Source organism: Colius striatus, chromosome 18 (genome assembly GCF_028858725.1).
Source record: "Colius striatus isolate bColStr4 chromosome 18, bColStr4.1.hap1, whole genome shotgun sequence".
Lineage (NCBI taxonomy): Eukaryota > Metazoa > Chordata > Aves > Coliiformes > Coliidae > Colius > Colius striatus.
The window spans coordinates 10,983,843-11,269,573 of record NC_084776.1 but is presented as its reverse complement, the minus strand read 5'-3'; the positions used below and the strand labels follow the sequence as shown (position 1 = coordinate 11,269,573).

At 48.7% G+C, this 285,731-nt stretch overlaps 3 protein-coding genes across 3 annotated transcripts; 2 read left to right on the top strand and 1 right to left on the bottom strand.

Moving 5' to 3' along the window:
- Nucleotides 1–117,071: 117,071 nt before the first annotated feature.
- LOC133627198 (uncharacterized) lies at nt 117,072–120,516 on the bottom strand. Its single transcript, XM_062011096.1, has 2 exons — nt 120,423–120,516; nt 117,072–117,752 (listed from the first exon to the last, which is right to left on the bottom strand). Exons 1-2 carry the CDS (start codon nt 120,423–120,425, stop codon nt 117,072–117,074), a joined length of 684 nt encoding a protein of 227 aa, XP_061867080.1. The 5' UTR covers nt 120,426–120,516.
- A 622-nt stretch (nt 120,517–121,138) lies between these two features.
- Nucleotides 121,139–237,461, top strand: LOC104561974 (protoheme IX farnesyltransferase, mitochondrial). The gene is made up of 7 exons (XM_062011009.1): nt 121,139–121,219; nt 124,703–124,827; nt 126,575–126,899; nt 136,815–136,939; nt 199,367–199,437; nt 220,264–220,496; nt 235,205–237,461. Exons 1-7 carry the CDS (start codon nt 121,177–121,179, stop codon nt 235,645–235,647), a joined length of 1,365 nt encoding a protein of 454 aa, XP_061866993.1. The 5' UTR covers nt 121,139–121,176; the 3' UTR covers nt 235,648–237,461.
- Nucleotides 237,462–250,852: 13,391 nt separating this feature from the next.
- LOC104549123 (heparan sulfate glucosamine 3-O-sulfotransferase 3B1) lies at nt 250,853–277,697 on the top strand. Its single transcript, XM_062011010.1, has 2 exons — nt 250,853–251,447; nt 276,652–277,697. The coding sequence occupies exons 1-2, from the start codon at nt 250,996–250,998 to the stop codon at nt 277,268–277,270; spliced, it is 1,071 nt and encodes a 356-aa protein (XP_061866994.1). The 5' UTR covers nt 250,853–250,995; the 3' UTR covers nt 277,271–277,697.
- Nucleotides 277,698–285,731: the final 8,034 nt, after the last annotated feature.

Below are 285,731 nucleotides of genomic sequence, written 5' to 3'. Positions count from 1 at the left end.
ACATCGATGGGCCGATCTCCATGCAGGCAATGTAGAAAGGCAAGCACATCTTTAGCCCTGTCTTAGACTCCTTTCTCCCCCATTGACTTGTGTGCCTAACATGCCTGGAGCTAGATGAGATCATCCCATCCAAGTTGAGAGGGAGCTGAAGATGGGAATTTGGGAGGAAAATAAAGGGAAAGAGAAGAGGGGGAAAGAGGGGGGTGGGGGGAATGAAACCTACCAGGAGCTGTCACAGAGCTTGGCTGCAAACCTGTGCAGCTCCCCTGTGCAGCTCATGGAATCATTATGGTTGGAAAAGACCTGTAAAATCATCGAGTCCCACCACCAACCTCACACTGCCAGGCCCAGCACTAAACTAAACCCTCTGTGCTCAACCCAGAGCAGCAAAAGGCACGGCCAAAGCTCTCTGCAAAGCGCTTCGCTCACGTCTCACCCAGCCCGGGCTGGAGCTCTCCTGCAGCTGGGACAGAGTCAGGCAAAGCACAAAACAAACCCATCCTAATTGCAAGTGGCATGGGGTGCCGCGGGTGGTCCGCGGGACATTGTGTGGAGCCCACTGCGCGGCGGGCAGCGGCGCGAGGCCCGGCACGGCCTGCTCACGGCCTCGGCCTGCTGCTGGGCAACGAGGGCTGAGCACAGGCAGGGACAGCAATCAGGCTGCAACAGCCATCATTAAAGGTGCACAACTGGCTCCCAGACAACAAAACCCCTGTCTCTCCCACCAGCCCTCCCGGGACAGTTTTGGTGCCGGGCCAGGGCACTGCGATTGATGTTTTGATGGACGCTGATTCAAAACAAGCCCTCGGCCAGTAATGAGGCTTGTTCAAACTGCCTGGGACCCCATTTGTTCTCCTCTCAATTAATGCTTTCAGAGGAAGAATGCAAATTGTCTCCCAAAGTGGGGGACTGGGAGGGGGCAGAGTGGAGACTGTTGAGAGAGGGTGACTGGTTCATCAGAGGGAAGGAAGAACATCCAGCTCTTTGCATCCAGACCAGCTTTGCCTCTTGAACAGTAAAACAGCTTAAAGTCGACAAGTGAGTTAATAATTAACAACCTTTAACTGTGTGTCGTTAATGAGGAAGGTCATGGCAACTTTTAACCCCTCCACGCTACGTGACAGTGGTGTCCACCAGGCACTAACCGCCCACCGAGTGCTGCTGCCCGCATTGCAGCTCTCTCCCAGCCTCTGCAGAGCCAAACTGGGAGGCAGAAATTGCCTCCATGGGGACAATTAGGTGACATCTCGTGGCACTGTGATGCCCTGGATGTATCAGCAGAGAGGCTGACCAGTTCTCATACAGAAGTGGGTCATGGGAGAAATTTTTCTGTGCTTACAGAGGGTCTGAAATATGCCCAAGTTGGGTTTCTCTTGCTGGTGTTGAGTCTAGAGCAAACTGACAGACATTTGAGCACTCCTCCCTGAGGACTGCACTGCTGGGTGCCCACAGGCCACCTCCTCCCACCCGTGTCACCGAGTGCCTGCCGTCCCCTCGGTGCCACAGCCAGGCACAGCACACGGCCGCTTCTCACTCCTTCCCTTTCCCAGGGAGGGGGGAAATGTCTCCCTGTTGTTTGCCCATGTGGTAGGGCAGACTGCACTGTGTGCTGGCCAAACTTCCCTGTCATATGAGAAGACACCTAGAATTGGGTTTTTCCCTGTTTTATCAGTGGCTTTGCTCTGCTAAAACACGTCCCCTTTCTCCCAGTCCCTTTCCTTCACCCCCAGGCTGAGCCAAGAGACCCTGAGACCTCTGTGGGGCCTTGGGCAGGAGACTAGAAGCTCTGGCACATACAGAAACACTTCTGAGCTCTTAAGTTTTTTTAAAAGGGCATTTTGGGTCCAGCAGAGTAGAGGGCCCTCAACTATTGATTTGCCCTGGGCTGAGTGTGAAGGGCACAAGGCAGGCAAGTGTGCTGCAGGGTGCGCGGCTGGGATGGCAGGATGAAGGCGCACGCTGTCTGGAGCCAAGCAGGGTTCAGTCCAGCAAATGGGGCCCAGAAAAGGGAGTGGCATTGAAAGGAAAGAATGAGGAGCACTGTTTTGCTTTTGGGGCAAAAGACAAAGGAGTATAAATGAATCTCAGTCTGTTCAGCCCTCAAAGCCGATCCTCTTTGATGGGAAAATAAACACTTCTGGATTTTTAAAGTTTGCACTGGGTTCCTTGTTTGCTCAGTTCTCTCCTTCAGAAATGTTCTCTGCACTCTATGTGGGATGGTCATTTGCTAACTGGGCAAATGCTTTCTGGCATTATTTTCCCACAAAACCCAGAAATTCAGTTCTCCTGGATAATTTAACTTCTTATAAAATATTGAAAATTAAGACCTAATGGAAAAAAAACCCTAAAATAAATCTTTCATGGCTCTGAAAAGCTCCTGAACTGCAGCCTGAGCAGCTGTTGGATACTGCTGCTTCTCTTCTTTGTTAAAAAAAGAAAGTTTACCCCTTGGAAAAACTTGTAACTGATTTATTTATACCCACAGTGGCCAGGGGCAGCAGACTGTGACGAGGGGAGGGATGGGCATTGGGCAGATTTTAGGAGAAAAGCAGAAAGAACAAAGTTTATGCTCTTCAAAATCCCAAATGCTCATCTGTCTGCACTGGTGCTTGTGCTACACAGGCTGCCTTTAAAAATGCAGATCCCATGAAAGCCCAGCCCTTGTTGATAAGATGCTTGAAGGGGCTCAGGCTCAAGCTGAGTGCCTGCCATGGGCCAGAAGAGCTGCTGCTTGCATGAGGTGGGCACTGCTGAAAACCAGTGAGTTACCTGCTGGGGACAGGGAACAAAGGTCCCAGACATTGCCTTGGGATCCTCAGGGAAGTGCTGATGTCTGGGTGGTGTGAAACCATCCATGTGCAGTTGTACATGAAGATTTAGAATCACAGAATGCTGGGGGTTGGAAGGGACCTTTAGAGATCATCTGGTCCAACCCCCCTGCAGAAGCAGGATCACCTAGATCAGGTCACACAGGAACGTGTCCAGGCGGGTTTGGAAACCTCCCGAGAAGGAGCCTCCACACCCTCCCTGGGCAGCCTGGGCCAGGGCTCCCTCACTCAAACACTGAGAGAGTTTTACCTTATGTTTCAATGGAACTTTTTGTGTTCCAGCTTCATCCCATCACCCCTTGTCCTGTCACTGGACACAACAGAAAAAAAGTGCTGCCCCAATCTCCTGACATCCACCACTGAGATATTTGTACATATTGATGAGATTTAGGTATGTTTTCTTGCTTGAACTTGTTAGTGCTACTCTTGGCTTTCCACCAGATTTTTTTAAGATGCAGGAAGGACAACTATGGTGAAAAGTCTCCTTCCTGCACCACTTGATTGATACCAGACCTGCCTCTCCTTGGACCCTGTTACAGCCTGGGCAAGGGAGAGGGTCCAGGAGGTTACAGCATCACAGAGAGGTCAAGGAAAGTTTAAGAAGTACTATAATTAGAATTAGCCCGTTTTTCTTTCTATCTAATCAATGCAGTTCTCCATGTGGATGCATACAAACTCATTTCCTAGGAGGGAGGCTGTAACTGTGTGGGGAACGTGGGTTTGATGGATGACGCTGCACAAGGGCGTGCTCTCCACTGGCCTCTAACGACATGCTCACAGTATGGCAGCTGACTGATAGATGGCAGCCAGCAGCCCCCAGGAGAGGGAAACTGAAGGATATCCCAGTTATCTGCAGGCAGAGTCAGTAGACAGGATACACAGGAGGGTTTTACATTATTATTGGTTGGTTCTAAAGGGGAAAACCGTTTGGCTCATTATCCTTCAATTATCCAAGTGGCGGAATTGGGTAAAATTGAGGAAAGTGAAAACATGGAGCTTATGCTGCAGTCCATTAGGACACCTCAGATTCCCTAAAGCAGTAGCTTTAGGGTGGCAGGAATGCTTTTTAAATTTATCCTGTCATCTGTGAACAGAGAATTGTGCTGTCACTAAAAGCACTTCTCAAAATCCAGACATCTTCTCCCCTTTTTGCTCGTGTTTAGCAAGAAGCTCTCCTCGTCTCCCACCCCTGAGCTGCTGGTTCCTGGTTTAGTTGGATCTGGGGTTTGAAAGGACTGCTTGACTGCCTGCTCCACTAGTGATCATACCTCACCTGCCCAGAAACATGAAACACTGACAACCAAGCAAGGAACAAGGGGGGAAAAAAATGTTTCACTGTGGTTTAGAAAATGTTCAATGAGAAACAACATTATGAGAAAGGGAAAAATGTTTTCACTAAAAATAACTTGGTATTATGAAAATGCCCCAGATGGAGACTAGGGATGCTCTACAGTCAGGAAGGGGGCTTTGACATTAGGCATGTAGCTCTTTCCATGGCTCCATATTTTTTCTTTCCTTTCAAAACTGGCCAAGGGCAGCTCTGGGATTGTCCCTTCCCTGCTGATTTGGGCAAGTAGGAGCTGGGCAGCTGCAGAGCCGTGTCCCTCACTGCTGGTGGCACTTTGCTGCTGCCTAGATCAGAGCCAAGCTCAGCATTCCCACAGCTCCTCACTGCTGCTCACCTGGGAAATGACACTTTTGATAAACTTTATAATGAGGTTCCATAAGAAGTTTTACAGAAGAAGGGAAGAGTTTCAGCCACTCACCTCACAACTCCTCTGCCGGGCTGCAGAAATCCCAGTAATGTTGCTGGGTTTTGCTTCCTGCAGTGCAGAGGTGCCAGACAGTCACAGACCTCCTACAGCCTCACTTTGCTGTCACAGAGTCCCCTCTTCAGCATCTCCTTGTGGCTGCTCCTTCCCACACTTCACATCACTCTGCTCACCTCCAGCCTCTAACTTCTCACTGACTCTTTTTGACAATCCTGGATTCAAAGTGGGACATGGTGTTTCAGGCAAGACCTCAAAGGTGGTGTTAAGAAAGCTAGGAAATTATCTTCATCCCTCCCTGAGTGAGCCTTGACTGAGCACTGGCATTATGTTGCAATCTGAGTCCATGATTAGCTCACGATCCACTTTTACACCTTCCCTGTCTCTGGTCAATTAACTTGGATGCACTGTTTGTGCATTTGTATTCTTCCTAAACGTGCTTGTTTTACGGTTTGTACTGAAGGTTACATGGCTAGATTCCTGATAAGGGGTTTTCAACCAAGTGTATATCCAAATTACATCTTTCAGACAGTGATTTCCTCCAGACAGCACTGTCTTCAGTTATGAGAGCATCAATCCAAACACTGTCAAAAGCCTCCCTACTCAAAAGCCATCACAAGTATTTCTTGGCTGTTATTCCAAAGGAAGAAATGAAATTAATTTGACATGTCAGCATACATTTAGGTAAAGCTGCAGAGTATTTTTAGCGTGGGAGAGTTGTTGGGTTGTTTTGGATGTTTTCAGCACAGAGCCACCACTCCTTAAGCACATCTCCTCCACAAGGCTCCAAACGTTGGGATAACTCCCCAGACTGTTGATACACCAATGGATTTGTCTAAAGAAGATAAGATCTAAACATGTCTTGAATAAAGAGATAAGCTCTTGGTAAAACTCAGCTGGCTTCAGAGTCTGTCAGACTGGAACAGCAGAAAGTTTTCAACAGGCCTCATCGGCTGCTCTCCCTCCACAGCATACCTTGTTCCTTTCCATCTACCCCCAAGATACACACAGTGGATACTGATCTCAGCTCAAAGCTAACAGAGTTTAACTTGTTTTCTGTACGAGACTGAAGCTCATCAATCCCCTTTCTGTTTCTCAGGCACTCACTTTTCTAAGTGGCTTCAGTAACAGAGTTAAGTTATGGACATAGTGTTACTATATCAGTTATTACCTCAAAGTGGATATTGCTGATGTTTGGCCTTATTTCCCTTTCTTTCCTCTATCTGAAATGACATATCCTTCTGATTTCTGTTCATTACATCTTACATCATTACTCTCAACTTGCACAGGCATTTGTGAGGGTGGGTTTTTTCACGTGCAGTCTGAATGAAATTCAGTTTGAAGTCAGTCGTTTTATGTCTTTGGAACAGAAGATTTCTGTCCTGGAACTGAAAGATTTCTGAAAGCCAGACTTGTCCCTTATTAGCTGTAAAACTGATGGATCAAACAAAATGACACCAAAAATAAAAACCCCATTCTTCACAACTCTGATAGGTGGTTGGGGATTGAAAACTTCAAAGTGTTGTCTTTCAAGAACTACTTCCAGTTAATAAGTTTGTCTTTTGCTGAAGGCAGCCGAGGTGCAAACGGCCTGAGAAATTTCCCTCTGAGAATAAAGGTTGTTTCTTTGCAAAGATACCATGTAGTGTCCATGGGATTTTGTTTCTATCAATAGTAAATCATCTGTTTCAATCTCAACAAGTATTTTTACAAAGTAAATTCTTAAAAAAATACCATGGACCAGCTCCAAAAGTTGTGAAAGGACCCTTGGTTTGCCTTCTGCCAGCAAAGCACCGTAAAAATATATACAGAGTTGAGACAAAGTTGACAATTTTTTCCTAACAAGTAAAGCAAACACACTGCACTCAACCCAGCTATAAGAAACACACAAGTTTCATAAAGGTTTTGGATCTGATCCACAGCTGGTAAATTAAAGTATTTTAAACCTACTTCTTCCCATAAGAAGGTGCAGACCTTTAAATTCTATTTTTACACGCTTAAGTTAGGATGATAATAGTTTCACAGCCTTTTCCCATGAAGGGGAACTGACAGCAAGTCCCCCCCAAATACCTGTTGAAAGCTGCAAGCTCTGCATTTGGGTGCAAAAGACTGATAGAAGCATTCAACCTTCTTTTCAAAAGAAGTGGGGAAAGCTTCTTGCAAATCTTTCAAACAATGTCAGTCTGTCAATTTTCAGACTCTTTAATTTTTTCCAGCTGTAAATCAATCATCTTATTAACTCTTCCCTAATGTCTCCCACCAAGTTATCTGGGACTGGCAGCTTGACAAGCCATTTTTGCAGAGCCGTGAGAATAAAGTTTCTCTTGTGTATTGCAGTGATGTCATGAGCACTCACTCCTGGCTTCCACTGATCCTCTCTCACAAAAGCCTCCTTCTTTGCTTGGAGCAATTATTCAGCTATTAAAGCACATTACGTTAGGTTTCTTATTTTAAGAGTGATATCACTCCTTGCTTTAATGTCCAGCCGATGGAGCAATTTGCACTAACTTCCCCTGACACTGTGCTGCTGCTCGAGTCCCCAGGTTATGTTCCTGCTTGCATAAAGCTGCTATTGATGGGATCTACATGTGGAGAAGACAGAGGAGCTGTGACTGATTGAAACTCATAGGTACACAGCATTATGTACTCGCTCCTCTGAAACTTTACCAGAGCCACCTTTGAGTCCTGCTTGACAAATATTTAAAGCTTTCCTCTAGGCCTCTTCACCTTGGCTTCTCAAGAGGATGAAGCTCGAGAGCTTTCATGTGTGTGGGCACATGCATGTGTGTGAATGTCTGCTCCCTGCTCCTGGCCCATCACCTATGCCAGATCGGACCAAGACATTGCCACTCCAGGTATGTAGTTCCTATCAGTCCTGCAAAACCAGGTAGCCAGGTTGGAGGAGAAAACATGTAAAGAGGAGCTCATCTCTCCTAGCAGAGAGCTGCCATGAAAGAGACACTCTGCAGAAAGTTTCACCTGGAGCCTGCACCTCCTTATGAACCAAAGCATGAATACCTAATGCTCTGGTGATCTGCCCATCATCAGAGAAATCACAGTCAAGAATCCTCCTTCCAGAGGGAACCAGACGAAGGAGAACCTTGGGCTTATGGGGACACGGGAGCACATCCCATGAGGGCCTGATAGAGTCCATCCATCTCTACAGAGCCATGGAAAACCAGATGGCCTGAGACTCCATCCTCTGAGGATGGGCTGCTGATGTTCCTCCACCTTTGTCACAATGTGCTTCTTCTTCCCCTGCAAATTCAATGTCTTCCTCCCATTTGACATTTTAATCACTGGCTTTCAACCTTCCATCTAAAACCCTCTTCCTTTCTCCTCTTTGCTACAGCAGGATGGGGGTGTCTGCAGCCACTGGAGCCCAGGCTGTGTGCCAAGGGGCTGCATGGGCAAGACATACAAGGCTCAGGCTGGGCAGGTTCATGTCTGCAACTCAAAACAGCTTCCTTTCTCTCAGTTCAAAACCAGAATGACTGTAGCCTCTGACTTTCACCCAGGAAGTGCTGATTTTGGCTAACACTTGGTTTCTATTTCTGTCACCAACTTGGAAGTGGCACAGGGAAAGGGCTGATGTAAGAGTTCACTGCTTATCTCAGCCCACGAGTCCACTCCTCATCCCTTGAGGGCGTTATAGCAAAATGACAGGTTAGGGCAACTCAGAACTGCTCTAGAGCATCGCAGTGGGACTGACACCACAGAGGCAGCCTCAGGGGCTGCCTGTCACTGAGCCACCTCTAAGCCTCTGCCCATCCATGTACATCTAGCTCCTGGCCAGAAGATGCTGCCAGCAGCTGTGTCCTGATGGGCAGCACCCAGCTCCTGCCTGCCCACAGAGCCTGCCTGGCACCTACAGCCCTTTTTTTGGCAGGGAAAGGGAGGTCTGACCACTTTGCCCTGCTCACGGTGTTCCCTTGGAGGGCCTGAAGGTGTTCAGCTCCAGCTCTGGTTTCCATGCAGGTGGTCCAATGCTCAGGAGGCTCAGGTGTATGTATAAAACCTGCTATTTATAGGTCTGCTTAATTTCCCAGTCCCACTGTGTATTAACCACAACCCAAGCAAAATGTGCAGCAATGTGTTTTACCGCTACGCCTTGCACGCAAGGTGTGGAGCTCAGAAGGACTGAAGGACTTTCCACTGACAAATGCCCAGCTGGTGCAGCAAGCAGTGCTTTGGGTTTAAAGAGCCAGCGAGGGCTTAAAACCTGTTTTCATGATCTGAAGTAAATGTCACATGAATATAGACATGCTGGTGGTTTCATTCTGAATTTACCGTGGTGTAAGCAGGGAACAAGTGCCTGCCACAATGCAACTCCTCAGTCTCTCTCAAAAGCCTGAGCTTGTGATCAGCCTCAAGTCATCATTACTATCTTGACTACTCTTAATTAAGAGTTAGCAGGGTGTTACCACTATTAACATCGCTGTTCAAAGTGCAATTTATGATGTATGTGAGTATGCCAAACAGTGTTTGTAGACTACGCTGAACTTTTATGTCCCAACAGGCTGAAAATGGCAGAAGCCAAAGAGAAACAAGCACCTCTCAAAAAGTGAGTCATCCAGACCTCAGACATTTGGAGTGAATCACTCTCTGGAGATTCCTTTTCTCTTTGCTACCGATTGAGGGAAATGCAATGGCCAACTGGCTCCATTAGCCTCTGCTAGGCTGCACAGGCCACTTTGGGTCCCAATAATACAGAGTCAGGTTTACACAACCATTTTTTCCCCTCTACACTATCTTGGCACACAGCAGGACAGTGCAGAGAGAGCCCAAAAATTCAAGACTTGCCTCAGGTACGCCACTGAGAAGAAAATACATTAGGTGTTATTAAATATTTGGACAATATAGTGGTGCATGGTGAGAAAACCAGCTCAGACTTCACAGGAAATAGAGCAGAAGCAGCAGAATGGATGATGAAACCTGGGAAGGATTTAAGTTGTGGTTACATGTAAAAGAAGCTCAGAGAGGAAATCACAAAAAGGGAAAAGGTGTCATAGGAGAAAGTGGCAAAGAAAAGCTTGACAAGCTGCAAGAACATGGGCTGGAAGGAGACTCATGGGACAAGATGTTATGAAACAGGTCTGGGATAACAGGATTACAAAGCATAACCTGGATGTTGGAGCAACCACATGACAAGGGAAATTTGAGCACATAGCTTTGGTCTGTCTTAGCTCCCAACAACACCACACAATGCTCTTAAGTCTGAGGACTGATGTTACTCATTCCTTCTGGGGCAGGACACGAGGCAGCCATTTAGCAGCACATGACAATGGTGCAGAAAGGTTCTAATCAGGCTGTGAAGTGGAATAACACACTAAGGTATAATTACCTGAAGAGCATGGGCTCATGGCGTGCAACTGCTGCCGTGTGTAGGCTGCCCTGATGGGAACGTTAATGACCACACACGGTCAGGAATTGGCAGCCAATCTCCAGAAAGGAAAGTAACTCAGATGAAGTGATGTGTCAGCCTTAGGGACTTGGCCTTTTGCAAAAACAAATGCAAATGACTTTGGGCTGTGGAGTCTTCTCTGATGTTTCCATTTGCATCAGCATTATCTGTTGGAGAATCACTTGTGTGACATCTCTGGGACTCTGGTTCTGTCACCACTGGGATAAACACACCCTTTGCAACACACACCTTTTTACTAATTGTGTGACTCACTTAATGAAGGCCCTGCAAATTCACACAAATTTTCATTTTAGAAGAGTCCCATCAAGGAAGAGAAACCTCCTGCCAGACTGGTTCTAATGCTTCTTGGCTCTGGGCAACAGTCAGCCCTGCCAGCTCCTGTCAGCTCAAAGCAAAAGCAAAAGAAGAGGGGGAGAAAAACTGGCAACTAAAGAGGCTTTAGTGGCAAAAGTGTGCTTCAGATGAACTTCTATGGGGTCCCTCTGGACAGCACTTGTTAAAATCTGATAATCACTTACCAAAAAAATCCTATCAAACTGGCAAAAGGGAAAAGTTGAATAAGGAAAAACTTGCATGAGATGGGTTATGTATCATCATCATCATCAAGGTTTAATGGAGTTCAGACACACATCATGGTGAGAGAAGATGTTCTCTGCTTTCACTTTGGTGCATGGTAGTCTGGAGTGAAATAACAGTGGCCTCAGTGATCCACCCTGGACAGAACCTCTGTGACTGTCACTGGAGGTGGCCACTGGCTGTTCAAGAGAGCAGCCTGGCAGCTCAGGGCTGCTTCACACTGTTTGCTCCTATGTGCAAACCTCTGCAGGGAGCTGAAGCTTTTTAACCCCCAAAGCAGCTGGTTATCATGCCTAGCACCCACTGAGGCCACGCAGCCCTGCAAGGGGGTCCAGCCAAAAACAGCCAAGAGGCTGTTACGAGGCTGGATGGAGCTGAGTTCCAAACCACTCCTTGTGCAATGGCAAAACAACACAACTGCAGCTGCTCCTCACTGAGCCCTAAGGACCCCATTTGAAACTTCTGGGGTTTGAGGGGTTTGCTGGGTTTATGGCACGTGACGACCTGAGTGATCTTTCCCTCTCTGTGTACCCCTCTTGTGCCAAGGACACCATGGATCAGTTCAGGTCCTGAGAACTGGCAGCCACTCAGCCACTCAGTGAATTCTTCCATCAGCAGCTATCTTCTGCATTGTGTAACTCTGCTGACAGACTCCAGCTCATGAGAAATATGAACACACATGTTTATAACCTGGTTGGATTGGAAGCAAATTAATGCTAAAACAGTCCCATGAAAAAGAAATCCTGCTTCTTGAGCTGCTGTGACAGCAGCAGCAGCAGAGCCAATCTCCCAGAACGGGGCATAAGCAGCTACTCCTATTTGCAGTTTATACTTCAAAACTGGTTGCAGTTGATGGACACTGAAAGCCAAACAAAATAAATCTCTTGCAAAGGGAATACCTGATTCAGACACATTGGTGAACCCTTCTGCTGAGTCAGCCTGCAAGTGAGATGTCCCAGCCATGGAATGCCCTGGGGATCTGGCCTGAGAGATGACCAGCAAGAGAACTTTTTGCTCCTCATCAGCTACCCATCAAAACAGTAAAGGCCAAAAGAAGAGCTGCACAGACACTGCACAGATGATCAAGGGACTGGAGCATCTTCCTTCTGAGGAAAGGCTGTGGGACCTGGGGCTGTTCAGTCTGGAGAAGAGGAGACTGAGGGGGGAGCTCATTAATAGTTACAAACATCTCAAAGGTGGGTGTCAGGAGATTGGGGCAGCACTTCTTTCTATTGTATCTAGCAACAGGACAAGGGGTGATGGGATGAAGCTGGAACACAAACAGTTCCATTTAAACATAAGGAAAAACTGTTTGAGAGAGGGAGCCCTGGCCCAGGCTGCCCAGGGAGGGTGTGGAGGCTCCTTCCTTGGCGGATTTCAAGACCCACCTGGACACGTTCCTGTGTGACCTGATCTAGGTGGGAGCTGCTTCTGCAGGGGGGTTGGACTGTCCCTTTCAACCCGAACCATTCTGTGATTCTGTGACCCAGACAGTCAGCTGAGGGGCACATGGCAGAGTATCTACGGTACATGGAGGTCTCACACACTAGATTAGCGTTGACACATGTCTTTCCTATCACTGGTAGAGGCCTCTCTGTTGCACACTTTCTGACCTGGCAGTGCCAGCAAGTTCTACAGCAGAAAGTTCAATATTTCTGAAACATCACAGTTCATGCACACATCAACTTCACAATGTTGTGAGATTTTTGCAGCACACACATATGGCACATACATTGCAAAGAGCAGAGCTGTTCTGTGTAGGCATAGCAGGAATTTCCCCTTGATCTTTTGAGCTCCACTTCTGGAGATCAGGAAGTCAAGTACATCACAGCTCACATTAGTGGTCAATCATCTCCAGAATTGGTAGTTCACTGGCCAAGTTGTTAAAGGGAACAAGTCTGTGTGTTAAGCAGGTTGATGACTAGAGGGCATAAGGTTTTTCACTGCGACCTGATCACCTTTTGCTTGCTGTCATCTCCAGCAGTTCTGCAAGTACAGACGTCAGACCCCAAAGGCTTTTCAGCTTGGTCTAACATACAGGACTACATCAAGCAGAGAGGTTCATAAGGCAAATGATTGTCACTGGATGCCATACAAGGCAATTTTTTCCATCAGGTAAAAAGAAATAAAACCATGCATTTAACTCAAATAGTTACCCTTGAAGTCAGGAGCAATCCAGGTAGTAATTTACAGGGTGCATGAAGGTTTCTGCACAAACAATGTTTTCAGAGTATTGTTTTTCTTGGAGAAGAAATGCTCATAAATCTATGGCCTGTGCTGCTGCAAAAATTATCTAAGCTACTTTCAGGTCCAAACTAATTAATCAGCACTTGTTGCCATGTTAATTAGCCAAAAGTGACCTCAGATGTATTTGGCCTTTTACAGCTATTTAGCCCTAATGGGAGAGTATGCACCTGAGGCAAAACCTAGGAATAAATAGATGTGGAGCCTGCTTCCAGCTGCGTAAATACAGCCCAGACTTCCCAGTTCCTGCACTTGTGAAATAAACTGTGGCCCAGCTTTGCCTCCCTTTGCTTTCTGGCCTTGTGGAACATCTATGAGTCTCCAGGCTTTAAATTGAGCCTTTGCAGCAACATGTTATTTATGCAGCAGTGGCCTTGGAAAACTTTACAGCTATATCTTGGCCACTCTTGAGATGATTGCTGCAGTATTTCCTGATGGGAAGGCCTGTTCTGTTAGCAATAAACCACGTGCCAGGCATGCACAACTGCAGCAAAGCAACCTTGGCAGAGGGAACATGGAGGGCTGCACACTGAGCTCATGTGCTTGATGCCAGTTACCTTCACAAGTGAGGTCCCTCCTGCACAAAACCATTTTTCTCCAGCCTCACTCTCCTTGCATTGCAACTAAGACTCAGGATTCACCCCTTAATTGACAGCTTGTTCTCAATACTAGAGTAGCAAGGCCAACTTTGTTACAAAAAATGACCCAAGAGCCTTCTCAGCTAAGGATTAGTGCTGGTGAATAGAGGAAAGCCAATGCCACATCACCATTTCAGAGATCATTTTCATCTACAGAGCCAATTCCTGCTGGTTTTCCTAAATCAGATGATCATTTCCAGGCTGAAATAAAGGAATCTGTTTTTCCCCTTCAGAAAGCTTCCTCTAGATTAGAACAAGAAGATGCAGCATGTGAGCTAGCTTGAGCTAGATTGTTGGTTAAGACAAAGTATTTGAGAATACACAAAGTTAACTAGGTCACAGAATCTTAAAGGTTGGAAGGGACCTGGAAAGCTCATCCAGTGCAACCCCCCTGCCAGAGCAGCACCACCTAGAGCGGGGCACACAGGGACTCATCCAGCTGGGTTGGAATGTCTCCAGAGAAGGAGCCTCCACAGCCCATCTGGGCAGCCCCTGCCAGTGCTCCCTCACCTCAACAGGGAACAAGTTTGTCCTTCTGTTTCTTTGGAACCTCTTCTGTTCCAGCTTGTACCTGTTGCCCTTTGTCCTGTCATTGGCCATCACTGAGCACAGCCTGGCTCCAGCCTCCTCACACCCACCCTTTATGGATTTGTAAATATGAATGAGGTCAGCCCTCAGTCTCCTCTAAGCTAAAGAGCCCCAGCTCCCTCAGCCTGTCATCAGAAGGGAGATGCTTCTCTCCATCACTTTTGTGGCCCTGTACTGGACTCTCTCCAGCAGTTCCCTGTCCTTCTGGAACTGAGGAGCCCAGAACTGGTCACAGAGAAGAGAACCTCTCTCGACCTACTGCCCACAGCCCTTCTAATACACCCCAGGATGCCATTGGCCTTCTTGGCCACGAGGGCACATTGCTGGCTCCTGCTCATCCTGCTGCCCACCAGCACCCCCAGCTCCCTTTCCCCTACACCACTCTCTAACAGTTCATTCCCCAACCTGTACTGGTACCCAGGGTTGTTCTGTCTCACATGCAACACTCTACACTTGCCCTGTTTGAATGCCATTAGATTTCTCTTTGCCCAAGCCTCTGGCCTCTCCAGGGCTCTTTGGATGGCAGCACAGCCTTCTGGGCTGTCAGCCACTCCCCCCACTTCAGCAGCAGCAGCAAACCTGCTGACAGTGCCTCTGTTCCCTCAGCAGGGTCACTAATGAATAGATTGAACAGTACTGGTCCCAGCACTGAGCCCTGAGGACTCCACTAGATACAGGCCTCCAGCTACACCCTGCCCCACTGATCACCACTCTCTGCCTTCTTCCCTTCTACCAGTTCACAAGCCACCTCACTGCCTGACCATCCAGCCCACACTCTCTCAGTTTTGCTGCCAGGGTGCTGTGGGAGATGCTGCCAAAAGCTTGACTGAAATCCAGAGAAACCTCATCCGCTGCCCTACCACCATCTGCCCACCTGGTTCCATCTGCATCAAAGGCTCTCAGGTTGCTCAAACAGGACTTCCCCTTGCTAAAGCCATGTGGACTGCTCCCAGTGACCCTCTTGTCCTTTAACCGCCTGCAGACAGCACCCAGGCTGAGTCGTTCCATCCCCTTCCCAGGGATGGAGCTGAGGCTGACCGCTCTGGCCTCACCCGGCTCCTCCTTCTGGCCCTTTCTGAAGACTGGACTGACATTTCAATGATATTATTCCTACAGATCTATTGTTCTATATAAGTTAATTTTCTGTAAAGGTCTATTGCTATAGATTCCTTTACTCAGTTCAATGTTCTTAACTTTCTCTGATCAAGAAAAATGATCCTCATTTAACAGATAAAATGATTTGCTCAAGGTCTCCGGTGAGAAACCAAACCCTCCCCATCCACATGAGCTCAGCCTCTCCAGCTGCTGCCTTCATAGGAACCTGGACTTCACTGCAACAAGCATCTGGATCAATCAGCCTAAGCAAATACAAATAGAAAACCTCTTTTGTATCAGACCCCACGATGAGATTCCCAAAAGTTGTGCAACCCTCACTGAATGCCTCCCTCTCTCACAGGGATAAAGCTGGAGGGAGCAGCTCCAGCCACTGCTCCCATCCTGCTCCTGTGTAACTTTGGCAAGTTTCTTGTCCCAAGAAAGTTTCTGGTTTTGAAAGTGTTTTTTACTCTACTGAAATGTTTTTCTTTCTAAAGAAGATGCAATTCCCATTCTGAACTGTTTCAGCAAAACACCAGTTTTCTTATCTTCCCTGAGCCTGTCTGACTCCAACCAACTTGCTTTAAGAACCTTTTGAGCGGAACCATCCCCAGCTGAACCTGCTCCTTGCTGCTCTTCAACAGCCACTCACATTCCCAAAGAAATGTTTGAAAACCCCAAATCTCTCTTGACTCGCTTCCAAGGAACTTTTACCAATCCTAGTTTGTATCATATCACATCATTCAGCAAGACATGGGCTAGAACAAAGATATTAATGGGCATGACCAACTCTTTAAACATCCAAGTGAGGAATAACAGTAAAATGATGTGAAGGTTACAGCTGGGGCAGCAGGAAGCAATAGGTGAGCCTATGACTGCTACTTACAGGCTGCTTCATTTTCCTAAGCTCTTTTGAGCCTGCAAAGAATGAAACATTCAGTGTAGGAAGGGGAATTATTTTCCAAAGTTGAAGTCATGCATCTTAGAGTGGTCTTATCTCTGGAACATGACCTTGTCATGCATAACAGCTCAAAATGAGAACAAATGGTGTTGGTCTCTCTTGGGATCACATCAGAGCATGTTGTGTTCTGAACTGAAGCTAGCTTGAAATCAGTCACTAAGGTGTCTGTAGGAATTCTTTAAAGACTTCCTCAGATGGTGAATTTAAAAGCAACATTACTTGTAACTGCTTCCCTCTCCTAACCAGCTCCAGCTCATTATTTTGGCACCACAAGATGCGAAAGTAAGGCTCCTTGCATCTCACGTGTTCTTTCTAAATAAGCAGAGATGCCCTGCTGCTTTTGGAAAGGAGGACTGTTTTGTTTATAGTTTATTTAAAATGCTAGTTTACCTGCCTCTGAGACCCTCATCCTCTACCATCAGTGGCAGAACTGGGGAACATGGGAAATGGTGCCTTCCCCAACCCATTCATCTGTCCCCTGTGCAGCACTCAGTCCATGTGCACTGCACAAAGCTGCAAGTCACATGCCCAGCCTCAGACATGCAGTTTGGGGCAGGGGCTGTGGGAGAGGAGCACCTGAACAACCCCCACTCCCTTGTCTGCAATCTCCAGAATGTGACCAGAGCATCCCTGGCAGACTTTGAGCATGAGTCAGGCCAGCCAACACCAGTGGAGGATGACTCCTTCCTCTCCTCCCGCTCTTCCCTTGCTCACATGTATTACACTTTGATGCCTTTCACTGCAGGTTAGTAAAGATGCATTATAGATGAGCAGCTGCCAGTGAGTGTTGTTAATGTGGGGTAAGGTTACCCAGGAGCAGCAGGTAGAGCTGAAAGCTAAAACTGATCCCAGCCTTTGTTATTTGACCACTTAATACAGAGTGCCCAAAGGGTCCCACAAAGGTTCCACCTTTTGTTTTGGACTGCCCAGGTGCCTCCCCTGCAGGCTCTGATACCCTTTCATCATCTTCATTGAAGTTTTGTTTTACTGAGAGCTGCCACTGAATCTTTCCAAGTGATGGGTTAAGGCTGAAACTTAAATTCTAGGTCAACAGGGACCTGTTCATTTCACAGCAAGTTGTTGGTTCAATACTGATACAGAGAGAGAAAGCAGAAAGCATAACCTGACAATGATGCTCAAAAGAGGTCACTGGGAGCAAATCTGGTCAGGGCCTGCTGCAAACTGAACATGAGCAATCACTTCAGTCTGAAATAACACTAAATATGGAAAAGACATTTCAAGGTTGTTTCTTTTTAAAGCAACGAGTTGAATTCAGCACCAGAGTAAAAGGGAGCTCTGCCAACCCCCTTTGGAGGGAAGGGTCTGGGGAAGGAAATGCTGCTTTCACCCTGCAGTTGGAAGTGCTTTCCTCTGCCGAGGGGCACAAAGGTGGGGCTAAAATAAAATGAGGAGAAAAAAGTCCTTCCAAGGGGATTATTGTAAAAGGCTGAGGAAGAGTTTATGAACACAGGTCTCCCTGGTCATGATCACAAGATAAAGTGGGAAATGAAACCCAAAAGGGAATGAAAAAGAAGCCAAAGATACAGGTCTATTTCTGACCACCTCACCATTCAGGAGACTGACACGGGATTTTTGAGCACGCTGAGATGGCAATATTTAATAAAGCTGCTTTCATTGTCAGCTCTTCAACGTCAGGTTCACTGAAGCAAGGACCGGAACTGAGCAATTCTCTCTCCCAAACTCATGCCCTAACCACCAGGCCGCAGAATCTGGTGTATGCTTCTGGCTGAGTGCTGCCACAGCCCATGCAAGAGAAATGCTACAGTAGGAGGGACCAAGTGCTCTCCCTCTCTCTCTTGTATGGTGATCAAGAAGCTTCTATAGACTGGTGCTCAAATCCCCAAACATTTGGGCAAGTGAGCATTAATTACTGATTTAATGCTAGGAAAAAAGCTGTTGCAGCAATAGCTTAAAGCTTCAGTTCCCGAGGCATGGAAACAAAAGGCTGCCTTTCAGGTTCCGTGCTTGGGCTTTCACTTTGGGGAGGAAAAAAGGGAAACAGGCAAATAAACAAATTACTGCAGACTAATCACAGGCATAAAACACATCACTTCCTCCCTCCAGATGGAAGCCACTATTTGTACAGTCCCTTTCCAGAGTGTTCCTTTGCTTTGAAAAGCCATCAGAGAACTTAAACATACCAAGACAGAGGCTGTATCTGGTAGTATCCTAAAGATTGACTGCAATCCTCAGAGTCTGGGACAGCAAGAATATGCTGTTCCTAGAGACTGCCAGGCTTCTCCACCTGCATCTCCCCCATGACTTTGGCAACATCTTGTGGAAATGTGACAGTAAGAAGAATGGAGCAACAGGAAGGAGGAAAAGTCCTTTGCAGCTCTAAGTATTTGTAGGTGCATTTTCCAAAGCCCCACATCAATGAATTGTGCATGTCACCCCCATCAATATTATTGAGAACACCCTGTGTGTTGTGTAAAGTCCTGAGAATTGGTTTGAAGTTAAATGGGAATTGGGTGTAAAGTCCATTCACATCAATGGGAATCTTGACTCTACTTTCTGGACCTTGTCCTTAAACCAGTAAGAACTGAGCAGAAATCCAAAGCCCAAGTAGCTTCTCATCCCCTGCTGTCCCCTCAGGTTCTGTGGAGGAAGGGGACCACTGGATGCAGTGGTGGGAAGCAGCCTCCTCAGCATCCATCACCCTGTGTGAGCAATGGAGGTTTGAGGCTTTAATGTGAGCACGACTCAAGGGGGAAGCCCTGCCAACCTGAACAAGGGGTTTGATCCCTTCCCTGTCAGATTTCCTTTGAGATCCTTCCTGCTGATGCCTTGAATAAGAACAACAAAGTTGGGCAGCGTAGGTGCCATCTGAAATGAGCCAGTTCTTTCAATCTGTGGAGAACCAACAGCCCAGACAGTGAGCTCTAAAGGGGTTTTGCCCCTGTGCAGCACACATCATGCTACAACCTCACGTTCCTGTCTCAGAAATACATAAACCATATGTTCCCCCTAAGCTCAAAGGTGCCTTTAATCCATGGCACACACGTACAGGCACACAAAGCAGCTCACTGTTGTTGTGCACTGTCTGGAGGGAGGTGTGCAGGGAGGTGTGTGTGTGCCAAACACATCAGCCCTCTGGGTGACAGTGGCGGTGGTAACACAGGCAGTTAACTGTTTAGTGCACACACATTCAGAGCACTGACAGGCTCATACATGCCCTGGACTCAGTGTTTGCTCCACATCCCTTTGGCACCCCTTGTTGCAGGGACACTGCTCAAGGTTTCACCCCAGTACAGGATGGGCAGCATCCTCCTTATTTAAATATTAAAGCTTGCATCTGCTCTCACTTCTGCTGTTCAGCTCATCACCCAATTGCCCCAGCCAGCCAGTGGAAATGGCCCCAGTTTCATTCCCACAGCCCCAGGCTGATGCTTGGCCCCATTTTGGCTTTCTCAACAAACCTGGGTCCCAGGCAGTGTGTACCAAAAGAGTGCTGGCTCATTCTGCATCTGAGAGCCAGGGTATCACCTGATCTAAGCTTGTGCAGCCCAGAGGAACCCTGTCTTGTGGCAATTACCATCTTTGGGCTATTTTAAGCCAATGAAACTGCTGCTCATCCTATATTATGCAGCAAAGTGAGTATGAATGATGACAGTTGATTATGTCAAGCTGTGCAGCACTGTATATGGCAGAGTGGCCTCAGCTGTGTCTCTTCCTGCCCCCTCTGCAAGATGAAATATTCCATTTTCATCCCTCTTAATTAAAGTGGGTAGCACACTTACAAGGGGAAGCAAGAGGTTATGCTTAGCAAACAATGGTCCACTCAATTAAAAGAAAATGCTCCTAGGAAACCTGGAGCAGGAGAGTCAAATGTTTTCATTTATCCTCTGCTGCCTTTTATCCAGATTTGATTCTCCTTCCACAAGTCACATCTCTTTCTCTTGCTCCTCCTCACTCACACCCACCCACCACAGAGACCAAACCTTGCCCAGAGTATATGCCTTGATGCAGTAAAGCAGTCGCCTGGCTTCCTGAAATGGTCCCAGCAAGGCAGGAGGAGCCTGTAGCAAATAACAAGTCTGACAGGCAGCTGACCAGAGTTTAATGAGGTTTCTGTGCACAAAGAAGGAATTACTGAATATGCAAAGTTCTGTGGTAGTAGCATTCCTACTCAAGAGCCACTTTTGAAGTGAAAGCCATGTACAGATTTCCCTTTTACCTGCAGGTGCTTAAGAAGAACTTTGGGTTATTAGATGAGAAAGACATTTTAACCTGTCAGCTGCTCCTCCCCAGTGTTGCAATGCTCTTGCACAGGCCGGCAGGATTCGCTTTGCAACAGCTTCTTCAGCCACGTATCAGGATCATCTTTCATTTATACAAAGTAATAGGGTTCTAGCCAGGTTGAACAAAACAGGAAAGTTGAACAGGCTCAAAGGACGAGGGGCAAATGAAAATCTTATCAGCTTCCCCAAAAGAACAGGATTTCTAAGATTATTTCCCCCTGCCCCCCAGGCTCACAGTTCGCAGCCACTTGAACTGGCAACACTGCTCTGCTATTCAGTCCCTTTATGTACTTTCTGCACTCACTGAAAGTAGAAAAGCACAAGCTGGTTGGTTTCACATGTCATTTATAGGCACATGTAAGCAGGGTGGAAGTGATGTTTATGTCTACCACTAACCCCTTCCAGAAGGATAAACTTCACCAATCTCCAACCAGCTCCTGCAGAAACTGGTGGCCAAGCCCTGGTGGGACCAGCTCATGCTCACACCACTCAGGTTTCTCCACAGCCTGTCTCCAACACAGGTTCTGTCTCCACCACCCACACAGAAGCTGCTGGAGACCTGGTGGCTCTTCCCTGGGTGCAGTGAGGATGAAGCTCCAGGGCAAAGCAGCTGCCTACACCAAGCTTCTACCTCCATTCCATGCAGCCTCATGGAAGAGGGGAACATGCAAAGCACCAAAACATGGAGGGGATCTTCCATATGCATGAATCAAGGATCTGGCCAAACCAAAACGTGGGCACTCAGCTCTCCCAGGGCCTTTGGGAGCTGTTCCCATGCCTCATGTAATTCATTATGATTATTATCCTGAGCAGGACAACTTCCTTGTTCTTCAAAGCACATTTCCTACGTGTTACATGCTGTGCACAATGAGCACAAACCAGACAACTGAAAACCTGTTAAATCTCCAATTTAAAGTCTGAGAGGAGGCTCTGGGGATGTCCTTTTACACCTGCACCAGAAACAGCCGTATCCCCCGACTCCCTGACCAGAGCACAGAAGGTGCTGCAAGGCTTTGCAGAAACTGTCCTTTGGAGAGGCAGCAGGGCCCACACAGGTTGGTAGCATGCAGCAGCCTTGTCAAAACTCCTCATTCTAGCCCTTGTGGCAACAGCCCCTTTCTTGAACACAAGGTCACTGAGTAAAGATACAAAAAATGCATTAAAAAAAGGGAAGAACACAGCAAGTGAACTTAGACCACCACAAAGTAGAAAGTGGATACAATTTCATTGAATTTTGCTCCATTTCACACAACAGACTGTTCAGTGGCAGATGTCAAGTGGATTTATGTTGTGGGAACATTTCCAGGTACTGCTGGGGGTTTCAGCAAGATCTCTCTGATCGGCCTGAGACAAATTGTTGCCAGGTTAGAAACAAGAGTTTTCACATTTACCGCTCTAGTTTCCATCTTTCATAAACCATCCTCTGCTGCCAAAGTCCTGCTCTGCCACAAACATCCTTCATGGCTTTTCACCCTCTGCTCTCTGCTGCACCACTGGAAAGGCAATCTTTCCCTTCCCCAGCAGCTGTGGGCTCTTTGCAGCAAGGCAAATTTGCTCCTGTGCCTATCCAACACATGTAATAGGTTGGTGTGTGTCACCCCACAGCTCTCCACTCTTGGACAACCCGTTTGATATTTTCAAGGGAAAGAATTTCTGCTTGAAAAAACATGGTATTACAGTTGACTGAAACAAGTAGCAAACTCCCTTTACATTAATTGGGTTGTTTGGCAATGAAATCATAGAATCACAGAATGGTGGGGTTGGAAGGGACCTCTAGAGCTCATCCAGTCCAACCCCCTTGCAGAAGCAGGGTCGCCTAGATCAGGTCACACAGGAACGTGTCCAGGTGGGTCCTGAAGACCTCCAAGGAAGGAGCCTCCACACCCTCCCTGGGCAGCCTGGGCCAGGGCTCCCTCACTCAAACACTGAGAGAGTTTTACCTTATGTTTAAATAGAACTTTTTGTGTTCCAGCTTCATCCCATCACCCCTTGTCCTGCTGCTAGATACAACAGAAAAAAGGGATGTCCCAGCCTCCTGACATCCACCATTCAAAAAAAAAGAGACATCAGAACATTTTATCCTTGATATTTTTAAGTAAAAAATAATGATTGGGGAACAAAGCTCTCTTTCAAAAGATAACACTATTTAATAACTAAAAAGAGGGAAACAAAATGATCATGAGCATTGAGACACATGAAATGTTTCCCTGACCCAAAAAAACCCTTAAATCTCTCTCTCTCTCTCTCTCTCTCTCTCTCTCTCTATATATATATATATATATTTAGAGCTCTCTTGTGGGAAGGAAACAAAATTAGGATAAACCCAGAATTAATCTTATCTTGGGGAGCGAGTTACCCAGTGAAATGACAGGTCAGTTGTTTGCTGTGCTGTCTCCCTCTCCCATGTTTGCTATAAATGGGGTTTCTTCTGCTGGCAAAGTTTGATAAGCTACAAATTGGTAGACAACAAATAAAGAAGGGAGGGATGGACTCAGCTGACACAAACCTGTATGAGAAGTTAACCAGAACCTCATCAAGCAGCAGATGGAGAAAGGAGAGATGGTGTCAGGACAGGGGCCCAGGGACCCAAATCAAACTGCTCACAGGAGGAAGCAGCCAGGAAGGGAAGACAATGTTCATTGTATTAAAATGGCCTTTTCTTCATCTGGCTGCTGCTCCTGAGGCTGGACTAGGAGATCAATTCAGAGGGAAACCTGCTCCTGCCACCTCCCCTAGTACTGCTTTCAGAGCTGTAGCCTCTGTGGCAAATTAGGGATGGGGTCGAAGAGCTTGGGAGTGATTGATATTGCTTCCTGGAAGACCAGACTTCCAGGTCATCTTGCCTACCTTGGGGCTGCCAGTTCATTATTATGCTAACTGCATGAAAGCCCCAAATCTCACTCTTTCAAACTGTAATCCTTTATTACCCGCTGTCAAAAATACCCTGGGCCAGTTTCCATTCCTCCCACCTGCTCCCCATTTCCAGCTCTGCCTGGAAAACACAGGGCAAAATTCAGCCCAAGGTACAAGTTCCATCCTTTGTGCTGGGGCCAGCTGTATTCCTGGTGCTGTCAGGAGTGGGCTTTTTAGTTACAGGAGGTGCTAGCTCATATCCAAATGTATGATATTCTAATGTGTATACAAAGTGCTTCCCCACACACACACCATCCAGGGATTTTATCCCCCCTCAGGCTCAGAAAACTGATGAGGGTGCAGTGAATGGGGCTCTCCTGGGGCCAATTAGCAGAGATTTGGGTAGCATCCAGACACTGCTGGGGGATCACTGAAAAGGCCCTGCCTTCAATGTACAGTCTGCTCTCCTCAACATGCTCTTTGCTTACAGACACACACACAGAGGATGCAGGGGGACTTTGATCCAAAATAGACCTTTGTTTATCCAGACAGCAGGCCTTGGGCACCAGTGGTGGCAACCTGCATCTGTGTTTGCATTCAAATACATTTCAAGCTGTAAAAGCATCCCTGGTGCTGTGGCCCAGCACAAATTAAGGGCTGGATACAAAGACTGAACTTAATAGAAACACTTCTGACTTCACATCCATTCAGAAGGAAGGAACAGCACAGTTTCCACACCAGACCAGGGAAAACACTGTATATCAGAGGAAACCACTTCCCAGGGAGCAGGAAAAAAGTGACAGTTTACTTGCAGCTATCACCTCAGCCTGAAGTGTCATCTGTTGTGCAAGAAACCTATTGGAAATGTCCACTTCAGCTGTTCCAAGGCATCCCTGCCATTGTACACCTTGTGCTTTTGATTTATGTTTGCATGGGCTTCATATGCTGTGACAGGACGTTATCAGCTGGAGGACCCTGAGCAGATAAAGAGCTCAGCCCTGCACCAGTCAACACGCCAGCCCATGACAAGAATTCCTTTCATTAAGGATGAAGCAAGCGACGTGGTTCCAAGTGTCCTGCTCTGGGTGGAGGAGGCACTAATCCCACTATCAGTCCTCTGCAAGAAAGTGGATCACAAGCCTGAACACGGGCCCTGGGAGCATGGGAGCTGTCAGGTGGCAGGCAGGCTCCTCAGGAGCAGATGTGTAAAGCTGCCAGACAGGTCTGAGGTTTCCTTGTCGCACTGATCTAACCTGGTCACAGACACAGGACACAGCTGCTTATTGCAGAGCTTCTGAAATGCAGTTACACTTCAGCTGTCTTCAGTCTGACCCCAGGTTTCAACCACAGAAACCATCCCTCTGAGGATGGGATGACTTCTCTGAAGATTAACAGAGAATTGGAGTTAAACTCTACCCCTAAAGAAATGTCAGTGTCTGTCACATTTAACAGCAGAATTCCACAAAGTTCCACTCTGAGGTACAAAGAAAATGCTGCAACCATATGCTCAGAGCACCCCTAAAGACACTAAACTGTGATGTGATGAGCTATACTGTGCAGTTGCTGATCTTTTTTCATTACATGCACCACAGGCAAGGCCATGTTGCTCCTGACCCCACAATGATGCCAGCACTCACATTTTGGTGGGTATGATTCCTACTGCGTGCATCTCACATTGAGCAGCTCCTTTGCCCCCTGCTTTGCTCCACAGACACTGCTCACCCACGCCAGGAGGCTGGGGCAGAAAACAGCTGCCCTGGTCATCCTGGTATTAATGCAATGAGCACTTTACACAAGGGGAAACATTCTCTGTACCCTGACCAGAAATCAACCCCAGATCCTCCACTCCTGGCCACTTCAATACAAAATATGTCATTAACCTAGTCAAGAAGCCTTCAGAAACACATCAGTGTGTTTCCTGATAAGGAATGGAAGTGTTCCTCTCCCCAAATGTTGTCCAGGCTCCCCATGCCATGGGCACCTTCCTTCTGCCTGACCCAGCAGCGTGGGCACAGAGCTCTGTGGGTTCACTGCTGGGATGGGCCAGAGGCTGTAGCACCAGGGCACAAAGCTGCTCAGCATGGGGAGCATGCGATAGGAAACCAGTCTGGCATGAGAGACACTGCTGAGCTCTGGGCAAACTAAAGTACATTTTCAGTGCTCGGAACAAACTTTGTATTTTAGGCATTCTGGAAAACTTTCAGGAAAAAAAAAGGTTTAGGTATTAGGATTTCCCATCTCTTGGAAACATATTGTGCTTCAGCTCTGCTGGAGATGAGCTGTTACAGCTCAGAGCTGTTGAGTCTCTGGGCTTGTGTTCTCCAGCTACCAGCAATTGTCACCACACAGCTCCTTCTCCCTTCCCTTGCCATCCAGACGAGCTCAGGCTCCTGAGAACAAGGCATGCCAATCAGAACACCAGTGGATGCAATTCCTGATGACTTAAAAGATGAAGGTATCAGGTCAAGTATGTGCAAAAGAAACTGATTGAAACATTATACTTTTGTTCTAAAAATGTATGTTCCATTTATTTCTCTTGCTGAATCCTGCAGGTATTTCCTTCCCTGCTGACCCTCCTCACAGGTAATCACAGGACTGGGGTTTGTTTCCTTCTGATGGCTACACAGCTCATGCTAGAGGAACAGAAAGAGTGACCACATACTGTGACTGAATTCCTGCTGTTGGTTATGCCTGGTTAGGAATAATTACACTTCAGCAATCATTATTACTCACAAGTTCCTGACCCACTACCCCAACTGCAGCTCCACCTTCCTGGCTTTTCCTGCTCTCCAGTTGGGTTTATAACCTTGACAGACTATCTCCACTGCAGAATCAGCCCAGTGCTAGTGTTACTTGGACCAAGCTTACATGAATACTGTCAGGAAGGTAGAGAATGAAGTGATTGTTGCTGTGAGGTGTGAAGGTGCCAAATCTTTCCTCCTGCCTAAGCAGCATCAGCTTCACAGCCCAAAAATAAGCAAAAGTCGTCTTCAGGATGGAGATCACAGAATCACAGAATTGTTATGGTTATACAAGACCTTTAAGATCATCAAGTCCAGCCACTGACCTCACAGTGCCAGGCCCAGCAGTACATAAACCACATCCCTCAGCACCTCATCTATGTGTCTCCTGAGTATCACCAGGGATGGGGACTCCACCAGCTCCCTGGGCAGCCCCTTCCAATGCTTAATAACCCTCTTGGTGAAAAAGCTCTTCCTAATGTCCAATCTGAACCTCATCTGGTGCAACCTGAGCCCATTTCCTCGTGTCCTATCATTCATTACTGGAGAGAAAAGATGATCCCCACCTCACTGCAGCCTCCTGTCAGGTAGCTGTAGAGAGGGCTCCTGTCTCGCCTCAGCCTCCTCTTCTCCAGGCTGAACACCCCCAGCTCCCTCAGCCACTCTCAGACCTGCTCTCCAGACCCTTCACCAGCTCTGTTGCCCATCTCTGGACACGCTCCAGCCCCTCAGTGACCTTCTTATAGTGAATGGCCCCAAAATGGACAGAGTATTGGAGGTGTGGCCTCACCAAGGGGACAATCACACTGCTGGTCACACTATTTTTGTTAAAGGCCAGGATGCCCTTTGCCTTCTCAGCCACCCGGGCACGCCGCTGTCATTTAACACCCCCAGGGCCTTTTCCACAAGACAGCTCTCAAGCCCCTCTGCCCCAGCCTGGAGCATTGCCTGGGGTTGGTGTGGCACAAGTGCAGCACTGGGCACTGGCCTTATTGAAACTCGTGTGATTGGCCTCAGTCCAGCCATCCAGCTTGGTCAGGGTCCCCTGAAGTGCATTCTTGCCCTCAAACTGGTCTCTACCAGTGTCTCTTGGTGTCATCTGCGAGTTTACTGAGGGTGCATTTGATCTCCTCATCCAGATCATTCACCATGGGATGCTTGGGTGGCTCTCAGAGCAGGGAATATGCAGAGCTGTGGCTGAGCAATAACCAAGTCTCTGTTCTATTACAGGACCAGGCTAAGAGATGAGGTGATGCCATCACTAGGGCTTTCATTCAATGACCTCAAACCAGTAATAAGCCAATGTGGATTAGCAGGAGATGCATTGCAAGGGGATGGTAAACCCTGGACAATGATGCAGCAGGGCAGCCCAGCAAGGGGAGTAGCTTTAGGCATCAGGAGGACATGTGAAAACCCTCCAGGATGGCTGAAAAAGGTAGTCTGGTCCAGTTACTGCTCCCTGTAACAGAGCTCCTCGCTGGCTCAAGTGCTGGAAGTTGTTCAGCCTGGCTCCTTCAGCATCTCCCCAGCCCTTGGGATACAGGAGATTTTGAGCTTGTACAGACTGATTACACAGACATCACTAACATTTGTCATTGGTACACTTCACATCACAGTATTAGAGCCCACGTGTGGAGCAGAGGCAACGGTCCAAACACCAAGCTAATGGAGAAGTAAGGAGAACTATGGGTTACTCCAATAAATAGCACAAAACTGGAAAAAAGTGTTAGAGAACAGACTTCTATCCAAAAACACAGTGGGACCTAACTCCAGAGGTCTGAAAAATGTGTCAGCTGCAACATTTTCCCTTAAAAAAACCCAACCCAAACCCAAACACAGAAGGAATTATTTGGTTTTTCATCAAGATGTCAAAATGAGTGCTGAGACTGCAATGACTGCTTCTCTTCCCACTCGAGGCAGCAGTTAAAGTGCCACTGCCTGAAGGGTGACAGCATCCCAAGGGCGTCCTTGGCCCAGCACACCCATCACAGCTGTTTTATCGGGGAGCAGCTAAGGTCTGTGCTAGCACTAATGACCCCCTTGGAAGCTGCCAGCTTGGGAAAGCAGTGACACCATTGCTTTGGGACGAAGCCAAGCAGAGAAACATGTGTCCTGGCAGGATGAGGGAGCAAAGTGGGTGTCCCAGGAGGTCCCAGCAGGCGGCTGGGGCTCCCAGTCCCCCGTGAGGTCTGGCTTGCCAGAAGGAGCACACAAGTCCTGATGAGGCTGCTGCCGCCCCAGCCCCGGGCACTGGCACTAATGAAGCTGCCTGGCCTTCATCCCCTTTCTCTTTTCTTTTCCCAGGTTGGAGCACCCCATCCCACCAGAATGCACTTGAAAGAACAAGATACTTCCTTTGTACCAGGAAACAAATGATGATTAATGTGTTAGTTGTAATTATTCTGCGATGACAGATTAGCAGAGCAGTGGCAGTGTCTTTTGCTGCTGCAGGAGCCAGTGCTGATAGGACAGCTGGTGAGAGGGGACACCAAATTCAATTTGCTCCTCATTTGCATACATATGACAACCATCTGTGCTAATAGCACTGCAATGTCTCTATTAGGCTCCCTTCTAGTGTGCCGGCTCACCTAGACTCCAATTAGGCCTTTAAGCAAGAAAGCTTAAAGCATAAATATTTGCAGAGGGGAAGGGGTGGCTCAGCAAGCTGCTGTGTGCTGCCTATTCCTTCCTGATGAACGCTGAATCCTCTCCAGTGCCTGAGCTAAGATGCTCTGTGGCCAGACTAACTCCACCACCTCAGTCTCACATTATCCAAAAATGCCTTGAGCCATGTGAGAAAACCCAGAGGAGCTGCAGAGGCTGATGGAAAACTAGTCTTGCAACAGGGAAGAAGCCTTAACCCCCAAGGACGCACCTCTGCCTTATCTTCTCACTCAGATTTGGGAGCTTGTAAGCACAAGAGTGCCACCCCCAAGGGTGAAAGAAGCGGAGCTGTTTGCAGCCATGAAGAGGTACTGTAAGGGAGGTCACTCCTGCAAAGGTTGTCTGTCCCCTGCCTTGGTTTCATCTGACACCTCACCACTGCTACCAGAGCCACGGTGCACAGGCAGCATGGGCACGCGTCTGGCCCGAGCTCTGAGTGTGCCACGGGTGTTTGTTCCAAGGGGACATTTTTTTTGGTACATGTATTTAAAAAATAGCTGTCCCAGTCTTCCCTGAAAGCTAATTAGGGAACCAGCTAATTAATGAATTGGCTCACCTACCCAGTACTTCCTGCTCTTCCCATCAAGGTGATTTCTGCAATCTTGAGTTTGTTTCTTGGTTTCCAGCTCTAATATTTCTACCCTTCCAGAGCATTTGATGATCAGAGAGCACAAGAAAGGGCTGGGCAGGAGCTCACCATGACCAAAACCAGGGATGCAGCACTCCTGAGAGGCAACCTGGAGCTGGGCTACTGCTCCAGGCTCTGTGTAGGTCTCTTCAGTGTGACCAACTGGGATCCAACCATGGAGTGTGGGGTAGCAACTGTCTCTGTAGTGATGCAAAATGGTACCTTCATATGGTTCAGTGCTGCAACGAGTGATTTTTCTACATCCTGACCAGAAATCAAGCCCAAATCCTGCCTCCCAGGCCAGGTCACAGCATGGTTCTGGGTTAGCCCTGCTGCAACCACACTGCTTCTGGTCGCAGCCCAGCTTCATGAAGCGTTAACTAAAGCATCCACGTGCCAGGTCAGAAACTGTCACCCACAGACTGGGCTCTGTGCTGTTTCCCCCTCTTGCTATTTCTCATCTCTGCAGCACAACCTTTGCAAGACATTTTAATTTCCAAGTACAAGAAACCCACCAGCCTGCCCATCCAGTTCTGTTGCCCCTCTGCTTGACCTCGGTCACTGGGCATCAGGTGAGCAGTTACATCCCTTGCCCAGGGGCACCTGAGGCATCCTAGCAGGAATGTCTTTAACACCAAATATTTTTCACTTGTGATTTTTTTGGTTAGGCTTTTTTGGGGGGGGAGGAAAGAAGGGTTGGTTTGTATTTATGGAAAAATACATTTTACTTGTAAGTTTGAATGTGCTTAAGGTTATAGGGCAGCCCAATAATCTACCCCTAATCATGCCTCCATGGGATCTCCAAGGCTGTGCAGATTGTTTGGAGACTGCTTCTGCTCAATCTCCTGTACCAGGGTGCCAGACTGAGACAAGGACCTGCGTGAAGCCCTCATCTGGGACAGAAGTCTCTGCCCAGCCACTGCCAAACCACCCCTGCAGCTCATCACTGGAAATTTCCTGTGTGCACAGTCCTGGCTGAGCGTGTGAAGGCCTTTGTAGCACTAGCTGGGCTCAATTAACCAAATTGCAGTGCAATCTTAAAGAATCTCATTTTACATGTGAATCTGCAGTTTAAAACTGGCTCGACTGTTATTTAGTGCTGACATCCAGCAGGGACAATGGGACCATCCCCTGCCTGCATGCATATCCAGCTCCACAGGAAAGGCTGGGACTTTTAGCAAGAGCTAAAGTTTCTGCAAAACTCTTCTGCCCATGGAACTCCTTGTTGAAGACAGCTGCAAGCAACACCAAGCAACTCACCAACGGGTGAAGCACCAGGAGCAGTGGGCAGCAGAGATGGGGCAGGGGTGCAGGCTGCCCTTTGCTAACCAGTGCTGTGCCTTAAATATTCCCCTTTGTCCCTGCACAGATCTCACCAAGCCCAGGAGAGCTGTGCTACCCCAAGCCAGTGTGCTAGAGCTTCTGGGGCAGGCCAAGGAGGCTTTGGTGCTTACCACTGCTGGGAGCTGAGATGCTCAGACATTTAATTCTGATAACAATTAGGCACTGAAATACCCTCTCCCTATACAGAGACTCCAGCAGTGCAGAGCCTCCACACAGTGCCCTTCCCTACGGAAAACTGTGGAAGTCCATCTGGGCTTGAACCTGCAAAACTGAGCATCAGAACAGCTGCTGGCCAAGCCAACAGGGCTACTCCAGCTCACATGGCCCAAGTCAGCTTGAGGCTGCCTGGCAGGGACTCATGATGGTGGGTTTAGGTTGGAGAAGGCACTTCCCTGCATTCCCAAGCCTGGTCCTGCTATAGTGAAATCACTGAGCCAGATTTGGGTCCCTCATGTCACCCAGGGGACCTGCAGTGCTGGCGTTGGTCTGCTCTGGTGGAGAGGAGGGGAGAGCAGAGGGGAAGAGCATCATATGGCATTGCCAAAAGTGGCATTGCCAAAAAGGGTGAAGGACTGTGCCCTGCCAGACCCTCCATGGAGAGGGCTTTGCTGGCACAGCTGTGTAGAGACAGCAGCTCATCTACCACAAAACACAACTTCTGATACCAAACCTGAACACAAAAGCCAATCAGAAACTCATTCAGAGGCCTCCCTATGGCTGCATTCAGTTCAGATGTGCCAGGCCATTATGGGGATACTCGTGTCTGTTTAGAGGGAAACTCCTACTGTGTTTCATGGAAACCCATTTCCCATCTCTGCTCCATCCAGCACAAGGTACTGGTTGTGCAAGGCAGGTGTTACTGGCTGCTCCTGTGAACACACGCAGCACTCACATAACTGCATTACTGTAAGGCATGGGGAACAAGTAAATAAAGCCCAAAGCCTTGAAATGCTTCATTTCATTCCAGACAATCCAAACCACATACACATCTACTCTGTTTACGTCAATTAAGTACAGGCCAGAAGTTTACAGATCAAATACAACAGAAGGACACTGTAATTGTTCCAAAACCAGGTATTAAATAAAGCCAAAGCTTCAGACATAAAGAGTCCAAAGAGAGTAAGATGTGAAAATACACAACTAAAATCTCCAGAACACCTTGACTCTGCCTCCCACTGCTGCCAAGTGTGGTACAGTGATGATGGAAGGACATTCCTCCCTATGGAGACCAACAGGTTAAATATTACTTGTCTTTGTGCCCACTCAAACCATGGAGATTTTATCCTGATGTAAGAAAACCTTACCCTCCCCTGACACATGCAGCTCTTGTGTGTCTTTTTTTTCAATGAATGATGAAGAAAAAGGTTGACTTTTTGCCTTTGCAGAGGAAAAATATTGAAGGTTCAAATTTAAAGAAGGAAAAATTGAATTACATGCTTTTTATATAAAAACTCCATTTCCCAGACATGCTGCCTGCTGTCTACACTGCCTATGGACACAGACTGACAGTGCTTCAAGGTAAAACCAACTGCAGTTTCCTGACCTGACAGCATTAGTGTTACATGATTTATATTTTTGGCCACTTTTTTCTGTTATTGATCCAGATCATTAACTACCTGAACATTAATTAACAATGTCATCATGTAGCTCAAAAAGGACCAAATAATCTACCAGTCCCGTGCAGCTGATGTAAATTAGATAGTTAGCTCACATGGAGGGGGTGATGTTTCTTAAACCACTAAAACATTCTGTCTGGAGGATATGGAGCAATGGAGAAGTTGCCATGTCCACTGCTATGTTGTATCCACATGTGCCGGGCTCTCTGCACATGATCCCAGCTCCTGAACAGCAGGATTCTTCTTGCCCCCCAGAAGCAAAGGCAGCTCGAGGAGGGGCTCAGCTGATGCAAACCCAAAAGGGACTGAGCTTTCCTCTTTTCCTGTTTTTGCATGCAGAAGTGAGATGCATGGATCACACAGCTGAGAGCTTGCAGTCATGCTAGAGGGGTGCTGGCACAATTAAACACCAGGACAAGCACCCCACTGCCACTCCTGGGGTTTGCTTGTGCCCATAGAGCATCAGGTCACCCACATCCCCACCGTGGCAAACTCCAGAGCCCCTTCAAGCCCCTGTCCTCAGAATCACCGACCCAGCGAGCGATTCCCACAGTCCTTGTCACACTCCTGTGGGGAGGGTTGTGTGTGGGAAGGAAGATTGATACCACCAATAAGGCAGTTGTCCCAGTGGCACTTCTGAGTGCTACAGCACCGCTCTTATTTGCGAGCAACATGCTAATTAGCCCTCACCAGGGAGCCTCCCTCGTCCCACCAGCCTGGTGCATCCTGATGGTGTTAAGCACATGTGTCTGCTGCTTTAATCGGCAGCAGTTCTGCACTGTCACTAACACTTCCAAGCCACACAGTGAATAAATGTTGACAAAATACTCCGTGACGCATTCAAAAGCTGTGAAGTTCCTTGTTTGTACATTTACTTGCAAGGGACAAACTCTGGTGAACCTTAGCAGACCTGGCTTGTGAGGCTGACAGCCACTGGGACCAGGGCACCCACGGCAGAAGGGATGGGCTGTGGGATTTGACAGTGCCCTCTTGTGCAAAAAAACCCAAAGCTTTTTTATTTTCCCACTCCTCAGGAGGAAGGGAGCATTCAGCACACATATGCAGGAGCCTGGCATTCACATCTCAAGACAACAACATTCCTCATGGCCTTGTCTGAGTCATTTTTCCCCCTGCACAAAAATGACACCGTGCACAGGATGGGCAAAGAAGGTAATTCGCATTTTTGCCCATGGAATGCTGCCACATCAGGCAGAAGCTAAAATAATCACCAGGAATCAAATGATTCATCACTCCTGGGACTGCCTCCTGTGTTCAGGCTGAGGCAGCCTCTGTGGTAGGTCCCGTGCAGACGTCTCTGCCCCTGTGATTACGGAGCCTAATTGCAGCCACAGCCCAGAGCCGTGCCGGGACACACACGCCGTGCTTCAGGAGATGGGCACAAATCTGCTCCTGAAGAAATGGCCAAGGAATTCAGTGTGGTTTTGCTGCTGCAACAAGCAATCAAATACACTTGAGGAAGGACTGGGCAGGGTCAGCCCACGAGCCTGAGACCTCCTGGGGTGTTGGGGGGAGCGTAGCTGACACTGCACCACTGTCCTGTAATGGGATGCTTGCAGCCCAGTGCTAGTCAGAAGCCCAACACCGACCTCTCCAGCTCAAACCCCCTTCCCTCCAAATGTGGGGGGCCTTTATTGACAAAGAGCTATTAGTCAGGAAGGGTGGTAGGATGTCCTAGACGGGTCCCAGACCCTGAGCCAGCCACGAGCATTTCTGAAACCAAATGGGAAATTCCCCACTGTGCTGCTCTCACTATGCACAAAGATCCCACCTACACTCATTTTAGGAGCCCAAATCCAAACACAATCTCACCCTTATGTTTTAGACACCTCCATCTGCTTCAATACTGCAGGAGAGTCAAATATCTGCAGAGGGAGAGGACAAAGCCAGAAGCAGCTGCATCAGCAAATCCACCTCCATTCACCCTCCAAAAATCTCCTGCTCCTTTGCTGCTGTGCCAGCCCACAGGTGCCTCCATCCCACTCCTCCTTCTGCTTCTGCTCGCTGAGACAGAGGTCTCATTTCCCCCCCCATCACTGTGCCCCATAATCTTGGGCACAAATTAGTCAACACCAGAGCTATGTTAATTAGTGACTCGTTAATTTTTCAGTTCACTGGCTGAATGAAAAGAAAAAGAAAGATTCATATTGTAGACACCAAAACCTGGTTTCACCTGAACTGCAGCATTTCCTTCTTACTTCTTAAATGATGGTGACACTTGGAACAGAAATGTGAGTTTGAAACAAAATGCTCTGGGAAAAGTAGAAATGAAGCATTCCCACTTCCTTAAACTTTGTTTTCCCCTCGTGTGAAGGGGAATGGGCTAGGAAATGATTTGATGAATTTGAACTGAATAGAAGAATTAGTTCAGCTGACTAAGCATTCATTTCCTGAGAACACAGATGAATCCTGTGGATTTATCATTTATGCCATTGTTGCAAATGTGAATTAGTGTGCAAAGCTGTGGGGGAGAAGCTGAACACGACTGTGAGGAATCAGCTGCTGCTCTGCATGCCACTGCACACGGGTTTGGTGGTACACACATACACGTGTCCCTGCCCCGTGGGCAGGCTGGGCCATGCTACTGTCTAGTGGCCCTGTCTCCCTGCTGCCACAGCACAGAGCAGCTGGAGCTGCTGAGACATGGGCCTGAGCTCGTCCAAAGCCACGAACTTGCTCTGAGCATTCCTTACTGCTAGGACTCACTGGAAATATTTACTCAAGGCTTAATCAGGCAGGGGTTTTTTATGATGCAACTAGTAGACAGGTTCAAAATCTCCTTCTTTTATCTCCCTAAATGACTTCACAGGCCTGTGAAAGAGTTCAGCCCCTGCCTCCTGACCCCAGCCACAGGCAGAACTGGGGGGCAATTTTAAGGAAGCTCTTTGGTTTTTCCCCTGATCACCAAAAGGTGACATTCAGAAAGCACCAATGACCAAGCAGCTATCAAGTAGGAAAGTGGGAAGTTGGAAGAGTAGGGAAGGATGTCCCAGCTCTACTACTACTCCATCTGCATTTGTGAACTGGAAGCATTTGGCGAGGTGTGAGCAACCTGCTATCTGCATGCACCTTGCACAACCCTCTGCTCAGGGGAATCCACAGCACAAGAATGGTATTATAGCAACTTTCATTACTTTTGGTGGCCTGGCTTCTCTTAAAAACAGCTCCACCAGCCTTGTCTTTTCCTCTTGCATCTTGCCACAAGCTCACATGTGTTCATCTGAGCAAGAAAAGGCCTCTGAGCTGAATTCTGCTGGCACAGAGCTGATGCGGAAGTGCAGATGCTGCAACGAGCCTTAAACCAGCCCTCCAAACACTATCCCTCAGTGCAGCATCCTCCAGAGCAAGTGTCAGCTGAAATCTTGGGATTTGGTGGTTTAAGGATTACAGTGCTCAGAAGTTTGCATTTCTTAAAAGCACAGTGCATGTTCTGATGGCTGTATGTGTCCCTACAACCCGACTGATGTGTCATTTGATCCATGAGAGCCAAGAGCAAATGCATAGAGCTGTCTTTTGGTGAGACCCCTCACAGGGGAGCCCAAGGGAATGAGTGACACTTTGCTTATACCACAACCATAGTGAACAGTCATTGTTGGGTGTTAGGAGAAGATTAAGCCCTAGTTTGGTTTTGTAAGTCAAAAGTGTCTCCTGAGTGAACTTCTCCATGTAACTGCTCTGCCTTTCATTTCCTGAACAACATACTGTAGAATCAAAAAGTGGTACAACCTGTGCTGGATATTAATTACAACATATTCTGGCATTTACTGCTTTTGAAGCTCCAGATGCTGCATACATCAAACTGCACAAGAGCATTATCTTGTGTAAAATGGAGTTACACATTCCTGTCCCTTGCAGTTTGAAAGCAGAGCACATCCCAAACGCTGAGAAACCAAGCAGAGAATGAAAAAACACAAACTCATTGTGCCTAAAAATACACATTTCCATCAGAAAGCTGACCTCGGGAGTTTTCAGGCTGACTCAGGGTTCTCTCACCTAGTGCCTCTCATGTTTCCAGACCAGAGCACAGACAGTACTCCTCCTTTCTCAGAATTCACTTTGTCTTTTGCCGTTTCCAGCTTCTCAGTCCTGAAGATGGGTGTGATACAGCTGCCCCTCCTGCACAAAGCAGCCACACACCACACACTTGCCTGGATCATTTCCCCAGTTCCTACACAAGTATATCTACTGCCTGCCTTAGTTTCAGTCTCATTTCTTTTTACTCAGTCCTCCTTGTTTCACAGTCTCTGGGCAACTGCTTTTATCCTTGTAATAAATTAATCTCCAGTGCCATTTCTTGGTCTTATATCACTTTGAGGCACTGAGCTCCATCCCTTCCCAAGTCTGCTCCTCTGCCTCCCTCGTGATGCTCTTCAGAGCTTTTAGTCACTTGCATTCAGACCTTTAGTCCTAACTTTCATTTTTTAAAGTGGTTTATGACTTCTTCAATTTAGTAAGACATTACTGAAGGAGGCTGGAGTTGGTCTTGTCAGCTTTTCCAGAAAGGTTATAAATCTGCTTGTGAAACATGAATCTGATGAGAGGTTTGAGAAGTAACAAGCCTTTATTCCTAACAGGCTGCAAATGCCCATGCCTCTGGATCTCAAATGAGATCTATTTTAGATCTAATTGATTTTCTCTGGAATGCAAAACAGAGGGGGATGCTATGGGGATTCTTCAAGGGCAGCACCTGTGCTGTGCCCAGAGGCACAGTGCAGCCAGGATAGTGTCCTGCAATGTTTGCAGGTGTCGTGGTTTGGCCCAGCTAGCACAACAGCACCACGACAGTTTCTCGCTTGATGCCCCCATTCACCCCCACCCTCGTTAAGATGGCGGAGGACCCAGTGAAATGGGAGTAAAAAGATAAGCAAGATTGTTGTGGATTGAGACAAGGGCAGGGAGGGCTCACTGCCAATTATGGTTCTGGGCAAAACAGACTCTAGTACTCGACTTAGAGAGGAAAGTAGGAAAGTTTATTCTACAAGAAACAGAACAGAATAAAAGCAAAAAGGAAGTAGGATGATGAGAAAATTACAACCAGCACTTTAAGATCTCCCTCCCCCATCCCTCCTTTCTTCCCGGGCCCAGCTCACTGCTCCCGATATCTCTACCTCCTCCCCCCACAACAGCTCAGGGGGGCAGGGAGTGGGGGATGTGCTCAGTCTCTCACAGATGGGCTTTGCCGCTTCTGTCTTCTCAGATGAGGATGACTCCTGGCATTCTTCCCCTGCTCCAACACGGGGTTCCTCCCCCGGAACACAGTCCTTAACAAACTTCTCTGGTGTGGGTTGTTCCCAACAGCTGCGGCTTCTGCTGATACAGGTTCCCTCACACGGGACACAGTCCTTGGTGAATATCTCTGACGTGGATTCTTCACCGCGGTTGCAGTTTCTGCAGTTGCAAGGTCCCTGTCTCGGGACAAGGCCTCTTCTGGGCATAAGTTTAATGAGCTGCTTTGTCGTGGGTTCCTCCCCACAGTTGCAGCTGTGGATATTGGGTCCCTTCCTCGGGACAGGGCCTGCTTCGGCCATACTGATAAAGGGCCCCTCCTTCGGGACAAGGCCTCCTCCGGCCAAAATCACTGTCCCTGGCTCAGGGCCTTTAATGAAGTGAATCGCTGCCCCTGGTCCGGGGTCAGCTTTAGCAAAATGAGTCTCTGCCCCTGATGCGGGCTCATTATCAAAATGAGTCTCTCCCGCTGATGTGGGGTCTTTAAAGAAATGAAAATAAATCTCAGCTTCACCAGTTCTCTCCATAGAATGCAGGGGAGTCTCTGCTACAGTACACCTCCTCCCTTTCATCACTGACCTTGGAGTCTGCATGGTTGTTTCTCTCACCGTTCCTACTCCTTGCACCACCACCAGCCAGAAGAAGAGAAGAAGGGGCAGAAGAAGGAAAGAAAATGGAGGAAGACACCTCCCCTTCCGGCTTCTTCTTAAAAAGTGATCGTGGAGGCGTCTAATTGGCTCAGCCCCAGAAGTGGGTCTGGCTCTGAGCTGGGGAGAGTTGTGAGCAACTTCTTGCAGGAGCCATCTTTGCAGCCCCTTCCCCCATACCAGAAAAGGCTGTGATGTCAAACCATGACAGCAGGTTAAGTCGATACCCTCAAACCCACCTTAAATCTCATTCTCTTATGGACAAAAAGCAGTCTCTGTCCAACAGAGGAACATGGTGCAGAGCAGTCAAATGGCACGAGACTGCATCTGGAATAGTGTGTCCAGTTCTGGGCCCCGTCAGTTGCAGAAGGACAGGGAGCTGCTGGAGAGAGTTCAGCACAGGGCCACAGAGATGACAAAGGGAGTGGAGCATCTCCCTTGTGATGAAAGGCTGAGGGAGCTGGGGCTCTGGAGATTGGAGGAGACTGAGGGGTGACCTCATTCATGGTTACAAATCAAGGGTGGGTGTCAGGAGGATGGAGCCAGGCTGTGCTCAGTGATGGCCAATGACAGGACAAGGGGCAATGGGGATAACCCAGAACAGAAGTTCCAAAGAAACACAAGGAAAAGCTTCCTCCCAGTTGAGGTGAGGGAGCACTGGCAGGGGCTGCCCAGATGGGCTGTGGAGGCTCCTTCTCTGGAGACATTCCAACCCAGCTGGGTGAGTTCCTGTGTGCCCTGCTCTAGGTGGTGCTGCTCTGGCAGGGGGGTTGCACTGGATCAGCTTTCCAGGTCCCTTCCAGCCCTTGAGACTCTGTGATTCTGTGACCAGATTAATGCCACAAAACCACACTGTCCAACCTGCTGCCTCCACCACAGAGCAGAAGCCAAAGCTTGTTGCAGAGGTAGACACCAATCCCATAGCAGGGGAGACACATACAAGGGAAAGAGCCATTGAGGTGGTGCTCCCACAGATGGTACTGGTTACCCAGGTTTTAGCCAGTGTGTGCCAACAAGATGACACTTCATCCAAAACTTCTTAATAGGCAGTTGCATACCCCAAGTACCAGCAGGACAAGGGGACTCCATGCTGCAGTCTGCCCTTGCCTCAGGAACGAAGCAGTGGAAATTCACTGCAATCAGTCCCTCAGTACCCATTTTTAATGCTGAAAACCAAAGCCCTGCATTTCCAGGGTGAAGGCATCAGCACACAGCTTGCCTGTGATGCTGGGATCTTTTCTCAATGTGCATTTATATGTGCAGCAACCCACAATTATCTCTCCCAGTCTCACCAGTGCTTCCTCAGATGGATGCAGCCCCATTCAGCAGCAGGGATTGCCATCAGCCCCAGGGAACCTGCAGCATCACCCACTGCCAGCAACTCATCCACACCCCAAATGCCCCACTGCAGTACAGGGATCCATACACCTCCACCCCATACACCTCAGCACCTCACATCAACCATGTCAGGAGGTTAGGGTAGGAAACATAGTTTTGTTATGTCAGACCATTAAGCACCACAAATAAAGAACAGCCAAAGCCTGTCCACTTGTGCCCTTACTGCACCTAAAAAACCTCAGATCTAAAGAATACATTCTTCAGCCCCACCTACTGGCACCTTATCTATTAGCTCTTTGAATATGCAAGAGTAAAACATCACACATAGAGATGCAGCTCTTCCCAAACCAGCACCCTGCACTGACACTGCCCTTGAACAGCACAGCAGGCTCAGAGAAAGCTGGCAGGGGCTCCGAAAATGGGCATTTAGATCTCTCCCCATTAAAGTGTGTCACCACAATCTTTATGGAGAAGGAACATGGACAGAAGCCATAAGTTAGGCAGGCACATAAAGAAAGAATAACCTTTGGACAAGCTTTTCCTGAAAATGCAGCATTTCCTTGGAACTGAGTCCAGCAGGGAGAGTTATTATGGGAAGATTTACTTCCACTGGGATGCCAAGCTTTTAATATCACCCTTTTAAATACTGCACATTTAAAAAGGTTATTTTACTGTGAGAAAAGGTTAACACTACTGTTAGCTCTCTCCTGACTATTCTGGATCAAGTGCCTTATGACACTTGCTAGTAACAGAAATAAATGTGGTATTACCTGCCTGGGGCACAACTGTGTCAGAAGCAGTGGATGAAGGCCAGAAGCAAGGAAGCCACAATGTGCTGTCTTGATGCAGAGTTTCATCTTGGAGAGGTCCTGGATAGGGGAATCAGCTGAGCTGTTGGTTCAGATTTTAGCTCTTCTGAGTTTACTGTCTCAGATCTTGTGACACACCCTACACCTGGACAAAAGCAGCACAAACTGCACATCAGCTTGTGAGGAGACACCCATCAGTAGCCCCGGCCTACCTGCAGTTCACCTCCCCACTCTGCCCCCTCCTCTCCCAATAAAGAGCTGGGGGTTTACACAGAGATCTAGATGAGCCCCACCGACTGAATGGCCTTGGATGCTCACAGAGGCCATGATGCTTATTGCTGCAGAAGCTAAAATCTTTTATAAACTAAGTTGTTAAAACACTAGAGTTTATTACTGACAGTCAGCAAATACAAAGCTGAGAGCATGCAATGGGAAAAGGGCATGGCTTGATACTTTGCTGCGTGCTTGGACATGCAGTGCAGACAAGAGACTGCACTGAGTAGATCACCTCAAATCCATTTCCTTCCCTTGCACTTTCCCAGTCACCTCACCCAATCCAATCACTTTTGTCACCTTCTGGTTTCAGTTTATTATCAGCTTGGTCACTGGTTCAGTAATGCTGCTGAAAAGTTCACGTTAGCTCTAGCTGTTATGTCTTGAGGGTTACTAAAGCAGTTGGCAGGTAAATCAATGTCAGCCACGATGCCTCTCCTCTACCTCAGGATCACTTCCCCCTCCCTTGGCCTGGACAACAGGTAAAGGCAGGGGTGCAGTGCTGTGAAGCTGCCAGGGATGCTCCAGTGAAGGGAGTGCCATGCTCTGCAGCAATAGGAGTGTGACATGAGGGGAATTACAGAATTTGAGTTCCAAATCTTCCACTCTTGCTATGAGCACTGGAGCAGGGAAGAGGCTCAACAGTGGGAAGGACATGCTATCATTACAGAGCTGAGAAAATGTGCAAGAGATGCCGTGTTCTCATGCAAAACCTCATTTTCCTAGGTTGGTGCTTATTTGGGCATCTCAGTCTAGTTGTCCTTATTTTTCTTCTCTCCTGCAGAATAAATCAGAAAGCACTAGATGCTGCATGTCTATCTATCTGCTTGCCATGCAAACACAAGTTCTAGGGACTGTGATGGAACAGCAGAGAGCAGGCAGTGGGGGAGAGAAGCAGCTCTGGGGGCTGATCCCTCCCTGCCAACTTCCAAGCACCTCTGAGAGCCATTTGGACCCAGCAAATACAGGGCATGAAAGCTCACCTTGTGAAAAGATGACCTTCATCAAAGCAGCAAATATATGCTTGGATCAGCTCCCAAATATGAGGGAGCACTAGAGAGAGGCAGGGAAGCCTGCTGCTGAAACAGTTGTCACATGTCCAGAAACAGGGGACAGCCAGGCAGGTTTGTGCTGTGCTGTGCACACCTATGAACAGCAATGCCAGCAGAACAACAACCAGGAGTTCTACCTAGAAAACAATTCTAGAATAACACCATGGAGAACTTGTATGAGCTTGGCTACACTGTACACGAGCAGTGAAGTAGTGGAGACACTAGAAAATAAAGTAGAAAACTGGAACTTAGAGCAGCCCTAAGGCTAGCATCCCCAACAGGAGGCAAGGGCTTCCTAACTTGGCTTTAACAGCTGTGGGTGCTTCCTTATCCCCAGCTGAGACCCCTCAGCCTTTGACAAGCCTTTGGAAAAGTCCCCAGGGAAGCTTATATCTTTTCTACTGTTCTGGAAGCCTCAAACAGCAATGTGTTCCTACTGCCCAGTAGCTGCTACCTCTTGGCTTTAAAGAGTATTCTGTATTTATACAGGACTGTTTAATGTGTACTAATATCTCTACTACACCTGTGGAACTTGCTCACAAGGTCTGCCTCAAGCCAGTCTCACCTGATCCAGCTCCACAGCAGTGTCAGGGTTCAGGCCCTGCTGGGCACAAGGCCCACACAGCCACGCACTCATTCTTCCCTTCACTCGCCATGGCAGGACAGGGAAAAGGTCCTGGGGGCCTCATGGAGATGCCCATGGACAGGGAGGACTCCCTCACTCACTCCAGTCCCAGCCAAAACACACAGGACTGCTCGACTTGGGGAGGAAAATGAAATTAGTTTAATCCAGCAGCAACCAAAAGCGTAACAAACAGAAAACAACCGAGTGGGGCGATGCTGAAGGGCAGGAGCAGCCCCTGCAGCCCGCCTGCCCCTCAGCCCTGCCCGTGCCCACAGCCACAGCCCATGGCGGCGCCGTTCCCTGCTGCCCTCAGCAGCGCAGGGACAGGAATGGCGGCTGCGCTCAGCCCCTCACCGACGGCTCCTGCCGCTCCTTTCCCCTCAGGGCAGCCGGACTCCTCACCACCCGCTGCTCCAGCGCAGCTCCCTCACGCCGAGCCGTCCTGCCCTGACTCTGAGCCGTGAGCATGTCCTGAGGCCGCAGCTCCTCATCGGCTCCCGTATGGGTGTCCCTCGGCCCTGGCCCCGGCCCGGCCCTGGCCCCCGATCCGCTGTGGGGCCGTCCCGGATACCACCGTCCATCCCGGATACTGTGGGAGACTCTCAGCCCTCCTCGGGTGCAAATCCTCCCCATCTCGCTGCGGGCTGGGGGTGAGGAGTCTCCAGTCCAGCGCTGCTTCTCCCTCGCTTGACTTCAGGATCAACATGGTCACCTTCCTCATCTCATCCCCCTCCTTGTACCTCGTCTTCCGCCGCACATTTCCCTTCTTAACTAGTGATGGCAGAGGCATCAGGTTGGCCCACCTGGGCCAGAGGTGAGTCCGACTCAGAGCCAGGAGGACTTTTGAGAACTCCTTCCAGGGGCCACCACTGCAGCTCCCTTCCTTTCCACACAAAAAGCTGCTCCACACAAACCCAACACAAGTGACACAAGACGTGACTACGGTTGAGGATACCACTGTACGGAATTGCAAGGTGAGCAGTCACAGCCCTCTGCCAAACTCTAGGTCCTACTGCTGCTTTCAAAGCACAGCTAATGCTACAAGAATGAGGATTTGAAAGCTGATTCTGGAGTAAATCACCCAGGAAGCTGCGCGAGAGAGGTGGGGAGCAGGAGCTGAGATGGTGACTGGTGCTTGGAAAGAGGAAAGTTAAAACTGGAGAAGCTTGGTAGATGTGTTGCTCCAAGAACCAGGGCAAGCAGGAAACTGGACTTGGCTGCTTACCACAGGATGAGGTGATAAAAGGAAACTTTTGTATTAAGAAAGCCAAACATTGAGTAAAAAAGATGCTCTCCTGCAAGATAAATGTTCCTTGATGAGGCAATCAACACAGACTATTTCTGGCTTACAGCAGCAGGATTCAGGATGGTGCCTGCTGACAGAAGGTCCACTGAGCTGCAGCAGCATGAGGCCCAGGCTGCACTAGGGTTAATGCCTCTACCTCCTCTCATAAATGCCAGACTCTGGTTTGATGCTGTGCCAATTACCATGCCCTACAACTCTCTATTTGTAGCTGTGCACCACTAATCTGTACCAAAATCCTGCTATGTGCTGACCAGCTCATGGAAAGGACTGTGTGACCCAGCCCTGGTGCATCTGCAGGTGGGAGACCACAAGTGTACTCCAGACTGAGGGATTGCAGGTGAACCCGGGTGTGGACTACCGTAGCTGTGAGCTGTCTCATCTCTACTGCTAGTTAGCTAATGAGCCTGCTAACTAAATTATTAGCTTTGTCTGCTCCCTGTTAACCTTTTCTCCCAATCCCATCAAGAGATATGAGGAAACATGCATCATATAGAAAGGGAAGGTCTATTTTTTCTTCTTTGATTTACTGAGGTACTAACCTGCAATGCTTTCCGAGATGAAGCTTTTCCTTACTATAACCCTACTGTATTTGGCAATATTACAGCTGGGAGAAATTTATCTCATTTAGGGGAAACGGGTGGCCTGGGGAGGAAGGGAGGGAAGGACTTGCTGATTCCAGCCCTGGGATTAGATTTCTCCAAGCAGGCGAAATTGATGGTGGATTTACAAGGGATCTACTGGGAACAGCAGAGTCAGCTATGCAGTGTGGTTTGCAGTCTGCAATCCCAGCACATTCTGCAGCTCATGTGTGGTTTAACTAGAATTTAATTGACTTCAGTGGGGACTTTTCTTTGGATTTGGGCTTGCATACAGTAGCATCATCTATACCTGTAAGCACACAGCTGATGAGCAAAGGGAAAGACTTTATTGAAATGGGTAGTCAGGAAGTATTGCAGTAGTTGCTGCTTTGACCTGCTTCACCAGGGATGCAGCCTGCTCCCCAGCCACTGCTCTGTGTTGCTGTTGTGGCTTAGCTGATGAGAAGGTCTGACTGAAGCTGCAGTGGGGAGCTTGGTTTCTGTACCCCCCCCCCCCCCCCCCCCCCCCCGGGAGTGACAGAGTTGCACAAAAGGACCAGAGGCACAAAGAAGAGTCACACAAGGCAGCCACTGGCAAAGCAGGAACTGACCCTCCAAGGTGTCTGCCTGGTAGTTCTGCAGCCCACTGGAGCAGGAAAGGGCTCTCTTCTGTAGTCAGTCTTTTAGGATCTTAAAGTTGTTTTACAGACTTTGCTTGGATTTGTCTCAGCTACCTTGCAGGGGCTTTTCTTGTAGCATGTGTCCCAATCATACCATAGAAAGGAGTATGTTTAAGGCTATCTGGTTCAATAGTTAAGCTGTGGTCAAATGCTTTAAATAGGCTAAGTCATTCACTGGCATGAATTAGCATACTTCCTTCCAGAGATAAATCTTGCTGCTTTACATCACCCATCCTTTTGGTGAAGTTTCCCTTTCCCTTTCTTTCCCCATGGCTTCAGCCTGGACCCATATTCATGACTCTAGTGTGCAATAAATCTTTGGCTGTATCTTTTTCCTCACTTAAAAGCACCTTGTAGCAGTGGTCTGAGTGAATAGGTATGGAAAGATGTCCCTGTCCTTCCAGTTGTTGTGCAAGATGTTCTCGGTTGGTTGAGTAGGTTCCCACCTGAAGCACCAGATTTGGGGATGGTTGCACAAACTGCAGCTTGTTACTGTCTCCCCTTGCTCCATGGCAAAGCAGGGGATGGCATCGCCAAGATCAGCGTTGCCTCACGTGGCTGGAACATCAGGGGCTGTTTAGTGGCACATGGGAATATAAGATGAGCTCTTTAAGAGATATCTCAGCCTATCAAAGTGTGGTTCTCCAATATTGGCCCCGGGGAATAGAGATAAATGGTGCAGAGAGGAATTGGAACAAACTTGACCCCCTCAACAAAACCACAGGATAACATTAAAAGAAAGCAAAGCAAAGCAGGATTAGCTGCCCATGACCTGAGCTTGCTGTGTATCTCATTCACATGAATGAGGTGTTCGTGTTTGTCTTCCATGGTATTCGGCTTTCCTCCATCTGCTTATCTGCCTGGCAGAGCACTGCCTCGCAGGGAGGAAGCAGGGGATGAGGCTGTAATGAGCAGAAGAGTGATTCAGTCAAGGCTGTGGAGATCAGTGATCCCTGGCTAATAGGATACATTGTGCCAGAGCAGTGGAATGAAATGCCTTTTCCATTCTGCAAATACTTCCAAGATTTTGCAAGTTTTCCTCAATTCTAGTGACGAACTGTCAGCTTTTCTGGAGAACTAGAAACATCCTGAATAACTTACCAGGTAAGAGCCCTCGAGGGATTCAGGTTGTGCTATGAAGATGGATGGATGGATGGACAGATGTGTACAAGTGCACAGCCACAAGCCTGCAAGTCCCTGCTGCAGGGTGACTTTCCCAGTACAACTGTGTCGTCTGCAGCCTCAGAGCCAGAAGATTATTAGTGCTGTGTTCAATTATCTTAACATTTAACAAGCTGGGAGGAACCTGCATGACCTGGCGAGGCCTTATCTGGAGTCTTGTGTCCAGTTCTGGGCTCCCCAACTAAGGAGGGACAGTGAACTGCTGGAGAGAGGCCAGTGCAGGGCCACCAAGATGATCAGGGGACTGGAGCATCTTCCTTGTGAGGAAACGCTGTGGGACCTGGGGCTGTTCAGGCTGAAGGAAATTGAGGGGGGATCTCATTAATAGTTACAAATATCTCAATGGTGGGTGTGAGGATGTTTGGGCAGCACTTGTTTCTATCGTATCTAGCAACAGGACAAGGGGTGATGGGATGAAGTTGAAACACAAAATGTTCCATTTAAATATAAGAAAAAACTGTTTCAGTGAGGGAGCCCTGGCCCAGGCTGCCCAGGGAGGGTGTGGAGGCTCCTTCCTTGGAGGTCTTCAAGACCCACCTGGACACGTTCCTGTGTGACCTGATCTAGGTGGGACCTGCTTTGGCAGAGGGGTTGGACTGGATGATCTCTACGGGTCCCTTCCAAACCCACCATTCAGTGATTCTATGACTTCAACCTTTTGTGTGAAAAGGTCCTGGTGGTACAGGAGATATGTGATCCTTACTATTCCTGATAAATTTTCTTTATTGTTTAAATATAAATGAAGACAAACTTAACAGTACCCAAAATGACTATTTTTGATGAGTAGTTTCTAATTCAAGACATTTTGGTGTTTGATAGTCACAGGGAGATGTGCAACCCTTCCTGACCAGAAAGTCCTGCTCACCTACTGCTAGCTGGCCTTAAAACAGCTGGGAGATCTCAGATCACTGAAACAAGGTAAAATCCAGACTTCTGACCACATTAACTCAGGATCTCAAAGAGCAGATGGGATATGATATACCTTGTGCAAGGATAGCTTTTTGTTCAGTAGCCAAAAGGCTTTTCTGTCCCTGGTCAGCAAGGTCCAATGCAGACTTCATAATATGGTGCTTTAGCCATTTGAAGTTCTCAACTCCCTTTAAACTCCTAGCTCCTGAATTCCTGTGGGCATGTGAGCATCTCAGCTTTTCCTAGTAGGAAGGGAAAGCTGAAAGGGATGCTCAAGTGCTCTGTTTGGAAGATTAACACCCTACTCCCAAATTTGTGCTAACTTAGTACCAGTTTTGTCTTGGCCTGACTCTGGGGTCAGCAATATTGGGCAGAGGGTCCTCACTGACACTTAGTAGAGTCAAGCTTTTGAGTTGCACTTGAGGCAATTACCTGATTTATTACTTGGTTAAAAAAAAAATCTACCTACCACAGTGTCTGGCAGGGCTGTGTGCTGATGAGGTTAGCAAGTCAAAGCCAGGGTCTGCGTTTGAAAGATGTTGGTAAAGAAAAAGATTGTAGTAGTTGTACTTACACAGAGCAGCAGTGAGATTATTAAGTTCTCCATCTGTGAAACAGAGCTGTCCTGTTGGTGTCCAGCCAGCCCTGTGATAGGTATGAGGCTGATGATTTATGCTGTGAGGATTCACTTTTCTAATGATTTTTAGAAAGCTGGCCCATCACCTGAAGTTGTTTGCACCTGTAGATCAACCCCATTGGTTTGTGATCTGTGTCAGCTGCTTATTCTTGCTTGAGTTCTCAGCTAAACATCTGTATTTGGGCTGTATCCCCCAACCTGGACGAGTGCAGAAGGGGAGGATGTGAGAATATTCAAAGCAGCATTATGGATGTAAATTGGGGCAAACATGAGGACAACTCCTGCAGTTTATAATGCAAACATGAGGACGTGTTAACTGAGGGACGAGTGGAATTCCAGCTAGCTGGGTGATTGCAAAGATCAGCCATATCTAGGGAAGCCTGGCATTTCCCTTTGCACTTGGCAAGATCTGCTGGGCCCTGCATAACCCTGTTTTGCTGTCCCTTTGGCAGGGCACATTGCAGGCAGCCAGAGGATTGCTGGGCATGGCATTGCCTGGTGTGGTCTTGCAACATGGGAAGTTTGATATTACTTTAAACAACCAGAGTCTCCTGAAAAAATGAACAAGGAGAGAAAAATAAGATTTATATATATATATACAGTTAGATTATCCACTGGAAGCAGAGCTTGGAGGCTGTGTGCGACTGGTGAGGGCTGCAGCATATGTAGATTTAGGGGGAACAGGGAGGGAGAAGCTCCCTGTAAGGCTTGCAGGACATCTCTGGCTGTTTGTGACCCTGTGGGAGCTGTATCCCAGTGTAGTGGGTGTCAGCTCTGTGTGTCAGCAGCCCTTACCCCTTGTCTCCATTCCACCATCCCCAGGGCCACACCTGAGCATCGATGCTCTGTTTCCCTTGCAAACTCCTCACAAATGAGCATATGTTGGTCTCATCCTCTCTGTGCTCTGGAACAAGGGGAGAAGAGCAGAAAGAGGGTCAAGTGAGATGGGGCAGAAAGGAGGGAAAGAGGAGGCAATGCTTGTTTGAGGTACTGCAGCAATGCTCACGAGGAGAGAACAACCACTCCCGTTGCACTGCAGCACAGTGGTCTCAAGGGTAGAGCAGAAACCCTCCCAAAATAACACTTTGCAGAGCACCCTACTCGAGCAAGGCCGCTCCTTCCAAGCTTACCTCCAGTGCCATCAGTGAGGACCTTGCCTGGGCTCTGTCCCTGCACGCAGGGCAGTGGGGAGGCTGGTGGGGGAGAGGAGCGGCTGCCAGCACAGCCCAGCAGCTGCGGAGGTGTGAAATGCTGACACGCCAGCTGCCAACACCATTAACATCAGCAAGATTGGTCTCTTAGGACAATAATGGATGTAGGACAAATGATGATGGTGAGCTGAAAGTGCTATTACTCATTATTGAAACTTTGGATTACTCTCCGTCCAGTGCTAAAACTATAAAGCCGGCAGCCAGTGGACAGGCCCTCGGTAACCTCTGCCACTGAACTAAAAGCTTTCAGAGGGGGAACAGAAGTGCTATAAATCTTGTGGGTGACATTTACCATTTGTCAGAGAAACACTTTGGACTTATTTTAATCTCTTCGTTTTGGCGAGTCCATCATAACAAATAAGTGGCCAGTGAATCCCCTGCCCGTCCCAGCTCCAAATGGAAGCTCCAAGTGGCCCCTTAATAGAAGGGGCAGCCCTGCGGGACGGTGCCTCTCGTGCACTGTGTGGTCTCCCCGCTTCTCCTAAATGGATACAGTCCCTGCAGTGTTTACATGTGCTGCCTGTTATTGCAGTGACACTGGGGCCTGCAAATGTTTTAACTTCTTGCTTTTTCTTTTGGTTTTTTTTTTTCTTTTTTCAAACCTGGCCATTAATCTCCCTCAGTGCTTGGAAGGAAAGTAAATTATTTACCGTGAGGATGTTATAGGGGATTGTTCCTGCATTAACATTTCATTTGGGAGTGTTAAATCTGTCTCTCACGCTAAGTTAGGGATTGGGTTTGTCAGCTGACTTGTCTGGAGATGAATCCCATCCAAGCACACATCCACCAGTGCATCTTCCTCTGCCCAGTTCCTTCCCCGCCGTGGAATGAGTGCCCCATGCTCCAAGTGAAACAAATGCAGGGGCCAGGGAGAATAACCTTGTAAAGTGTATTTTTAGGCTATGAATGTCTGTACTCACCCAAGTGAGAAGCAGTCTTGGAACAGAAAAAAAAGGATGTTGTACTAACTTCTCCCATCCAACTCTGCCAATGCACTGCCATTAGCATTGCTGCTCTTCTTTGTTCTGGCTTATTTGGGCCATGCTGTTCTGCTCAGTGAGAGACTGTTACTGTACATCAGTCTGTAATGCCTTGGGCTGTATTCTTCAAGAGTTGCTAAGCCTCATTTTAAATTAGTATGTCAGAAAAGAGACCCTTGTTATTGTCCCCATGGTATCCAAATGAAAGCTGTATTTGAGTTCCCTGTGCTGGGCTGTCCTCGTCATGGCTTCTCCCAGATCCCTTCCCAGGAGTGAAGGGAGCAGCCTGATGTGTGATAAATTAGAAAGGGGCCGTTTTTCCAGGCTTTTTAAAGTTCAGGTGTTAGAATGAGTTTTAGACATAACCTGTAACTGCTATATTAAAAACCAAAAACCCACCAAAGTACTACTGCAAACAGCTTGATCCTGGGGAAAGCTGTTAGAGGGAAAACACGAGTGAACAAAAGCCGCCTGGTGTTTTGGAGCACAGCGTGTATCTGAGCAGCCGCTGTGGAAGAGCTGGCAAGCTGCAAACACGCTGCTTTTGTACATGCATTAACTCGTGTTGCCATATGCTGAGCATCAGGGCTTCCAGGCTGTCTTCTGGCCGTCCTCGCTGCACTTGAGGCACTGGCTTTCCCTCTCTCAGCCACCATTAACCTTTCTGTGACTGCAATGACAGAGCAGGTTGCAAAGTGCTCCGAGAGCTTTTGCTGAAATGTATTAGATAAACATACTGTAGAAACAGCATCTACTTAAACCTTGACTGCCACCACTTCCCTGCTACATGCTAATGTATTCTGGGGGAAGTGCATGCACAAATAAAAGCCCAACTGCGGTACTGAGGTGCCTGCAGTGCATTCTCTGGAGAAGAAATGTTTGAAGGGTGGATTGGAAAGCAGAGATTAGAAGCAGGTGGGCTGAGGATGCCTGAAGTTGGGAGCCTGCGGTGGATTTGACCAGAGAGGATGAGTCTGTTAATGGAAATATTGATTGTCTCAGAGGTTCAGTGCTGCCAACCAACCTGCACATATGGTACCGGTTTTATTGATATATGAATAAGATTAAACATGACACCTGTGTCAAGCGAATCCCTTGGTACCATTTAACTACCACTTAAAGCAGCTGCTTTTGAAAGATTACCTTCAGGCAGAGGCCACCCAAGCAGAACAATATCATCACCTTAAGCACTTTCCCAGTTGCCATCAAATGGGAATTCTTGCCTTGTAGCAATATAATTAAACAATATTAGTGCAAGTCAAACACCAGGGCATTCAGTGCCTGAATGTGCTCTCTGCCTCCGGGGTGGCTTCGCTGATTCTCACTGTTACCTCTGCGCCTGATCGCGTGCCCATGGGCCTCTGAGTCTCTCAGCTGCTGGTGTGAGACTGTGTTGCTGGTTTGCAAGTAGGATTTAATGTGAATCCAAATGTTGGGCTGTTCTGAAATCTCCTGTATTACTGTCTAAAGAAAATCTCCATTCTTAATAGAAGAGTCTTATTGTGATGACAGGCTAGGAACTAATTCCATTTCTTGCTGGGAGTGATAGAGTGGATTAAGGATGCATCTTGTTCAATAATGAGCAAGTAATTGAACTTCAGGTCTTGTGTGAGTGCAAGAAACTTCTTCTCATATCAGGGATGCTGTCAGTTCTCTTTTTTGTGGTTTCTCCTCAAACCTTTGCTATCTAATTTACTAGTCACAGCACAGGAAATACTGCCTGTCTGGAGTAATAGCAGAACATTCAGGGTTCTGTATGGCGAGGATACTTCTGTAACACATCTTCTCTAGGAAAGGGCAGCATACTCCAGCCCTCACTGCTCTGTAGCTGGCAAGCGTCAGGCAGGTAGAGGACATTGCCATTTGCTGTTCTGGCCACAGGCTACACTGTCACACAACTGTGTGGCTGGGGACTGCTGCCTCACGATGATGGCAGCCACCAGCTGCTCAGGTCTCATCAAGAGATCTCCATTTCCCCAGCTTTGAGCATCCCTGTAGTGGGAGAGTATCCAGCCACCTGTGTCTTCTACAAGTGACACATTAAATTAATAACCAGTTTCATCCCTCTAACATCCACTGTCTACTCTTCCATTTAATCTCTCCACCTTGTTCCTGAGTAAATCAGCTTTCTGTTAGACCTGCAGGATTCCTCCCAGGCAGTGGATGAGCGGTGATGGGTGGCGAATTGAAAGCAGAAAACAGATTACTTGTGATATTGCCTGTTAGTACTTTTGCCATTGATAGGGCAAGGATTCCTTAGAAGTCACTCAAATGCTATCCCCTGATATTAGAATCTTGAGAGGAAATGTAAACTCCTTAAATTGCAATTATATTAATCTCCTTCTCAATACCAATTTGGAGCTGATAGAAGACCATTAATGTGACCTGAAATCCTACTGACTTCTGAGACTCAGCATGACTTCTCAACATGGATCTGACCAGAAGATCAGATCTACTTGCCCTGCAGAAGATTTGCATGCGCCTAAGAGCTTTAGGAGCATAAATCCTGTTAACTGATGAGCACAAACTCCACAAGGTACCACCACGTTCATCAGAACGCAGCAGCCAGCCTGGCACACGTGGGCAGAGAGCTCATTCCGAAGGAATGTGTGGCCATAAATCCTCTGAATACTTCTGAAAGTCTTTTCCAGAGTTGTTGAGCAGACAAAACAGGTTTGTGGGCTGCAGAGAGCAGATGCATCCTGTGCACATCAAAGATGTATTGGCTGCGTCATGACCTCATGAAATTGCTTGAGCTGGCGGCTCTTCCCCTGTTTCGGCTATGGGTGTAGCTTAATGATACAATCTAATGTTGTTCAGCTACTGGAGTAAAACACAGGGTAGAGCCAAACATATATAACTTTGTAATTGCTTTGCCTGCCCCTTGGCTCCCTTGCTAACTCCAGTCTTTTATCCTCTGCCTGCTCCCACTGCACTTCTGCTGCGCACCACTGCAGCTTGTGACAGTGATGCCGGGTTTATGAAGGCACCACCTGCCAGTGTCAGAAGTGACACATCCAAGCACAATCCAGAGCTCTCTGTGTCCTAAGCCTCTGCTGACTATATTTATAATCCAATCATGCTGAAAAACACAAACATAACTTCTGTCTGACCTTCTCTAGTAAACCATGAGGACCTTTTTTTCTTCAGGATTTCCAGTACCTTGACATAGGCAGCGTTTTGTCTGGCATCACTCCTCTGCTGTTTCTCACATTATTTACATGGCCAGACCTGCAGACCTGACAGCTTCAGGAGGGTGTATGAGCACCTTGCAAAGGTGTCCGCTGGTAGTCCTTGCTTGGGCTCTGTGAAGAAAGGGTAAGGGCAATTACTTGCAAGGAAAGCAATGCCAGAGGCAGTCTCTGAAGAATGAGCACAAATGACTGCTTTATGATATGTTGTTGAGGCTGGAGGTAATGAGAAAAGCTCTCCCCAGCTCCCTTGCCTTTCACCCCTGTGGTCTCTGGGCACCTCCAGGATATGACAGCATCGTTATTACCCCAGTTTATAGGATATAGAGGTTAAAGCATCTGATCAAGGTCCTTCTGAAAGGTAATAAAAAGGGTAGGAATGAGACCCAGGTTTCATGATCCCCTTGCGCCTCAGAATCCTAATTCCTGCTCTTGCCTTTTGCTTTCTGAAATCAAGCATTTCCCACAGAGAACTCGCTTTCTGTGTTTACAGGGGCTGTGTTCAATGTTATTAGCAAGAGCTGCTCAAAACACCACTCATACCCTCACACCAAGGCAATGTGGGTTTCTTCTAACGAGGCCCATCTGCACCCACCTAAATGACTGTATGTGGCACTGGGTGATGCAGAGCCCACCTCGACTCTCCTCTTTCTTGCACTAAAGCAAAGTCCTCTTTGAAGACTGATGTGAGTGAGTGCTGTTATACTATCAGTTGTTCCCATATCTTGTGGATTGTTAGATACAGACCCCTTGATGCTGTGCTTCTAAGGGTGAGACTAGCTGGCAGCCCATTCCTGGGTACAGCTGCTGCCCACCCCTGGGGCCCAGAGTTGTGCAGACATACATCTGTCTAAGTGAAGAAGCCCCATGTAAATGAGGCCTTAAACCGATTTTCATTGTACTGTAAGAAATCTCAACACCAAAGTTTACCAGCTTTGCCCAGGTGTCTGAGTCAGATGAAGACAGTCTCTGTCTCAGGGATCACTTGTGGATTTGGGGATTCCCATCCTGTGCTGGCCTGGGCAGTCTCGTGTGAACCACGTTGTTTATTGTTTCTTGTAATTAGCCCCATCTTTTGAAGTGGGAGCAGTCATCAGCCTCCATTTGAGCATTCCCTCTCAGTTCAAACCAGACTGTTTTAGAAGTTATGCATAGTTTATGGACTGCTTATATCCACTTCCAAAGAATAAATGAATGAGTGTAAGCTGGGTCACACGTACACTTGCACCTTTAGCAGTGCAGGAGGCACAAGACCTTCTAATACAAATTGCTGTATCAAAATCTGGCTGAGAAGCTGAGAAGTGGTCCTATAGCTTCTGCTACCATATGTTGGGACTGTGCAAGTCGGGTAGGTATTGGTGTTGCCTTGTTTTCCTGTATTTGAATATGTTCACCTACCACTCTACCATATATACATATATATATATATATATATATATAAGCCTGGCCTAGATTGCTGGTGCTGTCATGTCAGCAAAGAGCAGAGGAAAATGCACCACTGCTGTGCTGACAGGGCTCCTGGTGCAGGAGAAAGGGCTTTGAGCTGGTAACTCATGATTAGTGCATGCCTCACCTACTACAGTAACAAGAAAACTGCATCTGCTCCAACCCTTAATTCAGCACTTACATCCAGCTTTGGTGGGTTTGTTGCTTTTGTCTGTTTGCTGAGGCTTGCAGTAGAGAGCGACTGTGCTGTCACAGCTGGGGACTGCACTTGAGAAAAGTAACTTCTAAACCAGCCCAAACTGCTTGTTTTCCCCTGTCTGATGCTGCTGGGTGTTGTGGGGCTGCTCCTTTGCCAGTAGACTGTGTTCCCACTGGAGAGCCTTGGCTACGTACCTGAACACTGCCAGTGACTCGGGACTTGCCTTTCCATACAGACCAGCCCTTTGCAGACCCGTTAGGGAAAGAGAATCCTGTCTGGTCTCACAGGAAGTGTCACACTGCCAGGAGGAAATAAAGCTATTTAGGAATTCATCCCCTCTAGGATCTCTACAGGCTCCTTTGACTTTTGAATGGCTGCTGCCCTTGTCAGAGTCCATTCCAGGAACATTTCCCTGTGCTGGACACTTGTGCCATAGCCTCTGCGGCTGGACTGTCCCTCATGCATTTAAAATATCCTTTATGGCTGTTAAGAAGGAGAAAATTAAAGAGAATGGCACTTACAGGACATCAAAGATATAAAGGGCCTCTTTATCCAGGAGACGGCTCTGCATTCGGGGCAGTATTTTACCTGTTTAAATGGCTTCTGCTGGAGCCCTTAAGTACAGTGTTGCGCCAGCTAAGTATGGATTTTTAATTAAGCCCCTCTCCCTCCCCTCTTTTGCACATAACTATAATTTTACAGGTTCAGAAACCCCCTTAATATCTAGCTAGAGGTTTAATGCTATATGCTCTTTAAAGAGCTCCCCCCTCCCCCGTGCTGTATTAATAGCTCTGAGATGACAATTTTTACAGTCTCCTAGGACTGACGTCTGCTGTTAACACTTCGTGAACATGTCAAGGGGTGGGGGAGGGGGGATGGGAACTACACCTGTCAGCCAATGGTTTAACATATAGCTTTAATCTTTTTAATTAACACAACTTCATGGGAAAAAGCCCCAGCAGGTCTCTGTGCACAAGCCTTTGCGCTCCGGGAGGCACTGAGCAGCCCCACTCCCGCAGTGTGGATGCTCCTCGTTCTCAGCAAAGGCGCATCACTGGGCCCCACCGATAGCCACTGCAGAGCCCTGAGTTACACTGTGGCCTCAGAGGCCTCGGGATGTCACAGTGACAGACGAACATGCAGGAGGAGATGATTGAAAACCTTAGCTGCTTGCATAATTCATGTGTCAAGTACACATCTGAGTAAGGTTGCCATGGTATCAGGGATGTGTATCATATTGGCCATGTGTGCACTCAGAAAAATACAGGAAAACTTGCCAACTACCACATTTTGACAAACGTGACTGAGGATGTGGTTCTGTGCTTCGTGTTGATGAGATCTGGTGTTGAGCAGCACCATTGCTGGCTGTGGCTGTGATCCCAGGAGAGATGACTGCTGCCCTCCTGGGTCGGACCAGACTGTGTCCTACAGTGACTGATGGTGGGTGCTCTGGAAGAAAAAGAAGAGGGCAGGTTTATGGTGCTGCTTCAGAAACACTCTCCCTCAAAACTTACCTGCTCGACCCCAAGCCTGCTCTTGTGTCTGTTCCCAGCCTTTTCTCTAGTCCTGTATGAATCTGGTCCATCTCTTCTCTGCCTGTTGTGACATCCTGAAGTCAGTGAATGAGTCCTTGAATTGCTCATGTGTGGGCAGGACAGCCTTATACTGCTCCAGCCCTTGTAGAAGCTCTGTCCTTTGTCTACTATCTCTACTTTTCAGTCACCAATGAACAGGTTTTTGCAAGGGTGTGCACTGGGTGGTGCTGGCAGCAGCACTGTGCCAGGATGGTAGCCCTGGACCTGCCTGTGCTGTGCAGGGTGCTGTACAAACACACATGCAGGGCTGGTTCTCTCCCCACAGTGGAAATGAAGATCAACTGTCCCCAGCTGCAGCCCACAGAATCCTGGAATAGGGGTGTTGGAAGGGCCCTGCAGAGCTCATCCAGCCCAACCCCTGCTAAAGCAGGTTCCCCTCCATCAGGGGCACAGGAACGTGTCCAGGTGGGTTTGGAAACCTCCCGAGAAGGAGCCTCCAAACCCTCCCTGGGCAGCCTGGGCCAGGGCTCCCTCACCTCAGCACCAAAGGAGTTTGTCCTTGTATTCCAGTGGAGCTTCATGTACTCTAGCCCAGCAGACCTGCTCCAAAATGCTAAAGCATGGATGGCTCTGCAGACGGGTGCCAGAGCCTTGTTCCTTCAGTGGGGCTGAGACACATCTCTAAAGGTTGAGTGTGTGCTTTTCTGGCAAGAGCTGGCTTTGGGCTGCAGTCAGTACTTTGTGCAGTGGCAATCCCCAGTGCCTCACCCCTGTGATCTGGGCTGCTGTTGACAACAGCCTCCACTTTGAAAGAGTGTTCAAAGCATCTCGGGGCCAGTCAGGAGATGACTTCAGACTTCTCTGGTTTAGCACATGGCATTCAGTGGGCAAAGATCCCTTTCATTAAAACTGATAGATGACACCTTTTTTTGCTATATTTACAATTCAAAGCGTTCTGATCAAAGTGCTGGAAATTAGGACGTTGATGTGAGATAATTACTCCTTTCCTAGCATTTGCACCAGAAGAGAGGGTGCAATCCTCTTTCCCTTTGTATACCCTGTGTCAGTTGAAAGCATTTTTACATAGCTGATGCCTGTAGATATATTTGCTGACTCTTAATGTCAGCAAATCCCACTATGATTAGGCCTTGAGGTGACAAAACAACACTGTGAGTGTTACAAGCTAGGTAACTCAGTGCTGGGAGAAAACCTAAAAATAAACCCCAGAAGCCTTCTAATGGAACTGAGCACAGTGCAAAATAAATTGTTATAAGTTGTTAGGTCCTCACAGCAAAGGGAGGAACTATAAAATCCTGTTTGATGGTTTTTTAATGGCAGTTGTTTCATTTAAAGCTTTTAGTGAAGCAGGTTACACAGCAAAAGCAGAATAATAAACAGTAAGAAAATGCATTCACCCTGTGAAACAACCACGATTGAACACTCAGCCGTGACTTGGTGATAGCAGCTCCAGGGGTTTTCAGCAGGACCAGACCAGGGGTGGATTTTGCCTGCTCAGGTTTCCATCCCCAGCTTTCCAAAGAGAGCAGCTCTCATCTTTAGTCATGTATCCCTGGTTCTGCCTTGCCCTTTGCCTTAGCTCACTTTCTATAAATGTTTCTCTGCATTGAGCTTTCTCTGTGGCAGCACTGCAAAACACTCTTTCTTGTTTTGCTGAATCAAATGTGAGGTGCATGAAGTGATGTCACTACCTTTGCCTTCCCATTTCAGTCCTTGCTCTGGATTTTGCAGGCAAAATTTAAGGGTCAGCAACAGACTAAACCAATAACAAACCTGCACAGGGGGATTCTTCACTCTGTGCATCCCTAACACCCCCCACACTGTGAAACCGTATGCCATGGGAGACATCCATGGCTGATACACAGAGAGAAAACAGGCAAGGTCAGACCTGCAACTTGCAGCCCAAACCCACTGTAGCCAAAATGAAGACTGATGAAGCAGCAAGCTCCTGTGAGTATCTCCAGCCAGCTGCTGACCCACAGGCAGTGCTTGGGGCTGGCTTTATTTTGCGTGTGGGAGTCTCAGACCTGTGGTCTGGGCTTTGCTCCTGCTCTGTGCTTAGGGTGCTGGTACAATGGGAGGACAGCTTGCTCTCGTGGTAGGGTTTCAGGGAGAGGAGACCTTCTGCAGGTGGGGTTTGGTGTCTGAACGTCCATGTTCCTGTGTGTGAGCTGAAGTGTGCTTTGTGTCTAATTTGGAGGAGATGATTATGAGTCTAATCCTTCTCCCAGCAGAAAATTGCTGTTGGATAGTTAATGAATAATGTTCTATTACTAGGGCTTTGTTTAAAAAGGGACTTGGCCTCAAAACAATTGTAACACTGTGATACTGGCTATAAAAAGTGAGAGGTATTCCTTGGAATGTTTGTAAGTCACACACTCTCAATCCTACCCACCTTTCTAAACCCAGAGGTGCTGTGGCAACTCTGCCTTCGTGACGCTGGTGGGCACCAGCGAAGGATCTTGGTGCAAAACAATTTTTTTTATAGTCATCAGGAAATTCCTTGAGCTTGATTATAAATGTTGGGCCTAAGCATTTTGACAGTATCCTTTTAATGGAAACCAACCGTCAGCCCCAGTCAAGTAACAATTTACTCTGAGTAGTTCATAGAATCACAGAATTACAGAATGATGGGGGTTGGGAGGGACCTTTAGAGATCATCCAGTCCAACACCCCTGCAGAAGCAGGGTCACCTAGATCAGGTCACATAGGATCGTGTCCAGGCAGGTCTTGAAGCCCTCCAAGGAAGGAGCCTCCACAACCCCTCTGGGCAGCCTGGGCCAGGGCTCCCTCACCTGAACAGGGAAATAGGTTTTTCTTATGTTTAAGTGGAACTTTTGGTGTTCCAGCTTCATCCCATCACCCCTTGTCCTGTTGCTGGCTACTATAGAAAAGAGGGATGACCCAACCTCCTGACACCCACCCTTTAGATATTTATAAATGTTAATGAGCTCCCCCCTCAGTCTCCTCTTCTCCAGACTAGTTAATGCCTTCAGAAATACTTTCTTCTGTTGCTTTGTCTGTTTTTTTAAAAAGAAACAAAAATGAGAGGCAAATCCAAACCTGCATTTCCCATTGATCTCAGATCAGAGGCACAAACAGCTGGGATTTTAATATCACACTTTACAACAACGTAATCAAACCAAACTTCTGAAATCAATATTTCTTCATAACTGACCTTTCCCCATTAGTGATCTGTTGCTATACTGCTCCATAGGCAATCATTTCCAATAGAAAGATGAACCATTCAGATCACTTTAATTAATCTTCCTCCATTCTCAGCTCACCCAATGAACTTTTAGTGAAGTTCAGGAGGCAGCAGCCCAACTGTTGAAACCCATCATCGAACTGGAGATCGATGTTCAGCATGTGGGGGGAAAAAGTCTCTCTAAGCAATATAGAACAAATGCACAAACACCACCTTCTTGAGTCTGCTGCCTGCTTCTGTGCTGTCTCCCTCTTGTTCAACACCTGGCCAGAGCCCCAGGACATAATCATCTTCCAGGGAAGTCATTCCCATAGGAACAGATAACGATGTGACAAACAGAGCTCAACGACCTCTTAGCATGAGCATGTGGGCAAAAACGGATGAGCTGTGCAAAAGAAATGTCGTGTTTATGCAAGTTTATTTTTAATAACTGGCTGTCCAGGGCGGTGAGCAGCTGGAAACATATTACCAGGATCATTACAATGTTTAGACACGAGCCTGTAATATGGATAAACAGTAACATCACACTGAGATTTCAGCCAAGAAGCTCCATTAACTCTTTAGAAACTGCAGACACAGTCCAGCCATCCGTCTCCTTTTGGCTGGCAGGAAGGGGGTGGCCAAAGCCTCTCAGCAGCTTCTCAAACCACAGTAACACTTCTTTCATATGATTATTGCATGTCTAATCTTAGGAAATGCTTTTGAGACCAGCAGTTCAGGTGCTACTCGACTTGTCTCTAAAATGCCCAGTGCTGCTGCCAATAGTGGAATGTAGACGGTGTTTCTGTAGAAAACTGGACTGAGACCACCAATCTTGACAAGCCACTAAACTATTGGGTTTCAGGGGGACATTAGACCACTGCAATTCTTTCAGCTTTCAGCTCACCCTGTAGGTAAGTGCACACACAGCAAAGTAAAGTTCCTACAGCACTGTGATTTCAGAAGAAAACATGAAAGACAACAAAAAACCCCTCTGCAAACAGAGCTGGGGTAGAGGAATGTGCTGTTAGAGCCTTGAGGGGTGTCCCTGATGGTTAGGGCTGACCCAGGATCACCCCTCTTCTGATACCTGTCAACTGTTTTACACAGTCAACCTCAGCATGATGAAATTCAGAAGTCCATGAAATTATACCCTGAATTAATCTGGCCCACTGCCAGGAGAGTAAGTCACAAGGACCAGACTTTATGTTAGAAGCTTTTCTTTTGGTGTCCTTTGTTACAGCCCAGGTAAGGTGTCATGCCAGTATCAATCCAGCCAAAGGGATTCAAACACAAACTCCTTTGACTGTAATTTCAAAAAAGAGAACTATATCTAACAATAAATTAGTGTCATAACCAGCTAGGCTGTCTCCCTGGGAGGGAGGCTGGGGCCTTTGAACTGCTGCTTTTGTGTCGTGCCGTTGGTGTTCAGAAGGTCCCTTTTGACGTCGCAGCCTCTCATCTCGGAGTGACATGACAAGCAGCTTGTCACCAGCCGTGCCAGACGCCGCTGGGAGCAGACACAGCACACTCCTCCACCTTTGGAAATGCCAATCATGGCCACGTCTTGCATGGGGACTAGCTTGTCACTCCCCTTCAAAGACACCCATCTCTCAGGTCTTTATCCCCAAGGATAGCTCTGAACACTCCTTGTTGTGGAGGATGGAAAGACAGGAGTCTCCAGTCCCCAGGGAGAAGCATCCTGGCTGTTCCTCGGTGTTTTATAGATGGCCAACTTTGTGCTTTGCTTGTGGTGAGCAAAAAAGCCCTTGGCAAGAGTGGAAGTAGCTCCTAGGGGAATGTATCTACAGTAATCAGTTGTGGGATCATTGAGTTGGTCACAGAATCACAGAAGGGTTGGAAGGGACCTTGAAAGATCATCCAGTGCAACCCCCTGCCAGAGCAGGACCACCTAGAGTTGGTCCTTGATGTGTGGTTTCTTCCAAGAAGGTAAAGCACAGGTGTCTGTTGAAGTCAGTGATAAGCCAGTGGAGAACTGGAGCTATTGGCTTTTCTGAGAAGAAAATGTCCTTTTAAGTCCTTGACAGGGCAATCTGGTCGCTAAGCCCCTCAGTCCTCACCAGAAGCTGCTCTTTCCTTCAGTGATGATGGGGAAGGGAAGGTGTGGAGCTCCTGTGTGCTGGTTTGCTCTGGGTAGGCTCTTTTTTTGTTCCCCAGCTCTGGAGCTGTGGCAGGATCTTTGCCCCAGGCAGATTACAGTTTTATTCTGAGGGGTGAAATGTTGGGGTGTGATGAGGGGAATGGCAGTGCAAGGCTTTGGAGCTGCAGTGTGTCCATATGGGGGCACTTCTTGTCCTGGCGTGGGTCCTGGAGCAGGCAGGATGTGATGGACATGCAGATGTGCTGCAGTGTGTGAGCAAGGGGGGTGTGATGCACAAGGCTTCCCAGAGCTGTGAATCATTTAAAGAATAACATAAAAAATCCTCAAACAAGTGACAAAGCTCCAGGAGGTGCCCTGTAGACAGTATCTCTGAAGAACTGTCTCTGTGAAGAGGCAGCATTAGTGTACATCCTGTCTTAGTCCCTCTGCTGCCTCTGATGTCTGAAATGATCTCTCCTTTCTCCCTGGCTGCCTCTGAAGTCCTGCTGCTGGAGGAAGGACAGTGCAGAGACAGTGCACAGTGTGGGGCTGCCCAGGAGACCAGTGGTTCCTGGGTGAGACCAGTGTTACCTCTAGCTGAAGATGCTGTGGTGTTGACACATTCTTTGGGCATTGATGCAGTCATTTGTGCAGGGATGATGCCTCGAGGTCCTGACTGAGATGACAGGTTCTGCTGTACTCTACATCTATGGGAGTTTTGGCCCAAGCCAAAACCATTTTGGAGGGGCCATGGTAACAACTTCAGAGTCTGGAGGGTTGCATGCAATGGACAGATCCATGACTGTACCCTGTTTCTGGGTCCCTGGCTCTGCTTGAGGTGACAGCATCACACACACACAATACAAAGGCCATTATATAGCAAGGCCCCAAGGAGTCTGTGGTGTGAGTAGGGGGATAAGGTAGGGAAGGAGTAGTGGGAGATGTTGTAACACAGCACGAAACAGCTCAGATAGCAGAGAGGTGACCAAAGCTGGATCAGAACCTGGATCCCATCTGTGACTCTAATTTTCCCTTTCTAGGCCAAATAGTGCTCTGTGAGTAAAAGAGATTAAGGAAAGGTGGTTGTGGCTTACCACAGTGTTTTGCACAAGATGTCATTCCTTATTTTAAACATTCCACGTGTAGGTCAAATAGACATCTCACTTATTTGGAATAAATAAGCCAAAAGTCAATTTGCATCAAGTGGAACTGAAGTGGATTTATGCCAGTGGAACAGTGATCAGGAGTGGGCTGGAATTTGAGAGACTTGAGATCTTAAACAGTTGTTAGGCTGTTGTGTTTTTATTTTAAAGTACTTCATTTCACCAGTAATGGGGCTTCTGTGCCCTTTACAAAGTGACTGGAATGAGGTCAGATTTTTGCAAGCTTCTGCCAACATTTAATAAGAATAACAATAATCTAATACTGTCCTTCTCAACCAAAACCCATTACCTACAGGTTCAGATGGAGAGCAAATCATGACCTGGGGGGGAATTGGCTGTGTCATGGTCCTGGCAGCCCTGGTTTTCCTGTCAGGGATGATGAGGCTGGGGGGCAGAGCCCTCCTGGGGTTAGTCCCACACCAATTCCTCACGAAGCGGCATCGATGCAATGTGATTTTTGTACAACTTGGAGACTGGTGTGCTGTCTTCTCCAAAGCCTGCCAGCCATGGGTGCATGACTCTGCCCTTGGTCACGCCAGTGGCAATCCAGAAGGACAGCTGTGAAAGTGGTGGAATTACCTGGGTGTTAAATGGACCTATGGATGAGGTCTGGGGAGAAGTTCAGCCCATATGTCAGTTGACCTGATCTGGGTGAGAATTAACTTTCCTTTCCCAGACCTGCCCTCAGCCAAGTCAGATCCTCTTCTCACTTGCTGTGTAGGGAGAGATGGGACCAGAGCACCTCCTGGGAGGCAGGGATGTGTAGCTGGAGGAGAGGAAGCTGCACCTCGCTTACTCTGGTTATTGTTTAAATCGATCAGCAAAGCCTGAGGCCAGCACTTGGGCTGTTGGAGGAGTTGGTGGGGATTTGCTGCTTTTTTCTTTTTCCCTCTGACAGATTGCTGGTGTTAATTTAAAAATCCCATCAAGCAGTCTTTGTGTATGCTGACAACTGGCCCAGGAAAATAAACTCCAAATAAGCAATTACAGATCACCTGAAGTATAAGACAGGATTTCTTGGTCTTGCCTGTTAGATCATAGAATCATAGAATCACAGAATGGTGGGGTTGGAAGGGTCCTTTAGAGCTCATCCAGTCCAACCCCAATGCAGAAGCAGGTCCCACCTAGATCAGGTCACATAGGAACGTGTCCAGGTGGGTCTTGAACCCTCCAAGGAAGGAGCCTCCACACCCTCCCTGGGCAGCCTGGGCCAGGGCTCCCTCACTCAAACACTGACACAGTTTGTCCTTATGTTTAAATGGAACTGTTTGTGTTCCAGCTTCATCCCATCACCCCTTGTCCTGTTGCTAGATACCATTGAAAGAAGTGCTGCCCCAACCTCCTGACACCCACCATTTAGGTATCTCTAACTATTAATGAGCTCCCCCCTCAGTCTCCTCTTCTCCAGACTGAACAGCCCCAGGTCCCACAGCCTTTCCTCAGAAGGAAGATGCTCCAGTCCCCTGATCATCTTGGTGTCCCTGCACTGGCCTCTCTGCAACAGTTCCCTGTCCCTCTGGAGCTGGGGAGCCCAGAACTGGACACAGGACTCCAGATGAGGCCTCAGCAGGGCAGAGTAGAGGGGGAGCAGAACCTCCCTTTACCTGCTGCCCACACTCTCCTTGATGCCCCCAGGCTGCCATTGGCTTCTTGCCCACGAGGGCACGTTGCTGCTCTTGATCAGTTTATTATCAATCAGCACTCCCAGGTCTCTCTCCTGGAGCTGCTCTCCAGCAGGTCACCCCCAGCCTGTACTGGTGTATGGGATTGTTCCTCCCCAGCTGCAGGACTCTGCACTTGCCCTTGTTCCAGATTCCTCTCTGCCCAACTCTCAGCCTGCCCAGCTCTCACTGAATGGCAGCACAGTCTCTGGTGAATCAGCCAGAGCTCCCAGTTTGGTGCCAGCAGGGAACTTGCTGAGGGTCCCTGTGTCCCCTTATCCAGGTGGTTGATGAAGATGTTGAACCAGACTGGCCCCAGAACCCATCCCTGTGGAACTCCACTGGCCACAGGCCTCCAACTCAACTCTGCCTCTGATCACCCGCCTCTGGGCTCTGTCATTCAGCCAGCTCTAACTCTTAGTCCAGAAGGCAGGGAGACCTGTATGCCTTCCAGCAGGCATGTTTGTCATGTTTAATATTTGGAGATCTGTATGCTTCTTGCAAATGTAGAAGCTTGATTTGGCCATGCTCAGTAGAGCTTTTGAAGGCACTGCTGGTTGTAGGGGGGAGCTCTGGGCTGATCTTACTTGCCAGAGATGCAAGGCAATGCTTTTAGGAGTGCAGGGGGACAAGGATGTCTCTGGCCGTGCAGACCAGGGCTGAGGTCTGTGTGAATACAGACAGCATGAGACAGATGAGAAATTAGGGAATGGCAGAGCTGTGAGACATCTGCAAGTGCCAGTGACTGCAGTCAACAGGCCTGAAATATTGACACTGGTGCATAAATCTGAAAGAAAAAGGCCAGACAAGTGGTCATTTGTGTGGGCCCCCCAGTCCCAGTTTAGAGCAAGCAAAGCTGGAGACTCAGGGAGGGCTGAGGGCTGCCACTTGGCATTTGCTGCTGCTGGGTAATAACACCCTTTTCCTGGCAAAACAAATCCCTGTAGCAGGCAGAGGGGCTGCAGAGCTCAGCGCCGGCAGCCACAGGCCACGGGCCGCTCCCAAAATAAACAGCCTCAGAGGTTCCTCTGAGGCACCCGCCGAGCTGGTGTCGGGGCAAACTGAAGCTGCTGCCAGCACCACTGTGGGAGCATGGAAATAACAGCAACGTGAAGGAAAACACGAGCAACGGCCCAGGCCAGCATGATGCTGAGCAGGATGATGCCATGGAAATGGAGCTGCAAATGCCTCATTAAGAGACTCGACTCAGTGTCATCCTAATAAGTCATAATTGCTGTTCTCTGAAGCAGTAGTGTTGCACTAGAAAAGAAATGAAGCGCCATCAAAATATACATTCAGTATGTTACCCTTTTTTTCCAGCTATTGAGTCAACTCCCATCTACTGGAGTCAGGAACACACGAAGCTTTGGAGCCGTGGTGTTATGACTGCAGCAATAGTTGTTACCAGTATGTGAGATCCTGGATAGAAACCAGCTTGGATTTGTGGGAAGGGGGATTGATTGAGAAAGCTCAAATTTATTTTAGGTTAAAACATCATGATTTTTAAGGCAGACTTCATACCTCTAGGTACTTTTGCTTCTGGAGCACTGGGGATTAGCATAACTATACTGCTTTAATAAAAACAGTTGAAATGCTGGAATCAATTGCAGAACATCACTTCCCTCCCTACCCTTGCATCAAATAAGTTCCCATTTTCCAACTCGGTGGACATCTTTGCAAAGAGTAGATGAAATGATGGACTTGGGCCTCCTGGCAAACCTTAGAGGGGAGTAAAATATCATTTACTTGTGTTTAGCAGCAGCTGTTTTGACGGTGGGTATTAAAGTGATACAAACGTGGTAGCCGTTCATCCCGAGCAGTAACTGCAAGCTGCTATTTTAGGTTCATAAAAATGTAGTTACCAAGCAGCGGAACGTAGCGAGTGCAGCTATTTTATGGTCTCATAAAAATAGCAGCAGCGCTGTGCAGTGTGCCGCGAGCGTGGGCTCTGCCCGCTCCAGGGCTGCTCCCGCCGGCCAGCGCCGCCCTCACTGGCACTTCCTTACGAGCCGCCTTCCCTAATTGCAAGACAGGTCACCTTTCATGTCCTGCCAGGGGATGATCTGGGCGGCCCGCGCTTGGGCTTCCAGCATGCTCTGCAGTTAACGTACCGCGCTCGGACGAGGGCTTTGGTTTCCCCAGGACCTGCAGAGACCTAAACTGGGACAGGCGATAGCTCTGGGCATGTTGCACAAAGGATGAATCTGGGCAAATTGCTGCCAAGGAACATTTTTCTCCTCTCTCTAAGTTAAAAATAAGCTGAGAGTAGTGTAACCCTTTGGGGATAGGTAGTGTCAGCAGCAGCAAGAGTTATGTTTGAGGAACTTGGGGCCCTCCTTAAAACTAACAAATACTTTGGCTTGAGCCTGACCTAGAATTTCAAATGGCCTCCCCTCGGCTCTCCCAGCTGGCAGCGCTTCCTCCCCAGCAAAGGCAGAGTTTGTGTGCAGGGAAAGGGAACTGCTCTGAGAGGGAGCTCAGCGTCAGCCCCAGCGTCACCAGCAAGAGCCGTCTGCCCAGATGAGTGAGAATTAAAACAACGCTGCCGTGTCCCTGGCAGTGGTCTGTGTGCCAGGTACCTTCTTGTTGAGGCTGTGTCCGGTACACAGATGCCTTCTCCATACTCAATGTACTGTTTAATGTAGTACATAGCAAAGGCTCATCCTAGTGCTCCTGGGCTTGTGCCTTAATTCCATTTATACCCAGCTCTGGGCTGGACGGACTTGGTTAGAAATACTTCCTACAGCCTGGCAAGCCCTGCCTGAAGCGGCGCTGATGGGGCTGGTGTGTGAGCTGTAATGGCAGGAAACTTCAGCTGTTACCTTGCAGGTTTGGAAAGAGGGACAGTTAAGCAGCTCTTTCACTGGATGTAACTGGATGTGACACTACCAAAATAACTATTTTTAGGTGCAGTACTTTGCAGCTAAGCTTTCCCAAGACCTGCTTCCCCTGCTGAGTCTTGAGGATACAAAACCTGGCCCAGAGAGGAAGGAGGCCTTGCTGGGTGGAAGAGGCTTTGACTCAGCCACAGTGATACCCTCTGGAGCTCGGGACAGATCTCACACCACTAGGCAAAGCAATATGCCTTCCAGCAGGGCTCTAGCATCATGTGCATATACCCAACAGCTGCCATGCACTCATACCTCCAGGAGGGAATATGGTTTTTTTGCTTAGAGCCTTCTTTTCTCTTACAGGCAAGGGCAGTTCATCAAGAAAAAGCAGTGTTACCTCCAGAGACATTCCATCCATGTCCCCATGAAGTGAATTTGGCCCAACATAAGAGTAAAAGGGGCATTATTTCAGCCAGTGCTGAGATCATGAGCCTGGGGATTACTTAAGTTTTAAGGTCTGCAAACAAGGAGATGAAGCAGTAAATATGTTGTTCAAGAAAATGCCTGAGACTTTGCCTTGTTGTTGTCTTGGTTCCTGAGCAGACCCACAAATCAGAGAGAATCCTCCCCCACTGACCAGCCCTAAAGCACCAGGATTAATGTGAGCCTTAATTTTCAGTCGCCATTTGCAGGGAAACATTGTCCCTGCATATTTCATAAATACAGGCTGTATTTTGAAAACCCTGAGAAATGAAAACACTCTCAGTTTTTCAAAACACCCAGGAATGGCTCAGGAGGAGCAGTAACTTCTGCAGCAGAAGGCAGGATGGCCTCCTTCACAGCTGGCTGGCAATCGTTTATCCAGCAGAAGCTGTCCCACAGACAGTGAATAACTTGCACACTGGGCTCTATTTCTTGACATCCTGATAATGAAAATCTAATTAGTGTGGAAGTGTGGTTTATTGGGTCAGCTGCTTTGACAAACCTCTTCCACCCAAACTGCAGTCCAACACAGGCAAACCTTGATGTTTGACTGCAGAAAGCTTTGGTATTTCCCCATTTCTCTGCACATTTTAGTCAAAAGTAGGAGCAGGAGTGATGATGAGATTCTCTCTCTGTAGTGTTTCCCACCGGAGTAAGAAAATATATAGCCAGATATGCTGCAGTAAGGGAGCTGCTTATGAGATTGCCAGCTCATTTCTGCAAAGCATCTAAACAGCAGTTGCAAATTACAGCTGTGGAGCCAACTTTCAAATGCTCCAGTGTTCAAGAGTGTCTGGGACTGACTGGGATTTTAGGCCATGTCTATCTCTTGGTCCTGCAAGATCGTCCCGTGCCGTATGTTCTTTAAGGTTTTGATCTAAGGATCTATATAATGACTCTGAAGCTAATGAGAAAGGAAGGTATGCCACTGTCCTTTTCCCTGAGTGATGGGGCTCAAATTAACATTCAGAGTATGAAAAGGAAGGGGTCTTGAAAGAGTGTCTCATTATTTCTGATGTCAAATGCTTTATATGGAAATCCAAGATCAGAGCAGGTTTGGGGGGAGCGGGTGTGAATTCGGGTTTGCGAGTGAGATTTGGCCCTTCGTCAGGGGCTGTGAGTGGCAAGGTGATTAGCTGCAAGTGCACACTGATCTAGCTGGGCTTTGATTAATTTGTTAATGAGCTTACGACAGGCAACACTATGTCTGTCTCAGTGTCAACCTTGCCATGTGTCATTTATCCCCCGAGATGTCAGTTGGGCACAGATGCATTTTAACATTATTTTGGACTTTGGAAACAGCTGTGGAAACAGTTAATTACAGCTGATTTCTGCTTTGAAATTTTGGACTGATTCAGAGATCAGAGCTGCTTCTTCCTTGACAACCTGTCAGAAGGGACACAGCTTCATCTCCTGTATGAGCCTCCCTCTCCCGTTTGCAGCCGTGTTTTGAATGTTGCTGGCTGTGAATGCAGCATCAAGTTCCCGCTGAACCCGAAGAACAGACATGATGCATTGTGCCCCGATCCTGCAGACATTAATCACATCTGTGCAACTTTGCTCACGTGATAATTTCTACCATTTTCAGTGAGTCTAATAACAAACCCAACACAGGTAGTTGCAAGAGCGTTTAAAGGACTGAGACCTTAGATTGCATCTCTAAAACACTTTATTTCCCCAGAGATTTCTGAAACTAAAGGATCAACTTTTGAAACGCTGTGAGCTTCATGTAGATAGAGGCAGAAGATCCTCGTGTTCACAAAGGGATGTAATTTATGCAGACAAAAGCAATTTAAACTAAAATTGATCCAGCAGTACAAAAAGTGATTGGGTCAGTAGTTTGGCAAATAAGAAGGATGAGCTCAGTCCATGGGCATTTACAGTGGGTAATAAATTAGATCTGGCTGAAATATTTTGACCAGACTACTTTTTTTTTCCCTCAATCACAACCAAAGTGTTATGTAAAAATTATCTTCCAGATGAAACTCAGATCCAGGTGACGTTTAGGAAAACTACCGGGTAAGGAAAGAGGTTGCAGTGTGAGTTTGTGGGGATAATTCTGGCTGAGGTTCAAAAACTTCTGGAAACTGCAAATATTCTTTATATATATACTCTACTGATCATGTAACACTCATAAACAACAGATGTAATTAGAAACATTGCAAGGCTTTGAAATTGCTTTGCTTCTGAAGGAAAATGAAACTGTTGTTCCCTTGTAATAGAGACTGAGCCCGTGGGTCAGGACGCTGCCTGCATGACAAAGCAGGCAAAGGGGAGACTGGGATTTGAGAGGGGTTGTGCTCTAAAACAGGGCTGTGAAAGAGACTCAGACACATGTTAGCCAAAACTTTCTGAACCTCCTGGTTTCATTTTTGCATCCAAGTGAAAACAATTTGCAAAACCTCAAACTGTTTCACCAGGGGGAACACAGGTTTCTGATCAGCTGCCGCTGTCTCTTTGTTATTAAGAAAAGCAGTAGATTGTGAACACGTTGACAGATTGAAAATGTTCCTCACGTTTGTGTACTGGAAACTGCTTAAATACCTATTACCTGTGATTGAGGATTCCTGGGGCTTTAAGTGCTGGATTGTAACACAAAACACAAAGCCAAGACTTCACAAGTAATGAATTTGCCTGTGAATGAACTATTGTGTGCTTGTTGCAAACAGTGCCTCAGAAATAGATCTTTTCATGAAATGGGGGGCTGGTCTTGCAAAGATATTTGATGGAACAGGAAACAGCAAAAAGTTCTCTCATTAGTGAGCATTTTTTGTAGGATACTGTCAGATTCATACTGAAAATATGGCAACTGTACTGATGGGTCTCCAGCATTTCGTAGAATCATAGAATCACAGAATGGTAGGGGTTGGAAAGGACCTTTAGAGCTCATCCAGTCCAACCCCCTGCAGAAGCAGGGTCACCTAGATCAGGTCACATAGGAACGTGTCCAGGTGGGTCTTGAAGCCCTCCAAGGAAGGAGCCTCCACAACCCCTCTGGGCAGCCTGTGCCAGGGCTCCCTCACTGAAACAGGGAAATAGGTTTTTCTTATGTTTAAGTGGAACTTTTTGTGTTCCAGCTTCATCCCATCACCCCTTGTCCTGTTACTATCTACTATAGAAAAGAGGGATGTCCCAACCTCCTGACACCCACCCTTTAGATATTTATAAATGTTAATAAGATCTCCCCTCAGTCTCCTCTTCTCCAGACTGAACAGCCCCAGGTCCATCAGCCTTTCCTCATATGAAAGATATTCTATACCCCTGATCATCTTGGTGTCCCTGCACTGGCCTCTCTCCAGTGTCCCTCTTGAGCTGAGGAGCCCAGAACTGGACATAGGACTCCAGATGAGGCCTCACCAGGGCAGAGTAGAGGGGGAGAAGAACCTCCCTTGACCTGCTGCCCACACTCTCCTTGATGCCCCCAGGCTGCCATTGGCTTCTTGCCCACGAGGGCACGTTGCTGGCTCATGTTTAGTTTATGATCAATCAGCACTCCCAGGTCTCTCTCTGCAGAGCTGCTCTTCAGCAGTTCAACCTCCAGCCTGTCCTGGTGCATGGGGTTGTTCCTTCCCAGATGCAGGACTCTGCCCTTGTCCTTGTTGAATTTCCATCATTTCTGATGGACTTGCCTTCATCTCCTGTCTTTGTAATTTGGGGGTTTTCTAGATGCTGCAGACCAGGAAAATGTAACTTTAAATGGTTGTTTAAAGAACCCCTGAACAGTTGGCACCTTCCAATTTCATGAAAAGACGTTTTCCCTTTCAGCTTTTTCTGAAAAACGCCAAGAAATCAAATCAGAATTGTGCCTCCTGAGGTCTGACTTGCAATTTCTCTTTTCTATCCATTCAGTTGTGGGCCTTTCTGTCAGAGAAACGTTCAGGGGACAAATCAGCACAAAAATACTTTGTGTTTTTCATGCAAGAGAAATCTCATGTTCCAACAGTCTTGGTACAGATCTTGCAGCATCCTCTTCCTGATGGGCAAGAGGAAACGTGAGCATTCAAAACCTGAATGTTTTCTACCATTGCAGCCCATGGGCTGTAAGTAATTCCGCCTCCTCCTCTCTCTGAGCTGTCACACCAAAATCCTGGCTATGTTAGCTTGTCAGTGAGGGGGTCAGTGATACCTATCACCCTCTTAACCTTGTTACTTACAGCTAGACTCAAACTGGAGACTTTGCAACCAAGCAGAATGTGATAACTAGTTAGGCTGGGAGTATCATGAAAGATTTTTAAAGGTGGGTATCACAGCCACCAGCTTAAAGGCAAGTTTGGACTGTGTTATCCATCTGCCTGATTATACTTTCAATAGAAATACTGCACTGGGACACCATTTTTCTGTGATCTCTGCTGAATTAGACTGATTGTACTAATCAGGAGAGTTGGATGTCTCCCCTAACCAGAGGCAAGATGTAGGTGCCCAATGTGCCTCAAACTTTGGTGAAAGAGGAGGAGATCTGAGATAATTTCTGTCTTCTCTAACTTCTGTATCATGCTGCTGTGGCAGATGGAGGGACCGTGATACCAAGGTACATAGAATCATAGAATGGTAGGGATTGGAAGGGACCTTTAGAGAGCATCTAGTCCAATCCCCCTGCAGAAGCAGGGTCATCTAGATCAGGTTGCATAGGAACATGTCCAGATGGGTCTTGAAGACATCACTCAGATGTTCAGCTCTTGAACCATTTGCAAAATATTTACATGATATTTACATGCTCCTCAAAACCTCACTTCTGCTGTGGGGCCTGGCAGGACGCTGCTGAGAGGGCTGGCTGAGAATAGGAGGACCAGAATAAAGCTGGTGTTAGCTGCATGATGCTGTGGTCCCCTGCAAATGCTCAGAGGTGTGCAGATGTAAGGCCTCATCCCAGTTCAGATACTTGGTCTTGAACTACCATTAATTCCCAAGATACACCTGGTCATGCACAAAGTTGAACACTATGTGCTCAGGGAATGGCAAGCTTGAAAATTCGGTTTAAGAAGGTGTAGTATCTCCAGTTAGGCAGCAGCTGAACAAGTATTTGGGGTCTTTGCTGACCCATGTGATGTTGTGGATCTGACCCTTTCTCCACAGCTCCATCTCATCTTCTTAAGTCACTGCTGTATGGTAGGCGTGGAGTGACCTGCATACTGTGAAAGAACGTGCTGGTTTTGAGTAAAGGCTGTGTTTGCAGGAGTGGAATAGCTGCTGCTCCAGAACGTCCTGTCTGAAGGAGGAAGAGGGGTCAGCAAGAGCCTCTTCTCAACTACTAAACACACATTGAGATTTTGAGTAGTCATTTCAAGAAAAATTCGTTACCTTAGGATCCTAAATCCCTGTTTGAAAGAAAATGGATTAAGATCTTACTGGACATGAGGCAACTAAGTGGTTAAAGTTACTACCTGTCTTCCTTAGTGTTCATTTAAGATAATCTGTTTTATTTTACCAAAAACCAGTTAGGCCAGAAACCACGTGTCAGATAGCAAATGTTCTGCCCTGATGGTTTCCTTGGTTGATGGGCAGCAGTCAGGGCTGCAGATGAGGTGTCAGCACAGGATCCCTTTCTACTAGGTAAGGAAAAGGTAAGAGAAAAACTTCACTCAGAGTTGTTCTGACACGAGGACTGGGGAGAGATTCACAGGTGCAGGAGCCATGGAGTTACATTGGCTCTCAGCTCAAGGTCTTTCAAATCTTCTGTAGTGTATAAACCCGGAGGTTTTACACTGGCAGTCAGGCATGTCTTCAGCAGCCTCTGCTTCTGAGCCATTACTCCAAAGGCTGCAGGAACCCCAGTCAATTAAATGCAGAGCTCTGAAGTCAAGGGGTGCAAGCCTGGCCTTACGGTTTCAGATGCAAACATCTCCTGTGTTTAGCAAACTGTTCAGCCTGCTTGAATGGTGTTCCTCTCACCCCTGCTGAACCTGTGCATTCTGTTATTTAGAACAAAATGGATCAAGAACAGAAAAACAGAGAGCTTGGCAATAAGTGGCAAGCAGAGATGGCTCTAATCTGACACCTTCAGTAAGTAAATACAACTTGGCAAGCTTCTGTAACTGAGACCACTGCCCAAGGGGTGGGGAGTTTTTCAGAACTGGGTTATCTACAATTCATTGATTTGGAATAGCCATAAAATATAACAGTCAGCTCTAGGAACGTGCATTGCTGTCCTGCCAAAATATGTATGGTTACTCAGCTGGGTGAGGGGAGTAGCTTGAAAGACCGATTCAAGCTGGATGTGATGGTCTTCTTCTCCAGGTGAGTTCCCCTAACCCAGCCTGGCACAGTGGTGGCTACAGGAGAACTTTACAACATCAGCATGGAAAAAGTAAAAAAAAGAAGAAAATCTTAACAGACACAGCTTCCTTTCATATGGGAGGACGTGTGGTGAAACATCTTTTGTTGTAGTACGTGACTTGTAAACTTGGAGGCTGACCTAGTGAAAATACCGAGATCAAAAGGAAGGCTGACTTTGATTTCAACAGCCGTTGGAACACACCATTAGCTGATACTAATCTATCCCTGTGTTTGTATTTGGTTAGTGTCAAATCATTACTTCAGTAGTCAGGAGGGGTTTTTTTTACCTTGGAGCTTTCTGATTTTTTTTATTAAGTGTTTTTCAGTGTATCAGAGAGTTCAGGACAAAGGCTGCCTGCCTCGGCAACTCCACCAGCAAGGCCACGATGTGAAGGCTGTGTGTCTCATTTGAAGTGTACCTTGTGTTAGGGTTTGGGTTCTTGATGCTCTGGTTGTTTCTGGATGAGTTGCCATCTCAGCAAGGTGGATGGATGCTCGAAAGTTGAGACCTTCATGTTATTTCTAGATGCCAGGTCTTGATGGTACTGGGCAGTTCAAGAAATGCACATGCTTAAACCCAGAAGCCTGTAAAGCCAAATGCTGCTGGAGGTTTGTAAGCCTTGAAGGACAAAGTTTGATTTGGAAAGAGTTTTGACAGAGATGTAGTTGAACTAGTTCCTGCCTGGACAAAAAAACCCCCCACTCCTGTGGTGCAGATTTCATGTGGAAAGTTATGAATATACCTGAGGGGCCTGGCCCTAGAGCAGCTCTGGCTCTGGCAGGGTGCTGAGCTGTGTCCGAGAAGCGTTACCTTCCTGCTCTTTGGCCAAGGCATATCCTAAAACTGGGATTCACTGGGTGAGGCAGCTTTAAGCCAAAAACTGAGAACTCATGCCAGATGTGGCAACAAATATCTCTGGCCAAAACAAAAGATTTTAGACAAGCCTAAATGTTCCATTTGGAAGTGAAATATTCCAAGTCTTCGTTTCACAAAGGTTCCTAATCCTTACATTTACTTCTGCTTGTGGTTGGATGGATGGGATTTTTTTTAACAAAAACTTCTCAGGTTGGGTAAAATGACCCAAAATTACTTTCCTTTCTGGTTTTTCCTTTCAGAGCAGCTCAAATGCAATTATCCAAGAAGGGATTTGTTTAATATTCTGAAACAGATCTCGTATTCTCACAGCTCTCCTTTGTGTCACGGGATGGGCTGTAATAACCCATCTTCCAGGTAGACATCTGTAGTTCACATCAGCATTAACAAAGTCAGGAAGTTCTTGCTGTCCCTGACTATCCTTTCCATTTCTTGGTAATTTTTCCTGTCTGTAAATAAGTTACTAGCCTCAAAATTGCACTATTTATCCTTTTAGTTATTAGTAGGAACGTGATGGTCTTGGCACAGAGAGCAGGACACAAACCTCTGGGGACAGTCTGAGATCCCAGGACATCACCCTGAGGTGAGGCAGAGGCATTTTGGCAGACCAGCAGTGAGCCCAGCTTGTGTCAAGCCTGCAGGGGTTCAATGCCTAAGTGGAGCTAAAGAATGCCTTTAAGTTAGCGTTATTCATGAGCTCTGCACTCACAGAATGGAAAGAGAATTGTGTGACAGGCTGTGAGGCTCCACGGACCATTTCAATAATCTGTTCTGACACTGTGACTACGTCCCAGTCTTTCACCCAGGGTGCTGCTGCCATGCTGAACAACTTCCAGCTGAACTCCAGTTTGGGACTTTTCAGCATTATCTTGCTCACAATATTGCATGTGCTGGAGTATTTACCTGAGGCTTTGGATAGTGATCAATTAACTCAAAAAATTGTTGCATTTCATTTCTCCTTTGCAGTTTCCCAACTGCTACTTCCCCAATCTCCAGGCACAATGATTTGTTGCCTCACACAGCCTGCTGGTGTCTAACAGCATCTCTTGGCATGGGTAATGAGGCTGCTGTTAGGAAGAACAAACAGCCATGACATTTTAAGCAATCCATACTCCTCTCTCAGTTATTACCCTGGGACAACTCGTGCCTTTGACAGCTCTCCAGGTGTAGGCTCGTCCCTTGCTGGATGCACTTTCTTGGGACACTCTCCTGGAGCTGTGGCAGTGCACAGCAGGGCACTTCAGTCCTCAGAGTCACAGCTGGTCCTGTCCCTAGGTCATTGAGATCCAGCCCTGGTCAAGGAAAGACAAATGTATAATCAGGTTAAAATGAATTTGCATCTCTCCAAGAGCCACTCAGGCTGTTCAGCTGGTGGGTCCCAAATGGCATCTTGCAGGTCTCCAGGACCTGCAGCGCTAGTTAGCCACACAGACAAGCACATGGTCTGTAAGGCCACAACACAGGAATGGAGGAGAGTCTTCACAGTGGCTATAGCTGGGACATTTCTCTTGCACTCCTCAAAAAGTCTGTATCTCACAGACAAGAGTCCCTGGTCTGTCTGGTTGTCATATAATTTGTGCCTCCATTGGCAAAATGAGGACAAGGACTCTTGCCCATGGTTTAGCCAGGGCCAAGCGCCTACACAGCCACTGGCCCAGACGCTCCTGCCCTCAGCTGGACCTGGCTTGGGGAGTCAGTCTAAAACAGTCTTCCCATTGCCAGAAGCAATACTGGAGGCATCCAGCCACAAGGAACCCAGGGAGCTTGAACTGAACTTTGCACAGGTGTCAGAGCAGAGGATTATAGATATATCTATTATTGTTTCATGTAAGGAAGCAGGAAGCGGGGAGCAATGGGAGGTGGGGAGCAGTGGGATGTGGGCAGCAATGGCAGGTGGGCAGCAGTGCCCTTTCCAAGGCTGACCCCTTCCTGCAGCAGCAGAGGGGCTGCTGGCTGCTGGGTTTTCCGTGGCCGTGTGGGCAGAAATCCCCCGTCGCTGTGTGACGAGGCGGCGGTTTGGGAAGTCACATCTGGAGTTTTGTTACGTACTAAATCAAGGCCATGGCGGGTGTGTAAAGCTGAGATTTCAGAGCCGTTAGGACAGCTGATATATGTGGCAGTTGTTTATTCAAAGGAGGAATCACTGAAACGGGGTTTGGAATGATGTGTTTTGTTTTTATAAATCCCTTTCTCTGAACCCATGTGATGTTTGTGCAGTTACGAGGGAATGACTGAGTAGAATTTCCTGAGATGTGTCTTCTGGCTGCAGAAAAGTTGCTCCACAAATTCCTCTCTGAAGGCAGAAACCCTCTGAGTTTCTACCCAAAGTGCTGTGCTGTGGCCATCAGGTCACTCCTCTGTGCTCTGCAACACTAACCCAAGAAGAGGACACAAGGGGACTGTGATGTTTTGAAGCAGAATTCTAGTGATTCTTCTCCTCCAGAAAAAAAAATGACATATTTGCTGTGTGAGCTAGCCACATCTGGGCCAGACCTCAGTCACTCTCCTGTCTCCATGAGCTAGCCACATCTGGGCCAGACCTCAGTCACTCTCCTGTCTCCATGAGCTAGCCACATCTGGGCCAGACCTCAGTCACTCTCCCGTCTTCATTCCCTAATGCCACCTTAGTTACTCTGTGTGCTTCTGTAATGACAAGAGCATTTGTGCAGTTGCTTTAAAAGCTGAGCAGGCCAAGACAAAGTCCTAATGGCTCTGCATCTTCTCTAGGAAGAGGCTTCAATTCATCTGGTGGTTACTTGTCTTCAAGGAACTGAGGGAGATTTTGGAGACTGTTCTAAGAAGATGTCATGCCTGAGGACTTGTCCAGCAGCTGCCTGGAGGCATCTGCTCTTCTGGCAGGCCATGCTTAATGGCATTTACTGTGCTCTCCTTTTAAGAAGAAACAACTGGGAGTGTCTCAGACCAGGCACATTTCTGCTTTCCAGGATCTGGCCCTGTGTTTGTGTCACCAGTGCTGTAGAAATGATGACAGTCTCTTGGCTTCACCAGTATGGTCCTTCCAGACCCAGTGAGTGGATGTCACTATGAAGACAAGAGCAGCCTAGAAATCACAAGGCAAGCTAGCATTCATGCCATTTAATGATTTTGGGTGCTGTTCTCCATCACCCCAACTTGCCTCTCCTTCCTTCATCACAGCAGCTGCTCCTGAGATTTGCTTTGCTGTCACTGTTCCTTTTGCTGCCTTTGTGTTGCAAAATCCACAGCAGATGAACCACTGCCAGGCTGAGCTGGTACAACAGTGCTGAAGAAAACTGTTTCTACAGCTGGTAGATACAGTGCAAAACCTACTGCTGGGTGACATCCTCAGAGCAGACAGATGTTGCACTGACCAAGGCATTCATCTGGAAAGGTCTGTGCTGGAAGTCATCTGTGATCACTGCTCAGTAGTGATGTGTGGATGGACTGGTCAGAAATGTCCTGTCTGCTTGTACTTCTATGATGTGCTTTGATCTCACTCTGTAAGTGTTAACTAACTGAATGTTAGAAAATTGGCCAAGAAGCCAATGGCAGCCTGGGGGCATCAAGAAGAGTGTGGGCAGCAGGTTGAGGGAGGTTCTTCTCCCCCTCTGCTCTGCCCTGGTGAGGCCTCATCTGGAGTCCTGTGTCCAGTTCTGGGCTCCTCAGCTCCAGAGGGACAGGGAACTGCTGCAGAGAGGCCAGCACAGGGCCCAGGCTGCCCAGGGAGGCTGTGGAGGCTCCTGCTTGTGAGGTTTCCAAACCCACCTGGACAAGTTCCTGTGACCTGATCTAGGCAGGACCTGCTTTGGCAGGGGAGTTGGACTGGATGATCTAGAGGTCCCTGCCAATCCCCACCATTCTGGGATTCTGTGAAATTCAAGAGGTAAAGCCCACTTATCCCTGTTCTAAATGGAAGCCATAAAAGTGAACTGAAGCCCAGATCAGCCAGTTCCAGATCTAGAAATCCTCTGTCCTTACTTTTGTGGTAGCCTCGGGAATACCATTCACTATGCAAACGTGTGTGATTATTTCTGGAAAGAAAAGCTTTTGAAGACTTAGTGCCAGCACTGGCATCATTACAGATGCAGAAAGGAAACTGTCAAATAACTGACTGTGCTTTCAGATGTACCACATGTGACTGTGGCTGTGTTAGAAAACATGATCCATTCCATGTAAATCATGAACTGCTGAACAAAAGTCCTGTTTGTAAATGTGAATATTGGCAGCCAGCTTTCGAAACTCTCCCTTTTGAAAATAGTTCCGTGGTGCTTTAAGCAAGCACAGAAATGCAGTGGGACTCAGCCAGGTTCCACGGGCCTTGCCAAGTTGCTACTCAAACCCTCTCTGCCTGTGTAAACTTGGAGAAAAACTGGAGTAAGGAGCTCCAAATTTGGCTTGACACACAAGTGAAGCAAAACCTGGCTCCAGAGAAATGTATTCCAAACAATAGAATTTGTCAAACTGACCATATACTGCAGTTCTGCTGGTTAGCCACTGCTGTTAGTGATTCCTCAGCCACTGCTGTTAGCGATTCCTCAGCCACTGCTGTTAGTGATTCCTCAGTCACTGCTTAGTGATTCCTCAGCCACTGCTGTTAGTGATTCCTCAGCCACTGCTGTTAGTGATTCCTCAGTCACTGCTTAGTGATTCCTCAGTCACTGCTGTTAGTGATTCCTCTGCCACTGCTGTTAGTGATTCCTCAGCCACTGCTGTTAGTGATTCCTCAGCCACTGCTGTTAGTGATCCCTCTTGCTTTGCCCCTCGTGAGAACACACGAGCACAGAGAAAGCCCCCAGCTGAACTGAATCTCAGCTTTATGGTACAGATTTTGCAAATCACATAACCCATTAGGCATCTTTCTATACCTGCAAACAGCCCAGAGGCATGAAGAGAAAAGCAAAATGGCTTCAAGCCAGAACAGCAAGTCCTGAGATAGTGGAACGTGTAAGGAAACTGTATTTTCATGCTGTGATCTGAGAGAATAGTCCACTCAGGTAGCAAATCAGAACATCACATTGGATTTTCTCAGACACACCTATTTGTTACATCTAAGATGTTTTGTGATAGTGAAACACGTGTGGTTCGCTTTTTCATCCCCGCAGGCTGCCCAGAGGGGTTGTGGAGGCTCCTTCCTTGGAGCTCTTCAAGACCCACCTTGACACATTCCTGTGCGACCTGATCTAGGTGGGACCTGCTTGAGCAGGGGGGTTGGACTGGATGAGCTCTAAAGGTCCCTTCCATCCCCCACCATCCCGTGATTCTGTGTTTCTATGATTCAGCAAAGTCTTTGCCTGGAATTGTGTCAGAAAGGTAGCCATGAGCAGCCCAGATGTGTGTAATTCTTTATCCAGCTCATCTGATCCTGGGCAGAGATTCTGGCTGTGACTAATGCAAGCTGTGGGTCCTGAGCTTGCCCCACCTCCTGAGATGTACTCTGTGTGCTGCTCTCCCATCTGCTGCAAATGGAAAACCTCCAGTATGATGTGAACACAGCAATTTCACCACCCACCTGCTGTTGCAGATGTATCAGAAAGGGTTGGGTTTGCTCCAGAAAGGAACAGAAGCTCATTTCTCTTCAACAAGAAGCTGTCATCTTCTGGTCAGGGCTACTCACCAAAAGGTTCATATGGACAAGGCAGTACTGGGCCATGGAAGCGTCGGGTCCCCGTCTCCTGGGATAAAAGGGATCCTTCCCCAGCTTTTAACCGCTTTCTGAAAATGCAACTGAAGGTGAGAACAGGGCTTTTGTAAGAGGCTGCTGATCTTAGGGTAACATTTCAGTGTGGAAGGTATGAAAGTTCTGAGTTCTCATCCAAATTGGACCTTGCATGTGAACTTAAACAAGTTGCTTTATCTCTCCATGCTAGTGCTTTTGAAGGATGCATGGGACTCTTCAAGGGTGCTAAGATCAGCTGTTTAGGCAGAAGACCCATTTATTCCAGACTCCAAAGAGATGTTTATTGAGCAGAACTCTTCAGGCTTTTACTGAAAGGTTTCAAAAATATGTGCTTGTGTTTTTAATGTAGAATGTTGAGGAACAGCTGGAAAAGTGGCAAAAAAAGGGGAAAAAAGGGGAGAGGAGAATAGGAAGTTGTACCCCAGTTATAATAAAGAGAACGTGAATCCAGACAACAGCATGGCATGAACTTCAGCCATGAGCAGGTTATTTCAGAAGTGCTCCTGGCAGCACCCAGGGGCTCCAGTGCCACATGCTGGAAGAGGCCAGTTTTATTCAGTGTGTAGTGGGGCTGGGCTTGAAACCCCAAGCACCAGGGAACTTGTTCTCTTCAGTCATTGTTTCTGTTGTTTCTCTGGTTTAGGACAGTTTGGAGAGCTCTTGATTAATGTAGTAATTAAAAATCAATCTTGAAATATCTTAAGCTGACTTGATGGGCCTTTTATTTGCCAACCTGCTTAAAGAGACCATTGAGTAAGTTATCTGCCCTAAGTTTCTCTGGAGTATATTGCTGGATGAACCCACAATTTGTTCTTGCCTGGTAATGCCTCCACCTCCAGATAACAAAGTGTGTATTCATGTTATATTATAGCAATCCTTTTTATTGTCAGACTTTGATTTTGCCAGGGTAAATATTTCTCTCCTGGTAAAGCTGCCAAGGCCTGGAGGCAGACGTGCTTTATGGCCTCGCACCTGTGCAAAACGCAGTGAGGTGTGTTTGTGTAGTAAACAGGGGTTGTACAGAATCACAGAGTCACAGCATGGTGGGGTTGGAAGGGACCTTTAGAGATCATCCAGCCCAACCCCCCTGCTCAAACAGGTCCCACCTAGATCAGGTCACACAGGAACGTGTCCAGGTGGGGTTTGAAGAGCTCCAAGGAAGGAGCCTCCACACCCTCCCTGGGCAGCCTGGGCCAGGGCTCCCTCCCCTCAGCACCAAAGCAGTTTTTCCTTATGTTTAAATGGAACTTTTTGTGTTCCAGCTTCATCCCATCACCCCTTGTCCTGTTGCTGGATACAACAGAAAAAAGTGCTGCCCCAACCTCCTCACACCCACCAGTTAGGTATTAGTACATATTAATGAGCTCCCCCCTCAGTCTCCTCTTCTCCAGACTGAACAGCCCCAGGTCCCGCAGCCTTTCCTCAGAAGGAAGATGCTCCAGTCCCCTGATCATCTTGGTAGCCCTGCAGTGGCTTCTCTCCAGCACTTCCCTGTCCCTCTGGAGCTGGTGCTATGGTGAAAGTGGAAATGGCAGCACCAGCAAGCCAGCCAAAGTGCCACTTGTCACCCATTTTCAGTGTCAGCCTCCCTTTCTCAGGTGGGTGAGGGTTCGGCTACTGTTATGAAGCCTTACAAGGCACAGCCATCCCCAAGAAAGCCCCACTAATCATTTTGAGATAAGGCTGAGTTGAGTAACTGAGCTTTTCATCCGCATGAAAAGAGCAGCAGCTACATTTGAGACAAAAGCAAAAGTTTAACAAGTTACATTGATCAAAGAGTTTTCAAAGGAACATTCAATTCTATCTGCAGCACCTAAATGGAAGGGTTGTTCTTTTACTTATTTATTCTGCGATAAAGAGGGTTATTAGGTCTTGTTATCTCCCTTCAGTGTAATGCATTCTGCTGAAGCCCTCAGCCAAAAAGCGTGCTTTGTGAACAACAAAGTGACAAGTGAAAAAGACAGATTAAAATTAGTTAAAGGATAAAAAAAGGAGAGTATCTTTTACAGTCAAAAATCTCCTGATGTAAGCACGGATGCATTCAGATGAAGAGAACAGATCTTGATTACGATGCAGCTCCACCTTGCTGCGCCGACTGCCTGGCTCTGATCTCTCTGCAGACGACTGAAATGGTTTCAGAGCTCTGCATTTGGGAAAAAGAAAATCCCAGACCATGCAAAAAGAGCTTAGTGCTTCTGGATTCATCATGTGCATCGGATGAAAAGCGAGAAGGCTGCACAGGCTGGAGCAGCATTGGCAGGGAGGAGCCAGGCTTGGGAAGCTGAGCTGTTGTAGCGGGGGAAGATGCTGTATCCAGATGCCGGGTTCTGGTGTAAGGTTACTGAGCATTTGTGGTGAAAAGGCTCTCAGGTTTTACAGCCCTTGGTCATAGACCTTTTCCTGCCTCCAACCATATCTCTTTTCCTTGGATTCATCTTATTAATCACATTCTTTGACTCTCAGAGAGGGAGGCAAAGCTCAGTGAAATCAATGGAAATGTTTTTGTTGACTTAGCTGATCTGTGGTTTAGGCCTCAATAAGCTTTTAGTCCTTTTTGAGGCAGCTGAGGCACATTCTGTGAGCACAGAAGTGAAAGGAACTCCTTCCTTAAATTGATGTGGGAATTTTACATTTGTTCTGAGATTTGTCTGCTTCCTTTGAAGCCTGAAAACAACCAACCAACCCACCCTCTTGCTCCAAACCAGAGGGTTCATATTGTGCTTTGCAGACCCAGGTCTTCTCACACAGCAGAGCCGGTATCCGTGGGATGTAATACAAGCACATACAGCACCCGGGCTCTCTCCATGGCTGTTTTCTTCCTTGGAGGCTGAAATCCAGCATGGAAATAGCCCTCCTTGGTGCTGCTCCTCTGCCATTGCCAACAGTGTAGATGTCAACAGCGGTCCAGGATGTCAACAGAATCTCTCCTGCTGTGTGTGACAGGATAAAGTGTCCCACAGGGTTATAAGTCCTGACTTGCTCTTATTTGTGGCACTGAGAGAGGACAGCAGGTTCCTTATGCCAATGTCTTCCTCCAAAGCTCAACCCCATTTGAGTAGCAGGAGAGCACTCCCCATGCCACATGGCCCTGTCTCCATGACACAAGCTGTTATAGCTTGGACTGTCCTCTCAGCTCACCATAGGCCATGTCAGGTGGGAATATTGCCCTTCAGATGCTGCACGTTGCAAGGGGTTTGTTGTTGTCAGCATGAGCCGGGGAGAAGACAGCGTCAAGGAAACAGGAATAATGGTTGTGTAACAGGGAAAAAGTGCCACTCTGCAGTGATAGTTACACCTGATTTAGCTACTGAAAGGAGAAGGAGAAGCCACGAAGACATTAAACCTCTTATCATCCTGATGGAGTGAAATTGCAAAGAAAAAAACGGCGGTTATTTGGCAGCAAATGGGTTTATTTAACTTCTACCATGGCGTGTGTTTGGGTGTGATAGGGAAAGCAGCATCCGTCAGAGTGTTCACGGCATCAAAAGACAAATTAATCCTTTGAAGAAACTCAGCTTTTCAAAATCTCCCCCGTTAAACAATCCATCAGGAGACAGGCTGAGCTGAAGAGCTGGGACCTGGCCCCTGTGCAGAAGGACCTGTGTGGGACACGGGCCCAGGCAGGGCTGCAGCTGCCTGAGCCTTATAAACCACAGGGCAGAAGCAACTTTTCAGCCAGATTTCCCCTTCCAGCTCTCTCCTAACTCTTTTCCTGCTGTGGTGCTCACAATGCTTATGAGGTAGAGTCTGAAGGAGGTGACAGGAGGGATTTTGATGACTTCACCCCCAGCTCCCGCTGGGCTTCTCACAGCTCTGCCACCTCCCCCATCAGCAGCTGGGTGCAAATCACTGCTGGGGACTTTGGTAAATATTCTCTGCAAAGCTTCAGAGTGCCTGGTGCTGCAGAAGGATCTCAATTTCCTTTACCAGTAATGCTCCACGAGAGGAGTGTCATTATCTGTCATGGAAACCGGTGCTCTGGTTTTCAGGGGGGTTGGGGGATGCTCTGGTTTTCCAATCTGCTGCTTCCTGTGAGATGCTCTGTCCCCTCTGAGCTCTGCTCTGACAGGCATCCTGGGAGCTGCAGTGACATTACACCCCATCTCACACTGGAAATGAGTTCCAGGAGTGGCATCTCTCCAGATGGGAAAGGAACATCACAGTTTGTGCTAACAGGAGCAATGCCGAAACAGGAGACTTCGCTGCCTCCTTTCTGTTTCCTCCTGGAGAGCACACAGGTCCTGAAGGCATCAATCTATGCACCTATTGAACTCCTCAGGTATCAACTTCTGCACGTGTCTGCTGCAGAGCAGTGAGTGCTACAATCTCAGCACCCTAAATTGAGCTCATGCAACCAGCCCTTTGGGTAAACCAGGCAAACCTGGGTCAGATGCTGGGGTTATCTCCAAAGCATTTTGGATTTGTTTCAGGTTATTTCCCTTTCCTGTGCTGTTTTTCCTTATTCTGCACTTCATTTAGATGGGTTTTAAGCTTTCTGAGCTGAGCACTGATTCAGTGGTGATGACTGAAATCAAAAGTGGATGTTGGTGAAAAAGAAAAGCCCTTAAATATTTGTTATGTCTGTGCCAGTGGTGGAGCTGCTGCTGTCACACCCATGTGGTGCTCCTGTCACACCCATGAATACATCCAGGGGAGGCAAAGGAGCCCTGAGCATGCTGCTTCTTAATGATATTTCACTCCTAGCAGTCAGAACTTTACAAATTAGTAACTCTTTGTTGAAAAGATGACAAAGCCATCACTGTTGGTCATTTTCAGATGCATGTGTTGTGTGGCTGGTGACAGGGTGGGGAGAGAGGAAGGGGAAGTGGTTGTGTCATCCTGCTCTCAGCTGCCACATGTGAAGCTCATGGAACTTCGAATAACCCCAATGCCTGCAAGAGGGAACTTTTTCAGGTGATGGAGCAGACATAGACAAGGTGCTGGGCAGCAAGACATCATGGCTGGCTGCTGCCACACAGTGCAGGAGGGAGAGGAGACGTGCCCCAGAGCCTCTGGTGATGTGGGATATCCCAGCACAGCAGTGCCTGTGCCCCAGGCAGCAGGAGCAGCCTCTCTCCTGGGGACAGTGGCACGCACAGAGCAACCTGTTACACCCTGCTCAAGGTGTCACACAATCCCAGAATGCTGGGGGTTGGAAGGGACTTTTAGAGATCATCCAGTCCAACCCCTCTTCTCAAGCAAGGTCCCACCTAGATCAGGTCACACAGGAATGTGTCCAGGGGAGTTTGGAAACCTCCCAAGAAGGAGCCTCCACACCCTCCCTGGGCATATAAGGGGTGTCATCAAACCCTTGTTTGTCTCTCTCTGATATTTGTAATTAGCACTCAGGCATCTTTCAGGGTCCCTTCCAACCCTTAGGATTCTGTGATTCTGGTGATGAATAAGCAGCTGTTTCTCCAAAGGGCCAGCAATGAGGACAGAGATGCTCCTGGTTTGTATTTTCAAGCCCAGCTCTAAAAGCTTGGCAGGATGAAAATATTCCTTGCTCGTCAGCTCAGCATCCCTTTGGGTTGGAGGACAGGCAGTGGCTGCTATTGCTGTTCTACACATGTGGATCAGAGGCACAGGGAAGGGGAAAGGCAGAATTCCATCCCAGTCCCATGAATTCCAGGCTTCAACTTCCAGGCAGCTTTGCTGTGCGTGGATAACAGGATAAGAACACCCTGTTAGGAGAACTGCTGGGAGAAACAGATTTATCAGCTCTCTTAATACAGGACTGCCAACACTTTAATCACTTTTCCTCCTTTTTTGGGGAGGGGGGGTTACTACAAGAAGTGAGGGCAAATCTGAAGCGTGTGCCCCTCCTCTCTCTCCTGATTCCTATGCATGGAGGTGTCCCCAGGCCCCATGGGCACTGCCTGGGGGTGTTTGGAGGGGGGTGGGTCAGGACTCAGCATCTCTGGGGTCCAGCCAGGCCCAGGCACTGCTGCAGCAGCCCCACAAAGTCCCTGCTTTCTGGGCTTTGAAATATTTCTACCCCTGCTGCCAAGGAAGGGAAGAAAACAACCCTTTGAAGAGGCTCTGAAACCCAAGTAGAGAGAGCTGGGGAACATTTACTTTAACGTACAATAATGTTTAGGTTACAGCCCCTAATCCCCAAGCCCTGTCCCAGCAGGGTGTCCCAGGGAAAGGGGCTCTGGGAGCAGGGCTGCTGGCAAGTGTGACGCGCACAGAGGGCTCCCAGGGACATGCTCTCACATTTTTTTGTGCAAAGATATTTTAAAAAGCAAGAGAGAGATGGGCTGGGTGGGAAACACATCCCAACAGATGTGTGATGGCATTAGAGCTGGCTCTAACACAATCTAAGCAGCAGTTTGGGGTATTAATGCTTTGTTTATCTTTAAGCACAGATGGATATTTTTATTAGCATTACTTTGTTGATGCAGCTTCTAGAGAGGTTAGTCCAGAGGGCAGCTGTCTGTGTTATGAGAGTGTTCATGCTGGGGCAGCTAATCAGAAAGGTGCAGTTTTTCCATGAAATTAAAACCTTATAAGTGCAGGCAGACAGGATCTGCTGCTTAGTCCACATGGCTGAGTCACAACAGTCCTTCCTCCCAAGCCCATCCTTGCGGGCTGGGTGTCTTGGCCATGGCTGTGCCCTCCTGGGATTAACTGCCCATGGTAGTGGTGTGAGAGAGGGCTGGTGGTGAAACTGCTGCAGGTGCTGGCAAGCTGGGGAAGGGCAGAGGATGCTGGTGGCAGGGTGGGTGTCTGGTCTCGTGGCCAGTTTCCTTACTGGGAGCTGTGATTTTAGGGATGAGCACAGAGGCAGCATGGTGTGATGGGCTGGGGCTGCACAGGGGCGAAGGGCCTTGGTTGAATGTTCTTCCCCTAGAAACTGGGGTAGGAGGCAGCAAGCCAGTCCCCAGGGAGGGAGGAAGTCTGAGCATTGCTGGTGTTGTTCCAGTGGCTGAAGCAAAAGGCAGAAATCTCCAATTCTCAAAAGGTTTCCCAGATTTTCTATTTTCATTTATTGAGCAGAGGGAGAACAGTGAGGCCTCGAGGCAGGACAGCACCAAGGGAACTCCTGCTTTCTTTATCCTGGGATTCTGAAATCTTCCCCATCTGAGGTGCTGCTTTAGCTCAGGAGGTATCAGAGCAATGCCTGGTAGCAGAAGGGGAGCAGACTCAAGCCTTCTGGCCAGATACAGATCCTGCAGGCCACCAAGCAGTGAAGTTGTGTCTGGGCTAAGCTGCAGAAGAAAAGGCACAGATCCCACAAGGACCCTGACAACCAAGCAAACAAGCAGTGGGGTTTGGCTCTCAAGATGAAATCCTTCCCCTCCCATGCAGCTGCATCACAGAGTGCCCAGCTGAGCAAGGCTCCCCACATCCCCCAGCACTGGAGCAAGGTTGGACACTTGCCTCTCCTTGCTCCCAGCTTGAGTTCTCTGCTTTGGAAAAGCAGCTCGTTCCTAAGAGAATATAATAATTGTGGGACTGCAGCCATGAGATCCATCATGCACAGATCTGAAGGGAGGAAGGGTTAAAGGTGTCCTTTTTCTGGGGATTTTCATTTCTCCAGCCTTCCTTCCCTGCAGGTCAGCCTGTCACTCAGCCAGCTCTCCCACTGCCGTTCTAAAACAGCAGCATTACACACAAAGTGGACGCTCAAGCACCCAGACTCCAGGGCTGGTGACTTTCTGCCACAGCCCAGTGCTCAGCAGGACAGAATGGGATGGGAGCACTGGTAATGGGGTGCCCAGGTCACTGCACTATAGGGGGAGGCAACCCAGAGTCCCCCCACTTCGGCAGCACAAAGAGTGAGGAGGAAGAAAGAAGTGCAATGGTCTCTAAAGAGGTAGAGGCCATGGAAGAATTGTCATTTAAACTATTGGAGAGGAGCTGTCGTGACATCAGAGCCCAGCCAGTGTCTGCCTTTGGGGCTGAAACCACTGGAGTGTTCATGGAGAGTGCAGTGCATGTCCTTCAGCTGTGTGTCATCAGTGGAGAGCTCAAAGGGAGCTGAGAGACACAGTTCAGGCTGTTACTTGGTTTCTAAGTTAAAGCTAATTGAATATGCCCCTTAAATAAGGCTCATTTGAGCAAAATTCTTGATTTGCATCCCGTCAGCTGGTTATTGCCCTGATCCAAAACCCACAGGAAGGATGGAGAAAGCCAGCAGACAGCAGAGGTTATGCACAAGGAGAGAAAAACGTGGAGGGGGAACCTACAGTCCTGTCCTCTAAGGAGGTGGCCTCACAGCACACCTTGCACAGCTCATGTAGCTGATTTGCAGACAGACTCCACTCAGATGAAGATGTAAAAGATCAAGATTTATCCTTCTCACTTAAAATTTTCTTCTAATCCCTCGCATTTAACTGGTCTATTAGGGGCATGGGGACTGATTCCCCAGGAATCACCCTCTGAAAGGCAGAGGCAAACTCATTTATTCAGCATCTCGTTATACTGAGTGTACTTCCTTATAGCTTTTCCTATCTCTGATGTGTAAAGGCAGAACTAACCACCTTTCCCTAAGCAGTGTTGTGGGGTTTTCTTCTTTCTCTTTCATAGCTACCTCAAAGCAGGCTGGCTTCTTTTCTGAAGTCCCAGATTCCTCCCCTTCCCCAAATCCTCTGAAAAGTCTGGTGGTTAAGTGAAGGCAGCTGCTTGGGTTATTTTCTTTCACCCATGTGACTGTTCACAGCATCATAATCCCTTCTGCAGAAAAACCAGAGGCTACAAAGAGAAGGACATTGCTGCTTTCTTATCATAGCTCTCTCTTTCTTCGTTGTTCCTGGCTAAACGTGACTGATCTTGAATATATGGTCCAAAACCAAGGTCTGAAATCCCCATTTGGAGTACAATCAAGAATCTGGCTCTCTAGTCCTGGTGTTTCTGACTAGATAGGAACCAGATACCAGGAATGCAGAGCTGCTCGCTCAGGCCTGCAGACAGCCTGGACCCACTGCTCACAGGAAAGCTGAATGCCTCATTTATTTCAACCCTGAAGCCTAAAGATGATGTTTTAAGGAACCATTTTACAGATAATCATCATTAGTTGGATATGTTGACAACTGGAAGCGTGTGTTTGTTGACTGAGGTAGGGAAGCACGGCAGAAGCACGTGCTGCAAGATCCCACCACTACTCGTGTGCCCTGGAGCACAGCTGTGCCTGCACAGAGCAGTGCTGCAACAGAAAGCTGCACCCTGCCATTGGAGGCAGAAGTGTTGGGGTTTGGGTGCCTCCACTTCTTCTGTTGATCTCCTCCTGAGTGTGCCCAGGGTGGGCAACTGTGTTTCACTAGATAATGCAGCTTGTGTGGAGGCACAGGACTGCGTTTCCTCCCCCACGGCCCCCATCTCCCTCCATTAACAGGTGGCAAATGAAGCCAGCTTCACTCATATGTTTTGCATCAGTTTGCATCATCTACTACAAAGCTCTCACAAATGAATCTGTCAAGCCTAGCTGGCACCTTTCAGGATAACTGATGGGAGTGGGGGGCCGTGCGAGGCAGGCTGTGCCCACAGCGCCATCCACGAGCGCCTCCAGCCCAGGAATGTCTTTGCAAACATCTGTTGTAGTTTGAGGAGAGATGGCAGAAGGGGGAGGGAAAAATCCCCAGTAATGGATGTTCTGGAAGTTTTTGGAAGCTCAGTGGCAGACAGGAAGGGGGGGTGTGGAAATCAATGCGAGAGAGAGAGAGAATATTTTCCTGGCAGTCACTCGTCACTTGAGCCAGGTGATTATTAATTATCTCCATGCTTTGACTCAATTTGCCAGTTTTCTGGGTAGGTGGGTCCTGCACTCACTCATCTTGGCATTTTTAAAGACGAATGAAGAATTACTGGGGATGGAGAGCCAGGAGTGAGAAAGATAAATAACACCAAGAAGCTGATCACTGCCCGTCTGTCATAAAATGTCATTAGTCCTGACAGCCTGTACATAAGCAGTGAGTGAATGCTAACTACACTTCCTCCCCGTCTGCTTCATACCTCGCTCACGTTGCTAAGCTCGGAAAAAGAGCTGGCCAGACAAGCCTTGGGGATGAAAGGAGGTGCTGGATCATTCACAGGATCAGGATGGTACTTGGAACAGGAATACCAAAGGGCTAAGGGTATAGAGCTGAGCACTTTTCACCGGGCACAACTGGAAAAGATGAGACATTGATGAGTGCAGGTATCAGTGAGGATGACTTTTCTTGCAGTCCTGCAGGAGAGTGAAGGGGCTGAGAAGACTGTTTATCAGCTCCAGATCTTTTGCTGGGGTAACACTCCAGTTTGAAAATATTGGGAAAAGAAAGTCAGAGGGAAGGCGATAAGGATCCCAACCACACCCAGGTTTCATGGGGGCGAGATTCTGCCTCCTTGATCCATACAAGAGAAGCTGTTCTGAAGCCCTCATCTGTTTCAGCTGGAAACTAACAACAGAGACCTCAAGACTTCACTGAAATATCCATCAGCCCCTGCCATGGGCTATGAGAACTGATCTTCATTTTCGAGCGTGTAGGTGGCTGAGACAAGAGAGGGGTTACATCTGGGATAGTGTGTCCAGTTCTGGGCTCCTCAGTTGCAGAAGGACAGGGAGCTGCTGGAGAAAGCTCAGCACAGGGCCACAGAGATGATGGAGTGGAGCATCTCCCTTCTGATGAAAGGCTGAGGGAGCTGGGGCTCTGCAGCTTGGAGGAGCCTGAGGGGTGAGCTCATTCATGGTTACAAATCCATCAAGGGTGGGTGTGAGCCAGGCTGTGCTCAGTGATGGCCAATGATAGAACAAGGGGCAATGGGCACAAGCTGGAACAGAAGAGGTTCCAAAGATACACAAGAGAAAACTTCTTCCCTGTTGAGGTGAGGGAGCACTGGCAGGGGCTGCCCAGATGGGCTGTGGAGGCTCCTTCTCTGGAGACATTCCAACCCAGCTGGATGAGTCCCTGTGTGCCCTGCTCTAGGTGGTGCTGCTCTGGCAGGGGGGTTGCACTGGATGAGCTTTGGAGGTCCCTTCCAGCCCTTGAGATTCTGTGATTCTGTGACCTGCAGCTGTACCATTGCTGCCCCTTCCATCTTTTGAGTCCCAAGTAATGAAAATAAATATAATGAGGCTATAATAATGATGTGGAATGGAATGTTTTGATCATATTAATTGCTCAGGCTGTTGCAATATAGGATCACAAATCAATGTTTCCCCAGTGGCTGCCTCAGCCTCCCTGTGCACGTTGAAACAGATGTGACCTTGATGAGCAGCAATGCTGGGGGCTCGAGGCAAGCCTGCAAGACAAATGAATGTGCTCCAGCAGATTTATGAGAAGTTATTCCTTGGTGTAGAAAAGTCTATCTTCTCTCACCTAACTGCTCCTCCAAAAGTGACTTTTCCTGTGTACAAAACACGAGCAATCTGCAGAGATAGTGACAATGTCAAGAGGTCTTTAAGGAAAAATGTTTCCATGGGGCTGGAGCAGAGAGGCAGCAGCAAAGTGCAAAGAGAGGCATGATTCATTCAGAACATGTCCTCATTCATTTATGGCAGATTGGTCTCCCCATGAGGGATATCCTGCTTGGACAATGGAGGTACTTTCTTTTAACGTGTCCTTGCATCAGAAGAGACCTTGGATCTCTTCCTGTGCAACTGAGACTCTTTCATGTAGTGTCACCTTCCATCGTGCCAAGGAAACCCACAGGAGCTGCTAGAGCTGAAAGGGGTGTCTGTAAACACATATTTACTGAAACAACTGGTAAACCAGCCGCTGCGTCATCGTCTCACACGGCTGGGTGTTTCAGTCCTTCCCGGGCTCAGACACTCACCTCAGGCTTTCACTAGTTCCTCATGGGATTAGGGACTAGAAACTGGAATATTGTGGAGATGTGTGAGAGTGAGCAAGATGGAGATGGGAAATCCACTTGGGCGTGGAAGAAAATACTTTGCCTCTTTAACCCTCTGAAGAGAAAGAGCTGAAGTAAATCAGTAAATGGTAATGCCAGATGAATAGGCTTGTTAGCATGTTTGAGAACTCCCTTTAAAGTCACTGCTGATGGCATTTGGGATGTCCAGGTCCCAAGGGTCTGGAGATACTGTCATTGAATTGTGGAGGTCTAAGTGCTGAAGAGGAGGTGTTCTTATGCTTCATCCACCCTGGAGTCCCTACCTCTGGGAGCCTCTTGCAGCTGCATCTCACAACTTCAGAGGTCATCTTGTGGGCTCCAACCTGGGATCATTTTGACATTCCTCCCCAAGTCCAGTACTGATGTGGCCTCATAAACACTAAGGGATCATTACTATTATCCTGCCTCATATTCCTGGGCTAAAGGACTTCTGTGGACCCATTCCTATGTGAAAAACAGCACAGAAAAGTGTTTCCTGACCTCAAAACTTCCAGGGATGGAGAAATCTACCATAACTTATGCAAATTCTTCCAATGATTAATTATCACTGCTAGAAGTTTAAAATAACCAAACCAACAAAACACAACAAAACCTCTTGTTTTGGCCCACATTTATTCAGCTTCAGCTTTCAGGACATCTGAAGAGAACATCTATAAATGCATTCAGTTATCTGTGGTTGAGGAGACTTTCCACTGCTACCAGGACAGGGAGGTTGAAGCAAATCATATTGGTTAAGTAACCCTCCCTTGAGAGGCCTAATGAACATGATGGATGGGTTATGAGGGGTTAAGTCTCTGCAGGAGGAGGTAGTGCCCCTGGAGAGAGGAGAAGGGATTTCCTGGCTTGTGGGTTCTGACACACAGCTTTGGTTGGAGGGTGGCTGAAGTGTGGCTCTCAGGAAGGGAGGAGTGAGAATTAGCCATCCCACCAAGGGAGGTGGTTGGGTCTTTTTGTGGAAGACTTCTCCATGTGCCAGTTCCACCACACTATCCTTAGCTGGTGTGAGGAGTAGCAGGAAGAGTGTGGGCAGCAGGGTGAGGGAGGTTCTGCTCCCCCTCTGCTCTGCCCTGCTGAGGCCTCATCTGGAGTCCTGTGTCCAGTTCTGGGCTCTCCAGCTCCAGAGGGACAGGGAACTGCTGCAGAGAGGCCAGTGCAGGGACACCAAGATGATCAGGGGACTGGAGCATCTTTCATACAAGGAAAGGCTGCGGGACCTGGGGCTGTTTAGTCTGGAGGAGATTGAGAGGGGGATCTCATTAATATTTACAGATATCTAATTGGTGGGTGTCAGGAGGTTGGGGCAGCACTTTTTTTCTGTTGTATCCAGTGACAGGACAAGGGGTGATGGGATGAAGCTGGAACACAAACAGATCCATTTAAACATAAGAAAAGGCTATTTGACTGTTTGAGTGAGGGAGCCCTGGCCCAGGCTGCCCAGGGAAGGTGTGGAGGCTCCTTCTCGGGAGGTTTCCACACCCCACCTGGACACATTCCTGTGTGACCTGATCTAGGTGGGAGCTGCTTCTGCAGGGGGGTTGGACTGGATGATGTCTAGAGGTCCCTTCCAACCCCCAGCATTCTGTGATTCTATGACTCTGTCTACTGCAATGAGCAGCCCAGTAGGACTCAAACCAGGGCAGCACATCAGGTAATTTCATGAATGTTTTTGTCTTTACACTGCAAATATCTCTTATTAACAACTTTTCTACCTGTGAAGGATATTTATTTCCCAAGAGGGTGAAAGTTCATCAAGAGCAGATATTTGCTCCTAGAGACAGAGTCCTTCCTTATGACCCCCGTGCCTTGGATTGGTGGAAGTCTGATTATCAAAACAATCATTTGTCCAGTGTTGAAAAGCTGTGAGGAAAGAAAGAAAAGTCAATACGTTTGACCTCACTTCTGGGAGAGAAGCTCCTGGGAGTCATTACAAGTCAACTGTGGAAGAATCAACACACACTGATTTTAATGGATGAGTCTGAAAGAAATCCTTTCCAAGAGCCAACATTCTTCTGTCCTTCAACCCGCACCTGTATGAGCAGACAACGGAGATCTCCTCCAGCAAAAGTCCTCTGCTGCTTCCCTGGGTGTCTGCAGAGAGAGCAGGGGGATAAGTGGAAAATAATTTATCAGACCTGCAGGGAAATTAAGTGTGTCAGGGTTTCCTCACTGTTGCAGAAGCAGCAGCAATATATTCAAATGTGGTCGAATGTGACACACTCATTTTTCTCACTTAGGTTCTGGAAAACATCTTGGACAAGCACTTGGACAAGTATGTGCTGATGCTTCAACCTGGGTGTGAACCTGCAGAACAGTGCAGCTCAAGCACGTGCTTAGATAAGCCTGTATACACTCAAGTGCTGTCCTGGTTAGGGCGTGTGTTTAAGTGGCTCCTTGAGCTGGAGCCTCTGGCTTTGAACAGCCACTCCTGTCAGGGTTTGAACAGCCACTCTTATTCTTCGTGTGTTGCACAGAAAGAACTCACTAAATAGTTGCTTGTTTTCTATAGCACTGACCAGAACCACCTCAAGCACCAGGGCAGCAGACATAAGCAGGAAAATTGACTCTGATCATCCCTAGGGTCATTTAACTAAAACACACATTTCAGTGGAGCCAAGTGCTCAGCAGTGCTTTTCAACTCCCAGGGTGTCAAAACAATTAGCAGATCACAGCAGCACCGACTCACTGGTGCTCCAAGGAAAGCATCTGGCCAACACATGGAAATTCAACACCAGCACCAAATAAGCTGCTGCAGGCACCATCCGCTGCCAGTGGGACAGTTCAGCCTGGATCATTCCTACCTCACTGGGCACAGCCTGCAGTTCACCTTTGGAAAGAGATCACTGCTGGATTACTGGAAGCTGGTCAGAGACACATAAGTTTTCTTTCCGTGGATCACCCCTGGTAAATTGATTAACGAGTGGGTTTATTTCTAAATCCAAGACCTTCTGTCCCTTTGCTGTTGGTGGCACCCCTATCCCTCCTTGGCCATTCCAACAAGTACAATTTGATGCTAAAGAAATGTGCAGGCTTTCAGGTTGGTGGATGAAATCGTATCTATCAGGCTGGAAATGTGATGCCAGCTGGCCTGGGCATTTCGAAGGCTGTCAGCCCCTGTGATGAAAGTTAGCCTTGGACACACTGATAAGTCTGATGTTCTCATATGAAAAGAGATGAAGATGGGGGTGTGGATGATGCAGAGTGGTTTTAGGCTCCTTTGTGAGAGAGAGCTCTAAACCCCTGCAGCAGGGATGGTTGGTGTGTCTCCAGTTAACCTTCTCATCACCCTTAGGGAGCTGCAACAGATTCATGTAGAAGTGGAGATGACCCAGTGCTGCCACTCAAGGCAAATGCTCCAGAGCTTCCTGAGCTTTCAGCAAAGTGTCAGACGGGGCAAACAGCAGCAACAGTGTACTGTGAGTGGTTCTGGAAGGGCTATTTCATAGATACGTAGAATCACAGAATCACAGAATGTTGGGGTTGGAAGGGACCTTCAGAGCTCATCCAGTCCAATCCCCCTGCAGAAGCAGGGTCACCTAGATCAGGTCACACAGGAACGTTTCCAGGTGGGGTTTAGGAACCTCCTGAGAGCAGCCCCTGGGCAGCCTGGGCCAGGGCTCCCTCACTGAAACAGTTTTTCCTTATGTTTAAGTGGAACTTTTTGTGTTCCAGCTTCATCCCATCACCCCTTGTCCTGTTGCTGGATACAACAGAAAACAGGTGCTGCCCCAACCTCCTGACACCCACCAGTGAGATATTTGTACATATTATACCCTTTCTGTAATGTTATATTATTTCTTCATAATGAAAATAAAAAGCTATCTCCTTACTCTGGCACAGTGAGCATTTCTTGTGACGTGAGCATGGGTGCAGTGAGCCTCTGTGCACACCTTGCACTGGCCACAGGGTGATGTGGGGTCTTTGTTCTGATCTCCAGAGCAGACAAGGGATGCAAGTGACCCTCAGCATCCCCTGCTGAGCAAGCTGTGAAAAAGGCCAACAAGATAGCAGATCTTGTGAAATATATCCTAAAGAGCTGAGCTGCAGATACATGCCCAGCAAGAATAGGACACAGGTGGCTCGTCAGTTGATAATAAAAGTCCCATTCAGACAGAAATGGATTTCATTAATCAAATGCATTTTTGACATAGCTTCAGACCTGGCTGAAAATGCTCCTTCTTGTTTTATTACATGGCATTTATTAACACAGCTATTAGTTATGTTAATGCAACCTCAGTGGTATTTTCATTGACTCCTAACAGACATTTCTTGTGTACACCACGTAGCAAATGTGACCAGAAGGAATCTGACGCAGCCAACCCTTCCTTTGCCATCGAGGTGGGATCCAAAACAAACCTGGTGCTCCCAGCCTCGCTGCCCAGGGAACCAGGCATCCTACAAATAAACACTCAATTGCAGATCTGGGGCAAGTTGAGAGTAAATCTGCTTCACCTGAAATGGAAGAGAAAGCAGAGTTCAAGGCTGCTACTGAATGGGTGGCCAACCTCCAACACCATTCACCTCAGGGCAGTGTAGAACGATGCCTCTGACAGGCTGAGCCGTGAGGTTGGTAAACTAAGGCCATGCACCCTTCTCCTCTGTGTCCTGCAGCAGCAGTCCCATGCCCCACTGAATGGCATCCATCTCCCTCCACAGGCCACTCCCTCCTGCAGAGCCAGAGCAGGACTTCAGCCACGCTTCCAAATGCTGTTGCTATTCACTGCTGTAGCACACCTTGCCTAGCCCCACAGCAACAGCACATCCCTCAGCTGCAGCTCACAAACAGCAAACAAACTGGGTCACAAAGCCTGTGTGGGGAGGAAATCCTTTACAATTTCATGTGCCAAAACATTTCAGCTCTGTGTCTTTCCCTTAAAAAGCCACCCATGCAAGCAGTGGAGGGCCAGCTCTGCAGGCAATTGCTTTTTCCCCACTGCCTCGTGGTCCTTGTGGTAGAACATCTGTTGTCTTACCACTAACTCTCATGGCTTGGGCATCTCTCAGGAGAATCCTGCGTTGTGCTGATGTTGCAGTGTCTGGTATCCTCTGTGACCTCCCAGTGTTCCCTGGGCTTGACACCAATCACTAGGTCACTTCTTTCTGTCCCATTTTGGCATCTTTCTTTGACCCACTCACCCTAAGTGCAATAATGATGATACCTTAGAGATTATGCATGTCTTCTGGTAAAAACACTGACACTGCTCTCCAGACACCCACCTACATTTGTGCTCTGGCTCTGGCACCCACAGGCCAGCAGGACCCTGGGCAGATTATTTACTCTTTCCTGTGAGCACAGAACACACACACACACGTTCCTGGATCAGAGAAGGGGAGATGAGCTTAGGTTTCACAGATGCCCATTCACAGCCCCTCTGCTAGCCAGCCCTTCCTCTCTAGGTCCCAAATGTGAAATATTTACACTGTTTTCTTTGTCCAACTTGGCCATTTAACAGAAGGAGGGATGGGCTCTTCATGCATTGGTTGAGCAGCTTGCCCAAGGGTGCCACATAGGGCTATTGAGGCAACTTCACCATGAGCAATGCTGTTTTCTTATACATGACCTTCTGTGCAGACACCTTACACGTGGGTGAGGCACATCTTTGGGGGAGCAAGTCATGTAGACATCAGGAAATCTGAGGAGCTGGCAAATGATTTGCCCCATATCAGCCATGAGATGCCTGTGGCCATTAGAAATAGGGACCAGAATCATTTCTAGGACCAGGAAACATTCCTTTATCAAGAGGGTGGTCAAACCCTGGAACAGGCTTCCTAGAGAGGTGATCAATGCCCCAAGCCTGTCAATGTTTAAGAGGCATTTGGGCAATGCCCTTAATAACATGCTTTAACTTCTGGTGAGCCCAGAAGTGGTCAGCAGTTGGAAAAAAATGGTTGTTGTGGGTTCCTTCCAACTGAAATGATTCTATTCTATTCATTCCATTCCATTCCATTAATTTCTATTCATTTCTAACTCCTCACCCCCCTGTCATCCTTCCTGTGTGTATGGCAGTCCCATACCTGAGCCCCAGTGGTGTGCTACTCTGGCAGCAGGGTGTTGGTTTCATCCCCCATGGACATCTTAAATTGACTTCAAGTTTTCTCTCTGATCTGCTTTGTTTGAGATCTGCTGTTGCCTTATTTAAGTAGTTAATGCCTCCAGTGCCTTTCCCACCAAATGTCTTCAACTGCTTCAGAATATAAAGCAGAGGGTGGGTGCATTAAAGGGTGACAGCACCCAGCCCTGTGGTTTGGAGGAGCTGATGCCCAGAGGCAGTGGCAGCAACTCCACAGCTGCAGCTCCCCAGTGGCACAGTGTCACCAGGCCCCAGCCAGGCACTGCTGATGGTCAAGCAAGAGTCTCTCCTGAACCTTCTGGGAGCTGCACTGGCACAAGGGCCTTGTCTGCCCTCCTGATGCACAGCCCTGTCCCACTGAGCCCGTTCCCCTGCAGCTCCCAGGGGCTGCTCTGCTGAGTTTAGTGTTTCCCTCTGAACTTTTGGACACTCTCACTACAACTCTCTTCTGCTTCTGCATCTGCCTTTAAAGCTGAAGGGCTTGCTGTTGATTTTTGGCAGGTACCAGGTCAGCTTTATCCCTGACAGAAGATGACTGTTCCTGCTCTGCCCCAGGGCTCGTCTGTACCTTTTCCTCTCTGTGTTCCAAAAGTGCAAACTTTACAATGCTGGGTCAGACTGGGACCTGTCTCATCCAGCCTCCTGTCTGGCACTGAAGGCTTCAGACTCACAAGAAACCCCAAATGTACACTTTTAAGCTATCAGCCCCTCTCTTCCCAAGCCTGCCTGGTGATGAGCACACGTCCAGCCACTGTGTCCTGCTGTGTGCTGCTTTTGCTCTGCATTTCACACTGGAACCAGTTCGATTGTCAGTTCTAAGCCTTGGGTACTAAGGATGCAGTAGTTCTCTTTGAAAAGATTTACTACTAATCTCTCTGGTGTCTATGACAAAGGACAATCTCTCAGCATTGCCTCAAATGTTACAATATTAATGAGGAGAGAGTTGGTAGCTGGCAAAGTCTGTCTGCACTAGCACTGGAGATGGACTTAATGATCTCTGTGCCTTTACTACTGCAAAATGAACATCTTACACAGGAGAGATTAGACAGACCTGACACCTTTAATAAAATATGGCCTGTATTTCTACAGATGTATTTAAAGTCATTTAAATCCTTTAATGTTTTATGGAATAGCAAAGCTTTGTGTGAAGCTATTTAGAATAGTCTTTAAGGGCTGCAGGAAGGTTGATTTCGACCCAGCTCCCATCTGTAACGTGCTCACTCCTTATATCATGTTTATATAGATATAATTTTTTTCCACACAGCTGACTTTCTGAAATTAATAAAATCCCCCTGAAAGGTGGATGGTTGATAGCACCACAGACTGTAGCCAAGAGTTTCCAAAAGAGCTGCCTAAGAGAATTTTAAATCTCCATTTATGGGCTGAAGCAAGCAGCCTGATTTTCCTCTGCACTCAGCACCAGTCATCCCACTGAGCCCTGTCTCTGCCACAGTGTCACCTTGTACCAGGACATGGCCACTGTGGGCACAGGTGTCTCTGAAGAGACTGGCCACCTCCAGGCAGCACTTGGTGGCCACTCTCAGCCTGAGGCAGCACCCAGAATGGTCCCTGCCACAGCCTGAGGGTCTTAGCTGGATATCTTTGGGATGAGGACAAGGCTGCTGCTATTGAAAAGTCTGCTCCCAGTGTTCAAAGGGGGAAGGCAAGGCAACCCCTCAGCTTCCCTGCAGCATCTCCCTGCCCTACCCTAGAGCCAGGGCTGCTGCTTCATGCTGCCAGTGGTTTGGCATTTCTACTGTCTCTGCTCCAGCGGCAGCTGCCAGTGAGGTGGATGCTGCCCCTTGGGGAATGCTGGCGACCTGTTCTTGAGCAAAATACAAACAGTGCAGCTGCTCCTGGTGAAGATTGTGGCTCTAAAAAGTCCCAACAAGCAAAGACAAGCCTGGAGCAGAGCAACTGCTGAAGGCAGCAGAGGAGCCCTCCTTGCTGCAGGCATGACCTGCGCCAGCTCCACAGGCACCCGCCGTCCCTGGGCTGCAGCAGCAGAGCTGGGAGAGGCTGCAGGGACGGAGCTCCCTGAGCTCACAGAACAGGGGCAGCAGCTTGTTACTTCCAGGGGTTCCTTGTTGCTGCCTGTGATGGGGTCTCGGTACAGTTTTCAACAATAGAAGTAGAAAGCACCGAGCTTGGGGGCAGGGAATGGAAAGGCAAGGGAAGGCATCTCCCAAGCAGAGGACTAAAGAGTGACCCCTTACTCAGGAGATAGCCCTGCCACTCACTGGGAGAGGTGAGTTCAGTTGACCCCACAGTGCTGAGCAGCCCTGCACAGTCACCCAGGCCCAGCTCCCACAGGTGCCAATCACTCACCGTGCAGCTCTGCCTGTCCCCAGCCCTACACCATGACCCTCCTCTCCCTCCCTGCCCACACAGATGGGAAGTGCTGGGCGAGGAGGAGATCAGTAAATAACTCATCTCTTTTTAGTTTGCTGGTTATTCTGACAAAAACCCCAACCCCTGTGCAAGTGCTGTGTGGCTTCGACTGTGTTCCCAGAACTCAAACAGTTGTGCTTAGAAAAGGAGTATCGTGTGCCCTCAAGCTCATGTGCAGGATGGGGAATGTCCCAGTTCCCTGCAGCACAGCAGCAACGTGGGAGATGAAGTTGAGTTCCCACGGCTGCCTGATTACGACTCGAACCCTCTCCTCCCATGAAAGGCTCCAGCAAGAAGGCCATTAATGCATGCTCAGGCAAGCTCCATCCATCCCATCAGTGGCACCAGTTGTGCTTATTGCAAAGTATGTATCTAGTTGCTGAGAGAAGGGCCAAAAGGCTGTGGCTGAGCCTGCAGTCTGCCAGGCAGGGACTGCCCTGGGAGGGAGCTGTGTGGAGCAGAGCCCTCTGGCACACGGGGCATGGGGGCTGCCCACAGCCCTTGTGAGCCTGAACCCTTGAGATGGTGGTAAACCAACTCTCTGTTTCCCACACTCCTTTGAAGCTAGATTTGCATTTCATTTGCTTTTGTAACAGTGCCTAAAACTAGCCCCTTTTTTTCCTAGGGGGAGTTGAACAGAGTATTGCACAGCCATGCACTTTCAGTGCATTGGCTCAGAACAGCTCAGAACTCAGGCTTTGGCTACATCCAGCCAGGAGCTGGGCTTTGAGTCCTGGGAGCCAGAGCTGTGTCTGCCTGTAGCCATACGGGCACGTGGAGCACCAGGCCCCAGTGCTAGAGAGAAGTTGAAGTCCCCCTTGCAGGCAGGCAGGTGAGTCATAGAATCATAGAATCGCAGAATGATGGGGATTGGAAGGGACATCTAGACATCACCCAGTCCAACTCCCCTGCCAAAGCAGCTCCCACCTAGATCAGGTCACACAGGAACGTGTCCACGTGGGGTTTGGAAACCTCCCAAGAAGGAGCCTCCACAGCCTCCCTGGGCAGCCTGGGCCAGGGCTCCCTCACTCAAACAGTCAAATAGCCTTTTCTTATGTTTAAATGGAACTGTTTGTGTTCCAGCTTCATCCTAACACCATGAATGGATCCAACCTTCAGGATTTTCTGCAGAAAGCCCCTGTGACGTCTGATCTTCAGCCACAGGCGACTTCAGTAAAAAGAGCAGCTCCTGCCAGTAATGCCACTCCTGTTTCTACATCTGCTGCAACATCCTAGGTCAAAAATAAACCTATCTATTTGCAGCTGGGCTTATAGAGAGCTGCTTTCTGTAGGCACAGCCCCTTCATCAGCCTCAGCCTTCCCGGGCGGCCGTGGCACAGGCAGCGCGTTGTGAGCGGCAGCGGGGTGGGCTGAGCAGCCCCCACTACTGCTGCCCAGTGCCCTCCCTGTGCAGGGCCAGAGGGGACCTGCCTATGGAAACTTCTAATTAAAGCACTAATATAGAGTGGAGTCATTTCTGGTGGAGGTTTCAGCAGCCTGTGGGAGAAGTGCTGAGTTGTGCAAGAGGAAGGCAGCGTTTGTCTCCAGCCCTGGAATTCCTCCATTCATCAAGCAGCCGGCCCAGGAGTTGAAGCTGATCCAATGGCATGTCAACAACATTGGCCATGCCTCATTAGAAATCAGTTGTAAAAAGTTTTTTAAAAGAGCATTAATTCATCTTGTTTCTGGGGTTTTTTTTTCCCCCTTTGCTGTGGATTTTCATCACCCCTAGTGAGAATTTTGGGGGAAATTGTTTCTGAATGGCTGTTTTCCAAGGCAGACAGTTTCTTTTTTCTCTGCCTCTGGTAGAAATTCAGGCCAGTCTTTTTAACAACGAGTATCTAAAGTCAGGCTTCCAATGCCACAGCCTGATTTGCAAGTTGAGCAACCAAAGGACATCAAAGGAGCTGTGCTAGGCTGGGTATCACACGCTTCCCGAGGTGCATCGCCATGAACTCCGAGCCTCCTGTTTTTATAGCTCCAGCCCAGCCTCGACAGTGCAATAAACCATCAAGTAACGGCCCCATCTCGAGCTGCTGGATTCCCTGTGTGACACTGGCTCTGCTGCAGAGGCTGGGTTAGGCTGTTGCTCAGAGATGGTGCTGGGTTACTTTGTCTTCTATACAGAGGTATAAATAGGTGCACCAACCACAAAGCACTACAGGCTGTGTTTGCAGGGCACTCCTTCATACACCTTCTCACCTGTCTGCAAATCACCAGGTTCACTGGCATTTTATACCTCTGTTAGTTGCTCATATTCAGCCAAGGGGACAGGAATCCCCCTTGTACGCCAGGAGCTCAGAGAACCATGTAGTCCCTTTGTCCCTGAGGGGCTGTGAGTGCCTGGAGATATCAGCAAACAGCAGTTGTCTTTCCCAGCATTTGCTGAAGCTTCTGAATTGATATTTCTTTCCTATTGGGATGAAATGGATCTTTCCCTAATGCCCTGTGTGGAAATGGAAGTTGCCCTCATCCCAGCTCGCTCTAGAGTGGGGAGAGCAGGGACCAGTCCCCTCTGTGCTGCACAGCAGGGAGGTTTGGCTGCCATGGGGATGGACCTTGCTGGATTGTCTCCCCAGACAAACAGCGCCAGAAAGAATTCTCTTTCTGAAAGCCATGGCAGAAATCAAGCATTGCCAATGACACACCGTGTCCCAGCCCTGGCTCTGTGGGCATTGCCATGTCAGGCCATGAGCTCTGCTGAGGCTCTTCCCTGCAGCTGGGAGGTGCCCAGTCACTGTTTACCATTCTTTCTGCCTGTTTATGTTTAAAACCTGATGGCATTCTTTTTAATGAATAGTTGCTGCTCCTTAAAGAAAATATTGAAGTTTCTATAGCAAGTGTGTGCTGGGAGCACACCCAGCCCAGCTGGCCACACACCCACATGTCTGAACCCACTTTTGCTCAGCTAAGAAACAACCTTCTGTTCCTTCTGGAGCAGGTATTAATATTCTCTGGCTCTGGCTTACAGCTTATCTTTGTGCAGCAAAGGGGAAGTCAGTGACTATCAGTTTGCTGCTGGGATTTCTGAGCAAGCCACAGGACACCTTGGCCTAGTTGAAGGTCGTCATGCTGAAAGACAAATTGATTGGGAAGGGACAAAAATAATTCATCAGGATGGGGAGTGGATCTGAAAGAGAAATGTAAAACTTAAGCAAACTGAAGCCTTCAGGAGGCAGAAACGAGGGGCTGGATCTGCAGCGAGAGCTGGGGCTGGTGCAGGAGGAGCAAGGCAGCTCTTGCTGGCTGTGCCTATGTGGAAGCTCTGCAGTCCCTCTGCCACCCAGGACGCTCCCTGAGGGAGGATGAAGAGCAGCAGCAGTGTGAAGCAGGCCCTGCGTGGGAGCTCAGCCATTGGAGGGCATTTTGAACTCCTCCACAAATCTCTCCTTGCTTTGTTTCCTTGGTATAATGGGAAAAAGGTATTTCCCTCCTGTCTCATCTGCAGACTGTAAGTGCTTTGGGACAGGGACTGTCTCTTGCTGTGCCTGTGCCATCCGTATCAGAACTGGGCCACCACTATGTCCATGAGGACTGAGCTGAATCACAGTCGTGCTAATTAACACTAAATGACTGCAATTGTTACAGCACCGTAATAGAGGCACAGGAGAACTGGATTTCAGATGCGGTAGCGTGGGAAGTGTGGTGAACACAGTGTACTGGGAAGGACAGTCCTGTCAAATGAAAGGGTGAGGGAGGGTCCAGCAGAGAGCAGAGCACAGGCACTGCCCAGAGCCCTGCAAGGGGAAGGGGCCGCACCACTCCGTGCCCATCCGCTCCATCCTCAGGGAGGCTGGTACATGGAACTTGGAAGATGCCCAAACTGAGGAGCAGCAAGCGAGGCAGAAAAGAGAAATGATGGTGGGAAAGTTGGAAAGGGACAAAGTTTCCTGTGAGGAAGGAGGAGACATGCAGAAGCAGCACAGGTCTTGCTGAGGAGGCTTTCAGGGAGATGGCAAGGGCAGCTGAGTGAGCAGCTGCTCCCGGAGGCCTTGGAAATGTATCAGGGGGACAAAAGGCAAGAGAGAGAGTAGCTCCATCAATAAATAAGGAGGAAGATTAAATTAATTGTGGCTCAAAATTGGCTGAGCTGCTCAACTCCCTTTTTAAGAATCAGTCGTTAACAAGAGAAAGAAGGGGGAGATGTAGCGTGTGGACAGCTCGTTGGGAGCTCCCATGGCAGGAGCTGGGGCATGTCACGGGGCCATCCTCTGCTCTCAGCCCCAGCTCAGTGTGTCACCATGGCCACTGCAACCACTACGGCCACCACAGCCACCACAGCCCTGCTCTGCTCCCGGCACATGGCTCAGGTTATCTCTTTGCTGGATAAACCCTGAGAGGGTGAGGAAGTGTTCGGTCCTCTGTGCCCTCCTGGAGCTGCCAGCAGATGCCTGGATGTGTCTCACAGATCCACACAGGGCCTGGCAGCAGTGGGGAGGGTGGAGACTGTGGCTGTGGGGCCTGGCAGCAGTGGGGAGGATGGGGACTGTGGCCATGGAGCCTGGCAGCAGCAGGGAGGATGGAGACTGTGGCCATGGAGCCTGGCAGCAGTGGGGAGGATGGGACTGTGGCCGTGGGGCCTGGCAGCAGTGGGGAGGATGGAGACTGTGGCCGTGGGGCCTGGCAGCAGTGGGGAGGATGGAGACTGTGGCCGTGGGGCCTGGCAGCAGTGGGGAGGATGGAGACTGTGGCCGTGGGGCCTGGCAGCAGTGGGGAGGATGGAGACTGTGGCCATGGAGCCTGGCAGCAGTGGGGAGGATGGAGACTGTGGCCATGGAGCCTGGCAGCAGTGGGGAGGATGGAGACTGTGGCCATGGAGCCTGGCAGCAGTGGGGAGGATGGAGGCTGTGGCCATGGAGCCTGGCAGCAGTGGGGAGGATGGAGACTGTGGCCGTGGAGCCTGGCAGCAGTGGGGAGGATGGAGACTGTGGCCGTGGAGCCTGGCAGCAGTGGGGAGGATGGAGACTGGCCATGGAGCCTGGCAGCAGTGAGGAGGATGGGGACTGTGGCCATGGAGCCTGGCAGCAGTGGGGAGGATGGGGACTGTGGCCGTGGAGCCTGGCAGCAGTGGGGAGGATGGAGACTGTGGCCATGGAGCCTGGCAGCAGTGGGGAGGATGGAGACTGTGGCCGTGGAGCCTGGCAGCAGTGGGGAGGATGGAGACTGTGGCCATGGAGCCTGGCAGCAGTGGGGAGGATGGGGACTGTGGCCATGGAGCCTGGCAGCAATGGGCACAGGTGCTCAGGTCCATGGCACAATGTGCCACAAAGAGATGTTGCAAATGAATGTACATACACCCATGATCTTTGCAGAGCAGATAAGTATGAACAGAGGAGTCCTTTGAGGCTGTTGCTGTTCCGGACTGGCTGTGGTACTGAGCTCTGGGTGCCTGGCTGACGCCTTCATTTGTAACACCCAGCACACAGAAACAATTACACGTGTGTGTAAGGAACAGAGGTGAAGAAACAAAAACTGTATTTAGACTCCTTTCAGGGCAAGTCAGAGAGGTTTCTCCTCCCTACCCAGCTGATTCGTCGTCCTGTCCTGATGTCTTTGTTTTGCTCATGCTTGGCCCCTCGTCGGTGCAGGATGGTGATGCTGTGTTTATCCCCTCCAACAGAGACGGACCCTACAGAGGGTTTCTCTCTGAGACCTTCCTTTGTGGTGGGATACCTTTGCTCTTACACATGAAGAAGTTTCTCCTTGAGGTCCTTCAGAGGCCCAGCTAGGTCTCCTCTTTTCCCCTGAAATGATGACCGTTCCCTCATTACTGAGGTGACAGACAGGCCTTTAGCTGGGATAAGGGTCGCTCCACTCCCTTGGAAATGCAGCTCTTTCACACTAATGTCATCTCCTGAGCTGGCTAATTAACAACTCCTTGGCTCCACAAACCCCATCGCTCCTGTGCTCATGGGCATGTTTGTGTGTGAAGCATGTCTTACACTGGCCCTGGTGGTCTCTAACACAGAATGAATATCTTAATGAGATGAATTATGATTTATTACTGGTTCATTAGCAGCTCTTGATTGAGCCCAACGTGATGATGATGAACCCTTTGGAGGTTGCAGGAGGCATGCAGGGTGGGATGTACTGCTGCAGCACCACAGCCAGGGTGATGGGCTTCCTCTTGCCACTGTTGTCACCACAGCCTGTGCCAGGCACAAGGCTGGAGCCTTGCTGGGGTCTCTCTCGCATCCCCTCATCCAGGCTCCCCACTCTGCCACCTGCAGATGGCCCCTGGAGACAGCTGATGGAAGCAATCTGTCCTCCAGCTCGGGCTCCTGCACTTGGTGCCCACAGGTAATTAGTGTGAATACTTGCTTTGTGTCCTTGCTCCCCATCTGTAAAGCAGTGATAACAGTGCTTTCCTCTCCCCTTGGTTTTATCTGCTTGATTTCACTTATCTGTGGCTTGGGCTGCATCTTACCCTGTATTTATATAGCACCTCGTGCCATGTGATCTGGACCTTGGCTGCCTTACATAGTGACCTTAATTCAAGTGATATGTAGTGAGAAGAACATAAAGCCCTGGTTAGAACCAGAACATTCCCTCCCAGACACAGCCCACAGCCACCATTGCACGAGTATTAAATGATGGTTTAAAACACTGCCTTGAAACAGCGTGAAAGAAGTTGAGAGGGGTTCTTTTTATTATCATTTAGGATGGGAAAGTTTATGATAAAAAGATGAATGTATAGTGTAGTTCTGAAAAGAGCATTTACAAGGATTTGAAAAACTCAGAAAGCTTCCCTAATGCCGTGGTAGAGAAGGTCCCTCGAGGGATTTGAACTGCAGTAGCCAAATTCAGGTCAGATAAAGTTGCAGTTAATGATGCAACTCCTTCAAGTTTCCCCGTGTAACAAAGTCAGGCTTGAACTTCACTCATTTTTGCAGAAATAAGACAGAATTGGTTTGAAAATTGAGAAGACAAACTGCTTGAACTGCACGGAAAATTACAGAGGTCTGCTGAAGGTGAGTATGTGGCCAGAGAGACCTGGGCTACCACCACAGGTAAATAAGTCATGTTGGCCTGTTTTGGAAACAAACAGTGCCTTGTCAAACCAAGTGAGGGCTGGTTAATGAGTGATACTGGCCAGGCTGACTCGACTCAGGCCCCATCTTGGCTACAGACAAGTGGAAAATAGATTTTCCATTATAAAAATGTTTCTGGTTTGGCTGCCGCCCGTACCTGGGCGATGGCACTGTGGGAAGTGTGGCTATGCCTCCTCCTCTTCTCTGAGGTCCAGATAGGGCACCTCTGTGATTACTAGTGCTGACAACCAGAGCAGTTACACATATGGGGAAGTGGTCTCACAGAGCACAGAGGCATTGTCATGATATTTTGGGTGAACCTGAGCTTCATTTCTCTCTCTGTGAGTCTCTGATCTTCTGAGCACTCTGAGCCACGTGCTATTCCAGAGGCTGTTTTTCTTACTGCACTATCACCAACTCCTCCACAGTGGCCAGAAACAACCTCCTGTTGTGATCATACCCAAATTCAGCTCTGGTTTCTGCAGGTTTCACAAATCAAAGAACCACAGAATGCTGGGGGTTGGAAGGGCTCTCTAAAGATCATCCAGCCCAACCCCTGCTAAAGCAGGTTCCCCTCCATCAGGGGCACAGGAACGTGTCCAGGTGGGGTTTAAAAACCTCCTGAGAAGGAGCCTCCACACCCTCCCTGGGCAGCCTGGGCCAGGGCTCCCTCACCTCAGCACCAAAGCAGTTTTTCCCTATGTTTAAATGGAACTGTTTGTGTTCCAGCTTCATCCCATCACCCCTTGTCCTGTCATTGGACACAACAGAAAAAAGTGCTGCCCCAACCTTCTGACACCCACCACTGAGATATTTGTAACTATTAATGAGCTCCCCCCTCAGTCTCCTCTTCTCCAGACTGAACAGCCCCAGGTCCCACAGCCTTTCCTCAGAAGGAAGATGCTTCAGTCCCCTGATCATCTTGGTGTTCCTGCACTGGCCTCTCTCCAGCAGTTCCCTGTCCCTCTGGAGCTGGGGAGCCCAGAACTGGCCACAGGACTCCAGATGAGGCCTCAGCAGGGCAGAGCAGAGGGGGAGCAGAATCTCCCTTGACCTGCTGCCAACACTCTTCTTGATGCCCCCAGCCTGCCATTGGCTTCTTGCCCACGAGCCCATGCTGGCTCATGGTCAGTTTATTCTCACCCAGCACTCCCAGGTCTCTCTCCTGGAGCTGCTCTCCAGCAGGTCACCCCCAGCCTGTGCTGGTGCAGGGGGTTGTTCCTCCCCAGGTGCAGGACTCTGCCCTTGCCCTTGGTGAATCTCAGCAGGTTCCTCTCAGCCCAGGTCTCAAGGTTTGTCTCATCTGAGCTTTAATGGACACTAAACTTGTTTGCATCCGAGCTCCATTTTTCTCTAGACACATTGCAAACCTCTCCAACAAATCTCTGAATCTTTCTGGCTTGCTTTTCTCCTCTTCCACTTAGAACATACAGAGGACAGCTTTGAGCTATCTGTAGTAGCTTCCTGATCTGCTCTGCAGCTCTCAACACAGACTCTCTGGTTCATGTTTTGGTGGCTTAATGCAGTGCCTGGAAATACTATGAAACCTTGTGATCCATCACACTGATGATGTAAGCTGCATCAGCTCCTTCCCTCCAGACTGTGGATAGTGATTCACTTTGAGACAATCAAGAAGCAACCTGTGCAGGCTCTTGCTTTGTTGGGATGGCACACAGAGCTTGCTCAGATGGCTGCTTGGCAAAGAGCCCTTTCACAGGACAAGGACTGCACCTCCCCTGGTGCTTGTCACGACATAGAACAACAGCTCCTTCCACCTCAGAAGAATCTTTACACTGTGGGCTGGTAGAAGAGCCAGAGAGGCAACATCAGCCTCTCTCAGTGAATCAAAGCATTCAGCTGCATTCAGTGTCTGTGTTTCTTTCCACGAGGCTGGGCCAAGCAAAGCCAGTGCGAATGGGCTGGGAGAAATGCAAATGTTTGGAAATGCTGTGGCTTAGGGCAAGGCTGTGATTGGGGCAGGCATCAATTATTGTGTGGAGATATACATAAATGTTGTTCCCAGCTCAGCCTCTGGCTCGTGTCCAACATGCCACAAATTCATCAAAAATGAATGGGTTAGTGTGTTACCGAGTGCCTGACAGAGTCTGGGAACTGCCCAGGGGGTGCACAGGCTGTACTTGACCAGCTCCCCTTGTTTGCCAAAATTAACCCTTAGAACATGGCAGCACAGTGGAGCCAGCCCCAGGGAAATCAGGCTGAGCTGGATGTGTGCTTGGGCTCGTCGCTTCGGCAGCGTATGGAGATGGAAGGTGGGTGTGAGTTACACAAAGCCTTTTTCAGTATGTGTGATGGCTGCCAGAGAGACATAAAGAGCCCTAAGGTGAAATAAAGAGCCCTGAGGTGAAATAAAGAGTCCTGAGGTGGAAGAGTGCTCTCACCCTGGTCAGAACAGCCTTCCTTGTTATCTGCAGAGCAGCAGGGACAGATCTGTGATAGCTAAAACTTGGCTTTTCAAAACAGAGTTCTGAATTATGGAGGATCTCAAAATGGCTTATCTGTAGGCTGACTCTTTCATCTCTTGCTATTTTTAATAGTCCATTATGAATCATTTTGATATGTTCATAAATGTTATCCTTTCTGCAAGTTCTTTGCTATGGCTGTCAACTGCTGAGGCTCATATGAGCACGGGTAGTTGGTCTGGGATGTGAGAGCTTCAAAAACGACTGCTGGGCTGCATGACTTGTAATAAATCTGACTGCCCTAAACATCCATAAATAAGGGGGATGTATGTTCTGCTTTTCTACAATCAAGACATCCTCAGTCTCCTTTGATTGAGTTGAGGAGGTTGCTCTGGACCTGGTTTGTCTTTCAGGATGATGTACACCATGGGCTAAGCCTTGCTCCAGTTGGAATCAGTAGCACCACAACACCCATTTTGGAGGGACAAAATCCCAGTGCAGCAGCCAGGAACCCAAACAGGCAGTCTTTGAAAAACATAACTTGTCTGGCACAGCAGCCCCCTCCTCTGCTGAGGGGCTTCTGCACAGTCTGTCAATGTCCCTATAAGACATTCTTCCACGGAGGCTCAAAGGCAATAGCAAAGATGTCCAACATCTCTCTCCTTCCTGGAGTAGGGCTGCTCAACCTGCACCCCTGCAGCCTTCCCCCATGTGTCATTCCAACCATGGGCCCTTCCTTCCCGAGGACCTGGTGGCAACAGTTTGCAGGCAAATGAATTGTTCTGAGCATGGCAGCCTCCTGGTGTCAGCCTGCTCAGGGCCCTGGATGTGAGCGTGCAGGTCCCCAGCAGCTCGTGGAGTTCACAGTCAACAGGACACAGATTCTTAATTAAAATAAAAAGAGCCTTCCTGTGCCTTGGGTGTGTTTTGTGTTGTAGAGATCAAGTGGGAACACACGCAAGGCATTCATTAATTTAGCCATGCAGCATCCCAGGCTGCAAGACCCCGGGGAAGGACATGCTGCTGAGAGGGTTGAGGGTCTCTCCCGTTGCCAGCTCTGGTGTGTTTCTCCTGTGTGATATTTTCCTCAGAATCTCAATTAAGGCACACACAAATTAGAAAAATATAAACCATTCCTCCCTTCACAGTGGGGGGGAACACTGGAGTTCCTCACTCCTCTCCCACGAGGAACTTGTCTGGCTTGACACCCGGGAGAAGGAGGGAGAGCAGACAGCCCTGCGGCCCCCAGCCAGGGGGGATGTGCTCACCACTGAGCTAGGTGTGAAGAAAGGATTGCCAGGAAGCGCTGCTCCCCTGGGGATGCAGAACTCAGCCAGGCAGCAGCAAACCAGCAAGGACAGCAAGGTGTGAGGGGAGTAAGATGGTGAGTGGTTACGGCCTCATTCATGTTACACACCCGCCACGCTGTGCTCCTGAAACATGCCTGGGCACAGCGCCGCTCAGAAGGGAAACTGCCAGCAGCCAAGTCACCAGCATCACTCACTGCAGCGCAAACAGCTGACACCAAGGCTGACTTTGGCTCTGTGGTGGGACGTGAGCAGATGCAGCCCTGGGCAGGGGAGGTGCTCAGCGCCCACCACAGCCCTGGACCGTGTGTGAGGGTGATGCGGGGGAGCAGCATGGCCCAGCCCACCACTGCCCCAGCTTCTCCTCCCCAGGCTCTGCAGTCTCACACTGCTCAGGAGCTGCCAGGGGCCACATTCTTTACATCAGGATCAGCTATCACTGTCCTCCACTTCTTGGAGGTGAGGATGACTTTGGAACTATTTCCCTGTTTGAATGAGGGAGCCCTGGCCCAGGCTGCCCAGAGGGGTTGTGGAGGCTCCTTCCTTGGAGGGCTTCAAGACCCACCTGGACACGTTCCTGTGTGACCTGATCTAAGTGACCCTGCTTCTGCAGGGGGGGTGGACTGGATGATCTCTAAAGGTCCCTTTCAACCCCCACCATTCTATGATTCTATGAGGGAGGCAGAGGAGCAGACCTCAGTCCAGCCAGGCAGCGTTCCGTAAGGGCAGGGCTGCTCCACACTCAGGGAGTCAAGCAGTGTCCTTTCAGCAGAGGCAGCGAGCAGTAAAGCTCTCCCTCATCTCACTTTGGGTGTTCCCAGAACTGCTCAGAACTATAAAAAGCACAATTTATGAAGACCTTGGATCAGGTACAGAGGCATCACCACGTGTAATGGTGAGGCTCAGGGGTGCTGTTGCCCTTGCAAGGCAGTTGTTGCATGTGCCTGTTTGGTGCTGCTCTGACAGCAGAAGGCATTTTATGCTGAATGCCAGAAACTGTGCTGCTGAACAACTCTCTGAACAGCCTAGGGTTAAGGGCCTTGTGATGCTTCTTACCTAAAAGCTTGAAATAGCACAGGGCAGGAGTGGGCAACACAGAACAGGAAATTTGCTGGAAGCTGTTTAGTCTGTGAGACAACTGACACGAGGTGCTGGGAAAGCTGTGCTGATGCTGCTGGCACCACAGCGACGGCCACTGCAGGGGAGGACACGTCTCGCACAAACCCAAGTGCGAGCAAGCACAAGGTTGACAGTGGGGCTTCAGTCACAGTTTTCCCTGGGAGTGTTGAGGAGCTGTCTCCCTTCACCTCAGTGATGCAGCAGATGGTTAATTAGGGATGTGGGAGTGTTAGCAGTGGACCTGATTCAACCTCCATTTAAGTCAATGGAAGCATTTGTTGATTGATTTCAGTAAGAGCTGGTTCGGGGTTTAAGTTTCACGATGTAAAGTAATACAACCAGTGCCCTGAAGTTCAACTGAGTCATCTGAAAGTGCAGAATTCACAAATTACATATAATTCTAAAGCATAATCTGCAGATACCTTCTACACTACACTACACTTGATCATGGTTACAAATACATGAAGGGTGTGTGTCAGGAGGATGGAGCCAGGCTGTGCTCAGTGATGGCCAATGATGGGACGAGGGGTAACGGGCACAAGCTGGAACAGAAGAGGTTCCAAAGAGACATAAGGACAAACTTGTTCCCTGTTGAGGTGAGGGAGCCCTGGCAGGGGCTGCTCAGATGGGCTGTGGAGGCTCCTTCTCTGGAGACATTCCAACCCAGCTGGATGAGTCCCTGTGTGCCCTGCTCTAGGTGGTGCTGCTCTGGCAGGGGGGTTGCACTGGATCAGCTTTGCAGGTCCCTGCCAGCCCTGGAGACTCTGTGGTTCTGTGATGCAGCCATGGTTGTGCTGCATCACACACCAGGCTGGGCAGGAATGCAGACAGTGCAAGTTGTCCTTTCCTGACTTGACTCAGCAGATGACTGTAGGACCTTCTGTGTTGGGAAGGCTTTGAGTGGTTGGCAAAGGTGCCTCTGGACAACCATGAACTTCCACTGCTGGGGAAGGAGGAGGTGGCCACAGAGGCTCCAGAGGGTGTAGGGACAGGATTCAAAGCCACTGTCACGTGGCAGATCACTTCTCAAAACCATGCTCCCAACCCTCCAAGGCCACAACATCCCTGCACACCTGGCTGAGGTGGCAAGAAACATGGAGAAAACCTGCATCCAAGCAGTGAGAGATAAGCTCTGCCTGAGATCCAGGGGACAAGTCCATTTGCTCCCTCTTCATTTAGTTTTGGAGAACGAGTAGGAAAAATACCTCGAAGAAGCTGTGAAGATTTGTGAGAGGCCTTCTGTGAATGAAACTGTAAGAAAAGTGCAGAAGCTCTGTCAGTGGAAGCAGAAGTGAAAGAGCAGTGCTTGGACTTGGCAAGGGAGAAGCCTGGAGATGCCTGGGGAAGGTAAATGGGAGATGCTGGAGCTGCTCAGTCCGAAATCTACATTCAAGGAAGAGAAGCAAAGGCATCCAAAATGAGAGCAATAAAGAGTGAGAATTGCTTGCAGGAGCTGGAGCCCACAGTGACTGAATTAGGACTGTCTGGGCATCGTTTGGGATGAGGAGGAAGCTGAAGGTGTTTGTTGGAACCTGGCACAGGGGGGTGCATGGTGCTCAGCCAGCCCCTGTGCAGGGACAGGAGACAGGGGCTGAGCAGATGGGTGCTGTCGTGCGTGTCATCACAGCGTGAGAACTACTGGGGCTGAGCACTGCCTGGCAGGCAAAATGCTGCTGAGGGAGGAAAACCAAGTCAGAAAGAGGAGCCCTGCCAATATGGGTGCTGCAAGGTGGGGTTTAAACCTAATGAAAGCAAGGGGGTGGAGAGGGTGATGAACTGACAGGGAGGGCAACTCATGGCCTTGGGGTGAGCAGAGAAGAGTGATGAGGCAAAAGAGGGGGAGGAAGAAAGAGCCATCCTAAAGGTCTCCTAGCATGCACAAACTGCTCCCAGAGAGCTGGTGGTGGGCAGAAGCAGAGAGATACTGGCTGTGGTGGGGATACTGGGCTCTCAGGCTTGGAGAGGCTGGGTGCCTCAAGCCCTTCTGCACAGCATTGCCTGGGGCTCTTCTGCCACTGCTGGAGAAGGTCTGCAGGCAAAAGCACTTAATAGTGAGTTAGTGGGACACAGCTTTGCATCTGGTGCTGAGAAGCTGCGAGGTGAGCACTGGTGGGCTTTGTGCAGCTAATGGCCATGTCTGTGGAGAGCCACTCTGCAGGGTGCTGCCTGCCTGCCCTGCTCACAGGCTGAGGCACTTCCACAAAACAGTTAATGTCTGTGTACCCAGCACTTCCTGAGCAGTGGCTGAGTATAGGAGATCAGTTATGCAAGCTATTTCTTCAGTTTTAATCTGATTTCCTCCCCCTGCCCTTAATAAATCTTATTTTTATTAGATCTTTTCAGTCCTAGGCAGCTTGGGAATTTGACATAGATTTTGCAGGGAAGGAAAGCCCTGTGCAAGAAGGTGTGTGGGGGGAAAGCAGAAAGAGGCTCTGGAGACACTTGAGCAGCAATTCTCAGCTGAAAGAGCACAGGACACAGGTCCTTGGCTTCAGAATGTTGTTTTCAGGGCAAAGGGAAATATTTCCTGCTGGAAATAGCTATTGTTGACTCTGGCTGAGAACGTTAAGTGATAAGAGGTATCACTGCTTATCAGACACAGCAATGTCAGGGTGAGCTAAAGAGGGATGGCTGCTGTGATGGGGAAGCTGCAGTGGGTTCTGTAGCTCCTTTGCCAATCTGTGTGGCTGGTTGCTGCTGCTTTAAGGCAAGTCTTGCCATTTACTAGGGGTGATTCCCCCCATACTGCTCATCTCGAGTCACCTGGGTGTTCACTTCCCATTGCCTGGCTGTTTGCACCAGATTTGATGTCAACTCCAGGCCTGATCACAGCTGAATTTGCACCAGCTTTTAAAGCCTGTGCTCCACTGCAGGTGTGGAGCAAGCAACACAGGGCTTGCCAAAAAATGGCATAGCACAGGGTCAGCACAAGGCCACCTGTGACAGCTGGGGATGGGCAGTGGTTTCTAGCTTCTCCTGGCTTCCTATGGTGTATATGAGCTCTACTCTGGGAAAGGAATGAGCTTGGTGCACCACTTTGAGAAAGGCTACTGAGCCCTGATCTACCAGGACTACTATTTCCCTTCTTCTTGGAAGCTTTAACTACTCCAAACCACTGGGACTGGGATGGTGGAAGGGTTTGGGGGTTTTGATGTGGGTTTGTTTTGGTTTTTTTACCCTGCTACTTTCCTCTTGGGAGTTATTTACTGAGGGCAAGTCTTTGATAGCATGGAACTGGCATGCTTCAGGCTGTTGGTACCAGTATATTTTGTTCCTGGTTGAGAAGTTTCTTTAAAACCAAAATATATTTATGAGCCAGCCTTGCATTGACACAAAGTTTGTGTATCACAAATGCTGACGTGTAGAAAATCATAGAACTCCCCAAGACCCATGCCATTGAGAGCTGGGCAGAGAGGAGGTTCACCAAGGGCAAGGGCAGAGTCCTGCACCTGGGAAGGAACAACCCCATCACCAGCACAGGGACTGACCTGATGGAGAGCAGCTCCAGGAGAGGGACCTGGGAGTGCTGGGGGATAATAAACTGACCATGAGCAGCAACCTGCCCTCGTGGGCAAGAATCTAATGGCAGCCTGGGGGCAGCAAGCAGAGTGTGGGCAGCAGGTAAAGGGAGGTTCTGCTCCCCCTCTGCTCTGCCCTGCTGAGGCCTCATCTGGAGTCCTGTGGCCAGTTCTGGGCTCCCCAGCTCCAGAGAGACAGGGAAGTGCTGGAGAGAGGCCAGTGCAGGGACACCAAGATGAGCAGGGGACTGGAGCATCTTCCTTCTGAGGAAAGGCTGTGGGACCTGGGGCTGTTCAGTCTGGAGAAGAGGAGACTGAGGGGGGAGCTCATTAATAGCTACAGATACTTCACTGGTGGGTGTCAGGAAGCTGGGGCAGCACTTTTTTCTGTTGTATCCAATGACAGGACAAGGGGTGATGGGATGAAGCTGGAACACAAAAAGTTCCCCTTAAACTTAAGGAAAAACTTCTTCAGTGTTTGAGTGAGGGAGCCCTGGCCCAGGCTGCCCAGGGAGGGTGTGGAGGCTCCTTCTCAGGAGGTTTTTAAACTTCACCTGGACACGTTCCTGTGTGACCTGATCTAGGTGGGACCTGCTTTGGCAGGGGGTTGGACTGGATGGTCTCTAAAGGTCCCTTCCAACCCCCACCATTCTGTGATTCATTACAAGTGACTCAAGGAACTACTTGACATGTCATGAGAATCAGCAGGAGTTTCTGTCCACTCAAGATGATACAAGCCCTGTCTCAAGGAGCTCTCAGCAGGTATATAACTGTGGTGGTGCCCAGAGATCTTTTGCTCAGTCTGGATAACTTAAGCAATCAATCCTTACAGTCTGGCTTGGCCTTCAGTACTTTTAGTTCATTTTATCTGTTATTTCTGTGTTTCTGATATGTCCCAGTGCTCTTTGCTTTGGACACCATTTCTGTAACTGACTGTGCCCCCAAAAAACAAATAGAGCTTCATCTGACCAGGGCAGAATTGCACTTCCCCCGTGGTGTGTTACTGAACTACACAACAGTCACAGGAAAGGTTACTGCAGTAACAGCAGGATGCCAGCTTATTTATTCTGCAATTGGCTTTTCGAGTCCCCTTTGTGCCAGTACCTCAGGTCTCTGTGCAGCTCTGTCAATGCCACCAAGTACCTCAGGTCTCTGTGCAGCTCTACCATCAATGTCACCAAGTACCTCAGGTCTCTGTGGAGCTCTGTCAATGCCACCAAGTACCTCAGGTCTCTGTGCAGCTGTACCATCAATGTCACCAAGTACCTCAGGTCTCTGTGCAGCTCTGTCAATGCCACCAAGTACCTCAGGTCTCTGTGCAGCTCTACCATCAATGTCACCAAGTACCTCAGGTCTCTGTGGAGCTCTGTCAATGCCACCAAATACCTCAGGTCTCTGTGCAGCTCTGTCAATGCCACCAAGTATCTCAGGTCTCTGTGCAGCTCTGTCAATGCCACCAAGTACCTCATGTCTCTGTGGAGCTCTACCATCAATGCCACCAAGTACCTCATGTCTCTGTGGAGCTCTGTCAATGTCACCAAGTACCTCAGGTCTCTGTGCAGCTCTGTCAATGTCACCAAGTACCTCAGGTCTCTGTGGAGCTCTGTCAATGCCACCAAATACCTCAGGTCTCTGTGCAGCTCTGTTAATGCCACCAAGTACCTCAGGTCTCTGTGGAGCTCTACCATCAATGCCACCAAGTACCTCAGGTCTCTGTGGAGCTCTGTCAATGTCACCTTCTGTGGAGCAAGGAAAAGATCAGATTTTTAGTCAATCTTTTAAATCATTTTCTGACAGCAGATCAGTCCTACAAGAAGCCTTGTTGGTGTTACAAGTAAGAGGAGGAGAGATATTGAGATTAAAGTCTAATCATAGTTTGCTGTCTCCACAAATTTGCCCTTTCATGTATCAAACTTGCATTCTGCTGCTGAGATCTAATTAAGCCCCACCAATCAGATTTATGATGGTGCTAATAGGAAAAAGGATCGTAGAATGCTGTTAATAGGTGCTCCATAATTAACATTAATGGGAGTCCTGTGGTTAAATGCCCCTTGTATCACCCTGCAGACAGAGGTGGAGTGTTCACACCTGCGAGGGAGCTGCAGGAGATACCGAGCAATCACCCATCCTAGCAACCAGCAAAACAGCCAGAGCTGCCTCAGGGATGGCTCTGCCCCACGGCAGGGCTGGGCCTTGCAGCCCTGTGACAGCAGAGCCCGCTGCACCCCTCCTGTGATGCTGGAGCCTCGCTTCCCCGAGCTGGACGGCGGGAGCTGAGGGGGAGGGTGCTGAGCGCTCCCTGGAGGGGCTGGAGCCCCGTTTCTGCAGCCCCTGGCCCAGGTGCTTTCTGGAGCCCTCGGGATTTTGTGGAGGCAGCTTCTGCTGAACCAGCCCTTTGCAGGCCTGACCCTTTGGTGGAGAGAGCCAAAGCCTGTGGAGCCACTGAGATACAACTCCGACATTTGGATACTTGTGTCCACGAGAAGTCCCGAGATGGTTCTTCCCCTCTAGGAGTGGCTTCAGTGGTTAAACCCCATCAGGCACGTGGCAGTCTGTGTGCCCTAAATCATCCTTATGGTTTCACAGGAGGTGTTGCTCTGTCTTGAGGCCCGTGGATAACATTTGCCTTAATTAGAACAGTAGCACTGTCCCCTCCTCTCTCCAGGGGTGCGATTTATCGCCGAGCGAAAAGCAATGAAAACCATTAAACTTTAACACAGAACACTTGGCTGCCTCAGCCTTTTCCTTTCTGACCCAAGCTGCCCTAAAACCAACCAGCCCCTCCAGCCCCCTGTGTAACCCCTGTGTGTGTTTGCTATGGGATGGTTATGCTGTTTTTGCAGGTGTAAATTTCAGTCGAGGCCGAATCTGTGCAACAAGGGCCACAGCCAGGAACTGGGACGTGATATGTGCTCAGCGAGGGGAACTCGGAGCAAGGCAGGATATTAACTGCAAGAAATGTGAAGTCCTAATTTCTCCCCAGCTCCCCAAATAGAGGGAGGAAATAGATGCTTCAAAGTCGGATGTTCTTGGTGAATTAGAGAGTGTTTTCATTTTATCTTCCTAATAATGACTGAAGATTACTTTTGCATGAATTTGAGCCCTATAAAGAAAGGGAAGCCTGGGGAGATGGCTCTAAGGAAGATTTCTGTGTTAAAATATGGAGAATGATTTTCAAAAGCATTTAAGTGACTTATGGCCTACATCTCCTGAACTTAAACTCTTAAGAGAAAACATTTTAAAGATGCCTGGGGGTGCAATTACACTTTACAGCCTGAGCAGTCCTAACCCTTCCCTTTCTGTTCAGACTCCAGCCCTCCTCCTCTGTGCCTCGCACCAGCCTGCAGCCCACAGACCCTGTGCAGCCCGAGTTCTGCTACACCAGCTCCATCAGCTTTCTTTTTTCCCCTTTCAGGTTGGAAAGTTTGACTCAGCTTCACAAAGGACCCAGCCAGCCCCAGAGGAGAGGAGACTGAGGGGTGACCTCATTCATGGTTACAAATCCATCAAGGGTGGGTGTGAGGAGGCTGGAGCCAGGCTGTGCTCAGTGATGGCCAATGACAGGACAAGGGGCAACGGGCACAAGCTGGAACAGAAGAGGTTCCAAAGAGACACAAGGAAAAGCTTGTTCCCTGTTGAGGTGAGGGAGCACTGGCAGGGGCTGCCCAGATGGGCTGTGGAGGCTCCTTCTCTGGGGACATTCCAACCCAGCTGGATGAGTCCCTGTGTGCCCCGCTCTAGGTGCTGCTGCTCTGGCAGGGAGGTTGCACTGGATGAGCTTTCCAGGTCCCTTCCAGCCCTTGGGATTCTGTGAGATGACAGGTGGGTCAGCTCTTCAATGTGACCTTCTGTGCCACACAACTTCACCCGAGGGCTACAGAAACCAAACCTCTAATAACCAGAGTTTACTTTAGGAACTACACATTTTGCTTCACATTTTTTAACCAAACCTTTGTCTCTTTTGGGGAATGAGACTCCATACCCTCAAGAATTAGTTAATTTTTATTACACCTCTCTTGGCTGCTTCACAAGTATGAAGTGACCTCCCCAGGAGCTGCGTGGCACCCCTTGCTCTGCCCCGGGTGCCACAGCAACTGCGCAGCTGTTAGAATACGGAGGCTGGGAGGCAGGCGAGGGCACTGCAAGCTGTGCAGAGACAAGCAGCGCTGAGGCTGCCCTGGCCGGACTCTGGGCTCAACTCTGGCCCCAACCCTCAGCGCACCATGTCCCACCGCCCCACACTGTGTCCCAGCACCCCACACCACGTCCCACCGCCCTGCACTGCGTCCCACCGTCCCGCACCGTGTCCCAACACCCCACACCACGTCCCACCGCCCCGCACCGCGTCTCGCCATCCCGCCCGCCGCAGCACCCCACACCACGTCCCACCGCCCCGCACCGCGTCTCACCATCCCGCCGGCCGCAGCACCCCGCGAGTGGGGCGGGAGGCTCCCGGGGCACCTGGTCTGGCCGCTCCCAGCCCCGCACGGCCCCAGCCCTGCTGCCCCCTGCCACTCACGGCCCCACACCCGCACGGCCCCAGCCCCGCTGCTCCCAGCCCCGCACGTTCCAGCACAGCCCAGCCCCAGCCCCGCCGCTCCCAGCCCCGCCCGGCCCCAGAACGGCACAGCTCCAGCCCCGCCGCTCCCATCCCCGCACGGCTCCAGCCCCACACGGCCCAGCCCCGCCGCTCCCAGCCCCGCACGGCCCCAGCCCCGCCGCTCCCAGCCCCGCACGGCCCAGCCCCGCCGCTCCCAGTCCCGCACAGCCCCAGCCCCGCACGGCCCAGCCCCGCCGCTCCCAGCCCCGCACGGCCCAGCCCCGCACGCTCCAGCACAGCCCAGCCCCAGCACCGCCGCTCCCAGCCCCGCCCGGCCCCAGAACGGCACGGCTCCAGCCCCGCCGCTCCCAGCCCCGCACGGCCCAGCCCCGCACGGCTCCAGCCCCGCACGGCCCAGCCCTGCCACTCCAGCCCCGCCACTCCCAGCCCCGCACGGCCCAGCCCCGCCCGGTTCCAGCCCCGCCGCTCCCGCCTCCCGGGCAGCGCAGGGCGCCGGAAGCCTCGACCCGGAAGGCGTTTGGAGGTCGTGCCGGGCAAGATGTCGGCGCCCAGGCGGCGCGGGGAGCGGTGAGGGCAGCGGCGGCGGGAGCGGCCCCGCGGCCATGAGCGCTGCCCGCCGCTGCGGCCCGGCCCGGGCGCTGCCAGGTACGGCCGCGGGATGCGGGGAGACCGCGGGCAGCGCCGGGCTCAGGGGCAGGGCGGCGGGGGCTGAGGCTGGGCCAGCTGTGAGTGGTGCCCGGGGGCTGAGGCTGGGCCAGCCCGGGGCTGTGAGTGGTGCCCGGGGCTGTGAGTGGTGCCCTGGGGCTGTGAGTGGTGCCCGGGGCTGTGAGTGGTGCCCGGGGCTGTGAGTGGTGCCCGGGGCTGTGAGTGGTGCCCGGGGGCTGAGGCTGGGCCAGCCCGGGGCTGTGAGCGGTGCCCGGGGGCTGTGAGTGGTGCCCGGGGCTGTGAGTGGTGCCCGGGGCTGTGAGTGGTGCCCTGGGGCTGTGAGTGGTGCCCGGAGCTGTGAGTGGTGCCCTGGGGCTGTGAGTGGTGCCCGGCGGCTGAGGCTGGGCCAGCCCGGGGCTGTGAGCGGTGCCCGGGGGCTGTGAGCGGTGCCCGGGGGCTGTGAGCGGTGCCCGGGGCTGTGAGCGGTGCCCGGGGCTGTGAGCGGTGCCGGGGGCTGTGAGCGGTGCCCGGGGGCTGAGGCTGGGCCAGCCCGGGGCTGTGAGTGGTGCCCTGGGCTGTGAGTGGTGCTCGGGGGCTGTGAGCGGTGCCCGGGGCTGTGAGTGGTGCCCGGAGCTGTGAGTGGTGCCGGGGGCTGTGAGTGGTGCCCGGGGGCTGTGAGTGGTGCCCGGGGCTGTGAGTGGTGCCCGGGGACTGTGAGTGGTGCCCGGGGGCTGTGAGTGGTGCCCTGGGCTGTGAGTGGTGCCGGGGGCTGTGAGTGGTGCCGGGGGCTGTGAGTGGTGCCCGGGGGCTGTGAGTGGTGCTCGGGGGCTGTGAGTGGTGCCCGGGGACTGTGAGTGGTGCCCGGGGGCTGTGAGTGGTGCCCTGGGCTGTGAGTGGTGCCGGGGGCTGTGAGTGGTGCCGGGGGCTGTGAGTGGTGCCCGGGGGCTGTGAGCGGTGCCCGGGGCTGTGAGCGGTGCCCGGGGCTGTGAGCGGTGCCGGGGGCTGTGAGCGGTGCCCGGGGGCTGAGGCTGGGCCAGCCCGGGGCTGTGAGCGGTGCCCGGGGGCTGTGAGCGGTGCCCGGGGCTGTGAGCGGTGCCGGGGGCTGTGAGCGGTGCCCGGGGGCTGAGGCTGGGCCAGCCCGGGGCTGTGAGTGGTGCCCTGGGCTGTGAGTGGTGCTCGGGGGCTGTGAGCGGTGCTCGGGGGCTGTGAGCGGTGCCCGGGGCTGTGAGCGGTGCCCGGGGCTGTGAGTGGTGCCGGGGGCAGTGAGTGGTGCCCGGGGGCAGTGAGTGGTGCTCGGGGGCAGTGAGTGGTGCCCGGGGGCAGTGAGTGGTGCCCGGGGCAGTGAGTGGTGCCCGGGGGCTGTGAGTGGTGCCGGGGGCTGTGAGTGGTGCCGGGGGCTGTGAGCGGTGCCTGGGGCTGTGAGCGGTGCCCTGGGCTGTGAGTGGTGCCGGGGGCTGTGAGTGGTGCCCGGGGGCTGAGGCTGGGCCAGCCCGGGGCTGTGAGTGGTGCCCGGGGGCTGTGAGCGGTGCCTGGGGCTGTGAGCGGTGCCCGGGGCTGTGAGTGGTGCCGGGGGCTGTGAGTGGTGCCCGGGGGCTGAGGCTGGGCCAGCCCGGGGCTGTGAGTGGTGCCCGGGGGCAGTGAGTGGTGCCCGGGGGAGTGAGTGGTGCCGGGGGCTGTGAGTGGTGCCCGGGGGCTGTGAGTGGTGCCCGGGGGCAGTGAGTGGTGCCCGGGGGCAGTGAGTGGTGCCCGGGGCTGTGAGTGGTGCCCGGGGGCTGTGAGTGGTGCCCGGGGGCTGTGAGTGGTGCCGGGGGCTGTGAGTGGTGCCCGGGGGCTGTGAGTGGTGCCCGGAGCTGTGAGTGGTGCCGGGGGCTGTGAGTGGTGCCCGGGGGCTGTGAGTGGTGCCCGGGGCTGTGAGTGGTGCCCGGGGACTGTGAGTGGTGCCCGGGGGCTGTGAGTGGTGCCCTGGGCTGTGAGTGGTGCCGGGGGCTGTGAGTGGTGCCCGGGGGCTGTGAGTGGTGCTCGGGGGCTGTGAGTGGTGCCCGGGGACTGTGAGTGGTGCCCGGGGGCTGTGAGTGGTGCCCGGGGACTGTGAGTGGTGCCCTGGGCTGTGAGTGGTGCCGGGGGCTGTGAGTGGTGCCGGGGGCTGTGAGTGGTGCCCGGGGGCTGTGAGTGGTGCCCGGAGCTGTGAGTGGTGCCGGGGGCTGTGAGTGGTGCCCGGGGGCTGTGAGTGGTGCCCGGGGCTGTGAGTGGTGCCCGGGGACTGTGAGTGGTGCCCGGGGGCTGTGAGTGGTGCCCTGGGCTGTGAGTGGTGCCGGGGGCTGTGAGTGGTGCCGGGGGCTGTGAGTGGTGCCCGGGGGCTGTGAGTGGTGCTCGGGGGCTGTGAGTGGTGCCCGGGGACTGTGAGTGGTGCCCGGGGGCTGTGAGTGGTGCCCGGGGACTGTGAGTGGTGCCCTGGGCTGTGAGTGGTGCCGGGGGCTGTGAGTGGTGCCGGGGGCTGTGAGTGGTGCCCGGGGGCTGTGAGTGGTGCCGGGGGCTGTGAGTGGTGCCCGGGGGCTGTGAGTGGTGCTCGGGGGCTGTGAGTGGTGCCCGGGGGCTGTGAGTGGTGCCCGGGGACTGTGAGTGGTGCCCTGGGCTGTGAGTGGTGCCGGGGGCTGTGAGTGGTGCCGGGGGCTGTGAGTGGTGCCGGGGGCTGTGAGTGGTGCCCGGGGCTGTGAGTGGTGCCCGGGGCTGTGAGTGGTGCCCTGGGCTGTGAGTGGTGCCCGGGGGCTGTGAGTGGTGCCCGGGGCTGCTCCAGGTGGGCTGTGCGGGGCCCGGGTATCCCGGTGTGAGTGCTGTTGTACGGGGCTGTGCAGAGCCCGGGTGTCGCCGTGTATCGTATGGATATAGGTGCTGTAGCACACGGGTGCCTGCTCACAGAACTCTAAGGGCTGGAAGGGGCCGCGAAAGCTCATCCAGTGCAGCCCCCTGGCCCAGGAGGGCCAGCTAGAGTGGGGCACACATAATGATGTGGTGGGTTGGGTGCTGCTACAGTCAGCTGCTTCCTTCCAGCGCTGCTTGTGCCTTTTGCCAGGATGCTACCTTTGTGGGTAGCACGCAGAGGTGGCAATGGAACAGTAAACTGAAAATGCAGCTCTGGGGAGCTGTGAGGCTTCAGAGGAAACCCCAAAACCATCAGGGCAAACCCACACTTGAGTTCACTCACCTGGAGCCTGCAAACATCCCAACCCAGCTGGGTGAGTCCCTGTGTGCCCTGCTCTAGGTGGTGCTGCTCTGGCAGGGGGGTTGCACTGGATGAGCTTTCCAGGTCCCTTCCAGCCCTTGAGACTGTGTGTTCCTCCCCAGCCAAGCAACCCTGGCTCATGTTTGTTGGGGTGTCTTGAGTCACAGCTGACAGTAGAGACTAGTCTGAATGAGAAGCAAACTCAGTGGCAGAGAAGGAACTGGAATCTCATGTTCTCTGTTTTGCTTTCCTTCCTCAAACAGGGTTATTTGCCTGGCACCTGAGGAGCACTGGAGTCTGGCACGTGCCGTGCCCCTTCGTGCCTCTGTGCCCTGCAGCCAGCGGCAGGGTCATTGCGTTCCAGTGCTTTAACCTCCTCAAGCGAATGGTAAGCCAGGGAGTCCATTATCCCGTGTTTCTTTAACTTGCTTTGTCCCATGTGATGAATCAAAATGGAGATCAGTTGATAAAAAGAACATTTCTCTCATCAGCCAAGCTCAGGCAATCCCCAGCATCTCCCTTTCTGCCCTGCATCAGGGCAGCTAAAGCATTTGAGATTGGAGGAAACCCGCTGTATCGAGGAGCAGTGCTCGTGCTGCAGCGTGTCCTCTAACTCACAGAGGCCTTCCTGGGCCTGTGAAACAACTGCTCAGCTCCTGTGGAGAAACATCAGATGATTTACAGAGTTATTATAAAGACAGTGACAAGGAAGTCAGCTCTTGGCCAGCAGTCAGACAGGAGGTGGATGGAACTCACTTGTGGAGGAAGTGTGCTCTGACTGAGATGTTAATCAGTATGTTGGAATCAAACCTCTGAAGCTAGTTAACTGAATGGATTGCGTTCTGGGGTGTGCTGGTAGTTTTAGCTGTTAGAGAGCTGTAATTATCAGTCAAAGTCTTAAAACTGTATCTTCATAGAAGATACAGCTTAGAAGCTGTATCATATGCCAGAGGAAGGCAGCAAAAGACATGCTGCACTTCCCTGACTTGTGTCCTGTTTGTGGTATTTTGGGGCTATACCTATGGAATATGGCTGAAACTAAGTTTTATAGCTAATGACTGCTTTGGCTGCAGGGAGCAGGAACATCTGCTGGGGTCTTTTTGAGCTTCAGTCCTCTGTGAGGCAAATGATGACATCTCAGTCATGCTCCTGGGGATCACCACCACTTCAAACATTCCTTGGTTTTGCTCTTGCTTTGGTCTGTGTTCACATCACTCACTTTCACATCCCTCTTCCTCGTTGTAATTAATAATGTCTGCTTTAAACCATTATTAGTTGAAAGCACAGTCTTTATACCTGTCTCTTGGGCTTGAAATATATGAAACATTGCAGGAAAGAATCACAGAATCTCAAGGGCTGGAAGGGACCTGGAAAGCTCATCCTGTGCAACCCCCCTGCCAGAGCAGCACCACCTAGAGCAGGGCACACAGGAACTCATCCAGCTGGGTCGGAATGTCTCTAGAGAAGGAGCCTCCACAGCCCATCTGGGCAGCCCCTGCCAGTGCTCCCTCACCTCAACAGGGAAGAAATTCTTCCTTGTGTTTCTTTGGAACCTCTTCTGTTCTAGCTAAATGCTAGAACTCCTGTAGAAAATTGTTGTCTAGTTCGTTAGCATCAAGTTGGGCTTAAATAGTAACAGTGGGAGATCGCTGTGTGCCATGGGAGGTGGATTGTGTTTTCTGGTATTCTTCTGATTTCTTTTTTTTCCATATCTTAAAGATGTAAAAAGTTTAGTGCTCACCTTTGGAGACTGGAGTTATGGGATGTGGCTGCCCTTTTGTTTAAAGGTGAATTGATCGATTTTAAATCAAACGGTGTTATCTGGTAGTTTTGCACTCTTAACAAAGTAGAGTTTGCTGTTGGGGCTCTGAGGGGGGAAGTAGTTTTGTCCAGAAGCAGTTCTTCAAGGTTAACTAAACACTATTGATGCAGTTGTGTCTTGGAGAAGCTGCTTTTGTAATACCTTCAAAAACTCTTTTCATGTGTGAAGCAGGTGTGAACATTTGGGTAATTAGATTGTGTCATCACACAACAATTCTCCCAACAATAACAGTCAAACAGCAATAATAGTGAACCTGAAATGGACAGAAATATCTTCTTGACTATTCATCTTTAACTTCTTCCACTCTTTGCAGTACGTAACACAATGCAACAAAGACCTCAGCCAACGAGCCAAACCGAAGTCAGACTCAGTTGCATCTGCTTTTGCTGAGCTTCAGCAACAGGAGCAAGAAAAGAAGGTTGTGTACAAGATTAGACCACTTTCATCTGCTCATCAGCCTTTGCCTGAGACATCCAGCAGAAATGAGTTGGTAGAAATGAAGTCAGCTGTGGAAACTGGAGACTCAGTCACAGCAGTAAGAACAGAATCCAAAGAGGACAGACAATGGAAGGAAATGAAGCTCGAGCTGGGAGATCTACCAGGCATCTTGGCACGCTTGTCCAAAATTAAGCTCACAGGTACTGCTGGTCATTTTTTGACTTCTATGCACCCTGCTTGATAACAGAGTTCTTTAGCATGTTACTGCTGTGTGTATGGTGGTTTTGTATGATCATTCCCACTTTGCTGACACAAAGTAACTGGGTCAGTTCCTTCAGATTTGAGCAGGGAGAAGTTGTTTATGGAAGCATTTAATAGTTTTCCTGTTAAATTTGTTTAAAAACAATGAGGAGCTTGAATCGTATCATCAGCTTTTGGGAATCACAAGCAAGTGTTAGTAGGAAGAATGTGGGGAAACTGTGTTAGGAAGTGAATTTCCAAGTGATATATTGTTTAAAGTGACATTGCTGAAGTTTGCCAACCTTTTGTCTTATTCACTTGCCTTTCACCTGAGTACTGCTTATTGTGAATTTAGTATTAAAAGTACCAACAAAAGATCACAGAATCAGCATGGTGGGAGTTGGAAGGGACCTTTAGAGATCATCCAGTCCAACCCCCCTGCAGAAGCAGGTTCACCTAGATCAGGTCACACAGGAACGTGTCTTGAAGCCCTCCAAGGAAGGAGCCTCCACACCCTCCCTGGGCAGCCTTGGGCCAGGGCTCCCTCACTCAAACACTGAGAGAGTTTTTCCTTACATTCAAATGGAACGTTTTGTGTTCCAGCTTCATCCCATCACCCCTTGTCCTGTTGTTAGATACAACAGAAAAAAGTGCTGCCCCAACCTCCTGACACCTACAGATGATAATCCAAACAGATTCCAGTCTTGTAAAGGGAAATGCTAGAGTGTGACCAATTAAACTGGCTGAAATTAAGGTCTGATTTACTTTTCTAGACAATGAAAGTGTTGTGTCTCTAAACCAGTAGTTTAAGCCCAGCTACATTTTCCCTTGATCTGATAGTAATTCTTAAGAGCTATAAATGACCTCCTTGCCAACAGCTTGTGCTAAATATAACTGTGAAGTGGAAGGATGTGCCCAAAGCCTCACATCGTGTCTGCACCAAGGCCAAGAACAGAAGGATAATTTCTTAACTCTTTCTGTGGTGCTGTCTCCAGAGGCGGAAAGAAATTCTTCCTAATAAAACTTTTTCTTTGCCAAAACAATTTATTCTAATAAAATTCCAGACTATAGTTTACTTTTTGAAACCTTTCGTCTTGCAGCAGATATATTTTCATTGTTTGTTTCTCGTGGACAAATTCTGCTGCCCACACGCTGTGTACAATGGTCATGGAGAAGCTGTAGAGTTCTCATTGCTTGTGAGACACCTGATGTTTGGACCTAGTAAAACTGATCTTGTGAACTGATCTTTTGAAGAACCTCAAGGCATTTAGTTTGTGCTGCTGAGAGCTGGGTTAGTAGACTGGAGGGATGAAGAGCATGTCTAAAGGGTGGGTGTCAGGAGGTTGGGACATCCCTCTTTTCTATAGTAGATAGTAACAGGACAAGGGGTGATGGGATGAAGCTGGAACACAAAAAGTTCCACTTAAACATAAGAAAAAACTCTTTCCCTGTTCAGGTGAGGGAGCCCTGGCCCAGGCTGCCCAGAGGGGTTGTGGAGGCTCCTTCCTTGGAGGGCTTCAAGACCCGCCTGGACACGTTCCTATGTGACCTGATCTAGGTGAACCTGCTTCTGCAGGGGGGTTGGACTGGATGAGCTCTAAAGGTCCCTTCCAACCCCACCATTCTATGATTCTATGTCTTCAGATACTTTACCATAACACTTTTACTCAATGGCATTGGCAGTCTCAAATTGAGACATTTAAAACTCTTCATGACACATCCAGCAGTTACCAGGATCGTTGTACTTCAGATTTGCAACAGCTTTGTGGCTCATAAACCCTCAAATGTTGTCCTTTCTGCTTAGTGCAGGTCTTACCTTTTCTCCCCATGCCGTGCAGTTTGAGCAGTACTCTGTGTCAGTTGGATTCACTGTGGACAACTTGTAAGTGCTGTGTGAACAATTAGCTCTTAGGACAAGGGGCAATGGGGACAAGCTGGAACAGAAGGGGTTCAAAAGAAACACAAGGAAGAATTTCTCCTCTGTTGAGGTGAGGGAGCACTGGCAGGGGCTGCCCAGATGGGCTGTGGAGGCTCCTTCTCTGGAGACATTCCAACCCAGCTGGATGAGTTCCTGTGTGCCCTGCTCTAGGTGGTGCTGCTCTGGCAGGGGGGTTGCACAGGATGAGCTTTCCAGGTTCCTTCCAGCCCTTGAGACTCTGTGATTCTTTCCTGCAATGTTCCATATATTTGAAGCCCAAGAGACAGGTATAAAGACTGAGCTTTCAACTAATCATGGTTTAAAGCAGATATTATTAATTACAACGAGGAAGAGGAATGTGAAAGTGAGTGATGTGATCACAGACCAAAGCAAGAGCAAAACCAAGGAATTGTAGAAGTGAGTAAGCCCTTAAGATTCTGTGATTCTGGTGTGTTTGCAACGAGGGGATTTATTTGAGCTTCATTAGGCTTCTTTTGAAATGCAGAAAGCAATATTGACAGGGAGGCAAGTACCATTTGTATCTGAAATCAGGGCCTTGCTTGAAACCTGTGGAAGGCAGAGGTTACAGAATTTCATTCCTTTGTGGACTGTTCCTTTGTATGAGTGTGTGTTTCGAGATGTGCTGTTCTTGATTGAAGGAAACTTTGTACTGGTTGAGAAGGTATCAAGAGATAGAAAAAACTTCAACCTCTTTCCTTGTTGTGACCTTTACTTGGTGGAGATGATCTGGAGTGGGGAGATTTCATTGTAAGTAGAATGTGTAAAAATTAAGTTGGATGAAGAGGAGTTTGTAGGAAGGGAGTTCTGTTGTTGGCCTTTATTGGTCATAGGGGAGTAAAGCAGAGGAGAAGGAAAAATACTGGGTGTAGTGTGTGGGGCCAGGAAACAGAATTAGAATTAGCTTTTTTCCAACTTGTGTAATCAATTGGACACATTCTGTCTCTGTGAGGAGTATGGTGCAGTACTTCTTTGATTTTGGGTTCTTTTTAAAGAAAAATAAATTCTCTGAGGTCAGTTTCTAAGTTACAAACACCACACAACTCAGCTCCTCTCACCCATAAAGTTCTGATAGATCTCATATCCTGTGGGATTTTTTTGGCAGCCTCTTTATTTATACTTTCTAGTGCATGAAATAACAAAAACCCAAACTTTGCATTATGCTAAAATGGGACTTCCTTATGCCCTTTTCTTTTCCCCCTGCTGAAGTAAAGAGAATGTTTGTTTGTATTCTGAACTGTAATTCACCTTTGAAAGGAAATGAGTTTAGCTATTACCATACCCTCCTGCTTCGTGTAAACTGCAGCTCTTGGGATTCTGCCATTAGAAGCTCTGCTTTACCAACAGGAAAAGGTTTTTGTTTGTATGCTTTTGCCATAGAAAACAATTAGGGAACTTTTAATTACTTGTCCTATAATCTACCTTCTTGGGCTCAGTTTCTATCTATTCCCTCTGTGGCGTTCTCTGTTGGCTGCTGTCTGATCAGCTGTATCTTACCATCCAGGCACTTGGAAGGCTCATGATTAAGTTTGCAGAATTTCAAATGTCAGTCAGAATTTCAGGTTGTCTCATCTTCTTAAATTTCACTTCACATCAAAGACACAAAGACACCAGCAAATCAGCCTTTGGTTTGTAGTGTCCAGGGAAGTGTGGTGAAGGCACAAGCTGAACGTGATGACTGTTCTTGTTATGTATTTCTCTATGGTTTGTAAATAGTTTGGTGTTGTTTCTGCTGTAGTAAAGGATGTCTTGCAGAGTGGTCTTTGGTGAAGTTGACTAGATAGATGAATCATGGAATCACAGAATGGGAGGGCTGGAAGGGACCTTTAGAGATCATCCAGCCCAACCCCCCTGCAGAAGCAGCTCCCACCTAGATCAGGTCACACAGGAACGTGTCCAGGTGGGTCTTGAAGCCCTCCAAGGAAGGAGCCTCCACACCCTCCCTGGGCAGCCTGGGCCAGGGCTCCCTCACTCAAACACTGAAATAGGGTTTTTTATGTTTAAATTGAACTTTTTATGTTCCAGCTTCATCCCATCACCCCTTGTCCTGTTGTTAGATACAATAGAAAGAAGTGCTGCCCCAGCCTCCTGACACCCACCTTTGAGCTGTTTGTAACTATTAATGAGCTCCCCCCCTCAGTCTCCTCTTCTCCAGCCTGAACAGCCCCAGGTCCCGCAGCCTTTCCTCAGAAGGAAGATGCTCCAGTCCCCTGATCATCTTGGTGTCCCTGCACTGGCCTCTCCAGAGAGCTTCCTTCTGTAGCTCCTGTCTGAGAAGTGGATGTATTGCCATGGCTCTGATGGAAACTTAACTGCTAATTTCTAAACAGCTGTAGAATTTTAAATGTGATTGGTGATCCTGTTGAGGAAGGGGCTGGATCTTAAGCTTACCTCTCTCTCCTGTACCTAGAAGAGTTGAATCCTGACTCTAGGCTCCTGTAACACAGATCTACTTCAGAAAGCCCGTATGTTTTGAACATTTATCTGCCTCTCCTTTATTCTGTGTTTTAATACACCACACTTACCATTCTTATTTGTCTTCACAAACATCTTAATTTATGTCTAAAGATTCTTTTTCATTCACAGTTGTGTATTAACTGGTGGTTGTTTATCCAGGAATCACGTGCAAAGTCAAAGTCTCTCCTCTGAAGTCTGTCTGTCCTTTTATTGCATCTCATTGCAAAGCACTTTTACCTTCCAACTCATCTTTTAGAGTTTTGGTGGTAGCCTTTTCAAAGTGCATTTTAGTGGTAAATCCATTGAACATACGCTTTTCTGTGCTGGTTGCTGCAGAGATGTTTCAGATCTCAGAATTTATTGGATGTATTGCTGATGTATGGATCTGTGTCTGTGTGTTAGCCATTCTCTAGCACAAAAGTGTTGAACTGACAATGAGAAGCCTGAGACATTTGCTGCTGACTTATGTTGTGATCATGAACATCCTGCTTTATCTGTCTGCCATGGATTTGTAAAGCAGAGGTGATGGAGATCCAGCTTTGCATAATGAGTGTTACCAGACTGCTACAGAATGGGGCAACAGTGACCAAATGAGATATTTGTGTTGTGTTCAGAGGCTGGTAACAGCCACTCTAGTAAAAAAATCCATTTGCTTTAGTGGGGTTCTGGTCTATTTCCATGACATTCTGGAATAATGGCATTTATGATGTCGTTTAGTCTTTGACATAGCCAGAAACTCTGTCACAGAATCACAGAATCCCAAGGGCTGGAAGGGACCTGCAAAGCTCATCCAGTGCAACCCCCTGCCAGAGCAGCACCACCTAGAGCAGGGCACACAGGAACTCATCCAGCTGGGTTGGAATGTCTCCAGAGAAGGAGCCTCCACAGCCCATCTGGGCAGCCCCTGCCAGTGCTCCCTAACCTCAACAGAGGTGAGCTATTATTACAGTTTATTGTTTGCAAAGCATTTTGGAATTGTTTGATGGTGAGGAGAGATTGTCTGCCCTGTTCCTAACCTTGCATTTGAATTTTGTATGATATGTTAGAATAGTAGAATGGTAGGGGTTGAAAGGGACCTTTAGAGCTCATCCAGTCCAACCCCCCTGCAGAAGCAGGGTCACCTAGATCAGGTCACACAGGGACGTGTCCAGGTGGGTCTTGAAGCTCTCCAAGGAAGGAGCCTCCACAACCCCTCTGGGCAGCCTGTGCCAGGGCTCCCTCACCTGAACAGGGAAATAGGTTTTTCTTATGTTTAAGTGGAAGTTTTTGTGTTCCAGCTTCGTTCCATCACCCCTTGTCCTGCTACTATCTACTATAGAAAAGAGGGATGTCCCAACCTCCTGACACCCACCCTTTAGATATTTATAAATGTTAGTAAGATCTCCCCTCAGTCTCCTCTTCTCCAGACTAAACAGCCCCAGTTCCTGCAGCCTTTCCTCGTATGAGAGATGTTCTATACCCCTGATCATCTTGATGTCCCTGCTCTGGCCTCTCTCCAGCAGTTCCCTGTCCCTCTGGAGCTGGGGAGCCCAGAACTGGACACAGGACTCCAGATGAGGCCTCACCAGGGCAGAGTAGAGGGGAAGCAGAACCTCCCTTGACCTGCTGCCCACACTCTCCTTGATGCCCCCAGGCTGCCATTGGCTTCTTGCCCACGAGGGCACATTGCTGGCTCATATTTAGTTTCTTATTAATCAGCACTCCCAGGTCTGTCTCTGAGAGCTGCACTTCAGCAGTTGGACCCCCAGCCTGTCCTGGTGCATGGGGTTGTTCCTTCCCAGATGCAGGACTCTGCCCTTGCCCTTGTTGAACCTCAGAATTTTCCTCTCTGCCCAACTCTCCAGCTGATTGAGATCCCACTGAATGGCAACTCAGCCCCTAGGGAATCAGCCAGTGCTCCCAGTTTGGTGCCAGCAGGGAACTTGCTGAGGGTCCCTCTGTCCCCTCACCCAGGTCATTGATGAAGATGTTGAACAAGACTGGCCCCAGAACCCATCCCTGTGGAACTCCCGTGACCACAGGCCTCCAACTCGACTCTGTGCCTCTGATCACCCCCCTCTGGGCTCTGTCATTCAGGCAGAGCTGAATGTTACAAAGACTTATTTCCAATTATTATCCCAAATTTAAGTGAGTTTCAGGAGCTTGGCCTTCTGTAGTGTGCAGGTTATTGTCTGCAGTGTAGATCTGCCTACACCCAAATACATCAGAGCTTACAAAGGAAGCATGGGTCAGTTGTACAGCATTAATTCTGATGCTACACTTAGCTATCCAGATGCTGAAGTGAGAAGACTCTGGATGGGAAATTCAGTTGGCTTCTGGAAAGCTGGTTTCCTTTAAGGAATATATAAACATCTGTAGTGAAACAGTGACATTATTTCTTAAACTAAAGTGGAAATGCATTTCCTTTTGTCCTTCCACATGTTCTGATATGTCATCAGTACCCGAGCAGAAAGGAAATCTGAAGCTGAATTTGGTTTGCTTTGGCTTCTATGCTTCTATTTTGGCTTGGCTGCTTCTTAATGGAAGATAAACAAAGTGTGGCATAGTGATTCGCATGCTATAAATACAGTTCCAGGGGCTGTAAAGGCAGATCCCATCACAAGGGAGATGAAGAGGAGTGTAAAGTCACAGCAGACTTTTTGAATGTGTTTCTATGCTAGAAACCTTAACATTAACTCTTTTGTCACTGATCCATTAGCATTTTCTTTGCCATTTACATTGAAATGAGAGACAAATGTCCCCTGTTAATGTTTGGTAGAGCTAAAGATGTTTGAAAGACTGAAAATTAGGTCTAGACTGAGATCATAAGTTAAAGTCCTGGCTTATTTTTGAAGACTATATATAATGCCAACTCTCATCAACAAATCTTGAAAGAATCAATTCCATCTATTATGCAAGAAGGTGAAGTTAATTTGGCCCCTAAAGCACTAAACTAACAGGGATTAAAAACAAACAAAGTCAATGACCACATTCCCTTGATGTGATCTCAATTAAACACACTTTTCTTCCACGGGTAAAGCAGAAGAAAAAGTTACTGCTGCCACAGAAAAAGAAAATAAACTTCCCAATCCAAAGGGAACATTTTCTCCTTCACCCTGAACGTGCTGTGTTGGAATCACCAGGCAGTGAGACCAGCAGGCAGTGCCTCGTGTTCGCTGCCCACCAGCTGAGAATCCCTTTTTCAGTGGCATGAGAGGGTGTACTACAACCTTTTTTAATGAGATCCTGATAAGTCACGCTGAAATGGCTGGCTGAAATGAATCTGGGGAAATCAATGGAGACTTTAATTAGTGCTGTAGCTGTATAGTATTAGAATTTCTCTGAGGTCAGTGTAATGATAATGTTACACTGACTGTTTGCCAATCTGCTCCACCTTTCTTCTTCAGTAGATGAGTCGGTGTTTTCCCATAATAAATGGGTACAAAGTGCTCCCTGAGATAAGTTTTAATTAAATTCTTGTCTAGAAGTGAATGTGTGATTTATTATGCAAAAGAATGAACGTAGAAACACCAGTGCTGCTGTTTTGCTGTCAACTTTTCAGTGTGTTTTTTAACTCTAACACTTTTAAACCAGAACATTTCATGTTTCCTTGTGTGCTCTGCTACGAAGGACCCCAGAGTTTTGAATCCAAGGTGTTGTATCTATGTGGTAAATGGTCTTTCACAAATGACCAGTACCTGTGTGTCCATTGGTCTGTCTGTCAGAATCTGGAGCAATTTCCCAGCCTCTCAGGGAAATAAGTCCCCATTGTAGGTAAACTGTGTTTAAGCAGCAGCTCTGAGGGCTGCAGTGGGAGCCGGGTGCTGTTGGGGAATCCAAGCCAGGGGAGGTGATGGTGTCAGGCAGAGCGCCCAGCACAGCACAGCCCCTGTGACAGCTGGGCACGATGGCCCATGAGCCATGATAAGCCTCAGTAAGTGATGTTTGTAATGATAATATGTACATTATATAGATTTTTACATATACTTATATTGGATCTGCATTACTTACATATTCAGATGCATGTGCACTTTTGTGTTCCAGCTTCTTTCCATCACAGCTTGTCCTGTTGTATCTGGTGACAGGACAAGGGGTAATGGACAGGAAGACAAAAGGTTGGATTTAAACATAAGGGAAAACTATTTCTCTGTTGAGATGAGGGAGCCCTGGCCCAGGCTGCCCAGGGAGGGTGTGGAGGCTCCTTCTCTGGAGGTTTCCAAACCCTCCTGGACATGTTCCTGTGTGCCCTGATCTAGGTGGGAGCTGCTTTGGCAGGGAAGCTGGACTGGGTGATCTCTAAAGGTCCCTTCCAACCCCACCATTCTGTGATTCTGTGATTATTATAATAATGTGCAGGCACAGTTCTTCAAATCAGCACTTGCATGTACATCCTTGCTGGCAGGTCTCTGCTGTGACGTTTAGTTTTTCATCTCAAGTAACACTGCTTAGGAGATAATCCAGGTATTTTCAGTCAGCAAAGGTTATTTATTTGTCATTTAGCCTCAGACAAACAGAAGACTTTATAGGAATCAGAAAAACAAGATCTTTTTGATGCTTTGATGCAAGGTCTGGAACACTCAATTACATGCACAATGTGACCTAAATACTTTCTGTTTAATAACTATTAAGTTCAGATTGTAAGGTTCAAGGCCATGAGCAAAATATTCAGTGAGTGTGCTGACTTTTACAGTGTAAGAAATTTTTCATGTCATACTATCTCTTGCCAAAAGTGAGTTTCATAAGACCTGTTATTTGGGTAATTACAGTATTAGCATTGAAACTTGTGTAACTTTCGTTTCAGGAATGTGATTTGCAGGACTGTACTGAAGTTGTAAGTTTGGATGACAAAGCTGAAATAGATTTTTATTAATCCATTCGAATGTTGAGGCATTTAAGAGTTGCTAGGTCAATGTGATGATGTGACTGTACCCTCTGCCTAAAGTGGGCAGGTCAGATGGGAACAGCGTTGAGCAGACACTTGTATGGGGAAGTTACTGGCTTCACCAGCTGGAGCCTACATGCTGTGAGTCTCTTTTTGACTCTGCACTGCTTAAAGGTCTTGGTAAGATGTGATATAACACGTGTCTTCTAGTTTGGGATTTTTCTTACTGTTTCTCTTGCACGTTAGGCTTTGCAGTGGCACGAGAAGTCCTGGAACAAACGTGTGTCCTGTACATCTTACAAGAGACAGTTTGATCCTGTAGCAAATCCATGAAATGGGGAATATGGAGGCATAAGTTTTATTTTCCCCTCTTCTGCCAGTATGCTGATGCTTCTGGGTTTCCCATTTCCTCTCTGACAGTTCTCCTCTTTGATTTCTGTATGTAGAGTAATTAGTATTAATTGTACATAGTTCCCGGAGCTTCGTTGGTCCATAAAAGCAGCAAAAAGTTAAATCTGCACAGGGGTTCTCCCAAGGTTTAAAAACATTCGCTCTAGTGGTATATACAAAGGAGCCTGTTTCTTGCTGATGCTTTGAACTTTGCTCTCCCTTGTGTTGCAGCTCTGGTTGTAAGCACTGCCTCTGCAGGCTTTGCCATGGCCCCTGTCCCTTTTGACCCGGCCTGTTTCCTGCTTGCCTCCCTCGGAACCGGACTGGCATCCTGTGCTGCCAACTCCATCAATCAGGTCAGTCCATCTCTTCAGTTGTGCCACAAAATGGTGTGTTCCTGGCTTATGAAATGCTGCCAAGGACGTCCATGGATGGCTGGAAGTGCTGTGCCTTCAGCTGCAGTGCGAGCTCTGAGCCACTAAAACTGGCACCACAAAAGGAATATATGTCTGGGAATTAAAGTGCAGTTGCTAGGCACAGTGTGTTTATTCAGAATGGAGCTGATGAGGTTTTAAGCCTCCCAATAATAATGTTTATCTTGATAATACCAAGCTTGGGGCACTGCAAATGACATAGGAAGAACTGTGCAACTGGAGTATAAGAATAGCCATTGGGACTTCAGCCTCACAGGCCTGGTTCCTTGGCTGTGGTGTTGTACGACCGTGTCAGATCTGTCTAAGAATGGCTCAGAGCAGTTCTCTAAATGTCTGTAGTGGGACTTTGGTGGGGTTTGTGTGCTTCAGGCTGGAATCAGGGTATCTCCTGTACATCTCTGTTGTGTGGAGATGTTCCAGGTGCCTGAACTTGAGCTTCCTTGCATGTGTAAATGTGCCTGTGGAACTTGATGCTTATCTCCCGGCTTCCTACAGCCCAGCTGTGAAGTAAAGTTGTTAAGCTCCTCCTGAGTCTTAAAGGAGATCTTAACTAGTGGACAGGTAACACCACTTGTGTTGTGGAACAGAGTTACAAAGCACAGTAGCCATGATCACTTTCAGTTGTAAATACGGCCCAGAGAGAGAAGTGATGGCAGCAGGGCTGCCTTTGATACTGGTGGTATCAAGGTATGGTTCCAGCCATCACCTGGGATAGGGGAGAGGCCGACTCCTGGGACTCCCCTGATGGAATGGGACACAGAGGCTCCCTGTGACCTACATCCTGGAATCACCTTCATGGAAGTGGGCTCTTTGATGGTTACACCAATGTGCTTTTTGAGACTGTAGCCGTGAGCAGGGATCTTGCTCAGGCTGAAGTCACTGAGGTTTTACTCTTTGCTTTCACTGGGCTTAAACTTGAGATGGGCAGCTAACTTCATGTCTGTTTTCCCTGCATGATACTCAGTTGCTTCTAAATATTTACATAGCCTATCTAGCTTAAAACCACTTATGTAGCTTTGAAAGTCACACTGTTTCCCAAGGTACATGTTTGGGCATCATGAATGTGTTTTTCACACAAAGTCTGAGTGGAAACGTTGGCACGGCTAAGGTGGAGCTCTCCTGGTTTTGGTGCAGTTTGAGAGCTGTGCTTTAGTACTCCCTTTTTTCCTTTACTACAGCTTTCTTAAATCATTTTGTGACATCAACCCTTTGAAATATTTGTCATATTTACTTTCATCCTGGATGTGGATACAACTGCACTAAGAGAAGAATCAATTATTTCTTGCTCCGAGATTCCTGTGTGACATCCCTTGAGGCTTTGATAGCCCTTCCTAGAGGTGACAACCAAGCACAAATAACCAGTTTTCTTTGTCTTTACCTTTCATATATTGATCAGTGGTGTATTTTGGCTAAAAAGAAGCCACTTTTTCAACTGTTGGAAGTCACTTTTAAAAACCCTGAGGTATGTGGGAGTAGCAGGAATTGTGTGCTGTAAGTTTGACACTTTTGAGGCTGCTGGGATGGGAAAGGAAAGTTAGGAGTGCAGTAACATTGTGCTTGGCTTCGTTATTCACTTTACTCACTGCTGCCTCACCGCAGGAACAGCTGTTAACATGCCCTTAAATAAAGAGGGTTACTCCAGCCTCAGAAGATGTAAAACTGTCTTTTACAGTCTCAGCTGAGTGCTCAAAGCTTGTTCACTGGCTGGTGTTGAGCCACTTGCCTCTGTACACAGAGCTTCAAGGCATCTGCTCTTCTGGAGGAAAGTGAAGAAGCAGAGCTGGTAACCAAGTTAAAGGACAGAGCTGTGGTTTGTGACCTGGCTTGTCAAGGGATCCTTTCAGTCAGTGAGTGTCCCTTTCCTGGATGGGACTGTGTCTGAGTTGGCTGGGAATTCAATTCTCGCTGAATACCGTGAGCTTGGGTATCTGGCTCGACCTTTGGGAAGGAGCACATTTGACTTGGAACTTCCTTTATTGCTACTTTGCTCTGTGCATTGCTCCCCATACGCATCTTCTTCTCTGGCAGCTCATGACTCATGTTTCCCTTGTCGCTCCTTGCGGTCCCTGAAGGGCCTTTTGCTGCGATAACCGTCTTTCCGCTTCCCATCTCGCAGTAAATCTGGACGTCTTTAAGGGCCACTCTCCCTTCCCACTCCTCATCTCCCTGATAAATCTGTGTTCACGATTTACAGCCCTCAAATATGTCGTGGGAAGGTAAAGTGTCGATTGTGTAAGATTCTTCCCTGTGATTTAGGACAGGATGTGAGGAGCCTGGTCCAGTGAAAGTAGAGCTGAGATTCCACAGTGTTGGTGGAAGTACCGATACAAACTTTTAACTGTTCAAATTCTGTGGTTTGGGGGTTTTTATCCTTCTCTTAACCACTTCATTTTTGCAGTCTGGTAGGAGCTGAGGCCGTAGAATTAAGCTGAATTAACGATTTAAGTTGAATGAATGGCTGAGGGGGGGAGCTAGAACTATACCAAGTAGTGCAGAGACCAAGAAGTCCCAGTTCATTTCCTTATGAAGTTGATCTAAAATCTTTAAATTATCCCTTCCTCCCTTGATCTAAATCATTCCTTCCCCTCTCTCAGATGACTGTATGTCATACTTTAAACTCTTTTCTTTCCCCCCCTAACCACAAGAGCCAGAAAGTCACAAACTTTTGCTCCAGTGGAAGTTCTTGCCCCACTGTCACTGTCCTTAACAGGAACACAGTAACTGAAAAATGATGTGAGTTGGCAACATTGTGTTTTTCCATTGCTTAGAGAAATACAAGCTGGATATTTAGGTGTGTGTTCACAAGTTTCACCACTCACAAACTGCTGCATTCTAAGCTGCAAGTAGAAATGATGTATTTTTATGACAGTTGTGTGAAAGTGGATAACTGCTTTTAGGAAGCTGATGACTTCTGTTTTGCAAAGTGACAATGAAAAAGTCGTGTTTGAAAAGATCCTGGAAGATACAGACAAAAAGCACTTGAGCGTGGGCTTGTGTTAGGGGAAAACATGGTGCCTGTACCACAGCAAGGTCATTCTAGAAACATTTGTGTAGAAAAAGTCAGGAAAAGTGTCTTGGAATTATGTCTGTTAGGCAGAAGTTTGAGAGTAATAGAATCTCTCAGGCTGGTGGCAAAACATGACAGATTCTGGAGATCCAGATAAATATCAGAAGGTCTTTGTGTTTTCCTGTGGAGGGTGTTGGGTCTGGCGGCTGTGAAAGGAGTCAACTCCTGCTGGAAGGTGCCAAAGAAAAGGTGTTTTATTTCTCTTGTCCTCTACCAGCAGTTCTGCCTCTGCCTCACTCCTTCCTATCGCAGCCCTTCAGGGCTGTACTTGGCACCTCATCTCGCATTTCAGTGGCACGCAGAGCCAGTGCTCCCTGCTGCTCCTCCACTCACGCCACACCACCTTATATCCTTCAGCCCTTCAGTCTTGTACTACAACATGTCACCACTTTTCATTCCCACCTGCTAAAACAGCTCTCCTCTTTTTTGTGTGTGTGTGTCTTTTTCTAACGCAGCAGTGAAGTAACTTGAAATTCTTTGGGACAGGTGTTCTTTATTGCTGCTCTTTCCTTTCAGAATGATCAATATTTTACAGTGGTTTTTAATTAAAAGGAAATACAAATCACTGAATGCATTTACCAAGGAATAGACTGAGACATGTTTTTACTGTGACATTCTTACACTAGCCAGAAAAATCTCATTGCAGGAGATCAGTGTTATGACTGCAGTTATGGTAAGGGAATGGAAATGCTTTCTGGGGTTTCATCTTGTAAGCACTGTGTGTTAATCTTGACTAAAACAACTAATTATTCCTAGAGTATCACTTTTATACTGTCCACTTTCCCAACTCAATGTTGTATGTTCAATGATGGAGCATCTTCGTTCTGAGGAAAGGCTGTGGGACCTGGGGCTGTTCAGTCTGGAGGAGACTGAGAGGGAATCTCATTAATATTTACAGGTTTATAAATGATGAGTGTCAGGGGGCTGGAGCAGCACCTTTTTCTGTTGTATCCAGTGACAGGACAAGGGTTGATGAGATGAAGCTGGAACACAAAAAGTTCCATTGAAACATAAGGGAAAACTGTTTCAGTGTTTGAGTGAGGGAGCCCTGGCCCAGGCTGCCCAGGGAGGCTGTGGAGGCTCCTGCTCGGGAGGTTTCCAAACCCCCCTGGACACGTTCCTGTGTGACCTGATCTAGGTGGGAGCTGCTTCTGCAGGAGGGTTGTATTGGATGATCTCTAAAGGTCCCTTCCAACCCCACCATTGTGTGATTCTGTGATATTGATGTGCATACACAAGAAGGTATTTTACCTCTGTGTGGTTCCTTACAAGTGATACAAAAGAATAACCAAAACACAGGTTTACTGATCAGTGAAGACCAATTTTGTAACTTATTTTCCCCATACTCTGCTCATGCTGTCATAGAAACAGAGTGGGAGAAAATGATGTTAAGTTAGTTGATAATATTTTGCTTTTTCATAGTTCTGATTTGTGATGGATTTTTGAAAGCTGACTCAAATTTCAAGGAGTAGAAACTGACATTTATATTATGGACAAAACATGTCATTTTTGAGACTTCTGAGATACTGGCCTGTGATTTATGGAGAAGGAGATAAAACATGAAGGGATGTTTACAACACAATACATGGCGTTAAAATGTTTAAGGAATCACATATGTCAAGTACATTCTTTTGTAATTGCAGCGTGGTTAAAAAGTGGGAGAGAGCTACAAAGATGAAAGCAGGATGTTTAAAATGGTTTGAGTTCAGTAACTGAGAGATCAAATGATGTGGTTGGATTTGACTGATGGTACCTTGAAAAGGAAGCAGACTGGACTGAACGTCTTAGCTGAAGTTGGAGAGCTGGAAATAAGTAATAGAGTAAGGATGTTAAATAGAATGGGAGAACCAAGGGAAGAGCAGTTAATGTCCCTGTCCCTTCAGGGTCTGATCTGATGGCTGCGTTTTGCTTTTAAAGTCATCCCCTCTTGACAGCCGATGCAGGGTTCCTTTTCCTTTGTGCAGGGGTTCTTCTTCTTTGTTGCATGAAACGGGAGTGACCAGACACCAATATGATGTGCATCAGCTCCAATTTAGTGTCACATCATCATCACTTATGTACCTTTTTCAAATGCTGTAACGTGCTACAATTCATGGCAAGTAGTTAATACAAAGCATCACACGCTGTGCATAAGGCCTCAAAGTTTCATTTTTGTAACAACTTAAGCACCAACCTCATTGTGTAAAAACACCATCCTTGTGCTTAAAACATCAGCCTTATTGTGTCTAAAACATCACCCCATCTGTTCGGCCTTCAGTTAGTTTTCTCTCACACTATAGTTATGCTTACCTTACATTGAGTTAACTTTATACTATTGTTAGTGACATATGTTACAATTTATTAGTCAAGTACAATCAATCATACAATGCTAAATTGAATGCTGTATTCAGTCTTCTAACAATGCTTAGTTTAATGTCCTGTCCTATCTTCTTGCTTTGACTTTGTTTCTATTACAATCTGCAGTTTTGGTTTTCCCCTTGCTCATGCTTGCTATCACACAGGCATTCCTTTCTGTCCTTTTTTGCTGTAGAAGGCAATTCAAAGACAAACTGCAGACTTTCTTCGTTTCTGACTGACTCCATAACATTCATTACAGCCCAGGCCCCAACAAGCCGTGATCCCTTAGAAGTGTGGTGAGTGGGAAGGGTGGATTTGGCGTTAATGGAGTGAGATTGAGGACAAGTGGAGTTGCCAGCCCATGGACCCTGTGTGTGATCTTTTGTATTAAGACAAACAGGGGTGGTTGTTTGGATACTGCAGTGAGAGGCACCAGGCTAATTAAAATCAAAATAGAGCAGCCTCTCCTCCAGTTCTTAATCCACTTTCTCTCTCCACACTGACAGAAGGACAGCTGTACTCTTTACCTTTTCTGATATTTTGCTGCTCTGTAATGACTTGATTGACCAGGACTCACAGAATAGCTTAAAAAGGCTAAAGGAGCAATAAGCCTGCTTAGATAAGCAAATGCTGACCCATCTTCCACAGAAAGGTCAGCTGGAGCTTACAAATACGGTAACATTTTGAGACCTTTATCAAGCCTCTGGTGCCTGTAGGTGAAGCTGTGGTTTGCTGTACTGATGGTCTCAAGTCACTGTCTTTACATTGTTTTTGCAAATATGGGTCAGTCAGCCGTGTTGGGCTCCGGGGAGTAAACTGGGCAAACTGGTCCCGTTAGAGAAGCGGCTCAAACCATAACGGCCAAGCAGCTGCGTGCTCACCTGGAGTCAGGCTCACCTGGTTGTGCTCCTGCCCTCAGTCCTAACAAGTTGATGGGGTTTTTTTGTGTATTTGTAGCTTTCTGAACCACCTGATGTGTGAGGTCATGGAATGGGCTGAAAGTTTGACGTTGGAGGAGTTTGTGAGTTGTGGAGTAAGCGTTACGGAAGAACACGTGGCGCTGAGTGTCAGGAGCCCAGCACCTTATTCCTCTCTCTAGACATTTTGGATGTAACTGTTTTAGCTTGCTAGGCCAGTAAAAGTTGTAATCCATTTTTCAAGGAGAGAAGAAGCCCATGAGGAGTTGGTTATGGTGCACACCTGCAGCACTGGGGCAGGAGGCAGCTGGGAGATGTGCCATCAGTGGCGCTTATCAGGTCCATGTTTACACTCAGGATTGTCAGGCAGTAACAACCATCATTTGATGTTGAACTGGGGCTGTTCAGTCTGGAGAAGAGGAGATTGAGGGGAGATCTTATTAACATTTATAAATATCTAAAGGGTGGGTGTCATGAGGCTGGGACATCCCTTTTTTCTATAGTAGCCAGCAACAGGACAAGGGGTGATGGGATGAAGCTGGAACACAAAAAGTTTCACTTAAACATAAGAAAAACCTATTTCCCTGTTCAATGAGGGAGCCCTGGCACAGGCTGCCCAGAGGGGTTGTGGAGGCTCCTTCCTTGGAGGTCTTCAAGACTCACCTGGACATGTTCCTATGTGACCTGATCTAGGTGACCCTGCTTCTGCAGGGGGGTTGGACTGGATGAGCTCTAAATGTCCCTTCCAACCCCTACATTTCTATGTTTCTATGATGTGGATGAGACACAGTGTCTCAAAAGAGTTTTTTACTTATTTCCCCTGTTGCCCCCTACCCCACAAAACAGCTTTTGGGGGTGAGAATGAACTGGGGAGGTCTGTATGGGGTAGGGTCACCAGCCTCATGAGCACAGAGTTTCTTAGCTTCTACTTTCTTTTGCTTCTGTGAGTTTTATCAATATTCTGGTGTTGGCTGGATCAAGGCCTTGCAGCACTACTTGTTTCTCAGTTTCCTCATCTGGGAGATGTTTAATGCAGGGGTTTTGATTATAGTCCAACATGAACCATTTTACTTCTACTAGACCCCAAACAAACTGTTTTCAGTGGCTGTGAAAAATAATGGAAAGTGATGTGGCATTTGTGGTTGTTGGCCTTCCAGAGAGTGCTGTTGTGGTTTCTGGGCAAATCTATAGAGAAATCTGACATAAGGATGGAAGCAATAGAGAAAAAAGAAACCAAGGGTTAAACTACTGTGCAGAAGATGGTGGTTAGTGATAGATGCTTGGGTTATTGAAGAACTGGAAAAGAGAATGAGCAGGAGTCAGGCAGTCTCTCAGACTCCTTTATTTCCCAGTGAAGAAATTCAACACAAAAGAGAGAACAGCAAACGTTCTTTTTATATTTCCCCAAACTAAGTGTTTTTATGGTGCTATCTAATCATGCCTGAAGTTTTCCTACCAAAGAAATGTGTTTTATTGAATGTCTGAAGGTGTGTGACGAGAACTTCTCATTCTGATGCTATTGTTACTGATCCACTCTCATCCAGACCCGAGTTGGAGGACATGACCTCTGTCAGATCATGCAGCCCATCTCCACCTGATGCAGGAGGTTTTTCCCAAGTAATCTCCTCAGAATTCTGTCTCATTCAGTTTTTCAAAGCTCTGAAAATGGGGTTTTTGGCTTCTTTCCTCAGCAGGTCACTACACTGCCGTGTGTGACTTCACTTGTTTTACATGCCAGCAAGATTTGATCCGTACAGTGTATTTGAAAGACCAGATAGTTGGATGATTGGAGTGATTTAGAAAGAGCCTAAAATGACTTTCCAGGCTTTGGGTTTCCAGGCTGACATTTCATGCCTAGCTAATAGCACCAGCAGGCACGTGGCCTTTGTCAGCTGGAAGGGGGGAGCGAGGGGCAATCGGCTGCACTCAGGGTTGCTCCTTTGAGATTAACACCTGATGCATCTCGTGTCTCTCTCTGAAGTCCCTTTGTTTTGGCGGAGCAGATTGCCTGCAGCAGGCGGCCTCGCCTTTCATCTGCCCCCCAAAGTGATCAAAAGGGTGTCAGGAGTGGTTATTAAAACCTGGTGTTTAACTCTGGGGTGCAGGGCCGTAGGTGTTGGAGGCAGCCCGTGATGTAATTTACAGTATATAATAAATATAAGAGAAGTGCAACACTGGAAGTCTATCTCGTGCTCTAAAGTGTGCTGATATATGCTGCTTTGATATTTTAACTGCTAGGCAACCTTCATTAGTGGTCACTGAAGATCATAACTTACGGCTCCCTCAGATGATTCATAATAGCAATGGTTAGATCAAGTTGGTGTGGAGGAATCCTTGGTATCGGGTAGGAATGGCTCAGCTCGTGGAGATGTATTTCATGTGCCCTGAAAATGATGAGCACTAATGAGAACCAACCTCAGGAGGACTGATAAATTTGAAATGCAGAGATTATCTTTGCAAAGCATAAATTATTTGACCTACAACTGAAACTTGATAAAGGATCTTTGGCAAAATATTATCAATTAATGCATGCTGTTGTTGGAAGAAATCCCCTTTCCTCACAGATACAGTGTGTGAGGGTGCTACACGAGGAGTCTGTGAAATAAAGTGGAGGACTTCCCATAGCCCCAGAAGGAGGGGCATTTATACCCCCATCACTGAAGTGTGATGTTCAACAAAGACAGTGAAAATAAACCAAACAGCATCCTTCTTTAACTGCGTTGCCCCCCTCTGAGGCGTTTGTTGTTAGCATAAAGCTTCAGGTTTTACAGGAGTTCAAAATGTTTTGGTTTGATTCTTTTCTATTAGGTTACATTTCATATGGATTAAAATTCATCAAAAAACCCCACACAGAGTGGATTAAAAGTGACATTTAACGTTGTGGCCCTTCTCCGTGGCCCATCACGCTTCCTGATTTAGCAGAGAACGTTTTTCTGTAGACACACAAAGTGTCTCATTGTTTGCTGTTTCGTTAACAGCAGTCAGTGTAGGTATTGGAGAGAAAGTGTGTACCCCAGGTTGCATATCCTGAATGCACACCAGAAAGGGGACAGGGTGGTAAGGGGGATTTGGGGAAGAAGATGTGGCTCCAGGGACCACAGGCTCCTCCTCACTGCCTGCATAGTGCCAGGAAACAGCCTGGGCCTGGCGTTTCTTTCTCACCAGCTGCAACTGTCCTTTCATCTGCATGGGCTTTGGTGACAGATATGGTCTGAGAGTGAATACAGAGAAAATTCCTGGTTTTGTTCTGAAATATGAGTCTGACAGGAACTTTGGGGTGGTAGCTGCAGAAACCTCTAACTTTGCACATGCACGGTGCCTCGCGACGAAGCGCTTTGATGCGACAGGAAGGTTTTTGTCTCATTAGCACTGCACCAAAAGGTTCTCTGGAAATACTGGGGGCAAGTGAGGTAGGGGGAAAGGAAAAAATAATTTACCAAATGATTAATTGACAGGAATGTTTCAGTGGTGTGGGGTTCCCTTTAGATCCAATGCCAGATTTCCCCTGGAAACCCTGATCCCTGGCAGAACAAAGGAATTTCAAAGGGCTGAAATGATGGAATGTGGAGAGAGCACTAGACAAAAGGGAAAACCTAGTACTTAATAAGATTTATCTGGCCTTTTGATCCATAGAGGTATTACCTTTCTAAGCTTAGAAAAGAAAAAGTGAAATAACTAGTCAATGTTATTTTGGTTGGTCTTTAAATACGTGGTTTGACATTTTCCAAATAACTGAGAATTTCTTCAGCAATGCAGCCTTCAAGTTCCAGCCTTATTAGCTAATTAGCAAAATGTGGGGTTTTTTTTCTTTTAGTAATTTAAAAGATGCTCTATTCATCCTGGTTGTTGTGTGGGGTTAAGGCAGAAGGCAGTTTCACAGAGGGCAATCCCGTGCCGTGTGCGACAAGCCCTGAGCGTGCTCTGAATTGTGACTGACTCACAAGGGTTAAGGAAAATGATTTTCTAGTTCCCTGAAGCAGCCTACCAATACCATTTCTTTAGGGAATAGTTCATTGAAACACAAACCCAGAGCATTCTAACAACCCCTTTCCTTTTGAATGATTCTAGGATTCTCTCTTCAGGTTTCCACTGTTCAGAAACACTGAGTAAATGCCAGGAGTTCACGTTCTGCTCCGTCATCACAACGTTGGGTAGGAATTGAGTGCAGTAAAACAGAGTAAAAGTCCTCTTACTTTAATTTTGCTTGAATGTCATTGCTGTTAATGCAAAGTTTTGCTCTGCTTTGTCTTTGTTACACGCTCCAGTTATCAACAGCCCTGGCCGTAGCCAGCAGAGCGCTGATGGGGCTTTGCAGCTGCATTGACAAAGGCAAGTGGGGCTGGAGCAAATGCTGAGAACATTCTTGTTTGTATGGGCTGCAAGATGGTAACTTACCTTTTGAGCTTCTCACTTCTTTTTTTTCCAAAGCTGCAAGATTTGACAGTAATGCCTAGTGTAAAGTTGATTCTGCTGACCTGATCTGCCAGAGCTCAGTAGTGAGTTTTGGGCAGGCAGACAGGGGAATTCTCTATCTCTGTTGTAACAGAGTTGAGAGGAGAAAGAGGAGATTCCTCTAGGTTACACAGAAAGGGATGAGGAGGGTCTTGGCACCTTTTCCTAGGAAAGAGTGACAGAGCAATTGGTATGGATGTCCCTCAGTGAAAATGGGAAGGATCTTTCTTATGCAGTTGTTAAAGCTGCTGTGGCTATGAGGCTGAATAGAAGCACTAATTTATTAACACCGTAACTTGTGTTTTTGAAGGACTTTTCATGTAGGGAAGCTCAAGGTAACTCCATTTCAAGTTTCTATAAGGGTCTGATGTAAACATGTATGGCATATTTGGGTGAATGTCTCTGTAGTCTGTGCAATGACTAGTACTAAAAAGTCTGGTGACAGTGTAGTATGAAGTGATTAATTATTTCAACTCATCTTTCCTTGGTCACCCTGATCCTTTTTTGTTGTCTTTATATGGAATTTAACTGCCCTGGTAGCATGGCACAGTTACCACAGTGCCATAATTTAGAATCACAGAATCCCAAGGGCTGGAAGGGACCTGCAAAGCTCATCCAGTGCAACCCCCCTGCCAGGGCAGCACCACCTAGAGCAGGGCACACAGGGACTCATCCAGCTGGGTTGGAATGTCTCCAGAGAAGGAGCCTCCACAGCCCATCTGGGCAGCCCCTGCCAGTGCTCTCTCACCTCAACAGGGAACAAGTTTGTCCCTGTGTTTCTTTGGAACCTCTTAGTTTGTTAGAAAAGCACTTCTGGTCTTGTCAGGGTAGCAGGTGGCTGAGAGTATGATAAGGTGATGCACCAACAGGTGGGTTTGGCCCCAGTTTGAACACTCCCTGTCACATGTAATAGCTGTCATCTGCCCCCGTGTCAGTGCTGTGGCATTTCAATGTTACCTGTTTGAAAGTATCATAACAGGTCATTGAAGCAGAGTCTGCAGGTCATGGCAGATGTGAGTTGTGCAGGATCCTTCCCTTCCTCCATAGATCTACCTTCTATGGTGGTAGCACAGAGGTTGATTATTTAGTATTACTATTGCAACAGTCCTGAGAGCCCAGTGGTTTCCCAGAGTAAGAAGTTAATGATGTGTGTCCTGCAGAGTTTGCAATCTGAGAAGTTAGAGAGTGTGAAAGTATGTGGCTTTGCCTTTAAAAACTAAAACACTTCTCTGAGCCACATATTTCAGTTTTCAGGCAAGCACAGAGTGAAGATTGAAAAGCAAGTCGATTGGTCTGTAGAAACCAAAGAAGGTAGTTATTGTCATGAGAGATGTAGTCTTGAATGGAAACAAGCTGTATAAAGCATGTTAGAAACTCAAGGACCATCCATCTTCTTTCTGGACATGACTTAAGTGAACCTTGGACGTGCTGGAGGAAGTATTAAGATTTGTCAGAGCTTGTGTTTGTTGGTAAGGCTACTTACCAGCGTCAGCCTGGAGTGAACGGAAAATCAACAGGTCACATCCTAGAAGGAACAAGAAACTCATTGAGAGTTGATTCCCACTGGTGAAAATTCTTACTCATAAAGGCTTCCTAATTTTTCCCTCTATTTCTGCTCTTGGATTGTATTGGATCGGCCAAGAAGCCAATGGCATCCTGCATCAAGAGTGTGGACAGCAGTCTCAAGGGAGGTTCTTCTCTCCCTCTACTCTGCCCTACTGAGGCCTCATATGGAGCCCTGTATCCAGTTCTGGGCTCCTCAGCTGCAGAGGGACAGGGAACTACTGGAGAGAGGCCAGTGCGGGGACACCAAGGTGATCAGGGGACTGGAGCATCTTCCCTATGAGGAAAGACTGTGGGACCTGGGGCTGTTCAGCCTGGAGAAGAGGAGACTGAGGGGGGAGCTCATTAATAGTTACAAATATCTAAATGGTGGGTGTCAGGAGGTTGGGCAGCACTTCTTTCTGTTGTATCTAACAACAGGACAAGGGGTGATGGGATGAAGCTGGAACACAAAAGTTCCATTTAAACACAAGGACAAACTGTTCCGGTGTTTCAGTGAGGGAGCCCTGGCCCAGGCTGCCCAGGGAGGGTGTGGAGGCTCCTTCTTTGGAGCTCTTCAAACCCCACCTGGACACGTTCCCGTGTGACCTGATCTAGGTGGGAGCTGCTTCTGCAGGGGGGTTGGGCTGGATGATCTCTAAAGGTCCCTTCCAACCCCACCATTCTGTGATTCTGTGTTGCCCTGAGCACTAACAAGGGATGTTGTTTGATTTTTGGAACCATGCCTGTGCTGCACACCCAGTCTGCAGTATGTGATCTGCCTGATCTGTGGTAGGATGAGCACACATGACATGTACAATATCAATGGTGCCAACTCTTGGATCATTTGTCAGTTATCCTAGAAAGATCTCTTGTACCTAGAGTTGCTGACTGTTGAATGTTTTATATTGAAATTTGTCGTGCTTTAAGCAGATGGGCACGTGGCACGTTCTTTGGGAAGGTGTAGAATATATTTATACCTATAGTTCCATAATTCCTTGGGTTCTGTTGGGAAACTGCCACCCAAATCACACCAGAAATTCATCAGTATCCCCAGTGGGATGATATCACTGCTGTGGACAGAAAGCCACTGTACATTCTTTTAATTTTTGTTTTATTTGTAGTATCAAATGACCATTTACCACAAAGTGACTTTTTAAGAGGATTCTGAGCATAAGCTGTTTAATGAATGAGTAAACCACTGCTCTGGGCAGTAATCCATTTCTTCTGGGGTTTTTTTATGAGTTCTGTGTGGAAACTGAAGGAGGACATCAGTTTTCAATACCAAAATCATTAGGTGCATCATCCAGATTAAAAAGCACAAGGCATATTGGAAATACCATTAAACCAGGACAAGAAATAAAAGGGGACACGTTGCTGGAAATGTCAGAGTTGTAGCAGCTTAATAATATAAGCTTTGACTTTAAAGCAAACATGTTTGCAAATCTCTGAGGTTTGGTATTCCCAGGTCACTAAAGGCTAACTCTGTCTGGATCTGTATAGATTATGTAAATTTTTGAAGTAAACCAGACTTGTAGCAGATGAAAATCTGTCGCCATAATCCTCCTTTTAAGACTTGTTTCTTATTACAGCCGAGATTTACGTTGATGCTCCTAACAGAGACATCACAATCCGTTTTAACTTCAGAGCATGTCATAAAGGTGCTGGCAGTTCGAAGCAGGCTGAATAGTTCAGCCTTAAACTCATGTTATGAAATGAGATGTATTTAAAAATCACCATCTTTTACAATAGGTGTTAAGATGTGAGATGGCTCATGCTTGTTAAAGGGCAAGAAAGCAAAACGCTGTCTTTGAAGGGCATCTTTTATAAAAGACATTTATCTGCAGTGCTCTCAGCAAGGGAACTGAATTAGGAATAGAGAACTAAGCTGAGTTGAAGCAGAGGACTGTGCTGCCTGTGCTGGTTACACCTCCATTCCTAAAGCCTTCCTGCTGTGGCTTCAGCAGCTCCCTGACTGCGGGAGCGTCCGGGGCAGAGGCAGCCCCTGCTCCATCTGGCCTGTTTCTGCACACTACACTTTTTCTCCCTCCAAGGAAAGTTCCCATTGGTGTGTGGATAAGTAGAAGAGCAGTATCTGGAATGGACAAATGCAGAAATACCACCTGGCAGAGTTTCAGCTGTAGTGAGTAAATGTTGAACTGTGATCTGTGTGTTGGATTCACATTCTTCATCTGTGATTAAACTCTTCAGAGCAAGGACCACTCCTGGTGGAAATCATTCGTGCCTCCCCTGTGAGATGACAGTTGACTTCAACTCCCTCCTGATCTGGGTATTTCTACAGTTTCTTTTGAAGTGGGGCCAAGAGGTGATGCAGAGGCTTATAAGCAGGACAGGTTTTGTAGGGAGAGTTAAAATACGTTGTTAGAAGTGCCCCTAAAGTCAGAGAAAGTGGATAATCTGTACAGCACAAACCTTCCCCGAGTCATCGTGCAGATGCGGTTCCGTCGCTTCCGTGATATCTAGAGACCTGTCATTTTGGACTCTGAGAGCTGGTTTTGTGCCAGGATTGTGTAAAAATAGATCAGTGATATTAATACAATGCCATAATTAGTTTCCAAAGAGCATTAAGTAGGTAAAAGTGAGGCAGAGTGTGGTAAGGTTCTGCAAAAGCTCAACTGGCAGGGAGAAGATGTTTAGGAAACGGTTATTTACTGTCTCTTGAAAACAAAAATGAGAGGTTTTAGCAAAAGACAAGTTAATAATGAATGACAGGAGTCTGTTCTTCATGCAGCATGTCATTACAGTGGGACTCCTTGCTGCAGGAGGCTTGGATGACAAGGAGTTTGGTTGATGCTGCCCGTGTCTTTCACATCTTTTGGCATGTGCTTTATTTTTCAGTTTCGTTTTGGTAAGTAACAAACTGAATGACATTGACACATACAACTGAACATGAGATTTACAAAAACCCCAAACAACAAAACACACAAACCCCAGACTGCTACTGAAGATTAAAGGAGATGCACAGCAAATTGCTTTTCTACCCAAAAATCCACCCTTTGGTTTCACTTGACCCCTCAAAAGCTGCTCTGCTTCTGCTGGTGATACTGCTAACCTTTCTGTGCTTGGAGAGCTGTAACCTTTAAGTCTGGATTTCACTGAAAGTGCTTGGGTGTTTATTTGTCTCTTCTGTTTCAGGTTGTGCAACCTCTGTGGGATTTTTTTGTGGTTAAAAACAAAGGTAGGGAAAGCTGATTTTAAGTATTTGTCCCGAAGAGAGAAATAAAAGAAGCAGCCAAGTGCTTAACTGCTTTGAAATGAAACGTGTTTATCACAAGTGGCTCTTTGCATTGCTAGAGAACATGAAGGAGTGGTGCTTGGGGATGCTCTTGCAAGATCTGCCCCATTCAGTGGGATGTAGAGCAGAACTGTGAGTAGAAATGGTTGGTTACATCTAAAAGTAGGTTTTCTCCCTGTTTTCTAGTTAATTCTGTGTTACTGATGAGGGTCAGATTTAAACTGTGCTTCAGGCAGTCACGGTAGAAGTCTCCCCCTTGCTGCCTTGCCACTTTTTCCAAGAAGATCTGTCCGTGGGGCCCAAAACTGCAGTGTTTCCTTAAGCTGCTCTCTCTACAGGTCAGGGTCTGTTCTGGTGCTGTTGGGTGATATTTATTTCCAGGCATCCTTGTGGCTACCCGAAACTTCCAAAGAAACCTCTCAGATCAGTTACCCTGGGACTCAGTTGCTGTGTGCTTTTGCTGGCTTCAGATTTGCAGCCCCAGTGAGTATGACTTTGCTTCTGTGTCTGCCCGTTGCCATGCCCATCACTGAGGTCTGAGGGTACTTCTGTGGGCGACAGTCGTTGCGTTTCAGAGAGTGGCATTAATGGTGATTATGTAGCATACAGCTCCTCTTTGTGAAATTCAAGTCTTTTTAACATCACCACCTTCAAAGACAATAAAAATTCCAGTCTGCATTTATCTATTCCCATGTGAGGAGTTACTGCAGTGTATATTGTATCATTCCATGTGAAATTCTTCTGCTTAATAGTCTCATTTATACACAGTTGTCTGAGGTCAGTTTTCCATTTTGCAGTTGTCAAACAGCTGTCAAATTAAGAGACCAGATCCTGAAGTTCATTTACATTTTATGCCATTCTCTGGGTGCCTGTTTCATATCTTAATATAACTAATGATTTATCTACATATCTCAGTCTTCTTTCTGCACTTGTTTTTCACAGATACTCACATCCTCTTGCTCTTCAAGAGCAGCCTTTAAAATAAAAGTTCTGTACCTCTTGTTTTTGTTGAGGCTTTTTGCTCCACAGCTGAAGGAAGGCAAGTACTTATCCTCAGTGCAGGCAATGCAAATGAAAAGGGTTTCAGTTCCACCTCATAGTCATGGTGAATTGAATGCTCAGCCCAAAAACAGAATGGCAAAAGAAGTTTTGAAATGCTTTGCTAGAAATCAGAATTAGAATTGCAAGAATTCAGTGGTCAATAGGGCTGGGACAGAGGCCAGACTCAATGATCTTAAAGGTCTCTTCTAGCTGAAACAATTCTATGATTCTAAATTACAGGAGAGAAAAGTCTCAGCCACGTTCATTTGTTTGATGACATTCATTTGGTTAATTCTGGGCCTAGCTGTTATTTCCCCCTTTAACTTCTGATTTCTAGTTTTTCAATAGGAAACTGAAATTAAAAGGGCTTTGTTCCCAAATCACCTATGTAGTAAAACGTGTTTGTTTTCTCATCCTTGGGAACCCCAAAGGCCATCACAGGAGTGAGAGCACAGAGATGGAACCGAGTGCTCTGTGGTTGTGTAGTTGGATGCCGCTTATGTCACCGAGTTCCAAATACAAATCCATGTGCTGAAGACTTAGGGGTCGTTCTCTTACTTTCTTTGCAGTGCCCTAAGGATCAAAGGAATATCTCTCTACATGCCATTGATGTCTTACTACAAAGTACTTAAATAGCCTGAGGTAGCCATTTACTTGATAAAAATTCCTTACAGACAGGTAGGACCCTTGGGTGTTGAGTGTATACTTTTGAGCTGAGCATATTTTCAGGGGAGGAAGGCAGGAGAGATACTGTTACAGGCCTCGGCCCTTCTCTGTGGCGCTGAGCTTTAAAAGGCTCTTTAAAAAGTAGCCTTAAATTATGGTCACTGGGGGAAGTTTGTCTGGGGTAGGCTGTGCCAGAAAATGTGTCTGTGCCATTTCAATGTCATTCACTAACCAGTTCAAGAAGTGTAACTTAATTAACCCTTTCCAGCTTTTAGGGGAGAGCTGTGGTTTACACATGTGTCCTTGTTGCCTCTCGCATTCTGGGAGGAGACAGTTTAAAGGCCGTCGATACTCTTCTTTTGCCAGTTGCTTAAGAGCCAATGGTTTGCTAAGGAAAGGGAAACAATATCCTTGCTATTTGCTGCGTTTCATAGGCATTTCGTAGGCAATTATTAGTCTTCTCAGTTGATGGGATCCGCATTGGGATTGTAATAAAACACAAGTCGATGTGAAATTGGATGCAGACCGGGAGAGCAGATAAAACCGAGTGAAAATTAATGTCAGATGTAAAAGTTATTGGTAAGAACACAGTCATCTTTTTACAATCTTTTTCCAAACTATATTTTTATTTCAGCAGATGTCACTTGGAATCTTCAGAGTAAATCATCTCTTTGATTTTGATTATGATCCTGAATACTGGAAGTAGCTTAATTGTGATGGGTTCTGACTTATTTATGAATACATCTTTACATTTGAGGGCAGGCACACAGATCTCAGGCTGCTGAGCTGTTCAAAAGGCATTGTGATGGTAGGATTCAGAGTGCTCCAGTAGATGCCTGTAAGTCTATTTTTATGGCTTGAGATCTCACTAGCACGAACTGCAGGGTCCACAGAGCATCCCTGATGCTGAGGATCTGCCCTTGTCACAAGTGGGACATGCGAAGCAGTGGGGCTGGTTTGCTCAACGCTCCAGAAAAAGGTGGAAGAGCACAACTTGCCAGTGCTTGTTCAGTGCAGAGCATAAGCAGCACTTCTTTAAGCAACTAAAAAAAGCCTTCCCTGCTTGTTTTAAATCATAAACAAGGTTAATGTTTGTAGTTTCTCATGTAAGAAAGGCCATCCCGGGTCAGGCCAAAGGGCTGTCTGACACAAGGATTCTCTCCTCAGCAGGATTTGTTGATGTCCTTCATGTCTCAGACCCATCAGGGTCATGAGACCTCCTCATTAGTCACTTCCTGGCCCTCATGGCTGGGAGGAAGGTGCCTGACATGGGAGGTCCCAGGAGCTGAGACCTCCTTCTCATCTTCTGTGGAGCGTGACGGGGCAGCAGCCGCCAGTGCCCTGGGGGCTGCAGGGATGGTGGGCACTGCTGGAGAGGGCTCTTGCTTGGTCTTGCACTGTTCATTTTCCTTCTCCTTTTCCATATTCCTCGAGCTCTCCCTGCCAGATTTGATTGGGGTGCACATGGAAAACAGTATTTTGCTTTGGTCAGTGGAAATCATTAACAAAAGTATATGGAAGTAGCTACTTAAGGTTAAGATGAACAGGAGTGTGAAGGCATAATTCTCCAGAAGACCCTCCAGCGAGTTTTGTGTCAGGGACCACTTTGATACAGTGATGGTGTCTTTGCATGAGAGAACACTTTCCTCCATCAGTTTGTCCAATTTCCCTTTTTAGCACTGGGAGAGGCAATGACCACTGTTGGTCTTCCAGCCATTTATGATTTTATAGACACGTCTCATCCTCTCTCACGTGCCCTTATCCAGGCTGAAGCTCCATCTTGCTTCTCGCACATGGAAACTGTTCTGTGCCTGTGATTGCCTCTGTCTTGTCTTTGCTAGGTTTGCAGGCTTCCCTTTGAGAAAGGGGGCCCAAACTGCATCCCTGAAGATACAGACAGGGATACAGAACGGTAGAGAAGGAATTAGACAGTGGCAGTGTATGTGCAGAGCAGCATTCCTCCCTCAACAGGCACATGGATGTGTACACACATACACACTGTTAGTGAGTACAACTGAGAACAGCAAATCTGATTAATCAAATCCTTAACATAATTAAAGTTAACGGAGCCCCCTTGGGACAGCAGTCAGTCCCAGCAATCAGCTGGCTCTGGCATGATGCTTCTAGCTTTTGTTTTAAATGATTTCTGAATAGCCACTGCCTCACAGATGTGTCTGTCCCTGCCCTCTGCTGCCCTTTCGAAGGGAAGAGAGCTGAGAGCTGATGGGTTTCTCTTCCGTGGGTAACATTTACATGGATCCCCACGCACTGGCCTCGGCCTCTCGTTTCTGCTCACCTGGGATTTTAAGGTACTTCTGCAATTCTTCTTTGTCAGCTGCATCCTTAAAGGGATGAACAGCTTGATAGGAAAGCCAAGTGATCTGTTCATCTGAGCACACCCTGTTCTTAGGTGAAATAAGATCTTGAGGTGTTGTTACTGTGAAGGACATGAACCATCTTTCTGAGGCAGAATTACTCTGTTTTGAAGTGTTGGTCTGTTGTAAAGGGACTGCAACCACCACACCAGTGTCTCCTGTTCATGCTGAGAAAAAGAAGCTTCATCTTTTGAAAGGGGTGCCATAGATGTGTCACCAGGGTGGGATCGCTGTTGGTGCCCTTCAGCCTGATGCAGGTGGTGCTTGTAATCTGGTGAGATCCCTGTTTTCAGCCCTTGCTGTTGGTTTGCTGTGTGAGACCCAGCTGTTTAGGGTTCCCAGTCTGGGAATCCCATTTGGAAGGCCCTGAATTTCTTGTGTATTGTGAAGACCAAACGTGGGCACCCTACATTCTGCATGTGGGGGTGTCAGTAAGAGGTCTACTTCATGTAGGTTAAGTGTATGCAGCTTGTGCTGAGATTAAGCAGAGCCAACAGAGAGGTGTAGCTCAAGTCTGCTGCACAAGACACAGATGACTCTGAGCAGCCTCATATTATTTAGAAGGGTTGGTTTTGACACGTGGGAATATTGATTCTGTTTTTTAAACCACTGCCATGAAGTCAGAAGACGTTCCAGATGGAGAGAGGCACTGAAGATTTCAGGGTGGTGCTTCCAAGGTTAACCTGTCATCTAAGGGATCCAAAATTCACTCTGTGTGTCTGGCTAGGATTGCTTCTGCTTCCAAAGTCACACTTTCTCCCAAGTCCCTGCAGGCTTTGTCATTGCAGTTAGTGCCCATTCAGGATGTTATTGGGTGGAGGAAATGCACATATACCTCAGCTGCCTCCCAGCATACTGCTGTGCTCCTCCTCACTAACCAGCTCACTTTCCCCATTAGGCTCTAAAGAGAGAGCACCTCGTCCCCTGCCCAGCTCAGCTGAGCAGTCACATCTGTGTCAGAGCTGGAGGATCACTCCTGTGCTCAGAAACGTTTTGGCTTCTCCCCAAAACTCTTATCACTTGCTCTAATAAAATGGTTTTTGGTCTCTCCTGTAGTAACCTAAAGGCAAAGAGCATTTTAGAACTGTGTCATACCTGCTTTCTACACCCCCAATGTGCCCCCAATGTGGTGTTTATAGTGTTTGTGTTCACAGTGGCCTTTTATTTCTCTGTTTTCCCAAAATGGGCTTGAAAGCTGAAGCTGAATCAGTGCCAGGCCAGTGTGTGAATCAAAGAACCATCCTTTTTCTATGCACCAAAAAGCATATATGTTGCTGACCAGCTGTCAGGACCAAAATAATGAATGCATCAGAAAAGCTTATACCTGCTAGATAGGCTGGCTTTATTTGTTATGGTTACTGCTATTAAAGCTATTAGTAGGGCAGGAGCACTTTCTCTCATGATTCATATGGTTTGGCCCTGGAAACCCTGAAAATACATAATGCAAACTGGATGCTGGTAAATTATTTTTGCACAGATCATAAAATCAATAGTACAATTTCTATAAAAAGGTCTGAATCAGAGTATTTGAACGTTATTTTTATGGTATACTAGGTGGAATTATTTTAATGCAAATGGTTTATTTCAAGGAAACTGTGAAATTGATAAATAAATCTACTCTGTTCCAGTGCTAAACATGTGAAATGTAATCTTCTGGAGCTCGACATCCCCACGCCGGCGTCCTTGTGTTTGCAGTAGGATGGAGGTGCTACTAATGTGTGCAACAGGTGCATGTAATTTAACTGGAGAACTAGTCAAAATACCTTTAATCAGTTAGTGCTAAGTCAAACCATCTGGGTCCTCGGCTCCTTTTCTTGATGCTTTGGGGGATCTGTGCCCGTAGGACCCAGCACTGGATGGAGAAAAGACCCCCATGCTGAAATGTTACTCTTTCTGCCCCAAAGTAACAGCTGCAGGTAGTGCAAGTGCTTGGTGGCCCTTTCAGCTTCTCTGCTTTTCCATCTGGGTGGGTTTGGGAGATGGCAGAGTCATGTGTGACACTGCAGAGCCCAGGCGTGGGGCGGCGTGTTTTGGGGGCTGAGGAGCTGTTGCTCCAGCATCAGCCCGTGGTAGGAACGCACCCCAGGCTGGTTGATAGCTTTCAATGCTGGCTCTTCTGTGATGTTTTCAAACAGATGCAGTTGAAATCAAAGCATAAATATTGTGGAGAGAGGGAAATGCTCACCATACAGGGTGTTCCTGCACTGGCTGCTGCAGAAGTATTTGGAAGTGTGCAGTAACTAGGAAGCAACTTCAGTGCTGTCCAAGGAATGGAAAATGTTTTCATGTGTATAAATGCCAAGTTCCTTGCTTGTTCTGGAGCGTTAGTTTTACCTAAGACTGCTTTAAGTAAGAGAGGAACAGGTTTGCTGGTGGATTGGAGCAGCACAAGCACCGAACACCATCAGAACCACCTACTGAGCAGTAAGTACATCATTTCTTTTTCCATGTATTTCTTCCTCAGTTTGTCTCCTCGCAGTGTGTGGGTTTGTACTTTAAATTGTTGGCAAGTATGTGGCTTTTCAGACGCTGTGTTTGGCATACATGTGCCCTGTTAGCTGATGCTGCTGCAGGAGAGCTGTTTCGTGGGGCTGTCTCGCTGGGTGGTCCTCCCAAAGCCCTAATCAATGTATGCACGGCGGATCTTGTCAGCGCGGGGCTCAGCGCCGCAGATTTATCTTGTAAGATAGCACCAGCCAGAGCGTGTCGGCTGAGGATCTGTTCAGGGAGCCTGTCTACAATTAATAAAACTAACTTTTGAAGCTGCCTTTTTCTTTCATTTTATTAAAACAGTTTGGAACATCAAGTTTTCCCTTTGAAGTTTAATTCCGAGTTCACCGGCGGTGCTAGTGGCCCACGTGTCTGCAGATCACAGCTTCAGAAACCAGGCGGCACATTCCCTCCCGAGACATTTGTAAGATTTGTTTTCTTGAAAGCTAACCTTAATTACCATTTAGCTTCATCTTCAGAGTCTCTTTTGGCAATTGATTGCGAGCAAATACACACAAATAGAAAGTTCCTTTGACGGATATTTAAAATAGCCGTGGGAGTGAGTGTGCCACTGAACACTGAAATACTGTCAAAATACTTTTCAAGGCAGATTTTGTACATTTTTCTAACCTTCTACTGAAAGTAAATATCTTTGAGTCATTAATTTAATGACTTTTTCTCTCCTGCTAATATAGTATAAAAACCAAATGGCAGTTTACTACCATATAACAGTTGGCTAGTGCTGTTAAACTGGTTTTAAGATAAGTTGGGAAGCTGGAGAAAATATACAAGATGCACACTTAGGAGCTAGGCAGGAATGAAAATTTACAGGAATATAGCTTTTGTTGGTGCTGGTAATAGTAAAGAAAAAAGACCCCCACCCAAACCAAAACAACAACAAACCCCACCAGAAAACAAGGCAGAGCTGTACTAGCAGGGAATATGTGCCAGAGTATCGTATCTCTTTTGTGCCACTTGTGAAAAGGTTTTATCTTTATTCTCTGCCCTCTGAGAAGACTTCAGATCTAATGTTCTGGGTAGCAGAAGACATCCGCTCTCCTTTCAGCTTTTAAAAGACACGTCAGCACTTAAGTTGGGTAGACAGCAGCACTAATCACGTTAAGCACAGTCTCCAAACTGCTGGCGAATGCATAATTAAGACATTGTTTTGGGGGTGTGGGGCTGGGAGCTGGGGCTGGGAGCTGGGGCTGGCAGGCTGGACACTGCCGCTCCCTCAATCCTGTTGGTTCCACCTCAAGCAGGAGCCAAGCCGTCAGGCAGCCTCCATTCAAGTGTTTGCCACCGAGAGCTCTCGCTGGGGTAGTAAACACTCAGTGTCCGTTAAGCAAATGCCTGCGAGGGGGGCTGTGGTTAATAGGAGGCACTTCTGTTGCTTCACTGCTGGCTTGGGTTTTTTTTTTTCCTGGCTCCCTGTATTTTGTGCATCTCTCAACACTTTGGTTTTTATTTTAAGCAACTTAATTTCAGTGTGTTTTACTATTTCATCTCTGTTTGCGGCACTATTCCTTTGTGCCAATATGCCTTTGGATCACCCAATGCAGTAAACTGGTGACTGCCTTCTGTTGAACCATTAAACTTCAGTGTAACCCCCGTATTCGAGCATTTGCAGTTGTTTCTTAGAAAGGAGAATTAACTGCTACAGGGTGGTGAGATGGGTGGCAATCCCTGCTGCATGAATGCACGCCTGCTTTCCTGATAAAATGACTCCGGGCTTAAACTTGTGTTGCCACCTTAACGTGCAGAATGTGTAAAATGTCTGTTGCAGAGAGTCAGTGTAGTGTAGTCTCTGGCTCTTTTTTTAACATTCCTGTGAAAACATTGTTTCTCCAAGTTAGCCATGTGTTAACCTCAAAAATGTTGGTTTTATGGGTAGCGTTGCCCTCATAAAACAAAAATGAATGGATAACGCTTTAAGAGGTCTGTGTAGGAAAAGGAGTTTGAAATAACATTCTGCTCTGACTTTCTTGACTAATTTAAACTACTGTTATAGTTTTGGTTAAAGGTTAATGTTCCTTTAATTGGCCTTTTAATCGTCCATCTGTGTTTGGCTGGTGGGGGGGTAGCACACGGAGCAACATGCCCTCAGCGTTCCCGTTTGCTCCCCGTGATCTCGGGGGATTCTGCGTCCTTTTCAGGAACATGTTATCTGAACTAATTGCCTCCCAGCCTCGAGCAGCTTTCTGCCAACAAATATGATCACCTTCTAGGAACAGTGTTCGGTAAATTCTAATGCTGTTAGATGCTTTGAACAGCAGCACGTCTGAGCTTCCAGATGCATTTTGGAGTAATTGGGACAGGGGGAGGAACAGGAAAAAGAAACGACTGTGATTAGCAAAATAAGATTTTGATGAAAAAGCAAAGCCTTGATATTTGATTGTATCCTGTAAAAGTCCTGAGAAAATGATTGATTTCCTGGTGCTTGAAGTTGAGTTATGCCCTGTGCAGTACTATACTCCATGCTCTTGTGTGGAGTAGTGTGTCAGTTCATTGTATTTGCGTTTTCTTTAGCCAAAGTCTGCTTGGACAGAAATCAATGGTAGATTTTACGCTGTCTTTAACAGGAGTGGGATTTATCCTACAGAGCTATATATGAATATTGTTACGTACTGCTGGAAACCAGGAGGGCAGTGAACCTCAAAAGGAGACATCTCGCAGTGAAAGCATATTTAATTCATCCACCCACTGGCATCACTGCAAACATGGGAATGTCTTTGATTTTATAATTGGAGTAATCAAAAGTGCTAGGAGACAGTCAATTTAATTTGATTTTCCCCCCCTCCCTTTTTTTTTAAACATCTTTGAATACTGATGTGCTTGGTGTGTAGCCAATTTCGGTTTCCCGTTGAGAAGCGTGTAGCTGCATTTTCCATTTGATTGTGTAGGTCTTTCTTACATTAGTAGGGGACAGAGAAATGCTGGAAAAGAAAGGAACCATATTAGCAGGGAGCCTCAGTAACTTTGTAATGCCTCAACTTCTAACTGACTTAATGCTATTTATCTGTTGCGGGATAATAATCTCTCTGTAACATAATTAAAACATGAATTAAATCGTTGTCTGTCCAAGAAGATGGAAAAGTTGAGAAAACTGCGTGGTAATTGCCAGAAATAGACCTTTTAATTACAAAAAAGTGCTTTGTGGTGTGTGTATTTTTATGCCTTGTAAACACCGAGTGCTCTCTCGTTTTGCAAACCTGAACAGCCCTGCTTTATCTCACAAATTTACAACGTGCTTTATGCATATGCTCTGCATTTATTATCTGGATAACGATACATTTATTTGAGCGAATATGGGGTCCTGTAAAATAAACAGTTCTCTTTAATGCAGTAAATAATAGTAGGAAGAAAACGAAAGCCCTGCTCTAAAGCTCTCTCAGCGTTCATTCCCAGTTACATGCACGTCCACGTCTGTCTGTCTGCACTCACATTTATGCCCAGGCTGAAGAACTGTCGTCACGCTCCAGAATGACACGGGACCGTGATTTTGTGTAGATGTGTTTTTTGTCCACGTCACCGAGTGCTCGGCAGTGGCTGTAGGTCCTGCTGAAGTTCGTTTATTACCACCCCACTACTGTGTAGTGTCTGATTTTTCTGCAGTGCCAAAACAGCCTCCAGGAAGCCACATGAAAGTTGAGTTCCCCTTCCCACGAGTGTTCTTAATTTATTCCAAAGTCGCGTTTCTAATAGTGGTCTGAGACTCCAGCGCTGTGTGTGGTTTTCAAATTACAGCAGCAAACCGCAAAGACAAAAATGCCACAGCCCAGGTTCTGCAGTTCCTGGATGTGAAGCCGACTGGCTTCCCCTCTTTCCTGCTAGGGAGAACTTTAAAAGGTTTCTGTCAGAATAGCTTAGGATCACAACGTAGGTCGTGGAGTGAGAAATGATTTCTTGAATAGTTTGGAAATCTTGGTTAAATAAACATTGTAAGATGCTGTTTTCTTCCTTGTGTTCCCTGTAAGGTAGGGCTGCCTCATGTTTGGAGCCTGCGGGCTGGGCCCTGGTTCTGGCCCTGGGCTTTGGGAGCTGGGGTTGTGGGCACGTTGTGTTTGCAAAGGCTGGATTTGGCCTGGTGCTTGTTTTGAACCCAGAGAACTGCTCTGAATCTAAAATATTTGTATTGGGAAAAGGCAGTGTTTATGGCAAGGGGATCCACGTTTGTATTAAAAAGAAAACCGAATGCCCCCCCACCCCGCCCCCCGCTGCCAGAAATGGTCTGCTGAGTATTTAATGTCTTTGTTTCAATACAATTTTACAACTAAAGGTACATTTCAAGATTGCTCTTTTGAAATTAGCAGTTACTCTTTCAGGGAAAGCCACTTCTACTGCTTAGACTTCGTCCTGTGCTGCTGGAAACACTCTGGAAGCCAGGACGAGTGGCCTGACTGCATTGCTCCAGTGAAGGGAAGTAGGAGTTATTACGTGAGCAGCAGGGACACAGCACGTGCTCAGAAAACTCACCTGAAGAACTGATAATTTCAGTGTTAAATTTCTTTGTATTAGTAAATAGATTTTAAAAGTGCTGTTTTTCAAATAGTGACTTGTTAAAAATAAGGTAGTGAAAGCTCTTGCAGAGCTGCACCTGGAAGATGAACTTCCTCTTGCCACATCATTGCTGCCCTCGGTGTCTGCTGCCAGCCCCACTGCCGGGCGGCCGTGCCACGCTGGGTGCTGTGCTGTGCCATCCTTAGCCAGCCCCAAGGCCGCTTGTGCCAGCAGCTGCTTGATCTAAATCCCAGCAGATGAAAATCATGAGCTGGCAGGGTTCTAATCCCCAAGGCAGCTGCCGTGCAGGGGATGAGGTGTGGGCATGGCCAGGCGCGGGGCTGCAGCTCCGGCTGCGGGTGAGGGACAGGCTGTTTGTGCTTATCCTTGCTGCTGGCTGGTGTCAGCTCTGGATTCAAGTTAGCAGTGTTACTACATGACACTTGCGAAGTTATATTTAGCCCACACTGGCACATATTGCTTGCAGGAGTTTATTTTTCTATGTTTAATTTATAGAAGTGCTCATCTTCAGCTACGGGAACGGTTTCTCATTGTCAGTAATAGCCCGCTTCTGACTGTCACTTGTACGGGATATTGTGTGTTACGAGTTACTCTGGACTATTCATAAGAGACAGCTCTTTATACAGGATTTCTACACTGACTGACTACTTTTTGACTGGTTAATTTGAGCAATCTAACTGTTGTGTTCTTGAGTCTGTTGGGAGGGATGGGTTAATAGCAAAAACTTAAACAGCAAGTAACTCCATACCAAATGAAGTGCACGGCCTCAAATTAACACATTAACTATCAGCTTCAGAAGAGAGAGGTCCATCTGTGCTCTGACTCATCATAAGGTTCATTTTCTTATGTGAAGAGAGGATTGTAATGCATAAACATTCACCTAGATATTTATCCTGTAGGCTGCTATGGTTTTGCTTCTGCTGGGTGCTCACTGGAGTAGTGCTGAGTTTCAGATGAGAGCTGGGTGCTCATTCACATTTCTTTACAACAGTAATGGTGCAGGATTAAAGAAAGGCCACCTTGTTTGTATTCTTACTGAGGTCTTTTCTCATATCAGTTCAATTTGTTGCATCCTTATGAGTTTTAATTTACAGTTATTTAGGAATTTAGTCACTTAATCACACATGAGGTGGAATTCTGAAAATGGTTTAAAGGGGATTTTTAGTTTGGGGCAGGGTGTGCATGTGTAAATACTTGTGTTTGTGTTGTCAGAAGGCTGTGCATGTGCTATATGAGAGCAGGCTTCTACCCAAGGGCTTGGAGGGAACACATGTTCCTCCTCCTCAGGACCAGAATGCTGCAGGCAGTTCATCCTCTTCATGTGGCCTCCTCTAACTGATAGTCTGGACTGGGAAGATAAATCACATATGGAAAATACATCAACTGATAGGGCTTCGTGGCTCTGTGGGCAGAGTAAGTCATGTTTGCGAGGGTCCATCAGCACGTGGAGCCTGCTGCTTGGCTCCTGCTCTGCTGGGGTGGCTTTGGAGCCCATCCTGACTTCTCACGTGTTGTTACAACACAAGCTCTAGCCACTTACCTTACAAAGGGAAAATATTAAATGGCTTTGTTTTTATTTCAAACTTTCCAAAACAACCTTGAAGCTTCAGGAGCATGGTTCAGTGTGAACCCCAGAATGGCCAGGAATGATTCTGAAACAAATCCCTTAAAAGTCTTGGCAGGTTTAAGTCACTGTTACTGTATTTTTGCTTCTTCCCTTTCTTTTCACTCGCTTCCACACCTTGGCTTGATGTCTCTAGGCTGCAGACAGTGAGGAAACCTCTTTGTCTCCTTTGGTGTAATTTCTAGTGAGAAAATCAAGCTGTTTGTGGGAAAGCTCTGCAAAGAGGGTGCACAGAAAATGCTGCAGTTAATATTTATTTCGTTTGCATTTTGGTAATTACTTTGAAAATTAATTTGCTTCAATTTTTAAAGAACTTTCATAAACTCAGCTCACACATTCTTGGCAAGCTGGCAATTACTTAGGTTGTGTTGCTCATTTTTTTCTGTGGTGGTTTTTTTGTTTCTTGTTTGGGAAGGATTGTTTGTTGAGGGGGAAGTTTCACCTGGCTTGACAATTCCTAAGAATTAACTTTAGAAAGGTGTGAATGTGAGTTGCTGCTTTAAAGAGGGTAATGCTGTGATATTTTTAATTGATGTAAAAGATGCATCCTGTAACTTGGAGTGCTGGATGAAACTTCAAGCATGACATGAAACTTCAGGTTTGGACATCTTTAAAATGATTGGATGTGATTTCTGTTTGATCTCAACTATATTCCATATAAACATGTCTTTGGAGAACGGACCTTGTTGTCCTGCAGCCCTTGGCTGGGAGGTGTAGCCCTCCTTGCAGTCTCATACTGAAGGTTTATAAGAATTAAGATTTTAACACAAGGTGTCCTGCTTTGAACAGATCTCCTTTGGTAAACAAACACAGGTCTCGCTGTTCCCCTTGACCAAGCAAGCGTGTCGAGATCAGTTAAGCAGAACTGCTGCTGAGCTGAGATTTTAGCTTGCTGGCTTAATGTTGGATGTCCATCCTTGATACCTCCACCAGCCAGGGGCATTTTTCATTCATAAGTCTGTGGTACCTTGAAAATTGGGGGTGAAATTGTGTGGGGATTCAGGTGGCTTGGAGAACAGCTCCTTCATCCTGCCCCATCCCAGAGGCATCGTGTGCATGCAGCGAAGTGTGAGCTGAAGCTTTCTGAGAGGGGAGTGGTGTCAAAGAAGTATTTCATTGCTCTCCAGCAGTGGAGATGAAAAGCCAATTCCTCCCTCAGACCCAGTTTCAGAGTACAGTGGGGCTCTGCAGGGAGCCACAGATGTTTCACCTCAGAAAAGGGATGCTGCTGCACCTAGGAGATGGGGCCCAGGTTTGTGGAACACATTAGTGCTTTACCTATGGGTGGGTTTAAAAAGGCAAATTTAATGCTCTGAAAAGCAGCACTGATAATAATAGCCTGCAACTTCAGCAGTAGAAAGTATTGACAGTTCTGTGGCTGAAGTTGTTCTGCATTCCTGGGGCATAAACTGTGCAGTGCTGCAGGACCTGCTCTGGTCTGCCCATGGGAAGGGGGGAGTTTTTATCATTCAGGAGGAAAAGATGTGTCTAACCAGCAGCTGGCATCTGGCAATTTGAACGTTTAACTCTCTGACTGCTACCTGGGTAAAAGAGAAGCATCTGAATTGCTGACCTGCAGGGCCAGACCCCTGGTTTGTCAGCCAAAATGTGTTGTGTGCAAGTGGAGTAATGCTTCTCCACGCTTGAACCTTCGTGAGGTTTTAGGAAGGAGTATTTTAATCACAGCTATCTGCTCTTCTGTTTCAGTTCCTCTTCTTGGAAGCTCCTGTTATTGGTCTGGAGTAAGAGGAGTGTTTTATTATCTCCGTTCCTGGAGTGATACATTGATGACATTAAACGGGGGCATTTGAGTAATTCAGCTATTCAACAATATTTTTTAGTCACTGAAATCTCAGGTTTTGCAATCAATCCTCTGATCCTTGCTTTCTGCTGGATTGATGTAGCTGTTACTTGGGGAGCTGGAATTGGAGGAGTTATCTTTTGAGTAGACAAGTGATTGATTTTAAGCATTAGACATTCACCAAGACGGTGTAAGCGTTTCCTTTTTCCCTACTTCAACTCTGAAGCAACTTAAAGGCTTTGACAAGCAGGTTAGTTGCCTCAAGAAGCCACCAAAAACATCTTTATACTTTCTGTGTCATAATATTTGTGAAGGGGGATGGCTGGGCAGTTTGCTGTACAGAGTAACCTTTCCTCCTCACCATATGCGCACAACTCTCATTATACTCGTCGGAGAACTACATGTGCATCGAGGAGAAAAATAGGTCCCATGTGTCAGAGCTGTCAGGAATTTTTTCTTCCACTACATTGCTCTGCTTTCTTTCTACCTACAGGAACTTTGCAGTTTTTGCACCTTGTTATCCGCTGCCTGTCAAATGTCACATTTTCTAATTCCTTATTCTCAGAGCTGCTGAGAGCGTTACGGGGAGATTTCTCAGCACTGTTGAGTCTTGCTCTGAAAAGCCTGTGCCACAACACAGCATTTCAGCTTTAGCAGTAGGGAGAGCAGAAGTCAGTAACATAAGCAAATACCGTGGTATTTCTATAATGCGGTCTCCCTCTTTCTGAAAGGATACACCTTTCTGATGTCTGCCTGACGTCTAATGTGCACAGCAGAGCTCCTCTCCCCTCTCCCCTTTGTTTAAAAATGTGCCACACAAAAATCCAAGCTATAAATAAAAATCATCTCTCCTAGAATGTTTTAAAAGCCATTTAAAACATTAATATAAATAAAAACCAGGCTGGTGTTTATTCAGCATCTTTGCCCTCATAAGAACATTAGGGGCCTTTTCAGATAGTAATATATTTATGTAGGGTAGCTTCAGATAACTTCAGAAAAATATTTGGCTTAGTCAGGATCTAGATTCAGTAGGAAAAATGAAGCTTGACAAAAGAGGAGAAATATGTCCCTGTGAGTGGAGCTTCAGTAAGTGAGTTTCTTAATGCACAATGCTGAAAACATTTTTCCATATAAACGAGGCTGAGTTGAAGGCAAAGCTTCCCCTCTGCAGTCGGTTCTCTCCAGTTTGTTCAAAACTTCTCATAATCTGACACAGCTCCTCACATTTTTCTCTCTTGCTTTCTTTGCTTTGCCTTCTCTTCTTTTTCTTTGAGAAAGGTAAAACAGGATTGGTTAAAAAAAATACACACGGTAGCTGTAATTGTCAGTGTTCTGCCGTGGAACTAGCCAGTTCAAGAGCTTTGGTTGCTGCTTCTCTTCCCACTCTGGTGACTCCGATAGACAAAAATGCAAATCAAAAACTTTAAATACTTGTAGAGTTCCCTTGTCCGTTTTTGCTGATTTGGCTTGAGATTTTTGGGAGGCAGGAGAGAGGCTTTTCTCTCAGCCACAGCTGCGTTTGCTTACGGAGAGGTGAAACCACTGTATTCTCAGTTACATCCACTATGTGACTGGTAGAAGAACTGATCTCAGTTGGGATGGGAGATGTTAGAAAATACCTCAGTCTTTAATAGTGTTAGCCAGTGATTAGACTCTAGTTATTTGAGCACTGCATTAGTATGACTTAATCCTGCTTTTTACATCTGTTTTAATAAGCTTTTACACTTACTGCTTTGCTTCAAAATCCTTTCCAAAGTGTGGCTGTAATTTTACTGGGGAAGGCAGAGAAGGTCTTGCCTTTGGAGGCAAGATTCTAGCGTCAGAACTTAGCCCTGCACATCTGTGTGCTGCTGGCAGCAGAGGTGCCCACTCTGATTAATAAGTTGTTGCTGTGTGGATGGAATAAATGAACTTGTGAATTTCTGTGAGGAAGGGAGGGCTGGGCAGCTTCGTGTTGGATTAACAGTCCGTGTTCCTGGACAAGGTGAGGTCCCTTCAGCGGTAAGCAGGGTGGGTAGCAGAGTTCTAGACTGCGAGATGGCAGGAGGAAATGAAGCTAACAGAAAAATCAATAGCATTTCTGGCCCTTAATCATTGCCTGCAAAGGTGAAAGGGTACTCCCTCTGCAGTGGTGCTAATTGATACAGAGAGAGACAGCATTAATATTTTGCAAGTAAGCTTTATTTAAAGTGAAATAAGTCCAAGGGAAGATTTTATGGAAACACAGCAGCTCCATAGCTACGAAAACGCTTTATTTGTACAATACAGTGTTTAAGACACTGCCTTTTCCATGCTGAGCCCTTGTCAGGCAGGGTAATCCGCTGCCCAAAGAAAACACAGCTCATACGTGAGTGCCTGCAGGATCCAGCCTCTGTGTATGTAATGTCTTTAAGCCAGTGTTAGATTCCATCCATTTTTGCTGGTTTTTATCTGGGAGTTAAGTGTGTGTTCCACTCACACGCGTGCTCTGCAGAAGCTTACTGGAAAAACCAAATCCCGTTCCTGAACATCCCGTTGGCCATGCCATGCAGAGGGAGGTGTGTGCTGGGGTGGGTGACGACAGCAGCCTGCCCTTTACATCATTGCTTCAGCTCAGTGGCCACAAATGAGCAGAGAAAGCGGCTGGTGGGTGCAGAGCTGGGCTGCGGGAACACTCGTCCTGCCGGCATGGAGCTCACGAGGCATCCCGACTTTCACATCATAACACAACAAGCCCGTTTGCCAAGGGAGGTTTTACAACCCAGAGTTTCCTCTGACGTTTTATGAACACCTAGGAAGCCCAAAGCTATTTCCTCAAGTTTGATACCTGAAGCTTGTGCAAGAAACTAGGTAATGAAAAAATCGCTTAAGCTGCCATCCCAGTCTGGCTAAGGTGAAACTACTTCAATTAGTTTTCACTAATACAAAACTTTAAAACCAGGGTTTCTGTATCTTAGAGTGTAAAAGTCAGTGTTGATCTGGTTTTACTACATCTCCCCTTTCTGTCGAGGCACAGCTGAGATCCCAGGCAGCAGGCCTGGCTGTGAGTGTGCACACACGCTGCTTACATCAGGGGTACTTTTAACGTTTGTAATTTGGGCTTGTGTTAACAAACCTTGACAAATCAACGCAGTTCAACCCAGAAAAAAGATCAGATTTCAAGCAAAATTATTTTACTGGGGGGAAAATTACCACAGCTGCTTCTTCTGGAGTAAAAACCAGGAGCAAAGTTTAGTTTTAAGAGTTAGGTCCTTACAATGTACAAAGCCTCTTGAGGTCAGGGCTAGAGTTTTTGTTGCCTGCAGTTGAATCGTTCATCATGTAGCTTTAGATGAGTTAAATCAATATCTGAAATCCTATATTGCAGCGTAATTTAATTAGAATTGTAAATAATTTGATCTAAATTATAATTCATTATCAGTGCATTAAAGTATATGCATGTATGAAAAACGTCTTTAGCTAAAGATTCTTTAACTAAAGCAAATCTTTTCTGAAAGAGCTCTGGGAATTCAATTAGCTAACAGGGTAATTTTGTTCTGTGTCTTCTCTGTCAGCAGCTTGCAGCATTCCTCAAAAATATGTGAAAATGTCCTGTTCCTGTTAACATCTGCCCTTAACGTTTCATGTGTTCTGCCATGTTATAAATAATGTATTATATCTCGATATTTCTATTTCAGTGTAACAGTTCTGTGCAGGGAGTGACACTGGGAAGTTGCAATGTGGTGCAGGACTAGAGGGGGTTTTGCTTTCTGGGCTTTATAACGGTGTTGTAGGGCACAAATCCCAATGCAAATGGAGCCCGTAGTGATCTTTTAGTTTACTTTTGAAGTGATATTTTAATTGACTCCTTTTAGCTTTGAATCCTTGTGTAAGAGGTCATATATTATCCATATCTTTTTGTTCCACATTGTTCCATTGGCAGTCTGTAGCTGTTTCCCAGTTGAGTAAAAGAGAGAGAGCTTCCTAACATTGCGTGCTGCTGTGGTTTTCAGGTATTTATTACAGCGGTCAGTTTGTTCTGCGGCGTGTTCCGTGTTTAACCTGATTGCTCTTTAGGTTTAAAATTATTACAGTTACTACAAATGAAAAGTTTCCTTCATCCTTTTCTTTTGCCTCATAAAACTGTTTAAGAAACCACAAAGAGTTGGCCAAGAACTCCAAAATGATAAAATTCGTTGCAAGAGCAGAGAATTGATCTAAAGCTACGTGTTGATTTTTAACACCTCCAAATTAGATCCATCTTTGTGTATTTACAAAGAGAAGTCTCCTTACCCACCAAAGCCATCGCTGTAAATCACTCTGCGTCCGTCTGGCCAACACCTGATTGCACATGCCCTCACCAGCAAGGTTTCAGCACTGTTCTTTATTATTTAATGATTGAAATAGGTGTTTTTTTTACCTACTCCCCAGGGCCAAAAGATTTACAGTCCTTTGGGGGATGGTGGAGCTGCAATATTTCCTTTCACAGTCACTCCAACTCCAGTTGCGAATGGTACTCGCAGGGTAACTAATATTATTTCCTCCTCTTACACTTTCCCTTTCCTGAAGCCATCAGATAACCATTTGTTTGTTCTTACGTGCTCTTGCAGTGCACCCTACAACTATGGTTTCTCGGCTGCCCGGATTCTCTTTCAGTTTTCACATGCTTCTTGTTGGAGGGGAATGCTGTGGGGATTTGGTTTAGAGATCGTGCTCCTTTATCCTGAAATCTTTCTTTCCTGTGCCTTGCTCTGTTATAAAGGCAGTGTAGGAGAAAGCTGCCCGAAGGACGTGTGCAGAGCTTTATGGAATTAAAATATGCTGGGAAATTGTCCTGATGTGTGAGACATCTTAGTGTATCACATGTGATACTGGAAATTTATGAGACTTTCTCACTGCGTTTCAGAATTGGGGATCTGATGAGCACAATCATAGTGATATTTTGTTATTGTCTCTAATGATATACCTACAGAGCTTTGCATTAAGTAAACGTCAGTGTTTGTATTAAATAATAGTGCATTTCTCTCTATATGGCTTCTGCAGATAATGTGCTGGAAATATTTACAGCAGTGGCGTCCCTTAGCTTCTGGACACAATCATCAAATATTTTAGCAGCCCTCTGAAGATTTGTGCTGCTAAAGATGATGTGCTCTCTGTGTTTGCTAAAGTCTTCCAAAATGAGAAAAAGAAAACAGAAAAAAGACAAAGATAAGTAATGCAAACTTGGATGGTCAGCTCTGAGATTACCTCTGGGCATGAAGCATCAGCTCTTGAAAAACCTCACAAGATCAATAAAATTATGCAGGCCTGAACATCTCAGGTGAAGCATTTTAGGACAGTAAGTGCAAAAGAAATCTTAATTTCAGTTGATGAGACGTTCCTTCAAATATCTTTCTGTGTAACAGAAGTGGTTGAACACAAAAATACATTCTCCTTAAAGTGAGACCACTTTGCATGCACACGAGTGCCTGTCAGACTGAGTGTTGTGCCTCATGGCAGGATATAGGAAATCTTTTGTCTGCAGTAAAGAAAAAAACCCCTCAACGTCGTGTTATATGTTTTCATAAAGGAATGAGCCTCACATAAAGTCATTGTGAATTCAATCAGTTTTTCCCTTCTGCATCATTAAGAAAGATTGTTGTTTGAATTCAGAACCTCATGTATTTGTCTGATACTGTTTGACTCTTCTTTTTAGTTGTTTTCAAACTCGTGAGCAGGAGTGCACGTAATCCATATTTATTTTTACCATTTTAATACTCTCAAAATCGTTTCTGTTCTCGTGCTGCTCTCCTTCCTTCCACATTGTGACACTGATCCAACAAATCCTTGCCTTTACAGTCCTTTTGAACCGATTTGGATTTGAAAAAACCAGCGTCCTTAATATTGGGTTTGGTAATTGGGTGACATAAAAAGCATAACTTATTAAAGAATTCCCTTATTTTGTTACACCAATTTATAGAATTTAATGTGTGTTTTCCTGTGGATTTTTTTTCCACTGCTTAGAAATGGCAGCGTTAGGATGTGGCACAGCTTCAAGTTCCTCGGAGCTTTTATGCATTTAATTACATTTAGGGGCTTAATTTGGTTTTAAAAAATCCCGGTTTCCACACTTGTGGAAACTGAAGAAAATCGATTTTTCGCAGTTCCTGCTCCTTGCCCAAACTACCATGCTGTGCAACTGGACTTTCTAAACTGCTGCTCAGCCTTTACCCTGTTGCTTGTTGCTGCTCCATCACACAGAGTATCTGACCACATAGACAGCAGTAGGGAACCAGGTGATGACACACACGTGGATGGAAGCACTGGAATGTGAAATGTTGTTTGAATCAAATATCTGGAATCTTGAATGTGAAACCCAGCACCTGAACTGTTCAGCCCTTGGTTGTCTTGGCTTTGGGAGTGGCAGGGGGAGGGCTGTGCAGCTCGCTTGGGGCTGTTGGGCAGTGATGTGGAAATGCCAGCTCCCCCCTTGGGAAGCTGAATTCAGGGGGTTTTGGATATTTTCTTTTTAATCTCTTTTCCAGTCCACTGTGAGTACCAGAAAGGCTTTCTGTTGCTGTCCTGGCATCGCCAACATCCTGAGCAAGCACTGGAGGCCGTAGCTCGGGTAATGCCCAGTGTTCACGCAAGCTCATGGAGTTTTCAAGTTGCTTTGGATATTGGTTTTCAAGCAGTAAACTGTTTGCTGCTGCTGGTGATTCTGTTGGTTAATTTAAGCAGCCTTTGTAACTTTTATATGTGGCATTAAATAAAAAGTTCATGTGTGCTATGTTCAAGTCTGTGTGGCAGCAGGACTGGCCACATCCCTCTGCCTTGGGCAGGCACCACTGTGCAGGCCACAGCCTTCCACTGGTGCTTGGGCATCGTCCTGCAAGGTGGCAACACACAAACAACTCTCTCAGAACCCAGAAGCTGTTCTGATACCACGTCACAGGATTTCACAGGGTGGGTGTTTTTCTTTTTTCCCCTTGTTTGAGAAGCAGGCAGCACGTGGTGCACAGGCCCACTGCACAGGCCCACGGCGGCACTGGGAAAGCGCTCAGCATCCTATCCATTATGCATGGCAAGTGTCCTTCATGCTGTGGGACACATCAGCAATTTCAGAGCTTTCAGCAGCTCCTCCTGTGGTCCCACTCCTGCCCGTCTGTCACGCAGGCTGCCAAGGTTGCCCCATCTCTCTTTCATTTGATATGGGCTGAGAATGACAGGCAGGGGAGTGAGGGCGATGGCAGCCGCCGGCGCAGCGGCAGGCAGCACTCTGAGTACAGCTGCTGAAAGCTGTCAGGATCTTGCCAGGTCATCCCCTAAATGAAGATCTTCCATCACGGTCTTTCTCTGTGGCTGGAGACTTTTCCCAATCCACCACTTGCTTTTCCAGAAGCCCTGAGCAGAAGTCACTCTTCGTAGGGATGAAAAGCATGGCAGAGATTTTGTCTCCTGTGCCTTCGGTATTCAAAGGCATCTCTGGTCTCCTCCCCTCACACCCTGCTATTGTTCCAAGCCTTCTTCTTGTGTCCCTCTACATTGTGCTCTCATATTTGCTTATTTTTATTCTTATTTCATGCAATCCCTTTTGTTCCCCCACGACTTCTGGTCCTGTTTATGTGCCACATCCTCCTCTCTTTTAATAGTAACTAGAGTGATGGCAATAACATACCTTCCTGAGATTAGCTTATAAACCACTCTGTCAAAAAATAAAGCTTAAATATTTTTGCTTAAAAAGGCAATTTATGTTAATATACTGTTAAGGATACATATTACTTTGTAATCTAAGGCAGTAGTAGATGGTTACCAGTGGACAGTTTCCTTCTAAACATGTGATACAGCTACAGGACTTTAACTTGCATTTGAAAAAGCCACCCCAAACCCTCCAACCTTACATGGTACTGATGGGTCTGTTATTGGGACAGCCCCAGAGCACAGAGTAGAGCACGGTGTCTTCAGTCTGACAGGGTTAACCCAGACAACACTTGCCCATAAAAAGCAATGTCTTGTCACAAGACATTTATTCATTAAAGCGCATTTATCCTGCCTCTGCTGCTCACCCTGCAAAATAAGCCACTGTGTGAGTAGTCCTATTTTTAATAGGAACATTCATAAATAAATTAGCCTCAGGGGAGGCCAGGGAGGAGGTTACATCTGTGGTTACAGAAGAAACACAGTTTCAGGGGGGCAGGACTGTATTATCTGCTGCTTGGTTGCGTATTTCTGCCCCTTGCTTTGAACGGCACAAAACCACCTCGGCGTTGCGGGAGGCTCCTTTTGCTTCTGGAAACACCACTTTAAAATACTCCTGGTACAAGATCTCCCACTTTTGCTGAAAAAGGGGCACTTTGTAGAGTCTCTTCTCCGTGTGCCCCGAGCAGACGACGCATTTGCCGCTGATAACCCTGACAGGTGCCAGGGCCGCTGGGTGCTGGAGCCAGTTGGCTGTGTGCCGGCCGGCTCACAGTGCCTATATTGTGTCGCTAGGTTTTTGTGGGCTTCCATGTCCTTGTGAGGGATGGTATAACCCAGTTGAAATACATACTTAAACTCCTGAGGGATTAAGTGTGTTTCCTTTGCTTTACAGTTCAGAATTTTACAGTTTCTTTGTTTGGGGGTTCTCAGATTGCTTAATGATTTTTTTTCCTCCCCGTTTTGCCCAGATGTGTATAATAGCAGCATTTGAACCTTGCTAGGTTTGCCAATTTTATTACTCAACATATGGTATATCCTTTTATTTTTGTCTAGTATATCATTCCTCTGCTGAGAAATCCCTTGGTACATACTTTTTCCTTATTATTCTTCAGTTGTGAGGTTTGTAACTCTTCCATGCTCCAAAGTTCAACTTTTTGCTAGTGATTCAAGGAGACAAAATGTCAGATGTTTTGCTTCTGTCTGAAAAGTATTGTTAAAGCTGTCACTTCTTGGAAGGATTATGATAGATTCATGTTAAAATGTCCCCTTCCCCCACTTCCCCAGTAACCTTTTTGCTTTCAGGTGATGGGGAAGCAGCTGAGGAGAAGGTGCCAGGTGAAGCGGGTGCTGCTGTCTGCATCAGTCCAGGAGCGCATCCAGAGCCCAGACTCCCTGGCAGGGAGGATGAGCCTGCATGGGTCTGCTCAGACGATGCTGTCGATGTGTTGGGGTGCACCTTCAACCCCAGCCTAGCTCCTCGCAGAGGTTTGGGGGATCACTATTTTTTTCTACCTCTAAAGCATTCCCAAAGTCTCGATTCTCCTCTCCCATCCTCTAGTCTCGGGCACATGGGGAGGTTAGAAACGTGACTCCGAGCATCAGATACACATTTTAAAGTTATTTATGAGTAATATTCTGCTCAAACCCCTGTGTGTGTGGTTCATCCTTACGTGTTTATTATGTATTTATAGTGACCAACATTTGCAGAGGGTGTGAGCAGAGATTGTTTCCCTGGCAGGCTCTGGAGTGGATTCTTTTGTGGTTTACATCTATCTAACTCAATTAAATGGCATTAGGATAGACTTACATGAGCTGAGTTCTCAGCCCAGACTCCAAATATAATTCTTAATAATGATGGCTTTACAAGTGATTTTTCTTTATAAAAGTTTATTAGTGTTTTCTTCTGAGTGGTTTCTTGAGCTTTTCTTGCTTTGCAGTCAAGTCTGCCTGTAAGAGAGTTCAGACTAGGAATATTTTGTTTGAGAGTGAGTCAGAATCTCACAATAATTTGTAGTCCACCGAAACAATCCCTGATGTACTATTCACATGATAACTCTTGTATAAGCTTCCCAATTCAGCTGTAAAGACACAAATCACTTGAATTCTCTAATTTGTTTCCCACTCAATGGGAATAACACCTGGCTTTCTAATGGCAGATATTTTGCTAATGTTTGTATCTGGGTTTGGCAATCGTAAATTGCTGTCTGATGCTAATTGCTGTTAATAATAACAATAACAGCCTCTCCAGTAATCTTCCCATATAATGAGGAATAAAAAGAATTTCCTTAAAGCATTGCTAATATTCACAGTGGGATGGTTGTCATGTTATGAGATGCCTTGAGAAAAAGGATTCAGCTCTGCAAAGTCTTGGATCAGACAGGAAGACCCAGTTTGGGAAAATCTGTTTGTTTTCAATTGGTGTAAAGAGCAGGCAGAAGAAGTTGCCCACCGTGTTTTGCCATTAAAATATAGGTAGTTTGAACAAGTAATAACAGTCATGTGTTATACCTGTAGGAGGGGAATGGCAGAGAGGGGGTGTGTGAACTGAGGGGTGTGAGTCAGTGTGTCCTCAGGCACTGATCCTGTCACATCACCCCAGGGATGGGGCCCTGTGTGCTGCACAGTGCAGTGTGCATTTGGGGGAGATCATTGCACCATCCCTCAACACTCAGACGTAAGATTTAGGGTTTTAAATAGTTGTCCAGAGGACTTGCAGACAATAACCCTCCTGGAGCCCAGCTTGTCTACGTCCCTGGGATGAACAGCTTAAACTGGACTCACTGGAATTCAGCCATTGTCTTCCCAACAAGTCCAGTTGTTTCAGAGCTGATGCTCAAACCCCTGAGCTATCACTCTCAGCCTAATTAATTCTTAACCTTTCCCCATAAATAGACTGGCTGAGCTCTTGGTTGCCGTACTTGGGTTATCCCATCGGTGATACCTGTCAGTGTGTCTGCTGATTTGGCTGCAGTTATTTCCACTCAGCCTTGTTTCCTTGCCAGACTTTTCTTTCCTACAGGCATTTAAATGAATCGCCGTGGGTGAGGTGACCAGTTTGCTTATGAATGCTGAGGGTGAGATGAGCCATAAAGACAAGTGGTGGGTAGTTAGAGAACCTCTTTTTTTTTAGCAGCAGTTCAGGCAGATGTGTTGTTGAGGCAGAGAACTTGAATCCCAAGTGTATTTTAAAATAAAACAGGCCTTTCACAAAGACACCATCTTGGAGCAATAACAGTTTCACTGTGGAACGTGTGGGTTTGTCATAAGTGAGAAGGACCAGGGTTGGCCACTCCTTTAGCTCCAGCAAAACTTTTTGTGTAGAAACTTCTTCTTAAGCTTCTCTCTCAGCATTTCTGTAGCCTGAGGAGTTGTACACTGGGACTAGAAATGCACTTGGCATGTGCTGGGGTTGGCCCAGTGCAGGAAGCCCCAGGGGCAGAGCTGTCCCTGGCCATCCCTCATTTGTCAGCTCTTCCAGTGCATCTGAGCTGAGTGTGTGGTTGAACCAGCTGTTAGAGTTGAAGCAGTGTAGTGCTCCATGAGTACCACACAGCATAGATTTTTACTCTTATAAGAAGATAAAAGATATTTGTAGATGATGTCTAAAGGTCCCTTCCAACCCCTACCATTCTATGATTCTATGATATGAAGTCGTGTTCTGTCTGTAACGTGTCATTTGGAAGTCCTTCTGCCCAGCATTGTCACTGGGGAGGGGTTTCCCAGCTCACATCCTCAGAGGGCTCATCCTCAGATGCTGGTGTAACACCCTGTCAGGGGTTGCAGTTGTCTGAACTCAGTTTTTTCTGTGTGAGTGTACATAAGGTGAAACTTGCACAAGTGGTGGTGGCGATACGCTCTCCCAGGAGACACCCAGTTCCCGGCTGGCTGTTGCTGGTAGTGTGTAGCTTGTCTCTGATAAGCTTTGCAGTATATTAATAATGATGCTCAGATCTCATGTGCCCTGTGAGAAGTCTGGAAGGATTGGTTTCCTCTGCTGATTATACCCTTAGAGGGTTTTTTTTCCAGTTCTTGGGGTTTCTTTCCATTTTTACACGTTTCCCTGTGAGGCTGACTGACCATCAATTTAAATGATTTGTAAAAACTTCTGAAACACATCCAGGAAGGTTCATCTTCAGTTCACAATTCCATTTTTATGACGTGGGCAGCATGCTGGGAGCCCAGAGTAACTCTAACCAGCACTGTCCCCAGCCATGCTGGTTTTACAGCAGTCGGTGCAAATTGCCCAGTCAATTTATGTCTCCTCCAATCCAGCTTTTCTTCTCCTTTTCAGTAAGTTTCACACCCACTGCAGTCTCCCCAAAGAATGCTCAGTAATGGAGGTTTATGGGAACATTCAAAAGAATAATAGAAAACTTGCAAGTTCCTGGAAACGCCTCCAGGTTCAGCCAGTGTGCCATTAGCAGCTGTCCTTTCATGTACTGATACCACCCATCTCACACATACCTGTGTGCATATGCATTTACATAGATCTGTCTGTCCTAACAATGATGAACCAGTAATATAGTTGGGAGTTAGGCTCTTTCATGAAACTTTCCAACCTGGGAGGCATGAAGATTCCTGCAGAATCCTTGTGTGGCACTGGGTTAATTTAGATTAAGAGATGATTCTTGTCCTCAGTGAAGTTCTGGGTTTAAATAGGTAAGTGTGGGAATGTAAAGAAAAGAAATACAAAGTAACTACTTCAGGATCACTCTGTGAGCTCTTAATATCTAACCTAGGTTAAAAGCTAGATATTTTTGCTTTCTAATTCAGAGTATTATCTGCTCTTGGATCAAGCCTGAAGGCTTCTCAGGCAGAAGGAACTAAACCAAAAATCATCTACATTTTGTTGAGGGTGACCACACAGTAGTGTGCAAAAGACAAATGCAGTCTTGACTCTCTTGAGCAAGGTATTTCCATGGAGGTAAGGAACTATTAATGCCATTAGCAGATAGTCATCTGGAAAACTGAGCACTGTTCTGGTCTCCCATGTGCAAGAAATATTACTGCAAAGGGGAACAGGTGCTGAAAAGGACTTGCTGGGATGTGGGAGGGAATGAGGAGCCAGACTTCCAAGAAGTGGCTGAGAAAGCTTGGCTTGTGTGGCCTGGCAGGACAAAAGCTGGTGTGGGTATAATTACTCTATAAATATATCAAGGGGTAAGTACCAGGGTGAAAAAGGATCTGCTCGGGCTGTAGGGCAGCGCTGGCAGAAGAACAAATGGGCAGAAATTAGCTATGCGTAAATTAAAGCTGTAAATTAGAGGAAGGTTTCCAGCTATCATAAACTTTTTAGAAATTTATGAAGCAGTAATCCCTTTCATATGACATGGTTGCCTGTATAACAGAGGCAACACAGCCCCATCAGCTTTATTTAGCAAGGGGGACTTTGTTCAGCAGGAAGGTTGAGTAACTTGGTCAAGGTTTACACCCAGCTGTTGAAAACAAAACAGCCCCATAAAAGCCTGGCCTGTTGCCTTGTATTTTCATGAAATTACCAAGAAAGAGGGAATGGTGTTTAACAGATCCATTATTTGTGTGTTTATTTCTCTAATAAATACTCATTCCATTTGGAAATCCTGCATTTTTGGATTCTTTCCTACGAGTGACCCTGTTTGAACCTCAGATGTGGCATATTTGCATTATGCAGGACAGTAGCTAAGATCTCTCACCTTTCTTCATCCCAAAGAGCTGATAGACCTTCCTGGACCAAGGCACTTAACTGTATCAAAAACCTGAGAGACTGGAGAAACTGCCCTTGAGACCCTGTCTTGTGGTGCTCAGGGTTATGTTATGGGGTTTGCCCTTCTTCCAGATCAACACAACTGCTGTGGTGGAGGAGCCTCAGGGCAGAAATCCATCCGTGAAGGCTGCGCTGCCTCCTTAGCGGGCACAGCGGCTGCTGCTGGGAGAGGCCCGAGTGACTGATGGTGCCACCTCATTTTAAATGCCAATTGAAGCCTATTAGTCTGTGATCACTAATCAGAGTGAAAGGTGTTTTCTGTTGGCTTTTATTCCTCATTCCACGTTGTCCATGTTACTCACAGGTATAATGGAGTTGCTGTTCTGCAGGGCCGATATCTGGCGTCCCTAAGGGATCCTTCTTCACTACAATCTACATTTCTCCTTACAGCTTGACAGGTTGCTGTTACAGCCACAGAATGATTTTTAATACTTCATAGTTCTCAATGCAAAACACCTTTTTATTATTTTCGTAGGTGAGGGTGACATAAAAGTTAAAGTGCCTCCTGTTACTTGATATTTAATTATGAAAGCATCCCCTGGAAAAATAGTATGAGCCTGGTGTAATCAGTGCAGGAGCAGACCTGCTAATCTTTTCATTTGGTCTAGACATCAAGGATGCTTTGTACTAGTCTGGCTGTAGCATGATAATCTAAGACCTTCTGGACTAAAAGTTTCAGGACTCTTTATGAAGGGAAAAACTCCTACATAACTCCCCTCGGGTTGGCGTCATCCTCCTTCAGCTGATAAATGCCTATTTGATTAGTTCATGGAAAAGGTATTTGGATGAACCTGACCGTGGAGGCAGCCTGGCTGTTTGTTAATGCCTTGATGTCTGGGAGAGCAGCAACCCCTGTGTGCTCGCAGTCAAAACAAGGGTGCTGGTCCTGGCTCTGTTGGGTCTTTGAACTCGGATGCTTCTGGTTAAACAGCGTTTCCATTTGTCATGTTACTTCTAGAAACGATTGTTTTAATTAGTTGCGTTCCTGAAGAGATCCCCAGTCCCTGGCCTTGGCTCTCGGGTGAAGAATGAGTTTCCCTGTGCTTTCCTCCTGTATTAAATTGCAAATAATCCTCCTTGCTATCTCTTTGAAAACAATTTAGAGATTCTACATAAACACTGAAATAATTGCCAGTGGTCTGTTTTCCCAACCCTATCCACATACTGATTTTACATGCATCACAGTGCAGTGTTAATCTGGAACAGGGTTCCTGTTAGACCTCAGTATCTTTAATTAAGGAGCGGGTGGGAGGGTAGCAGCAGGAGAGGGAGGGAATCCCCTTCACCTGTAAGATGCATTGAGAAAGTCATTCAGGGTCAAAACAAAGAAATTCTGTCTCTCAACAGTGGCCAAAATTGAATGCCTGAGGAGGAGTATAAGAATATAAATGAGGTCTTATATTTTTGCTGAGTGGTTTGGTTCTTTGCATGGAAAAAATCAGATTTTATCTAGCCTGGAAGGATTCCAGTGCTGTGTAAAGAAAAATCACTGTCTGAATAAAACCACTGTCTGGTCTGGCACAGCACTGGGAAGCCCTGCTCATCCTTGGGGAAGTGGCGATGACATTCCTGCTGGGATGGGTTAAGTGCTACACTGCCCGAACTTGTCCTTGCTGGGGCCAGGCCGGGATGAGCTCCTGGGGTGCCAGTTGTACTGACCTGCCCCAGCAAGTTTAGACTGAGATAAAACTGAAGCCACCCCTATAATCTCAGGTGTTACCTTAGAAATAACATGACCATGAGATGAAGAATATGGAAGGTGGGGCAGGGGGTGGGATGGCAGCGTTATCCTGGATGCGAATGCAGGCCCTGGCTGGGCTGTTTCTGCAGATCATTCGCCCTGTGCTGTGCAAAACCAGGAGAGAAAGGAGGCTGAGGGGTGAGGGGTGAGACAGGGACACGTTGCTGACCTTCCTTGTTCACACTTGGTTGGACTTGTTCTGCTGATGTCCTTTGGTCCCATGGCTTGCTGACAGCAGGAATGGTGGTGTTCAGAGGGTTTCAGAGGCAGTGTGAGTACTTCCAGTCGTCTCCTGTGCTCCCAGAAGCATTTGCCTCTTTAATGCCCCCAAAATAAATTCCTTTACAAAATGAAGATTATACCCTGCTGCTTATTTGTGGGAAGGAAAGGCAAAATTAAATAACAGAGGGGTTTTGTCTCCTTTGTATGTGAGACAATTAAGCAGGATAAACAACCCATTTAAAATGTACATCTATTAAATGTGGTTGTAAATATAATTTATTTAAGAGGCTGAAACTCCATGGAGCAACACTTTCTTTCCCTTTTTTTTAACAGAAGGCTATGTCTGTCAAGAACTGAGTGCTGCTGAGCAACAGAGTGGTTGACTAAGACAAGACTTTTCCCTTGAATTGACTTCAGTACTCTGGAATGAGATAAGAAGCATCCTAAGGAAGGGCTCAGGGCTTGAGTAGGTTTTGCTCTGACTTCTCAGTTTGCAGGCCACCGTGCCTCCTTGCTTCAAACTTATCAGATCTCGGTGCCAGATTATCTCTTTGCCAGCTTTTAGAAGCTTGGATTAGTTGTCAGCAGCTTGTCTGCTAATAGGCACAACTGTTCTCCATCAAGGCTGTGTGAGCAAAGCATCTGGAAATGTGGAAATTCAGAGGAAATATCGGCGGTGAAGCCCAACGGAGCAAACCCATGCAGCTTGGGGGAGCAAACTGCCAAGCCATAAATATTTATGTAGTAAATGCATATGTGTGTGTGAATGAAGTGCTTATAAACACTGTGAGCAATCTCCCAAACCTGCTTGCTGTGTGTTTTAGTGTAGGGAACATATTTGAAGCCTTTATTTGTACGAGCGTATGTTTAGAGAGACGGTGCCGAGGTGCGTGGGGGGGACACACAGCTGCTGCAACAGGGCCCTTGTCTTCAAAGTCTCTTTTGCCTCATTGCAGTTTGGGGTTTGTTTTCCTTTTCTTTTTCTGAGAGCACAATCTGAGGTATTGTGTACAACGAGAGTTGTTTTGTATAGTGACACTGGGAGTTCCACCTCAGCTTCTCACCACTCGGTTTAAACAAGTGCTGAAGTGCAGAACAAAGCAGAAAGCTGTATTCACTAAACAGCACCATCCTGACAATTATTTTCACAGTGTGTTCAGTGTTTCAAAGACTTGTAGAATGTAATTAGAATTCTTTCTGATTTTAATACCTCTATTACATGGATTAAATATGTAGGTGGGCTGAGCATTACCTTCTGCAGCAGAGGTTGTGGTGAGAAGCCTGTACCCAGCTGTTCATGATTTTCTGTGGCCATTTTCCTATCTGTGTTTGGGGATTTTTTTCAGTGCAACATGCAGATATGGTAACAGGGTGCTTTTTCAGTTTTATTTCATGTTTCCTCTATAAATCCTTGTTCATAAGAAACACTACTAAATGTTGCAATTCATTTCACCACTTCATATTTAATGATTATCATGTAAGAGCATCTTGGGACTCGTCTGCACAGGAACTGCAGCATAATTAAATGGAGGGAGACATTTAAGGACTTGCCCACCTGGGGAATTCATTTGAATTTCAGGAGGATGTGAATTTTAAAAGCACAATTTTTTTTTCCTCAGGAATGTCTTTTATGGAGACTCTTGTTTTGCAATAAGAAGATTTTGTTGCAAGTTTGCTTTTGGAATGGCAAAGTCAGTGTTTAGCAGATATCTCCACACACTTCCCTCAGTGAAGAGTTTGAAATCTGGCCCAAAAGTAGATGTTTCACCAGATAATTTATTTTGGCCATAGAAATACTACAATGTTCATTTTAGTTTCAGTGTGTTACTTATTTTTTTGCATTATTGGAAGTGTTTCCAGGAGAGTGACTGGTTTGATTTTACAGTCCCTTCTTGAGAGGATAGCTTAAAAGTTTTGCATTTTTTATGCTTTTCCACAGGTAGGCTGGGGTGGGTGGCACCATGTATTGATCTGGGTGCTGAGACAAAGTAAACTCTTTGTTCTGTCTCACACTTGCCAGCACAGATAGCCTGCTATAATCGTTGGGACCTGGATCTTGGACTTCCAGTCTTCTGTCCTGTCATTTTACATTCCTACTTGCCTGAATAAAGATGTTCATTTCTTGATCCAATACTAGATACTGTAGTGCATTTCCATTATCACAGGAAGACTCATCATCTTTCTGGGTTCAGTTCCATGGAAAATGAATGTCAAAAGCTCCTGTAACACAGAATCTGGCTTCAACCTCTTTCATGATGTCTCTCAGTCATCTGTCCCGTTGAATCCAGGTGATGTTTTACTGTTCTCCTTGTGATTGCATAAAGCACTGGTCAGAACTCTCCAGCTTTATTCAACTTCCAGATCCTTGTGTCAGCATAGGCAAAAAAGAATCTGAAAGAGTCTCCAAAAAAGCTCTCAGGTGGATCCTGCACCCAAGGGAAATCAGGCCACTGAGGTGCAGGATTGATACTCGGAACACTTCATATTGGACTAGCACTTAGCAAACACAGGTGACATTTGAGGCACCTGGAAGACAAGAGTGGCATTTCCATGTCAATATTAAAAAGCTCGTGCAGGTTCAGTGGCAGGCAGAGGTAAGATCCATTGCGTGAGCTCCAGGAGTCGGACAGGAGGGCCAAGTCCTTTGGGTGGGCAGTGAGTCTGTTTTAAGAAGCCTTTTTGTCAAAGGATAAGGCAGCTTTGTGCACTGGCATCACTCGGTTGAGGCTTTGACATTCTGAAGTGCTGCTGGAGCTGGTGGCATTTGTGAGCAACAAGCTGGAGCTGGGTTGGAGGGGATTTGAGCCCAGATTTTGAGTGGAAAGCACCCATTTCTTCCAGCCTATTGATGCTCATGCAGTGCTTCACAAATTTTGCTTTTATATCATTATATTTCTTACTATTGTACTTACATTGTAAGAATGACCTCCTGAAATAGAGAGAATCATGTAGTCTTGTCCATATCTTTATCTCCTTTTAGCAAAACCTTTCCCATTGCCAGAAGCCAGGACTCTTGTTTAAGCTTTCAGAGGATCACTGTCACAAAATAAATAAATCTATGCAAGCAAATAGGCCATTATACCTTAAAACCAGGGGGAGGTAATGCTGATTTGGTGTCTTAATTGGTTTCCAAGCTAAAATTAATAGTGTGTGGAATCCCTCTGAGTAACATGACTCAGAACTATTTATTTTTCAACTCCTCTTTTAACTCCATCTGAGATTGATGGGCATGTTATCTTAGCATTTGGGAGATGCAAGCAGTATTGGAATGACAAACATTTCTTGACAGCTTTAGAAAGATGGATGATGTGATGCCCCTGCAACAGGTTTGGATGTTTGTGCTTTCTAATGGGTCATCATGAGACACTCGCTTCACTTTCGTTCCTAAAGAAGGGGAAAGAAACTGGAGACCTAATTATTAGTTTAAGCTGTTTTGGTAATTTGACTTCTCGGTGTATAGGTTTGTCATCCAGCCCTTAACAGAAGAGCAGGATGATGGCCATCCTCAGTTAATGGTCCCAGCTTGTGCATTTTGCTTATAGAAAAGGAGAAAGTCGATTGTGACTGGGTTTGACCTGCAAAGCTCTTGCTAAGTCATTAAATATACCTTGGATATCTGTTAGATATCTGCACAAAGTCATGTTTTTGTGAAGAGAGACCCCTTAGCAAACCTAACTTACTATCATAGAATCATAGAATGGCAGGGATTGGAAGGGACCTTTAGAGCTCATCCAGTCCAACCCCCCTGCAGAAGCAGGTTCACCTAGATAAGGTCGCATAGGAACGTGTCCAGGCAGGTCTTGAAGCCCTCCAAGGAAGGAGCCTCCACAACCCCCCTGGGCAGCCTGGGCCAGGGCTCCCTCACCCTGACAGTGAAAGAGCTTTTTCTTATGTTTAAATGGAACTTTTTGTGTTCCAGCTTCATCCCATCACTCCTTGTCCTGTTACTATCTACTATAGAAAGAGGGATGTCCCAACCTCCTGACACCCACCCTTTAGATATTTGTAAATGTTAATGAGATCCCCCCTCAGTCTCCTCTTCTCCAGACTAAACAGCCCCAGGTCCTGCTGCCTTTTCTCATATGAGAGATGTTCTATACCCTTGATCATCTTGGTGTCCCTGCACTGGCCTCTCTCCAGCAGTTCCCTGTCCCTCTGGAGCTGGGGAGCCCAGAACTGGACACAGGACTCCAGATGAGGCCTCACCAGGGCAGAGTAGAGGGGAAGCAGAACCTCCCTCGACCTGCTGCCCACACTCTCCTTGATGCATCCCAGAATGCCATTGGCTTCTTGCCCACGAGGGCACATTGCTGGCTCATGTTTAGTTTATTATCAGTCAGGACTCCCACTATGGTCACAGTCCTTAGGCATGACTAGAAACTTCAGAGTTCTGCAAGGGTCTCTTCTGTGTCTTTCAATCAGTTTTAGGAGATAATGCCCTGAAAATGTCACATGTGGCCTGCCCCATTGCATCTACAACTTTTCTTGGTCATCTTTAACAAACCTCATCTGTGCATCCTGAGGACATGGGTTGAAAGCCACTTTTCACAGAACTGCAGCTTTGTCTTTAGCCGTCGACTTTTGGGAGGTTCAGTTAACTACCACATCCCTCAGCAGAGATGGGGCTGGCCTTTGTGGCCTGCAAAATTAATAAGAAAAGCAAATATTCCTGGCATATTGCTAGCTTTCTGTGAAGTTCTGTACAGGTGGGAGAGAGGTTTCTCTTAATTCACTTCGTTGCCAAGATTTTTAAAAGAGCAATAATTGTCGTACAAATGAAGTTTCTGTCTGGCACTCACCGGGGTGCCTTTGATACCATCTCTTAACGTTCAGATCTCGTCAGAATATTAGAAACTAGACTCCTTTTGGCACTGAGAGCACATGGTGGAGGGAAGCAATGAGGCAGTTCTCTTACCAGCAAAGTGTAAATCATGAAATCCCCCGCAGAGGTTTCTTGCTCTCCTTTCAGACATCTGAACAACAGGAAGAAGCGTTTGTTGTTATTTTATCATCGAGAGCATTCTTGTAAACTCTCTCCTGTAGACCTGGTGGAGACCCTAAGTGTGCTATATGTAAAAATGGGACTTGAAACTCTTCCTGATATCAACCCTTTAAATACTTTGAAGGAATAGCACCCGAGGAAGGATATTATTGGTATGAAGGGGTTTGAACTGTGGGTAGGTGCAGCAGATGGGTTCTGCAGCCATTGGGCAGTGATACTGTCCACGTGGCATCCCCGAGGCATGGCGTGAACGCTGGTGCCACTTCACATCCTTCTTCCCATCGGCTACATTACAGCATTCCCAGGTTTCCTTCATCATGTTTTTGGGGGGAGGGGAATTAGGTTTTAGTTTGTTTTTTTTGGGCCAGAAGGAATTGTAGATTTTTCTTTTGCCAAGTACAGAGGGACCAAGGCAAATTATTCTTCACAGGTGCCAGTAACTTCAAGTAAAAAAGTTCATTTATTTCCAAAACAAAAAGATGTTTTGAATAAGCAATTTGTGTGTATGCAACTACATAAATAACCTTTCCATAGCCAAAAGCAGTCAAGCCTTCTGCTTGATGTATGTTGCTACTCTTGTCTGTCTTGTAAGAATAAAAGCTTTGCCAACAGGACGTGTCAGCCATGAGCAGTTAAAGTGAACACATCCACGTGTGATGTAAGGGAACAGTTTATGGATTAATACTCGAGTGCCTGGCAGGGAGCACACTGCAGTGGATTAGTATTCTTATCATTTGAGTGACAAATTATAAAACTGATTAAAATGACCTGGATCCTGGACACATGGGTTGGAGCCAGGAGACGTGTGGAAGTGATTTAAATCTCACCTTTCCACTTCCTCGCTTGAATCTCCAGGGCAAAAATAGAGCAGCAGTGAGGCTGCTTTATTTTATAGCTCTCTCTAGTAGTCACGGGAGACTGAAAAGCAGCTGGTAGTGATAGTCTGGTCTAGTTACCTGCCCCTTTTACAACTGCCCTGGCTAAAGTCAGGAGCTCAGGATCCCTCTGTAGAGAGGTATAAAAGCTAGAGAGGTATAAAAGCTTTGCATCTCAATTTGACAAGCTCCTGCTACTCTTTGCTCTGACTTGCCATCTGGAGGAGATACGTGGCTCTCACTTGGCTGTGGATCTCCTGCTTGACTCAAGCACTTGCACAGGGCAGCAGAAATACTTCCCCAAGAGTTCCTGAGTAACAACTTTATTCGAGCGCAGGAATTTGTCTAAGCCATCTTCAGTATCGGATTTTATCTACAGTGTTGCTCAAAGCAGCTGCACTGTGTCCAGGGGACCTGGCCTTGTGTATTTTAGGACATATAGTAACTTAAACCAGATATTGACCCTGTGCAATTCCTGTCTTTGGCAAAGAGATTGGTATTTTTGTTTTGTTTGTTTTTTGAATTACACATTGCTCTGGTGGCATGCTGGCATTGTGACAAATGGGATTTAATGCAAAGGAATCTCTTTGAGAAAATGGCTTTGTGAAATGATACAGAATGTGTTTTGGTAGACATAAAGGTAGCATTTTTCTTCAACTCTAATAATTGTTCCTAAAACATATAGAAATGTGACCTGATCTAGGTGGACTTGCTTTAACAGAGGGGTTGGACTAGATGATCTCTAGAGGTGCCTTCCAACCCCTACCGTTCTATGAGAAATAGTTCCCAAGGAGCAGAATGTACCTCTGCATCTGACGTACAACTCATCATTAAAAACTTGCCAGTGTCCTGTGTGGGTAGGTGACGGGTTTGGGATGATCAGAGTCCAGTGCTGAAGTTTGTGTGGGTGGGTTAAGTTTTCCTTTAATTCTACCAGGGCCACACAATGCTGGGATCTGAATGTTGCCTCATTGTCTGATCTCAGTGAGCCTGAATAGAGAGAACAGTTTAACTCCTAAATGGGAGACACAATATTCTCTTGCTGCTTTGATCTTGCGGTACATGATGCACTGGTTCAGTGGTGGAAACTGAGTCACAGCTTCACCCTTTTCCTCAGGAGTGTTCTGATCCAATGACACAGATCAAAAAATGAAAAGATCCAGAGGGAGATTAGTCATATTTTGGGCCAGACCAGGTGGTTCTGTGGTTGCAGTTGGCTGGATTGATACAAGGAAAGGTCAGGAGGAGTTCATCCAACTGCAGGCTCAGACCTGAAACATGTTTTTTGGCAATTTTCATTTTAAGATGAAAAGGAAGAGCCCAATGATGACAAAGTCCATGCCCAAAAGAAAAGGATGAGAAGGCATGTAATACTGTATGTTCTGCACTTTGGAAATTGCTTCCTTTAGTTCAAGGAGCCCAAACGTACTGATGGGCAAGTGCCCTCCTGGAATTGGGGCTGGAGGAAGGGGTGGAATGAGGAGCTTTGTTTGTGGATGCGTTGGTTGTGTGCTAAACAAAGCCCATTTATTGGTGGTAAATATGTAATATTATTAGAAGTCTCTGGCAGCTGGCCAGAAGACAGTATTTCTTCCAGTGAAAGCTGTTTCTCCAAGGTGGATCACATGAGGTGAAAGCCTGTCTGCAGTACCCAGCCTGCATTTCCCCTGAAGCTGCGGCTGACCTCCGTGAGGCCTCGGGAACAGGCTATTTAGGTGGTGCATGATGTCAGCAGTTTCCAAGATTGAACAGCTTATAAGGGCCTGACTTAGTTTTTACTCCTTTGTGTTTTTTTTGTTTTTGTTACAGTATCTGCTTAGCAAAATAGGATTTTAGTGAGGAGAACAGGGCTCATCTGTGGTCACCCAACCTGCTTCCTGCTCACCAAAACAGGAGATCCGTGTTTTTTCTCCTATTTCAAGTCTTGGACATCAGGTGCATTGTTAAAAATGAGCTGAAACAAGCTAATTCTTTTATGTATTAGTGCTAGCAAATTTGATTAAAAGATGAAGACAAAAATGTTATATGGAGGAATAGCTGAAGTAATTTGGTACAAATGCTCCATTCTTTCATTCAAAGTTATTCATACAACCAAGACCACATGTAGTCCTTAATTACCTTTTCCTCCTTCGTTAATCCCTTGCTGCTGCAGTGTGCTCAGGCACACTGTGTGTGCCCAGGGCTTCCCTTCCACCCTGCCTGCCTCAGCGGGCCCGCAGCGGCTCACGCAGCCGGGCATCACCCTGCCAGGCCCCGCGCCTCAGGTGCCTCCATCCCAACCCCTGGCATCCTGACAGGAACACAGAAAGTTTCACTTGAACATAAGGAAAAACTTATTTACTTTAAGAGAGATGGAGCCCCGGCCCAGGCTGCCCAGGGAGGGTGTGGAGGCTCCTTCTCAGGAGGTTTCCAAACCTGTTCCTGAGTGACCTGATCTAGGTGGGACCTGCTTTGGCAGGGGGATTGGACAGAATGATCTCTAAAGGTCACTTCGGGTTGATAATAAACTGACCATGAGCCAGCAACGTGCCCTCGTGGGCAAGAAGCCAATGGCAGCCTGGGGGCATCAAGAAGAGTGTGGGCAGCAGGTCAAGGGAGGTTCTGCTTTGCCCTGCTGAGGCCTCATCTGGAGTCCTGTGTCCAGTTCTGGGCTCCCCAGCTCCAGAGGGACAGGGAATTGCTGGAGAGAGGCCAGTGCAGGGACACCAAGATGATCAGGGCACTGGAGCATCTTCCCTATGAGGAAAGGCTGTGGGACCTGGGGCTGTTCAGTCTGGAGGAGACTGAAGGGGCATCTCATTAATAGTGACAAATATCTCACTGGTGGGTGTCAGGAGGTTGGGGCAGCACTTCATTCCATTGTATCTAGCAACAGGACAAGGGGTGATGAGATGAAGCTGGAACACAAAAAGTTCCATTTAAGCATAAGGACAAACTGTTTCAGTGTTTCAGTGAGGGAGCCCTGGCACAGGCTGCCCAGGGAGGGTGTGGAGGCTCCTTCCTTGGAGGGCTTCAAGACCCATCTGGACACGTTCCTGTGTGACCTGATCTAGGTTGACCTGCTTCTGCAAGGGGGTTGGGCTGGATGATCTCTGAAGATCCCTTCGAACTCCCACTATTCTATGACTCCAGCCCCCACCATGCTGTGATTCTGTGATTTGGACAAGCTGAAAACAAAAGACACAGAGCACTGTGCCACACACACCAGTGGCACCGGGTCACTGCACTACTGAGAGCAATGTAAAACGGTGGATGTCTCTGGCAATCTCTAGAGAGTCAGATGCTTGGAACTGATCAAGGAAGTAACATGTCACCTCTTGAGTGCTTAAAAGAGCTCCTTCACGGGAAGTCGTTCATCTGAGAGGACGAATCGGTGCTGGATGAAGTCTGTGAGGTTTCACATTCTCCATCCTCAAAATATGTTTCTGAAGTGACAGGTATCAGTATTTTCTTTGTAGTTATCTCCTGTTCTTTTCTATGTACACAATGATGGGCTTTTAACCACTGACTGATACAAAAAATATATCTTTTTGGAAATACTATTTTGCTGTTAAAAACTAGTACCTGAACTGTGGCAGATTCGTTACCTGGCAGAGCTTTCGTGGGTTTGCTGGGACATGATAGTTTGGAGTTTAGCTGCCCTTCTGTCTCTATAAGTAACATTAACATTGTTCAGGCTTGTATGAATCTCATTTTTAATCAGAAATCTCTTTGAAATGGAAAATATTAAAGCAAATCTATAGCTAGGCTGGGAACTGAGTCAGAGGGTTTTCAGATACTGCCTTCAAAAAAAAGCCCAGCCATTTCTAATCCTTAAAATATTTGCCTTGCTTTATTTTCATATCTTGAAGACAAACAGGTGCTGTGTGCCCTTTATGATTCTCAAATATACAATCTCCAAGCCAGCAATCTCTAAAGCCTTCCCTTGTTTGTACAATTAGGGTGGGATTTCCAGAATCACTCAGTGTTGGTCTGTCCCTGCTCTCATTGAAGTGAAACTGCCATTGACTTCAGTGAGAGTAGTGTTAGATCAGTACATGAGTGCTTTTGAAAATCCTTCCCCATGCCTTGTTTTTCACTCACATCTGTGTACAATTGAATAAAAAGACCTTTGTAAGATACTTTAATTATTCTTTGTTGTTTTCATATATAAGTGATTGAAAGGAAACCAGAAGGAAACCTATAATAATAATCCTTCCTTTGATCTTATTTACCATAAATTACATGTTATGTTTTTCTTCTCCTTCTATGTAATTTTATATTGCTTTATCATAGTGTAAGATAAATCACTGAAAACATGAAGAGAAGAAATAATTAGATAATGTGGAAGGGAAGAGCACTCACAGAGGGAGAAACTCGACTCTCTCTGGTCTGATGAGTTTCAAGTGCTGCCTGAAGCAACTTTCCTTCCAATGCATGGGAAAATCAGGAAGCTTCTCATGAATGGCTGGTGCTGAACCCTGATGAATTTGGAGGCCATGTGGCTGGTTGTGAGGAATGGCTTTACTGCATGCCACCTTCCCACAAAAGCTCAAGTTGTTGGCAAGGTATCTGGACTCCACTCTGCCACCGTGCCCTCCACCTGGGTTTGGTCCTCCCTGACTCATACACCTTTTTGGTTTCCACCATGTGTTTCAATGATTTTTCTGGTTAGCTACTTGCTCTTTGCTAATACCAAAGAGAATCAAAGCTTGCTGTAGTGCAAGGGAAGTCAAAATACCCCAGAAGGATCTAACTGAACAAGACCAATATTTGCAAGGGTTCCTCTGTACAGCCCAGTTTCAGCCCTGGCTGGAGACATTCAGTGAAGTGCTCAAGTTGGGAGTCCAGTTGTACTGGTTGTTATTTGCATTGTGTTGTAAATGTTTGCTTGGGTTTGTAGTAAGAGTTTTTAGCTGAGAAGAGGCTTCAGCCATCACCTGCACCCATCCCCATGGCTCATCTCACCTCCCCACTGTGGCACAAGACATGAGGGATATTGGAGACCAGCAGCACTTTGGTGCAGGAGGAGGTGACTGCTCTTGGACAACAACCTCATCTTCTCATTGGCTCAGTGCTGTGGATTCACCTGAGCTGCCCTTCAGAGAGGCTTTGGAAAGAAATACATGTGCCAGAGAGCACATGGAAACCTCAGCTGCAGGGATGGTGTTGCAATGGGAAGACTTCTGAATCGCCTTCAATTAAATTGTCTTTTAATAGCAGGGTTGCACGTCATCTTTGGACTGGTGGGATTATCGGTTCTGATGCAAATATGTGTTTAGCATTAGACTAAAATGTTATGTCAATACATGGACGACCTGTTGCCTCTTTCAGCCGCTGCTGTTTCCACCATGTGTCATAGATTAGAGCCGGTCCTGGCCGGGGGCCAGGCTGGGGCTTGATATGCTCTAAGCCCAAAGTGGTACATGAGAGACGTTTACAAGCCCAAGTGTGGGTGCTCTGTTTGATAAACCATCTGACATATTGTTCCTCTTAATGCACTCTATTTATATTGTTATGTGAAAGAGAGTAAAGGTATTGAACTGTCACAATTCAGCGGTTGAAATCCCTCCCGCAGGAATGACCAGGGATGGCAAACACAGCATGTGCTCAGGGCTTCCTCCGCTCTGCTGGCTCAGTTAGCTGCAGATAGTCAGGCCAATGTCTGAAAAAGCTTCATAGGTGGTGTTGGTGTTTAGGTGATGATATGGAAAGAGGGAGAAGGCATCCTGTAAAGGCATGGGCCACCTTGTTGCTCTTTCCGTATCTGTTGTTCCCGGAAGTGCCAGCGTAGCGTGATGGCACCTGCGTCTGCATGGTGAGGTGAGGGGAGTTTGGGCTTAGGCCAGAAAGAATCGTTAATCTGTGTGTCCCCCGGGAGGTCTGAATGATTAGAGCTACCCCCTGTGTTCAGGGCCCTTTCCAGGAGGTAGCCTGAAGAAATCTAACGTTCTTTAATGTTGCACTTAAAAACAAGGTGGAAACCAGTTTGAAGAAGCTGGAGGGGAAAAAACCTCGTGAGTGTGAACAGCTACAAGCAGTAATGTGACATCTAATCTAAGAATTGTTAGATGTTTAAGATATAATTACTGTATATTAACTAGATGAGATCTACACAAAGAGTCTGATGAGCCTGCCAGAGAAATAAACCACAAAGTACTAGCTGGCCTGATTTATTTTTTCTCCAGCATCGTATTTTAAATGTTCATGCATACTGATTAAAATTTAGGGTAGGGTCTTGAAAGCTATTGCCAAGTTTTGTCACTCAGGGATTTTCAGATGCTGTAGATTTAACCCTCTGTCTGTCCTTTTCCCAGAGACCGTGGGCAGATAATATTCTGCCATGTCCAGCTGAACTGGTGCATTCAGACTTCCTGAGGAAAGAGCCCCTCAAGTGCTTCTGAAATATTTATTTATCCAGGATTCATCTTACTGAATTTATGTTTGCTGAACCAGGCAGCACTCTGTTGGCCTGGCATGAGATAATATGTTTGAGTTCACTCTTTCTTCCTCCTGCAATGATATTTGAGAGGCACATTTTTGTCATTTTTGCTAGAATATCAGGGAAAAATAATTTCAAGTAGAGAGAGAATTTTGCTGAACATCTGGGAGCAAAATGGGAAAAGTTTGACAAATGGCATCTTGCTGACATGTAATAGCAATGAGCTCAGTGAAAGAATCTTGAGCATTGCTAATAAAAGGATTCTTCTTAATTGTAGTTCAACTGGATACTGGGTTTCGTGCGTACAGTTGACAGTAACAGATTATTCAGATTGTCAGGTTTAAAACACTGAAGTCATGCAGTAATCTCAATTTCAGGGGCAGCCGTGTCTGTGTACAACAGACAGACATTTCTTGGCTACTTAACTCAGCAGAGAGGTTTCTTGTTCAAAATGTATCTTCTGTTCAGGGGTTAACTGCTGGATTAAATATATGGAAAGATTTCATGCACTGATTCTGGTATTGTCAAATTATACTGATCACTCAACTGTGTCAGTTTAACTTCTTTCAAGTGGGGAGTGTCTGACTGTTCTTCATTTCAGCCATTTGATGTTTGAGACACACGGAGTGAAAGACCTGAGCGTTACTTTGATTTGATCCATCTCACACAAATACCTTTAACTGTGAGCTGAAACGCTCTGAAATGAGCCAGGATCTTCTCACGTGTGCAAGTGTAAACTGGAAGTCAGCTCAGAGCTGTCAGGCTTTGCAAGTATCAATTAAAAAATTGATTAAGAAAAAAAGGAAAACTGATCATAGCCCAGAAGATTTTCAGGAGAGAAGATCTCAGCTCTATAGAGTTTTTCCCTTATATTGCTCTGCCAGTCTGATGTCAAATGACATTTTTTCTTCATTTCACATAATTGTCTCTGAAATACAACAGTGAAACTACCCATTAGCAAAATGCTGGCCTGTCAGAAGCAATTGCTGGGTTTGGATCCAAACAGGGTGCTTGCTCCTCTCCAAAGGTACTCGTTGCAGTTGCCTGTGGAGGTTCTGGTAGAACATCCAGGGCTCCAAGGGAGCTACAGCCACATAGACCTGACCTGTCCCTCAGTGCTGAGCTGCCAGGGCTCTGGGTGCTGTGGCAGGTTCCTCTGGGCTGTTCCCCTAAACCAGGGGCTCCAGCTGTGACTTGGGGTGACTGTTGCTGACATGGATCAGGCATAACAGAGGATGAGTAAAAACCTATTAGCTGCCTATCCGAAACCAAAGAAACGAGTTACCTAGTGCTGTACCAAAATGCTCTGGCAAAATAAAAGGTGTACAGAATCATGGAATCACAGGATGGTTTTGGTTGGAAGGATCTTTAAAGGTCATTTGGTTCCAACCCCCTGCCATAGACAGGGACTTCTTCCACTAGCCCAGGCTGTTCCCTGCCCCACAACCTGCCCTGCAACACTTCCAGGGATGGAGTAGGCACAATCTCCCTGGGCAACCTGTGCCAGGGCCTCACCACCCTCACAGGGAAGAACCTCTTCCTAATATCTAACCTAATATCTCCTCTCCTTCAGTTTGAAGCCATTGCCCCCTGACCTATCACTTTATGCTCTTGTAAAAAGTCCCTCTCTGGCTTCCTTGTTGGCCTTTAGGGACCTTTTAGTCCCCTTTAGAGACTGGGAGACTGCTCTAAGTATAGTACAAACTCACCCTTTTTCTTCTTGAAGTCTCTTCTTTCCCATGAGTTTCAACAAAGCCAAGTTGCTGCACTTGGGCCACAACAACCCCAGGCAGAAGGATTTGGGGCAGAAGGACTGCCCCAGCTGCCAGGCAGAAAAGCACCTGGGTATGTTAATTGACAGAGAATATGAGCCAGCAGTGTGCCCAGGTGGCTGAGAAGGCCAAGGGCATCCTGGCCTGTATCAGAAATAGTGTGGCCAGCAAGACCAAGGAGGTGATTGTCCCCTTGTGCTGGGCCCTGGTGAGGCTGCACCTTCAATACTGTGTCCAGTTCTGGGCCCCTCACTACAAGAAGGTCACTGAGGGGCTGGAGCGTGTCCAGAGATGGGCAACGAAGCTGGTGAAGGGTCTGGAGAACAGGTCTGAGAGTGGCTGAGGGAGCTGGGGGTGTTCAGCCTGGAGAAGAGGAGGCTGAGGGGAGACAGGAGCACTCTGCAACACCCTGACAGGAGGCTGCAGTGAGGTGGGGGTCAGTCTCTTCTCTCCAGTAATGAAGGACAGGACACAAGGAAATGGGCTCAAGTTGCACCAGGGGAGGTTCAGATTGGACATTAGGAAGAGCTTTTTCACCAAGAGGGTTATTAAGCATTGGAAGGGGCTGCCCAGGGAGCTGGTGGAGTCACCATCCCTGGAGATACTCAGGAGACACACAGATGAGGTACTGAGGGATGTGGTTTATGTAGTGCTGGGCCTGGCACTGTGAGGTGAGGGGTTGGACTCCATGATTTTAAAGGTCTTTTCCAACTGTAATGATTCTGCGAGGAACTCTTGGCCGAGCAGCCAGTGTTTGCACTGGGAATATCCATAATGCTGCTGGAAGGCTTTGAGAGCTGGTAGGAACCAGCAGCAGGCCGACTGCACCGTCCAATTGCTCTGGGTGGAGGCTCACTGTGAGCAAACCAGCTCCAGGCCATGCAGCTCCAGCCAGCTCCACCAACCAGATGGAGTCAAGACATTTGAGGGAATGGGATGTGAACTGGTAATTAAAGGCTGTGTCAGTGATTTCAGTTCCTGTGCTTTTATATAGGACTTCTGAGCATTTAATCTGCAGCCTTTAACACGAACAGGCAAATGCAGGATTCCTCCCCTGCAGAACCGTGGTAGGTTTTGGATCCATCATGGACAAGCTGAGGGCTTCAATGTGCAGCACAGGCTTCAGCTGAATTAGCAACAATAATTATCCATTAATTTGTGTTGGCCAGACACTGGAGGGGAGCGAGGCAGCCGCTGTTAGAGGCTTTCACAGCTGCCAGAGTCCCTCCTCGCTGGCTCTGCTGATGCTTCCCTGACTTTCTACTTTCTCTTCCTTGCCACTCACCATTCTTTCCTGGGTTTGGCCAGTTTCACAAGCATGACAAAAAAATGGAGGTGATGCCTGCTGCCAAGTCTCTTGGCTTTAGACCATCCTACTAGCAAGTCTTGTTTAAGCAGGATAGCTCACTCTCACTCATGTGTGCACAGAACTTTCTTATGACCTTATTCCTGGGAATGGTTAACTCCATCAGGAAGGTGATTCAACCTGAAGTTAGAAATGCCACCATGAATGGAGAATATCCACTTGTAATAGGATGGATGATCCATGGTTAGGCTGGATGATCCATGACTATCCGATCCCTGCAGCACTTGCAATATGTAAGAGCAGCAACAGTGGTTTCCAAATTGTTTCATAGTCATTACTTCAACATAATAGATGGGAAAGGCAGGTCCTGTCCTCCCCGTGTGCCTGTAAATGGGGTGTCTCCTCTGATGGAGTCCCTGCAGCAACCTGTGCTCCTGTGTGCTGGCCTTCCCCTGGGCCTGCAGCCCCAGCAAGTAGTGAGACCAGTATCATGGCACTGTCAAAATGAAGATGTTTGTTAATTTTGTCTTTTGTTGTGTAAAAGGTTACATCAGCTTGCTGGAATAACATAGATTTTATCATGTAGTCGTTTATCATAGAGTCACCTTCAATCTGTCTGAAGTTTGACTGTACTGAGCTTACTCTCAGTGATTGCTTGAAACTATGATTTGTTATGGTCTTTTTGCTACATGTTCACCATAATTAGGATCCTACCCCAAAACCTCAGACATAACGTCACCAGAAAATACTCTTTCTATAAATACATCCCACCCCTCCTATAAGTAAATACATGCTTATTATTTGTATCATTACTTTGCAGACATAAACCCAAATGGCTTTGCAGTTTGCTATATGGCAAAGTGCATTCAGCCTTTCTAGGGACACCCTTGGTGGAACAGATCCCACAGAAGGCTGCAGGAAGTCTGAGCAGGAAGAGAGCACCGCCTGAATTTTCCCATCGCTGGCGTTTAAAGGCAGCTTGGGTTGTGACATTAAATAACAGCATATGGTGTGCTCATCCCCTACTGCTAGAGCTGTGTGCTCAGTGCAGCTTCAGTAGCGTTTTACAAGAGTTGATCGATTTTTGGGGTAGCCTATAGATTCTCAGAAGTCAGATGATGTTGAAAAAAATGGGTGCTTGTCTTTTAAATTGCAGAAGCACACACTAGAGAGGGCTGTTTGTGTTACTCTACAGCTGGGGCAGGGCTGGATGGTTCTGTATATGTGACTGTGTATGTGTAAAAGCTGTGTCAGACCTGTTGAGAACAGAACTTGGAATCAAACTCTACTTCAATAACTTTTGGGGACTTGTGCAAACTGTTTTTGTCCTCCAGGTGATTTCCTTTCCAAGGGGATGCCAAAAGCATTAACACACACTATCAAAGCTCCATAAAAGGAGTTTGCCATTTTCCTTGTGTTTCTGACCCTTCAAAAATAGAGATTAAAGCACCTACAGGTGCAGACAGTGCATTCCATGCATGACATGCTTTCTGGCATCCTTTCATTTTGATTGTTCCTTTTTTTCTTTTCTTTATTACAGTTCTTTGAGGTTCCATTTGACTCAAATATGAACAGGACAAAAAACAGACCACTGGTGCGAGGACAGATCAGGTAAGTCTATGAACACCTGCCCTGACTAATGAGAAATGAGTCTTCACATTGCTTTTATCTATCTCCAAGCTTGTCTTTCTCTTCAGATGACAAAAAAAATTAGCCATTTCAGACAAAAGACTGAAGAAAGAAATGCACCTCTCTGTTCTTCACCATTTCTTGATGTTTGTAACATTCTCCTGAAGAGTTTGGATAACTGACTGTGCAGTAAAATACTGGATTTCTCAAGACAGCAGGATTCGCGCTCCTGTTGTGTATTTCTTGGTGTGTGACACGATGCACGGTGTGCCAGCACACAGGTCCGTCCCACTGAACTTTGCATCAGTTTGCAACAACAAATCTTCACATTTTCACATCTAAGAACAAACACAGAGGTGTATGTTGGTTTTTGTAGTCACATTTAGATCATGAATATTCCTTTAAAGCTTTCAGCAGAGGTACCTGCAACTCATTTTTGTAGCGGTTTTGTTTGACACTGTGTTGTCTTTGCCTTTTGCATGTGTTTAGCATAAAGCTGGGCTGAAAGCTCACAGTGGTGGCATCTTACAAAACTAAAGTTAAAAGTTTGTCTTCATTTAATTTATCATCATCCATAAGTAAATCCCTGCTGCCTCCTGCCCCAGAACCCCTGTGTGTTACCACAGGGATCCCCATAGAAAAATATCAAATCCTTCATTCACTGTTGTCTGGATTACATGTTGGTTCAGTTTCTCAAAGGCTGTTTCCAACTGAAAAAGAACATCAACAAAAAACTCTGACTTATTTTGCAAACTAAAACTGAAGGCCCAATTCATAAATGATTCAACAAACAGTTCTAGGATGGCATTTCCATCATTTGTGCCAAGGATTATTTATAACAAAATTACATTTTCCCTTAGGCCCCTGCGAACAGTTGGTCCTATTTATTTCTGTGTTTTATCCATCACCTTTGGAGGGCTGAAAAACATGTGATGGATGAAATTACAAGAAAATTGAGACAAAATAGTCAAGTGAACCTCGGGGGTAAATCCACTCTCACTGTAAATAGTTAGAGCGCTTCAGTAAACTTGTTCTGATTTGGACTCAAAAGATGGTGCTAATTACAGATTCCTGAGTTGAGTTAGTTTTATTTAAAACCAGATTTTAGGGAGCACTGCAGTGAGGGCATCTGTTGTACATACAGCAATTCAGCCTTAAATGTGCAGTTCAGGGGAGCTGCACTTCTGCTGCACTTTGCACCCGGAGCGGTAGCCCCAGATGAAGGAACACTTGTTAGGGAGAAAGATGATGGGAGGGGCTTTTTAATTGTTATTTTTTGAACCATGGTGTACTAGCATGGCTTGCAGTGTTTCTGGAGTCAAAAATGTAGCCAGAGAACTTTCTGTCAGCTTTTGGTTCGGAGAAAGCAATTTGCTTCAGAAGCTTCCAGTGTCCTTAAATGAACTTCCCTGTCATCTGACAGCACCACAGATTGGCAAAACCATATTTAATGGATTTTCTTACCCTCTCCCCCCTTCATATTTGCTTTCACCACAACATGATAATGTTGGGGACTTTGTGTAATCACTCATCAATCTATCTACCTTACTGTCAACAGCTAATTTAAAGGTCTCTAAAGTGTCACTTACCTTGAGTAATGCGGGTCTGGTTCCCTGCAGACGGCTGAACGTGCAGCCCTCGACTGGGGTTGTTTCTTCTGCGGTGTGCCAGAGGAGAATAATCCAGTGCAAGTGATCTAACCTTGTTATATGTTGCCACATATTCCCTGGTGTCCCTTGAACTCTTTCCTTCCTGGCTGATTAAATAATAGCCCTTAAATGGTTATGCTGAAACTAGTCAAAACCAGATAAGACAGAGGTAGATAAATTGTATGTAAGAGACTTGGCTCTGGGAAGGAACCCGGAGAGTTTGGCACATGGACAGAGTTGTTGCCCAAAATTTGTCTGACACTTGACTTCTGACATTTTGTTCTCTTAAAGCTGCTTCATGTCATGGAGTGTTTGTGGCTTTTTGAATTCTGTTGTGTTACAACATCTGTGCTGTTCAGTGCAGACCAGGCATTGTTTTACAATCCATCTTCATCCGCACCGTTTGTAAACACACTGTGATTTCCTTTCTTCTTTGCCTTTCTTTCCTTCCTTTTTATTTATTTTGCAAAGTCCTTGTTCCAGAACTGGTCAGGATGGGGAGCAGCTTTTGTATGATCCAGTCCTGAGATTGAGATCCCTTTTGAAGAGTGAGAATGTTGCTAACTCTCCATCCTGTTGCCTCACTGCACCTCCTTGGACAGGCTTTCAGTGGTGCCTTTAATGCGACCTTCTGCCCACTGAGAACCTGCACTGAGGCCAGTGATGGTTTTTATAGAGGTTGTGGCATCACAAAGGCAATTTTTAGGTGCATGGAGCTTGGGTCAGAATCAAATTGGTAACCCCCAAAGGTGGGTTCTTGGTGTTGCTGAGTCATTCAGTCCCCTGATGAGCTCCTGTCTCTATTTTAGAGAAGCTAATTGATGAAGCTGGCTCGTTAGGAAATGTTGTTGTGCTGTTGTAGAGAAGTTATTCCCGTGTGTTTCACTTTGTGGCCTCCGTTTGCAGCTTCAGCCCCAAATTTATTGAGGTTTAAGATCAGTTCTAACGGACCTCAATTCCAACATTGCTCCCTGTCTTTTCTGCCTGAAGCCTTCACTTTGAGAAAACAACCCAAACCTCCCTACCTTGGCACCGCTTGTTGTCAGCAGTGTGTGTTCAGTGCCCTGTGTACACATTTGTGTGGTTCCCCAGTCCCCTTGTCTCAGCCTTTTCTACGAGTTGCCAAGGACTTGCCACTCCTTTGGCATCTGTGAGGGACCTCAGTAGCTTTCAAAGATATGCTCTGTGAGCAGGGCTGTGCTGTGGAGTGTGCAGGTTGTCATGGCCTCTGAGGTCTGGCTGGGGACAGTGTCATTGTCTTACTCATGGCACTCCAGAAGTGTTTCAGTTTGGCAGCCTTGGCCTGGCCATCGCTCCAGGCAGCAGCCAGGAGCCAGTTCTGAGAAGATCTCTGGAAAAATGAGATTTGGAAAAGCAATTGTCCTCCATCCTTTGTGAAATCCTCTCTGTATTGCACCAACTTATTGGTTGAAATAGTTATTCAGAGGCTCAGTGTACCCATGCTAGATACACTTCATACCCTTTGGCCTGGAACAAACCATACAGGCAATGACACAGGAGGGCTTTGCAGAGCTGGGGTCTGCTGTACATAGGGACATGAGTATATGTACCTTATTTGCCAGCCCCAAACCCACCTCTGATGCCCCCAGGGAATCTTCTGACACTGTTGTCTCCTTTATGACAAGCAGCACCTGATAGTTCATTGACTCTCTACTTTACAATGTCCTGTTTAATTTGTAAGGTTCTGAAAACACCCCTCCCTTTGAGCAATGAGAACTAACCATCTATTCTCTATTCTGAGGGTAATCAGAGACATCCTGTTGCAAAAATAACAAGAGCAGACCCAAACGCAGCATGGCACTAAAAGCCATCCATCACTCCAGCCTGCCCAGCCCTCCTCCTCCCTCTTCTGACCCCTCCAGTCTTGTTTGGAAATGCAAACAGCTTGAGATGTTCTTCACTCTACAGCCACAGTGTTAAACTCATTGAGTGGATTTGCATTTTGCATTATAACAACAGCTGATGTTATTTTTCCTGCTATGAATTGTTTTTCTGTCACTGAGGAAAAATTTCATGTGCTCACACAACCTGAGACTGGCCTGAAATGGCAGCAGCCTCTCCTGCTTCCCTCTTGGGTGTGATTTATTCCCTTGCATTTTAAGGTAATGGATTTAATTTTCCTGCAGATTAATTTAAATAAATCTCTAATATTAGCTGCAGTAGCTGAGTGAGCTTGGCCTTGAGGATGACAAGTGTCCTGCTCCATTACATTGTACCAAGTGACAGTTTTGATTGCCCTTCTGCACAGAGCTGCACATGCTCCTGGTAAAAAGCAGCTGTTTTTATGAACTCACAGTGCTGCTGGATCTGCTGTGCTCAGCACTCATAAAAAACTTCATAGTGGGACAGGAGTAGTTTTTCATCCTGAAGAAAAAAAAGTCATCAAACAGCACGTTCTAAATAACTAATTCCCAACCATGTAGCCACCTCAGTTCTGCTCCTGCTCCTGCACTTGCAACTGGTTTTTGTAGCAGGCCCCTGGGCTTTGGTCTCTGCAGTGGCTGCCTGGGAGTGGGACTGATTTCTCCCTCTCTTCAGATGCAGGTTTTGTGTCCCTCAGGCCATGAGGCAGTGTCCAGGCAGCACTGGAGATGGTTCAGGCTGGAAGGGACCTCGGTTGAGCTGGAGACTGATCTCATGCTCACAGCAGGGTCAGCTCTGAGACCAGGCCTGGTTGCTCCAGGTTTTATCCAGTCTTGTCTCAAGAACCTTCAATGTAAGAGTAATATGCTATGGAATTCAGTTACATTCCCCTTCTGCAAAATACTTGCGCTCTCAAGCTTGCTTTTCCATGTGCATTTCAGAAGTTTAGGTCTGTTATCTCGGCAGAAGGTGGCACAACACAGACAATGCCCTGTGTGTGCTCAGAAAGAAATAACCCTCAGGGTTGTGGGCTGAGTATTTTTCCCCAGCATGCCATTAGCTCCTCAGTGAGCAGTGCACAATCAGCTGTGTTCTGTGTCAGTTTCGTGCATCTCTTGGCCACAGCTGCTGGTTATTGCAATGAACAGAGACACTAATGCTTTTCCTGCTTGTTGACATTCTGAGTGTTGACGTTGGTCAGTTAAAAGTTTATAAGCCAAACCCTTTAAGAATCAGACCAAAAAGAGCTCCCAAGGTAAAAATGTTTCTCACTGATAGTTTATATTAATGATTTATTGATGATGAAGGGAGTGGAGCATCTCCCTTCTGATGAAAGGCTGAGGGAGCTGGGGCTCTGCAGCTTGGAGGAGACTTGGAGGGGTGACCTCATTCATATTTACAAATCCATCAAGGCTGGGTGTCAGGAGGCTGGAGCCAGGCTGTGCTCAGTGATGGCCAACAATAGGACAAGGGGCAATGGGTACAAGCTGGAACAGAAGAGGTTCCAAAGAAACACAAGGACAAACTTGTTCCCTGTTGAGGTGAGGGAGCACTGGCAGGGGCTGCCCAGATGGGCTGTGGAGGCTCCTTCTCTGGAGACATTCCAACCCAGCTGGATGAGTCCCTGTGTGCCCTGCTCTAGGTGGTGCTGCTCTGGCAGGGGGTTGCACTGGATGAGCTTTGCAGGTCCCTTCCAGCCCTTGAGACTCTGTGATTCTGTGATTTGTAATTGCATATACATAAGTTGTCCATAAGCTGATGGAAAATTGCAACATGTCACAATTCCCCTATTTATTCAAAACCACATTGCCACTCAAGAGTGTTCCTCTGCAGAGTTTCCCACTCAGTGCCCTGTGGCACACCTTCTGTCACAAGTGCAACAGAACCAGTCCCTGCTGAAAAAATATGCATTTAAAACACCAAAATCCTCCTGTAATCACTGTTGATAACTCAGTGTAATTAGCTTGATTCTTTGCTTGCTAACACTGATGTAAATCAGGGCCATTTCCACTCTGATGTGTAAGGGAGAGGGAATCCGTGTCCTCGGCTGTGCTGAAGCCTGCACTGAGCATTTGGCCCTGCCTTAAGCACCAGTTTAAAACCTCCCTGAGGGTTTCAGGACCACTTTGGTTCCCATTTAAAGATCAGCCTCTGCTTAGCTGCCTGGTCTGTTCCCTTGGGTGGTCATTTCAGACAGGTTTCATTGCACTTAAGTTAAATAAAACCTCCATAAACCTGCAGTTCCTGGAGAATAATCATTTTTCAGAGATCAGCTGCTCGTTCCCTGCAGGGAAACATTCCAATATTTTGTTTAGAAAATACCTCATGTTAAAGGGACTGCCCAGAGATCTTTTTGAACGATAAAAATGTTTCTTTCTTTCAGTGGGAGGCTTCCCTCTTGTTTAAACAGGGCACAATTCAAAGCAGACACCACCATGCAGCATTTTGTTATCCTGCTTGTATTCAGGCTTTATAATTTGAAAACAAGTAAATGCATTCCTTCCCCACCACCACCCTCCTGGCTGCCTTGGTTTTTTTTCCACCTCATGTTTTCCAGAAGCTGTCATTGCCTGTGTTTGGTAAACAAGAAATTAAAGAGGCAGCTTTATATTTTTGACGTGTACAAGTGCTTGTAAAGATGTACCTTCTTGCCTTTGGAACACTGCGAGGCTTTTGTGATGGGTTCTTTTTTCCTGGCATGGCCATGTCATGGGGGAGGGAAGGAAGAAACCTTGAGGCTAAAACAGTTTAATGAGAATAAAACCCACATCAAAGGACGGACTAATGGAATGATATAATGCTTACTGTGTCAGTTTCCCAAAGGGGATATGGATGACAGTACTTATATTTCAATTATCTGTTCAGTGCCTGCATAGGATGTTGATTAAATGGTTCAGAGGTATTAGAGTCCTTTTGTAGCACGCACAGTAAAATGGTGATACTGCACATTATCCTCAGATCAAAATGTGTGTTAGCAGGAAATTATATAGCTCTAACTACATCTTTATTTTGTTTCTTAGGGCAATAAAGAAGGTTGTTTTAATGTCTCTTAACATTGCATTCAGATTGGTTTCAGTTGAAGCGAAGGACTCGCTGTCTCTCCAGCTCAGTCCTCCTGCCCGCATCAAAGCTCAGCAGAGACATTCCTGTGCAGGCAGCTCTGTTTGGCAAATCTCAGTCCTGCAGAAGCACTTGACCCCTCACACCTTGTGCTTTGCAGTTCAGCCAAGGGGCCTGGGCCACCAAATTATTTATCTGAAGCTTTAATGGCATATGGGACAGTTGATAAATCGGAGCAGGTTGCACGTGGCCCCACGTCAGGAAGCATCCCAGATGCTCGAGTATAAACCAGGAGTCACGGTGCATTTGGCTAAATAGCTGCTCCATCTGCTTGTGGGGACTGCTGCAGAGCAGCGATACGGGCTCCTAATGGAGTTGTCTTATCCTCTCGTGTCAGCTCCTCGCCGGGGGGTAGAGCCCCATGAGCCAGAGGGAACCCAGCTATGGGACACTAATCCTTCCATCTTTGTGCCCCATACGGATGAGCCCCTTGGACGTACATTAAGCTTTGACTCTTTGCTGTTTTACTGACTAGTGCCGAGTCATTTTCCTCAAAGGTGATGTTAAAGTGAGTTTTCCCCCCTATGCTGCATAAACAAGCGCTCAAAGCCCGAGACACATTCCCCAGCTTAGTGCAGTGTTCTTCTGGTGGCTCTTCTTCCCATATCTGTCAAACATTTCAGGTTCATGTTTATAAATTTTGGCTTCAATGCAGTCAAAATCCCCACACTTTGTTCCCTCTGTTAGTATTGAACCTTATCTGCTTTAACCACAACAGCATCATTATTCAGCATGTGCCAAGTGTTGTAGGAAATGTCACCGCTCAACAAGTCCATTACAAAGCTGCCTCTGATTAGAAGCTGCTATTCCCTGAGCAATGTTTACAGTAAGTCATGTTAGAAGTGCCTTTCTTTCTGTGAAGGACAGAGTTTATCATGTCTTATACAAGTTATAACTTACATGTTATCAACCTTGTAAGTCAGGTATAGAAGAGGTTTTTCTTACACTTTAATTAGCTGTGCTAACACAGTTCCTTGCTCTCCAGTCTTTATGGCTAGGAAAGTTGCATTCCTGAGACTGAGATACAGGGCAAACCTCTTTGATATGCTTTTTCTCTTACTTTTTTCCCTAGGACAGAGTCTCACAAGGTAAACTATATTTTAAATTGTGCTCTAAAGGAGCGTGAGGCACAGTGACTCAAACTGTTGTGTCTGCCAATAATTCTGTTGTATTCATGCACTTTGATGGGAAGGTTTTTTGGGTTTTTTTTTTTCACAGAATCACAGAATGGTGGGAGTTGGAAGGGACCTCCAGAGCTCATCCAGCCCAATCCCCTGCTAAAGCAGGTTCCTCTCCATCAGAGGCACAGGAACGTATCCAGGCTGGTTTGGAAACCTCCAAGGCAGGAGCCTCCACACCCTCCCTGGGCAGCCTGGGCCAGGGCTCCCTCACTCAAACACTGAAACAGTTTTTCCTTATGTTTAAATGGAACTTTTTGTGTTCCAGCTTCATCCCATCACCCCTTGGCCTGTCACTGGATACAATAGAAAAAAAGTGCTGCCCCAACCTCCTGACACCCACCACTGAGATATTTGTAACTATGAATGAGCTCCCCCCTCAGTCTCCTCTTCTCCAGACTGAACAGCCCCAGGTCCCACAGCCTTTCCTCAGAAGGAAGATGCTCCAGTCCCCTGATCATCTTGGTGTCCCTGCACTGGCCTCTCTCCAGCACTTCCCTGTCCCTCTGGAGCTGAGGAGCCCAGAACTGGACACAGGACTCCAGATGAGGCCTCACCAGGGCAGAGTAGAGGGGGATAAGAACCTGCCTTTACCTGCTGCCCACACTCTTCTTGATGCCCCCAGGCTGCCATTGGCTTCTTGCCCATGAGGGCACATTGCTGGCTCATGTTCAGTTTATTCTCACCCAGCACTCCCAGGTCCCTCTCCTGGAGCTGCTCTCCAGCAGGTCACCCCCAGCCTGTGCTGGTGCAGGGGGTTGTTCCTTCCCAGCTGCAGGACTCTGCCCTTGTCCTTGTTGAACCTCAGCAGGTTCCTCTCAGCCCAGGTCCCCAGCTGATCAAGAACTTGCTGAGATATTTCTAGCACTTGCAAACCAAAACTCCAGATTCCAACAGTAGATAAACAATCAAAATAATAATGCAGAATCCCTACATGCAACCAACCTCACCCTATTCACGTCTCAAGTGGAGCACAGCAAGTGCTTAAGAGCGCGGTGTAGAGTGATAAAATGAGATGACTATCAAATACATGTTTGCAGTTTTGCAGAGGCATCTACAGATAGGCAGGAAGGGTCTGACTGAAACTGTGGTTTGACACGTTCTTCTGCTCGATTCCTCCTCCAGTGAATGGTGTCCAGAGCCTGAGCCTCTTTCCCCTGCAGACCTTTGCTTCTTGTTCTGCTCTCTCTGAGTGGTGAATAATTGATTTCCTTCATTTTCATTGCACCTGGTCCTGTATTTTCATTGATCCTGCACTTTCATTGCACCTGATCAGTCACTAATCCCTCACCAAGGGTCTCTTCTCTTTTCTGTTTTGAAGAACAGGTTGATAAATACTCTGGAACTTCTGTTTTCTTCATCTCAGTGAGACTGAGGACTGGCCTGAGACTTCTTTACCCACTGCTTTCCAAACACTGTCTGATGGCTCAGCAGAATGACATGTTAGATTTAATCACTCTAAATCACAGAAAAACGTTTTCTGGAGAGACCAAATTATCCATCCTGTTTGTCAGCTGGTCTCTGGATCTTAAACAAAGAGAGAACTGAGATTTTGGAATGAAATGAATGGGTCACTTGACTGCCACGCTGGAAGGTTACGTTTGTTAGGTTAAAGAGGGGGATTTAGTTTAAATATTATGGGAGACATTTTTCAAATGTACTGTGCATTGGCCTTGTAAGTACTTTAAAACAATATTTACATTTTGGTGACTGCAGGGAAGCTGTGAAGATTATTATTCACCCTTTCACTCCTACCTAACAAAGCCATGGAACAAGGAGCGTGCTAAGGCTCGGCAGGGCTGCTGAGGGTTGTTATGGTTAGTGTCCTGGCATCTATAGCAAGTGTAATGGGAACATAAACATTTTATAAGTGTGAGTCCTTTTCAGTTTTAATTTTTTACTTCAGGTGAAGTGACAAGGCCCAGTTGGAGCTTCTGCTTAATAACAAAAGGCAACAGAAAAGGTTTTATCTCTGAGTGTGGTCACGGTGAACTGCAAGTCTCTGCAGGGCTTGCTGAGCTGTCTCATCCCAAGTCTGGGGTTGCTTTGCTCTCAGTCCTCTGGGCAGACTCTTGAGCCTCTGAACAATGAAAGACCAGATCATGGCATCATTTGTGTGATGTTAGACTGGTAAAGATGAGGGTGTGTTTAGCAGAAAGCTCCGTGCTGAGGGTGGGACTCCGGATCTCTCTCTTTGGTCGGGTTGGAATCCCTCTCTCCTCCTCTTGGTGAACACGTCGTGTCTTTGTGGAGACTCCCAGCAAAATCAAACGAGCCAATTTTGGTTTCTGCAAGTGTAAAAAAGAGAGATGTGTCCCTCTCAGCATGAAATGATTCCTTTAAATTAGCCATGTTTGTTTATGAGAGTTTTAGATACGGTAGAGCTCTGGCAGGGGAGACACAACATCTGCAGCTCAAATTCTTGAGGAGTGGGGGGAACTAATTGCCTCCAAATTGATTAAAATACATTGTTGCTCATGCTTTTCTACAATGGCAGTGCACAGCCATGACAAGGCAGCTTGGGCTCCGAGTATGGGTGGTTTCCTCATTGGGAGAGAAATGGCTTGACACAGATATTGGGATATTTTATCCTAGATGTATTTATTTACACCAAGTACACTTCTGAACACCCATATCAGATAGCAAAGGCAGAGCTGGGTTGGCACTTTAGTGCTAAAACTCAAGAAGGCGACTCCACAATGAGACCCAGCCAGCTACAGGTGTTTATCCATCACTCCACAGTGCCAAGCTGTCACTGCATGACATTCCTTAGGAGATTTAGCCATCACTCATTGAATCCTGCCCTGTTTCCCCGCTGATGATCCAGGTGTCATTCAAAACCTCATCCAGGTTGGTGCTGATGGGCCTTGCTGAGCCCTGTGGACAAAGGAGAGGAATTAGGGGAGATTCCTTTCACAGAGATTTGCATTTTAAAGAGGTTTCTTTGAGGTTCAGGTCTCTAAAGTCTTCATCTGCAGACACAGTGTTGTGGTATTGAACTCCCAGTTGAAGTGTGCTTAAACACTACCCATTAACCCAGCTGATTTGGCTTTTTGGGAGCGCCTTCTAGTTTTGTACCTCCTCTTAACTCAGAGCTACTCCTCAGCTCAGGTTTTGTGTTACAAGTTGTGGGTTTAGAACTCTCCTGCTATTTTCCACACTGTATTTTTACATTTGGGGAAAAGCACACTCCAATCTGACATTGTCAGTGTCACAGCTGTTAGCAGAGAGAAAACCACAAAAAGCCAGTCACAGAAACATAAGCTGTCAGAGTTGCAACAAGGGTGTTCTGGCAACCTTAAAACCCTGCTAGTGTTTTACCCACTTAAAGGGGATTTGATAGAAAACTCAATATTTTTAGTGCATGCAGAGCCTGATCTGCCTCAGCAACACATTTTTGAGGGTAAGATACCAGGCACCACCAGAATATAGGTTCTGCTTCTTCACTTGGGGAGACAAATCATTCATTTAAAAAACCCTCAAACTTGACAAAGCTTCCCATGTCTTTGCACCTCCTGCAGGATGTCTTGTCAGTCACCAGGAGAAAATGAGGCCCAGGTGTGTATTCTCATATTTGGAGTTGATGGGGAAAATTTAATTCCCAATTAAAAGTGCAATTTAGTCTCACATTTTAGTTTTAAAATCCACCAAATGCATCACCTTAAATCTCCTGTCATGAGTCATGAACTTTCTTGAACAACTGAGAAGAGATTAAATTCATATCTAGTAAGATCTTTCTCTACATCTTCTCCCTTAAAATACAACCATTTGAGCTCATTTGTTCAGTTTCATATAACCCAGGTACTTTGCAACATTAAGCCTCTGTCAGCATATTCATGGGCTTGTCACAATGTACCTGTGGAGGATGATAGCCAGTATGAGAGCACAGAGTGCTTGTGTTTACTAAAGCTTCCAGCTGATGCTGAATCAGATTTACAGGAAAGAAGGAGTCAGGCAATGGACCATGCTGACAGCGTTAGAGCTGTTTTTTCGTTCAGTTGGAAAGAGAAATCTCTCTCGGAAGTCGACAGTTGAACATAAAACTGTTTTAGTAGTCATGATTTGAGTCCTTAAAAAAAGACACACTGCCTCAAAACAACACCAGTTACAACATATCATCATGTAACCACCTTGATTTGGGCAGAGAGGAAGCTGCTGAGGGTCACCAAGGGCAAGGGCAGAGTCCTGCACCTGGAGGGGAACAACCCCCTGCACCAGCACAGGCTGGGGGTGACCTGCTGCAGAGCAGCTCCAGGAGAGAGACCTAGGAGTGCTGGGGGATAATAAACTGACCATGAGCCAGCAACGTGCCCTTGTGGGCAAGAAGCCAATGGCAGCCTGGGGGCATCAAGAAGAGTGTGGGCAGCAGGTAAAGGCAGGTTCTTATCCCCCTCTACTCTGCCCTGGTGAGGCCTCATCTGGAGTCCTGTGTCCAGTTCTGGGCTCCCCAGCTCCAGAGGGACAGGGAACTGCTGGAGAGAGGCCAGTGCAGGGACACCAAGATGATCAGGGGACTGGAGCATCTTCCTGATGAAGAAAGGCTGTGGGACCTGGGGCTGTTCAGTCTGGAGAAGAGGAGACTGAGGGGGGAGCTCATTAATAGTTACAAATATCTCACTGGTGGGTGTCAGGAGATTGGGGCAGCACTTTTTTTCTATTGTATCCAGTGACAGGACAAGGGGTGATGGGATGAAGCTGGAACACAAACAGTTCCCCTTAAACTTAAGGAAAAACTTCTTCAGTGTTTGAGTGAGGGAGCCCTGGCCCAGGCTGCCCAGAGGGGTTGTAGAGGCTCCTTCCTTGGAGCCCTTCAAGCCCCACCTGGACATGTTCCCGTGTGACCTGATCTAGGTGACCCTGCTTCTGCAGGGGGTTGTATTGGATGATCTCTAAAGGTCCCTTCCAACCCCACCATTCTGTGATTCTATGATTTAAATCTTCAATCTGAATGTGGCTGTGTTTTTCTCTCAGGTGCATCTCTTGTCTATCTGTAGGATTCTTATGGAGTTTGATCTAATGTCTTTTGCATAACACTGTAAGACGCCATCAGCGAGGAAGCTGCTGATCCAGGCTGTGTTGTTCCAGTTTCAGTTTCCATTAGCAGTGTTGTTATTACTATCAAACTTTTACATCTGACAATGGTCACGAATATGGTTTTTATTACTAAATACATACATAGGCAGCCTGAAAGGATTTGTGTGGAAAGTTACCATTTAATTTCACTGTTGGTAGGTTGCCATCCTTCAGTTGTCTGCCGTGGTGCCGCTTGGGTTGGAATGCTCCGTGCCTTACTCTGAGCTTGCAGGCTGCGTGAGTGGGGCTTTTTAATGTCCCTTCAGAAATCATTTCAGGGAAGCTACCGTTGCTATTCAGGGCAAAGTGTGCCTTTTACAGCCTTCTGGCTCGTTTTTCACAGGCAGCTGAGTGCAGCGCTTGCGCCAGCCGCCGACCCCACCGCCGGGTTCAGACATCTGTCCGTCTGGGGAAGCAGAGCTGGAAGGGGTGCAAATGCAATCCAGATGTGTGCTTGAAGGAGATGGGCTGCCTTCCCTGTTACCTAAGCTGTAGGAGCAGGAAGGCTTCTTTATAGCCATAACATTGCTGCAGTGTGTAACATCCTCAGCTCCTGTGTCTCTTCCAAGTGGGATGGGATTGCCTGGTGGAACTCCTGGGGTTGATGATCTTCCCTGTTTTTCTTGGTGGATCTCTAAAAGCTGTTGAGGAGGGTTCAATAGCTCTTGGGTGCACTTGTCCAAGCCATAACTCAGTCCTCTGTGACAGTGTCAGTGGTCACAGGCTCAGCTCCAACCCTGGCACTGGTTTTTGGCAGCTCTTGCTGTCTGAGGGATACCAGGAGATGGGCAAAACTGTAAAGAAGCAGCTGCAGAGAATGATGGTGTTCTGCATGGGGTTAGGTGTGTTTGTGCTGGGGATGTCCGTGGAGATCCTCTTCTCCTGAAATAACCATGGCTTTTGTGGCCATGGAAACCTTCAGAGATGTGCCTTGCACTTCAGTTTGTGTAACCTCTCATTGCTGTTGGCAAAGTGTAAAAACTTGAGGCTGATGCTTTTGTCTGAGTTTGTAAGTGGCTCCAGAAGAATTAATAACTTACTGCTGACCTGGAAAAAATTAGGAAGAGGAGGGGGCTTCCTCCAGCAGCCTCGGACTGGAGAGTTGTCTGGGGACATTTTTAGTACCTACAGATTCCAGAAATAATAAGCAACTGATGATGCTTAGTGCTGAAATGTGACTTTAATTATGGCTTTGGAACAGTGTTCCTGCACTGGACTCATATCTCAACCCAAGATGGCAAAATGAAATTGCAGAGATGAGAATCACACTTGTGTTCTTCGTCAGCCAAATACCTTCTTCCAAGCTCCCGCTATTTTCAGCCCGTCTGTGCGTGAGGCTGGTTCAGGCTGTTCCTCTTCTCATTACAACAAATTGTTGTGACGCCATATGCAGATGGAATTTGCACCTAGAGTTGCAATATTGAGGTTCATCTGAGCCGTCAGTCTCCCCATTCCTGCCTCGCACCAGCCACCATCAACGTGGAGGACGCTGAGGTCAGGGGTGGTTTTGGACCATTTCTGTGGGCAGCTGCAGCGAACAAGTGAGGTGAGGAAGTGTGAGTGGCCTTTGCTGAACCTGTGTCTTGAACCTGACCGAAAACTCACCAAAAAACCCAAACCAGTTTTTGTCTCATCTGAAAGAAATGGGGTTGTGGTTCAGTTAAAGGGAGTGGTGTGTGCAGAGCGTCGCTGAAACCCCACGCAGAGGGACGTGAGCCTGCGCATCTTGGCTTCGGTGGCGTGTGGAAATGACTCTCAGGTTCTTTCTTTCCCTACTTTCCCTCTCCCCCCCAGCCCATGCCGGGGTGTAGGGAGGTGCAGCGTGGCAGGAGTGCTCGGGAGCAGGGCAGGGGGCTGTCCCTTCAGCACTGCACTTGTCTCCACACTCCGTTCTTCACAGTCCCTGTCCTGCTTATTTTGGATCATGCCCCTGTGTTGGGCAGAACAGATCCCTGGCCTCGTGGCTCGAGGGACAGTTGTCAATGAGATCTAATACAAGATAATTGACTGGGAATTGAAATGTTTCAGCCCGTTGTGTGCACGCTGCAGCGACACAAAGGGCCGTTGTTGCCTTGGGTTTGGGTTTAGTTTGCCCTTTGGCGAGGTGTGGGCAAGGTGATGTTTCTATAAAAGATTTTTGACAGACAGAAGACAGAATTTATTGCAGAACCTCTTGCAATAGACTTTGAATCTAATTCTGAAATACAAGCACAAATACATGCTTCACCTGAGGAACATGCAGGCAGCCTTCAGTGGACACTTACATTCAAGCTTAGGCTTTTATGTCAATATGTTTTGCCTGCCCAATTTCCCATTAACATAAGGCCACAAATTAAGTTGCTTAAGTGTGTCCATAACATCTGAACACGAATGGCATCCAACTGCTGAGCACCCCTGCTCAGGATTCATATGGGCCTCGTATCTGTGATTGTGTATAGGCATCACCATACCCACAGAGACGGGTCAGGGCATTGGATGCTGACACAGCAATTGTCTGTATTTCTAAATCCTGGTGGGTTTTAGGAAGGATTTTTGTTTAGTTTCTTGGTTGCTTTGTCCATACAAAATTTTCTTGAAACTTTCCCCCATTTTAATCCAGATTTTTTAACTGTAGCTTGAGCTGTGCTCTGACAGGCATCTTCACAGAGTGTTCTGCAAAGAGCCAAAGACAGCATAGGGAAGCCTGTGTAGTAGTGACACTATTGATCTCCATGGACATGAAGCTTGCTAATGCTGCTGTGAAATAGGTGAACTAGTACATTCATTTTATAGATGAGCAAATGCTTTAATTTGTTTTCCTCTCTCAGTTTTTCCCAAGTAACGCTGTGAGTCAATAAGTGCTATTATCCATGTCTCTGGAGCCTATTAAATGAGTATATTTCATGCACATGTGTGTAAGATCATTCTGTATGTATAACCAGATCATCTGTAAGTGGCAACTGGAGTTGGAGATGATGCTGCTGCACATGAATTACAACAGGCTGCTGGGTTGTCTAAAGTCCCCATCGACAGTATGATGAGTGAGGGTCCACAGTGTGGTTGTGTGTGTGTTGATGCCTGAATTCCACCCACAGAGGATCCCTCCTGCTTTCCTCCCTGTCCCTCCCCAGCAGCAATCCTCCCCAGCCTGACTGACAGCACCTCTACAGACACCTCTGTGTCAGCAGAAGCTTTGAGTTGAATGAGGAGAAACCTGGATCTCTCCTCCTCCTCCTGGATACTGTCTGTGGAGTGTGACTAGGAAGGATCTGTCTTGGGTGAACTCTATGGAAGAGAAATGTCAACACGTTTTCATTGGATCAGGAAAGGTTTAATTATTCACTCTTCAAGCTGAGGTTCTCTCAAAAGCTTTTAATTGAACGTGAGTGTCTTTTAGCAGTGTTATTAGGCACTTTGGCATAAGCATTCTCAATGAAGGAGAGAGGAGGAACGAGGCAGAAGCCCCAGGTTTTGGGTTTCCTGTAGGAGGTGCCCTGTGTGGTGACATACTGGGTATTTCAGAGCTGCAATCTGAAGAGAACTCATTTGGCACTTGTGGTGTTTTTCCAAAGTCTGATTTTAATCAGCCAAATAACTGAAACCAACTCCTCCCAAGAATCTATCATAAAACCTAGTTTCTTACTCAATATGTTTGCTTTCTGAGCCAGTTCCTTGGCCAATTTTCCAAAGGAACATTGCCCTTCTTTCCCATGGGAGCGATTCCCTTAGCGTGAGTGAACGCCCCAGTGAAACGAGGCTCACGCAGCAGCGTCTGCCATCAGCCTGCACTGACTGCATGGGCTGGCTTAAGGGTGAAGGAAACCAGCAGAGACCCTCAGGCCACTTCTGACCACCACAGGAGAACTGGCTTTGGGTTACCTGAGCCTGTGATGCACACTGGACTGCGTGATGGCACGAGGCTGTAGTGGGAGGAACTCTGTGGACATTAGGTGATGGGGCAAATCCTGTGACAGCTCAGGATCACAGCCTTTCCCCTGCTCCAGAACAAGACCCTATCCCCTGTGCTTCCTCAGTGAGGTACAGGCAGCCCAGCAAAGGCGTGTACATCGAATCAAGGAGCCTCACACCACATCGCCTGGGTTTCAACCAACCTGGTGTGAGCACAGAGATGCACGAAGGTCCCTAGAAGACCATAAACTAGTAGAAATCAGACCCCTTCAACTGATGTGATTTAGACCTAGAGTCAGACTTTTCTTCTTGAAATTCAGTCACTGAAGCAGAAAAACTGCACCAGCAACTGGGATCTCTCTGCCTCTTCCTGAAATATTCTCTTTTTCCCAGTGAGGAGTTATTTATGCTTCCCTTAGACCTCATAAACACGACGTGTTTGCATGAGAATGAGTGGAATTCTCCTCCACCTCATGCATCACCAAGAAAGCAAGGGCCTGATTTCTTATTGCAGTGTCTTTGTAACACCAAACAGGATTTTAAGGGGCAGATGTGACAAAGCTGAACGGCGAGATCGTGGTTTGAAGTTCTGATCTCAGCTGGGGTTTTAGGGGCAGGCACTTGTTAAGGCAGACAATTGCTCTGCTAAAGACTGTTACAGTTCCTTGGTTGTTAAGGAAGCGCTGGGGAGAAGCAGAAAATGCCATGCCTTCAGGATGTCTGAAGTGATATAGTTCAGCTGCCTCTGAAGAACAGACATCATGACTGGATGCCCTGCCCTGAGATCGTTAGGACTGTGACAGACACCAATGAAACTGCCTCTGGGAACATCCTTTTAAAGGGGCAAAAAGAAGGAGCTGAGAAACAAAACTCATGGAGGCACTTTTGAGTTGGAGGTGAAGGCGGCACAGGGCTGGTGGCAGGGCTGCAGGGAGCTGCTGTGGGGCTGCAGGCACACGCTGCCTGGGCAGCCAGGGATGTGGGAGGGCTTGGTACTCCCAGCCCTCCCTTGTCGAGGCATGAGGGGTGCTGTCTGCCCCTCCATGACCAGCTCATGGTGTGCAGCATTCATTTCAACTGGAGAGGTGTAGGTGAGCACTCAGTGCTGGTTGCACTGAGTCACACTGTGCCCTCCTTTCTGTGGGAGCCCCGTGGAGGAGGGAACAGCCCAGCCTAGCCAGGGCCTGCGGGTTGTGTGTCGCCTTCAGAGCATGTATTGTGTGAAACTGGAGTGTACACCTGACTGTATTTCATTCAGGAATCAGTCAAGATAGATTTGTTTGTCCAAACCCAGTCAGGCTTTCACTCCAGAGGGGCAATGTCTGCGGGTGATGGTGTCTGTAGCTGGGGTTGAGGCCGTTTGCAGTGCAGGTTGTGCTTTGCTGCCTCTGTGCCACAGAGCAGCATCTGCTGCAGAGCCCCAGGGCCCTGTTCCATGTGCCCCTTCTCCAGTGTGGCCCTGGCAATAGTCTCATGTACTCCACACCTCCTTGTCAAGGGATGGCCACAACGGCCCCTGCTTCCATTCCTGACAAATCCTGGCTGATTCCCGAGAGGCTGAGCTGCCATTCAGCAGGATCTCAACCAGCTTGAGAGTTGGGCACAGAGGAACCTGCTGAGGTTCAACAAGGACAAGTGCAAGAACAACCCCCTGCACCAGCACAAGCTGGGGGTGACCTGCTGGAGAGCAGCTCTGCAGAGACTTCAGAGTGCTGGTTGGCAGCAAATAAACATGAGCAGCAATGTGCCCACATGGGCAAGAAGCCAATGGCAGGCTGGGGCATCAAGAAGAGTGTGGGCAGCAGGGCGAGAGAGGTTGTGCTCCCCCTCTGCTCTGCCCTGCTGAGGCCTCATCTGGAGTCCTGTGTCCAGTTCTGGGCTCCCCAGCTCCAGAGGGACAGGGAACTGCTGGAGAGAGGCCAGTGCAGGGACACCAAGATGATCAGGGGACTGCAGGACTGGGGCTGATCATTCTGGAGGAGAATGACAGGGGAACCTCATTAATACTTACAAGTATTTAAAAGGTGTCCGTCAAGAGGATGGGGTGACACTTTTGTCTGTAGCATCCACAGACAGGACAAGGGGTGATGGAAAGAAGATGGAACACAAAAAGTTTCCCTTAAACATAAGGACAAACTGTTTGACTGCTGAGGTGAGGGAGCCCTGGCCCAGGCTCCCCAGGGAGGGAGTGGAGGCTCCTTCTTGGGAGGTTCCAAAGAGGTTTCAAAGAAACACAGGGAGAAACTTGTTCCCTGTTGAGGTGAGGGAGCACTGGCAGGGGCTGCCCAGATGGGCTGTGGAGGCTCCTTCTCTGGAGACATTCCAACCCAGCTGGATGAGTTCCTGTGTGCCCTGCTCTAGGTGGTGCTGCTGTGGCAGGGGGGTTGCACTGGATGAGCTTTGCAGGTCCCTTCCAGCCCTTGAGATTCTGGGATTCATCACCAGCAAATTTTTCTTATGAGAGTTGGAGCAGTGCTTGGAACACAGATTTTAGGGTGCAGGGTTTGGCCAGAGGCTGTGATCACAGCACACAAAGGCTATGTAGTGTTCAGCCAGGTCAGATGTCTGCAGCCCAACTTCATGCAGAGACATTTGTTGGAAGCACTTGTATTTTCTGCTCTTACATAGATGATCTGAAGTGTGTATTTAGCTATATGGGTTATTAAATGCAGCTGAGTTAATGGCATTTTCCTCCCTTCCAGAGATCTTCCACACCACAGCATTTCTTAGTGGCATTTAGCTCACTCTTCCCCTTGTACCAAACACCCTCAAACCAGCAGGTGTGAAGGGATCTCCCCCTGCAGCAAACCTTTTCATCTGGGGCACAGGATCACCAAGGAAGCATCCTTAGGGCTGCATCACAGTGCTGCCTGTGAGGAGTGGTCTCAGTGGCATAATAAAAACTCCTTGTTCATTGTATTTGGGTGTTTATTGTGGAACTTAACCATAGCAGAAGTTTAACACTCACAATAAGCAGAAGTTTACATAGTTTCAGCCACTTTCTTACAGACTATGACAGGAATTTCCAGCCTTCTCTGAGGTCCTGGCTGATGGGCAGTGGAAATCAACAGACATCAGTTGCATCTTTGTTGTTTGCTGCCTTCAGCCAAACGTTCAGTTAATTCCAGACATACTTAGAAAATAGTAAGTTTTCATTTGGATTCTGTTGCCAGAATTGCTTTGCTTTGCTCTCCCTGCTCAACTCGGCGCATAAGCTGAAGCTCAGCTGTTTTTTTCATTGAAGCCAAAAAATAGTTCATACCTGCTGACATCATTTCAAAGCAATTGAATGTACTCTTCTTCTTGTAAGCATTTCCTGATTTTGTGTCTAACCCTGTTGCATTTCAGTCAAAGGATCCCTTGGATTGGTGCAATCAACTAAAAATCTGACAAGCTTACAACCATTCTCATTTACTCTGAGTGCTTTTTCCAGAGGTCATGATTTACTCTGCTTAAAATGAAGGGGAAAGATCTAGTGGAGGCACCAGTTCCCTGTAAGGACCATTTACCTGTGGAGACTGAATTTATTTGGTGAACATGGTGAATTATGGATCTGCAGCAAGATTAGTCAGGCTGTTCTCAGTGATGTCCAGTGACAGGACAAGGGGCAATGGGGACAAGCTGGAACAGAAGAGGTTCCAAAGAAACACAAGGAGGAATTTATTCCCTGCTGAAGTGAGGGAGCACTGGCAGGGGCTGCCCAGATGGGCTGTGGAGGCTCCTTCTCTGGAGACATTCAGACCCAGCTGGATGAGTCCCTGTGTGCCCTGCTCTAGGTGGTGCTGCTCTGGCAGGGGGGTTGCACTGGATGAGCTTTCCAGGTCCCTTCCAGCCCTTGAGACTCTGGGATTCTCTTAACCCTTTAGAAAGGCTTTTCTTAGGAGGGGGGTTCAAATGGGAACATCTGGGCTGACCAAGTAAAAGCGTTGCTGGTTTTTGGGAGGAGGCAGGAGGAGTGGGAGAGCAGCAGTTCCCTGGGGCAGAGTCCTGCTCAGCCTGTGCCTCTCTCCCCGCAGCCCGCTGCTCGCCGTCTGCTTCGCCGCCTCCTGCGGAGTGCCGGGAGTGGCTCTGCTGGCGCTGGGAGTCAACCCCCTCACCGGGGCCCTGGGAGCCTTCAATATTTTCCTGTACACGTGTTGTTACACGCCCCTGAAGAGGATGAGCATCGCCAACACGTGGGTGGGAGCTGTCGTCGGGGCCATTCCCCCCGTCATGGGCTGGACGGCGGCTACCGGCAGCCTCGACGCTGGTGAGTACGAACCCCTGGCCCTGGGCAAGCACCCTCCTTGCCTTTGGGGTGGCTGAAAAGATCTGCTCAACAGGCAGGAAACCTGATTCCTTGTGTTTGTTGGCCTGGCACTGCTTCAAGAGCAGATGTGTTCTGGTGTGGCTGAACCTCGAATACTGTGTCCAGTTCTGGGCCCCTCACTACAAGAAGGTCACTGAGGGGCTGGAGCGTGTCCAGAGATGGGCAACGAAGCTGGTGAAGGGTCTGGAGAGCAGGTCTGAGAGTGGCTGAGGGAGCTGGGGGTGTTCAGCCTGGAGAAGAGGAGGCTGAGGGGAGACAGGAGCACTGTGCAACACCCTGACAGGAGGCTGCAGTGAGCTGGGGGTCAGTCTGTTCTCTCCAGTAATGAATGATAGGACACAAGGAAATGGGCTCAAGTTGCACCAGGGGAGGTTCAGATTGGACATTAGGAAGAGCTTTTTCACCAAGAGGGTTATTAAGCATTGGAAGGGGCTGCCCAGGGAGCTGGTAGAGTTAGAATCCCTAGAGATACTGAAGAGACAGATAGATGAGGTGCTGTTTTGGACCTCAGCTCCAGAGGGACAGGGAACTGCTGGAGAGAGGCCAGTGCAGGGACACCAAGATGATCAGGGGACTGGAGCATCTTCCTGATGAAGAAAGGCTGCAGCACCTGGGGCTGTTCAGTCTGGAGAAGAGGAGACTGAGGGGGGAGCTCATTAATAGTTACAAATATCTCACTGGTGGGTGTCAGGAGGTTGGGGCAGCACTTTTTTTCTGTTGTATCCAGTGACAGGCCAAGGGGTGATGGGATGAAGCTGGAACACAAACAGTTCCATTTAAACATAAGGAAAAACTGCTTTGGTGCTGAGGTGAGGGAGCCCTGGCCCAGGCTGCCCAGGGAGGGTGTGGAGGCTCCTTCCTTGGAGGGCTTCAGGACCCACCTGGACACGTTCCTGTGCCCCTGATCTAGGTGGGAGCTGCTTCTGCAGGGGGCTGGACTGGATGAGCTCTAAAGGTCCCTAAGATTCTATGGGTTCGTGTAGTGCTGGGCCTGGCAGTGTGAGGTGAGTGGTTGGACTCGATCTTAAAGGTCTTTTCCAACTGTAATGATTCTGTGTCGCTTTGCTGTGCCCGTGTCTGTAAGAGGCCATTGCCCCAGGGACTGACTGAGCAGACATGACAGTGTCATTCTCCTCAGGGAGCATTTCAGGGGCAAACAGGAGCTGATAAAAGACCATATCCTATTGAATATATGTTTAGGCCATCTTAAAAAAAATCTGGAAGGAGAATAATGTCTTTGGAGTTCACATGGAAGAAAATGTTATGTCATTTCAGGATTAAAACCATACTCAGTAAAATCCAACTTACAAGTCAGGAGCTTTCAGCTGGAGCATTCCCAGCTGCATTTATTCCTGTCTTTCCACGAGCCAGAGAATACCCTGGGAAGATTAATTTGTTAGTGTGTTTCTTAATTGCCCACTTCTAAACTCTCAGTTTTGAATGTTCCCTTTCCCCCTCCTTAAAGAGCAGATGAAGATTTCTATTTTAGTAACTGTGAACCATTTTTACATCCCTCATAAAACACTGGTCTCTTCAGCAGCCAAACTCTGACACAATTAGAGCTTGTTTTTCCTGCCAGCTACAAACTTCACAATCAAAGTGGCTCCACATAGTTATATTCTGGAGAAACTAATGAAGTTCAATTAACAGGTCTGTTAAGAATGGTTTTAGCACGCACTCATCCCACAGTGTGGCATGTTTAAGGCTTAACTGATACTCTCAACAGCAAGGCTTTTAACCAGAAATGATCAGAATCTGTGCAAAACCCTTTTCTCACTTGGGCTAAGAGCTTCCTATAAAAGTCACCCTGAATTGGCTTTGTGTGTGCGTGTCCTGATATGGATCTCATCCAGAGCAGGATGAAAGGGTTGGTGGGGTTTGTAAAACGTGTGTACTGCTTCTATACAAACATTGACTTCTCTGAAAGGGCTTTTCTTCTGTTTACACCCATAAATGATGTGTGTGTACAGTGTCTCATGTTAGGAGTGTGTAACAGCCATCCTTAGGGGTTCTGTATTCCTAAAGAGAGGAGAATGAATTAAAACCACAGAATGTCTGTTTTAAATAACTTTACCATTCAGTCTGCAGACACTTAGGTCTTGGATCTTCCATTGTTTAGGGATTTCTGTGTTGGTTTTGGCACCTCACTGCAGAGTGGGCGTTAGAAGGTGACTCATGTGCCCATGTGTCCAGCCCGGAGGAGCCAGTGAAGAGCTCCATCTCACCACCAGCCCTCGCTTTATAGGCTGTCACAGTTGGAATTTTCACTCCTGGGTTTAAAATGGCAGCTGAAGTGCTGCAGCTAAAGCCCAGTACATTGAGAGTATCTGGCACTGATTTTCATTATCTTTAATTTATCAAGTTCCAACATGTTTTGCAAAGAGCTGAGCTGTGTGTGCACGGGCAGGCAGCAGAGAGCACCGTCCATGTCCCAGGTGAGCTCTTCCTCTCTAATTTGCCACTGAGATGTGGTTACCTGTCCCTCTACCAGCTTTGCTGTGGAGGGGATAATCTGTGGCAGTGATACCATCAGTGGAAGATGAGAACTACAAACTGCCCAAGCAGACTTTGCCAGAAGATGATGGGCTGCTGCGTGACTTGATGTTATATTGTTTGTTCTAGGCAGCTGAAACTTTCTGCAGTCTGTGTCAGTGAGGCCAGGCAGCTGGTTTAACAGTGAAGGAAATGTTACTGAGCTGACACTGGTCTTTCTAAGGAGGCACACCTGGGAAGAGTCCTGAAGGTGATGACCTGGATGTAATATTGTAGTGCATTTCAGTATTAAACAAAACAACAAAAAGCATTAAAAAGGGGAAACAGAAGAAAAGAATTGAACTACACACACACACTGAACTACACACACTGAACTACACACACACACACTGAACCACACACACACACACACTGAACTACACACACACATTGAACTACACACACACACATTGAACTACACACACACACACACATATTGAACTACACACACACACACAGAACTACACACACACACACACTGAACTACACACACACACACTGAACTACACACACACACACACTAAACTACACACACACACACTCTGAACTACACACACACATTGAACTACACACACACGTTGAACTACACACACACACACTCTGAACTACGCACACACACTGAACTACACACACTGAACTACACACACACACTCTGAACTACACACACACACACACACTGAACTACACACACACACACTGAACTACACACACACACACACTGAACTACACACACTGAACTACACACACACACACATTGAACTACACACACACACACACTGAACTACACACACACATTGAACTACACACACACACACACTGAACTACACACACACACACAGTGAACTACACACACTGAACTACACACACACACATTGAACTACACACACACACACACACACTGAACTACACACACACACACACTGAACTACACACACACACACAGTGAACTACACACACTGAACTACACACACACACATTGAACTACACACACACACACACACACTGAACTACACACACACACACACTGAACTACACACACACACTGAACTACACACACACACACACATATTGAACTACACACACACACACAGAACTACACACACACACACACAGAACTACACACACACACATACACACACACACACAGGACATGCAGACCTGCACCCCTGCTCTAACCAACCTGCCCACTGTTGTTGCACTCATTAATAATGTGTAATTAGCTTGGAGACATAACCTAGTTTTAGGTAGAGGTGTGAAAATGCATTTGCACCTCGTTTAAAAAAACACCTCATTCTACTCCATGAGAGGGAGGAATGTGAAGGGAGTCAGAGAGCTAATGAGAGGGAAGGTTCTCACCACTTCACTGGGCTGTGTTGGAGTGCACATTTTCCTGTGGATTTTCACTCCTTGTAATCTTCTTACAGCAGCCACGTTATTGTGCATGTTGCTAGTTGTAGAGAAAGCAGTATTTAAGTGTAGAGCTTTCATTAGCATTTGAGGGAGGTGACCAACCCCGTGCTGTGCTGTGCCCTGTCTGCTCTCTCAGTTCAGCAACATCACTGGTGTGGTCCAAGGCCACGGCTGAGAGGGGCTCTGTGTCCTTGGAGAGAGCTGGAGAGCATTCCTGAGTTCCCATTCCAGAGATAGTAACCAAGTGTCTCAGGCTGGAGCAGCCTTGTTTTAGTTTGTCCTTGTTCTGTTTGTAACTTTCCTGTTTCAAAGATTCATACCTCAATGGTTTCTTGCACGAGAAACAAATACAGCATGTTAGCAGGTAAAAAGCCGGGCCCTTCTCTTTCCAGGGCTGCAAACACTACATGTCTTTTGCAGATCTCAGTGATTCCCAGTGATTGCCATTTCTGCCCCTGACAGGTAACTTCAATTATATGCTCTTAAGCCTGCTGCAAAGTCCTGCCCCCAGCCCTGGGGTTTGTGCCAACATAACTTAGGGGAAAACCTCACATTTCAAAAGCGAAAGATAAGGTTGTCTGTGGGAAGATGTGGAATTCTTTGTTGTGGGTTTGGGGGGTTTGTGGCTGTTTTTTAATGGCAGCTGTTTGAAAGTGCTGAAAGATCAGGAATGTTAACATTTCCTCGCTGGGGGAGCGGGTGCAGGTGAAGTGGCCAAAGGTGTGTGATAAATGTCGTTTATCACAGGGGTATCACTGCCTCGGATCTGGTGGATTTATGTGGAACTTAACTGCCAGCCCGTGATCTGCAGCAACACGTTTGCTTCCTTGAAAGCAGATTTCGTTGCTCCTTTGTGGTACCATTAGTTTCTGAAGAGACTTGGCTTTCCTCTAAATCTAGACATCCTCCACTCTCCTTGACAAAGGAGGGACTTAGGGGGGAAACTGTGACATTCACTTCAAGCATAAACACAGGCAGAAGAGGGAAAGCTGGTCAGTGTCCTGCTCTGTGCTGCAGGCAGGGCAGCCCTGGCAGTGCCAGGCTGCTGCTCAGCCCGTGTGCAGGCATCTTCAGGGAGCAGCACAGAGGTTCCCTGAGGCGTGAGAGGCACAGGGTGCACATGCCTTGAATGACTCTCATTTCGCTGTTCCTTCTCCCCACACTGACGCTTGTTTGCAGCTCACTTGTTAGAAACGGTTGTTGCCCACTTAAACTTGTTATTTCTAGTTAGCAGGGAAAGTCACTCAGGGGTAAACGTTTCCAAAGTGCCTGTACTTTGCCTTAGACGTTTTGCACTTCTTCCCTGCCCCTCCTGTGCTCATGCACCGGGCTCCATCCCGGAGGCCAGCCCCGCGTCCTCCCCGTGCCACTGCGCTCTGTCAGCCACCCAGCTCGATGGAAGGGACAAGTGGGGTCCTCGCCACAACGTGCTTATCAGTTAAGGGGATTTATTCTGAGTAGGTGGCAGTGGCTAAGCAGATAACAGCTCTGACAGGGTAGCAGACATTACAGACCCGTGGTGGCCTGGAGCCATAGGTATTACTGCACCAAAGAATGTTTATCTCAAGAGACTATTTAGTTTATCTCTGATGCTCCACTTCTCGCTTTCCTGAAAGACATCTTGTACTGATTTTCATTCATTTCAGAAATTTAAATAGTTCCTGGGGCTATGGAATTTATAGCCTGAGTATCAGTTGTAATCATGTGGAGGCTGATTTTTAAATTGCCTTTACTTTGTAATTCAAATTGTGTTGTATGGTAGACATTAATTATGTCAGCCAACATCTATTTACAAAGGGGGATTTAAAACCGGGCAGTTCTTATCAGCTAGTGACATTTGGCAGATGGATGGTTTCAGTAACAAAAAAAAGAGAGGAGAGGAAGGGGGGGCTGCACCCGACCTGTCAACGGCTGGAGCCTCTCATACCTTCCCTGGTGTGGCACTTGTCTGCCAGGAGGAGGGTGAGCAAAGCAACAGCTTCATTGTGTGCAAAATAAGCTTTGGAGATCTTTATGTCCCCTCCAGTTAAGCACTTTGAGCTTTCAAAGATCCTTGATGTGCTGGCAGGGCTGGGAGCTTGTCCTGCACAGGACCTGCGCAGGGGATGCTCGGGCTGTAAACTCCCTCCAGGAAACGCTGCTGGTCGGGGTTTCACTTCTCAGATGAAAGACAGCAGAATCTGTGGTCTGTTCCAGAGGAAGCAGAGATATTCATGTCACTGACATATGAGAATTGGAAGCTGGAGGCCCAGGAGTGTGCTTTGTGGGGGTAAAAACGGAGGCAGAGGGACAATGTGAGTAAGCAGCTGGTCTGAATTTAGGACAAAAGCCAGTGAGCTATGTTTTTACCCTCCTTTGGGTCTTCACAAGAGACAAAAGAAATGGCAGTTCTAGTGCTGGGGGACCTGGGGGACTGACCTCACAAATTCACAGGGAATGTGCCCTTACCTGTTTCTCTGCCCCACACGAGGCTGTTGGGGCACCTGGGGGAGATGGGGCTGTGCAGCAGCCCCCTGCCCCCAGGGCTGAGACACAACCCATGTCCTGGGGGTGACACAGCCCCCACAGGAGAGGCACAACAGGGGTCTGCAGCGGGGACTCGCTGCCCTGGGCTGCGAAGGAGCCCGGGAGGGAGCCTGGAGGAGGCGGTTGCTGAGAAAGCCCTGCGTGGCTCTGCAGGTTTGCAGCTCTCTGCCTATCCTGATCCTTGGGCAAATACTTCCTAAATGTGTTTACACATAACAGTGGCCTGTGCAAAGACTGTGTTTTCATCTTGCCCAACAGGCTCACCTGTTTTATGGCATCCCTTGCTGGGGTTAGCTACAATGAGCTATGTTTAGCAGTGTTTTCCTCAGCCTAGCCTGCACAATGGAAGGTGTTTCCCTCTGAGGCTTTTGGCTGTTGTGTGTCATACAGAAAGTGTGCATCCACATGCACGTGGCTCTTCTCTGCGTGGTGAGTGTACCTGAGGACATCTGCTTTCCTCCCATTGAAGGCAGTGGCCAGGAGCACTCCCTGGAGTCGAAAAGCCCACTGCCACCTTCATTCCACATTGGTGGGGGACGCTGAGCATCACCCTTTTGTTTTGCAGACAAGCTGCACACACGGCCAACATCCCCTTCCCTTTATGTGCTGCGGCAGTGAAGTCTACAGCAGCCCTGAGCTGCTGCTGTTCCACAGGCCTTTTGTGCCGTCCTTCAAAAGAAAAAGCTATTGAAACACATGACCATGAAGCTTTAGAGTTTCCCAGCCTTCCCCTCCTTGCCCTTCGCTTACGGGACCACGTAACCTTGACGGCAGCGGCTCGGGGCCACGGCTGCCTGTGCTCACGGCCCCACCATTGTGTGCAGCCCCAGACCTTCGGGGAAGCTTCAGGAGACACACTTTGCCTTTTTTCCCCCTCAAGGCTGCTGAGCATCTAACAGCATCTAACACAAGCAGTAGCATCTGCTTTTGTTTTCCAAGGGAAGCAGAAGCACCCGTTGTTGTCGTGCTGTGGTGCTAATACAGGGAGTGCTGAAGGGGTGAAGTGGAAAGGGGATTTGCTTCAGTTTGGTAGAGGTTCATGACTAGATCATTCCCCAAAGTCTTTGTGTTTGAGAAGGCTTCATGATCCAAGTCAAGATGTGAATTTGGTAGAGCTTGTCCCTTTTCTACTGCCAAAGACAGTGCGAAAAATTAAACAGTAGGTGACATCAGCTCAGGAGTGATGGTGTTAGGGCCGTGTTCTGAACACGTGTCATCAGGGGCCAGTCAATTTACCCCAATAGTCATTTTCCATCACCAAAACAGGCTGAAAAGCAGCAATTATTGCACCATCTTCACAAACAGAAGATGCTTCCGACAGCTTAATGAACCAGTCCTTGCACACCAGGACACTGCAGCCGTGCTGGGGATGTGGCTTCAAACCACGCTGAATATTTGTGCCATCTTTCCCAAATAATCCTTCATCACATCTGCAGTGGGCAGCAAGGCTTTGACAAGATTCCAAAAGCTTTCTTTACCCCCATAATTGCTGCATAGTTAGAAATCTATGCTCTAGTGGTTGATAGGGCTGGGACAAAGGCTGGGCTCAGTGATTTTCAAGGTCTCTTCCAGCTGAAATGATTCTATGATTCTGTTCTGTGATTCTCTGGAATCTCTGAGGAAGACTCTCGTGTTAAACCTGTTGTGAATGAGCACAGAAGAAAAAGAGATGGAAAAGCAAAGCTTGGGGGATGTGTCCAGTACATCTCCTGTGAGTGTAAGATCCTGCAAACGTCCTGCAGGACTGGGCCACGGTGCAGAGCTGGGACTGGCTGTGTTCCATTTCCCGTAGAAAAGGTGAGAAGTGCAGTCTGAGACAGCACAGTTGCTTCCAACAGGTGGATACAGCTGCACCAAGTCAAGTCTCTGAACTCTAATCTACCTTGTCTGGATTAAAGAGGAGTAATTTGTTGAACATCTTTAAAGGGAGGAGAGCCAGTTGTGTGCTATCAAGTAAAACGGCGTGTGGTTGTTTCCTCCATTCAAAGACTGAGCTTGGACTACCAAAGCCTCCCCCTCCTGACAGCAGCCAAACTCATACCAGTTTCCTAGAGACAAAAGGCTGGTGCTTTCCTCTCACAAGCCAGGGAGCTACCAAGGTCTGGAAATAATTTCAGAATTCCTTCACATTATTCAAGGCAGAAGAATTACTGAAATTGTGCTTTAAGCAAACAGCGTTCTTGGGTTGCCAAGGCAGTAAACACCAGCTTTGGGAAATGCAGTAAGGCTTCAACATCTGTTTTGGAGCTGATATTTTAACCATTCCATGTTTATTTTAATGCCTGCTTGGCCAATTCCCAGTCATACATGTGCAGCAGCAAAGCAAAGACAGAGGGAGTGAGTCCATTCCTGAATTGCCCTTCCCTTATGTTTTGTTTAATTGATTAAGTAAATAGGTGTTTGTCCCCTCTAGAGCTTGAAAGTGATACAAGAGTTTTGCAGAACACTGTGTGGAGGAAGGCACTGTGTGTCATCAGAATAATGATGGATAGGGAAGGGATAAGAAGCTTTTCATCTCCAGTGTGTTTGAGAAGGTGATGTGGATGCAGCAGGCTGTGCAGATAACCCCGGCTGTGTGCAGACAGGGCTGTGTTCACCCGCCTGCCCGGGCTGGCAGGGCCCCAGAGGCCACGTTCCACCAGCACACGCTGTGCTCCAGCCTCTGCCCTCCTTTAGCTCAAGTCCTTTTCTGCCCTGGAAGAACTTCAGATGTTTTTTTGAGAGTTTCAATTGAATTACCCCCAAGTACTGTGCCTTGTTTAAGGCAGACAGCTGAAATAGTTCAGCTGCAGGTGAAATCCTTGCTGCCACTCCGTGTGCCAGCTACACAGAGGATAAAGCTCTATGATGATCAAAAGGCATTACCAGCAGGAGATGTGTTTCAGGAGAGTGGCATCCTCATGAGACAGCCAGGCAGGATGCAAACCTCGCCTCAGCCCTTCTGTGGATCAGAACCTGGATTTGCAGTCCTCAGGTGGCTTTACATGACTGAAAGGGTGTGCTCTGAACAATGCTACCAGCAGGACTTCTGTTGGCACTCAGAGCTCAGCACCTGCACGTGCTCACTCTTTCCTGAGCAGATGATGTAGAGATCTGAACGGATTCTGAATCCTTTGCAGGACATGAGAAGTTTTTGGGACTCACACTAGAGTCTGGAGCTTTTTGTACCTGGGTCACTGATCCTGGCATAAGGTCAGGATGGACAGGACAAGAAACTGTGGCCATCTGATTGCTCTGTTGTCCTTTCCATCTGTTAATCAGTGGTCAGAATTCACACTCTGCAAGGGTTTACACCCAAAAAGCCATCTCCCAGTTCCCCACTCTTAGGTGCTCTTCTCAGGTGAGACGCCAAGGGCTCAGTGGGCTCAGGGGCTGGCATTGCCCCCACACCTGAGATCTGGACCCAGCAACTGAGGTCATCATAAACAGCTGTAAAAGGAATCAAACATGACATTTTAATCAAATTTTACAGGTACCACACAGTCTTCCTGACACAGGGAAGAGCATAACTTTAGAGTGAGATGCTTCTTGCAGTGAGCCCCTGTGGTTTGGGAGCCCAGAATCACTGTCTCATCTCACAATTATTTCCAGCTCTCACCCAAATTTATTGGACCTTAAAACATCCTGCCAAGCATTTTCCAAATGACTTTGAAATTCAGTTTCTTGTTTGCTATAGGAAAAGTGCAATTTATAAAGCTTTGGTGTTTCACTGGGTACAAACACATGCACAGAAGGAAGGAACGGGTTCCTGCCTGCGTCAGTGCCACTTGGCATTTTGGCTCTATCTTAGGTATTGAAATAAAATACTCAGCTTGTTCTTGTTTATTAAAAAGAAGATATGTTACTGTTTAAATACTTCTAAAAGAAACTGAGAAGAGAAAGAATAGCTTAACCTTAAAACTCGTGATGAATGGTACAACCTGTGATTTTTACCTCTCTGGATGCTACAGGACCTACCTGGTTCTCTGCAGCCCCGTGACTTTTGACATGGTTTAAGGGGGACAAGGTGATTAAACAACAGGAACTCCATGAGAAAATATTTTATACCTCTTTTGCACACAAGAGTGAAAGGATACTGGAGACCTGGGTCCTGTTTGCCTAAATAGAATCATTTCTTTCCCCCCAAATCAAACAGGACCCGTCTGCCAAGTTGCCAGGGTTTGGAAGTGTCCGCTGGCAGCTGTCCCGGGCTCATGCCCGGAGAAGGGAGGAGTACAGAGGTGGTTGTAAATGGGCTGAACTTGCAGCTATCAGAAGTCTAGTCAGAAAGGCCCAAGTGCTGGGGAGCAGCACGAGGAGGGTGCTTGTGCCCTTGCAGCAGAGCTAAGGGGTGGGTGTGAATCCCACGTTGCACCGGGGCCGAGGAGCCGCGGTGTGATGGGCCCCGGCCGCCAGCTCTGCAACCCCTGGGCAGCTCCTGTCAGGAACAACCTCATCTGACCCTCACCTAATTATAAACTGTAGAGAAAAAGGAGATTTACATTGATTAAACTGGGTTCTCAAACTCCTGAGAGCAGAGAAGACTCCGTGTAATGTGGAACCAGGTTTGTCTCCAGAGTCAGTGTCACTGTAATACTGCTTAAAATGCTGCTGACCTAATTATGACATCGTTAACATTCATCTAGTAAATAATGAGTATTACAGTGTCTGCTCTGGGCTTGACAGGGTCCCTACTGTGGGCTCATTTGGTGCTGAATTCTACTGTAGCATGTGCTGTGCCTTGCAAGTCATCAGACTCACGTGAGACTGAAAGATCCCCGCCAGCCTGACGGCCTCAGCCCGGGCAGAGGGAAGTGCAGGATGTCCGAGGCACATGGGAAACCAACAAAGAGCTTGGGTCAGTTCAAATCCTCATAATGGGCTATTAAATTGTTTTACTGTTCAGCTTCTCTGTAAAATATCAATTATCTCGATGGTTGTAATGTAATCAAAGTAATTAAATTGCAAAGGCTTGCATGTAAAAACCAGAGCTCTGTAAATGGGAATCTAGCCTCAAGTGGTTTAGTTGGTCTGTTTGTGTTTAAAAGTTCCTCCAGATGACTTTTTTTTTTAATGGTGTTATAGTTAGGGAACTGTTAAAGGGTTTTGTGTGTTTGAGGTTTAGGGTGTGTTTTGAGCTTGACTACACACAACGTTTGAACAATGGAATAAGCAAAGGCCGTGCTGCAGCCGGCACACGGGCCCGCAGCACACAGGATGGAAAGCCTCTGCCTCCTTCCCCCCAGCTCCATCCAGCTTCCTCAGCTGAGGGATCATCACAGAGTGGTGGGGGTTGGAAGGGACCTTTAGACATTGTCCAGTCCAACCCCCCTGCCAAAGCAGGTCCCACCTAGATCAGGTCACACAGGAACATGTCCAGGCGGGTTTGGAAACCTCCTGAGAAGGAGCCTCCACACCCTCCCTGGGCAGCCTGTGCCAGGGCTCCCTCACTGGAAAATGACAGGCTCATGTCTCTAAAGCATTTCAGATGTGAAACTTGAAAAATGGGGTTTATCACACTCAGGATCTTGCCTCCAGTAACACGTTTTACAAGAACACGAAGAAGCCAAAGAACGACACGTTAGGAGACCGTTTTCCTGGGGTAGGGAGCACTGCTCCTGGGCTGAACTTTGTTTCAGTTGATTTCTGTAGAGCTACTCCCTTGGGTTTCATCAGAACTGAATCCAGTCATATTTTGCTAGTTCTGTTTGTTGCCCCAGTTTTCTGAAAGGAATGGTAATCTTGGGGTGCATCATTTTCAGCCATCTTCAAGGGTTCCAATGTAGAGAAGGTGCTAAGCACCCACACCCTGAAAGGTGACTTTAGCAGGACAGTGGCAGGATTTGCAGGCATTTTGGGCCACAGCCCTGGAGGTTGCTGCAATTCCTAGCAGGCAAGGTTGTCCTGAACGCTGCACACTCAACAGATGAGCATGTGTCCGTGCTTCACATGATTCATTTCCAGAGGCAGGTCCTCACCTCGTGGAGTATTTGTTACTCATTTGAAAAAGGGATGAGACAGATCTTTCACACCACCAGTGAATCTTACAAGCAGCTGGAAACCCATGTCAAGTCTCATGGGCTGCTTGTTCCTTCACAGGTCGATAAGATAAAGGCTCCTTTGCAAACTTGGGTCACTGTTATTTGGCTGACAACTCCAGTGTAAGGTGTGCTCCTTAAGAGGAGACATGCACAGCCCCAAGGGAAATACACAGCCAGAATAGATGGAAAAAAGGCATGAAGCAGTTCAAAGGAGACAGTGACTTGGTCTTTGTCAGAGCCCCAGCAGTTGCTGGGGAAGAAGTGAGCATTTGAGGGAGAATTTCAATCCATTTACCTGTGTGCAGATCAGTGTTGCTGTTTCTGTGAAGTCATTAAGAAAATGATAGACTCCTGACTCCAACTGAGAATTAGTTTCCATAGAGAATGAGCTGCTGTCGGCAGAGAGATGCAGAGGAGTGTTAATGCCAGAGCAGAGTGTTTGGGAACTGGGGAAGCAAAAGGAAAATCCAGGAATGCTCATAATGTGCAACAGCCTTGGGGGATTTGTGGTGTCTTCAGACAAAATTAGTGAAGGGAGTTTAGTCTGAGGGCCTCCTTGAAGCTGAAATCAGCATGTAAGCAGCTTCTGCCTTGGTAAGCCCTGTGTGTAAAGCAAGCTGTGAGAGATGTGGCACTTCATAGCTCCTTTTTAAATGTAAAAGCAGCTAATTGATGTGAATAGGGTTACTTGTTCGAACTAGATCAAGGTTCATACAGTAGGTTTGAAGGAGTAAAAAGTTCTGCTCTTCTGTCACCTCACTAGCAGCTCAGCCACCTTCCAGGCTGCCAGGGTGCTGCTGTTTTCCCAGTTCCCAAGTGGGAGCAGCTGATCTTCTGCTGTCATTGAGCAGGGCTCCCTGTTTCTAGTTGCTGGGGGACACTGCTCTGGACAGGCCAACTCAGTAACCTCGCAGTGAAAACAGTCTCCTCCCAGGAAAACAGTCTCTTGGAATCATAGAATCACAGAATGGTTTCAGCTGGAACAGACCTTTAAGCCCATGGAGTGCAGCCTCTGTCCCAGCCCTGTCACCCACCAGCTCTGAAACCCCTCCAGGGACAGTGACTCCAGCAGCTCCCTGGGCAGCCCCTTCCAATGCCTGACAGCCCTGGCAGCAAAGAAATTCCTCCTCACATCCAGCCTGAACCTCCCCTGGTGACACTTGAGGCTGGTTCCTCTTGTTCTATTGCTTGTCACTCGGGAAAACCTTTCAGGTAGCTCTAGAGAGTGAGAAGGTCTCCCCTGAGTCTCTTGTCCAACTTTGCTTTATTTCCACTAATCTTCTCTTGGGTAGAGCCTGAATTGGTGCAGAAACCAATTAGTGATGGTTCATTCTGAGGCAGTGACTTGCTGAAATGCTTTTCAAATTAAGTGCTCCAAAACAGAACCACCACTGTGTGCAACCCTGTGGAACAGAAGCTGCCCATGTCCCTCAGAACATGCCTGTGTCACATGGAGCCTGCCCACAACCCTCAGAACATGCCCATGTCCCTCAGAACATGCCTGTGTCACATGGAGCCTGCCCATGTCCCTCAGAACATTCCCATGTCCCCCAGAACATGCCTGTGTCACATGGAGCCTGCCCATGACCCTCAGAACGTGCCCATGACCCTCAGAACGTGCCCATGTCCCACAGAACATGCCTGTGTCACATGGGCCTGCCCACATCCCTCAGAACATACCTATGTCCCACAGAACATGCCTGTGTCACATGGAGCCTGCCCATGACCCTCAGAACGTGCCCATGTCCCACAGAACATGCCTGTGTCACATGGAGCCTGCCCATGTCCCACAGAATGTGCCCATGTCCCACAGAACATGCCTGTGTCACATGGAGCCTGCCCATGTCCCTCAGAACGTGCCCATGTCCCACAGAACATGCCTGTGTCACATGGAGCCTGCCCATGTCCCTCAGAACGTGCCCATGTCCCTCAGAACGTGCCCATGTCCCTCAGAACATGCCCATGACCCTCAGAACGTGCCCATGTCCCTCAGAACATGCCCATGACCCTCAGAACGTGCCCATGTCCCACAGAACATGCCTTTGCTTCTGCAGAGCAGCAGGTTCGTAGCACGTCTCTTTTGCAAGCAGAGCCTGAACGTGCTGAGTGTTTCTGTGCAGTGCCCCTCTAATGCACGTTCCCTTCTCTCTCCCTCTGCAGGTGCATTACTGTTGGGAGGAATCCTCTACTCCTGGCAGTTCCCTCACTTCAACGCCCTGAGCTGGGGTCTGAGGGAGGAATACTCGCGGGGGGGCTACTGCATGATGTCCGTCACGCACCCGGGGCTGTGCCGGCGGGTGGCTCTGCGGCACTGCTTGGCCCTAGTTGGACTCTGTACGGTGGCTCCTGTCCTCGACATCACCACGTGGACTTTCCCCATCATTTCACTCCCTCTCAACCTCTACATCTCCTACCTCGGCTTCCGCTTCTACAGGGCCGCAGACCGCAGCAGCTCCAGGAAGCTCTTCTTCTGCAGCCTGTGGCACTTGCCGCTGCTGCTGCTCGTCATGTTCACGTGTAAGAAATCCTTCCTAGAGAGGGAAGAAGAAGGTGATGTGCTCACTGGAAATCACGGGGGGGCTGTGGAAATGAGATTGCCTTAACTATCACTCGTCACATCCTCGTGACACATCAGGTAGTGTATGTTAGTAACGACAAGGGGGAAAAGCTGTGGGGATGTGTTTGAAGAATCATTTGTGCCTGGCGACCACGTCACGCGATAGTTGTCTGGTTTCTTCTGAAAGGAAGTAGATGTGAGAGCTTAAAACATTTACAGGCCTCAGGGCCCCTCCTCACGGATCAGAATGTAGCCTGTGTCAGACGCACATCACTTTGGGATGGCCTTGCAAAGTCCTCGGGGGTTGTGGCCTCTTATCCCGTGGATGGGTTTGGTGGCACGCTCCTGAGCAGCAGTGCTGGCAGGGAAGCAAGGGAGGGGTGATTCCCACCCTGCTCCCCAGGCAGCCTTTCCAAATTCAGCTTTGGGGCACACAGTGGGTTGGGTGGCTGGATCTGTGCTGTCCCTGATCTGTTGTTACACAGAAGCCTTCAGTTCCTGAGGCTTTTCTCCGGTGGTTGCTTTTCCCAAGGTTCCCATTCACCCCAGTAGATCTTTCACACGCTGGCACAGTGCCGAAGGAGGAAAGCAAACTGCCTCTCAGCACACTGCACATCAGCTTCTAAACAACCTTCAGGTGAACAGCCCTGCTGTTCCACACACCTTGAGCACACTGAGCCGTTCTGTGCCTCCGTCACGGTGGTTTCCCATCCCTGTGGTTTTGCATTGTTAGAGTTGGAGCCCTCTGGCAGACCTTTGTCTGGTAGAAATTGCCATCACTGTTTATGGGAGTGAAGCTTTGAAAAGGTGTAGGAGGTGAGAACCAGATCTGAGAGTCTGGTAGTTTTAAGACTTTTCTATGCTGATGTGTCCTGTGTCAGCACATTGAGTCTCAGACAAGCCCTGGGCTTGCATCAGGAGTTTGAACTGGGTTTGGTATCAGTGTGGTGGCTGAGACAGGGCCTGGCCTTGAGGGTGTACTCAGTAAGGAAACACGTTTTACAGGGAGAAAAGTTGGAGATTTTTATCTGATACTGTAATGTTCAAATTCCTCCTGCAGCCAGTGTCCCCCAACAGGGTTGATGTGGATGGTCTCACGAGGAAAATGCATCATCTGTGTTAACTGACTCACTGCAGAGCATTTCTCACCACGGTTCCTCAGCCCTGGGTGGCTGTGCCCATGGGGCTGTCAGTCCCTCAGCCCAGGTCACTGTGCCCATGGGGCTGTGTCAGTCCCTGGGGCTGTGTCAGTCCCTCAGCCCAGGTCACTGTGCCCATGGGGCTGTGTCAGTCCCTCAGCCCAGGCTGCTGTGCCCACGGGCACTGCCTGGCACACGGCAGCGGGACAGGGGCAGAGGCCCCACGTGGCTGGCACTGCCTGTGCTGACTCGATGCCCTTTCACACTGAGATTTCCTCCCCAGAAGGCCTGGGCAGTGCAGCTGAGCCTCAATCCACAGACACAGCAACACCTGAAGGGCAGACACTGGCTCTAATTTGGCCCCCAATAAAGCCCTTCAGGAAACGTCACAAATCTGCCGCCACGTGCAGATCACACTGAGGTAAAACCTTCACCGGCTGCTCTCGGGACACAAGCCCCATTTCTGCTCTGGGTGGCACTGGTGTAAATGCAGAGCAGTGTGAGTACCCTCTGCTCTCACAGGAGCGGGGCCACCTCTGTTACACAGCTCTCCAATCATCAGCTGCAGGATCTCTGCCTCACAGAGGTGACAGGATTGGGTTCCCTCTTGCTGTTTGTCTGATGTACTGTTGTTCTTGAGTTACTGTGGGCAACCCTTCCTAGAAACATCTGGAAACTGTGCAGCTCCTGAATTTGTTTTGGAAAGGCATCCAGTGTTCTCTGCAATAAAGTGCATACTGTACAAAACAAAGATGAGTGCTCAAAATGTGTCTTAATTCACACCAGGTTGAAGTTCCAGTCCAGCTCAGACGGCTGCACAGGGACTGGATAGTTTGGTGGCATTTCTCACAGCAACAATCTGGTTTATTGATCATTGTCAGAGCAGGGACAGCTTGTGAAATGCTGATTTGTTGTGCAAAAAGCAAACTGAAGCTAGGTTGTGTGTGTGTGTGGAAAGGGTTTGTGGAACACCAGAGGATTTGGTCAACTTTTAGCTCTGAGAGAAACCTGAAAAGAGCAAATGTCTCACATCCCCACTGATGTTGCTCCCAGAGGCAGAAAGTGCTGCTGGAGCTGGGGGGTTGTGGTTTTCTCCCAGATCATCACAGGATGGCCTGTGCATACCGGCTGCTGTCCTGACAAACTCTGTCCTGATTAAAGACCCTGAGGAGATGCCTGTGGTTGTGGTTTGAAGAGCGGTCGTCTTCATTGCTTGGGCCAAAATGTGTAACATTCACAGGGTTTAGGGCCGGGCAGGAGCTTTATATCATCCCTGAGTGTCTGCAAAATGCAGGTCACAGAGTTGCACCACCATCTCCACACCCTGTCACCCTGGAGACAAAGCTGGGTTTAGAGTGGCTGGATCTGGGATTTCAAGGTAGGAACTTCCTGGCTTTTTTTACAAAGTAAAAGCAAAAGCTCTTTTCACCAGGAAGGAGTTCTCTGCTTTGCTACAGACCATGAGGCAGCTGTGGATGAAGCCTTTGACTGCCCTGAGGATTGCTGCTGTTGCATGTGCTTCCAAAGTGAAGCCATTGCCGAGGGGAGAGCTGGGCTGCAGCCAGGGGCTGTGTGGGGCAGGAGGGGCTCTTGGGGTCTTTCCCATCTCAACAGGGCAACTGTGAAAATGACAAAGGTACTGAAGTGTCTGCCCTCATTCCAGGGTGTTTGGTGCCTGTGAGGAGGGTTCACATCAGCCATGGCTCTGATGGACCCAGACCTGGGCTCCTGCACCCGGGTGCTGGGCTGTGCCAGCAGCAGGCCCTGGGGCTCCTGGGCTCTGAACCAGCAGCTCCTGTGATGAATTGCCAGGGGTTTATTTCTTCTCTTGTCCCATTTGGAGCAGTTGAATCCAGGTTGTTTGTCATCCCATGACCCTGGTGACGGAGGATCCCTGTGAAGCGCCCTCCTGCACAATAGCAGCTGTCTGTGTGGCAGTGGAAAGCCAGCAGCAGTGTGCCATGTCCCTCCTGCCCCTGGCTCTGCTGGAGCCTGCCTGGTCTTGCACCACCAGGAACCTTCTACTAAAGCTCACTGAGAAATCCGAGCCAGTGACTCGAGGATGGAGCTGCTTTTAGTCAATCTGGACTTCAAACCTTTTGTGTGGTTTTGTGGATAAAACAGTAGCCCTGAGGCTCGGGGGATCTTCCCAGACCTCTGCTGAAGAAACACACTCCATCTGTAAAATAGGGATGATGATCTTTTGCCTTGTTGGGTGAGTCAACAGCTCCTGCTTTTGTCACTGCTGTGCCTGTTACACTGTGTGGCCCTGCAAAGGGAGCCCTGGATAATGGTCTGTGGGGTGGTGCAGAGAGCTGTCACGGGATTCCCACACACATCTCTTCTTTGCTCTGACCTTGAGGAAATCACTTTTCTTGGCACAATGCCTCCTCACAGGACAGTGTGGGGAGCTGAGCTCTGTGGCTTTGCCCCGAGCTCCTGCATTTGCCAGGAGCCTCCAAGTCTGTGTGAAGCTGCCTGCGGTGCCCAGGCACTGCAGCCTCAGTGAGGAAACCCAGTCCCTGCACACACACAGCTCTTCCCCTTCTCATTCCCCCCAGTGTTGTTTTTTCTCGCTTCCTGTACGGATCTCTGCTGTAATCTGCCCCAGCAGGGTCACACGTTCACACTCGCCGGGCTCCAGCAGCGTTTCCCACTCAGCCGGCCCGCGGCATTCCAGGCCTTACAGCAAACACACACGTCCTGTTCAGAGCTGGCCATCCCATGAGGGCAGGAATGGGAACACAGTGATGCTATTAGAAATCATTATCATTACAGAGAGAAAGCATGTTGTCCTGGTTGCTCTCCAGAGGTGATTAGATATTCCCCCTTCCTTGGAAACACAGGCTGCCTGCAGAACACTTTGCTTTCAAAACAGAAATATCAGCACTGTTTTCCTACCGAGCAGCTCTGCTGGAGGTGGTAACAGGAGAAGCTCCATCACAGGCCGTCCCTGACGGCATTTCTAGTCCTGGTATTTCTTAACCAGCTGAAGGGCCGTCCCTGCTGAGGGCTCCTGGGCTGCAGGGCGCCGCGGTCTTTTTGCCTCTCAGCGCTGCCACTTCTCCTTCCAGTCACAGAGGAGCTCAGTCCTGGGGACGGGGCCTCTCCCCCAGGGAACTGTGTCCAGCACTTGGGCCTGCCAAAGACAAGTCAGAGTCTGGTTCCAATGTTGATCATCTCCCAAGCAGCCTGCTGTTAATTCAAAGAGGACAACTGAGTTGTGAGGTCAGAAGTGTCATTGGTGAGGACTCCTGGGAGTCCCTCAGAGGTGTTTCCATCAGTGTTTTTTAGTCTCCTCTGAAATAAATGTCCTGTAGATTTTTAGGGCTTCAACACAAAGTTTAGCAAGCCTTAAAGCTGCCTCCCAAAGCTTTCTGTGGGCAGAGCTTGCGTGTTTCCTGACCGTGAGGCAGGGCCTGCTCTGCCAGAGCCTGTGTTGCGTTGCTGTGTCACACGGCCCCGGCGCCGCTTACGTTCCAAAGAAACACAAGGACAAACTTGTTCCCTGTTGAGGTGAGGGAGCACTGGAAGGGGCTGCCCAGATGGGCTGTGTCCTTCACTTGGGACATTTTAAACCCCAGCTGGATGAGTCCCTGTGTGCCCTGCTCTAGGTGGTGCTGCTCTGGCAGGGGGTTGCACTGGATGAGCTTTGCAGGTCCCTTCCAGCCCCTGTGATTCTGTGATTCTGTCACTGCCCCTCCCAAAGGCTGTTGGCAGGCCCAGGGCAGCCAAATTGTCCTTGACCCAAAGAGAAGGAGGCCTTTGGAGCACAGTGTGTGTACAGTGTCCCAGAGCCATTCAGACCACCATCAGTGGTGTCTAAATGTACGTGTGTCTGAAAGAGCTGGCGGGACTCTCATCGGCCTTGTGCACTTCCCGTCACCTCTGCTGTTCTGCTTCCAGACTGCAACCGTTGCTGCCGAAGGTTTTCCAGCATGGGTCAGTGCCTCAGGCTGGGGTTTAGTTTCCAGAGTTTCAGAAAGGCACAGTTTAAGTGTCTCACAGAACAAGGTTGGCAGAACGAGCTGTTTTCCCACAATGTAGAGACGCTTTTCCTACCGCTCCCAACCAGTTCTGGCACCTCCAGGCCTCGGAGCGGGAGCTGATGCCTTGGCAGCGGGTTCAGGTTGGTGCATTTCTCCATCTGGGAAGGTTCCCTGAGTCCTGGAAGGTTGCTGCTCCCAAACACTTGTTTGAGCGTTGCTGCTGACACCTCCTACGAGATGCTGTGAGCGTGGTGGGCACAGCCCGGCACGAGGAGCTGTCAGGGAGCTGCTGCCGTGGCCCTGGGGTGTAGGGGAGCACGGGGACTGACAAGAGGTGCCTGGGAAGGAGTTTGCCTCAGTGACCCCTGCAGCTGGACAAGTTGCCCTGCATTTCATTCCTATATTACCATTTTCCCAGGAGCTGTGGTGCCCCTCGAGCAAGGCCGGGCACGATGCCCAAAGGGGAGTGACGTGTCCCAGAGGTGTGTGTGGCCCCAGGGACTGGCACGTTGGTGGGTGAGGGGTTTTCCCTCTGATTTTGCTGCCCAAGGCCCATGCAGGGTCCTTTCTCTCCTTTATAACACCTTCTATTGTAACTGCAGCTTCCCTTTGATACATTTTTTCTCATGAAGTATGTGCTGTAAGATAAGTTGCTTGTACCTGTCTGAGCTGCAGCTGCAGACGGACTGTCTGGGCTTAAACAGAAACACAGGCTTTGGGGAATTGCCCTGAGCGGCTGGAGACAAGAAGGGCTCAGATCTCCCAGACTGACCAAACTGTAACTGGGACCAGCAGGAACACCTTGCCCATCTTCCACCTCCCAAAAGCAAGGAGGGAGAAGAGGGGAAGAGGCATCCCTGCGGGTAAGGTGGGGGAGAGACTGGAGCGTGGTGCCAGGGGAGGACAGAGCTTCCATCCGTGCAGGATGGGCTCCAGCACCGGCCCCCCATCGGAACCAGCCCCCCAGTGCTGCCGGGCACGTGGCAGTGGAAGCTCATTTGCAAAGGAGTGGCTGTCACGGGGCCTGTGGCTTCCTGAGCAAGGAGAAGGATGGACATTTGTGCTGCTGGGAGCCGGCTGGGGTGTGTTTTTGGCCGAGGGAGAGGAGGCACTGTATTAAATTAAACTTGAAACAGAGAGGCAAACGAGGTGATTGAGGCATTTCCGCTGTGCTTCCAGGGGAGCTGCTGGACGGCGGCCAAAGCGCGGCGGCAACAGCCCGAGCTGGTCGGCTGAGCTCGGAGCCTCGTGCGGCCACTCGCCAAGGTCGGGGTGACCCACACGCTGCCCTTGGCCATCCCCAAACCTGCTGCTCCGAGGGTGAGCGGGTGCCTGGGGCCACGCAGCCACTCAGCAGCAGAGAGGAGGATTATTTAGGTGTCTTCTCCCCCGTCTGATGCCCTTGGCCCTCTGCTTAGGGCTGCTGCCTGCTCGTTGCGTGGCCTTGCCTTCCAACAGGAATGAGGGCTGGCAGGAGCTGCTGCTGTGTTGGGAATGAGGCTGGTTAACCCTCCTCGCCTCGAAAATGGGCACTGGGGAGAGCCAACTTGGAAGCATCTGCAGGCAGCGGCGGTGGCTCTGCCCTGTGCTCCTCACTCATGCTGCCACGGGGGTGCAGGAGCCCCAGGGCCTCGGCCAGCACTGGCACTGCCTCCTGGGCTGGCCAAGAGGTGATGTCTGGGGTGGGAAGGGGTCTGTGCTCTGTGCTGCTGCTCTGCTGCCTGACTGGGCTGGTCCCCGGGAGTCACAACGGCAGCAGCACCGCGCAGAGCTTCCTGCAAGGATGGCTCCATGGGGAGGGCCACGAGCTGCCCGTGGGCACAACGAGGGGCCTCTGTGCTGGAAGGGGCTCAGCCTGGCTGGGGTCTGCTCAGGGAGCTCTGGTGCTCCTCCAGGAATGCTGCTCCTTCGTGTGCTTTGCTTGTGGTGGGGACCGCAGGGAGGCCATGCTGGATGGACAGACAGATGGACAGGCAGGGAAGGCAATGCTGGACATGATGGACATGTTCCTGTGTGGCCTGATCTAGTGGGACCTGCTTCTGCAGGAGGATTGGGCTGGATGATCTCTGAAGGTCACTTCCAACCCCCACCATTCTGTGATTCTATGATTCTTTGCACAGGCAGGAAAGGCCATGCTGGATGGACAGACACATGGACAGGCAGTGAAGGCTGGACAGACAGACAGCCAGGCAGGAAAGGCCGCACTGAGGGCAGCCCAGCAGTGATCCGGCAGCTGCAGGGATGTGCAGGCTGTGCAGGCTGTGTCTCGGCCACAGTGGCAGTGAACTCCCTCTGTTGACTTATGCTGAAGTTGCACCCCTTAATCCAGTGCTGTCCCTGCTCTGGTAATAAATGGCACCTTCCCTCGATGTCTGTAGCCCTCGCTAAACCACAGCTCGGACTGATTATTGCTGCTTTTGTAGCCTTTGCAGAGCTGTTTGTGTCTGTAAGTGCTCCCCGCTGGTGCGCTCACAGGGCTGTTCCCCGCTGCCTCCCATGCGGCCCAGCGCTACAAAGCCACATTTTCATAGTAGCTGTTGTTGGTTTTAATCACTTGTTACTCAGATGATATATTAATAGCACTATCTCTGGGAGGCTTTAGAGTGTTTTCTTTTTCAAGCCATTTACAACGAAAGCAAAGTGTTGGCCCCAGCAACACGAGTGTTTCGTTTGGCTCCATCCCCCAGCAATGAGTTCGATTCACTGAGCCCATCTCACCCCATCCCATCCCACCTCCACCCCAGAACCTGCCCCCAGCCTCCCTCGGTGTTGGAGGCTCCTGCAGGAACAGGGCTGCTGCAGGGCCCTGTGTGGCAGGAGGGGTGTGGGTTTGTACCTGCTGTGTGTGGGCTGTGGAAGCCTCTAACGATCCCAAACACCCTTTGCAGATGCAGCCCTACACCCCAAGGATCCCACCACACCTCGTCTCACAGACAGGGCAGTGGGGCAGGCACTTGGTGCCCTTGGGCTGAGAAGCCACCACTGAACATTGGGATAAAACCCAAGCTGCCCCCCGAGCAGGACGTGATCCCCGCGCTGGGTGTGTGTGGGGAGCCGTGGGGCCACGCTCTTTATTTCAGCCATTTGTGGGGGTGGGGGAATAAACCCACCCAGCAGAACTGATCTTTGCTGGAAGCAGTTAAAATGAAACATTGAACTGTCCGAGGCTGCTGCCTTTAACTCCATCCCGAAGGGGACTGTGAATGGACTCCTCAGGCACTTCAAAAGGCCGTGGCAGCGCGGGACATTCACGGGCACTACAGGAGATGTGAAAACATCTGCTAGGTCCCTGCCTGCTCCTTTCAGTACAGTTACTCCCCTTGCTAATAATTGTCTGTGTTCTGTCATCTAGAAAGGGACTTTGTGTGCCTCCCAGGTATTCTAATGCTAATTTGTTTAGTTAAAAAGGAGAAGAGGCTAAACAGATGTGAGCCATTTGGTTAGGTTGTAGTTCATTTGTTAGGAAGTGCAAAGGATTCTTGGCAGGATATTAAATATTACCTTGGCTGCTCACAAACACTTCATATTTCACGAGAGGAAGGGAGGTAGGGACTGCACTCCATAAATCAGCCTTTTCAAAGAGACAGAAAAAGGCAAACATTTGATAAATCTGTGTCATTATCCTCGGAGATCAAAGGGGGGGGTTACATGTGTATTTATGTGACTGGCAACCCCGGAGACAATAATAACAAACACACATCTCTGACAGCTCCACAAAAATAAAAATTAGCTGCTTCTAATCTGTAATTATCTGGGAGCTGTGCGAGGCAGGAGGCTGCTGCAGTGCAGCTTGAAGTTGCTGATGTTGGGATGATGAGAGAATGTGAAGTCATTCGTGAATACAGTAGGAAGTCTCGTGGGCAGGAGGCTGCAGAAGCCACGGGGCGGTGGGTGGGCACGGGGCAGGCAGGGCTTCCAGGGCCAGGAGCAGCAGGGAACAGGCTGCCAACTGCTGCTGGGATTTCCCAGCAGACCATCTACCAGGGCTCTGCCTGGAGGGTCCCTGAAGACAGGAAGGGTTCCACCCCTGGTCTCCCTCCTGTGTGCCAGTAAGTTACAGATCCAGGGCTGATGGCTGCCCTGACCTGGCACGTTTCTGCTTTGGCCTGGCTGGGCCCTGCCACTGCTCCCAAATCGGGCTGATTTTGTGGGGCTATATGAGTACAGAGCTGGAGCCAGAGACTCGGGCAGGTCAGGGATGGAGCTTGAAAAGACCCCAGGAGACGTTTGCAAGCGGCAGGAGCAACAGGAGGACTAACGGGGGCTGCAGTGGGTTTTGCTTTAACTCAGGACAGAAACAGAGACCTCTCCAGAAGCAGCAAGGAGAGATCCAGTGGCGTGAAAAGAACTCCACGGACAGAGCAACGCAGCCACGGAAATCAGAGAAGGAGAAGTAGCATTATGTCATCTCACCTTTCCTCTTGGCCAGGCGCTGGGCTGATTCCCTATTCTCCTGTGCTGTTTTAAAATGACTTCAGCAACTTGGTTTCTGCTTGTTCCCATGGGAAACTTGCACAGTCTATAGATTTCGCTGGTAGGAAACTCTTCTTGACAGTCAGACTATATTTTCCTTTACTCAATTCCATCACATCACTCCTACTTACGCCTCCTTGGAGCACCCTAAACGCTCTTCTCCATTGAAGTCGGTGGAGTTATGCGAGCAGTAAATTTGGCCCGTGGCACTTGGAGAAATAGATATTAAAGCCCCAGGGACGAATTAGGGGGTGAGGGGAGGGAGGGCAGCGGGGGAGAAAGGAAATGGTTTCAGGTTGAGAGAAACAAGATCTCCTCTTACATCTGTGCAGCGGTGCTGCCCCGGTGGGAGCGTGCCCGGGACGCTGCAGCAGCGCAGTCCCCAAAACCCTGTGAGAGGCAACTGTGTCCCCAAAATGCTGTGAGAGGCCCCCAAAACCCTGTGAGAGGCAACTGTGTCCCCAAAACAGTACGAGAGGCAGCTGTGTCCCCAAAATGCTGCAAGAGGCAGCTGTGACTCCAAAACCCTGTGAGAGGCAACTGTGTCCCCAGGATGTCCCTGAGCGCTGCCATGGTCACAGGGCCCTGTCTGAGGGCTCAAGGGCAGCGCTGGCACTTGGGCTGATGGTGCCCATGTATAATAAAGCCCTGGGTGCTCTCCTTGCCAGTGGCTGAGCTGTTTTGGGTCACAGTGATGCTACCTGCAGTAATCCCTCTGCCTTTGCCCCAAGTTTGGCTGTGGGCAGCTAGGTTGTCACAGGCTGCTGGTGAGCAGCCCTGACCCACATAGCACTCACTGTGAGCTGTGCCTCTGTGGCTTCACACCAACACACGTGGCTTTCAGGGCAAAATCCCAAATGCCCTGAGCCCTGTTCCTGAGCATTCAGCTCACTATTGTGACATTGAGAGATGGAGCTGCTGACAAACAGACAGGATCTGCACATGCTCCACACGAGCCACAGTCCCACAGTCCATGGGGTGCACTGCAAAGAATCACAGAATCCCAAGAGCTGGAAGGGACCTGGAAAGCTGATCCAGTGCAACCCCCCTGCCAGAGCAGCACCACCTAGAGCAGGGCACACAGGAACTCATCCAGCTGGGTTGGAATGTCTCCAGAGAAGGAGCCTCCACAGCCCATCTGGGCAGCCCCTTCCAGTGCTCCCTCACCTCAACAGGGAACAAGTTTGTCCTTGTGTTTCTTTGGAACCTCTTCTGTTCCAGCATGTACCTGTTACCCCTTGTCCTATCACTGGCCATCACTGAGAACAGCCTGGCTCCAGCCTCCTGACACCCACCCTTGATGGATTTGTAGAGAGGGGACAGCACTGAGGACTTCCTGAGGGGGGAGAAGTGGGATAAAGATATGCAGGATCTCTCTTCCCAGCACCTTGCAAGGGGACAAGGGCTGGAGATGTGGACCCATGACTGAGGAACATCTCAAGAGTACTGCAAAAGACCAATGAGGACCAAAAAATACCCCAGTACCGGTACATACGTGTGGAAGAGGACACACGATAGCATGCAGAAACCCCACACCAAACCCTGCATCTGCATGTGCTAGGTGCTGTATGCTTCCAAAAAAGGATATCACCCCAGCAGGACTGGCTGCTGCAAGTCTTTAAAGAGTTGTGTGTGTGCCCTGTCTCTGACATACGAGTCTTTGTACTTCAGAAGAAGGAAAGATGCTGAGCACTTCAGAACTGGCCTGTTCAGAGGCAGGAAAATGACATTTGCTAAAAGGGCATGTGGATTTTCCAGTGGGGAAGAGATAAGACAACAAGTTGAAACTCAGCAGCAGGCCAACAGGACAGGGTCTGCACTGGGAGATGCTGCCATGGGTCAGGCTCCAAGGAGATGCTGAAAGGCACAGGACTGAAAAGCTGCAGGGAACATGGCCTGGAAAGAGTCATCTAAGGTGGATGGCAGCAAGGTGAGCCTGCAGACCTGACCCTTCCTCTGGCCTCTGGGGACTCTGATCATCTCAGCTGGAGGGTGTATTGGGTTCTCTGCTTTCTGCCCCCTTCTAACAAGTGTGTTTTGCAGAACTAGGCACCCTCCAGGCTCATCTCATGGGTGCTTCACAAAGTGGCACCACCAACCCTTGTCAGGAGCTGCACCTTCCCACTGCCATCCATGTAATAAGTCAGTTGTCAAGAAATGGGATCCAGAGCTCAGAATGGGCTCAATTAGTTTATTGATTAACCAACTGGCCAGACAGCTACTGGTATGATTTAAGGGTTCTGCAGCAACAGCACAGAGCAAACCCAGCCTTGCATTTCTGTTGGTGCCCATTCCTTTCCAAGCTTGGTTTATTCACGCTGCAGCTGCAGTTGCTCTGCAGGGCACAGCCCCAGCAGCTGCAGGTGGGACCTTCAAGGAATTGCAAGAGCCAAGGGGAACCACACGAGCCTTCGAGGTGCAGAGGAGGCCTGTGCCCTGTGCAGCTCCAAATGCAGCAGGGGAGTCTATCTCAAGGATGACCAACAAGTGGTCCCCAACCCACTCGTCTCACCCAGACCTGCCTCACCTGCACCCACTGCTTCGGGCAGGGCTCACCCCCCTACTGACCTACCTTTGCCTGGATGCTGTTTCTGATCACTTCCCTGTTTGCCATTCCTAGGGAAAAACTCCTGACATCCAACTGTTGAAGATACAATTACAGTAAAACCTATCTTGGGGCTATTTTTCTTCAAAAGCCAATGCAGCCTTTACAAGCTGCAGCTGACATATATTAAGGGCTTAAACCAAACTTTCTGTGACATTTTGTTGATGTTATCCTGGCTGGTGCTGGGGGACGTAAGGAACAAGGAGAATTATTCCCTCTGAAGGGTTTTCCTCTTACCTCATGGGCATAGGAACGTGCGAGGGAGTAACCTGTGCACGGGAGCGGCAGCTTTTCTGCCTCGAATTACCCAAAGTGCCAAGTAAAGGGGTGAGTAAACCTGGGTCCAGGAGCAGCAGTTCCCCGTGTCACCTGGGGAGCAGCTCCTGCCCACAGCCCTGACCCATGCCTGGAAGTGTCCTCCTCACAATTACCAGTCTGGGCTGCTGGCAGGGCTTTACCAGCACAGAGGGAAGCCAGAAAAAGATTCCTCCTGCAACATTATCTCACCTCCGCGTGGCTGGTGTCACCCGTCACACCGCAGAGCCCAGCAGTGCTGTCTTGTCTCACAGCAGAGAAGTGCCTTGGAATTGTTCCCTGTTTGACTGTAGCTGAAGCACAAAAGATCCTGAATCATCCTGAGAGTCAGCTTTGCAAACGCCTCATCCCAGGAAGGATGGGGACCAGTGGCACTGGTGCTGATGGGCTGGGTGGTCCAAGCGCTGTTTTACCTCTGGGTTAATCCACGAAGCAGCTTTTAGAGAAGTCATACACATCCCAGTCTCGTTTCCCCTCTTCAGTCTGCCAGGTTTAATTAGTTTGTAAACTGGAGTTGGCAGTTTGGGATGATTTATCAAGATGCCTACACCACAATCAGTGTGATTGGAGCAATTCACTGTTGCATGCTGATGGAAAGCTGGTCTGTGACCAAGTCTGCACCGTGCTATCACAGATGACACACGGGAGAATCAATGCCCGTGGCGGGGAAAAGATTCGCCTTTCATTTGGTAGCAACAGTTAAAACCAAAAGTAGAGGCTCCAGCAAAACCTGGTTCTGCCCTTAAAGCAACAGTGCTCCAAAAGCAGGCTGATCCCACCCAAAAATGTATCCATCTTCTGATATAAACAGGGTGGGAAGGCTGCACACCTGATCAGAGCTCTAAGTTACATGCTTTGTAGACAAATGCTGACTAAGGCACTTCCACAGAGTGTGCAAAATCCTCACCAGCTCCTTGGGAAATGCTGGCACAACTGGGCCTGGAAGGGAGCGTCCCAAAGCTGGTGGTGGAAGGGTCTCCTTGGCCAAATGCTCTTAATTCATTTTCCATGGGCTGTGTTTGGTCCCCACGTGTTGGTCTTGAGGTGTGGCCTGTGTTGGGTCACGCCAGGGATTTGCATGGGCTGGGATTTCAGAACAGACAGTACTGCTAAAGGTGTGGCTCATCAAAAAGCCAATGCATGTCAAAGGAATAGGTAAATCCAAATGCTTTGGGGAGGAGGAAGAGGAGAAAATGACTGAGATGCACCCAACGTGGTGATGCCCCAGTGCCTGACCCCCAGCTGGCAAATCCCTGCAGCCATGGGTGAAACGTGGAGCGGGAAATCCCAGCCTGGCCGGGGACAGGAGTGCGTGGCCTTCCTCACTTTGCTTTCTGGCCGGAGGAGGGAGGCAGCTGTCACATCGGGTGTGCAGCTGGAAACTCTCCAGGGTCATGCTCTCCGGGTGGCAAGGTCAAGCTGTCATCATCCTCATCTAGCTGAGACAGTAAAGGAACTGAGGGAGATGCTGGGCTCCTGAGATGCTGAGGAGATGGAACATCTCTGGGAGCAGGAAAGGCTGCGGGACCTGGGGCTGTTGAGCCTGGAAAAGGCTGAGAGGGGCCCTTATCAATGCTCTAAAGGGTGTGGAGTCCCTAAAGGAGTGGGTGTGGAGAGGATGGGGCCAGTGTATGTTGTGTGGTGGTCAGTGACAGGACAAGGGGTAACAGGCACAGGCTGGAGCACAGGAAGCTCCAGTGGCACAGGAGGAGAAAGTCCTTTGGCGCTGAGGTGAGGGAGCCCTGGCCCAGGCTGCCCAGGGAGGGTGTGGAGGCTTCTTCTCAGGAGGTTTCCAAGCCCACCTGGACACGTTGCTGTGCCCCTGATGGAGGGGAACCTGCTTTAGCAGGGGTTGGGCTGGATGAGCTCTGCAGGGCCCTTCCAGCCCCACCGTGCTGGGATTCTGTGCAATGTGGATTGACAGCTATAATCCAGAAGTGCATTATCTTGTCTTACAGTTCCCTTTTGTGCCTGCACAGCAGATAGAACTCTGAACCCTTTCAACCAGCAATTAAACTTATTATTTCATCATGAAATCTCTCTCAGTGCTAAAGCCTGGTCCGACTGGCATTCTTGGGTGGAAGCCCTCAGGGATGACATGGGATGGGGGAGCTGGGGCGCTCCCACCATCAACCTGGTGTCTATCTCCCCCAGGCTGGGGAAGGACAGATCCACCGCGGTCTCTAACTCGAAATCCTCCCCGATTTCCTTTCCTTTGTGGTTTCTCACAGCGCTGGGTGAGGCTGGAAACTCCCAGCGACGACCCAAAACCAGATGCACTTCAGGAGAGATGGGATTTACCCTTGAGGGAAGACCCTCTGACACAATCACAGGTTGGAGGAGACCTCTCAAGCATTCGCCATCACTTCCCCATCGCCCTCCCGGCCCTCAGCGGTGCCCGCGGGCCCATATGGGCTCGTACAGGCCCGGGGCACCGCTGAGGGCCGGGAGCGCGACGGAGCCGCTGCCCCGGGCTGCGCGTAGCCCTGAGGGGCACGGGGGCGCCCTCCCGCGCCCGCCGCCGCCGCCTCAACCAATGAGCGCGTCTCCTCTCCGCCCCCGCCAACGCAAGCCGCCTTCCGATTGGCCGCGCCGCCCGGCTCATTATCAAAGCGCGCCTCCGATAGGCGGAAGCCGCTGCCCGTCTGCCGGCCCTGTGCCACCGCCGCCACGCCCCCCGCGCGCAGTTGGCCGCCCCTGCCTTTGCCTCAGCTGCCGGCGGCGGGAGAGCGGCGCTGGGGCGAGCGAGCGGCCGGGCGGGCGAGCGGCGAGATGCGGCCGTGCTGAGGCTCCGCCGTGCCCATGCGGCGCCGGGCAGAGGAGAGCCGAGCCGGGCGAGCTCCAGCCATGCATCCCGGCGCGCCCGCGGGCACATGGGGCAGCGCTTGAACCGCTGCCTCGATGTCCCCGTGGCGTTGCCGCCGCTGAGGCGGAGGCTCCTGCTGCTCTTCATCATGCTCTTCCTCTGGCTCTATATGTTTTACTCCTGCGCCGGCTCCTGCGCCGGGCTGGCGACCCGCGGCTCTCCCGCGCCGCCCCGCGCCGCCCCGCAGCTTCCCCAGCTGGCGCCCGTGGCTGCGGGGGAGCCGGGCGAGGACGGCAGCCCGGAGCAGCAACGGGCAGCGCCCGCCGCCGCCAGCCCCATCTCCACCTTCTTCAACGGCTCCGGCACCAAGCGCCTGCCGCAGGCCATCATCATCGGCGTGAAGAAGGGCGGCACGCGGGCGCTGCTGGAGTTCCTGCGGGTGCACCCCGACGTCCGCGCCGTCGGCGCCGAGCCCCACTTCTTCGACCGCAACTACGAGCGGGGACTCGCCTGGTACAGGTAGCCGCTCCTCCGCTCGCACGGGCGGTTTTGGGTGGGTGCAGGGGTCCGCCGTCCTGCCCGGCTCCGAGGGGGCGGTGTGAGCGGGGGTGCCCCGTCCTTCCCGGCCCCTGGGTGTGGGGGTTCCGCCCGTTCCGTGCCGCGCGGCCCCGCTGGAGCTGCCGGCGCTCGCCGCCCGGAGCGGGGCTGGCAGGGTGCGTGCGTGAGCTGCGCCCGCCCCGCGCTCCAGAGCAGGTCGTGGGAGCGAAATGGGAACGTTTCGCTAAATACAACCCTTGAAAAGGCGACTCCTAAAAGGAAAGCACAAACGGCAGGGGAGCGGCGCGGAGCCCGCGCGGAACGGGCTGCCCCGGTATTGCGCGCTGCGGGGCGGCCGCAGCCTTCGCGCGGCCCCCGCCGGCTTCACGTTGAATATTTAAGCAAAGGTTAAATAGTAACTTCATGGCGTTTTTTTGTAAAACCACTCTTCTTTCGTTGCGCTCCCACGGCTCCTCTCCTGCCGGAGCGTGCATTTTTTGCCGTCGGCTCGAGGTGCTGTTGGGGGGCGGCCGGTAGACCCCCGGCCGGGGCGCGGGACACGGCAGGTTTTGGGGCGGTTTTGGCTCCTTCTGAGAGCGCGGCCGCAGCCGGGACCGGCCGGCGGCAGCTCCGCGTTCCAGAGCAAACTTCCCCGAGCTTTACGCGCCGCTTCTCCGTTAACTTTCTCCGCCCGCTGTAATCTGCTTTGGAGCCGATAAATCGCTCGGGCTCGCAGCTCCGAGCTCGGGCAGCGGCGCGGGGATGTCGGGCGGGCTTTTGGCTGGGGAAAAAAGCCTAAATGACGGGTGGATGGAGAAGAGATGTTGCGGGGAGCAGCCCTGTGCGTGGTGCCCGTGCGGCTGGGCTGGAGAGCAGCGGAGGACGGGTCCGGCGCCGCGACTCCCTGCGCGGAGCCCAGCCGCGTTTCAGTCACTTTCCATCCATTTTATGACTGAAGTTGCTTTACCAAGAAGATTTTGAAGATGTCTCTCTGCCGGGTGTTTACAGGAACACTAAAGGAGCAGAGGTGGAAACTTGGAAGCTTAGATGGGAGCTGTGAAGTTCTGAATTCGAACCTTTTCGCAGTCTCCAGACTCCCACCCTGCGAGTCCCCGTTAGGTTTATGTGTCTCTTTTTTTTTTCCATAACGTTGTCATCCGTCAGCAGTTAGTGAAACGAAGCAGGATAAAATCTAGGGAGGAGAAAGTCGTTTCCGAAGGCACTTTCGTTTTATGGATTTGCAGAATTTTGTTTGGGGGATGCAGCGTGTCGTCCCACGGCAGCTGAGGGGAAATCTTCATCAATTCCGTGGGTTTCCAAAAGAATTCAATCTCTCCTTTTCAAAGGAGAACTTGCATATAACAGAACGGGAGACCTGTCAGGATTTATTAGCAAAACGATGTCGTATGTGTTGAACTCTGGTTTTAATTAGGCACTGAAATTAGACCGTAAAATGGTTGATTAATCTTTTACAAGTATGAGGGAGAAGGAGAGAATAATGCTTATGATTACATTAATCTGTTATCCCAGATGCAGTGGGCGAAAGTTCCTATTTAAAGGATACACTTTAAAATAAAGCCCGGAGAAGTTGGAATCGAAGTCTCGTTGTAACTCCCTGAAAGTTTCACCTTATCATCTGCTTAATTTCGAGCAGCACGGGCCCTATCCCTGCCACGTTATTCGGCAGGATCTTTGCAAAAGGGGCATTTTAACAGAAACACAACGTATCTTCGGGTCCCAACGTCACGTTCCCGACCGTAAGCGACGCCTCTGAGGCTTTTGAAATCCCTCGACTACGATTCGCCCCGAGGGTGGAAGCGTTTGTGTCTGTGGGACCTGCAGCAGCTCCTCGGGGAGGGGAAGGCTAAATAATACAGAATATATGCAAGGAAGCATGTATTTGCTTCAAATCAACAGAGGACTGTTGGGTAATTGGGCGTTATTCCCAACTTCAATTTGAATTAAGCACAGAGGTTTCTTCCTATAAATTTCAGCGTTAGAAACCAGATATTTTGGAGCTCAAAACTCCCACTGCCTCGAGTGGATCTTGGCTTCTCGGCACTCCTCAGGAGCATGTTGATTTCTTCAAGCCCTAAGGAGGCTTTTCTTTATTATCTTGCTGTCAATAAGGAGATGGTTTTGTGTTTTCTTCCTTGTGGCCCAATAAAATCAGATGTAAACGCTGTAACGCCTCCGCTGTGCCAGCCGTCGCAGTTTGGTCTCTTTTTCTGGGTGCTCTTTGTACAAACTGGCTGAACTTGGGAACTGGGGCAGTTCCTCAGCACCCAGACCTTGCAGTTTAAATCCAATTACCTGGCTCTGAAAAGATGAAGGATGCAGTTTTGTGACCCATGTCTGCTTGAAAAGATATTTTTTTTCCATGACTGACTTCTGGGTCCTGTCTGTGAGGAGAGTTGGTTTGTCTCCTGAAGTTGTTCCTGCCATACAATGAAGTGTTCCCGTGTAGCAGGGTTTGTTTTTCAGATTTCCAAAAGGCAGAAGGCATCACAAATGTGCATGTTTAGCTTGAGGAAGGCTTAAATTCAGGGGTGTTTGCGATTCATCATCTTCTTGTTAACTTTAGACGGGGATCAGCAGTTTTGACCGATAGAAAATAACTCCTGAGGGAGGGAATACAAACTTTTCCTTGCTCCATTTTCTGATAAATGAAGTCTGGGTTATGAGGTTTTGTGGGTTTTTTCTCCTTTGTGTGAAGGGCAAAACAGCATCAAGTGGTGCTGCCCACTGTTCCTAAAAACAGAGGGAAAAATCAAACTGATTTTCAATGGTGAGATAGTTGGAAATGGAACGGGAATCACTTCTGTGGGCACGTTGTGGCTACAACTGTTAACTGCTTCTGATGAAAATACCACGACACAGGAGAAACCAGCCACCAGTGCAAACTAATTTGAAGTAGTGCCTGGGATTTTTGGATAATAAAGAAGTTTCCTACTTGCAGCAGCCCGGAGCAGAGCCCAGAGCCCGCGTGTGTCGGGCTGCCCGGCCAAGCAGCCTGTTGGGACTCTGCTGTTTTCTTTGGGGTTTACTACATGGGGGGTGTGTGTGTAGGGAAAAGTGTTCTTTGCAAGCTTAGAAAATCAGCTGTTGAGATTTTATTCTTTCAACTGCCTCTCTTTTCATACAACAGTGATGTGGTTTTAAATACGCTGAGAAGATGAAAGCCTCTTTATGTACGGTGAGGGAAAAAGATCGTGTCAGTAATGTTACGTGGTTTGGGGCTTTTTCTTCTCTTTTTATCACTTTAGGCCTAGTGGGCTGTAGTACCCAGTCTCTCCTGCCGTGGGCTGAGTGTTCCCAGCTCTCTCAACATCACTGCTTTGTATTTTGAGCGTGTAGCCCTCTGCTAGGAGCCCGTGCCGTGGTGCAGCCGGGCTGCCGAGCTCTCCCGCAGCTCAGGGTCTCTCTGGGGTGTTTTTTTCTTTTTTCTTTGTTGTTCTTTTTTAAAGTTCTTCAGACACTGGGGCTTCATCTTCCTGCTGTTGCCATGCTGCTTTAATTCATTTTCCATGCTGAGACTGGGTGGTTTGGGTCAGCAGGATCAGGCCCTGTGCTCTGGCAGTGTGCAATAAACAGCTTCACACGTGCATTTCGTTGCCTGAACAAGCACTGGGGACTCCATGTGCACAGTGGTGCTTCACAGCAATTCCTGAGCACAATAAACTGCCTCTTCTTCATTTTTTCCCAATCTCTTTTTTTAAATGTTTCCCCAGGAGCTTCTTTTGGATGCCCCAGAGAGCGTGTGGGGGTGTGAGCAGTGCAGCGCTGGTGCCTGCAGCGGGCCAGGCTGGCAGCAGGGATAAGGCAGCAATGGGTAACAGCTACAGGGTGAGAGCCCTGATGAAGCAAGGGCGGGTCTTGAGCGAGGCAGGATTTTGCCCCTGTGTATGGCCACTCTCTACAGTCTCATCTTTCCAGTGGCAGTGAGGGTTTAGTGCCTGCCACCGTGGATCCGGCAGCGTGGTGCGGGCGCAGACGCCACAGGGTGCTTGCAAAACTCAATGGGTTATTTCTACCGGGTGTTGCAAGGTTCCTTGGCCCCAGGAAGTTTGGGACTGGCCTTGATTTTCCCCAACTGGACACTTTGGGTACAAATGACCAGTTCCTCCAGCACATTCCAATGGAATGAGTGTATCCTGAAGGACAGTTGTGTTCTCTGGGATGGCTTTGCCAAAGCAGCTTTCCTGCTGAGATTTTGCTTTCTTGATGTAAAGAAACCAAACCCAAAATTAAACCAACTGTTGACCCTTGCATCGTGCTGTGCTTCAGCGAGCAGGGACTCTGAATGGTGCCCTCGACATGTGCACAGGGCTCAGTGCCCCTCTGGCCGCTGCAGCAGCTCCCCGGGACGTTGCCTTGGCCGCCGCGCCAAGTTCAGAACAAAATGGCCCCAAAAAGAAGGGCCGGGCTGCTATAATCAGTCAGCAAGGCCCTTGTGTTTGCATGGGATCATTCCTTTAGATCTGAGGAGGGTTGAGTTGTTCAAACAGATGGCAAAGATTATTCGTGTTGCTGGGGTTTCAGCGCGCTGCTCCGTTTCAAGCATGTTGCCCGATATGACGCACGTGACAAGTTCTTCCCAGCACGACGCTGGGGAGGGGGGGGACGACATTGTCTGCCCCGATCGGGTTTCATGGCCTCACCTGTCGAGCTGCTGAACTTTCCCAAGTTGCCCAGGCGTTGGGGGTGGCTGCTGGGGATGGTGGATGTGCCCGGCTAATCGCGTTAGCGCAGCGCCGCGCGGCGTGCCGGGAGCCTTGGGCTCCTTCTTGGCATGAAAACGATGGGAATGAAAACCCATCAGCTCCACTCTGGGCTTGGGCTTTATCTTCTTTCTTTTTCTTTTTTTAGTTTTCAAGTGGGCTGTGGCAGTTGTCTGTAACACACACCGAGCTGGGGATACTTCAGGGCGCTTCCAGTGAAGGCTTTGTTTGAAAAAGCATCCAGCGAGCCCTGCATGTGGGAGCTATAAAAAGTCTCCCCAAACTGCCTTATTTTGAGCTGTTATTTCCAACCTGGCCTGAGCATGGACTTGTCTTAGCACCAGGCCACTCTTGCTCAACTGCTCTGTCTGCCCGAGCCTGGATTTGGTGTTATTAATCTATCCCAAATAGGAAGAAGTGTAATTTAGCAATCACTCAGCGTTTCGTGCCTGCTGGTGGTGTGACCATGGGTGAGCAGTGGGCTCAGGGCATGATGGATCACCCTGGGCCGTGCGGGACGGTCACCAGATGGGCTCAAAGAGCAAGAACTAGCAGTGGTGTGATCGGGAGGTCAGGGGCTATCAGCTGCAACCTGTTGCCACAGCACAGTGCGTAAGGAGGGGCTGGAGGAGAGGCCTTTCCCTCCGTTTGTGCAGTGACTAAGTGCTGTGCTGGGCCCTGACTTGCTGCTGATGACTGTACCGGGGCTTGCCCACGCCGTGGCAATTTCAGGGCTTTCAGCAGCTCACTGTGTGTTTCTTAATGAGCTTGTGAGAAACGCTGTGCTCCGAGGAGAGCCCTGGGAGTCCTGGTTGAAAGCAAAATGAGCAGCAACGTGCCCTCGTGGGCAAGAAGCCAATGGCAGCCTGGGGGCATCAAGAAGAGTGTGGGCAGCAGGGGCAGGGAGGTTCTGCTCTTCCCTGGTGAGGCCTCATCTGGAGTCCTGTGTCCAGTTCTGGGCTCCCCAGCTCCAGAGGGACAGGGAACTGCTGGAGAGAGGCCAGTGCAGGGACACCAAGGTGATCAGGGGACTGGAGCATCTTCCTTCTGAGGAAAGGCTGCGGGAGCTGGGGCTGTTCAGCCTGGAGAAGAGGAGACTGAGGGGGGAGCTCATTAACATTTACAAATATCTAAATGGTGGGTGTCAGGAGGTTGGGGCAGCACTTTTTTTCTGTTGTATCCAGTGACAAGACAAGGGGTGATGGACAAAACCTGGAACACCAAAAGTTCCCCTTAAACAGAAGGATAAACTATTTGACCGTTTAAGTGAGGGAGCCCTGGCCCAGGCTGAGCGTGGAAGCTTTTTCCTTGGAGGTCTTCAAGACCCACCTGGACACGTTCCTATGTGGCCTGATCTAGGTGAACGTGCTTCTGCAGGGAGGTTGGACTGGATGAGCTCTATAGGTCCCTTCCAACCCCACCATTCTGTGATTCTGTGCTTGTTAAAGGAGCTCAGCCCAGTGGCCATCACCAGCAGCAGATGGAACACAACTGAGGAAGCAGACCTTAACTTTTTTAACAGAAAGAAGGGCTCCCATGATGAAACACATTGGTTGTGAGCAGGCTCAGAGGTGGGGGAAACTTGAGGCAGGGGTTTTACTGGTGATGTAGCTTTGCCTTGAGGGAGTTTCTTCTGGACTAGAGGTGGCTGCAAGGCACCCAGAGACAAGCTGGAATTGGGAAGGGCATCTCATTGTGCCCCAGGTCAGATAGGAGAGGAAGCCAAGGGCAGGAGCACAGTCTCTCTGTCCTGAGCATCTCTCTGCCTGGGAGTGGTGGGGACTGATCAGAGGTGATGTGCAGTAGACCTTTGTTCATAAAAGTGGCAGCCAGGAGAGAACCTCTCCTGGTGCCATGTTGGCCTCAGGCCTTCCCTGTGGTGTTTTTCCTCTTTAATAGCTCTGAAGATGGAGGAGGAAAATGGATTCAGTGGTGGTAATTTTGCATGTGGTATCCTCACACTGGGTGGGTGTGAGGGGCAAGAAGGGGCACATGGGAAGCTGAGAACTGGCTCACTTGGCTGCTGACCTGCAAGACCTCCCATCCTGGCTTTGCAAACGTGTGCTTCCATCTCAGGAGCCATTCAGGGAGGATCAGAGACTTGGGTGGTTGGGGGTTTACAGATGCTGGTGGGAATGTGAGAGGAAAAGAGGTGTAGAGGTGCTGTTGGCAGAAGACCTTACAGTGATCTCTAGTAAATGAATGCTTTAAGCTTGCAAAATTCTTCTGTTCAGATGCACGAGCATGGCAGTGCCCTGCCATGAGATGGGGGAAAGGGAGAACTTTAGTTAGAGAAAAATAATGCCATGTTCTGCTAAATGCTTCACATCTGTGGGGGCCTCAGAGATGCCCAGGAATCAGCCTGCTTCAAAACCAGTTGTGTCTTCTCCTCTGCCCACGGAAAAGGGATGGGGAAAGAACATCTCAACTGAGGAATGCTGTGACACAGTGCTGGCTTCAGAGAGTCGTGGCACTTCATAGCAGCACAGGATCTGACTCAGAATTGAATCTGCAGCCTGTCTTGGGTGCCAGGCCACACTGGCTAACCCTGCTCTCAACGTGGCTTTGCTCAGCATCGCCCAAGGAGCTGGGCTCTGCTGGCTTTGCTGGAAGGCAGTGGTCCTCCCTCGTCCTTGCCTTCTTGTGACTTGTGTGCTGCTAAGAGTCCCAAGACCAGAGGGGAGGCCAGTCTTCAGCCAGTACTGCTGGAGAGCTTGCAAATCCACCAAAGTGGCTGGTTTGTAATAAAAGTGAGCAGTTGTGAGCTCTCCCTGAGCTGGCACAGCCTCTCCCTCCGGCCGCGCTCCTGGCAGTGCAGCCAGTGCCTCTGCCAGAAGAGAGGAAGAACTGTGCATGGGCTTTCATTTTATATGCTGCTGTAGCACATTATAGGTGGCTGTATAGATTTTATACATCCCTTGCTGAAAGTGAACGTGGGGCCAAATCCTGCGTTGCCACAGCCCCGCTCTGGCAGTGCTGAGCAGGGCTGGAACAGAAACACCCATTCGCTTCAGAATTTGCTTCCTTTCGCGTGGGAAGTTGCCTGTGGGGAGGAGCCGAGTCCCCAGCAGCCTGTTACTGGCCAAGCCTGGACCAGATCCCCAGACTCCGCTGGGTTTGATGCGGTCCGAAGCCCTGCCTCGGGGGGAGGGCTGCAGGATCAGACCCTTGACACGTGTCCGTGTGACCGCCTCCAGGCAATGTCACCGCAGCGGCCAGCACCCGTTACAGTCACCGACCTCGACTGCAGCCCCGAGCTGGCAGCCTGTCACCAGCATCAACCCAAAACTCCTCTGGAGAGCCTCCGCAGCCCAGGCGAGAGCCGCACGGGGAGGCCGAGGAGAGCGCTGCGAGCAGGGAGCGGTGACGGAGCGGAGCTGCGGCGGGTGCGGGGCGGCACCGCACCGGCACCGCACCGGCACCGCACCGGCACCGCACCGGCGCGGCGGGACGACGAGCCCCCGCCTCCGCGCTCACGGAGCGCTGCGCTGCCCCTTCCAGCTAGTACGGATTTGCTCCAAACCCGGCACGCCTGCAGCTTTGGCACGCCTTCACACAGGGCTCGGCGGGGTTGTTTTGGAAGGTGTATTACCCTGAAAGCGGGAGGTGCTGCAGGGAAGAGCAGCGCTGCCCCAGCCCGGGGGTCCCACAGACATGGGCTGAGACCGGGGCTGCTGAACGTGGGTTGCAGAGGGACCCCTCGGTTGCTGTGGCCCGTGTCAGTGCGTGCTGGGGCGAGGGCGATGCCCGAAGCTGTGTCTGCTCCAAAGCCCCTGCCCCGCCTCTCACGCCGCCTTTAGTGAACTGTCCGAGCGCGGGGCCGTCCCCATCCTCCACAAGTGTCCTGAGCTGGGGGAAGCTGCTGGAGGTCTCCCCCCGAGCAGAGTGAGGCAGCGGGTGCTCAGAAACATCCCGCAGCCTCTGCCCTGGCTGCACGGGAACTAGGCTGAGCACGGCGAGCTGCCTCGGAGCCAAACAGCCCGGGAAGGGCTGCGCAAAGCCCGGCTGCTTTCTCCCCCAGCACCGTGCGCTCAACTTGTTGCAACGGAACACAAAGCTTGTAGCCTTTTTTTTTTTCAGTTGATCTCTTTAATTTCCCTCCCGAGCTGGTCTGGTAGCTCCCGAGCCTTGGGCTGTCTGCATGGTGTTTTGAAAAGCAGAGGGAAGAGCAAACAGGGGGTGTTGCGCAGCGAATGAAGCCTCGGGAGAAGATACAAGCCTTCCCAAAGCAGAAGTGGAATAGCCAGCTGGGGTTTCAGCCTGGGTTTGCTGCAAGCCCGGAGGCACCGGGAGCTGCCGACTGCTCCCAAGCCTCTCATCAGGGTTGGTCCTGCCCCTGCCCCGCGCCCGCCCTCGGCGCCCCCCGCCCCTGCTGCCTCCCCCACGCACGGCTTGGAGGTCACGCCGCTAAATGCACTGTAACAATTAATTAAGCTATATATAAACAGCAAGCTCATGTGGTCCTAAAGCAGATTAAGAGGCCGGGAGTTTCCTCCCGCCCACCTTCCTCCCCATGGGTCTTCTTCCTGAGTCCCTCTGCAGGTGAGCGCTGCTGTTGGCACACACTCAGCTTTCCCAGCAAGGCTCCCCAGTTGGGGCTGAGCCCCAAAAATGATGGGGGCAGAGCAATGCTGGCTCCAAGGGAGTCCTTGGCTCACCCAGTTCCCCCACCAAACCCAGTCCTCTTGCAGGTGCTGGGGGAAAGGACACTGATGGTAGGGATTGCATCATGCTCTATGGGTGCCTGGTGCTGGGAACAGCCCTGGGGCTTTGCCTTCAGCAACAAGCCTTTCCAGTCTGCTGTTGTTGCTTTGAGGCTCGGTGTAGCAAGAGCTGAGCTGCATAATTTGTTCCTCACTGTAGTGGCAGTGAAACTGCAGTGTAGGGTTAAACCTCCACAGAGAGCAAGCTTGTGTGGGATGTGCAGCATTGGAGGGGGGTGAATAAGCTGGGGTGAGTTTCCTGGAAAAGCTTCAGCAACTTCAGGTTTGTCGTGAGGCTTGAAACTAAACCCAAACAAATGCTGGTCTGGCAGCTCCACTGGAGTTGAGCTTTCTGTGGTACCAGAACTCATGTGCCACCTTCTTTTTCATCTGTCTAAAACTGGTCAAAACTCACTCCAAAGCCCAGAAGTAAAAACTTAGGGATAACATTTAGTTTAAACTCCAGGTTACTTTCACTGTGGCTGCAGAAACACCCCAGGAAAAGGAGAAGTTGTGTTTCTTAACTGAGTGTAGGGGATATCTGCTGTCAGGGCAGCTGGAGGAGGGCAGGGCAGCTTTAACGCTTCTGGATCAGGCTGGATCCTGCAGTCAGGGCCTGGGGGTGCCAGGAGCCCATCAGCAGAGCCTCATCCTTGGCTTTGCACTGGGAAATCACCCTGCAGGCGGCTCCAGGAGTGTGTGGGGAAGATCAGAGGGACCTGCCCCTGCTGGCACCACGGTTCCTGCTTCGCCTCCTTGCCCATGCAGCTGATGGAGGGCCACTGCAGGGGCTGGGGGGAAGAGGTGCCTGGGGCTGGTGGGCTCCACACAGCAGGTTGTGTTTGGGTAATGTGGGTTGTCCATCTCCAGCTGCCTGGCTCTCAGAGGCAGAGCTGGCTGGGCTCAGTTTCCAAGTGCAGAGAGAAAAGACTTTGTGAGGGCTCACAATGGAGCCCTGAAGGGTTCAGGCTGGGTCTGAGGGGGCTGGGCTGTCTCTTTGGGAACTCACAGCCATAGAGATCAAAGGTGTGGGTGAGTCAATTACAATTCACATTTGGTCCATCCATATGTTTGGGTATTTGAAAGGTTTCAATGGTAACCCATTTTATACCTTATGCCCATTGATTTGTTAATCTGACACTTGGTTTCATATGAATGACAATGGCTCTCATTCAGCATCCTCAGTGTTCAGGGAAAAGTCATTTCACTTGGGTTGTGTTCCAAGGCCTGAACAGACCTGCCCACTGTGCTCTTTATGTAGAAAGGCTTGAAGGACTAGGGGGTAATTCAGCTCCTTTGCTGGCTCTGGATGGACACAGGGTGGGATGCTGAAGGTCAGTGCTGAGTTTTGGTATGTGTGGTTTTGCTCTGTAGGGTTCTTTCTGGTTGCCACCATAGCTGTGCTGGCAGCCTGTGGGGTGTGAGGAAGTGGGCAGGGTCACAGTGAAAGACAGCCCAAGCAGTCAGAAATGAAAGCAAGCATGGAGAGCCCTCCTCAGCACAGCCTGAGTGAGTGTGCTGGATCAACTCCTTGCTATGGCGACCTGAAGTCTCTAATTATGTGAATACCTTGTTAATTAGAAGCAGTGCTTTGCATCTGTTGTACCTGCAGCAGAGCATCTCCACCAGCTGAGCCTGCTCTTTAAAGAGCTCTTGACTGTATTTTATTGACTGTTTATGACCACATCATGATCCCATGGAATGACTGGGGCAGGAGAGGAGTCTGCAGACAGACCTGCTCCTTCATGTTTCCCTAATTGCTGCCTGTCTCCCTCTTTTGCTGGGAGTTTCCCTCCTTCCCAAGGCCTGTGTGGTTCCTTCTGCTCTAGCCTGAGTCCCTCAGCATCACTGGGTTCCCACCCTGGGACACGAGCCTGTACCCGATTGCCTCAGTGGGCTCACTGCTTTTTTGCCCTGGGACTTAAGCTTTATTTTCTTGTCTTTAATGTTTGATATTGGGAGTAAAAAAGGGTGGGGAAAGACTGAGGAGGTTCACACTGGCCTGATTGGAGATGCTGGGGAGAAAAATGTCATTCTGCACAAGCGTCTCACTCGATGCCTGGGTCTGTTCTGAGCCAACTCAATTTCCAGTGCTGCGCCTTGATGAGTGTAAATCACATGTCCATTAACAAATGAGTTGAGGTGACAATCCCATTTGTGTTAAAATGCATTTGGGGATCAGGACTGAGAGGATCACGGGGGGCATTCATTTGACAGGCCTTTAGTTGCAGTGGGTGGCAGACACAGCTCATCCCCACGGGGCAGTGACCTGAGCACCTTGCTGGTGCTGTGGGTCATGCTGGTGCCACCCTCCCTTGCTGGCAGGGAGGCAGGAGACCTTCCCAAATCAGCTGGGTGGCTCAGCTTGGAATAAAATCTCGGCCAGTTGGAGGTTTTTGCCCTGCTGTATGGGATGCTGAGGGCTGGTGCAGGGTTGGGCACCTTCCCACGGAGCTGCTCCTCCCCCAGGGAGGTTGTTCATCGCTGCCATTGCTGTGATGTGGCCTCTGAGGGTCAGCAGGGGCACCCCCTGATCTTTCAGGCAGTTGAGGAGGAAGCTCAGTGCTGCATGGTTACATGGGTGGCCTGGGCATTGCTGAAGGGAGCTGGGGTTTGGCAGCAGCCTGCCAGCAGCCCTTGGCCTGTGTTAGGGGTGTGCATGCCTTATCAAAACGGGGAGCAATTAGGGCAGAAACAAAAACTGTAACTTTTTATGGTGAACGTGGCAAGCTGGTTGCTCTGAGCTGTGGTTTCGAGGGCCTCTGCTGTTCAGGTGGTGCTGGATGTCCACAGGATCCCTTTAGGTGCAGAGGGGGATTCCTGGAGATCCCACTTTGCTTTATTTGAAGACCTGTAGTTGTACATCCATCTTAAGGCTTGTTTCAAGCCTGCCCTGGCCCTGCCACCCTGAGGGCTCCCTTCCCATGAGCTGCAGGGGAGCTGGCAGGCTCTGGTGGAAGATTGCTCCAAGGGCTCTCAGTGCCCCAAGGAAAGCAGTGCTGGGTGAAGAAAGCAGTTTCCCTGTTCTCCTCCCTGCTTTGCTATGTCCACAGTGAGGAACAGAGCTACTGGCACCAGTCCCTGTTTGGGCTTGGTTTGTCCTCGTTTTGGCATGTCTTACCCTGAGGGCAGAGGAACCATAGGAGTGCAGCCCTCCTGCCTCGGATATGAGCCGTGGGGTGGGAGCTGGGGCATGGCTTGGGGCAGGAAAGGGCTCCAGGGTTGTTTTGGGAGGCTTTTTGCTCTACCTATGGCTGTGAAGCTGCAGCACAGGAGGGCCAGGCTGAGCTGGGAGGAATGTGTGTCAGGGGACAAGCAAAGCCCTTCCTGGGCAGCTGGTGTGTGGCTCGCCAGGGGCAGCACTGTCAGCAGGACTTGGTACCTGCCTGTGCTGCCACGTGGATTAGGGCCTGAATTTCTCTGCTGGGGGGAGGACAAAAAGCCCTCTCAGTGGGTCTGTGGCAACAGGGGAACATGGTCCTGCCACTATCAGTTCTGCTCTGTGGCTGTTGGCTTGTGCAGCCTTTGGTTTGGGGTTGGCTGTTTGGTTTGTGGGTTGGTTTTAGTTTTGTGTTTTCCCCCTTCTCACCTGCTCCAGTTTTGCTAAATGCAGTGGCTTGGCAGTGCCCTGGGAAGAGGGACAATGTGGCAAGGGGTGCTGAAGTTCATCTCCCTGTAGTCCTGCCCTAGGTGGAAATGTGTTGGGTGTTGCTGAGTGTTCAGCCTTGGGGAACTGGGATCAGCTGCCTGCATCCAGCTGCTTTTGGTGCTCAGGGAGAGGCTGCTGCCACGCTCACTGTGTGCTTACTTAACCAGAAACTTCATTTGTAAGTATGGGCCATAAAAACCCATATCCACATAAGCCCTGTGGCTCCCCACCCTGAATGGACACAACCCCTTTTCTGGGAAACTTCTAGTTACTGCTGCAGAGGCATGTCAGCAGTGCACAGCTGCCACACAGATGACATGGGGGTACATGAAGTGACCATCTCCCCCTGCATTAGATGCACAGGACATGCCCCTTGGGTCTGAACCCAGATGGACTCTGCTTGCTGGGCTCCCCACCACCAGCATATGGTACAGTGGGACCCTGGAGAAGGGCCTTGAGCAGGTAATGTAGGGATGAGGCTGATGGGATCATCTCCCTGGCTCAGGAATACCTGCCAGGAGCAGAGTCCAGCCCCGTGGCACAGGGGCCAGGAGGATGCTGTGCTCTGTGTGCAGCGGTGGGCACTGCTGCTTGGGTGGGTCACGATGCTGCTTGGTTTGGGCATCTGGTTGTTAAAACACTTGTTGCTTCTGAGACCCCAGCTGAAAGCTGGCACACTGTGTGCAGCCTGCAGTGCCAGCTCTGTGCACCTCAGCACTGCTTCTGCCTCCCCACAGTCCCGGATTCCCACAGTCCTGGGGTTTAACCCAATGGAAGTTGCTGCTTTTGCTGCAAAGGAGCATTTCCCAAGACCTGTGAGGAGTAAAGATGTCTAAAAGACCATGAGCAGGAGTGCCTGGGGCAGGTTAACATCTTTGAGAGGATTAGTGCAGTTGCTACAAATTAGGAAAGCAAATTGGTGTGTGTGGGAGCAGGCTGGGGCTGTGGGCTCTGTGCTGGAGGCTGCAGCACTGGTGGGTGCTCCTGCCCTGCCGAGGGCTGTGCCTGAGCCTCCTTGGCAGGGGAGGGCTCCAAGCCCTGGGCACTGGTGCCACTTGGATGGGGCCAAACTGCTGCTGCCCTGCGAGAGCTGAGGGCAAGGAGTGAGCTTTGTGATGGAGCTGTGGGTGCAGCCCAGGGGCCCTGCTGCTGGAGCTGAAGATCAGGGTCTCTGGGGTTGGCTGAAGCAAAGTGACAACTGTGTTGTCCCCATGTCCTCTGCTGCAGGGACACTTCAGTCACCTGGGTACTGTGGGTGTATTTTGGATGCCCCACCAGCTCTGATTCCTTATCTACTTTTAAGCCCCTTCCAAGCCAGGTTTCAGTTGCTTAAGCCTCCTCTGGGCCAGCGATAGCCTCACAAGAGCCACGTTTTGGGGTCTGCCTCTTGCATTTCTTTGCCCAGTTAAGGTGGCAGCTCCAGCCTTTGAGTCTTTTTTCCTGGATGGGGACGTCACTTCTGTGCTTGTAGGTGCTGAGACAGCCCAAGCTCAGCAGACAGCAGTTCCACCTTCCCTCCCTGAGTAAAGCTGAGGTCAAGCAGCAGCATCTCTGGTACAGGGATGTGTTAAACACCCTCTGCTCCAAGAGCAGAGCTTCCTCTTGCCATGAACACAGGAGTGCATCTACCAGATCTTTGCAGAGCTTTGCTCAGTGCCCATCACGTTACCTGACAGGGGTCAGTGTTGGAGGGAGGAGAGATGACTGATCCTTCTGGCCGAGACAGAGAACAAGGCAGAGGCAGTGTTAGAGGATTTCCTTGTTTTTCCCTGGGAGTGAGCTGTGAGCATTGAAATCTCTGCAGATGCCTAAAATTCTTCCTCTCTCCTCCCTTTTGGGTTGTTGTCTGTTTAATTTATAGAGAAAAAAAAATGTTTCTGCTGCTGGGTTTGGGGGTGCTCTATTTAGCTCAGTTGTGTTTCCTGCTGGGTTTGGGGGTGCTTTAGCTCAGTTGTGTTTCCTGCTGGGTTTGGGGGTGCTTTAGTTAGCTCAGTTGTGTTTCCTGCTGGGTTTGGGGGTGCTTTAGTTAGCTCAGTTGTGTTTCCTGCTGGGTTTGGGGGTGCTTTAGTTAGCTCAGTTGTGTTTCCTGCTGGGTTTGGGGGTGCTTTAGTTAGCTCAGTTGTGTTTCCTGCTGGGTTTGGGGGTGCTTTAGTTAGCTCAGTTGTGTTTCCTACTGGGTTTGGGGGTGCTTTAGCTCAGTTGTGTTTCCTGCTGGGTTTGGGGGTGCTTTAGTTAGCTCAGTTGTGTTTCCTACTGGGTTTGGGGGTGCTTTAGCTCAGTTGTGTTTCCTGCTGGGTTTGGGGGTGCTTTAGTTAGCTCAGTTGTGTTTCCTGCTGGGTTTGGGGGTGCTTTAGTTAGCTCAGTTGTGTTTCCTGCTGGGTTTGGGGGTGCTTTAGTTAGCTCAGTTGTGTTTCCTGCTGGGTTTGGGGGTGCTTTAGCTCAGTTGTGTTTCCTGCTGGGTTTGGGGGTGCTTTAGTTAGCTCAGTTGTTTCCTGCTGGGTTTGGGGGTGCTTTAGCTCAGTTGTGTTTCCTGCTGGGTTTGGGGGTGCTTTAGCTCAGTTGTGTTTCCTGCTGGGTTTGGGGGTGCTTTAGTTAGCTCAGTTGTGTTTCCTGCTGGGTTTGGGGGTGCTTTAGTTAGCTCAGTTGTGTTTCCTGCTGGGTTTGGGGGTGCTTTATTTAGCTCAGTTGTGTTTTCTGCTGGGTTTGGGGGTGCTTTAGTTAGCTCAGTTGTGTTTCCTGCTGGGTTTGGGGGTGCTTTAGCTCAGTTGTGTTTCCTGCTGGGTTTGGGGGTGCTTTAGTTAGCTCAGTTGTGTTTCCTACTGGGTTTGGGGGTGCTTTAGCTCAGTTGTGTTTCCTGCTGGGTTTGGGGGTGCTTTAGTTAGCTCAGTTGTGTTTCCTGCTGGGTTTGGGGGTGCTTTAGTTAGCTCAGTTGTTTCCTGCTGGGTTTGGGGGTGCTTTAGTTAGCTCAGTTGTTTCCTGCTGGGTTTGGGGGTGCTTTAGTTAGCTCAGTTGTGTTTCCTGCTGGGTTTGGGGGTGCTTTTCCCCCCTAAGTCATGAGTTTCACAGAACTGCCCCCGCTCTGCTTTTAAACAAAACCAGGGGTGCTGTTTGTTCCGGAGCTGGGGGAATGGGGGCAGGTGACTCTGCGCTGCTTTGTGCAGAGGTCAGCAGGGCCACGTGCTAAGGAGCTCTCCCCAAACAGCAATTGGCTGCTCCTGGAGCTGCTGCCGGCCCAAGGAGCCTCGGGGGGAGCTTTGTCGGGTGGGGGCACCACGGCAGTGAAGGGAACCGGAGGAATAAGATGCTCGTTTCAGCCCCATCCCCTTACTGCACTCAAAAGCTCTTCCTTCCAGAGCAAAGCACCATTGAAGCCACGGGACAATGGAAACCAAATCCTTCTGGGGGAGGGGAGGTGCTGGCAATTGCATCTTTTGTTGCTTTTACTTCTTTACTTGCTTATGGCCTCCCCCAGCCCTCCATGAAACACCCATGATGCTCACTGGGTGATCATGCAATCACTTTCTGGGGACCCTCCTAATAGGATTATAATTATTACTGGAGATGAACTGGAGTGAATAGAATATTTACCACTTCATCTTCAATTATTGTAAATCCCTCCAAAGCAGCCCTTTGATATGTAAAGTGCTGCCCCTCTCTCCAGTGAGTGAAGATAATTGTGTAGTGGAAGTTCAGAGCTGTTAAGTGTGATGGAGGACAGAAGGAGGCTTCAGTGTTTACATAAAGAGGAGGGCTGTGTAATGAACTGGTGAAGGTGATGAGTATCTTGCCTGGCTCCAGCAAAGGAGGAGGGAGAGCTCTTGCTGAGCAGCTGTGACATCTTGGGCTGTTATTGGGGAAAGAGAGGAGGAAAGAATTGGAAACTTGGCCCTTCCAAGTCCAAAGCAAGTCCCACATGTCTGCAGCCCGTGCTCAGGCCGTGTGTGAGTCCCCCCACTGACAGGGGCAGCGTTGGTTCTGTTGGGTTGGAGGAATTTCTATCTGAGGAATGACCAAGTAGGCTGGGAGACCTCAGCCTGGCAGAGGAAGGCATGGTGCTCAGAGCTAGGCTGGAGATGGAGGGAGGGATGGACTGGTGTGGTGGTGCAAGGACTGGGGCTGTGGCTGAGGTCAGGAGCTGGGGCACCTTGGGCAGAGCAGGGGCCCGGGTGGGCTGTGCACGTGGAGGGTCTGCGTGGCTTCAGGAGCAACCTGGGCAAGGGCTGCAAGAGGCTGATTGAGGGGGACACACTGTTAGGGGGACACAGTGCACCAGGCCCAGGAAAGGCCCTGAGCTGTGTGTGGATAGAGGCTGGGAGGGCAGTGGGGACAGGGGGTGCTGCTGGCTGTGTCCTGGCGCTGGCCATGGCTGGGGTTGGAGAGCCCTGGGCTGCACCCATGGGTGCATCCACAGTAGCATCTGCATCCACAGTAGCATCTGCAAGCAGGATGCATTTCTCCCAAGCTTTCACAGGCTGGTCCCATCCCCTTGAGCTCTTCCTCTCAAAGGCTTCCAGTGTGGCCCATCAGCTCTGGGGCAGGAAGGGGATGGCTCCAGCCAGCTGCCTCTGAGAGAGACCCAGGGGGAGCCTCTGTGGCCACTGCCAGGGCTGGGTATGGCCCAGGAGCAATGGCCACGTCACCCACCGGGCTCAGAGGAGTCTCTGTGGCTCTTTGACCTCTTTGTTACCCTCTCAGTGAAAACACAAACCCTGTCCCCATGCAGAGGAGATTCCCATCAAGTGTTTGTGCTGCTCCAAGTTATCTCTCCCTTATAGACTGCACTGTATGTGGCACTTGGCTATAGAGGCAGCAGCCCTGCAGGGCTGAGCCAGTTATGAGCCTGTGCTTCTAATCCATCCCCTCAACCCAGGAGGTGTTTGGGAGGGAGAGGGGTTTGGGCTTTGCACAGAGGCTGGTTCAGCTCCTCACACCCAGGGGTGCTGCCAGAGCCACAGGTTTGTGCCTGGATCAGACCCTGCCTTGCCTGGGTCCGGTGCTCAGGTGCTGCTGCCAACAGCCCAGCTCCAGGGCAAAGTGCCCATGTCCCTGCCCAGCAGCCTGGGGAGGGTCAGACCTCTGTGGTGGCTCCCACATCCCATTTGGATGCAGTGACTTGGGGGGGGGGGGGTTGATAAAGCCCCTGGTGAGTGCAGCAGCAGCTTGTCCCCTGCTCCAGACCCTGCTCACTGGGGTTTGTTGGGGCTGTTTGGTGTGACTGGGCTTTGCCAGCCTGGAGTGGGGGCCAAAGGACCATCTGTGGGTGCCCCATGTGCTCCCCTCAGCCTTTGATGAGTTTTTTATCTGCATCAAAGGGACTTAGATCAGACTCCACAGCTGGGCCAGAGCCTGTTCCCATGGCGTCTGTGGTGATGCCACCCATGGTCACTGGGATGCTCTCTGGCCCCATCAAAGCCCCAGAGCAGCTTCCCAACAGCAGCTTCCTCTCCCTGCTTTAATTCCCCAGCTCCACAAGAGGTGAAGGGCACCTGGCACATTTGGGCACAGGGTGCAAGGAGAATGAGGGCCCAACATATCTTTTTGCCCCTTTCCCTCTTCACCTGCCCTTTCCTCACCCCCAAAGCTCACAAATTCCCACCATCTGGTTTGTGTGAGGTTGTGGTGAGCCCTTGGCAGGGCTGGGTAAGGTTACAAAAAGGCTGAGGCTGGTTCCCAGCCCTTCCCTTTTATTACTGTACAATTTGCCAGTGAGCCAAAGGTGCCCACGTTGCCCTCAGCGTGGGTCAGAGCCCAGGAGAGGCTGAGTGCTACTGCACAGCCCCACGAGGCCATGGCAGGCCCAGCCCAGGAGGGCTTTGGGGAAGAAAAGTGGGATGTGTCAAAGAATCAACCAGCAAGTGCTCCCACTCTTGAAGAGGAATTTGCTGTTTCCTCTTCTTTCTGTGTCCTCCTCCTCCTCCTCTGTCTTCCCCCATTTGTAGCTGCTGCCACCAGAAAGCAGAGTCACAGCCAGGAGGGGGATTTTTGAAGCCAGCTGACCTTGCTGCTGATAAAACACTTCATAATTTAGCAGTGTTTCCCTGGGCTGGTCAGGTTCTTGCATTTAAGGAGTGTCTCTCGGGTCTGATGATGTTGTGGTCAGCCCTGCAGTGGGAGCCAGAGCAAGGTGATTTGGGATGCAAAGTGATGCAGGGTCAGGATGGGTCCGGTGTGGTGGCCTCAGGAGCTGAGCTGCTGGTGCTGGTGCCACTCTGGGTTTTTGCAGAGCTCTTGCTCACTGCCAGGTGCTGGGATGGGGCTATAGTGTGGTTTTGCTCCAGCCCTTGCCTGCTGTGATCACCACTGTATGTGTTTCCTGCTTCCTGGGAACAACTGGGTATGGCCTTGGGGCTGTGCTGGGAGAGGGGAGGCTGCAGGGGGCTGGGAGCAGCAACATGGGAGGGGACGAGGCTTAAACCTGCCTCTTCTGCACCTCCTTTCATTGAGGCCTCTCTGAGCTGGTGCCAGCAGGTTGTTTGCTTCCCAACCTGCAAATTAGGAAGGCAGCACAAGTCATAACAACAAACTCATCTCGTGCATCAAATCACCTTGCTCTGGCCCCCACTGCCTGGGTAGTTGTCACCTCAGCTTTTCAAACCCCTTGCCACAGCTCTGGAGCCTAAAAATCTGTCTCCTCCCAGGACAGGAGCAGGGCTTCTGTGTCTACCTTTTGCATTTCCACTCCCCTTCTCACCATAAGCTTTCCATCCCATGGATGTGGTTCCTCAGCCTTTCAGGAGGATTTGGGGCTGTTTTCCACAGAAACAGGCAAGTTGCCAGAATTTGGTTTGCTGGGAAGAAATCAGTCAGGAATCTGGGGAGGGACTGGCCAGAGGTAGGGGGATGCTCTGCACGTGCACTGCAAAGCAGCGGTCCTGGGTTACGGGCCTGAACTCGGTGAGTGTGGTTGACATCCACACTGCTTGGGCTTGCTTTTTCTCCTCTTTCCCTATTTTCCTTGCTTCTGGGGAACAGCCTAGGGGAAAGGAAAGCCTAGAAAGTTGGCTCCAAATGTGATTGTCTCTGCTGGCAGAGCTGCTGGGAGTGCTCCCCAGTGTGCATCTCAGAGCTGCCTCCGGGTGCCACAGCATCTCATCCTGAGCATAACAGGCTGCTGCCTGGACAACTCCCTCTGCCCAGCTGTCTGACTCCTCTAGGAGACACTTGTCATCCTTGCAGAGGGAAGCTGAGGCAGCTCAGAGGGTCATGCAGCAGGTGCTCTGGAGGTGGGGGGGTTTGAGGCTCGAGGGTACAACACAGGGCATCCCGATTTGAACACTTACCAGTGGGACTTCAGCTCCTGACTGTGCTTGGGTAGGGGGGAACATCTCTGCAAGTGATGCTGGATGGCTCTAGGTGCAGGGTAGGAATATATCTGGCACAGAACCCTCCCCAGGAAGGAAACCTCATCATCTGCTGGCTGAGGGAGCACCTGAGCACGCCAGGTCTCAGCCAGGCAGCCTGACGGTGACCTGGGGATGGCAGACGGCCTGAAGCACCCTCTCTGCTGATCCCAGGGAGTGTTTGGGAACGGCAGGAGGTGCGTGGGGGGCCCCACAGACGTCCCTGGGCTAAAGCTGGGACCGGCTGCTGCATTCTGGCCCTACCTGTGGCGGGTGGGGAGGGCCCTGGCTGTTCCTCCTTCAGGAGTGGCAGCAGATTAGCCCAGAGCCCCTCTGCACAGACAAAAGCTGCCACAAAGGGCATTAGGCTTCGGGATTGGATTACCCTGTGGCCACCTGTCATCCCCATTTTATATGTTTATCTCACTCTGGGTCTGGTTTTTGCAGTGCAGAAGCTCGTGCCTCAGAAAGAAAGGAACAGGATTCCCCCCCCAAGTGTCCCTCCACACAGCAGCCTGGCAGAGTTCCTTGTAGCATCCTGTCTTATTCCAGGCTTCAGGGCTGCATGGGGCTGGGGATTAGAGCTATTTGAATAAAGAGAGCCTTTATTACATTAGTCTGAGTGGTTAATAGGTAAAGTAGGCCAATCCATCTTTAGACTAAGCCTATCACTTCGCCTACGGAAGGTGCAGGCTTCACCGAGGAAATATTCATTAAAGGAAAAGCTTTTCCTCTGTCCCTCTTGACATGTTAATAGCTCAGGGTTAGGGGCTCTGCCCTCTGCCTTTGGAAAATTCATGGCTGTGCTCAGGCAGCAGCTCCCCCCTCTCAGCTGGGCTGAGACCCCGGTGTGTCACGGGGCTGCTGCGGGCTGGGGGGCCTGAGACTGCTGGTGCTCCTCGTCCTGGCTTGTCCACACTTGGGAAGCAGGTTCCATGTCCCTTGCTGAGCAGGGATGGAGGGAGAGGCTTCAATGCTGGGTAGAGGCCGTGCTTCAGCACAGGGCCTTGGCTGGGGGATGTTCTCATGGCCAGAAGCGTTCACGGGCTTGGAAGAATTAGACAGCTGGTCGACACTGTGATCATTTGGATGCAGATGCTGGCTCCAGAGGTCTTTGAACTCTCCAGGTTGCCAGAAGGCAGGGGGATAACAAGGCAGGAGGGACTGGTTGCCAAGCTTTTCATGCTCTCCTTATTTTCCACACCTGTATCCGCTACAGCCCTCAGTGGTGTCTCCCCCAGCCCTGTCCTGGCTGCTGCAGCAGCTTCTGTCCGAGGGCTCAGCTGAGCTCCCCGTTCTCCACAGCCTGGCTCCCTTTGTCACCTCCCTTCCCCCCCCATACACACAGTGCTGGTGGCTGCATCTCTGTGTCCTTGTCTTGCAGAAGCTGCCCAAGTCTCCAGCGTGCCCATGGAAGCTGTCACCAGCTGCCCCAGGGCGGGACTGAGCTGCCCCGTGGAGCTTCTGCTGGTGCTTTCACCCCAAGGGGCTGCATCCTGCCAGGGCACGGGGGTTGCAGCTCCTCTCCCCCCTCCCTCTGCAACAAGGGCTGTGTTTAGTGTGGCCCTTGGAGCCCCAGGAGCAGATGTGACCAGAGCTGGAGTCTGGTCCTGCTCCTCCAGCCTGTTGTTGGAGGTGCAGTGCTATGTGTGGGTCACGTTGCCCTTCTCTAGTTGTGGTCTGAGTGGAGTAAACACTTCTTGGTGACTTTTCCACCCTTGTGAGTTCAGAGCAGCCAACCTACCAGTTCCTCCTGTCCCTGGGGCTCTGTTGTCTCTGCCAGCACGACGGATGGTGCCTCTATGGGAGATTATGGAAACCATGGGAAAGCTCATCACAACAGACAGGCCTGTGCAGTACAACTTTGCTTTCCTGGACGTGCTGCTGTTAGAGGTTCAAACCACATCCGCCAGCCACAGTATTTGGCTTCACTTGCTGCTGTCTGGCCTTTATGCAGCCACTTTTCAACCAAGGCTGTGTCTGGGACAGTCCCAAAGGTCCTTGTTTTGGGCCATGCCCGGCACCCATCCAGGTACCAGGGAGGAACAGAAGGCTGGGGCTGGGGCTTTGGTGGGTTCAGTGTTTGTTCTTGGCTCTGAGGCTCTGTCTCTGCCCATCTTAGCCTGTGCTGCCCAGGCCAGCAGCAGCAGTGCCAGCAAGCCAGCTTTGTCTTGCCTGTCTTGCTGTGGTGGGTCACCAGTGAGGTGTTCTGCAACTTCTGAGGATTCAGGTCCTCTACAAAAATGACCATTTGGGGGGTCTGTCTGAAGCAAGGCATGTTGGATGTCCTCGGCCACAAATCAGGAGTGTGGGTTCAGGTGCTGACTGCTCAGCAGAGGGACTGACCCTGGGCCAGTGGATGCCTCTTTGTCTACCAGGTGCTCCTTGCTGCCTCCCCCTGCTGCGGTGCACACTCCTCTGTCTTTGTTGAGACACTAATTAAGAGCCCTTGTTTCCCAACTAGGTTGATTGACTCAGCACTTCCACCCCCAGCAATTTCCTCCTGTTTCATGGCCCAGCCCCACTCCATGCCTCTCTTGTGCAAGGAGGAAAAAATAAGCCTTGCCACATTCCCAGGTGGCTGATAAATACTGACTGTGGCAGTCCTGAAGGAGAAGCTGGTCTGGAGGTGCAGGGCCCTGAGCAGCAGGCAGCGTGGCAGAGCTGACCCCCAGCCAAAGGGCTTCAGTGCTGCACAGCCAGCCTGAGCACGGCTCGGGAGGCAGCTGCCGCTGGGCACACCCCAGGCTGTTGAGGGTTGAAACCAACTGCTTGAATCAAGCTGGAAAAGGGCTTGTTGGCCAGCACAGGATGCAGAACTGGGATTGAACGTGGCTGAACAGAGACAGCAGCCGATGAGGAGAGTGTGGAAATGCAGCTGTGCCCAGGGCAGGCTCAGGAGTCGCTCCGGGGCGGCACCAGCTCGGCGCTGGCGGGAACGTGAAGGATTAGTCACTGTTCTATTTTGGTTACTGCTTTTTGGCACACGCTGGCTCCTGACTTCCAGCAGCTCTCCTGTCCCAGGTGTTGGGTTTTCAGCCTGGCTTTCATCTGCATGTGAAACTCCACTTGAGTGGCCTTGAAATTGCGGCCCCAGAGGTTGCTGCTGCCCTTGGGCACGGCTGGAGGTTCCCACAGGCCCTTTCCTCTGCCCATCACCTCCTCCCCCTGTGCAGATCTGCTGTGGGAACCATCTCCCACCGTGGCTCTCTGGGGAAGAGGCTTTTGGGCAGCCCCTGAGCACAGCCCAGCTGCAGCACAGGGGTGCAGTCAGTGGGTGCCCCGTGGACAGTAAACATGTTGCATCAAGCTGATGCCAGAGCCAGTGAGGTGAAGTAGCAGCTACAGCAGGGCCAAGTGGCAGCTGCACAAAGAGCTGCTGACCAGCTTCCAGGGGCACCTGATGGGTTTGGTTCAACCAGAACTCCCACTCCTGGGTTCCCTATTATTTGCCATTAAGACGAGTTGGGTTTTTTTCCCTTGGCTTCTTCATTAGGACAACTATTGGCTTTGGCACAAATGATCAGTGGTGTTGGTAACTGCCAGAGCCCGTGGTGCCCTTTGCTGCAGGAGCCTGGCAGCAGTGAGGGGGAGGCTGCCGTGGGGCAGAAGCTGCTGCACATCCGAGGCACTGGCTGAGGCTTGTGGCTCACACACTGGCTGCTTATTTCTCTGGGTTGGGTGGATGCTTCGAAAACTTAATCAAGTTTTATAGCTTTAATTTTGTGTCTGATCCCCTCTTGCCCTCTTTGTTTTTAAACTGTCTGGCAACCCAGAGCAAATGAATCCCACTGGGTTACACAGGGGAAGAACTGGCAAATGGTCTGAAATATTTAGGCTTTCCATGTGAATGTTGGGAAAAAATTACTCTTCATGCTGCTTCCACCATTCCTGCAAGCTCTCTTATTTTTCCCCCCAATGTGGTCAATTAGAAGTAGCCAGGGATCAAGGTGAGAGAGATTGCTGAGGCGCTGAGGTCTCACGTGCTTTGTGAGGGTGCATCCTGCTCATGAGCCGAGGTTGTGTTCTCCATGGCTGTATCCAGCAGTGGAGGGGAGAGCTTGTCCTCCATGGGTGCTGGCCTGGGACGTGCTGAAAATGCAACCAGCAGCTCTTGGTGTTCCTTCTAGTGTGTCTTGGGGAAGACACAGGGAATAGCCAGGCAATGGGGCTATTAAAAGCCAGGCTGACCACAGATGAGTGCAGGATCACCCCAGCAAGGTGAGGCCTTGCTGCTGGCAAGCAGGCACGTGCCAGGGGAAAGGGCACCCTGTGCCCTGAGCTGGGAGAGGGTTGTGTTTGGGGTGCCCAGGGGGAGCGAGGTGGCCATGCCCTGGGTGTGCTGTGCTGCTCTGGCACTGGCCTGAGCCAGGAAAGCACCGGGTGACGCTCAGGGCTGTCAGGAGCCAGCGTGGTACGTGAGGCCACGCTCCAGGTGCAGGGAGCAGCCCAGATAATCCACTCATGGATCACTGGGAGATTACTCAGCTGGATTTCTAATACAGTGGCCTTTAATAGTAATCCCCTCTTAATCCTGAAATCAATGGCAAATGGCTTTATCTGTTTGAGTGAGACAGCCTGTGGAGGCATTTTAGGGAGAGAATTCTTGTGTGTGACTATATCTGTGTGGATCTGTGTGTGTGCACAGCGGGGCCGTGGCAGTGCTGGGCCCGCGGTTGGACTCGCTGATCTAAAGCGTCTTTCCCAACCTGAGGGATTGCGTGTGTGCATTTTCATTCCTGCCAATCTGACCTCTGTGTGTTTTGCTGGCAGGGAGCTCATGCCCAGGACCCTGGAGGGGCAGATCACCATGGAGAAGACCCCCAGCTACTTTGTCACCAAGGAGGCCCCGGCCCGCATCTCCTCCATGGCCAAGGGCACCAAGCTCATCGTGGTGGTGCGGGACCCCGTGACCAGAGCCATCTCGGACTACACCCAGACGCTCTCCAAGAAGCCAGATATCCCCACCTTTGAGAGCCTGACCTTCAAAAACAGGACTACGGGCCTGATCGACACGTCCTGGAGCGCCATCCAGATCGGCATCTACGCCAAGCACCTGGAGAACTGGCTCCTCTACTTCCCCATCGGGCAAATCCTCTTTGTCAGCGGGGAGAGGCTGATCAGCGACCCCGCGGGGGAGCTGGGCAGGGTCCAGGACTTCCTGGGCCTCAAGAGGATCATCACCGACAAACACTTCTACTTCAACAAGACCAAGGGCTTCCCGTGCCTGAAGAAGGCGGAAGGCAGCAGCAAACCCCACTGCCTGGGCAAGACGAAAGGCAGGACCCACCCCGCCATCGCGCAGGAGGTGGTGCAGAGGCTGCGGGACTTCTACCGGCCCTTCAACATGAAGTTCTACCAGATGACGGGGCAGGACTTCGGCTGGGACTGAACCCCACCTGGCCAAAGTCCCTTAGTCATACTTGCCCAGCAGGGTTTGCCTATATAAAGAGATCTATATGTATGTAAAATGTACAGAAATCTATTTTATAATAATTTATTTTTAATTCCTAAGCAATTAACTCAGCGAGCTGCCGCGTGCCCACCGGGCACCAGCCCCTAACCTGGTTAACATTCCACCATCTTTAATCCTAATACGTCTCTCCTGGTCATTTCTTTTTCCTCCTGTTGTTTGGTTTGGTTTGTAACAGACAGAGGTGCTTCCATTTTTCTTAAACAAAATTTGTATTTAAGAACAAGTTTTTAAAGAGCAAAAAAGTTGTCAGGGGAGGGGGAGGGAAAGCACAGATCTATTTTTGTTACGGGTATCTGGCCTTTATAAACACTTGCTTTCCCTGTGCCTGTGTCCCAGTCTCTGCTCAGGTGGTGTGCTTCCTCGTCCCACAGCTTTGGGTCAGCGCTGGGGCAGTTTCTCAGGGGAGGGGAGGGGAGAGGGGTTGGGCATCTCCCTGCGGCCACTTCACCCCAGCCATGGGGCACACATTGCCCTGCCCACCGAGGAGCTGCAGGGCTCCTCAGCAGGGCTGTCTCCTCAGCAGGGCTGTCTCCTCAGCAGAGATGGCTTCAGCAGGGCTGACTCCTCAGCAGGGCTGTCTCCTCAGCAGGGCTGGCTCCTCAGCAGAGATGGCTTCAGCAGGGCTGACTCCTCAGCAGGGCTGTCTCCTCAGCAGGGCTGGCTCCTCAGCAGAGATGGCTCCTCAGCAGGGCTGACTCCTCAGCAGAGATGGCTTCAGCAGGGCTGTCTCCCCAGCAGAGATGGCTTCAGCAGGGCTGTCTCCTCAGCAGGGCTGTCTCCTCAGCAGAGCTGGCTCCTCAGCAGAGCTGGCTCCTCAGCCCACTTCTCCTTCTCACCTTTCACTGAGGAGGCTCTTCCCCTCAATCCCTTTATGCATTTTAAATCTTTACTGCAGGACAAGGGCAGAGGTGAGTGTGTGTGTCTGGCTGTGACACGTAGGGTGCCCATCCAGGTGACTGGTGGGAGGCAGCTACAGGAGTGCCAAAGGTGCCCAAGGAGCTGTGGGAGAGCTCTGGGGCTCTGTTCAGGGTGAATCCCCAGCCCTGGCTCTCTGCTGGGGGTGAGTCCCCATCCCCAGCACAGGTCAGTGCTGCCCTGCAGCAGCCTGGAGCAGTCCAGAGTGCAGGACTTGGGGGGAGCATCAGCTTTAGCCCTCTCAGCCCTTGTGGATTTTTGGTCTCTCCCAAGGAGCAGCATTCGCCTCCAGCCAGGAAGGAGTGCAGCTCTGCCCAGGAGGATGGCTGTAGAAAGCAGGGGGGAGTCAGGGGTGTCCAGGGTTGGGGTGTTGCTGGCAGCCCTGGCACAGCTGGATACCTCCCCGGGGCACAGGCAGGGCTGGCAGGCAGGACAGGAGCTGTGGGAACTTGGCCATCAACCCAGGTACAGTAACCTGGAGATCCTTCCCCTCAGGTGGAACCAGAGGCTTTGGTGAGTTGGGACTGGTGGTGGGGCTCTCTATGGAGCTCAGCTCCTGAATCCATCAGGAGGTTCTGATGGATTCCCATGTGTGTCTGATGCCTTCTTGTTCCTGTTGGAGGTTCTGCTGGCTCCACTGGAGCATCTTCAGAGCAAAGTGGCAGCAGAGGTGATCTGCTCCTTGAACTACTAACAGAAGCAGAGCTGTGTTGTCTTTGGGCAACAGAAAGCCCTGCACCTCACTGTAGCACCCAGCTGCTGGAGCGTGCAGAGCTCGCAGGGTCAGCCCCGAGCTGTTCCTGTGTAGGCACCTGCAGGCAGTGGGCAGTGGAAGCAACACCTCAGACAGCAAATCACAGCATCACAGAATCTCAAGGGCTGCAAGGGACCTCGAAAGCTCATCCAGTGCAACACCCTGCCAGAGCAGCAGTAGGGCACTCAGGAACTGTGGGTTGAGCCCATTGAGCTGGGTTGCTGCTCTGGTTTCCCACACACTGTGGATGTGAGCACGTCCCATGCTTCTCCTGTCACCCACCACAGGCCTCTGCAACTGCAGCGTCACCAGACCCAGCCCAGCTCTGCTGAGCTGCTTTCAGTGGCTTTTCCCAGAGGTGTCTTGTACTTTGCAGCCTCCTCAGTCCCACCAGCCCCTCGCAGCTCTGCTGTGACTGTTGGGTGATGGAAAGGCTGACTGGAGCTGGCACTGCTCAGGTGGGTACCACACAGAGCAGACCCCCCTGGCCCCCTGCAGGGATGTACAGCTGAAGTGCTGCCCATCAGGGCTTTGAGCATCAGGGCTCTTGTCTGAGCGGTGCCACATCTCCAGAGGGATTTAGAAACTCCACCCCTCAGTGGTGGGGGGATGTGTGTGGGTTCATAATGTGGGGTGCAGTGTTTGGGGGTGTCCTGGAGGAGAGGGTGATGTGAAGCACGAAGTCATAGAATCACAGCATGGGGGGGTTGGAAGGGACCGTTAGAGCTCATCCAGCCCAACCCCCTGCAGAAGCAGCTCCCACCTAGATCAAGTCACACAGGAACGTGTCCAGGTGGGTCTTGAAGCTCTCCAAGGCAGGAGCCTCCACAATATCCCTGGGCAGCCTGTGCCAGGGCTCCCTCACTGAAACACTGACACAGTTTTTTCTTACATTTAAACAGAAGGTTTTGTGTTCCAGCTTCATCCCATCACCCCTTGTCCTGTCACTGGATACAAAGCCAAGGCTGAGCTGCCTGGTAAGGCTGCTGTGAGCAGGAGGCTGGGCCCTGCTTGGGGTTTGCCTCCAAGCACACCTTCCCACAGACAGGGGAGGCTGGGAAGCCCTTGCCCCGAGCCGTTCCTAGCAGCCAGCCGCGCTGCGTGTGTGCTGGGGCTGTGTGGCTGGGTGGCCCTCGGCCTGCAAACCCCCTGCAGCCCCTGGGGGTGAGTGGATGGATCTCCAGGGGATGGGGGCTGTGGCTTTCAGCTCTGCTCGCTCCTGCCAGCAGCTCCATCCCAGCCCACTGCTGGGGGTGGCTGAGGGGAAGGGGCGGCAGTGCTGAGGGGTGAGGGCGAATGAAATGCTTCCTGCTGGAAAGGAGTGATTGTTGCTTCTCAAAACCTCAGTCTGCCTGTGAGCCTGCTTATGCAGGGTATGGAAAGAAGCTAAACCTCTCCCCATGGCCTTTGGGTGAGGTCCCAGCCACCGCTGTGCTGCTCCTCCAGCACTTCCCTGGGCTCAGCCCTTCACCACGTGCCAATGGCCTCCAGCCTGCCTGCCACTGCGGCCTCTGTCCCATGGGGCTGCTCTGCTGCCTGCCCCTGGATGATGGAAGGTTCCCCAACCCCAACATCTTCCATCTCACTCTCTTGCAAATGACTTTGTAGTGTCCCACTGCCTTGGCAGGTAAAGAGCAAAGTGTGGCCTTTGTGTAACCCGGCGCCACTGCAGAGCGCTGCCGTGAGGCAACAGTGGGGGCAGAAATGCAGTGAGTAAGAACTCTAATGGGCTTAGGCAAAGGCATAGAATCAGAGAATCATTCTGGTTGGAAAAGCCCTTGAAGCTGCTGCAGTCCCAGCCCTCCCCTCACCCTGCCCAGCCCAGCACTGACCCCTGGCCCTCAGCACCTCAGCTCCAGGGCTTTGGGATCCCTCCAGGGCTGGGCACTGCCCCAGCTCCCTGGGCAGCCTGGCACAGGGGTGACACCCCTCTCAGGGACACAGTTCTGCCTCAGCTCCAATCTCAATGTCCCCTGGGGCAACTTGAGGCTGTTTCCTCTTGTCCTGTCATTCATGACTTGGTAGCAGAGACTCCTGTCATCCCACAGCCTCCTGTGAGAGAGTGTCAGAGAGGGCTCCTGTCTGCCCTCAGCCTCCTCTTCTCCAGGCTCAACACCCCCATTCCCTCAGCCCCTCCCCAGCCCCTTGTTCTCCAGCCCCTTCCCCAGCTCTGTGCTTGGCTCTGGCATCGCTGCAGCCCCTCAGTGTCCCTGTGGCAGTGAGGGGCCCAAATTGTTAGCCCTGGCTCACTGTCCTTCATAGTGAGGTTTGGACTGGATCTTTACTGTCAAGGCCTTACCTAAGGAGCTGCAGGTGCATGTGCTGGGGGTACATCTGGTTGCCAACACCTGTGCTGTTGCCATATTTTTTATTAAAAAACCCTTGTTGGAAGTTGAGTTTGAAGGTGTGATTAGAAGTTCTTTTGTTTTTTCTTCACATTGTCACATCAGTTTATGGCTGAGTTTCGTTCAGTGCTGTCTCCAGAAGTGCAGGGCAGGTATTAGTGATGTGAGGTCTGTGGTGCTGAACCATGGCCAGTTTGTGTGGAAGAAGCCAAACAAAATGGAAAGAAGAACAAAAATACCCACAAATAAAAGTTCTATTTTCCCAAGTTCTGGACACAGTCGGATTCATTCGGTGCTGCAGAGGTGGTGGTGGCTGTCTATGGGCACTGGTGGCCCAGCCCCACACTTGCATCCCCATGATGCCTCCCGTGTGGCTGTGCTGGTCTGGCCCCACATGCCCAGCCCATTAGCAGGATGTAGCCCACCCATGAGCCCTCCCCAGCCCAGGGCTGCATCCAGGGGCCACAGACATCGAGGGGTGGTGGATGTGTGGGCCTGGTCTGGTTGTGTTGGGGCTGACAGTCCCAGCTTTATCAAACACCATCTGGGGAAGGAGCCTGGGGGGATTATGGGGTCGGTCTGTTCTCCCTGGTAATAAGCAATAGAACAAGAGGAAACTGCCTCAAGTTGTGTCAGGGGAGGTTCAGGCTGGATGTGAGGACATGGGCTGTCAGTCATTGGAAGGGGCTGCCCAGGGAGCTGCTGGAGTCATGGTCCCTGGAGGGGTTTCAGAGCCGGGTGGATGTTGCACCGAGGGCAATGGGCTGTTGGGTGATGGGGCTGGGACAGAGGCTGCACTCCATGAGCTTAAAGGTCTGTTCCAGCTGAAACCATTTTATGGTTGCCCTCAGCCCTGCTACAGAGATGAGATGTTCCTGGATGTTGCTCGAACTACCTTTCTGCATTGGAGGTGCTGGAGGATAAACCCTGTCCTTCCCAGCTGCTTGTGGGGAACCCTTCAGTGCCAGATTTCTGCTCCAAAGCACTGAGGCAGTGATGTTGGCCCAAACCTCTGGGGCCGGTGGTTGCTGTTGCTCCCTCCACGCTCAGCACTTTCAGATATAACAAACCCATTATCATTAAATTCAGCAGAGTCCCAGGCCAGTGCAATACAAAGCAGCACCAAAAGCATGTTACAGATTTATATCATGCAGCAATAGCCACTTAACTAAACTGAATTGAAATAGTTTCCTTTTCCTCAGCAAGTCTCACACCCCTGCAGGGTAAGGGAGGGAAGCCCTTCAGCTTGCCCATTTTTCAGAGACCTTCTAGAAGAGGAGTCAGATGTAAGCACAGGATTTCATGTAGTTCAACCTGGAAACCTGCAGCTTGTCAGGATTTTAATTAGCTGCTCCCAAGCAAGGCTTGAACTCTGTAGGTGCCTCATTGTAAAATACATGTAGGCAGATGTTACTTTAAACCCCTCCATGTATGTTTTGAGTGGCACAGCTGGGTGTGCTGAGAGCTGACCTCAGCTTGACAGAGTTGAGTGGCTCCTTACTCATCCTCACCCTGACTGCATTCAGAACCAGGTGCTCCTCAGCTGCTGCCCCAGCAGATGCCAATCCTGCAGGCAGCTGAAGGCTGAGCTCTGGGGGGTTTGTGGGATCACATCCTGAGTGCAGAGAGGTGTTTGAAGAGGAGTTGAAGGGTCTTGTAGCAGCCCTGGGGATCCAGCTGAAAGAGGAAGTTCATGAAGAGGGAGAACAGTTTGATGAAGAGGTGGGGAGGCTGAGGCAGATTGCTCAGATGGCTGCTAATGATGGTGATGACTAAAGTAGATTTACTTTTTCTGTACCTTGGTGGAAGAAAAGTGATGGATGTTTGTTTTAATCTAAAACTCAGCCAGTTCTCCAGGCCATGCAAACAAATACAGCACTTTCAGTGAAGGTTCTTGGAGTCTGGTGCCGAGACAACAGCTCAGAAGAGTGTCACCTTGCAAAGATGCAGGGGTGAGAAAGCACAGAGCAGGGAGGAATTCACCTGAAAAGGATGTTGCTGCTGCTGTGAACTCCTCTATGTAGCACCCACAGGGGATGGAGACCTCTTTGAGGTGGGTGAGGGGAGGTTAAAATGATGGAGCCCGTAAGCACTTGTGAGAGACGTGAACAGGATCTGTGAAGGCAAAGCAGGGCTGGTAAACCCTGGAGCTGAGTCTGTGCGAACAAAGTCTCTCAAGAAGTTGGTGGATTTTCTGTGTAGGTTCATATTTGTTGAGCTTTGGGCCAAAGTGATGCATTTAAACCAACTTTGAAGCTTGAGTAAGGTTTTACTGGGGCCTGGTTTCAGGAAGAAGAGTGCTTGCTTTCTTTGGGACTGGCCTGCAGGTGACTGGGAGTTTGTGCTGCTGGCAGTTCCAGTTCCCTAACTCCCAGGACACTGCAGCAGGAATTGTTTGGTGGCTATTTCTGAGTTTCTGTTATTTTGTTTCTCCATTTCAAAGGTCTTACTTGGCTCCCAGATCTGTCTGTTAACAGCTTCATTCAAAGCTAAACTTTATTATCCTCCAATTTCTCTCTGTGGTCAAGAACCATGGTGTTAACTCTTTTCCTAATGCATGCATTTTAAAAGGTAATAATAGTGACTAATTAGTTATAAATCATTCAGACATTTCTATGCAAGGCAAGTGTTCAGCACCTTGTTTAATGACTCCTTTATTAGAGAGAGGAATTCCTGTGTCAATGTTAGCATTGGTGCCTTCAGCTGGGAGAAACCCTCCTGGCCATAGAGAGTCCTCAGATCTTCCTGTCCATCAGCATTTCCCCATTTGTGGGTTATAACAAGTTTCACTGAACCACCTCTCCTGGATCATTGCAGGGTCCTGCACCCTAATTCACTGGGAGAGAGCAACTGGCACCAAACCACAGTGCATTGATCCCGCTATTTCCAAACTCTTCTCACTAAGCTGTTTGCTGTGTCCTGCTGCTTTCGTTTCCTTTCCAGCAGACCATGCTTCAGGCCTCCCAGGTTTTTTAGATCTTAACTTCAACCTCTACAATTTCCTCTGAGAAGGGCTTACAGATAGGGCTGTGAGAATCCGCCACTGTCAGTGACACGACTCAGTTAACAACTGTAGAGCATCCTCTAGGAATAGTATTTGCAACTGTTTATGCAGTCAGCTGTAATTGTGAGACTTAATTTGTGCTCATTAAGTCCTCCGAGGTACTTGATGAGAAGTGCTGCAGCAGGGCTGAGTGTTATTCAGGCTGCTTACAGCAACGAGGGCATCACCAGGAGCTGGGAGGGAGGACATCAGCACCAACTGGCCTCAGAAGCACAGCTCAATCTGGATCTTTCTGCCTCTTGCCAGAAGTTACGTGCTGTCCCCTGGTAGCAACCAAAATCCTGAGTGAAGGAATTAAGGTTTTAAATAATATGCTCAAAAAAATGGCTTGGCAGGGAGATGCAACTGGCTGCTTTGACATGTGGGTTATTTAGCTGGGAATTTATGTGTCAAAAGCTTAAAAGCTTCACCGAAGAAAATTTAAGCAAGCACCATGTTTCCAACTAATTAAGTGATGTCAGCCAAATAGAATTTATTTCTCACCATCAGTCATGTCTACAGCAGAATTATCTCATTTTTGATTTCTAATGACTTTCTCTTTCTCATTAATCTGGCTATGAATTATTTTTATATAACTCTTTGGCATTGAAGCAAAGAATGACTTTTTTTTGCCTCTTCAATAAGAGCAGCATCCCAGGATCATTCTGCATCCCCCTGGAAAGGGGGCAGGGAGCCCAGCTTGGCTTTCATGGCATGACTCTGGCCAGCTTCCCCAACAGCCCCTGGTAGGCTCTTGCCTGGGTCTTCCCCAGGGCCTCAGCTTGTCCTTACTCCTTGAGGCCTCTCTTGTCCTTTCTTCCAGTACCAAGCTGTGTATACAGGTGCTGCTTTGAGGTTTTATTCTATCAACAAAAAAAAGGAGGCTTTTCCTGCCTTTTCCCTGCTGTTCTCAGGGAACTCTGTCCAGTACTTTTCACAGCACATCAGTGGCTTTTCTGTTGCTTGCAGCATCCCTGGCTCCTCTCAGAGATACAGACTGTTGACAAGGTTTACAATTTTATCCCTCCACCCATCAGCTCTGTCCCAGGCATGTGTGTCCTGGTTATTGGAAGTGTCAGTTGCTTTATTGCTTTGGTTCACATCTTGGTTTTTACTAATGATTTGTTGTCTGAAGCTCAGTTTGTTTCTAAGTCCCTGGAGCAAACTCTGAGGTTGCTCCCATCCAGGACTGCACCAGACCCACACCTGTATCCAGTATCCCATCTCTGGCCCTAGGGAGCTCCAAGAGCAAGGAAGTGGAGTTGAACCTTTCTTTGCTGCTGCTCACATGTGAGTGAACAGGGGTGAATCTGTAATGCT

Excerpts from the sequence above, each read along its gene's own strand:
- LOC104561974 (XM_062011009.1), top strand. The coding sequence starts at position 121,177 with ATGAGCGCTGCCCGCCGCTGCGGCCCGGCCCGGGCGCTGCCAG. Across the intron at positions 124,828-126,574 it reads TTAACCTCCTCAAGCGAATG|TACGTAACACAATGCAACAA; the intron begins GTAAGCCAGGGA and ends CACTCTTTGCAG. Across the intron at positions 220,497-235,204 it reads TACCGGCAGCCTCGACGCTG|GTGCATTACTGTTGGGAGGA; the intron begins GTGAGTACGAAC and ends CTCCCTCTGCAG.
- LOC104549123 (XM_062011010.1), top strand. The coding sequence starts at position 250,996 with ATGGGGCAGCGCTTGAACCGCTGCCTCGATGTCCCCGTGGCGTTGCCG. Across the intron at positions 251,448-276,651 it reads CGGGGACTCGCCTGGTACAG|GGAGCTCATGCCCAGGACCC; the intron begins GTAGCCGCTCCT and ends TTTTGCTGGCAG.